This window comes from Lytechinus pictus, chromosome 12 (genome assembly GCF_037042905.1).
Source record: "Lytechinus pictus isolate F3 Inbred chromosome 12, Lp3.0, whole genome shotgun sequence".
Classification (NCBI taxonomy): Eukaryota; Metazoa; Echinodermata; class Echinoidea; order Temnopleuroida; family Toxopneustidae; genus Lytechinus; species Lytechinus pictus.
Window position 1 is genome coordinate 13,129,043 of NC_087256.1, and position 288,358 is coordinate 13,417,400.

At 36.4% G+C, this 288,358-nt stretch overlaps 6 protein-coding genes and 2 pseudogenes across 10 annotated transcripts in view; 3 read left to right on the forward strand and 5 right to left on the reverse strand.

Annotated features, from left to right (window-relative positions):
• Positions 1–28,603: 28,603 nt before the first annotated feature.
• LOC129272411 (uncharacterized) lies at positions 28,604–36,626 on the reverse strand (annotated as a pseudogene).
• Positions 36,627–49,536: 12,910 nt separating this feature from the next.
• On the reverse strand, positions 49,537–57,662 carry LOC129272414 (uncharacterized; annotated as a pseudogene).
• Positions 57,663–68,800: 11,138 nt separating this feature from the next.
• On the reverse strand, positions 68,801–87,882 carry LOC129272416 (uncharacterized). Its single transcript, XM_054909566.2, has 12 exons — positions 87,552–87,882; positions 79,261–79,315; positions 78,596–78,834; positions 78,002–78,215; positions 76,745–76,838; positions 75,035–75,174; positions 74,102–74,640; positions 73,432–73,542; positions 72,819–72,948; positions 72,226–72,327; positions 71,624–71,776; positions 68,801–71,287 (listed from the first exon to the last, which is right to left on the reverse strand). The coding sequence occupies exons 1-12, from the start codon at positions 87,566–87,568 to the stop codon at positions 71,165–71,167; spliced, it is 1,917 nt and encodes a 638-aa protein (XP_054765541.2). The 5' UTR covers positions 87,569–87,882; the 3' UTR covers positions 68,801–71,164.
• A 10,310-nt stretch (positions 87,883–98,192) lies between these two features.
• Positions 98,193–136,401, reverse strand: LOC129272419 (uncharacterized). Of its 2 annotated transcripts, XM_064107587.1 has the most exons (19): positions 136,112–136,401; positions 126,993–127,050; positions 126,218–126,453; positions 123,154–123,367; positions 122,632–122,725; positions 121,452–121,576; positions 120,432–120,769; positions 119,824–119,934; positions 119,285–119,414; positions 118,762–118,863; positions 118,050–118,202; positions 111,514–111,594; positions 110,245–110,581; positions 109,651–109,962; positions 108,725–108,969; positions 107,711–107,839; positions 104,734–104,893; positions 103,510–103,639; positions 98,193–100,614 (listed from the first exon to the last, which is right to left on the reverse strand). In XM_064107587.1, the coding sequence occupies exons 2-19, from the start codon at positions 127,044–127,046 to the stop codon at positions 100,344–100,346; spliced, it is 3,222 nt and encodes a 1,073-aa protein (XP_063963657.1). In that variant the 5' UTR covers positions 127,047–127,050; positions 136,112–136,401; the 3' UTR covers positions 98,193–100,343. The 2 variants fall into 2 exon arrangements, with proteins under 2 accessions (XP_063963657.1, XP_063963658.1); XM_064107588.1 differs by lacking the exon at positions 126,218–126,453 and having other exon boundaries at positions 136,112–136,352.
• Positions 136,402–141,982: 5,581 nt separating this feature from the next.
• On the forward strand, positions 141,983–167,693 carry LOC129273562 (alpha-L-iduronidase-like). Of its 3 annotated transcripts, XM_064107573.1 has the most exons (14): positions 141,983–142,098; positions 152,391–152,531; positions 153,377–153,570; positions 155,610–155,705; positions 156,530–156,735; positions 157,352–157,452; positions 158,054–158,132; positions 159,148–159,406; positions 159,966–160,032; positions 161,228–161,343; positions 162,456–162,589; positions 163,217–163,342; positions 164,223–164,421; positions 165,642–167,693. In XM_064107573.1, the coding sequence occupies exons 3-14, from the start codon at positions 153,474–153,476 to the stop codon at positions 165,737–165,739; spliced, it is 1,578 nt and encodes a 525-aa protein (XP_063963643.1). In that variant the 5' UTR covers positions 141,983–142,098; positions 152,391–152,531; positions 153,377–153,473; the 3' UTR covers positions 165,740–167,693. The 3 variants fall into 3 exon arrangements, with proteins under 3 accessions (XP_063963643.1, XP_063963644.1, XP_063963645.1); XM_064107574.1 differs by lacking the exon at positions 141,983–142,098 and having other exon boundaries at positions 152,390–152,531; positions 159,963–160,032; XM_064107575.1 differs by lacking the exon at positions 141,983–142,098 and having other exon boundaries at positions 152,390–152,531.
• Positions 167,694–171,913: 4,220 nt separating this feature from the next.
• On the forward strand, positions 171,914–196,338 carry LOC129272422 (meiotic recombination protein REC8 homolog). The gene is made up of 16 exons (XM_064107874.1): positions 171,914–171,969; positions 173,803–173,945; positions 175,826–175,922; positions 176,297–176,408; positions 177,376–177,460; positions 178,633–178,715; positions 179,788–179,924; positions 185,133–185,421; positions 185,930–186,097; positions 186,471–186,531; positions 186,801–187,027; positions 188,492–188,603; positions 188,953–189,028; positions 189,918–190,175; positions 191,075–191,181; positions 196,168–196,338. The coding sequence occupies exons 1-16, from the start codon at positions 171,914–171,916 to the stop codon at positions 196,251–196,253; spliced, it is 2,097 nt and encodes a 698-aa protein (XP_063963944.1). The 3' UTR covers positions 196,254–196,338.
• A 2,422-nt stretch (positions 196,339–198,760) lies between these two features.
• Positions 198,761–227,542, reverse strand: LOC129272423 (protein FAM193A-like). The gene is made up of 17 exons (XM_064107975.1): positions 227,392–227,542; positions 223,942–224,031; positions 221,185–221,491; positions 219,141–219,406; positions 217,642–217,826; positions 216,812–216,899; positions 215,994–216,202; positions 214,898–215,149; positions 213,914–214,124; positions 212,235–213,228; positions 210,761–210,905; positions 209,785–209,935; positions 208,072–208,146; positions 206,888–207,058; positions 204,294–205,581; positions 203,752–203,830; positions 198,761–203,321 (listed from the first exon to the last, which is right to left on the reverse strand). Exons 1-17 carry the CDS (start codon positions 227,539–227,541, stop codon positions 203,225–203,227), a joined length of 4,758 nt encoding a protein of 1,585 aa, XP_063964045.1. The 5' UTR covers position 227,542; the 3' UTR covers positions 198,761–203,224.
• Positions 227,543–279,777: 52,235 nt separating this feature from the next.
• The window catches only part of LOC129272424 (uncharacterized), a 10,333-nt gene continuing 1,752 nt past the window's right edge, over positions 279,778–288,358 (forward strand). For both annotated transcript variants that reach the window (XR_010295345.1, XM_054909575.2), the window contains exons 1-5: positions 279,778–279,869; positions 285,099–285,285; positions 285,718–285,849; positions 287,206–287,359; positions 287,755–288,358. The exon at positions 287,755–288,358 is cut by the window's right edge. Coding sequence is in view for 1 of the 2 variants with exons in the window: in XM_054909575.2 (XP_054765550.2) it covers positions 279,813–279,869; positions 285,099–285,285; positions 285,718–285,849; positions 287,206–287,359; positions 287,755–287,932 (708 nt within the window). In the remaining variant the exon portion in view is untranslated. The remainder of the gene's footprint in view (positions 279,870–285,098; positions 285,286–285,717; positions 285,850–287,205; positions 287,360–287,754) is intronic.

The window sequence follows — 288,358 nt, forward strand, 5'->3', positions numbered from 1 at the left end:
TGGCATTTTGTTTTTTATTCTTTGCAGATTTGACGATAGGAAACTCTTCATCTGATCACAATAGCTTACATTTACGGAACTGTTAAAATAGTAATTATATAAATTTGAATCAAAGTTTTTATGAAATTTCCTGCAATATCTTGTTATTTTTCTTTAAATTCAAATGAATTTTTGATTGCGTGGACTTCTCCTTTACTCTTAATGTAGGGAATGCATAGCAAAATTTATCCAGAAACAAAATTGTCTTAGAATATGCAAATCAGTAATTGGACACATGTTCACTTTTTTTTCATCCAGGCCACTTCCTCACATCCACCAGGCTTTCAGTCTTATAACAAAAATGATGAACCATCACACAACAGTACACAACATTCACAGTGCTTCACAATAAATATTTCACTTCGTTCATACATGCAATAAATATTGTGGAAAACAAATAAAAGGCGTACCCATATTCAAATACCGTTTAAAAGGACAAATATATTATACGTTTCGAGAAAAAAACCAGCACGTTAAATATCTGATAACAAAACATAATTATGGGGCACTGCAAGAAACTTATGTTCAATTGCAAATCAAGCATAAGTCTTAAATTCAAATTCAAACGTAATAAGGTCGAGTTGCAATCGCAATTCAACTACATGTTTGTGTTTAATCAAAGGACTTACCCTTGATTTGGGACGTGTGATTGAGTATAAAATTTCTCGCAAAATGCCCTAGTAACATTAAAATTGTTCTTTCGTTTTAAATTGTGTGTTATTATTTTTGACAAGCTGTATTCCTGTCCAAGTCAAATTTCTTAGTTCTCTCCAAAACTGTGCTCAAAATTGTTTCCAAGATTGATAAAGAAAATTTTTCTTTTGTATCATTATCAGTCCACAACTTGCAAACCGTAGGTCCTGGAAAGAGTGAAGAAAAAATGGCTATATCCAAATCATAGTAAAAGGACATGATGGAATCTCCCAGATTGAGGTAGCAAGCAGAGACCAGAAGTCACCAAAGTCAGCAAGTGTGCAGATCTGTGTGTAGAAGAGAGAAAAAAAGAAATAGTTTAAATAATCAAATCAAAGTATGAATTTAATTATCATGATGATTGATGACGTGCGGTGGCATGTAATTCCCAGTCAACAACAAATGATAGTAGGTTTAGACACCTGAAAAGTTCCACTCAGAACACTGGTGCTCTACCTCAAGTGATGTTTGTGTAGGCTCCACTCCACTTCACTACCGCTACACTACCGTACATGTACGCCACACCTACCGGGGTAGGTGTGTAGCGTAGTGTAGGCTGTAGCAGTAGTGAAGTGGAGACTACACGAACATCACTTGAGGTACGGTGCTCTCTGTGTCATTACAAAGATTGCATTTATCTTCATTGTTGAAGGCATTACGCATACATATATGCAGCAACACTCTAATCAGAAAGAAACACCAGACTCTAATTTTGGCCAGGAATCAGGGTAATCACTGCTGAAAATTTGTCTGGCTTCATGACATCGGCATCATGGTGATATAATTCTGTGTATAATAAAAACTTAAACATTCCTCTGAAACAGCAGATTTTCAGCCATGGTCCATACCAGTGCTCCTAAATAATCTAATCGCCTGCCTGAGTCCTGACCAGTTTTAGAAATCTGAAGAAACAATCTGCTGGAATTGTGCAAAAACATCATTTCTAAAATAAAGACTTTTTAATTTTAATAGTAGTTATGCCAAAATGCATGATTCTAAACTTATATCAGATCTGTATCTGTCATCATGGTCATCTGACCTGAATGCATCGTCAGAACAAGTACAGTTTCCAAACATGCTTACCTTGACTTTTGACTGGATCAAACAGCGTAACCTGCAACATGCATCGGCAGCAAGTGAATGGGACCGTGCAGCTTGGAGTTTTTCAATAGTTAGTAGAGCAACACAACGAAGACTGTCGAGTGGACACAATCGATCTTTCCAGTTCACAATTTAATAAAAAACGGGCAAAGTCACACTGTTCTGGTTCCCTTATAGTCTGAAGTTGTCGAAAACAGAATTCGGATATCACAATACATGAAGAAAACGGTAAATTCGAAGAAAACTAGAGACCAGGAAGGTGAATCAGCTATCAGTGTACTGCTGGCTTGCACAGAGAGCTGAGTGAGTCGATCATGTGACGTCATTATTCTCGACTGTTTTCAATCGCGTGATTGTCTGTCTGGGGGCGGCTGGGGGGCTGAGAAGGGTCTCTAATAATTTCATTTCTTGCATTTCCACGACATCAATAAGACTTTTTAGTGACATATTTGTGTATAAAAAGACAAGACCTTTCCATTCATATATAATTTGTCTATAATCATCACTTTCGTGAATTTTCTTTGTATGTATACTTCAATCCACCAAATTTGTTTTTAAATACTCTATTAACGAGACTTTTATATTCCATTTATACACGAAATTCCTGCCGTGGGATGGGTCATCATAGGCAGGCGCGGATGCACGTGCCCCCCCCCCCCTTGAGAAGCAAAATGTGTAATGTAAAAATGCCTTTAAAACAGAAGACTTTTTTGCTTGTAAATTTTTTTCGGGTATGAAATATCCTTAATTTGTGATTTTGGGGGCTTGTCAAAAATTTTCTCCGAAAAATTTGCCCCCCCCCCCTTTTGGAAAATCGTGGATCCGCCCCGGATCATAGGTAGATCAAGGGGGCGAAGCGGTGGCCTGCACCCTATTGGCGGCACAAAATAGGAAGGTGAGGAGAAAAATAAGAAGAAAGATAGGACGAGGAAGAAAATTAAATAATGGAGGGGGAGGGTTAGTATTGAAAAAAAAAGAGAAAACCATCAGGTCATGATATAAAAATAAAAAAATCGCTCGCGCTTTGCATTAATACACAGCCATATCTTTTTTTTCAAAACGTGCTTATTTTTTTCATTTTTTAGATCGAAATATATAAAATCAAATCATTCAATTAGGAAGATATCCATCTTTTTCCTTATTTGTAGGTTTGAATAAAAAAAAAGAATAGCTCGCGCTTTGCGCTCGCATTGCTTATTGAAATAAACTCCTTGTTCTTTATTTCAAAAGTGCTTGAAAGATCCAGTTCTCAGATCTGAATATTAAAAAATATTCATTTCGCGCTTCACGCACGCATCAGTAATTATGGTTGAGTCAGATACTATTCTGTTTATTGCTATAAGGTGAAAAGAAGATGACTTTTTTGGTCGGAAAATAAAAAGAATCAGGATACGCTTTGCGCTCACATTAATCAAAATTTAGTGAGATAGCTACCCTGTCCTTGATTTTAAAATATGCTAATAATACAAATTTTTAGGCCGGAAATGACATATCTTCAGCACACACTTTGCGTTCGAATCTGATATTGTTTAGTAAAATTTCTATCCTGTTCATGATTTGAAAAAGTGTTACGATTGTCCTGTTTTTAGGTTGGAAATACAAACTTTCAGCTTGCGCTTCGCGCCCTCATTAATTGTTTAGATTCCTATCCTGTTCGTTTTTTAGATGCCAGGTAAAAATGGCAGAGGTAATAATCTGATAATGGCAGAAGTAAAAATGGCAGAGGTAATAATGGCAGAGGTAAAAATGGCAGAGGTAAAAATGGCAGAGGTAATAATGGCAGAGGTAAAAATGGCAGAGGTAAAAACTGCAGAGGTAAAAAGAGCAGAGGCATAAATGACAAGAGGTACAGAAAAATAAAAAAACAGGTTTTACAGAAAAAAAACCAATAATTTTCTACAATTTTACAGAACAGATGTTTTAACAAGGGGAAAACAGTTTTATGACAATAAATTTGTTAGGGTACGCGCATAAAATACCAAGTTTTTGTAATTTTACACAAATGCATGTAAGATTACACAGTGCAGTAAGATTACAGGTGTTCTCCAGACTCTGTTGCAGGAATTTTTTATTTTTAAGTATAAAATTTCTAACAGTGTGAAAAATGGCGGAGTTGAAAATGGCAAAGGTAAAGATGGCAGAGGCAAAAATTAAAGAGATATTGGGTGCTGGTTTGTTAAAAAGCCGAGAAAAAAGTTTTCACTCCAAAATGAAAGGGAATTTGGTTAAGGCGGGAAATGACACAAAAAAATTATTTCAACTAAATAAAGTTCTTTTAGGTCAGAAAAAATAATTACAACAAAAATAATAACAATTAGATAATAAACAATGTTTTTTCTTCTGTTTGAAAAATAACAGAGATTTGTATCAAATCTCTACAATTTAGCATACCAAGCTAATTACCAAGAGGGTGCTGCTTATGGTGTACAAAATACCCAACAGCACTTCCGCTTCCGCTTCCGCTTGACCATCAAGCCGTTTATATCATATTGGATGCAGTGGTAAAGGTTCAGGGTCTTCTTTTATGCAAAGAATCTGAACCAGACAGTCCCCCTCGATCGACCCCAAATTGGTTTACCAGTCAAAACAAGATTATTATTGATTTTCATAATCAGTTACATATTCAGTTCCAAGCCTGGGAACGAATGCTTAATATTGTCATTCAAATAGTCAAAAAGAATAGTACAGACAACATTACAAATAACGAAATAATATTTAACCACAACGTCTAAGCTTTCCCCGCTATGTTCTCTATGTTTTCCCTGCCCCCTAACCCTCTCTGTCTCTCCACCTCTCTTATGTCTACTCTTCCTCCTTTATGCATCGGTAAACCTGGCAAAACTTTAGATATAAAAAAAAAACAGCCAGACAAGAAGGAATGAATGAGAATAGTGCAGTTTCATTTTGCTCCTAATAAATTGAATGAAAAAATATCTGTCGTTTGATTTCTTTTTAAAAAGCGTTCACGGTACACCTCCAACGAATTCGTAAAAGCATTGTTAGGCCGATGAAGACATAATGATATGATGAAATGTCTAACCGTGACATGCACTTCTAATTTAATCTATGTATATGCGGGGGCTTTTTGATAATTCATTGCATGGGGGTTTAAGACTGGCCATATTTTACCTAGAGCTGTCAACTATTATTTAGTTGAATTCCTATTCTGTTCATGATTCGAAAAAGTATTACGAATGTCCCAGTCTTTAGGTAATTCCTATCCTGTTCATGATTTGAAAAAGTGTCACGAATGTCTAGTTTTTAGGTTGGAAAATCAAAAACTTTCAGCTCGCGCTTCGCGCTCGTATTAATGGTTTAGGTAGGTTCGAATCTAGTTCATGACCTCAAAAAATGTTCAGAATGTTCAATTTCCAGGTCACAATTTCTGAAATATCAACATACTTGGGCTAGCGCTTCGCGCTCGCATTATTTATTGAGGCCTTTCATCTTTAGTTAGGAATACCTCCCCTCTTCGAAATATGTACTGTATATATATATACATACATACATATATAATATATACACAACAAAAAAGTAAGTCCCCCCTTAAACAAACATCAATAATTTCCGAACCAATGCGAGTTTTTAATATATTTTTACATGAGCGTGTATGTAATTTTATAAGCTACCCTCTGAGTAAACGTTAATGGACGTATTTCACTTCATGCTTCAGTGAGCACAGTCAGAAGGCAAAAATTTCACTTTTCAAAAGTCACAAGCCAAATATCATGACTTTGATTCCACTTTATTGGAACTAATTCCACATTCTCATCATAAAAAATAGTCAGAAGGCTTGTAAAAGGTACTCTCTAAAAGACGATACAACTTTTTTGGCTAAATTTCACGGTTGAATAAACACAAGTCCAAATTTGCTATAATTTGATTTTTTACACATTTATATCAATAAAATTGATAGAATATGATGACAGTTAGTTTTGGAAGAGTTTCTTCAACAATATTCATCGTTTCACGGTTCAATGAACATTTATTGAAAACAAAAATACGATTTTCAAATATCATAGGCAAGTATTGGTTCATTTTGGGAACTGAAAATTATCTTTTTTCAACTTTTTCGTTATGTTCATGACCAATTAACTTGCTTCAATGATTCAAAGGCGTTTAATTAAATATCCACGCTTGAATGAACATGTGGAATGCGATAAGCTCTTTTTTACGTTATTGGAAAAAATGCAATTTGTTACTATGGATATCTGTCAAAAACCTCCTTGCACAGTTCATTTGATTTGATTTTTATGAAAATCCCGATGTTTAATGCATCAGTGAGCACACAATATTCGAAAATTATGCAAATGAGAAGAAAGTTCAAGGCCTTGGCCCCACTCTGTGTCGTATCGAATGGTTATTTTGGTGTGCGCGCCTTTTGGATAGTGTTACTCTGAAGCCATGTACGAAGTTTCATGAAATAACTATTGGCAGAAGTAACAAAAACCGTCCATGAAAAAAACCCTCTTTTCATATTTGTTAAAATTTTGACTTCGTCTCTCATAGACTTGTGTACATTATGGGTGCACATGTTTAAGAATAAGTAACCCCTCATTCAATATGGTAGAACTTTTTTTCACGGCTGTCTTTAGCAATGTCATTTGGCAGTAATGTTTATCAACCTATGGGCAGAATTCTGTGCAAAAATGAAATCGATTTGTTTATTCATGGATGAGTGAGCACGCATCAAAGTAGGAAAATTGGTATTTTAAATGTCACAAACTCATTTTAAAGGGTAATAAAATGAATATTGGGGGCAAATTCGGTTTCAAATAAGACTTTAATTGCTATTGTTTTTATCATCCATCATTTCTATCACCACACACTTTCCGAACTTTAAACATTTTCATGGTTGAGCGAGCACATTCGAAAACTTAGGAATGAATACTCTTTATACTGCATAAATGTATTCTTTTCCTAAACATTTTTCATGATCAGTTTAATTTATGGACAAATTAGTGGTGGGTCCAGAATTTTTAAATGGGGGAGGGGCCTATAATCGGGGGAGCCACCAACATTTTCAAATTTTAACATGATCTAACAAGTTGTAGAGGATACTACCCTAAACCCCTATGATGATACGTCACAATACAGGGGCCGGGGAAGGGTTTTCAAAGTGGGGGGGGGGGGGGGCTGTCCATGCAAACAATCATAATCGTATGGTCATTTTTACATTTTTGTACATGCTTTTGGAAAAAAGTGGGGGGGGGGGGACTGAAGCCCCCCGCCCAGCCCCCCCCCCCGCTTCCGCGGCCCCTGCAGTACATTATGCTCACTCAACCATGAACATATTATATCAAAATTGTGTGTGGAGTGGCTAAATGATGGATAGTAAAACAGCATAACACCATAAAATTCACCTAAAGACAACATTTGCCCAACTTTGTATTTGCACAATCTGAAAAACGACTCTTGTGACTTTCAAAAATGGTCATTTTTAATTCAATCTTTAATTACTCATGCATGATGCAACCGATCAATGTTATTTTTCCTCAGGAGTTGCTTAATGAGTGTAGAAAATTACCTACGGAATATCATATCTCAAAATAATTCCGTTCAAAAGTTACAGCAATTTGATTTAGGGGGGACTTACTTTTTTTTTTTTTTCCAAAAGCATGTACAAAAATATAAAAACTGCCATACGATTGTGATTTTTGCATGGTCAGCCCCCCCCCCCCACTTTGAAAATCTTCCTCGACCCCTGTTTTGTGACGTATCATCATTTAGGGGTTAATGGTAGTATCCTCTACAACTTGTTAGATTATGTTAAAATTTGAAAATGTTGGTGGCTCCCCCGATTATAGGCCCCTCCCCCATTTAAAAAGTCTGGACCCACCACTGATTTGTCCATAAATTAAACTGATCATGAAAAATTGTTAGGAAAAGAATACATTTATGCGGTATAAAGAGTATTCATTCCTAAGTTTTCGAATGTGCTCGCTCAACCATGAAAATGTTTAAAGTTCGGAAAGTGTGTGGTGATAGAAATGATGGATGATAAAACAATAGCAATTAAAGTCTTATTTGAAACCGAATTTGCCCCCAATATTCACTTTATTACCCTTTAAAATGAGTCTGTGACATTAAAAATACAAATTTTCCCACTTTGATGCGTGCTCACTCATCCATAAATAAACAAATCGATTTCATTTTTGCACAGAATTCTGCCCATAGGTTGATAAAAATTACTGCCAAATGACATTGCTAAAGACAGCCGTGAAAAAAAGTTCCACCATATTGAATAAGGGGTTACTTATTCTTAAACATGTGCACCCATAATGTACACAAGTCTATGAGAGACGAAGTCAAAATTTTAACAAATATGAAATGAGGGTTTGTTTCATGGACGGTTTTTGTTACTTCTGCCAACAGTTATTTCATGAAACTTCGTACATGGCTTCAGAGTAACACTATCCAAAAGGCGCGCACATCAAAATAACCATTCGATACGACACAGAATGGGGCCAAGGCCTTGAACTTTCTTCTCATTTGCATAATTTTCGAATATTGTGTGCTCACTGATGCATTAGACATCGGGATTTTGATAAAAATCAAATCAAATGAACTATGCAAGGAGGTTTGTGACAGATATCCATAGTAACAAAATGCATATTTTCCAATAACGTAAAAAAGAGCTAATCGCATTCCACATGTTCATTCAAGCGTGGATATTTAATTAAACGCCTTTGAATCATTGAAGCATGTTATTTGGTCATGAACATAACGAAAAAGTTGAGAAAAGATAATTTTCAGTTCCCAAAATGAACCAATACTTGCCTATGATATTTGAAAATCGTATTTTTTGTTTTCAATAAATGTTCATTGAACCGTGAAACGATGAATATTGTTGAAGAAACTCTTCCAAAAATAACTGTCATCATATTCTATCATTTTTATTGATATAAATGTGTAAAAAATCAAATTATAGCAAATTTGGACTTGTGTTTATTCAACCGTGAAATTTAGCCAAAAAAGTTGTATCGTCTTTTAGAGAGTACCTTTTACAAGCCTTCTGACTATTTTTTATGATGAGAATGTGGAATTAGTTCCAATAAAATGGAATCAAAGTCATGATATTTGGCTTGTGACTTTTGAAAAGTGACATTTTGCCTTCTGACTGTGCTCACTGAAGCATGAAGTAAAATACGTCCATAACGTTTACTCAGAGGGTAGCTTATAAAATTACCTACACGCTCATGTAAAAATATATTAAAAACTCGCATTGGTTCGGTAATTATTGATGTTTGTTTAAGGGGGGACTTACTTTTTTTGTTGTGTATATACAGTGCGTCCCAAAAAAAACTATACACTTTTGAAATGGTTGCCAAATAAAAAATATAGCATTTTGGGGGAAATAACTTATAGATATGGAAAGCCAATAAAGTCAACTTTCAAGTGACTTCAAAAAGTTGGAAAACTGTTCATGCTTGAGCGAGCACTGCCCGCTGAAACAAAGGGTATGAAAATTAGGGTGGGCCGGAATTAGCCTTCCAATTTCTTTCAGGTTTTTTGTTTGGTACCTGCAAAGTTGAGGGTTATTTGGTGAATTAAAGATCAGTTGTGATCAGTTTGTTGTTTGTGAAAATTTAATGCGTATTAAATTGAATTTATTACATTGAAATTTAATGCATGAGTGATCGTGAATTGCAATTGTTAGTGCAGCATTTTGTCTTTATCATGTGGATCTCAACAATGTGTTTATGAAAGTCAGGAGAAGAGGGGGTAATATGACTTAGGTAGGTGAAGTACGTTGATGTGATAAAGGTCAACAGAACATTTAGCAACCCCTCCCTCCATCTCAACCCCCCCCCCGCTTCTCTCCTCCTCAGACACTAAGCTCGGCTAGGCTGGGCAGGAATTACCCTTACAGTTTTTTTTTAGTGGTTAGTCCTTTGGAACTTGCTAAGCTAAATTAATGAGTGAGATAAGTTTTGGTTTCTTAGGCAAATTTCATGAGTTACTAAATTGAAATTAAATGAATGAGTGAACAGGAATTGAACTTTTAGTGTAGCATATTCATCTTGTGGACCTCAGAAGTGTGTTCGTGAGAGTCAGAGTAATGTGATGGTACCTGTTACAAGCAAGAGGGCGAGATATGCTAAGACTTGGTTAAAAGGGCATTCCTCTTCTTTTTGTCCTTTTGCAAATTAAAAGTCATAATGATGTACCCTTCCCTCTCCACCTCCATTTCCCAGCCCCCCCACCTCTCTGTCTCACTTCCTGGATTGTAGCCTATTCAAAACTTAGCTGCCAAGTGACCGATGGCTGCTGGTCACTTTTTTATTGAATTATTACCAAGAAATTTAATGATTATGATGATTAATGAAATAATATTTATTGAAAAAGAACACTGAATGTTTGATTGATCACATTGCACATTGAATGAGTTGATTTACTGATAAATTGTTGATGAAATGATTGATAGGAAAAAGTTGATGCCCCAATTCAGAATTAATCATTAAATCAACATTCCACTCTGGACTTCACGCGTACATGACAATAGCCATCAGTCTCTCAACAGGAGGGGAGGGCGGGAAAGAGGGAGGGGGAGGGGGCTGAATGTTCTGTTGACCCTTATTCCATCAACCTACTTCTCCCACTTAAGTCCTATCTCACCCCCTATTCTCCCGACTCCCATGAACACACTGCTGAGAGCCACATGATAAAGTTTAAATGCTGCCCAAAAAGAGATCCAAATGATAAAGTTGAAATGCTGCCCCAAAAGTGTAATTTGTGTTCACTCATGCATTAAAGTTCAATTTAATAATTTATGAAATTTGCATAAGCAACCAAAACTGGTCACGGTTGATCATTAATTTATCACAACGCCCTTAACTTTGCAAGTTCGAAAGGATTTGCCTCTTAAAAACTGACATAAATTGGAAGGCTAATTCCAGCCCACCCTAATTTTCATACCCTTTGTTTCAGTGGGCAGTGCTCGCTCAAGCATGAACAGTTTTCCAACTTTTTGGTGTCATTTGAAAGTTGACTTTATTGGCTTTCCATATATGTAAGTTTTTTTCCCCCAAAATGCTATATTTTTTATTTGGCAGCCATTTCAAAAGTGTATAGTTTTTTTTGGGACGCACTGTATATATATAGATATATATATATATCTATATATATATATATATATATATATATATATATGTGTAAAGTTATACATGTACAACAGCTTTGGCAACTCTTTTTATTTAAATATTGTAAAGAAATGGATGAAGAGAACAATGGTAGGCGTAGCTTAAATCAAGGTTCCCCAGATAGCTCTGGGGAACCTTGATTTAAGCTACGCCTACCATTGTTCTCTTCATCCATTTCTTTACAATATTTAAATAAAAAGAGTTGCCAAAGCTGTTGTACATGTATAACTTTACACATTTGTATACGTTCCCCCTACGTGTACTGTATCAAAGCAATAGCTTTGATCCAGCTGAAGCATGGCGGCTTGTCATTGTTCGAAACCCACCTTCACCCGACAAAGGAAATTATAATTGGTATAGTGTCGAAAATTTGTCTATCTGACGGTCAATCGGATCGGGGTCGCCCTAGCCACTAACCCGTCTCTGTGGTCTAGTGGTTAGGGCACCGGCGTTCAAAGCTGGGGGCCCGGGTTCGATTCCCGGCAGAGACATTTTTTCGGCATTACCAATTTTTCCAAAGGGTAGATAGCTCTGGGGAACCTTGATTTAAGCTACGCCTACCATTGTTCTCTTCATCCATTTCTTTACAATATATATATATATATATATATATATATATATATATATATGTATGTGTGTGTGTGTGTGTGTGTGTGTGTGCGTCCCCCTACCTTCGAGGAGAGATTTCCACCCATGATGCCAGGCCATGGCTAGCGTAGGCTAGGGAATTAACTTTATCTCATTGGTTTAACGTAAGTAAACATAAAGTTCGGAACTAAAGATAACAGTTGTGGTAACGGATCTCAGACTCGAGTTCGAACAGAATCCAATGAAATAACCACCGAAGTGTTTGTGTGTAAAAAGTATTTGCCAAGTAGCTCTTTAAAAAAGTGCGTAAAGGTGCCAAATGAGCAAAATAAGTACAGAATTCCATCAAATTCTTGTATTTTTCGAAGCAATATTAATACACTGTCCCACATATGCTTTTCTGTGATAGTGATCATCAGAATTATCGATTTTGACCTATGATTTTATGATTTTACAAAAACAAGTTTACTTTCATGTACCATTAATGTAAAGAAAGTTCCACGCGCATGTGTACTCTTATTCCGTAGACGCAATTCATGAATATTTTTATTGGGGTCCAGAACTCCTGTGGGAAAAACAATTTCGCCAGCGGCACAGCCCCGCAACTGTCGCTGTGTTCCTTCAGTGTAAAGGCACAACGCCAAAACAACCGTGATAAACAACTTGTGATATGTTTAGTAATAGGGGGTGACATGTACAATCACCCCCCCCCCCACTTTTAAAGTTACATAGCCCGCATACATAGCCCTATATAGGTGTGAGGTGTCCCACATTTTTTTAATTTTCAGGTCAGTATATTGCTTTCATCCCCCACCCCCCTGCTCGGACCGGATTTACGGCTGTGTCTAGTGGTTATGACTCTTGTCTTTCAATCTGAATGACGTGGGTTCGATTCCCCGCCCTCAAGTAGGCCTATTTCCCGTGTATGTGTGTCAGGTCACTCATGAAGTCACAAGCGTACACGTGTTGTGTTACGGAGGTCATAAAAATCACCTGCTGCAGTGTGAATGGATACATGGCATTTATCCCGGGACTGTGGCGGGATAACTTTTCTACTGTGAATGCATTTATAGCAGGTTTATGGCGGGTTCAGAGCGGTGTCGCCTTCCCGCGACAGCACCGGGATAAATTTGAAGAAAAAAAACTGTGTGAAGAGGGTCTAAGAAACAAGCACTAACCGCATAAGGCGCTTTAGTCTTAACCAAGTTAACCAGCAATGCATGTTTAAAATTTATGTGTAAGAATAACAGCAGCCATTCTTCTTTTAGAGTGTGGGGCGTCGTGTCTAGTGGTTACGGCTCTCGCCTTTCAGTGAGAGGGACATGTGTTCGAATTCAAGTCATGACGTGTTCTCCTTTTAGCAAGGAATTTATCAATACCGTGTTTCACTCAACCAAGGTGAGGTTAATGGCAGGTCAGGCAGGATTAATTCCTTGAATGCACGTACCTAGCACCTTTAGCAGGCGAAGCTATGTGTAGCAAAGAATGACTTTAGTCAGCGACGTTGGAGTGTTCGGGGAAGGGAATGGGATGTGTAGCAAAGATGACTTTAGTCAGCGACGTGGGTGTGTTTGGGGAGGAAATGGGATGTGTAGCAAAGAATGACTTTAGTCAGCGACGTGGGTGTGTTTGTGGGAGGGAATGGGATGTGTTACACAGAGTTACTTTAGTAAGCGACGTGGGTGTATTTGTGGGAGGGAATGGGATGTATAGCAAAGATGACTTTAGTCAGCGACGTGGTGTGTTTGTGGAAGGGAATGGGATGTATAGCAAAGATGACTTCAGTCAGCGACGTGGGTGTGTTTGGGGGAGGGAATGGGATGTGTAGCAGAGAATGATATTAGTCAGCGACGTGGTGTGATTGTGGGAGGGAATGGGATGTATAGCAAAGATGACGTTAGTCAGCGACGTGGTGTGTTTGGGGGAGGGAATGGGATGTGTAGCAAAGAATGGCTTTAGTCAGCGTCGTGGGTGTGTTTGTGGGAGGGAATGGGATGTGTAGCAAAGAATGACTTCAGTCAGCGACGTAGGTGTGTTTGTGGGAGGGAATGGGATGTGTAGCAGAGAATGACTTTACTTAGTCAGCGACGTGGTGTGTTTGTGGGAGGGAATGGGATGTATAGCAAAGATGACGTTAGTCAGCGACGTGGGTGTGTTTGGGGGAGGGAATGGGATGTGTAGCAGAGAATGACTTTAGTCAGCGACGTGGTGTGTTTGTGGGAGGGAATGGGATGTATAGCAAAGATGACGTTAGTCAGCGACGTGGGTATGTTTGGGGGAGGGAATAGGATGTGTAGCAGAGAATGACTTTAGTCAGCGACGTGCGTGTGCTTGTGGGAGGGAATGGGATGTGTAGCAAAGAATGGCTTTAGTCAGCGACGTGGGTGTGTTTGTGGGAGGGAATGGGATGTGTAGCAGAGAATGACGTTAGTCAGCGACGTGGGTGTGTTTGGGGGAGGGAATGGGATGTGTAGCAGAGAATGACTTTAGCCAGCGACGTGGTGTGTTTGTGGGAGGGAATGGGATGTATAGCAAATATGACGTTAGTCAGCGACGTGGGTGTGTTTGGGGGAGGGAATGGGATGTGTAGCAGAGAATGACTTTAGTCAGCGACGTGGTGTGTTTGTGGGAGGGAATGGGATGTATAGCAAAGATGACGTTAGTCAGCGACGTGGGTGTGTTTGGGGGAGGGAATGGGATGTGTAGCAGAGAATGACTTTAGTCAGCGACGTGCGTGTGCTTGTGGGAGGGAATGGGATGTGTAGCAAAGAAGGGCTTTAGTCAGCGACGTGGTGTGTTTGTGGGAGGGAATAGGATGTGTAGCAGAGAATGACGTTAGTCAGCGACGTGGGTGTGTTTGGGGGAGGGAATGGGATGTGTAGCAGAGAATGACTTTAGTCAGCGACGTGGTGTGTTTGTGGGATGGAATAGGATGTGTAGCAGAGAATGACGTTAGTCAGCGACGTGGGTGTGTTTGGGGGAGGGAATGGGATGTGTAGCAGAGAATGACTTTAGTCAGCGACGTGGTGTGTTTGTGGGATGGAATAGGATGTGTAGCAAAGATGACGTTAGTCAGCGACGTGGGTGTGTTGGGGGGGGGGTGGGATGTGTAGCAGAGAATGACTTTAGTCACCGACGTGCGTGTGCTTGTGGGAGGGAATGGGATGTGTAGCAAAGAATGGCTTTAGTCAGCGACGTGGGTGTGTTTGGGGGAGGGAATGTGATGTGTAGCAGAGAATGACTTAGGTCAGCGACGTGGGTGTGTTTGTGGGAGGGAATGGGATGTGTAGCAAAGAATGGCTTTAGTCAGCGTCGTGGGTGTGTTTGTGGGAGGGAATGGGAAGTGTAGCAGAGAATGACTTAGGTCAGCGACGTGGGTGTGTTTGTGGGAGGGAATGGGATGTGTAGCAAAGAATGACTTTACTTAGCGACGGGCGTGTGTTTGTGGGAGGGGAAAGGGTGTGTCATACATGATTACTATACACGTAGATAGTGGCATGGGTCTGTTTAGAGGAGGGAGGGAATGGGATGTTTAATACAGATAGTCTGCATCTAATGACGTGGGTGTGTTTGTGGGATGAACAGGGCTTGTAAATAGGAGGTTAATGTAGTAAGCGACATGGGTGTGTTTGTGGGAGGGAAAAGGGAGTGTCATACGGGATTACTCTACTAGATAGTGGCGTGGGTGTGTTTAGGGGAGGGAATGGGATGTGTAATACAGGTAGTCTGCCTCTATTGACGTGGGTGTGTTTGTGAGAAGGAATGGGTGCGTTACACATAATGACTCCAGTCAGCGACGAGGATGTGTTTGTGGGAGCATGTGGATGTGTTTGTGGGATGGAATGGGTGTGTTATACGGGATGAATGCAGTTGATTACCAACATGGGTGTGTTTGTGGGAGGGAATGTGGATGTATATTGCATTACATGTAGCTGATCTTCAGCAACGTGAATGTGTTTGTTGGGTGAACCGGTCTTCTTATATCAGACGAATGTTGTCAGCAACGTGGGTGTGTTTGTGAGAGGGAAAGTGTTCAGCGTCGTGGATGTGTTTTGGGAGCGAACAGAGTGTGTTTTTAGTCAGCAGTCTCATCAACATTTGGAGCCTCGTAGGCCTATCAGCATTCCAATTCACAAAGTCATAAATAAGCACATCTCTGAGTTAACGTTGTGTCATGGACCAGATAAAAATCACCTCATACATGTCATACAGCATCTCAAAATCAGTGATTGATGAGGGATTATAATGTATTAGCCTACGTCGCTACTTTATAGTTTATTGATATTAACTCAGTGACATATTTTGAAGTCAGGTTTAACTTAGGCCATGGTCTGAGACTCTTCAGGGTTTCAGACTCTTGATTTTATGGGAAGCAGAAAATGTCAAACTTTTGTTAACACTCTACATGTATTTCATGCTTTAAATTGGAGAAATAATGATCCAGAGCTTAATTACATTTGACTTGTTATGTGTTTTGGTAAAAAAAAGGAAAATGCCAAAATGCTAGAAAGACCTAGAAAGGAGTTCGCTAAGTGGCTGATATAAGCTAGTTTTTGCTATTGCATCGGGGATGGATTCTACAGCATGAGTAAATCTATTGAAAATGCCCGTTAAATCACGATAATCTATTATAATAACAGTCTTTGTCAGAAATTGATGAACCGGGAAAGCAGATCCTCCTTCGGAGCTGACGAAAAAATGCAAATATGTCGTTTGTCCAGAGTCCAGGGCGACACTGCTGTTTTGATTCACCAATTTTCGACAAAGACTTCTTTGTCTTGGATAGCTTTTGACAATAGATTGTCTACGTTCCAGAAAGCGTCAGCAAAGTGGTTCCGGAAACTCGCTACATTCAGATCTTTACCGTCAGATCACACTCTCCACATCAGACTCTTCTCAAAGTTCACAAAATAATGAATGACCCGACACACCCACTTCACGCCTACTACCGATTCAGTCGTTAGGATATACTCCTTTGTGTCCCAAAATCCTGCCACCTCAAACAGTTCACGTTTTCTTTTGTTCAATATTCACTTCATAGAATTCCCTTTCAAGAAGAATGTTAGTAGAAAGCTCACTTTCCCTGTCTGACCCTTAGTGAAAGTCCTTGCATGAATGGTTTAGGTTTGTTGCTTTCCCGGCCGCGAAATTATTTTTCGATTCTTCATACCCAGCTTCGTTCATTGTCGGACTTACCATATGACTGAATGTGTGGAATATAGAGCATTACATAAAGTTGTTTATTAATGTTATTATCATTATTATAATTATTATTATCATCATCATATTTATTATTATTATTATCATTATTATCATAATTATTGTTGTTTCTGTTGATGAATGTATTTTAATCTAGATTATTTTCAATTCATCCTACACCATCGGAGCATCTCCTGTGGAGGTAATTCATGGTCACTTTGCCGTATTCAATCAATAAAGCGAATCATAACAAAGTATCTTGTTTTTTAAAGGCCGCTTAATATGATTGATTGATTGATTGATTTTATTTGTCAGGTAACTATGAACAAGTACAAGAAAATATGCCACAGAAGTGTATACCTTGACAGGATTGCCCATGAAAGCCGAGATGGCTTATTTCCTATGGGGTCCTTACATCAGTAATTGAAGACAATGTACATCTATGAAAAAAAACCTATAGAAATCTACAAACTACATCAATTAAGTCTAGACCACTAAATTAACACGATGAATTGTAAAACTTAATATATAAAAAGACAAAAACAAATAAGTTTACCATGAAAAACATTTACGCAGTCAACAAAATATGATTATAATAATTGTAAAACAGGTTGAGTAAACAATCATTACTTTTAAGTTACATATGAGAATTATACTAATAATCAGTTTTTAAGTAGCGCTAAATGCATCGTAACTAATACAAGATTCATGAATCGTAAAACCTAAGATATGAAAAAGTACAAATAAGTTTGACATCAAACTTTCACGCAAACAACAAAAGATGATGAAACAATGTAAAACAAGTTGATTAAATAAATCATAACTAAATAGTTATATTTAAGACTACACAATACACATGAAATTAGACAAAATATTTAACAGTACAGAGTGGGGACATTTTTTAAGTATTGTTTCAATACTTAATCTTAACCGATTTAACATGATTAGGGAGGGAATTCCAAAAATGTATACCTTTATAATAAAATGTGTTGCCAAGTTGACCTTTTCTCATAGGTACCACAAAGTTAAACAGACTATTTATTGTTTCATGCCCGTGAATATTAGATGACCGTGTAAATTTTTTTGATATGTAATGATATTCGTTTGAATAGAAAATTTTATGAACATGGTGAAGCTGTTGCGACCTCAAGTCTATGCGAAGAAGGTCAGCTTTTTCGATTTCATTCTTCCCAACATGTGTTCTTGGGTGTAAGCAAGTAATAAATCTAATAATCTTATTTTGAGTAATTATAAACTTTGTTGATCAACCTTTCCAAGACTGCAGTACCATGATGCATTATCATAAACAAATAAACACTGTATTAATGATATTAATGAAAAGCTTAAAATGCGTCTGAATTTCGTATTCATGCAATTTTGGTACCGGTATATAAATTTCAAGCGAGCATTAGCTTTTTTGACAATTGAGTCAACCATAGATGCACATGAGAGATCACTATTTAATATCAGGCCTAAATACTCCACGGAATTCTTTCTCTTCATTAATTGTTATAGTATATATTGAAATCATCTGTATGCTTAGACTTACCCCGCGAATAAAACAAAATACGAGCAAGGTCGGGTTTTATGCTACATGTCAAAGTTGACCGAAGTCAATGGTAAACGATCTTGATTGATTAATGTCTGCAGATACCTATATTTATTTTGACAAAAAGTTGATCAATAAAGCATTGTATCTATATGCCATGTGTTTGTCCAGGGAGTCTACTCCCAACCCGGGGGGGGGGGGGCACTCGACCAAAAAAGTTGTAGGGGTGTGCCGCGGGCGAGACAAAAAACGGGGGCCTTGGAGCGGGCTCATTGTAAAAAGGAGGGTCCTCGGAACGGGCTTCTGAACAACAAATGTTTGTGAAAACGGGGGTCCCTGGAACGGGTCGCCTGCGTGTGCATCCCAATGGAACGAGCATACGTGCACGCAGCTAGCACGGCGCACAGGCGCCGGCTGCGCCGGCGTAGAGACGATGGTCGGACAGCGCTCTCCGGCCGCTTTTCACCAAAATTGCGGCTCACCATAGCAGATCAATGCCAGGGACCTGGGAACGATTTTTTCAGTGGGGGTGCTGAAATCTCTCCTCAGAGGTGGGGGGCAGACACAATTGACTTTTCCATAATTACACACACACACATATATACATATATAAAAATGAAGGTCCTGCGTCGGTTGTGGTAATATAAAGCAAAATACAAGGTGAATAAAACAACCGTAAATAGAAAAGTTGATCAAATTTTCGCCCATAGGGCTTCATCAGGAAATCAATCATCAGGAAATACATATATATATACATACATATATCAATCATCAGGAAATACATATATATATACATACATATATCAATCATCAGGAAATACATATATATGACAGCCACTTCTTAGCTTCTTCTTATAGAAGAACATAAATAATTAGATAATTCAAGCGCGAAGCGCGAGCTATTTTTTGTGGAAATTTCATGTATTTTGTCCTGAAAATTGAAAATTCTGAGCAATGTTTGTGGTCCAAGATGCGTATGTAACAAATAATAATTGTGAGCGCGATCAACGCGAGCAGATATTTTTTATATACGCTCTGGCCTGATCGAAAGGGACGTTTTATAAGGACTGTTTGCAGTTACCCATGAAGACGATACATATATTAACAATCAAATAATGCGAGCGCGAAGCGCGAGCTGAAAATTTTGACATTCCGACCTAAATACTTGACATTCTAAGCACGTTTTTTAATTATGAACAGGATAGGTATATATACAATTGATGCGAGCGCGAAGCGCGAGCGGAAACAAAATTGAGATTTCAGACCAAAAAAAAAACGAGAGATTCTAAGTACTTTTCTTATCATGATGAGGATAGGTATAAAACTATACAATTGATGCGAGTGCAAAGCGCGAGCGGAAATAAAAATGAGATTTCAAACCTAAAAACGAGACATCTTAATATGCACTTTTCTAATCATGAACAGGATAGGTATATAATTATACAATTGATGCGAGCGGAAAGCGCGAGCGGAAACAAAATTGAGATTTTGGACCTGAAAACGGGACATTCTATTCATGTTTTGTAAATCAAGAAAATGATGGGTAATTGGATATATTATTAAATTAATAATGTGAGCGCGAAGCGCGAGCAGAAATTTTTTGATATTTTGTTCTGAAACTCCACACTGAATGTAAAATGGTTTGAACAGATAAAGAAAATTCAGACGAACATAAGAATAAAGATTTGATCAAAATCAGACAAGGAATATCACAGTTATTGCATTTTAAAGATTAGCATTATTCCCCACTTGTTCTTTTGTGTTTTATTATATGAAATGAGGTTTATTCAATATTTTCCTGTCAAGAACCAAAACAGTTGAATTGACAATTGATTTAGTCCATTAGATATTTTTTGCTGCAACTTATTTCATTATAAGGGAGACATATCATTCATTCTGGTTTGAAAAAACATGAAACAACTTTGATTCCACAAGGAACAGCTAGGATAGTGGGGATGTGACAGCAGCAGCCCACCTATCAAATATTCATGACGACATGCGTATCACCATTTTCATAAAATATTGCTTAACTTTATAATTAAATAACTTAACTAATCTTTATCAGATTTTGAAAAAAAATATTAATTTTGATAAAATGTATTTGATATAGATATTTTCAGCCCGGAGTACCCCCTCAAATCAAGTTGCGTATCTGAATAAACATGCGTGCGCGTGTTTAGAGTTAGACCTAGTATCTGGGCAATCTAAATACATTTTTTATTATAAAAATCAATAATGCGAGCGCGAAGCGCGAGCAGAAAATATTTGATATATCCGATCTGAAAAAGGGTGAATTTAAACACTTTTTCAAGTAATGTGTCGGAAAATTCTGAAGTGGGGGGGGGGGGTCTTCTAAACGTCGTTTATTTTCATTACATTTCTGTCATTTATCATACCTACCACTAGATTTCTAGGAGGTGCGCTGCCTATGGAAAATAACACACGCAGCACCACTGATCTCTCCCCTCTTAGTGGAGAGATCAGTGCGCAGCACCACCAAATTTTGGGGGTGCTTCATCCCCAGCACCCCTGCTTTCCAGCCCGTAGGGCCAAGGGGCAGGGCGAAAAAGACTGTGAAATTTGATTTCTATTGTCTGACTTGTAATTTTTGTATACAATACACGGGCGGCCGGGCGCGCGCTCACTTGATTCGACATAAAACCTGGAAGTTTCAAGTCCAACCACCCCATGTCCCTCCCTGCTATCGAAGAGTGTGTATGGGTATCACGTATTGCGCGCGACCACGTCTGTATCGGAGTGCTGCCCCGCTGGAGCTTGATTGAGTCGCGTTATAGGAGGGATGTTATTGGAATATGTGAACGACTATGTAAATGATTTGCGATTGTCGGATGTGATAATTATGTACATTATCACATATTTTAAAAAATACAGGGGGAACCTCATTTTGTGGGGGTGCTGCCTATGGAAAATAATACACGCAGCACCCCCAGCACCCCCGCTTCTCAGGTCCCTGATCAATGCGACCGGAACGGCGTAACGGAAAATATGCGAAGCTTTGGAGCGGGTATCTTTCTTCTTTTTTTCTCGATAAGAAGAAAATGCTATGCCTTGGAGCGGCTTTCTTTGTTCTTTTTCTCAATAAGACAAAAATGCTATGCCTTGGAACGGAAATTTGAGTGTAAAAATGGGGGTCCCCTCCGCGGCACATACCCACTATGCATTATATACTGAGTGCCCCCCCCCCCCCGGGCTCCCAACCCCCTGTATTGTCTGCCTAATTCAAAGTTTATCATGCCCCGGAGCCCTCAAGATTCGTAAACAATAAAAAGCAAGTCAGCTTTTGCAAGTAGTCAAAACTGTTTCCCCTGTCCATGGGTCAACGAAATTGATATGTTGTATTCACAATCATGATAAATAGCAAAGTAGACATTTTGCGAGCATTTGTTGTAAAAGAATGATTAGAAAGAGCGCGAATTTTATAGCTTTGCAACCCCATGTACGATCGGAGGTCAAAGGGTTGTTTCTCTAGTTTGTATGATGGCTGAATTATGAAATCGTGCGATTTATATGCTTCCACTTTTCTGTTTCTTCTTTACCGTTTCTTTCAGTATTTGACACCCCTCTGGCTCACTCTCTATGCATCCTATAGGTCTTTCTCTCTCTCCCTCTCTGTCTTTCTCATTCTCCGCTTACTACCGAGTGCAAATTTCACGATGTGTCAACTCCTTTTAAATGGTTTAGTCCTCGGCGGGCTTAATATATATATATATATATATATATATATATATATATATATATATATATATATATATATATATATATATATATATATATATATATATATATATATATATATATATATATGGTTTAGTGGTTAAGGCCCCGGCGTTCAAAGCTGGGGGCCCGGGTTCGATTCCCGGCAGAGACATTTTTTTCGGCATCACCAATTTTTCCAAAGAGTAGATAGCTTTGGGGACCCTTGATTTAAGCTACGCCTACCATTGTTCTCTCCATCCATTTCTTTCACACTATATATATATACAGGATGATAGTGATTTCAGTATGGTGACTGATGATTACGAAATCATACGATGCATGTGCACCCACTTTGCATCGACTATACAGTATATCGCCCAAGACATCCTTAAATGTCAAGTACACCCCAAGAAAAATGTTGATTTGAATAAATAGAGGAAAATCGAACAAGCATTATGCTGAAAGTTTCATCAAATTCGGATGTAAAATAAGAAAGTTGTGACATTTTGAGGTTTCGCTTATTTTTCACAAAACAGTGATATGCACAACTTATGCCCAACATATGCACAACAATTTCTCCAAGATAACCATTGAATTATCTCTTCATCACTCGAACTCTTGCATTTTTTAAATCAAATATGATTATCGTATGACGTACACTTTTCCACCTCTTTCGTTTTCCTGTTGATCAGCGAGGTCCGTTTGTGAGTGCTGGGGCTGGATTCTGGGGCCCGTTTCTCAACACCTGGACAGGTTAGTCATATCTTTATCCACCAACCACGGAGTTAGTTCTAATCTTACTAAACCCGTTTCTCGAAAGGCTTCCTAACAAGAATACCTTGATATCGATACTATCAGTAAAAAGAGCAAACGAGACATATGTAGCCTTAGTCACAAAATAGCATAATTTTCAAAAAGAAAAATTATTACAAAATTGCAAATATTGTGATGAATTGGGAAATAAATATTTTCAAAATGATAGCACAGGTGAATTATGCATCATACATACTTAGACCATGAAGACTGGATCATTCAATTGCAGAGAAAATTAAATTATGAATAATTCATTTCATGACTAAAAAATCACTTGTGTACGTTGAGATGGGTACCCCCGGGTATCCAATTTTAGTAGTTTACGAAAGTAAACCATAACTGTTTTCTTTGTAAAATTATGATAATTATACGGTCTTTTACGATTCCAAATGTCATCAAAATATAGTTTAACGAAACATTTGTAATCATTGATACCGAAACATACGATATTTAACAAATTATATGCATAAATTAGAGATAGAATTTATCTAACTGTTAATAGGGGTCTGAAAACAACAAATACGAGTTCAGTTATGGATGGCCTGACGTGGTAGAATCTTTATCGATTAAATCATTTTACTATTTCAAAATGAATGGTTTTGTGGCGTTTTACCAACAGTTTTTATAGTTTCTTTGTATTCCAATTATTATTGAATGCAGTAACCCACTTGTTTTGTGATGTAATTTCAACTATGATTGATTACGTAAGATAATATTTTTTTTAATTTCTAGGCACTTTTGCATGTCATAGTCTACACACGTGATGCCACTACGTCATTAGGAAAGAAGTTATGACAGGTTCGGAGGTGTCATAAATATTTAGTGAGGTTGTTGTACCCGATCTTGGTAAAGAGGGCTTCGTGAAACAGTTAGCGGATAAGTAGCTCACTATCTCCGATTTAGTCAAGAAGTTAGACTTATGACGGTGTTGAGAAACGGGCCCCAGGAGACCTTAAATATCTCTTTTTCTTATTTCCTTTTCTATTTTAATTCCCCCTATTTCTTTTTAATTCAACTGGTTAATGACCAAGTTGTTATTTTGATTTGTGTATGCTGTGTAACTACAGGAATATTTATTAGGAGGCTGCACTCTACAAGCTCAGCTTTTAAGCAGCCTCCTCCATTTCCAACCTGATATGTAAGAATCCTGAATACAATATTTGTACAGGGATACTTGAAATATGTTTTATTTGTATGTCAAAATGTACAAAACAAACTGTGTTATGCTTGTTCGATTTTTCTCTATTTATTGAAATCAACATTTTTCTGGGGCGGACTTGACCTTTAACACACACCATAGAAAATCCAGCCCGGAAAATCCAGAGCCCGTGAAGAAGGCCTAAAGCCGAAAGCTTGGTAAAATAAATTATGGTCTATGTCAGCAACGACGAATCGTCTTGCTGTCTTGGCTGTGTTTGAAGTGTATCGGTATTGCTTACAATCATGACGATCATTGTCGTTTCCTTTCCTTATAAAATATAGAAAATAAATTGATTAATAATTTTTAATCTGGCTCCATGGCGTGACTGCCGTGCTGAGAACCTTATCACATTCTATCGTGAGTCTAGCTAGGCACCTAGATTCACTGAGATGACAAGCTTTTAACCAATTTTATGACGACCACCAGATAAACAAAAAATATACACGGTCACTAATTTTGAGATACCAACTATCCGATCAGCGAGGGTTCCTAAAGGTTGCATTCTTCCCCCCCCCTTTCTTCCTAATTTTCTGTCTGCATTTCAGGTTTCATCTTACATGATCATACCTTCACAGCTCATAAATAAAAAAAAAAGAAAATCCATTAGATAAATGCAATGTCGTAAAAATATCTTCTTGGATACTTGGATAATCATGAAGTTTTTGTTTCTGAGATGTAAAATTCGATTTGTGCCGAATAACTGCAGTGGATGAATCCGGGACTCCGTTGCATATAACTTAATCACTATATTAACTTTTCCATCAAATGGTTCCTTTCAAGAAATCCTCGCTTTTTATTATTTTGTTGAACAGTGTAGTTACTAAATGTACAATGAATTGGATGTAAAAGTAAACCGAAACCGATATAGCCTATTTTATGTAATGGAGCCCCGATTTTCATGTAGTGATCATGCATAAGTTGTAGTATAAATTGCAAAATTGTGGTAAAAAGTATAGAAAATTGTTATGTTCACTAAATTTCGCAATGGATATACTTTAACTAAGATTTAACTAAACTTACGGAAATATAGATTTGTTAATAATGTTGATATAATACTTTACTGTGACACAAATCGAATTTTGCATTACACCAAAGAATACCACCTGATTATCCAAGCGCATTATATGCCACATACAATTGCACAGAACTGGTTGGGTGAAGTTTAATGCTCATTCAGGCCTCAAAATAGTTCTATGTTCTGGGCGATTTTTTTTTAAGTGTAAAATTTCCTTGCTTTCTCTGTATTTTCCATAGACCTACATACATGTAAACTTCATTATTTTATATCGAAGCTTGAACAGGGAGTGCGATTGTCAACTTAAAAAAAAATGAGTGTAGCAAAGACTACCATTATTTGTGTATAAACCTTCTGTACTCGTTTGATAAATTATTGATGTAAGTTTAAAAAGAAAAGCCCAACTTTCATTCCCTTCTTTCCTTCATTAACGTGAAGTATAAATCTGAATATCTTATCGCTGCAAAGCATGATAAGATTACGCAGCACTTTCGAAAGTTTGTTTTTGTTACCTGACTAGAATAGACCTTTGTACCTTGAGAATAAGTTTTGAGCACTAACTAAAAAAGAATCATTAAAAAGGTGCCAAGAATCTAGCATCAGAACACCATATGTTTTTTTTCGTTTTAGCATTAATGACAGTGGTCTAAAGACTATTTTGGTGCATTCATTTTCCTTTCGCGATTTTTACGCCCCCATGCAGTACCGGCTCGCCGGTGTCACTTGCCCCCTGCCCCCTCCCCCATCCAGAACACACCACTCTTTCAGTTAAAGATATTCGATTAATTTTCACTACATCGGGGCAAAGCTATTTCAGCTATTAAAGCTATAATATACAGATATTGCCTACCTAGAGTTTGAATATAACATTTCCTCTCCCCGACGGAGTTATATTTTCCCAAGGGATTATATTTTGCCCGAAGCGCGCAGCGCTGAGGGAAAATATTATCCCGAGGGAAAAATATAGCTTCGGAGGGGAGTTGAAATGTTATTTATTAAAAGATAGACCAGGCAATATCTGTTATATTATATAGTCTATGTGGATTCGCCATCAGAAATTGCATTCATCATCTGGCTCAAACCCGAAATTCTTGCTACAGCTCTGATCCATCTACGTCATAATAGATTTTTTTTTTGAAAATACATCAAGCGCGTTCTTCATGAAATCGACGCGTTAACATTACCGCGTGACTTGTGTGCAGCGAGTGACGTCACCTTAGTGAATATAATGCCGCAATTGACAATACAACGCAGTATATTCCCTGAGGTGACGTCAAAACCTAGAATATAACAAATGCGATCCTCGCAGCTATGGTCACGTTATGGCGTATTGACCTATCACTGATTCGAATCTACATAACCTATGTAATATATTACATTATCACCCGTATCAGACATCTGAGCTGGTCATTTACAAAACCGTATTTTCCTGTATTTTATTCATATCAGGAAGGGATAGGTATATTGTTTGTATTTTCCTCGGTCTCAATGCGCGTATTGACTTTGCATGATATGCAGAGACGACGCAAAATATACCTTTGTATCAACGAACGTAGAGGGCAGCAACACACAAGCGTGTTGCTCTAAGGAAGGTCAACTCCGCTCGAATTTTGTGACCACTTTAAAAAATAAGGTGGGGTTTTGGGAAATTTGTCGAGTTGATTTTTTTGCATTTGTTAATTTCAAATATTTTTAATGAACAATTATTAGATCGGTTATTCTGAGTATAAATATTAAAAATATTACTTTTATTTTTTAAGAAAATATTTAGCTTAAATAATCATGATTTTGACATTTTTCCTCATTTTGGAATATTAAGCCTGTGACGAGGATACCTCATATCTCTTATTTTCTTCTGCTGAATTTCGCTGCACCACTAATAAATGCATAGACAACCACCGTAATAATCGAGGTCATTTTTCTGGCCTGGGTGCGCCGAGTCTGGCCCGGTCGCGCAGCTAGCTAGTGACGTTGATGATGCGCTGGGGCTTCAGGCGACTCGTCATAGATCTAGCAACTTAGACAATGACGTCTAATTTGCCTGGCCTGATTTGAAGTGTAATGGCTTCAGGGCTGATGTTTATCAACGATGATTGTTCAAGGTTAGATTTCAAATTTTAAATGTCATTTAACTTTTAAGTCTATAAATCTGAAATAAAGGCGCTGTATCCCCGAAATCCGGGTCTAAATTTCAACTCTGAGTCCGAGACCATGGCATGGACGGCGAAAAAACAACCCATGCATCGGATGCATTGCATTGGCTGCGCGCTGCGGCGCGCTGCAGCTGCACTGTGATGATGGGTTCAGCGAAGAGCTCAGAGAAAATAAGGTGGTTATATTCAATCCCGAAATGCTTTGCGAGTGGTCACAAAATCGTCTCGACGCAAATCACCTAATACAGCCGTCTGGTGAAATCGCTGATAACAACAATCACCGATTTGGTAATGATTTTAGTTTCCTGAAACTTATATTTGTAAAGTTTTAAATATCAAAGTATGTTTTTATATGTATGTATATTCCTCAACATATTTTTTAATTTATCTTTGATATTGTTGTAGTCATATTCTTTCATATTCGTTTTTTGATCGCTACTAATTTGTTGTTGTATTTGATTGGCATTTGATTTCGTTGGCATGAACAATAAAATACGCGCGCAGCTCAGTTGCATGCGCGTATCGAGTTGACCTTCCTTATAGCAACACGCTTGTGTGTTGCTGCCCTCTACGTTCGTTGCTTTGTATTTTCCCTGGTCTCACATCCGGGCCTTTGAGGATGCGAATGAAGTGATACGCTTCATAATGTTCCGCGCACCAACGATCTACGTCATAATAAAGACAACGCTGGATCTGGGCGCTTGCAAGTACGTCATAATGGTAAAGTGCAGAGCCTAGACACTGATATTATCTTGACACAACAGAACTCTATTCTTAAAAGATATCACTGTTATCATGATTTTAGCTCTAGATATCTGATTTGGATGATAATAAAAATATTGACTGCCCTTCTTTCGGGGAACATCAAATATATTGCCCTTAAAAGACCCATATTGCCCTCGTCTAAAGACTCGGGCCAATATGATTCTTTTGCTGGCAATATATTTGATGTTCCCCTCAAGACCAGTCAATTTTATATAAATATCCCATGAAGAAACAATAGAAATAAGATATAGACAATGATTTGCTACATCTTTGTATTCAACGAGTTCAATCATACGTTATTCTCCCAAATTTGAAAATGCTTTCAAATATAGGTTTTTACCTGCCAATTTGAATAGAATGTGGTTTTTTCCTTTTATCATATTCGACCCACACATCTCATTCCCTCTCTCTTCCTCTTTTCTTCTCTCCCTCAATTCCTCATGCTCCATCCCTTTATCTCATCAAAATCATCCCTCTCCCCCTTCCTTCTCTCTCTCTCTCTCTCTCTTTGTTTTTTCTTTCTTTCTTTTTGTTCTTTCTCCCTTTAAACAGCATGTATACTATAAACGGAAAAACAAGTATAGAAAAATGTCTGTATTTATTGTATAAAAATATATTACCTTCTTTCTTTACTGGCACATTATATTCATTAAGATTTGTTTGCTTTTTTTTAACTTAATTTCAAATGGTACTATTGAAATATTGGAGAGCAGTAGATCTATTACCATTTATTATTGTTTATTGAATATCAATTTGATATCATTTATTATTTGGTACCTTCTCTTATAGCTGACTTTCAATATAGGGAGTTAAAGATGTACAGCAGATAATAAACTTTGAGGGTGGTTTTATTCTGATAGTTATGGCTTAGTTAAACATAGGTTAACCTAAACCACACTTTTATGGAGTGCCACTTGGCAACTTGTTCATCAATTAAAAATTATTCTTATCCTGCTGCTGCAAAAAATTGTTAAACATTAATGGGATGAAAAGGGAAATACAAAAATATAATGAATTTTAATCAATTGGGTGCATTATAGTTGCCACGAATATTGAAGAAATATCATGAAGCCAGCAATCCATAAAAGTGTCGTTTAAAATCCAACTGTAAATTTATATAGTCCAAATTTTGATAAGTGATGACTTGAGCGAAAACTTCGGCGTATAGTCCGATACACTCTTTATCGTGTGCAGCTCGAATTGTCAATGTCTTGCTTTGTTGAATTCATTATTCGAATGTACATGTACAGTACAGTATACAGTGCGACTAATCGGCGGTAACAACATATTGCTACATTTTGAACAGTTCCGTGTTCTATTCATAGAAACAACTAATGGCTTCTATTTTGTATAATACCATATAATACAAGGTGGGAAACGTAATAGTTAGAAAAAAAAGGTAAAGAAACTAATTGTCATAAAAGACATACTTGTTAGAAATATTGCCACACGTGTAACCATTGTTTTCTTTCTTTCTAAATGCCCATATAATGTGCATACACTTTTATATATACAGTGTGTATAATACAACTTTGTTTACGGTTATTTACATATTTACAATCATGTATTTTAAGCAGCGAAAGAATGTAGATTATGTTATAGATGTCTTTAGTTTAATACATTCAAGTAAAAACATGGAAATGGATTCAGGTTCAAAATGTAGGTAGTTCTGGGAAAAACATGTTTAGAGAGTAAAATGAAAAGAAGACCATGAGAAATGAAAATGGCAAAATGAGTTGGAAAGGCAAGAAATAAGGTAGTGCGGAAGGAGCGTCTTCTTTAATAGTAGAGTTCTACGAACATAGAGGGCGTCAGCAACACTGCCGAGTGTTGACGTCCTCTACGTCCGTTAGCTGAGTCCTTAAAGGGGCATTAAACCAGACGAGATGTGATGAATTTGAACAGAGGAGTAGATGATTTGGGGAGTCTCAACATTCTGGGAAGCGTAACATCTCATCTAGTTTACACTCCTTCGAAGGAAATCACCTTAGTTTCAACGAAAAGAGTACGCCCTTTTGGGTGTCTCGTAACAGCGTTGCTTTCACTGGAGTCACATTCGGCGAACTTCGATCCAAGTAAAGATTGGGTTGAGTTTGATAAACCGTGACCGAGTCAACGTTCCACATAAATACAAAGCATCATTAACGCAACATATCGTGTATGGAACGCCAAGAGGCGTGATGATATAAATACAAATGACTCGTACTGGCGCAGTGTATTTATAAAAACGGCTTTTCAATTGTGACCTCTGCCATTTCGTTGCGTATCTACAAGTGTCACAAAATATTACGGTGTCTTATTGACGTTGCATGTGATGTGTAGCTAGGCTGCCCAAGTGATCCTAAATATCGTTCTGTGCACACTGTGTCCTCGGTCAGAGTACCATTCTGATTGTGTTTCGGCGAATGATTGTCGCTCAGACCTTTGCATGTGTACTATGCAGATGTGAACTTGGATCAATTGGCAGATTGGAATTTTGGTAAAGGCCGTCGTCGTCGTCGTAACCGTAGCCCCTCTGTACCGTACGGAAGTCCACCGGATGAAGAATAAGAACTACAATTTCGGGTGTCTTCTTGATCGTATCCCATACCTGTCATAATGAGGGAAAATTAATAAAAACTTCATCAAGACATGCAATGGTTAAAGGAGTGTCCCTGCTGTAAACATAGAGGTTGTGAACTATATCACCTACAACACAGGTGCCATTCGATTTTGATTTTTTTTAAGCATCTCTATGATCAATTTGTCATCCTACACGATTGGGACAAAGTGGTCTCCCCTTACTTCTCAGAAACCCTAATAACTCATGCAGATATGCTACTTTACAAAAACCCATAGCAAGTACATTAGCTATTGATCAAAACGTTGAATTTATGACTTGTTGCTCACAATGATCAATGCAATTCTTATAAATCTCCTTACCTGTTCTGTAGATGCATCGGGGTGGACGGGATCAAAATTTATTTCAGTGATGACGTAGTTGCATCTCAAACCAGCAGTATTCATACAGGTGGTATCGTTGGACTGTAGAGACCCTCTTTGGTGAGCCAAACCGTTTGGTTGTACACGCTCAATCTGAAATATACATTTTGGACATCAGGATTTAGCAAATGGCTGAAAAATATTTGCAAGGCTTTCATTACACAGTCATTAACGACAGAAATGAGCTGGATTCATGATTGTTTTATCGTATGAATTAAATATGAATATTTATGCCTTTATTAGCAATAATGAAGAATGTGTCTCATCTGGCTACGAATTACATTGTCTATCAATTTGGACAGGAATCATCCAACATATTGTTTCCTATTCTGGCTGCTATTCAATTCCATGACTAAATTCACATTACAGAGCCACTTTAACAAAGATGTAAGTGAATTGCGACATAACCTTTATCTTTTGATAATGCATTCTCTGTCCCTGACAACTTTGATTGGGTCAGATGAAATGGAAAAAAATACATGGCAAAGATATCTTATTTGAATAAAAAGCATGCCTCATTAGCTTACCTCGTTTCCCTGTATTTTTAGCCCTATATCGGCTTCTCTTCTTGAAGTCCATGGGAAGTCACATATCGTTCCAAATGGGATTCTTCTCACTGTGATCTCGATCTGAAAAAGAACAACATTTGAATGGACGTTTACTATTTTTCGTTCGCTGTTTTAAAATTTAGTTTAAACCTCTTGGCAATGCTAGAATTTTGTCATTGATTGTGTCTTTGTGGTACTGAATCCACTGCTTGCCTACAATAATTACTTTTCGTATCATTTTTTTTCTAGAATATATATGTCAATAAATCATGAAGGAAAAAATGAAATGATGGTTAGAAAACTTATATTGGGCAGCTACAATATGAATATTCTCTACTTCGCTGTGGTGATGATGATATTCTCTCTGTATATAGACACAAAACTTCCTTAAACATGTTAAAAGTGAGAGGTATAATAATATTATCCTTTATATAAGATTATTGATAGAAGTATAAAATAACAAGTCGGTATATAGTACTTATGTTGCTAACATGTGAACCAATCTGTGTCATAAAATGCATACTGAAATAAAATGTTTGTGTTTTTTAGCAAGTGACCCAACAAATTTACCTCAGGTTTGTCTCACATTTGAACGCAGGTTTCAGCAAAGTAAACGCTGTTTAGGTTGGTATCATTAACTTTCAACCATTGGTCACCGGTACAGAAGTGATCCTTGAGCTCATCAGGAACGTATGTAATTCTGTCAAGTTAAAATAATAATATCTAGTTAAAGTTATATAGAATGATAAAGTTTGTGCGTAGATTATTACAACAGGGGACTGAATAGGAAATAAGTAAAAATGAGAAATCTAGACCAGGAATATGATCCACGATATGAGGCGTAGGTCGATCACGGGGGAGGGGTCGGGCAATCAGCTCCAGCTTAAATATCGAGTGAGGGCATTTGCCCACAACAATTCTGACAACTTGGAAAATGTATAATATGCAATGCAAATATGTTTTTTAAGCCATTAAACTTGCAATAACATACAATAAAAAAAGTCATTTTTCGGCACGCTTAGCGCGCAAATTCCTGTATTGTAACGCATGGAGCGTGGCGAATTTTTTTGATATTTTTCCCCCTTTTTCCTTTCCCCCACATCCGAAATATGGATCAGCGCCCCTGGTTTATAGTTGTACGTGAACTCTCATTACGAAAGAGAATAACCACTGAGGTACTCACAAAATACAATCATTGATTTTCTTTAGATACAACATCTGCAGGTTCCGAACGAGATTGGTTTTTGCTACCCGTACTTCTGCTAATCCCGCCAGCTTCTCATCTTTGAGTTTTCTGCAATATAACGATCCATAGTACTACATCAAATCCAGACTGAGAAAATCCTTTTGTAACAAAACAGGTTTCCGAAATGGTCTCTAAATTCATATTACTCGATAATGCAATTTATAACATACCTTGATTGCATTTCAAGAGATACAGAACTCCAATGTTATAAACAAGTCATGCAAAACGATTGGTGGTTAATGTTCAACGCGCATGGCAGTATTTGTATTTTCGTATCATTAAGGATATAACCTTTCATGCAACATGCTTTAAACATGTTGAATAAAATCACAAAGAGTGACGATAGTAGCTCCATCCCCACTAGATTGCCTGAACTCTAAATCGGCCTGTCCAAAGTGAAATTCTTGATAGATAACATGCGAAAAACACTGGGTAAGGTATCTGATAATTATCAGCTATTGTACTTGTAGACAGCTTGATTGAATTGTTAACACATTATGAATATTATTTCAGAAGAAAGAAACTGTAGAACAAAATCAATTTTGGTATACATGATAACTATCTCGAACAAATTCATTATTAATGTTTCCCTCTTGGCTTTACCTGCATTTGTCTTCAATCTCCTGCGTGATCTTGGCTAGGTTTCTTTTGGGTAGTTTTGGAGGCACTTGGTTCTTCTTCATACTCTGTATCCGTTCTGGCACAATAGGTTTGCACGTGTTTTCTCGGGGAGTTCTACTCAGAGTTTGAGTTCTGGAAAAAACTGTTTCTGGTTTTCTTTGAAAGGGGGATGCATTTACATAGATTGGCTCATCATGCTCATCAAGTAAACTAGCCTCTGGTTCCTTGGGACATAAAATTGATTCTTTATGTGATTCTGCTTTGCTTATTTTTAAGTTCGTAGGTTCCGCTGGATATTCAGGTTCCGACTCATCCGAAGGCACAGGAGTAGATGGCCAGCTACTCTCCACTGGTTCCTTATTGATGTGGAGGCTCCGAGGAGCGGACATGGCTGAATCACCTCCTTCAGATTCTTCAGACGAAGTACTGAATCCAGAAAGACGGTTTTCAGTTCTAGGTACGAAATTCGGAAAACTTACAGGAGTCTCGTACACATCTTCTGGCTGTCCAAGCTGTTCCTGGAATATAAAATTAAAAATTAAGCAAAAGATCTCAGTTATTGCCATTATGTTTAGCCACACTATCTATTTTGTTTATATATATATATTAAGATAACCCTAGCTCATTAATGATTATTTGTCGTCCGTAATTTAACATGTTTCTTAGCTCACCACGAGCCTGTTTTGCCATTGATTCAAATCAATTGAGTGCTCGGTTAGCCAAAATTAATCTCAACTCATCTTGATTCATGCCAACTATTATAATGATTAGATGGTCTCCAGATTAGCAATATATATAGTTACGTCATTTTTAGTTTCTTGATATTTTTTATGTAGGCCTATTCTACATATTAGCTACACGTGCCTCCTGAAAAATAACTGTTAGACAGCGGGAAACAAAGGTACCAACCTGAAGAATATTTGTCACATGGAAATCTTGGTATAATTCTTGGGTCTTCTTTAGGGCCTGTTTGGAAGTTTGCTGCTTTCTGCGCCAATCATCCAAATTGTGAACATGGTGAACATTCTCGTAGGTATCTTGACCGTCGTCTGTGTGGAGTGAAGAAAAGTTATCAATCATAAATCAAGTTGATATTGACAGCTTCAAAATTGATTCTAGAAAGGAGGCACTGCAATTATTATTCTGAAAACCTTTATTTGATGTTCGGACCTTTTCTCCTAATTAAAAATACCTTGGGGTCAAAAACTAAACAACCGGTCATTTTCGGTATAGGCCATTACTGTTGCATAAAAAAAATCTTGAATACTCCCGAACGTAGCCTTACATTTAATATGTTCTGCTTTTGGTTTCTCGCACTTAGGTCTGCCTTAAGAATTTTATCTTATTTAGAGTATTTTTCGTGTTTCCTGTTTAAAATATCTAAAGTTTAAGATATGGGATATTTTAACATTATTGTCCAGCTTGAATGATGATTTAGTTTTACAAGATTTGAATAGGCTTGCTGACCCGCGTGCAGCTAGCTTGAGAGTGTATTAGTGAATGCATTGTCAAGATCCTGGCCCGCTATTCTTGTGTCACTCTATGTAAGCCGTCAAAAGAGGCGCTATCAAATGAGCTACAAGCAGACATGTCTCGCTGACGAACACTTTTAGAGGGAGCAGCCAAATATCATACAAACACTGGCGTACAGATGCGGGGGGGGGGGGGGATAAGGACCCCTCACATTTTAACAAGTAACAAAAAAGTGAAAAAAGAAAGAAAATGAAAGGAAAGGAAAAGGGGTAAGACGTGGTATTATTTTCTGATTATGTCAAAATCTATCAGGAAATTAAAGTTTTGTATTAAAAAGGTAAAAAAATTGCCTTTTTTAATTTTTAGCAGCTTCTTATTTTGCTTCATAACACACACACACACACCCACACACACCCTCACACACACACACACACATATATATATATTTGCTCATTACACTATCACATAATGATGGAGACTGGAGAGAGTGTGAAAAACTGTCTATAGTGAATGGATATCAGGTCAGGCTAACTTTATGATTGCAGAATCCCTTCAGGGGCTGCGGATCGGTTTTCAAAGTGGAGGGGGGGGGGGCTGACCATGCAAAAAATCACATTCAGTTGGTAATTTTTACGTTTTTGTACACGGTTTTGGAAAAAAGTACGAGCGGTCTTTAAACTTTCTTTGATTCTGGAAGAAATAATTACCATTGGTTGCCGCGGCCTCTCTGTGATGACGTCCACAGCAGACTTGACTGTCGTCAACATCTTCATCGATGCTTTCTACTTGATTGACCCTTTTCTATGAAATAAAACAATTGAAACAATTTTTTTATTTTACTTGTAAAAAACGAGTTATGTAGACCAAGTTGTATATAGGCCAATAAGCAAAAAAAAAAAAAGGAAAAAAATTGTGAAAACTAGCCCTAATCGACGACAACTGGAGACAGTTTAGATCTAAAAATATTCCACGTGTGAGCATATTTCCAGAGGACTATACGATCCATTAACTATGCAGCCTTAATATTGTAAATCTAGGAGGGAAACACATCATTGGTAAGAATTTTACCCTGGCTGAGCAAAGATGTTTAAATCTTGGGCCTGTATGGCCTATGGCCAAAAGCCATTCGATCAATTTTTGTTAAAAACATTATTTTGTGATTTTCCTTTTTTAACCCAGAGACATGTGGGCGCTGTGCAATACCATTCCTTCTACGTAGTTGATTAAGTCTGTGAGAGAATAATTAATTAAATTAGTTCGGAAATATATTTCTATATAAAAAGGAATACTCATTGCTTTCCACATTTGCATAATCAAGGATCGGCTTGATTTAGTTTCTAAAAAAAAAACACAGATAAAAATTACAGGGCATTTGAATTGAATTTGATAGGAGATGATGTAGCGTGTGAAATTCGTGAAATGTAGGAAAATTAATGTTTTTTTGAGAATATCAAACTGGATATAGGATAATAAAGGAAAGGTTTTTTATTGTGAAAAAATGAAGGCAATACCATTAATTAGATATCTAATATGAGGGCGAGAAAATGTGCTAATGACATAGAAGTTGTTCCCCAACAATTGAGTAATTCCTGAGAGTTGGACAATCACCTGTCCAAAGAACCATGGACCTACTATTGGTTGAAAATTTCTCCTAAAATAAGTTCTCAAATAATGCAAACAGTTTAATAAACCTAGTGCAAGGGTATTTTATGATTATAATATTATTGCAAGGTCTAACCTTAATGACTTTGTCCAGCTCAGCATGAAAAATGCCTTGCATGCTGCCAGGGGCGGTAATGGGGGCTCCTTTCCTAACCCGAGATATGACCGGTCTATCAGAGGTAGCGTCCGTTTGTGTACTTCCACGATGGGGTTCTAATGGCTGTTGATGCGGCGTAGTTTTCATGGGCATTAATGTCTGTAAAAGCCTGCACCACTAATCCCTTTGCTCTCTAGGTAAATCAGATACGAATAAAAACAGCGCAAACTTGACCGAATAAGTTATCCATGAAAAAAATCTGATATACGTTACCAAATGCTGATTTCCTTGTTAATAACGATACACTCAAATCTATTTGGAATGTTTTCAAGGTTGTCAGTGATGTTATTGCTAATCTAACACAGCAAAACTGACTTAATCATCTAACCCTTTTCAAAATGTCCAAGACTACTTTTGAATTTAACTTTAAATAGACACAGAACTCCTGCTAGAATTTGCTGGGGTTATGATACTGTTTTGAACCATGTCATTTTATTACTCCCAACTCTGTCATTCAAATTGTATTTTATTTATCATACCTTGTATCTGTACGAATGTAAGTCGGTTTTCCTTTTGTTCCACTGCCGGCAACACAGATATAATTGTCGTACTTCGCCTTAACAATCTTCGGGACTTGGTCTCCTTCTTGCACGGCAGCGAACGTCTTTACTTTGAGAATAGAATCGGGTTCTTTGGATCCATCGGTAAACAGGTGGATCTCTGGGCGTTCTCCAATTCCTAATGAAAAAAAGCTTGCTGATCACAAGTTGTTCCTTGTCCTGCAATGCATAATTATTTTGTTATTTGAGATCATGAAGTAAAACTAATGTAGATATGTTTGCTAAACAATTGCAATGTGTTTTAATTATAATGTTTATGTGAAATGCATAATGAAAAATATATCGGTTTATTTCTATCCTTACCTACAGTTGAAACAATTACGACATTATGTAACATGAGAAAGCTTTTTCAGTCGGAAAATTGCCATGTATACAAAAATTTCGTGAACTCTTATTGACTAAATATCTGAAGACAGATGCCAGTTGTGGGAGGAATCGAAAGTTGTACTCGAATAGAATCAAATAAAATTGCCACTGAATTGTATGTATAAATTAAAAAGCCAACTCTGGTAGATTAGTTTGGGTTCCTGAGCAATGGACAACATAAGCACGGTGTTTTTCAGTGTGTTCATTTTTTCCAGCTTACACTCTTAAAAGTGTTGGGCAACATACTGTCCACACAAAAATTGGTTAAAACAATTATCCAACTCTGGATAGTTTTCAACCAATAGTGTGTAGTTTCACCCAAAGCACACATTCATGACATTATTGGTTTAAAACTACCCAGAATCGGATGAAGTTTTAACCAATTGTTGTGTGGACAGTACGTTGCCGAACACTTTTAAGAATGTGGAGTCCATGATTTCAAGACTTGCTTTCACATGTAAATGAACCAGAAAAACGATTTCAAAGACTTTCCCGAAATTGCTGCGATCACAGGTACTTAGTTTTAAGATCAATGTTAGCAAATCCTTCTCCAGAATAAATTTTATCTTAAATTTGTGTATGCTATGAAAATAACGTTGTCTGCAAGTCACTTACCCGAATTCCTGGCTTGAATCGGAACATGTGTTGTTCTTTTTTCATATTCATTGTTCTGAAAAATAGAAGATACCAATACCTCTTCAATATCTCTAGTAATATAATATTTTCAAATAGGTATACATAAGGCCGGAACCCACGCATGCAAAGACGCATACCCTGCCCCCCCTTCTCTCTCTCTTGGATCTGCGCCCACCCCCCCCCCCATCTTAAAAGAGGAAGAGAATATTCTCAGTACGTTCATAAAATAAAAATGTTTTAGACAGCATTAATCTTGCGATTTTACATGAAATTTTAGATTTCTTGATATAAAACAATTTAAGTAACCTGGAATGTGATGAAAAATTCAGAATGTAATATTCGTCTGTACCTTCCGTATATCCAATCACTATGTTATTTGGATAAAATAATGCACATCATTCTTCTTTTAACATGTTTAAAGAAAATAAATTAAAAACAGATAAATAAAATCATCAACTGCTGATACAAAATTCCATGGCCTCCACACTTTATGTAAAATTTGAACGCTACATGGTAGGCGAGAGCATAATTTACAATTTTAGACCCCAACATTTAACATTGAGTCTTCAGACAAGCCGAAGCTGTGGTGCAATTCATCGTGTTTTGTGGGATTTTGGTGAAATCACAGTCTATCATGTCTATAGACTTGTCATCAATGTTTTAATTATCATTGTAATTATCGTTATGGTTATTTCTCCTATTGTTAATATTATTGCTATATCACCGTCAACATCATTATTGCGAAATCATTGTGAAGTCCCCAAAATATGAGTGATTTAGTTTGACAATAGAAAAGCATTGATGTGAGGAATTCAACTTCATACTGGTCCTGTGAACGGGCCTGTTTGGCAAAGGAACGCCCCCGCACAATTGAGATAAGGTGACAGGGACCTCGTTAGGGGAAACCCCATATTAAGTTACAAGGGTTCTATAATACAAAGCAGTGATGGGGAATTCCATTTCAACCTCAAATTAGTTTTAGTAGAAAGCAGAAGAATACATAAATATAATGAATAACTTAAAAGTTATCTATTTGTCTTTATTTGGTCTTACATATGCCCATGTGATGTAACAAAAGTCACATAAATTTCTTATTTCAATGGTAGGTGATTATTTGTTTTCTTTATGTTAGCGTGTATGAAATAATCCGTCCGACTGGATTGAAGCCACAGCTTAAGTCCTTTTCAATTTTCTGAGAAAATGGTCCATTGTAGTAATTATATATGAAATCTAACAGGACGGGCTCCTAGCTCGCCATTTAATAACTCTTAAGTCCATTACTGTTATTATTTCACTTTATGTTTTAACAAATCATATTGATTCTGGTTTCTACTGTAATCAAATCCCATTTGACGACATTGCGACATTGTGTTTGTGGGAGGGAATGGGATGTAGAGCAAAGATGACGTTAGTCAGCGACGTGGGTGTGTTTGGGGGAGGGAATGGGATGTGTAGCAGAGAATGACTTTAGTCAGCGACGTGGTGTGTTTGTGGGACGGAATGGGATGTATAGCACAGATGACGTTAGTCAGCGACGTGGGTGTGTTTGGGGGAGGGAATGGGATGTGTAGCAGAGAATGACTTTAGTCAGCGACGTGCGTGTGCTTGTGGGAGGGAATGGGATGTGTAGCAAAGAATGGCTTTAGTCAGCGACGTGGGTGTGTTTGGGGGAGAGAATGGGATGTGTAGCAGAGAATGACTTTAGTCAGCGACGTGGGTGTGTTTGGGGAGGGAATGGGATGTGTAGCAAAGAATGACTTTAGTCAGCGACGTGGGTGTGTTTGTGGGAGGGAATGGGATGTGTTACACAGAGTTACTTTAGTAAGCGACGTGGGTGTATTTGTGGGAGGGAATGGGATGTATAGCAAAGATGACTTTAATCAGCGACGTGGTGTGTTTGTGGGAGGGAATGGGATGTGTAGCAAAGAATGACTTCAGTCAGCGACGTAGGTGTGTTTGTGGGAGGGAATGGGATGTGTAGAAGAGAATGACTTTAGTCAGCGACGTGGTGTGTTTGTGGGAGGGAATGGGATGTATAGCAAAGATGACGTTAGTCAGCGACGTGGGTGTGTTTGGGGGAGGGAATGGGATGTGTAGCAGAGAATGACTTTAGTCAGCGACGTGGTGTGTTTGTGGGAGGGAATGGGATGTATAGCAAAGATGACGTTAGTCAGCGACGTGGGTGTGTTTGGGGGAGGGAATGGGATGTATAGCAGAGAATGACGTTAGTCAGCGACGTGGGTGTGTTTGGGGGAGGGAATTGGATGTGTAGCAGAGAATGACTTTAGTCAGCGACGTGGTGTGTTTGTGGGAGGGAATGGGATGTATAGCAAAGATGACGTTAGTCAGCGACGTGGGTGTGTTTGGGGAAGGGAATGGGATGTGTAGCAGAGAATGACTTTAGTCAGCGACGTGCGTGTGCTTGTGGGAGGTAATGGGATGTGTAGCAAAAAATGGCTTTAGTCAGCGATGTGGGTGTGTTTGTGGGAGGGAATGGGATGTGTAGCAGAGAATGACTTAGGTCAGCGATGTGGGTGTGTTTGTGGGAGGGAATGGGATGTGTAGCAAAGAATGGCTTTAGTCAGCGCCGTGGGTGTGTTTGTGGGAGGGAATTGGATGTGTAGCAAAGAATGGCTTTAGTCAGCGTCGTGGGTGTGTTTGTGGGAGGGAATGGGATGTGTAGCAAATAATGACTTTACTTAGCGACGTGCGTGTGTTTGTGGGAGGGGAAAGGGTGTGTCATACATGATTACTGTACACGTAGATAGTGGCATGGGTCTGTTTAGGGGAGGGAGGGAATGGGATGTTTAATACAGGTAGTCTGCATCTAATGACGTGGGTGTGTTTGTGGGATGAACAGGGCTTGTAAATAGGAGGTTAATGTAGTAAGCGACGTGGGTGTGTTTTTGGGAGGGAAAAGGGAGTGTCATACGGGATTACTCTACTAGATAGTGGCGTGGGTGTGTTTGTGAGAAGGAATGGGATGTGTTACACAGAATGACTGCAGTCAGCGACATGGATGTGTTTGTGGGAGCATGTGGGTGTGTTTGTGGGATGGAATGGGGTGTGTTATACGGACTGAATGCAGTTAATTACCAACATGGGTGTGTTTGTGGGAGGGAATGGGGACGTATATTGCATTAGCTGATCTTCAGCAACGTGAATGTGTTTGTTGGAGTTGTTGGAGTGAACAGGTCTTGTTAAATGAGACGAATGTTGTCAGCAACGTGGGTGTGTTTGTGAGAGGGAAAATGTTCAGTGACGTGGATGTGTTTTGGTAGCGAACAGAGTGTGTTTTTAGTCAGCAGTCTCATCAGCATTTGGAGCCTCTTAGGCCTATCAGCATTTCAATTCACAAAGTCATAAAGAAGCACATCTCTGAGTTAACGTTGTGTCATGGACCAGCTAAAAATCACCTCATACATGTTATACCATACGGCATCTCAAAATCGGTGATTGATGAGGGGTTATACATGTATAAGCCTACGTCGCTACTTTATAGTTCACTTAATATTAACTCAGTGGCATATTTTGAAGTCAGGTTTAACTTTGGCCATGGTCTGAGACTCTTTTCATGGTTTTAGACTCTTGAAATTATGGGAAGCAGAAAATGTCAAACTTTTGTTACTCTACATGTATTTTATGCTACAAATTGGAGAAATATTGACCAAGAGCTTAATTACATTTGACTTGTTATGTGTCTATGGTAAAAAAAAGGGAAAATGCCAAAATGCTAAAAAGACCTAGAAAGGAGTTCGCTAAGTGGCTGATATAAGCAAGTTTTTGCTATTGCATCGGGGATGGATTCTACAGCATGAGTAAATCTATTGAAAATGCCCGTTAAATCACAATAAACTGTTATAATAACAGTTTTTGTCAAAAATGTATGAAATGGGAAAGCAGATCCTCCTAAGATTCGGAGCGGACGAAAAAAATACAAATATGTGGTTTGTCCAGAGTCCAGGGCTACACTGCTGTTTTGATTCACCAATTTTCGACAAAGAACTCTTTGTCTTGGAAAGTTTTTGACGATAGATTATCGACGTTCCGGAAAGCGTCAGCAAAGTGGTTTCGAAAACTCGCTACATTCAGATCTTTCCCCGTCAGATCACACTTTCCACATCAGACTCTTCTCAAAGTTCACAAAATAATGAATGACCCGACACACCCACTTCACGCCTACTACCGATTCACTCGTTAGGATATCCTCCTTTGTGTCCCAAAATCCACCCACCTCAAACAGTTCACGTTTTCTTTTGTTCAATATTCAATTCATAGAATTTCCTTTCAATTAGAATGTTAGTAGAAAGCTCCCTTTCCCTGTCTGACCAAGGAGGTTTCAAATCATAGAATCTTCTTGGTCTGACCCTTAATGAAAGTCCTTGCATGAATGGTTTAGGTTTGTTGCTGTCCCGGCCGCGAAATTGTTGTTCGATTCTTCGTACCCAGCTTCGTGCATTGTCGGACCTACCATATGACTGAATGTGTGGAATATAGAGCATTACATAAAAATGTTTATTAATGTTATTATTATCATTAATATTATTATTATTATTTTTATTACTTTTATTATTGTTATTATTGCTATTATTATTGTTATAATTATTCTTATTATTATTATCATTATAATCATAATTATTGTTGTTGCTGTTAATGAATTATTTTAATCTAGATTATTATCAATTAATCCTACATCATCGGAGCATCTCCTGTGTAGGTAATTCATGGTCACTTTGCCGTATTTAATCAATAAAGCGAATCATAACAAAGTATCTTGTTTTTTAAAAAGGCCTCTTAATATGGTTACGAGCAAGGTCAGGTTTTATGCAACATGTCAAAGTTGACCGAAGTCAATGGTAAATGATCTTTATTAATCGTCTGCAAATACCTATATTTATTTTGACAAAAACAGATGATCAATAAAGCATCGCATCAATATGTCATGTGTTTGTCCAGAGAATCTACTCCCAACACCCTGGTTTGTCTGCCTGATTCAAAGTTTATCATGCCCCGGAGCCCTCAAGATTCGTTAAAAAATAACAAGTCAGCTTTTGCAAGTAGTCAAAACCGTTTCCCCTTTCCATGGGTCAACGAAATTGATATGTTGTATTCATAATCATGATAATAGCAAAGTAGACATTTTGCGAGCATTTGTTGTAGAAGAATTATTAGAAAGAGCGCGAATTGTATAGCTTTGCAACCCCATGTACGATCTGAGGTCAAAAAGTTGTTTCTCTAAAGAGAGTTTGTATGATGACTGAATTATGAAATCGTGCTTCCACTTTTCTGTTTACCGTTTCTTTCAATATTTGGCACCCCTCTGTCTGTCTCTCTCTTCATCTAATTCTTTCTCTCTCTCTGTCTCTCTCATTCTCTGTTTACTACCGGGTGCATATTTCACGACGTGCCAACTCCTTTTAAATGGTTTAGTCCTCGGCGGGCTTAATCCACATGTTTGTAGTTCAAATCATTATCATTCATTAACATATATATATATATATATATATATATATATATATATATATATATATATATATATATATTATATGTGTGTGTGTATATATATATATGTATGTGTATGTATATATATATTAAGTAGGATGATAATGATTTTCAGTATGATGACTGAAAATGATTAGGAAATCATACGATGCATGTGCACCCACTTTGCATCGATTATACAGTGTATCACCCAAGACATCCTTAAAGGTCAGGTACACCCCCAGAAAAATGTTGATTTGAATAAATAGAGGAAAATCGAACAATAATAATAATAATAATATTCCGCATTTATATAGCGCTTAACACATCGGAACGACGTCTCTAAGCGCTTTACATATATATTATTACCCCGTTCATCGGATCCTTTCATGCCCGCATACAATGTATGCACCTTCTCCACTCCCTGGGGAGCATTCCAACAAGAGTTCTAAGACTCAATTGCTAGGCATACTACATAGGCTTTCGCATCCTACCGGGTACCCATTTAACACCTGGGTGGAGAGTGGCAAATTGTGGATTGACGCCTTGCCAAAGGACGCTAGGCCATGGTGGGATTCGAACACACGACCCTCTGATTACAAGGCGAGAGTCAGAACCGCTACACCACGGCGCTTCCACGCTTCAGCATTATGCTGAAAGTATCATAAAAATCGAATGTAAAATAAGAAAGTTGTGACATTTTAAAATTTCGCTTATTTTTCACAAAGCAGTGATATGCACAACTTTTTTTTACAGATTTGACAATAATGACTAACTTGATCTAACCATATAGTATTAAACAATGATAATTTACATGTTCAGGGAGGAATTAATCGTTGTTTCTCACGACAACAGGGAGTAAATTGGAATAATTTATATTTCACATAATAAAATACAAAAGAAATAGTGAGTGAGTGATGTCATCAGTCTCCACATTTGCATACCAACAAGGATGTGAATATAACTGTTTTGTGAAATTAAGCGAAACTTTAAATTGTCATAACTTTCTTATTTTACATCGGATTTTAATTTAAAAAAATTAGTGTTTTTTGCATGCTTGTTCGATTTTTCTCTATTCATTCAAATCAACATTTTTCTGGGATGGACTTGACCTTTCACACACGACATAGAAAATCCAGCCCGGAAGATCCAGAGCCCGTGATTGGTAAAATAAATTATGGTCTATGTCAGCAACGGCGAATCGTCTTGCTGTCTTGGCTGTGTTTGAAGTGTATCGGTAGAAATTGCATACAATCATGACAATCATTGTCGTTTCCGTCCTTTATAATATAAAGAAAATAAATTGATTAATGATTTTTAATTTTTTATATTTATTTGCTCCACGGCAAAATGCCGTGCTGAGAACCTTATCACAGCCTATCGTGTGTCTAGCTAGGCACCTAGATTCACTGAGATGACAAACTTTTAACCAGTTTTATGACGACCACCAGATCACACAAAAAATATACACGGTCACTAATTTTGAGATACCAACTATCCGATCAGCGAGGGTTCCACAAGGTTGCATTTTTTCTTCTCCCCCTCTCTATCTTTCTTCGCAATTTTCTATCTGCATTTCAGGTTTTATCTTACATGATAACACCTCATAAATAAAAAAAAGATGAAAATCCATTAGATAAATGCACTGTCGTAAAAATATCTTCATGGATGCTTGGATAATCAGAAAGTTTTTGTTTCTGAGATGTAAAATTCGATTTGTGCCGAATTAGGGTATCATAACTGCAGTGGATGAATCCGGGACTCCGTTATCAACTTTTCCATCAAATGGTATCTTTCAAGAAACCCTCGATTTTATTATTTGTTGAACAGTGTAGTTACAACATGTACAATGAATTGGATGGAAAAGTAACCGAAACCGATATAGCCAATTTTATGCAATGGAGCCCCGACGTTCATGTAGTCATGATCATGCATAAATTGTAGTAGACCTCCTTGCAAAATTGTGGTAAAAAGTATAGACAATTATTATGTTCACTAAATTTCGCAATGGATATACTTCAACTAAGATTTAACTAACCTTACGGAAATATAGATTTTTTAATAGTGTTGATATAATACTTTACTCTGGCACAAATCGAATTTTGCATCACACCAAAGAATACCACCTGATTATCCAAGCGCAAATATATGCCACATAAAATTGCATAGAACTGGTTGGGTGAAGTTTAATGCTCATTCAGGCCTCATAATAGTTCTATGTTCTGGGTGATTTTTTTTTTGGATGTAAAATTTCCTTGCTCTTTCTGTATTTTCCATAGACCTACATACATGTAAACTTCATTATTTTATATCGAAACTTGAACAGGGAGTGCGATTGCCAACTTAAAAAAAATTGAGTGTAGCAAAGACCATCACCATTATTTGTGTATAAACCTTCTGTACTCGTTTCATATTTATCGATGTAAGTTTAGAAAAGAAAAGCCTTACTTTCATTCCCTTCTTTCCTTCATTAACGTGAAGTATAAATCTGAATATCTTATTGCTGCAAAGCATGATAAGATTACGCAGCACTTTCGTAAGTTTGTTAAACGTACCTGACTTGAATAAACATTTGTACCTTGAGAATCAGTTTTGAGCACCAACTAAATAAAATAAAAAATCATCATTACGTTTTGATACGGAAAAAGGTGCCAAGAATCTAGCAACAGAAAACAATATGTTTTTGTATAGCATTAATGACAGTGGTGTAAAGACTATTTTGGTGCATTTATTTTTCCTTTTGCGATTTTTATGCCCCCATGCAGTATACCGGCTCGCCGGTGTCACTTGCCCCCTCCCCCACCAGAACACACCACTCTTTCAATTAAAGATATTCGATCAATTTTTACTACATCGGGGCAAAGCTATTTCAATTAACGCTAACGCAATGATTTGCTATATCTTTGTATTTAACGAGTTCAATCATACGTTATTCTCCCAAATTTGAAAAATGCTTTCAAATGTAGGTTTTTACCTGCCAGTTTGAATAGAATGTTGTTTTGTTTTTAATACAAAAGCAATATTTAAGGCAGAACATCCTCTTATTCTTTCCTTTTATCATATTCGGCCCACACATCTCATCCCCTTTCTCTTCCTCTTTTCTTCTCTCCCTCAATTCCTCATGCTCCATTCCCTTTATCTAATCAACATCATCCCCCTCTCCCCTTCCTTCTCTCTTTCTTTCTTTCTTTCTTTCTTTCTTTCTTTCTTTCTTTCTTTCTTTCTTTCTTTCTTTCTTTCTTTCTTTCTTTCTTTCTTTCTTTCTTTCTTTCTTTCTCCATTTAAACAGCATGTATACTATAAACGGAAATACAACTATAGAAAAATTTCTTTATTTATTGTATAAAAATATATTACCTTCTTTCTTTACTGGCACATTATATTTATTAAGATTTTATTTTTTTATTTACTTAATTTCAAATGGTACTATTGAAATATTTGAGAGCAGTAGATCTATTATGTCAGACGCTTTTACCATTTATTATTGTTTATTGAAAATTATCAATTTATTATCATTTATTATTTGGTACCTTCTCTGAGCTGACTTTCAATATAGGGAGTTAAAGATGTACAGTAGATATTACTTTGAGGTTGGTTTTATTCTGATAGTTATGGTTTAGTTAAGCATAGGTTAACCTAAACCACACTTTTATGGAGTGCCAATTAAAAAATTGTTAAACATTAATGGGATGAAAAGGGAAATAAAAAAATATAATGAATTTTAATTAATTGGGTGCATTATAGTTGCCACGAATATTGAAGAAATATCATGAAGCCAGCAATCCATAAAAGTGTCGTTTAAAATCCAACTGTAAATTTATATAGTCCAAATTTTGATAAGTGAAGACTTGAGCGAAAACCTCGAATTGTAGTCCTACACACTCTTCATCGTGTGCAGCTTGATTTGTCAATGTTTTGCTTTGTTGAATTCATTATTCGAATGTACATGTACAGTACAGTATACAGTGCGACTCATCGGTGGTAACAACATAATTCTACATTTTGAACAGTTCCGTGTTCTATTCATAGAAACAACTAATGGCTTCTATTTTGTATAATACCATATAATACAAGGTGGGAAACGTAATAGTTAGAAAAAAAGGTGAAGAAACTAATTGTCATAAAAGACATACTTGTTAAAAATATTGCCACACGTGTAACCATTGTTTTCTTTCTTTCTAAATGCCCATATAATGTGCATACAATTTTATATATACAGTGTGCATAATACAACTTTGTTTACGGTTATTTACATATCTACAATCATGTATTTTAAGCAGCGAAAGAATGTAGAGTATGTATAATTATAGACGTCGAAAAACAGAACTTTCATCCCAAATCTGTTTAGTTTAATACATTCAAGTAAAAACATGGAAATGGATTCAGGTTCATATTGTGGATAGTCCTGGGAAAAAATGTTTAGAGAGTAAAATAAAAAGAAGACCATGAGAAATGAAAATGGCAAAATGAGTTGGAAAGGCAAATGTAGTGAGAAAGGAGTTTTCTTTAATGGTAGAGTTCTACGAACGTAGAGGGTGTCAGCAACACTGCCGAGTGTTGACGTCCTCTACGTCCGTTGGCCGAGTCCTTAAAGGGGCATTAAACCAGACGAGATGTGAAGAATTTGAACAGAAGAGTAGATGATTTGGGGAGTCTCAACATTCTGGGAAGCGTGACATCTCATTTATTTTACACTTTTTCAAAGAAAAAGTATGCCCTTTTCACAGATTGTCACATTTTGGATGAAAATTACAAGACAATAAATAGTTTTTTTTCTCCAATTGGGTCTCATAACAGTGTTGCTTTCACTGGAGTCACATTCGGTGAAAGAACATAAAGGTGGGGTGAACCGTCAGATGATCAAAGTATAGATTTGGTTGAGTTTAATAGACCAGTTCGTAGTTACTTCAGGGACAATGTTGGTCAAATGACCTTTCATTTCTTTCATTATGATAGGCAAATTTCAAAGCATGATATTACGTAAGCTTGCCTTACATAGCAGGATGAAGAAATTGAATAGACTAGGTGACTAGAATAGCAAACCAATGAACACTTTATGAAGGCATTTGTTGCATTCCTACTTCGAATGCATTCATAGCATGTTGCACAATGTACTTGGCAAACTGTGAAATGACAGTCGTTCGTGGACGCATTGTTGTTTTTTGTGGATGTAAATGAAAACCACTATTCAAAAGAATATATGAATAAACAAAACATCAAAGTTGGTGCTTATCTCATTAGATTTTAAACCACCATGTCACTTTAGTACAAATGACCTTCCTCTGATCATGAGTAGAATCTTTTGATCATGCGCAGAAAGGAACTACGAACTGGCTTATTATCTGTGACCGAGTCAACGTTCCACGTAAATAAACCAGTTCGTAGTTACTTCATGGACAATTTTGGACAAATGACCTTTCATTTCTTTCCTTATGACAGGCATATTTCAAAGCAAGATATTACGTAAGCTTGCCTTACATAGCAGGATGAAGAAATTGAATATACCAGGTGACTAGAATAGCACACCAAACTTTACGAAGGTACTTTTTGCATTCCTACTTTGAATGCATATAGCATGTTGCACAATGTACTTGGCAAACTGTGAAATACCAGTAGTTCGTGGACACATTGTTTTTTTGTGGATGTAAATGAAAACCACAATTCAAAAGAATATGTAAATTATCAAGACATCAAAGTTGGTGCTTATCTCATTAGATTTTAAACCACCATGTCAGTTTAGTACAAATGACCTTCCTGATCACGCGTAGAATCTTTTGATCATGCGCAGAAAGGAACTACGAACTGGCTTATACAAAGCATCATTACGTAACACGCAACATATCGTGTATGGAACGCCAAGCGGCGTGTTAATATAAATACAAGTAACTCATTCTGGCGCAGTGTATTTATAAAAAACGGCTTTTCAATTGTGACCTCTGCCATTTCGTTGCGTATCTACAAGTGTCACAAAATATTACGGTGTCTTATCAACGTTGCAGGTGATGTGTAGCAAGGCTGCCCAAGTGATCCTAAATATCGTTCTGTGCACACTGTGTCCTCGGTCAGAGTACCATTCTGATTGTGTTTCGGCGAATGATTGTCGCTCAGACCTTTGCATGTGTACTATGCAGATGAGAACTTGGATCAATTGGCAGATTGGAATTTTGGTAAAGGCCGTCGTCGTCGTCGTAACCGTAGCCCCTCTGTACCGTACGGAAGTCCACCGGATGAAGAATAAGAACTACAATTCCGGGTGTCTTCTTGATCGTATACCATACCTGTCATAATGAGGGAAAATTAATAAAAACTTCATCAAGACATGCAATGGTTAAAGGAGTGTCCCTGCTGTAAACATAGAGGTTGTGAACTATATCACCTACAACACAGGTGCCATTCGATTTTGATTTTTTTTTAAGCATCTCTATGATCAATTTGTCATCCTACACGATTGGGACACAGTGGTCTCCCCTTACTTCTCAGAAACCCTAATAACTCATGCAGATATGCTACTTTACAAAAACCCATAGCAAGTACCTTAGCTATTGATCAAAACGTTGAATTTACGACTTATTGCAGCTCACAATGATCAATGTAATTCCTATAAATCTCCTTACCTGTTTTGTGGATGCATCGGGGTGGACGGGATCAAAATTGATTTCAGTGATGACGTAGTTGCATCTCAAACCAGCAGTATTCATACAGGTGGTATCGTTGGACTGTAGAGACCCTCTTTGGTGAGCCAAACCGTTTGGTTGTACACGCTCAATCTGAAATATACATTTTGGACATCAGGATTTAGCAAATGGCTGAAAAATATTTGCAAGGCTTTCATTACACAGTCATTAACGACAGAAATGAGCTGGATTCATGATTGTTTTATCGTATGAATTAAATATGAATATTTATGCCTTTATTAGCAATAATGAAGAATGTGTCTCATCTGGCGACGAATTACATTGTCTATCAATTTGGACAGGAATCATCCAACATATTGTTTCCTATTCTGGCTGCTATTCAATTCCATGACTAAATTAACATTACAGAGCCACTTTAACAAAGATGCAAGTGAATTGCGACATAACCTTTATCTTTTGATAATGCATTCTCTGTCCCTGACAACATTGATTGGGTTAGATGAAATGGAAAAAAATACATGGCAAAGATATCTTATTTGAATAAAAAGCATGCCTCATTAGCTTACCTCGTTTCCCTGTATTTTTAGCCCTATATCGGCTTCTCTTCTTGAAGTCCATGGGAAGTCACATATCGTTCCAAATGGGATTCTTCTCACTGTGATCTCGATCTGAAAAAGAACAACATTTGAATGGACGTTTACTATTTTTTGTTCGCTGTTTTTAAATTTAGTTTAAACCTCTTGGCAATGCTAGGATTTTGTCATTGAATGTGTCTTTGTGGTACTGAATCCACTGCTTGCCTACAATAATTACTTTTCGTATCGTTTTTTTTTCTAGAATATATATATCAATAAATCATGAAGGAAAAAATGGAATGATGGTTAGAAAACTTATATTGGGCAGCTACAATATGAATATCCTCTACTTCGCTGTGGTGATGATGATATTCTCTCTGTATATAGACACAAAACTTCCTTAAACATGTTAAAAGTGAGAGGTATAATAATATTATCCTTTATATAAGATTATTGATAGAAGTATAAAAATAACAAGTCGGTATATAGTACTTATGTTGCTAACATGTGAACCAATCTGTGTCATAAAATGCATACTGAAATAAAATGTTTGTGTTTTTTTAGCAAGGGACCCTACACATTTACCTCAGGTTTGTCTGACATTTGAACGCATGTTTCAGCAAAGCAAACGCTGTTTAGGTTGGTATCATTAACCTTCAACCATTGGTCACCGGTACAGAAGTGATCCTTGAGCTCATCAGGAACGTATGTAATTCTGTCAAGTTAAGATAAATCTAGTTAAAGTTATATAGAATAATAAAGTTTATGCGTAGATTATTACAACAGGGGACTGAATAGGAAATAAGTAGAAACGAGAAATCTAGACCAGGAATATGATCCACGATATGAGGCGTAGGTCGATCACGGGGGAGGGGTCGGGCAATCAGCTCCAGCTTAAATATCGAGTGAGGGCATTTGCCCACAACAATTTTGACAACTTGGAAAATGTATAAAATGCAATGCAAATAGGTTTTTTAAGCCATTAAACTTGCAATAACATACAATAAAAAAAAGTTTTTCGGCACGCTTAGCGCTCAAATTCCTGTATTGTAACGCATGGAGCGTGGCGAAATTTTTTGATATTTTTCCCCCTTTTGCCTTCCCCCCACATCCGAAAAATGGATCAGCGCCCCTGGTTTATAGTTGTACGTGAACTCTCATTACGAAAGAGAATAACCACTGCGGTACTCACAAAATACAATCATTGATTTTCTTTAGATACAACATCTGCAGGTTCCGAACGAGAGTGGTTTTTGCTACCCGTACTTCTGCTAATCCCCGGCCGCCAGCTTCTCATCTTTGAGTTTTCTGCAATATAACGATCCATAGTACTACATCAAATTGAGACTGAGAAAATCCTTTTGTAACAATACAGGTTTCCGAAATGATCTCTAAATTCATATTACTCGATAATGCAATTTATAACATACCTTGATTGCATTTCAAGAGATACAGAACTCCAATGTTATAAACAAGTCATGCAAAACGATTGGTGGTTAATGTTCAACGCGCATGGCAGTATTTGTATTTTCGTATCATTAAGGATATAACCTTTCATGCAACATGCTTTAAACATGTTGAATAAAATCACAAAGAGTGACGATAGTAGCTCCATCCCCACAAGATTTCCTGAACTCTTAATCAGCCTATCCAAAGTGAAATTCTTGATAGATAACATGCGAAAAACACTGGGTAAGGCATCTGATAATTATCAGCTATTGTACTTGTAGACAGCTTGATTGAATTGTTAACACATTATGAATATTATATTAGAAGAAAGAAACTGTAGAACAAAATCAATTTTGGTATACATGATAACTTTCTCGAACAAATTCATTATTAATGTTTCCCTCTTGGCTTTACCTGCATTTGTCTTCAATCTCCTGCGTGATCTTGGCTAGGTTTCTCTTGGGTAGTTTTGGAGGCACTTGGTTCTTCTTCATACTCTGTATCCGTTCTGGCACAATAGGTTTGCACGTGTTTTCTCGGGGAGTTCTACTCAGAGTTGCAGTTCTGGAAATAACTGATGCATTTACATAGATTGGCTCATCATGCTCATCAAGACATAAACTAGCCTCTGGTTCCTTGGGACATAAAATTGATTCTTTATGTGATTCTGCTTTGCTTATTTTGAAGTTCGTAGGTTCCGCTGGATATTCAGGTTCCGACTCATCCGAAGGCACAGGAGTAGATGGCCAGCTACTCTCCACTGGTTCCTTATTGCTGTGGAGGCTCCGAGGAGCGGACATGGCTGAAGCACCTCCTTCAGATTCTTCAGACGAAGTACTGAATCCAGAAAGACGGTTTTCATTTCTCGGTAAGAAATTCGGAAAACTTACAGGAGTCTCGTACACACCTTCTGGATGTCCAAGCTGTTCCTGGAATATAAAATTAGAAATTAAGCAAATGATCTCAGTTATTGCCATTATGTTTAGCCACACTATCTATTTTGTTTATATATATATATTAAGATAACCCTAGCTCATTAATGATTATTTGTCGTCCGTAATTTAACATGTTTCTTAGCTCACCACGAGCCTGTTTTGCCATTGATTCAAATCAATTGAGTGCTCGGTTAGCCAAAATTAATTTCAACTCATCTGGATTCATGCCAACTATTATAATGATTAGATGGTGTCAAGATTAGCAATATATAATAGTTACGTCATTTTTAGTTTCTTGATATTTTTTATGTAGGCCTATTCTACATATTAGCTACACGTGCCTCCTGAAAAATAACTGTTAGACAGCGGGAAACAAAGGTACCAACCTGAAGAATATTTGTCACATGGAAATCTTGGTATAATTCTTGGGTCTTCTTTAGGGCCTGTTTGGAAGTTTGCTGCTTTCTGCGCCAATCATCCAAATTGTGAACTTGGTGAACATTCTCGTAGGTATCTTGACCGTCGTCTGTGTGGAGTGAAGAAAAGTTATCAATCATAAATCAAGTTGATATTGACAGCTTCAAAATTGATTCTAGAAAGGAGGCACTACAATTATTATTCTAAAAACCTTTATTTGATGTTCGGACCTTTTCTCCTAATTAAAAATACCTTGGGGTCAAAAACTAAACAACCGGTCATTTTCGGTATAGGCCATTACTGTTGCATTAAAAAAATCTCACATCTTTGCATTTGCTTTAAAAAAAAAATCTTGAATACTCCCGAACGTAGCCTTACATTTAATATGTTCTGCTTTTGGTTTCTCGCACTTAGGTCTGCCTTAAGAATTTTATGTTATTTAGAGTATTTTTCGCGTTTCCTGTTTAAAATATCTAAAGTTTAAGATATGGGATATTTTAACATTATTGTCCAGCTTGAATGATAATTTAGTTTTACAAGATTTGAATAGGCTTGCTGACCCGCGTGCAGCTAGCTTGAGAGTGTATTAGTGAATGCATTGTCAAGATCCTGGCCCGCTATTCTTGTGTCACTCTATATAAGCCGTCAAAAGAGGCGCTATCAAATGAGCTACAAGCAGACATGTCTCGCTGACGAACACTTTTAGAGGGAGCAGCCAAATATCATACAAACACTGGCGTACAGATGCGGGGGGGGGGGGGGATAAGGACCCCTGACATTTTAACAAGTAACAAAAAAGTGAAAAAAGAAAGAAAATGAAAGGAAAGGAAAAGGGGTAAGACGTGGTATTATTTTCTGATTATGTCAAAATCTATCAGGAAATTAAAGTTTTGTATTAAAAAGGTAAAAAAATTGCCTTTTTTAATTTTAGCAGCTTTTTATTTTGCTTCATAACACACACACACATGCACACACACACACACACACCCTCACACACACACACACACACATATATATATATATATATTTGCTCATTACACTATCACATAATGATGGAGACTGGAGAGAGTGTGAAAAACTGTCTATAGTGAATGGATATCAGGTCAGGCTAACTTTATGATTGCAGAATCCCTTCAGGGGCTGCGGATCGGTTTTCAAAGTGGAGGGGGGGGGGCTGACCATGCAAAAAATCACATTCAGTTGGTAATTTTTACGTTTTTGTACACGGTTTTGGAAAAAAGTACGAGCGGTCTTTAAACTTTCTTTGATTCTGGAAGAAATAATTACCATTGGTTGCCGTGGCCTCTCTGTGATGACGTCCACAGCAGACTTGACTGTCGTCAACATCTTCATCGATGCTTTCTACTTGATTGACCCTTTTCTATGAAATAAAACAATTGAAACATTTTTTTTAATTTTACTTGTAAAAAACGAGTTATGTAGACCATAAAAAAAAAGGAAAAAAATTGTGAAAACTAGCCCTAATCGACGACAACTGGAGACAGTTTAGATCTAAAAATATTCCACGTGTGAGCATATTTCCATATTATCTAGGAGGGAAACACATCATTGGTAAGAATTTTACCCTGGCTGAGCAAAGATGTTTAAATCTTGGGCCTGTATGGCCTATGGCCAAAAGCCATTCGATCAATTTTTGTTAAAAACATTATTTTGTGATTTTCCCTTTTTTACCCAGAGACATGTGGGCGCTGTGCAATACCATTCCTTCTACGTAGTTGATTAAGTCTGTGAGAGAATAATTAATTAAATTAGTTCGGAAATATATTTCTATATAAAAAGGAATACTCATTGCTTTCCACATTTGCATAATCAAGGATCGGCTTGATTTAGTTTTAAAAAAAAACACACAGATAAAAATTACAGGGCATTTGAATTGAATTTGACAGGAGATGATGTAGCGTGTGAAATTCGTGAAATGTAGGAAAATTAATGTTTTTTTGAGAATATCAAACTGGATATAGGATAATAAAGGAAAGGTTTTTTATTGTGAAAAAATGAAGGCAATACCATTAATTAGATATCTAATATGAGGGCGAGAAAATGTGCCTAATGCCATAGAAGTTGTTCCCCAACAATTGAGTAATTCCTGAGAGTTGGGCAATCACATGTCCAAAGAACCATGGACCTACTATTGGTTGAAAATTTGTTCAGTGAGAATCTCCTAAAATAAGTTCTCAAATAATGCAAACAGTATAATAAACCTAGTGCAAGGGTATTTTATGATTATAATATTATTGCAAGGTCTAACCTTAATGACTTTGTCCAGCTCAGCATGATAAATGCCTTGCATGCTGCCAGGGGCGGTAATGGGGGCTCCTTTCCTAACCCGAGATATGACCGGTCTATCAGAGGTAGCGTCCGTTTGTGTCCTTCCACGATGGGGTTCTAATGGCTGTTGATGCGGCGTAGTTTTCATGGGCATTAATGTCTGTAAAAGCCTGCACCACTCATCCCTTTGCTCTCTAGGTAAATCAGATACGAATAAAAACAGCGCAAACTTGACCGAATAAGTTATCCATGAAAAAAAATCTGATATACGTTACCAAATGCTGATTTCCTTGTTAATAACGATACACTCAAATCTATTTGGAATGTTTTCAAGGTTGTCAGTGATGTTATTGCTAATCTAACACAGCAAAACTGACTTAATCATCTAACCCTTTTCAAAATGTCCAAGACTACTTTTGAATTTAACTTTAAATAGACACAGAACTCCTGCTAGAATTTGCTGGTGTTATGATACTGTTTTGAACCATGTCATTTTATTACTCCCAACTCTGTCATTCAAATTGTATTTTATTTATCATACCTTGTATCTGTACGAATGTAAGTCGGTTTTCCTTTTGTTCCACTGCCGGCAACACAGATATAATTGTCGTACTTCGCCTTAACAATCTTCGGGACTTGGTCTCCTTCTTGCACGGCAGCGAACGTCTTTACTTTGAGAATAGAATCGGGTTCTTTGGATCCATCGGTAAACAGGTGGATCTCTGGGCGTTCTCCAATTCCTAATGAAAAAAAGCTTGCTGATCACAAGTTGTTCCTTGTCCTGCAATGCATAATTATTTTGTTATTTGAGATCATGAAGTAAAACTAATGTAGATATGTTTGCTAAACAATTGCAATGTGTTTTAATTATAATGTTTATGTGAAATGCATAATGAAAAATATATCGGTTTATTTCTATCCTTACCTACAGTTGAAACAATTACGACATTATGTAACATGAGAAAGCTTTTTCAGTCGGAAAATTGCCATGTATACAAAAATTTCGTGAACTCTTATTGACTAAATATCTGAAGACAGATGCCAGTTGTGGGAGGAATCGAAAGTTGTACTCGAATAGAATCAAATAAAATTGCCACTAAATTGTATGTATAAATTAAAAAGCCAACTCTGGTAGATTAGTTTGGGTTCCTGAGCAATGGACAACATAAGCACGGTGTTTTTCAGTGTGTTCATTTTTTCCAGCTTACACTCTTAAAAGTGTTGGGCAACATACTGTCCACACAACAATTGGTTAAAACAATTATCCAACTCTGGATAGTTTTCAACCAATAGTGTGTAGTTTCACCCAAAGCACACATTCATGACATTATTGGTTTAAAACTACCCAGAATCGGATGAAGTTTTAACCAATTGTTGTGTGGACAGTACGTTGCCGAACACTTTTAAGAATGTGGAGTCCATGATTTCAAGACTTGCTTTCACATGTAAATGAACCAGAAAAACGATTTCAAAGACTTTCCCGAAATTGCTGCGATCACAGGTACTTAGTTTTAAGATCAATGTTAGCAAATCCTTCTCCAGAATAAATTTTATCTTAAATTTGTGTATGCTATGAAAATAACGTTGTCTGCAAGTCACTTACCCGAATTCCTGGCTTGAATCGGAACATGTGTTGTTCTTTTTTCATATTCATTGTTCTGAAAAATAGAAGATACCAATACCTCTTCAATATCTCTAGTAATATAATATTTTCAAATAGGTATACATAAGGCCGGAACCCACGCATGCAAAGACGCATACCCTGCCCCCCCCCCTTCTCTCTCTCTTGGATCTGCGCCCACCCCCCCCCATCTTAAAAGAGGAAGAGAATATTCTCAGTACGTTCATAAAATAAAAATGTTTTAGACAGCATTAATCTTGCGATTTTACATGAAATTTTAGATTTCTTGATATAAAACAATTTAAGTAACCTGGAATGTGATGAAAAATTCAGAATGTAATATTCGTCTGTACCTTCCGTATATCCAATCACTATGTTATTTGGATAAAATAATGCACATCATTCTTCTTTTAACATGTTTAAAGAAAATAAATTAAAAACAGATAAATAAAATCATCAACTGCTGATACAAAATTCCATGGCCTCCACACTTTATGTAAAATTTGAACGCTACATGGTAGGCGAGAGCATAATTTACAATTTTAGACCCCAACATTTAACATTGAGTCTTCAGACAAGCCGAAGCTGTGGTGCAATTCATCGTGTTTTGTGGGATTTTGGTGAAATCACAGTCTATCATGTCTATAGACTTGTCATCAATGTTTTAATTATCATTGTAATTATCGTAGGTGATTATTTGTTTTCTTTATGTTAGCGTGTATGAAATAATCCGTCCGACTGGATTGAAGCCACAGCTTAAGTCCTTTTCAATTTTCTGAGAAAATGGTCCATTGTAGTAATTATATATGAAATCTAACAGGACGGGCTCCTAGCTCGCCATTTAATAACTCTTAAGTCCATTACTGTTATTATTTCACTTTATGTTTTAACAAATCATATTGATTCTGGTTTCTACTGTAATCAAATCCCATTTGACGACATTGCGACATTGTGTTTGTGGGAGGGAATGGGATGTAGAGCAAAGATGACGTTAGTCAGCGACGTGGGTGTGTTTGGGGGAGGGAATGGGATGTGTAGCAGAGAATGACTTTAGTCAGCGACGTGGTGTGTTTGTGGGAGGGAATGGGATGTATAGCAAAGATGACGTTAGTCAGCGACGTGGGTGTGTTTGGGGGAGGGAATGGGATGTGTAGCAGAGAATGACTTTAGTCAGCGACGTGCGTGTGCTTGTGGGAGGGAATGGGATGTGTAGCAAAGAATGGCTTTAGTCAGCGACGTGGGTGTGTTTGGGGGAGAGAATGGGATGTGTAGCAGAGAATGACTTTAGTCAGCGACGTGGGTGTGTTTGGGGAGGGAATGGGATGTGTAGCAAAGAATGACTTTAGTCAGCGACGTGGGTGTGTTTGTGGGAGGGAATGGGATGTGTTACACAGAGTTACTTTAGTAAGCGACGTGGGTGTATTTGTGGGAGGGAATGGGATGTATAGCAAAGATGACTTTAATCAGCGACGTGGTGTGTTTGTGGGAGGGAATGGGATGTGTAGCAAAGAATGACTTCAGTCAGCGACGTAGGTGTGTTTGTGGGAGGGAATGGGATGTGTAGCAGAGAATGACTTTAGTCAGCGACGTGGTGTGTTTGTGGGAGGGAATGGGATGTATAGCAAAGATGACGTTAGTCAGCGACGTGGGTGTGTTTGGGGGAGGGAATGGGATGTGTAGCAGAGAATGACTTTAGTCAGCGACGTGGTGTGTTTGTGGGAGGGAATGGGATGTATAGCAAAGATGACGTTAGTCAGCGACGTGGGTGTGTTTGGGGGAGGGAATGGGATGTATAGCAGAGAATGACGTTAGTCAGCGACGTGGGTGTGTTTGGGGGAGGGAATTGGATGTGTAGCAGAGAATGACTTTAGTCAGCGACGTGGTGTGTTTGTGGGAGGGAATGGGATGTATAGCAAAGATGACGTTAGTCAGCGACGTGGGTGTGTTTGGGGAAGGGAATGGGATGTGTAGCAGAGAATGACTTTAGTCAGCGACGTGCGTGTGCTTGTGGGAGGTAATGGGATGTGTAGCAAAAAATGGCTTTAGTCAGCGATGTGGGTGTGTTTGTGGGAGGGAATGGGATGTGTAGCAGAGAATGACTTAGGTCAGCGATGTGGGTGTGTTTGTGGGAGGGAATGGGATGTGTAGCAAAGAATGGCTTTAGTCAGCGCCGTGGGTGTGTTTGTGGGAGGGAATTGGATGTGTAGCAAAGAATGGCTTTAGTCAGCGTCGTGGGTGTGTTTGTGGGAGGGAATGGGATGTGTAGCAAATAATGACTTTACTTAGCGACGTGCGTGTGTTTGTGGGAGGGGAAAGGGTGTGTCATACATGATTACTGTACACGTAGATAGTGGCATGGGTCTGTTTAGGGGAGGGAGGGAATGGGATGTTTAATACAGGTAGTCTGCATCTAATGACGTGGGTGTGTTTGTGGGATGAACAGGGCTTGTAAATAGGAGGTTAATGTAGTAAGCGACGTGGGTGTGTTTTTGGGAGGGAAAAGGGAGTGTCATACGGGATTACTCTACTAGATAGTGGCGTAGGTGTGTTTGTGAGAAGGAATGGGATGTGTTACACAGAATGACTGCAGTCAGCGACATGGATGTGTTTGTGGGAGCATGTGGGTGTGTTTGTGGGATGGAATGGGGTGTGTTATACGGACTGAATGCAGTTAATTACCAACATGGGTGTGTTTGTGGGAGGGAATGGGGACGTATATTGCATTAGCTGATCTTCAGCAACGTGAATGTGTTTGTTGGAGTTGTTGGAGTGAACAGGTCTTGTTAAATGAGACGAATGTTGTCAGCAACGTGGGTGTGTTTGTGAGAGGGAAAATGTTCAGTGACGTGGATGTGTTTTGGTAGCGAACAGAGTGTGTTTTTAGTCAGCAGTCTCATCAGCATTTGGAGCCTCTTAGGCCTATCAGCATTTCAATTCACAAAGTCATAAAGAAGCACATCTCTGAGTTAACGTTGTGTCATGGACCAGCCAAAAATCACCTCATACATGTTATACCATACGGCATCTCAAAATCGGTGATTGATGAGGGGTTAAAGCCTACGTCGCTACTTTATAGTTCACTTAATATTAACTCAGTGGCATATTTTGAAGTCAGGTTTAACTTTGGCCATGGTCTGAGACTCTTTTCATGGTTTTAGACTCTTGAAATTATGGGAAGCAGAAAATGTCAAACTTTTGTTACTCTACATGTATTTTATGCTACAAATTGGAGAAATATTGACCAAGAGCTTAATTACATTTGACTTGTTATGTGTCTATGGTAAAAAAAAGGGAAAATGCCAAAATGCTAAAAAGACCTAGAAAGGAGTTCGCTAAGTGGCTGATATAAGCAAGTTTTTGCTATTGCATCGGGGATGGATTCTACAGCATGAGTAAATCTATTGAAAATGCCCGTTAAATCACAATAAACTGTTATAATAACAGTTTTTGTCAAAAATGTATGAAATGGGAAAGCAGATCCTCCTAAGATTCGGAGCGGACGAAAAAAATACAAATATGTGGTTTGTCCAGAGTCCAGGGCTACACTGCTGTTTTGATTCACCAATTTTCGACAAAGAACTCTTTGTCTTGGAAAGTTTTTGACGATAGATTATCGACGTTCCGGAAAGCGTCAGCAAAGTGGTTTCGAAAACTCGCTACATTCAGATCTTTCCCCGTCAGATCACACTTTCCACATCAGACTCTTCTCAAAGTTCACAAAATAATGAATGACCCGACACACCCACTTCACGCCTACTACCGATTCACTCGTTAGGATATCCTCCTTTGTGTCCCAAAATCCACCCACCTCAAACAGTTCACGTTTTCTTTTGTTCAATATTCAATTCATAGAATTTCCTTTCAATTAGAATGTTAGTAGAAAGCTCCCTTTCCCTGTCTGACCAAGGAGGTTTCAAATCATAGAATCTTCTTGGTCTGACCCTTAATGAAAGTCCTTGCATGAATGGTTTAGGTTTGTTGCTGTCCCGGCCGCGAAATTGTTGTTCGATTCTTCGTACCCAGCTTCGTGCATTGTCGGACCTACCATATGACTGAATGTGTGGAATATAGAGCATTACATAAAAATGTTTATTAATGTTATTATTATCATTAATATTATTATTATTATTTTTATTACTTTTATTATTGTTATTATTGCTATTATTATTGTTATAATTATTCTTATTATTATTATCATTATAATCATAATTATTGTTGTTGCTGTTAATTAATTATTTTAATCTAGATTATTATCAATTAATCCTACATGATCGGAGCATCTCCTGTGTAGGTAATTCATGGTCACTTTGCCGTATTTAATCAATAAAGCGAATCATAACAAAGTATCTTGTTTTTTAAAAAGGCCTCTTAATATGGTTACGAGCAAGGTTTTATGCAACATGTCAAAGTTGACCGAAGTCAATGGTAAATGATCTTGATTAATCGTCTGCAAATACCTATATTTATTTTGACAAAAAAAGATGATCAATAAAGCATTGCATCAATATGTCATGTGTTTGTCCAGAGAATCTACTCCCAACACCCTGGTTTGTCTGCCTGATTCAAAGTTTATCATGCCCCGGAGCCCTCAAGATTCGATAAAAAATAACAAGTCAGCTTTTGCAAGTTGTCAAAACCGGTTCCCCTTTCCATGGGTCAACGAAATTGATATGTTGTATTCATAATCATGATAATAGCAAAGTAGAAATTTTGCGAGCATTTGTTGTTGAAGAATGATTAGAAAGAGCGCGAATTTTATAGCTTTGCGACCCCATGTACGATCTGAGGTCAAAAAGTTGAGTTTGTATGATGACTGAATTATGAAATCGTGTGTTTTTCGCACAATATACGATTTATAGAGTCTATTTTTTTTTCTCTTTAAACCTCTTTCGAGGGACTTTATTTGCATCTCTATAATACAGTTTAAAAATCACAAAGTATATACAGTAATCAAATTAATCAATCAATAAATGAGTTCCAGCAATTTGTCAATTTCTTTTGTATTCTTATTTTTAGTAACATATTTTGAACTTAAATACCATCTCAGTTTCATTTTCAAATTCATCCATAATCTATTTACATTAACAAAGTAATAACCTTTTTTCATACTCGTTTCAATATAATTTCTGTAAATGGTGTATTGAGTAAAATTCAAAATGATATTAATTAACCAGTATTTCGGTTCTTGTATATTCCAACCTAAAATTACTATATTTTCATTAACACAGACCTGTACTTTAGAAACAGAAAGAATTGTGTCTTCTACCATTTTCCATAGAGGTTTTATATTCTCACATTTTATCAACATATGCATAATGGTTCCCTTAAGTAAACAAAGATTACATTTATCATCATTTTTTAAACTCCATTTAAATAAATTTGATTGGGACGGAAGTATTTTATGCAGGAGCTTAAAATTAAATTCTCTAACCTTGTTATCTTTTATTTGTCTAAGTTTAGAATAAAGGACTTTGTCCCAATTAATTTCTATCTGAAGTCCCAAATAATTTTGCCAAAACATACAGAAAGATGCTTCTGTTTTGTTATGTTCTAAATAATAATGATAATAATGCCTAGCTTTCAAGATATTTACATCAATTAAATCACCATTTGATATTTCAATAAGATTAGGTATAATCGTTATTTCCTTTTGTTGTGCATTTGATCTATTTTCCAGCCAGGTGTTGGGAAATGCTTTCTTCAACTTTTGTAGTTCAAAATTGTATAATAATTTTCTGTTTTCAAAATCATCAAATACTGTATTGAGGTTTTTCCATTTACCTTCTTTTATAACATGATTTACCATCAATACACCAGATTTCCTCCATTTATTAAAATTTAGTGTTTCATTTTGTATTTTTATATTACTGTTATTCCATAAAACTTGTTTTGGAATATCAGTAATTTAAAAAAAATTCTGGTATCTCAAATTTGCCCAAACATATAGAAAATCGATATAAAAGGAGGGTAGATTATACCTTTTCCCTAAATTAACAATGTCTACACTATTACAATTATAATGTAAACATAATGGAAAACCACCAATCTTATTTGTCCAATAGGTAAAAAGAGTTTTCCATGCTCCCTTTATTTCATTCATATATTTATAAATCCATGCTAATCGAAGTGATGAAAATTTGGCTTTCATATCAACCATGTTTAACCCACCATCAATTTCTTTGTTTAAACATACATTTCTCTTAACTTAATTTTTTTTGGAATTCCATAAAAATGTATATAATTTTTTATTCAATGCCTTTGAAATATAATCGGGCACAGGAACTGCCGAAGCAACATAAACAAAATGTGATGCTATTAAAATCTTAATGACAGATATTTTTCCAAAGTAAGTCAGATTTCTCATTTTCCATAAATTAAGTATATTTTCGACTTTTCCAAGTCTCCCTTCCCAATTTCTTTTTTCTACATCAACATGGTTTTTACCAACATATATTCCATGACATTTTACTGGATCGACCGTGCATTCTACATGTAGGTCATTTAACTCTATATTTTCATCTAACTTCATTATTTTAGATTTAGACCAATTGACTTTCGGCCCTGCTATATTTCCAAATCTATTAATCTCAGTCATTATATTTTGTACAGAATTTGTTCTATTGGCGAATACTATAGTATCATCGGCGTACTGGGCTAGAGATATTTCTTTAGTTGGTACAGCTATACCTGTAATCAATGGATTTTGTTTAATTTTTTGAGCTAATATTTCAGTTTTATAGAGTCTATACATGTATGTTGGCTCAGTTCACTTCAAAAAAATTCAGCTATTTTTCTATGTTGTCAGATTTCAAGAGAGAATTAGTCATTAATTTAAGATTTCTTGAAAAGAGTAATAAGATAAAACTAACAGAAAAACAGTACAACGAAATCAAAAGCCTGTGAAATGTGAAACTAATTGTATATATTGTTTGTGTTTGTTCATTGATTTCAATGTAAAAGAGTAACATGATAAAAATATCAGAAAAACAGTATAATGAAATCAAAAGGTTGTGAAATATGAAACTAATTGTATATGTTGTATGTGTTTGATTATTGATTTTAATGTAATAAATACCTCTGATGAGGACAAAAAAAAATGATGACTGAATTATGAAATCGTGCTTCTACTTTTCTATTTACCGTTTCTTTCAATATTTGGCACCCCTCTGTCTGTCTCTCTCTTCATCTAATTCTTTCTCTCTCTATCTGTCTCTCTCATTCTCTGTTTACTACCGGGTGCATATTTCACGACGTGCCAACTCCTTTTAAATGGTTTAATCCTCGGCGGGCTTAATCCACATGTTTGTAGTTCAAATCATTATCATTCATTAACATATACATATTATATATGTGTGTGTGTATACAGGCCTCTACAAAAAAAAATCATCACTTGCCCTGTCGGGCAAGTGATAATAAAATTTGCTTGCCCGATAGAAAAAACTGCTTGCCCGATTTTTTTTCAAAAATTATTTTGCTCTTAATTATATTCTTTTCTGTCCTGGCTGAACTTGATTTACTGGCGCTGCCTTTGGCATTTCTTTTTCTTGACTCTTGTTCAAGTTGTTCTGGTCGCCGATCACGACAACAAAAGTCGCCTATTTTAGTCTGACAACTCATTGTTTATTTGATTTGAAGTTGAAGCCGAGTCCTGGCCAGGGTGACCAGATTTCACAAAATGAAATACAAGACAATCGACAAAAAAAGATCAAGAAAGAAGGCTACACAGTGTTAGACTTGTGAAAAAAATATACAGAATTGGAAGGGAGGGTGAACGAAAGAATGAAGGAGAGAAAGAAAAGAGATGAATTGAGAAGAAAGAAAGAAAAAATGAAGGAAATAATAAAAAATATAAGAAAGTTCTAATAAAAGAAGGATGAGAGAGAGAATAAAAATAGATAATAAGGTTTCCGTCTTTCTTTAAATTGAATATAGAAAGAAAAAAAAAGAAAAGGGAAGATGAATAAATGTGTGAAAGTCAAAATAAAGAAGAGAAAGACAAAAAGAAAGTAAAAAAAAGGAGGAGGAAAGAAAGAATAAAGGAAAGAAAATGTTTCCTTCATTCTTGGAAAGAAAGAAACAAAGAAAGAAGAAAACAGGAAGGAAGGAGGGAAGGAAGAAAGGGAAAGAAAGTATAACTGTATATATATATATATATATATATATATATATATATATATATATATATATATATATATATATATATATATATATATATATATATATTTGTATATAAGTATGTGTATGTATATATATATATATATCAAGTAGGATGATAATGATTTTCAGTATGATGACTGAAAATGATTACGAAATCATACGATGCATGTGCACCCACTTTGCATCGATTATACAATGTATCACCCAAGACATCCTTAAAGGTCAAGTACACCCCCAGAAAAATGTTGATTTGAATAAATAGAGGAAAATCGAACAAGCATTATGCTGAAAGTTTCATCAAAATCGAATGTAAAATAAGAAAGTTGTTAGATTTTAAAATTTCGCTTATTTTTCACAAAGCAGTGACATGCATGTGAGACAGTCGATGATGTCCTCACTCATTATTTTTTTTGGTTTCTTATTATTTGAATTATTCAATATTTCATTTTTTTTACAGATTTGACAATAAGGACCAACTTGATTTAACCATATAGTATTAAACAATGATAATGTACATGTTCAGGGAGGAATTATTCGTTGTTTCACACGACAACAGGGAGTAAATTTATATTTCACATAATAAAATGCAAAAGAAATAGTGAGTGAGTGATGATATAAGTCTCCACATTTGCATAACGACAAGGATGTGAATATAACTGTTTTGTGAAATTAAGCGAAACTTTAAATTGTCATAACTTTCTTATTTTACATCGGATTTTAATTAAAAAAATTAGTGTTTTTTGCATACTTGTTCGATTTTTCTCTATTCATTCAAATCAACATTTTTCTGGGAATGACTTGACCTTTCACACACGCCCTAGAAAATCCAGCCCGGAAGATCCAGAGCCCGTGATTGGTAAAATAAATTATGGTCTATGTCAGCAACGGCGAATCGTCTTGCTGTCTTGGCTGTGTTTGAAGTGTATCGGTAGAAATTGCATACAATCATGACAATCATTGTCGTTTCCTTTCTTTATAATATAAAGAAAATAAATTGATTAATAATTTTTAATCTTTTATATTTATTTGCTCCACGGCATAATGCCGTGCTGAGAACCTTATCACAGCCTATCGTGTGTCTAGCTGGGCACCTAGATTCACTGAGATGACAAACTTTTAACCAGTTTTATGACGACCACCAGATCACACAAAAAATATACACGGTCACTAATTTTGAGATACAAACTATCCGATCAGCGAGGGTTCCACAAGGTTGCATTTTTTCTTCTCCCCCCTCTCTATCTTTCTTCCCAATTTTCTATCTGCATTTCAGGTTTTATCTTTACACATCATAAATAAAAAAAAAAGATGAAAATCCATTAGATAAATGCACTGTCGTAAAAATATCTTCATGGATGCTTGGATAATCAGGAAGTTTTTGTTTCTGAGATGTAAAATTCGATTTGTGCCGAATTATGGTATTATAACTGCAGTGGATGAATCCGGGACTCCGTTATTAACTTTTCCATCAAATTGTATCTTTCAAGAAATCCTCGATTTTATTATTTGTTGAACAGTGTAGTTACAACATGTACAATGAATTGGATGGAAAAGTAACCGAAACCGATATAGCCAATTTTATGCAATGGAGCCCCGACGTTCATGTAGTCATGATCATGCATAAGTTGTAGTAGACATCCTTGCAAAATTGTGGTAAAAAGTATAGACTATTATTATGTTCACTAAATTTGGCAATGGATATACTTCAACTAAGATTTAACTAACCTTACGGAAATATAGATTTGTTAATAGTGTTGATATAATACTTTACTCTGGCACAAATCGAATTTTGCATCACACCAAAGAATACCACCTGATTATCCAAGCGCAAATATATGCCACATAAAATTGCATAGAACTGGTTGGGTGAAGTATGATGCTCATTCAGGCCTCATAATAGTTCTATGTTCTGGGCGATTTTTATTTTGATGTAAAATTTCCTTGCTCTCTCTGTATTTTCCATAGACCTACATACATGTAAACTTCATTATTTTATATCGAAACTTGAACAGGGAGTGCGATTGCCAACTTTAAAAAAAATTTGAGTGTAGCAAAGACCATCACCATTATTTGTGTATAAACCTTCTGTACTCGTTTCATATTTATCGATGTAAGTTTAGAAAAGAAAAGCCTATCTTTCATTCCCTTCTTTCCTTCATTAACGTGAAGTTTAAATCTGAATATCTTATTGCTGCAAAGCATGATAAGATCACGCAGCACTTTCGTAAGTTTGTTAATGATACCTGACTTGAATAAACATTTGTACCTTGAGGATCAGTTTTGAGCACCAACTAAATAAAATAAAAAATCATCATTACGTTTTGATACGGAAAAAGGTGCCAAGAATCTAGCAACAGAAAACAATATGTTTTTGTATAGCATTAATGACAGTGGTGTAAAGACTATTTTGGTGCATTTATTTTTCCTTTTGCGATTTTTATGCCCCCATGCAGTATACCGGCTCGCCGGTGTCACTTGCCCCCTCCCCCACCAGAACACACCACTCTTTCAATTAAAGATATTCGATCAATTTTTATTACATCGGGGCAAAGCTATTTCAATTAACGCTAACGCAATGATTTGCTATATCTTTGTATTCAACGAGTTCAATCATACGTTATTCTCCCAAATTTGAAAAATGCTTTCAAATGTAGGTTTTTACCTGCCAGTTTGAATAGAATGTTGTTTTGTTTTTAATACAAAAGCAATATTTAAGGCAGAACATCCTCTTATTCTTTCCTTTTATCATATTCGGCCCACACATCTCATCCCCTTTCTCTTCCTCTTTTCTTCTCTCCCTCAATTCCTCATGCTCCATTCCCTTTATCTAATCAACATCATCCCCCTCTCCCCTTCCTTCTCTCTTTCTTTCTTTCTTTCTTTCTTTCTTTCTTTCTTTCTTTCTTTCTTTCTTTCTTTCTTTCTTTCTTTCTTTCTTTCTTTCTTTCTTTCTTTCTTTCTTTCTTTCTTTCTCCATTTAAACAGCATGTATACTATAAACGGAAATACAACTATAGAAAAATGTCTTTATTTATTGTATAAAAATATATTACCTTCTTTCTTTACTGGCACATTATATTTATTAAGATTTTATTTTTTTATTTACTTAATTTCAAATGGTACTATTGAAATATTTGAGAGCAGTAGATCTATTATGTCAGACGCTTTTACCATTTATTATTGTTTATTGAAAATTATCAATTTATTATCATTTATTATTTGGTACCTTCTCTGAGCTGACTTTTAATATAGGGAGTTAAAGATGTACAGTAGATATTACTTTGAGGTTGGTTTTATTCTGATAGTTATGGTTTAGTTAAGCATAGGTTAACCTAAACCACACTTTTATGGAGTGCCAATTAAAAAATTGTTAAACATTAATGGGATGAAAAGGGAAATAAAAAAAATATAATGAATTTTAATTAATTGGGTGCATTATAGTTGCCACGAATATTGAAGAAATATCATGAAGCCAGCAATCCATAAAAGTGTCGTTTAAAATCCAACTGTAAATTTATATAGTCCAAATTTTGATAAGTGAAGACTTGAGCGAAAACCTCGAATTGTAGTCCTACACACTCTTCATCGTGTGCAGCTTGATTTGTCAATGTTTTGCTTTGTTGAATTCATTATTCGAATGTACATGTACAGTACAGTATACAGTGCGACTCATCGGTGGTAACAACATAATTCTACATTTTGAACAGTTCCGTGTTCTATTCATAGAAACAACTAATGGCTTCTATTTTGTATAATACCATATAATACAAGGTGGGAAACGTAATAGTTAGAAAAAAGGTAAAGAAACTAATTGTCATAAAAGACATACTTGTTAGAAATATTGCCACACGTGTAACCATTGTTTTCTTTCTTTCTAAATGCCCATATAATGTGCATACAATTTTATATATACAGTGTGCATAATACAACTTTGTTTACGGTTATTTACATATCTACAATCATGTATTTTAAGCAGCGAAAGAATGTAGAGTATGTATAATTATAGACGTCGAAAAACAGAACTTTCATCCCAAATCTGTTTAGTTTAATACATTCAAGTAAAAACATGGAAATGGATTCAGGTTCATATTGTGGATAGTCCTGGGAAAAAATGTTTAGAGAGTAAAATAAAAAGAAGACCATGAGAAATGAAAATGGCAAAATGAGTTGGAAAGGCAAGAAATAGGGTAGTAGTGAGAAAGGAGTTTTCTTTAATGGTAGAGTTCTACGAACGTAGAGGGTGTCAGCAACACTGCCGAGTGTTGACGTCCTCTACGTCCGTTGGCCGAGTCCTTAAAGGGGCATTAAACCAGACGAGATGTGAAGAATTTGAACAGAAGAGTAGATGATTTGGGGAGTCTCAACATTCTGGGAAGCGTGACATCTCATTTATTTTACACTTTTTCAAAGAAAAAGTATGCCCTTTTCACAGATTGTCACATTTTGGATGAAAATTACAAGACAATAAATAGTTTTTTTTCTCCAATTGGGTCTCATAACAGTGTTGCTTTCACTGGAGTCACATTCGGCGAAAGAACATAAAGGTGGGGTGAACCGTCAGATGATCAAAGTATAGATTTGGTTGAGTTTAATAGACCAGTTCGTAGTTACTTCAGGGACAATGTTGGTCAAATGACCTTTCATTTCTTTCATTATGATAGGCAAATTTCAAAGCATGATATTACGTAAGCTTGCCTTACATAGCAGGATGAAGAAATTGAATAGACTAGGTGACTAGAATAGCAAACCAATGAACACTTTATGAAGGCATTTGTTGCATTCCTACTTTGAATGCATTCATAGCATGTTGCACAATGTACTTGGGAAACTGTGAAATGACAGTCGTTCGTGGACGCATTGTTGTTTTTTTGTGGATGTAAATGAAAACCACAATTCAAAAGAATATGTAAATTATCAAGACATCAAAGTTGGTGCTTATCTCATTAGATTTTAAACCACCATGTCACTTTAGTACAAATGACCTTCCTCTGATCATGCGTAGAATCTTTTGATCATGCGCAGAAAGGAACTACGAACTGGCTTATACAAAGCATCATTACGTAAAACGCAACATATCGTGTATGGAACGCCAAGCGGCGTGTTAATATAAATACAAGTAACTCATTCTGGCGCAGTGTATTTATAAAAAACGGCTTTTCAATTGTGACCTCTGCTATTTCGTTGCGTATCTACAAGTGTCACAAAATCTTACGGTGTTTTATCAACGTTGCATGTGATGTGTAGCAAGGCTGCCCGAGTGTTCCTAAATATCGTCCTGTGCACACTGTGTCCTCGGTCAGAGTACCATTCTGATTGTGTTTCGGCGAATGATTGTCGCTCAGACCTTTGCATGTGTACTATGCAGATGAGAACTTGGATCAATTGGAATTTTGGTAAAGGCCGTCGTCGTCGTAACCGTAGCCCCTCTGTACCGTACGGAAGTCCACCGGATGAAGGATAAGAACTACAATTCCGGGTGTCTTCTTGATCGTATCCCATACCTGTCATAATGAGGGAAAATTAATAAAAACTTCATCAAGACATGCAATGGTTAAAGGAGTGTCCCTGCTGTAAACATAGAGGTTGTGAACTATATCACCTACAACACAGGTGCCATTCGATTTTGATTTTTTTTTAAGCATCTCTATGATCAATTTGTCATCCTACACGATTGGGACACAGTGGTCTCCCCTTACTTCTCAGAAACCCTAATAACTCATGCAGATATGCTACTTTACAAAAACCCATAGCAAGTACCTTAGCTATTGATCAAAACGTTGAATTTACGACTTATTGCAGCTCACAATGATCAATGTAATTCCTATAAATCTCCTTACCTGTTCTGTGGATGCATCGGGGTGGACGGGATCAAAATTGATTTCAGTGATGACGTAGTTGCATCTCAAACCAGCAGTATTCATACAGGTGGTATCGTTGGACTGTAGAGACCCTCTTTGGTGAGCCAAACCGTCTCGTTGTACAAGCTCAATCTGAAATATACATTTTGGACATCAGGATTTAACAAATGCCTGAAAAAATATTTGCAAGGCTTTAACTACACAATCATTAACGATAGGAAAGAGCTGGATTTATGATTATTTTATCGTATGAATTAAATATGTATACTTGTGCCTATAATTATTCATGATATTAGCAATAATCAAGAAATGTGTCTCATCTGGCGACGAATGATATTGTCTATCAATTTGGAGAGGAATCATCCAATATATTGTTTCCTATTCTGGCTGCTATTCAATTCCATTACTAAATTCACATTACAGAGCCACTTTAACAAAGATGTAAGTGAATTGCGACATAACCTTTATCTTTTGATAATGCATTCTCTGTCCCTGACAACTTTGGTTGGGTCAGATGAAATGGAATAAAATACATGGCAAAGATATCTTATTTGAATAAAAAGCATGCCTCATTAGCTTACCTCGTTTCCCTGTATTTTTAGCCCTATATCGGCTTCTCTTCTTGAAGTCCATGTGAAGTCACATATCGTTCCAAATGGGATTCTTCTCACTGTGATCTCGATCTGAAAAAGAACAACATTTGAATGGACGTTTACTATTTTTCGTTCGCTGTTTTTAAATTTAGTTTAAACCTCTTGGCAATGCTAGAATTTTGTCATTGATTGTGTCTTTGTGGTACTGAATCCACTGCTTGCCTACAATAATTACTTTTCGTATCATTTTTTTTTCTAGAATATATATATCAATAAATCATGAAGGAAAAAATGAAATGATGGTTAGAAAACTTATATTGGGCAGCTACAATATGAATATCCTCTACTTCGCTGTGGTGATGATGATATTCTCTCTGTATATAGACACAAAACTTCCATAAACATGTTAAAAGTGAGAGGTATAATAATATTATCCTTTATATAAGATTATTGATAGAAGTATAAAATAACAAGTCGGTATATAGTACTTATGTTGCTAACATGTGAACCAATCTGTGTCATAAAATGCATACTGAAATAAAATGTTTGTGTTTTTTTAGCAAGTGACCCTACAAATTTACCTCAGGTTTGTCTGACATTTGAACGCAGGTTTCAGCAAAGTAAACGCTGTTTAGGTTGGTATCATTAACCTTCAACCATTGGTCACCGGTACAGAAGTGATCCTTTAGCTCATCAGGAACGTATGTAATTCTGTCAAGTTAAAATAATAATATCTAGTTAGAGTTATATAGAATAATAAAGTTTATGCGTAGATTATTACAACAGGGGACTGAATAGGAAATAAGTAGAAAGGAGAAATGTAGAACAGGAATATGATCCACGATATGAGGCGTAGGTCGATCACGGGGGAGGGGTCGGGCAATCAGCCCCAGCTTAAATATCGAGTGAGGGCATTTGCCCACAACAATTTTGACAACTTGGAAAATGTATAATATGCAATGCAAATAGGTTTTTTAAGCCATTAAACTTGCGATAACATACAATAAAAAAGTCATTTTTCGGTACTCCTAGCGCGCAAATTCCTGTATTGTAACGCATGGAGCGTGGCGAAATTTTTTGATATTTTTTCCCCCTTTTGCCTTTCCCCCACATCCGAAATATGGATCAGCGCCCCTGGTTTATAGTTGTACGTGAACTCTCATTACGAAAGAGAATAACCACTGAGGTACTCACAAAATACAATCATTGATTTTCTTTAGACACAACATCTGCAGGTTCCGAACGAGAGTGGTTTTTGCTACCCGTACTTCTGCTAATCCCGCCAGCTTCTCATCTTTGAGTTTTCTGCAATGTAACGATCCATAGTACTACATCAAATCGAGTCTGAGAAAATCCTTTTGTAACAAAACAGGTTTCCGAAATGATCTCTAAATTCATATTACTCGATAATGCAATTTATAACATACCTTGATTGCATTTCAAGAGATACATGCAGAACTCCAATGTTATAAACAAGTCATGCAAAACGATTGGTGGTTAATGTTCAACGCGCATGGCAGTATTTGTATTTTCGTATCATTAAGGATATAACCTTTCATGCAACATGCTTTAAACATGTTGAATAAAATCACAAAGAGTGACGATAGTAGCTCCATCCCCACTAGATTTCCTGAACTCTAAATCAGCCTGTCCAAAGTGAAATTCTTGATAGATAACATGCGAAAAACACTGGGTAAGGCATCTGATAATTATCAGCTATTGTACTTGTAGACAGCTTGATTGAATTGTTAACACATTATGAATATTATTTTAGAAGAAAGAAACTGTAGAACAAAATCAATTTTGGTATACATGATAACTATCTCGAACAAATTCATTATTAATGTTTCCCTCTTGGCTTTACCTGCATTTGTCTTCAATCTCCTGCGTGATCTTGGCTAGGTTTCTCTTGGGTAGTTTTGGAGGCACTTGGTTCTTCTTCATACTCCGTTCCGGCACATTAGGTTTGCACGTGTTTTCTCGGGGAGTTCTACTCAGAGTTGGAGTTCTGGAAATAACTGTTCCTGGTTTTCTTTGTAAGGGGAATGCATTTACATAGATTGGCTCATCAAGCTCATCAAGACATAAACTAGCCTCTGGTTCCTTGGGACATAAAATTGATTCTTTACGTGATTCTGCTTTGCTTATTTTTATGTTCGTAGGTTCCGCTGGATATTCAGGTTCCGACTCATCCGAAGGCACAGGAGTAGATGGCCAGCTACTCTCCACTGGTTCCTTATTGCTGTGGAGGCTCCGAGGAGCGGACATGGCTGAATCACCTCCTTCAGATTCTTCAGACGAAGTACTGAATCCAGAAAGACGGTTTTCAGTTCTACATGTAGGTACGAAATTCGGAAAACTTACAGGAGTCTCGTACACATCTTCTGGCTGTCCAAGCTGTTCCTGGAATATAAAATTAAAAATTAAGCAAAAGATCTCAGTTATTGCCATTATGTTTAGCCACACTATCTATTTCGTTTATATATATATATATTAAGATAACCCTAGCTCATTAATGATTGTTTGTCGTCCGTAATTTAACATGTTTCTTAGCTCACCACGAGCCTGTTTTGCCATTGATTCAAATCAATTGAGTGCTCGGTTAGCCAAAATTAATCTCAACTCATCTTGATTCATGCCAACTATTATAATGATTAGATGGTGTCCAGATTAGCAATATATATAGTTACGTCATTTTTAGTTTCTTGATATTTTGTATGTAGGCCTATTCTACATATTAGCTACACGTGCCTCCTGAAAAAATAACTGTTAGACAGCGGGAAACAAAGGTACCAACCTGAAGAGTCTTTGTCTCATGGAAATCTTGGTATAATTCTTGATTCTTCTTTAGGGCCTGTTTGGAAGTTTGCTGCTGTCTGCGAAAATCATTCAAATTGCGAACATGGTGAACATTCTCGTAGGTATCTTGACCGTCGTCTGTGTGGAGTGAAGAAAAGTTATCAATCATAAATCAAGTTGATATTGACAGCTTCAAAATTGATTCTAGAAAGGAGGCACTACAATTGTTGTTCGGAAAACCTTTATTTGTTGTTCAGACCTTTTCTACTAGTTAAAAATACCTTTGGGTCTATACGAAACAACCGGTCGTTTTCGGTATAGGCCTACATGATGCTTTTACTGTTGCATTAAAAAAAAATACATTCTCACAACATCCCCGCATTTGCTTTTTAAAGATATCTTGAATACTCCCGAACGTAGCCTTACCCTTTCATAAACCTATCCTCCAATTAGCCGCCTAATAGTAATGCGGATAATTCAATAAAAATTGCGTTCACAAACTCCGAAAATTATCCGCATTATTTTTACGACCGCCCGTCCTGAAAAAGGCGGATAATCGTCATGACAACTGGACACGCCCCCTCCGATGCGGTTGTGTTGGAAAAGGGTGACCTTGTGACCGCACCATGGCAATTATCCGCATTATTTGGAAATACGTTCATAAACTCAAAATCTTGTCCCGATGCTGCTATTATGCGGATAATTGCAGCATCAAAATAATGCGGATAACTCTGGTCCTCCTCCGATTTTACGACCAAATTATGCTGCTATTAGCCGCATAATTGGGTTTATAAAAGATATGTCCTGGTTCGCATTTACCATGTTTACATTAGGTCTGCCTTAAGGATTTTATATTATTTCGAGTGTTTTTCGCGTTTCCTGTTTAAAATATCTATAGTTTAAGACACGGGCTAATTTAACATTGTCCAGCTTGAATGTGGATTTAGTTTTACAAGATTTGAATAGGCTTGCTGACTCGGGTACAGCTAGCTAGTGATGATGCCTTGTCAAGATCCTGGCCTGCTCTTCTTGTGTCACTCTCCATATCAAAAGTGGCGCTATCAAATGAGCTATAATCAGACATGTCTCGCCGAAGAACACTTTTAGAAGGAGCAGCCATTTCGAGATAAGCCATCTTCTTATAATTCATTAGGGAAATATCATACAAACACTGGCGTACAGATGGGGAGATGGGATATGGACCCCTCACATATTAACAAGTAACATAAAGGTGAAAAAAAGAAAGGAAATGAAATGAAAGGAAATGGGGTAAGACGTGATATTATATATTGAATATTATGTCAAAATCTATCACGAAATTAAACTTTTGTATTAAAAAAGTAAAAAAATTAGCTTTTTTTTTTATTTGAGCAGCTTTTTATTTTGCTTCATATGCCTTTTTTGCTTTCTTATGCTGATATATAATGTATATGTATATGTATTTATATATATATATATTCATATATATATATATTTGCTCATTGCACTATTACATAATGATGGAGACTGGAGAGTGTGAAAATCTGTCTATAGTGAATGGATATCAGGTCTTATCGATTCTTATGATCGCTGAATCCCTTCAGGGGCCGCGGAACGACCATGCGAAAAATCACAATCATATGGTCATTTTTACGTTTTTGTACATGGTTTTGGAAAAAAAAGTACGAGCGGTCTTTAAACTTTCTTTTCTTCTGAAAGAAATAATTACCATTAGCTGCCGCCGCCTCTATGTGATGAAGTCTACAGCAGACTTGATTGCCATCACCATCTTCATCAATGCTGTCTACTTGATTGGCCCTTTTCTATAAAAGAAAATAATTGAAACAATATTTATTTGATTTCATTTAAAAAAACAACGTGTTATGAAGACCAAGTTGTATATGGGCCAATAAGCAAAAAAAAAAAATGGTTAAAACAAGCCCTAATCGATGACAGATGGAAACAGCTTAAATCTTAAAATTTTGAGCATATTCGGGCGGACTACGATCCATTATGTTGGATTGTATTGTATTGTATTTATTTTCCGTTCATAAAAACATGCAAAATACAAACAAAATACATCAGATATAATAACAAAATAAATGAATAGATATGAATGGCTGGATTGCCCATTCAGAGTGGTAATTATTACCACTCTGTTCTGCCTAGGGGTCAAGAACATAATAAAATAGATCAATAACTATGTATCCTAAAATTGTAAATCTAGTAGGGAAACACGTCAATGGTAATAATTTTGCCCTAGCTAAGCAAAGTTGGCCTATATAGGGCCTATGGTCAACAGCCATTTGATCAATTTGTTAAAAACATTATTTTGTGATTTTCCTTTTTTAACCCAGAGGCATGTGGGCGCTGTGTAATACCATTACAATACCATTCCTACGTAGTTGATTAAGTCTGTGAGAGAATAATTCACTAAATTAGTTATAATATATTAATTATTATAATATATTATTTGTAATATATTTCTATTAAAAAGATATTCATTGCTTTCCAAATTCGCATAATCAAGGATCGGCTTATTTACTTACTATAAAAGCACAGATAAAAAATCACAGGGCATTTGAGACGTCGCATTCTCGTGTATCGATTGAATTTGATTGGATAGGATGAAGCTGGTGAAATTTAATTTGAGAAGCTATTAAAAAATATAGGATAATAAAGGAAGGGTTTGTGATTGCGAAAAAATGAAGGCAATATAATTAATTAGATATCTAATATGAGGGCGTGAAATGTGCCTAATGACATAGAAGTTGTTCCCAACAGTTGGGTTATTCATGAGAGTTGGGCAATCTCATGTCCAAAGAACCATGGACCTACTACAACGTTGGTTGAAAATTTGGTCAGTGAGAATCTCCCAAAATAAGTTCTCAAATAAATGCAAACAGTGTAGCAGCATACATCCCATCGTTGGATAACAAAATGCTCAAAATTAATAGGCCTAATGCAAGCGTATGCAAGGTCTAACCTCAATGACTTTGCCCAGCTCAGCACGGAAAATGCCTTCCACGCTGCCAGGGGCGGTAATGGGGGCTCCTTTCCTAGCCCGAGATATGCCCGGTCTATTAGGGGTAGCGTCTGTATTTGTCCTTCCACGATGAGGTTCTAATGGCTGTTGATGCGGCGTAGTTTTCATGGACATCAATGTCTGTAAAAGCCTGCACCACTCATCCCTTTCCTCTCTAGGTAAATCAGATAAAAACATCAAGCTTGACGAATAAGATATCCGTGAAAAAATCTAACATACGTTACCAAAATGCTGATTTCCTTTTTAATAACGATACACTCAAATCTATTTGGAATGTTTTCAAGGTTGTCAGTGATCTGAATACTAACCTAGCACGGCAAAAATGACTGAAGTATTTAACCCTTTTCAAAATTTCCAGGATTATTTTTTAATTTAACTTTAAATAGATACAGAACTCCGGCAGAACTCCAGCTAGAATTTGCAGGTGCTTGACCGTCTAAACATCTTTGCTAATTCAAGTTATGATACTGTTTTGAACCATATCATTTTATTACACCCAACTCTGTCATTCAAATTATATTTTATTTATCATACCTTGTATCTGTTCGAATGTAAGTCGGTTTTCCTTTTGTTCCACTGCCGACAACACAGATATAATTGTCGTACTTCGCCTTCACAATCTTCGGGACTTGGTCTCCTTCTTGCACGGCAGCGAACGTCTTTACTTTGAGAATAGAATCGGGTTCTTTGGATCCATCGGTAAACAGGTGGATCTCTGGGCGTTCTCCAATTCCTAATGAAAAAAGCTTGCTGATCACAAGTTGTTCCTTGTCCTGCAATGCATAATTATTTTGTTATTTGAGATCATGAAGTAAAACTAATGTAGATATGTTTGCTAAACAATTGCAATGTGTTTTAATTATAATGTTTAAGTGAAATGCATAATGAAAAATATATCGGTTTATATCTATCCTTACCTACAGTTGAAACAAGTAAGACATTATGTAACATGAGAAAGCTTTAAAAGGTTTAGAAAGTTTAAGTTAAACCTGCTATCAGAATACGGGCCCATGATTTCAGGTCTTGGTTTAACATGTAAATGAACCTGAACATTGATTTTAAAGACTTTCCCGAAATTGCTGCGATCACAGATACTTAATTTTAAGATCAATGTTAGCAAAATAATTTCCTTCTCCAGAATAAATTTTATCTTAAATGTTTGTTTGCTACAAAAATAACGTTGTCTGCAAGTCACTTACCCGAATTCCTGACTTGAATCGGAACATGTGTTGTTCTTTTTTCATATTCATTGTTCTGAAAAATATAAGATACCAATATCTCTAGTAATATGATATTTTTCAAGAGGTATACATAAGGCCGGAACCCACGCATGCAAACACACATACCCTGCCCCCCTTCTCTCTCTCTCTCTTGGATCTGCGCCCGCCCCCCCCCTCTCTTAAAAGAGGAAGAGAATATTCTCAGTACGTTTATAAAATAAAAATATTTGACACTGCATTAATCTTGCGATTTTGCATGAAATTTTATATTTCTTGATATAAAACAATTTAAGTAACCTGGAATGGGATGAAAAGTTCAAGATGTGATATTCGTCTATACCTTCCGTATATCCATTCACTACGTTATTTGGATAAATGCACATCATTCCTCTTTTAGTATGTTTAAAGAAAATAGATTAAAAACAGATAAATAATATCATCAACTGCTGATACAAAATTCCATAGCCTCTATACTTTTTGTAAACTTTGAACGCTACATGGTAGGCGAGAGCATAATTCAGAATTTTAGACCCTAACATTTAACATTGAGTCTTCAGACAAGCTTAAGGTGTGCAATTTATCACGTTTTGGGGGATTTTGGAAAATCACAGTCTATAAACTTGTCATCGATTTATAATTATAATTGTAATTATCGTTATGGTTATTTTTCCTATTGTTAATATTATTGCTATATCACCGTCAACATCATTATTGCGAAATCATTGTGAAGTCCCCAAAATATGAGTGATTTAGTTTGACAATAGAAAAGCATTGATGTGAGGAATTCAACTTCATACTGGTCCTGTGAACGGGCCTGTTTGCCAAAGTAACGCCCCCGCACAATTGAGATAAGGTGACAGGGACCTTGTTAGGGGAAACCCCATATATATGTAGTTGCAATGGTTCTATAATACAAAGCATTGATGGGGGAATCCATTCCAACCTCAAATTAGTATTAATTAAAAGCAGAAAAAAATGAGAGAAGCATATGAATCAACGAAAAATCGTTCAAAAAATTACAGAAATATAATGAATAACTTTAAAGTTATAACTTTAAAGTTATTTATTTGTATTTATTTGGTCTTCCATATGTCCATGTGATGTAACAAAAGTCACATAAATTTCTAATTCCAATGGTAGGTGATTATTTGATTTCTTCATGTTACCGTGTATGAAATAATCCGTCCGACTGGATTGAAGCCACAGCTAAAGTCCTTTTCAATTTTCTGAGAAAATGGTCCATTGTAGAAATTATATATGAAATATAACAGGACGGGCTGCTAGCTCGCCATTTAATAACTCTTAAGTCCATTAATGTTAATTTCACTTTTTGTTTAAAAAAATCATTGATTCTGGTTTATACTTTTATCAAATCCCAGTTGACGACAGTGCGACCCCCTTATTTGATGATTACATCACTGTTATATTGGTGTTGAGAAGTTTGAAGTAAAGCATTCATTATCAAGAAACATTTGAATTTAAAAAGTTTGAGAATCGTCAGTCAATCAATTAGAAACCAAGGATTCATAATTACCTGCATTTCTTTCTGTTAAAACAATTGCATTGTAAATGCTATGTACAGAGCCATGAAATGATTTTCTTATTTCATGGAAAATCAAACGATTTAAAAAAAAAGTAAGCTGAAAACAATTTTCGTTTTCAATGTCGTATGATTTTTGGGGGGTCTTTCAAGCACTTTACCTCCCGAGATGTAACAATGGCTTTATTAAAACAATTACATAGCTTTAGGAATGAATTATTCAGTCATTTCTCGTATTCAAAGTCTCAATTTTGTCAAGAAAATTACCCAGCTCGAGGGTCTAAGTATATATAACCAATGCAAATGATAATTAGTTTAGTACCGTCATCAAAACTATTGGTAGATGATTAGAAACTATTATAGTTAATTGTATTTAAATCTATTTCTTTCTTTTCTCACGACACAACGGTACTTTGATTTGTATTATGAATTGTTTGATTCGGTTTAGAGAGATCCCTTCCTTTTTCGTTGACAGGAAATCTTAAGTACTTTAGGAAACGCAGAACTACGTGTACTACTATGTGGTTTCAATGCGACTGAGAGTAATTAAAGGTCAGTCGCTTTACATACTGCATCGCAGTACAACGTAAATAAAAAAAAAATAATAATAATTCATTAAAAAAAAATATTAGGCTTACTATATGAAGAGCATAGGCAAGATAGTGTTGATATTTTATGAGTTTAAAGATGGTTTTAACAAGTATTTTGAAAATTTTAAATACAATGTAATCAACTTTAAAGCAAATTGGTTAAGAAAACTGAAAATATTTGACATTTCGTTTAAAATTCAAAGGATAGCTGATCAGCTCATGTATTAAACAAGGTTGTGTAAACCAATTTTACTGCTTAAGGTCTATCTTCTGTTATTCTCTTTGTTTTGTTTTAATTTTACTGGTTTCTTTTTTTTTTCATTTTTGCTATTGTTATTATTGTTATTATTATTACAATTATTTTTATCATTATTATCTTTAGTATTATTACTATTATTATTATTATTATTATCATAATTATTATATTATTATTATCATTATTATTATTATTATTATTATTATTAACCAGATGATTGGGGGAGAAATTGAAAGGAGTGATAATGACCCGAAAGTGATAGCAAAAATGGCAAACAATACAAAACTTTTGATTCTGTACTCAAACATGTCAAATGGTATATTGATCTCTCAAAATGACTCTCACGGTTTGAGGCTGGCTTGGTTTCGATTCTTTTACGAACGTCAAATTTGTCAGACGAATCACGCGAAGAGCAAGAGAAAATATACGTAGGATTTTGCGAGGTTGCATAATCGGAAAAGTGAACTTTTTTGGGGGGATTACTGCGGTCGACATAGGTATGAATACAATCGTATTCAGTTTAATTGGCAGAGATGAAACTTGTGGTACAAAAAGACAGTTGGACAAAAAACAAATAATCGAAAAAATGAAACTTGAAATTGAAAGGCAGTGACGTATCTTAATATTCATAGAATCTCACCGCATGGTATTTCTGATAACTGATAAGTTAAAAGCCGATGCGATCAATGAAAATTTGTATCTTTCAAATGAAAATATGAGGGGGTTTAGTAAATGTCCCTTTACTAGGTTTTTAAATATTGTCACTTCCTCATTTTCACTTCAGAATGTAAATAATAATGAGCCATACACGTAGTCAGATGTTAATGCACAAGGACAGTGGCGAATATGAACATTGCAAAATATCGTATTGGATGCATGACCTTGGGAAGCGGGGGTGTTGGGGTGCTTATTATGTTATACACCATAGGCAGCACCTAGTCTGCAGGCACAGACCCTGATTGGAACTTTGATCAACAAGTGTGCCTCCACACAAAGACTAGCACATACACAAATTCCTGGCCTGAGTAGGCTGCACATTCAGACCCTTAACTCGAATGAAGGGTTTGCCCAGCAGACTAGGCAGCACCCCCCTGGATATCAAGATGGTATGCTAAAATGTAGAAATTTGACCAAAATTTTGAGCGAACCCCTCCCCCTTTTGGCGGGGGTGGGAGGAGGGTGGGGGCTTGTTATTTTTTCTGCCCTTCCCCGTTTTCTTCTTTTTTTGCTTATAAATTTTCAGGCGTTTTCAAATTATTTTTGCGACTATTGATTTTGATATAATGATATTAAAAATAATTATCCGCTATTCATAATAATGCTTAATAGGCGAGTGACGACTAAATATTGTTTAAACCACATAGTCATATGTACTCCGATATTTAGAAACATATGTGTGTAAATTTAATTACTTCACGTATTCTTAATTAATAATACAAGAATAATCTGTGATGGAATTCTTTCAAATGGCTATGCGAGCGAGCTAAAATATGCTAAGAGTCTCATCTCTGTGGTTGAAGAGAAAGATAATGGACCTAAAGTATATACATCTTGCTAGTATGTATTCCATCGCCTTGATCTTACGAATGTAAAAAAAATATATACGAAAAACTTAATAATGATTCAAATGCGGAAGATATACAAATTAAATCATTATTAATCCGATACATGGCTATCCGTTAAAAATCTTTCTTCCTCACTGTTGCAACATTTGTCACCAAACTTTAATGGACAAGGCCTTACAAACTTTTCAAAATGGTTAGTGCTTGCATAGTCAATACGGTGTTTTATCACTTAAAAATGCTAGCGAATAAAGCGAACGAACAAAATATTGGTATTTAAAAACATAACTTATTAATTTTGTTCTAGATTTTGCACGAGAAAAGTTCAAGTCTGTCAAATATCAAAAGAAATTTAAATAATATACTGTCATGATAAAAATTAACATGACACTTGTGCAATAAAATAATTTTTTTTATAAATTTTCTCAGTATTCGGGCTAAAATACAATTGCCTAAAAATATGCAAAGTCTCAGTTTGCTGCAATTCCTTTTAAAAAGTATCGAACATTAGGTTGCTTGTCGATTTTAAGATTTTGCCGAAATTTTCTCCTATAGAGGGCAATAATACTTAAAATATTCAAATTAAAATGTAAATCATGGAGAAAACGACCAAGCATAACATGAAGGTGCTCCAAAAGGGATATGCAGTACAATATTACAAAGAAAGAAAACAAAAACGTTTTGTATGGCGATGTCGTTTGGTTTTATGTTGGTTTTAGAGGTACGTCAACACTACAAGGTTTATTCCAATATGTACACAGAATGAAAAAAAATACAATATGACGAAAGATCTATTTGCTTAAATATCAATCTCTCTTTTCTTTGTTACTTGAATCTATGCCACGCACTAATCTACCAAATGCACTCTCGGCGCTCGATAATAATTAATTATGGTTAAAGTGCAATTAGACAATTATACAAATCAAAGAGCATAGAACAGAAAATATAATTGTACTAAGCTAAGCACTTTCCCAGGAAGGGTATTGCTGAAGAGATGGCAGCTCAGTCGGTAGAGCGGGGGTTTCGGATTCCGGTGACCCGGGTTCGATTCCCAAGTGGTGCGCTAGTGCCCTTTGGTATTAAAGGCATTTATCCTCATTACCAGGTCCCTCGGAGAGGACCTTAAGCCGTTGGTCCCCTGGTTGCTTGCTCACAGGCATTCGTGCTTTCTTAGCAGTCAGGTAAAATACCTCGGTATAACATGGATTTAAGCATGGATGCTTAGGAGGAAAGTCCATGGTCCACGAAAGAAGGTTCCAAGCAAAGCGCGCATGCCATGGGCAACACAGACAGAATCTGCCCCTGACCTCTGGGAAAGCAAACTTGCAACTGCATGCATGATCCGTGTTCCCAGAGCGAAGACTTTTGATGATTTCATCGTAGAATAGTATGGAGGAGAAAGAAAAAGATACGAAGAACGGAGGGATGATATTGATGACAATACACCAAAAATGTGTTTATTTTCAACTTTAACGTGTATTCATGTTTCTCTAAATCGATTTTTGATGGACTGGATTAATCACGATATTTTGGGTTTTCAGAGTTTTGCAAAAGGAAGTGTCAATCCACCCTGTTTTCAATTTGAAATGAAATACAGCAAAATAAAACAAGAAAGATATTAACTAGAATTTCGGGTTAAAGTAAAGTAATGATATTTCGAAGTTTGGTATGGGAATATTGGTGAACTAAGCTGTAGGTGAATAAGTAATGTAATAAGATCACATTATCTATTTTCATTGTGAAATTAAATTACAAGAAACCTCTTTTGCTCCAAGTAACAATTTATATATCACGCTTTGAACTCCTTTATACGTATAGAGCTTATAAAAATCATTTGATCAATGACAGCTGGACATAATCGGCTACCTACAATTCAGCCCATTATTATGAACTGCACTGAAAGAAAAATTGAAAAGACTATATTATTTCATTTCACACAGATAAATCAACTGCTTGTATTTATGTGAATTTAGTTTTTAACATTTTAGTCATACCTTTATGATTGAATATAAATCAGTAAATCGAAACAATTAAAATATATACAAACTTTCATATGTGAACATTCATAAGAAGGAATGGATGAGATGTATGTGAGCTGTATGTACAAAGTTTTACAGATTGGTATGAGTTACTTTGCATGAGCGCCAACACAAAACATTTATTGTGAAACTATTCTGAGTTAATATGCTTTGATCAGAAGAGTGAATTAGAGAAAATACTGCCCTTTGGACTAAACCATGAATCATGTGTTAAGTGAATGGCATTTATGTCAGACAGCGGATGCTTGGAATCAATTGATACAGAAAAATAAGACCTGAATAACATGGTATTTGGTTTTAGCTATACTACGCGGATTTCCTTTTCGATGTGAATGATACACTTGCTATTCTTTGTGTAGGTAAAAACTATACAGTGGAACATTTATATTTCCAATTAATCATAAGTTTGGTTTGTTTTGTAATAGTTTTTGGTGTATTCATTCAGCTATCAGACGAAAATTAAGAGTGAGAAAATAGTAGTTAAATCTTTCACAAATGCCTGGCTTCGTTTATTATTATTACAAAACTTATGAATACACACAGTCAGTAACCATGGTAACCATGCACTGCTTCTACCCTGTATAACACTATACTGATGATATACCATGGAGCTATTACACTGCAAAAACTCAGGTGTTGATTTAAAACCAGCCCGGAATCTATATATGTCCACACCAGAGAAGTATTGAAACAACACCAGTTTGGAATCAAACCGATGTTGTTTTAATACTAATTGGTGTTGTATAAACACCTGTGTTAGACCAAAACGAAACTGGTGTTGTTTAGCACTTCTCTGGTGTGGACATAATAGATTCCGGGCTGGTGATAAATCAACACCAGAGTTTTTGCAGTGTACTGAAGCTTTTGGGGACACAACAAAGCCAAGATTTCAAGATCACAGAAAATAAAAACATGAATAATCAGGATGAAGTTCTAATATTACTTGCATCTAATACTTTCTATGTCGATGATACATTTACAAATGTTTATAGAAATTAATAAGACGAACAGCTCACACACTCTAAACACAAATCAGTCAAAAATTACCAGTTAATAGGGTCAGCTGGGTGCAACTGTTATTCTAGTCATATTTGACTATTTTCTACTCGTATGTTACTAGAACAGAGTTATTTCTGACTAGAATATATGTCAGAAATCGGTGACAGTCATATCAATTGCACCCAGCTGACTACTGGTCTAGTCAATTTGACTGATTTGTTTTAAGAGTGTAGTCCTTTCAATATAAAACGTAAATTATATAAATAAATATATATATATATATATATAAACTAGCTAAACTTAAAAAGAAGATGGAAGGGGCAGCCGTATACAACTAATAGCATTGATATTTTTTTTTGTCATTTTGGCTATTTTTAGTCGCACTTGAGTAATTTCTGTAAGGAATATTGAAGTGACATGATCGGTATGAAATTTTTCCCCCAACTGGCCCTTCAGTCTTAAATCAACATCAGGTGTTCGTTTCATAAAACTGTATAGTACCAAAATTTACAATAACAGTTAAAAGCTACTGAAATCCTTTAATATGATTGGTTGATAGAAGCCTTGTTAAAGAAATCGTGCATTTGTAACTGGAACAAGTCTTTGTGAAATGGGAGCCAGGAATGACAGAGGCTTCAAAATATTCATTTGAAAGGGCCTGTCATAATTTTAACATGACTGTACTGTATATACATGAATGCTAAGCAGACCACTGCCATTATTTTCATTGCATAGATCTAAAAGTTGAAAATTGTTAATATTCCATGAAAAATTATTCGTTTCCCAATAGCTCAGTCCAATTCAACACCTGGAATTTTACAACGCGCATAATTATATTGAGGAGAAAATAGAAAAATCAATCGATTATTCTGTTGTTAGTAACCATTTTTGTATTTGGACACATCTTTTATCACTCTTGGGGGAAATTCAATGTAGTGAAAATATCACTCTTTCCAAAATTGTGTTAACTACTTTAATCAGAATTTTGTTAATCACGAGTTCTTAGAATCAAATCAATTTCATTAAAAAAAATCTCACCCACCCCCTCTCTGCATGTCTCTACATCCTTCTTAATGTTACTCCCTTTCCGCAGACAATCAAAGACAAAATACGAGAAAAAGATTAACATTATCCGGATTAAAAAAAAGGAAGACTGGCTTTTTGCTTCCAAAGCACAACAATCATCCATTCTGAACAAATACCAGAAGTGTGGAATCGATAGGGAGTGTAGGTCTACTTCTCACGTCAAAAATAACTGATAGTTACAGCGAGATCTTTACTAACCTCTCTTTCTGCGACATACTGCTTCGGTAGAGTTCCGGCAGATAGTTGGCCCAGATCTGCCAATTTTACACCAGTATAAGCCCTAATATGCTTATTCACAGCAGGGTAGTGATCTCCTATAGGCCTACGATTGTCAGATATAAAACGTTCATATCAGACTTGAATATGTATATATGACTGCATTTTGTCTGTGCAAACCCGTAATGGATCTTTACTCCACGAAATTCTGAGTGCTTCTGAAGTTGCAATCGAATAAAAAGCTTTTTTGAAATTAACTTCCTCATAGTTCAGTGCATGGAGTGTAGACATGCGATGTCAAATATATATCAAAGGGGAATACCCTGCATTACGTAATTTCAATTCTAAATAATTCAGGGGTATTGTGTATGACCTTTGATCAACAGTGCGGTTAGTTAGTAACTATATAGCCGAGAAGACTTTTTAAAAGTTGCCACGGCAAATCAAAACAATATACAATTTTACTTTTCCATTAAAAAAACATTATTCGATTAAGGATCGCGGTAATATTTCAAGGTGTAAAGCACATGTTTCTAGTTTTCATGACAACCTACCTTCGGGATATATTTTTGATTATTAAAAATATATTTAAAATATTCTCTTACTAACAGTTTATACATGCCCTATTCTGAAATAGCATCACCACTGCTTACAAGGTGAAAATTATAGTGTTCTTTGTTGGCATGGTTATATGCATCGTCAATGGAAAGTTTTGAAAAATAGGAATTGTTTGTTTTTGCAATGACAAATGCAGTCAAAACATTATTCTTTTCTTTGCCTTTCGGGTATTCTTCTTTTACATTTTTTTAAAAATACATCAATCAATATTAAACAGTTCGCTTCCTGATTTAAGGTACATCTGTATACATTGGTATGTAAGGGTTTTCCTTTTATTGTTTACTGCATGATTTTTTTAAGAATTTGACCTTGTTTCTACATCCATAATTCCGATGCAAAATATGTATTATTTATAGTTGCCTTAGCAAATTTTTGTTAAAACATAATAATGTTATTCCTTATCTGCGTTTCGACAATCCTAAGCATTATATGGTAAATTTAGAACGAATATGATTCCTCTTCATGATCTGATGGGAAGTTTACCGTGACAACAACTTTAGTGCAAAAATAGAAAAATACTTTATGGAAGAATATATTGGTGAAGGTTTGAGGAAAATCCGTCGAAGATTTAAAAGGCTTACAATTCAAATAACTTCATTTTAATCTTTAATGGATTTTCCTCACACTTTCACCAATATTCATCAAACAAACTTTTCGTCAAGATGAAGCGTTATCATCTTTGGCTTGGTTCATTAAGTCGTAATATTTAAGTCATCATCTTTACTTGGTAGGGATTTTTTTCAAAATGTCCTATCAAGATATTTTCATGTTTGTTTTTATCTTCCCAAATTGAATACAATCGTAAACTCAAAAGCGCGTTTTGTTTGTTCAGTAAGATTTCATTCCATTTTATGGCATTTATTATTGATTCAGTTATGGAAGCATTATGAAGTACTTGAAAAGGGAATATTCTTTCCAGACAGAACTTGCCGCACGGCTTTGAGATAAGCACAACTTAAATATTAGCCATGGCATTGAATGAATACATGCATACATTACATGAATACAAAAACTCAAAGATAAAACATTTAGATAGAACAAGCATGCACCTTTGCTCTCGACCTGATACTTTTATTGAGCAAAAAGAAAATGCTAAAGTAAAGTTTGACGTCAGTATTCTTTCTCATTTGCTCATTTATGCCACGAACATTAGAAGTGAGCCTAGAAAGAGTTTAGTGGCAAATGACTGTTTCCGAAAACTTATCGTGGAATAGAAACAATGGGCTTTTGGGTATTACAGACCCCCGTTCACTCACGCATTAAATCATAGCTCATCAAATATCAATCACACGACAGATTTTGTTTTAATTCACTGACTGACTGACATTAGTCACAATTAACAGTGTATCAGAACTCGATATGTTAAAGGTCAAGTCCACCTCAGAAAAATGTTGATTTTAATAAATAGAGAAAAATCAAACTAGCATATTGCTGAAAATTTCATCAAAATCGGATGTAAAATATGAAAGTTATTACATTTTAAAGTTTCGCTTATTTTTCACAAAACAGTTATATGCGCAACTCAATGACATGCAAATGAGAGAGTCGATGATGTCCCTCACTCACTATTTCTTTAGGTTTTTTATTGTTTGAAATATAGAATATTCAAATTTTTACAGATTTTACAATAAGGACCAACTTGATTGAACCATAAAATGTTAAGGCGATGGTAATTCCATGTGTTCATTGAGGAATGAAACTTTGTTTCAAGAACAATGAGGAGAAAATGGGAATAAATCATATTTCATCCAATTTCATATAATGAAATACAAAGGAAATAGTGAGTGGATGACGTCATCATTCCCCTAATTTGCATACCGACTAGGATGTGCATAGAACTGTTTTGTGAAATTAAGCGAAAGTTTAAAATGTCATTATTTTCTTATTTTACATCAAATTTTGATGAAATTTTCAGTGTTATGCTCGTTGGATTTTTCTCTTTTTATTCAAATCAACTTTTCGTTGGGGTGGACTTGTCCTTAAATCGGGTACATGCCCAGCTCAATCCTTGAACCTTGAACCTTAAATAGTAATCCCTTTCAGCAGCTTGAAAGCTATCCCGGGATGAAAACATTATGTGTATCAGTGCAGATTGCCATGGTGTGAAGTAATATGAAATTTCACTTATATACATTAAAAGTGAATCAAAAGTTAAATGGCCTGAAATAAGACTACTACTAGTAGTAACTGGGCGTTGTGGCCTGTAATCCAAGCTATAATGGGGAAGTTACAAATTGATGCAGAGGTTCGAGGTTCGAGCCCTAATTACGTCTTTCGGATGGTGACGTTAAAGGTCGGTCCCAGACGTAAATAATCATATCTGATTGATACACGTCTGACAAAACTCAAATACATACATACATACATAATTTCGGTCAGTTCACTGAGTGAAAAACCGGAGCCTCATTGTGAATACAAAAATGCAGTCTAGCCTCCCCAAAAGGCCTTAATTATGAAAGAGTATGAACATGACATTGTTTATATCATCTATATTTTGATATACAAACATGTTGTCTATTTAATCGATTATTTTAATCAATTAAGTCATGTGATCTTTACTTACCCCTGTCCGGCATGCTTTGCGCGCTGATGAATTACTCTCATGTGCCCTCGAGGAGCGAAATCTCCAAACACGGCGAACCAACACGGTAGTTTTTTTTATATTTAAACAAACACACCAAATTGTGATCTTAACTCATTTTCAATCAACAATTCAACAGTAAAACCCCTCAGCATACCTGCTAATGATGATAGGAAGTTTTACTCAGCGATGTCTGGATAATTCAAGAACAGAGATAAAGGTTTTTCAAATGCCAGTTATGACACAAAAAAAAGAAAAAAGAAAGTCTTTGTCGAACATTGGTGGATCAACTAAACACTTTAAACCTTCATTCTGGACAAACGACATGCAATTGGCAGCTCTGAAACTTAAATACGAACATACTGGTGTTCCAGGGCAATTTTCGACAAAGGCCTTTATTTTTTACGGGCATTTTCAATACATTTTACTCTGTTCTTTGAAGAACCAAAAACTCCCTGGGCGGACCTGTAGTTAGATATCCAGGGGCCCATTTCATAAAGAGTTGCTATCATAGCAAGTTGCTATCATAGCAACTCTGGTAGAATAGCAGCTTTTGCTTGCTATGCTAGCAACTTGCTATGCTAGCAACTTTGCATTTCATAAAAGCACATTCGCTGGAAAGTCAGCTTGACTTTCCAGCTATTTATTTGAATAGTCATGTACGAGGCTGATTAGGGGGAAATCCCCTTTCTCTCCAGTTTTTTGTTTTCAATTCAAGACATAAGTTTAGGTAGAAAGCACTGGCGGATCCAGGGGAGGGGGGGGCACAGCCGGCCCGTGGCCCCCCACCTTTGAGAAGCAAAATTAGAAGAAAAAAAATTGAAAGAGAATATTATTTTTTTTTTTTGCTTATTAATTTTTTCGGGAGCGAAATTATTATTTAGCAGCTGCAAACAGGGTCTGCAGCATATAAGACTAGCAGTTGAAGCATAGTGATGGCTCTATGGTGATGGCTTGCAATTTCGGAAGAGAGTAAGAAGAAAATATCAATTTGTGACAAGATGGCATAGCGTTGTTTCTCCATTGTGTAAGTTTTCAGAGAATTGATTTAATTTAGCCCTATGCCAGGGAACAAATTATTTAAAAAAGGGGGAAAATTTATTATTATTGCCGGTCGAAAATTCACCTTCAACAAAGTTTCTACCGTACAATTTTCATCCCAGTCCCACACTTGACTATTTGTGTCGGTAATGCAAGGTTGTATCAACAACAAGGCAGGCGCAGGCCACTGCTGGTGCAGTGCTATTAAAAATCACCCTGAAGCAAGTAAATTTGTATGCTCTAATTATGCATGAAACATCGAAAATGACCTTAAAAGATTATTTTTGTTCATAATGGATCGGTTTCAACGGCGAATAACCATTCAGTACCGTAAACTAAAACTTTAAAAGTAAACGGATTCCACAATACAATGCCATGGCCACGACTTTTTTGTTGTTGAGAGAAAGTCAGAAACAGAAAAAAAAAAATTATCGTTTTTTTTATGGCCTAGGACTTTTTTAATTTAGGCTTTAAATTAAACACTTCCACATAATAGATCTACTTTCCTCTATTTTTTCCTACAGGAAAAAAAAATCCTCTCCATTTGTCTTTTTTTTTTAAAGTCTGCCTATAACTTCCCTTTTTTTTTTCCTTGGCCTGCCCTGTGATAAACTTAAAAATTTGTTGTTTCGGAAGAATTTTTGAACATTTTTTTTTGGTAGGTAGGACAAAAAAAAGAAACTGCATTTCTACTAGAAAGCGTTCCCTTAATATATTCTTTATTCATGTTATTAGCATTATTAACGCATACATTCGTAATTCCGAAGCTTCGTTATTCCAATGGTTCGCATATTCCGAAGGTTCGTTATTCCGAAGGTTCGTAATTCCGAAGGTTCGTAATTCCGAAAACAAAGTGAGGTTTGTAATTTCGAAGGTTTGTTAATCCGAAAACAAAATGAGGTTCGTGATTCCGAAAACATAATGATTAACAAACCTTATTTCGTTTTCAGACTAACGAACCATTGGAACATCGAACCTCATTTCGTTTTCAGATTATCGAACCTTCGGAATAACGCCACAAATGTTCGGATTAACAAACCCTTCTACGTTTTCGCATTGACGAACATCGAGGTATAGGCAATTTACGTGTTTCAGAATTACGAACCTTCGGAATTACGAACCTTCGAAATATAGAACCTTCGGAATTACGAGGTGTAACCATTATTAATTATCACAGACATTGCTCTAAATATCCGTTCTCTTGTAAGAGCCCTTTGGGCATGCCTGAGCACAACGTACGCCATTCTTAACAATGAAAAACCCTTTACAGTGTCAACTTGACGCTCCCCTATGACCAGCGTCAAATATTTAACCCTATTTGACGCTCCAGTAACCATACTTGACGCTCCAGTAAAAAGTTGACGCTCCTACTGGAGCGTCAACTTTTTATGAAATGCGCTGCAGCGTCAAATATTAAATTTGACGCTGCAAGTGAAAATTTGACGCTGTTTTGGGACTTGACGCTGACGCTGTACCTTTATGAAATGGGCCCCAGGTCTTTTGTTTATATATAGAATACACCTTTTAGCATTTTGTTAAAATTCGTCAGATAAGATGTCTGATAAAATGATGCAGTTTTTAGAATAAATTACAATGTGTCCTTGAGAATGATATCAGATTATTAACAAACATTGTTTATTTGTCAAGTTATCAAGCTTCTGATCATGTGAAATAAATAATATTATCTAGTTGATTAAAGTGTGATTAAAATGCGTAAAGGTAATAAGTGACTGACCCATCAATTTCTGCAACAGTCTTGGCAGCGACGAAGTTATATCCCTTAATGAGGGGGTAAAGCGTGGGAAAATACCTTAAAAAACAAGAGCGAGTGAAGCGAGCGAGCCAAAATTTTGGTATTTATTAAAAACAAAATCTTATTTTGTGGAAGGTTTTGAGATAATGTTCAAGAAATTATATCAAATTTCGCCCTTTTCCATGTCCCTTTATCTTTCTTTTTCTTGGTGGTAGAACTTTTTTTTGGAAAGCACTTCCCCAAGCCTTCCTCTCCCATCTGTACGCCATTGGTTCGTGGTAGATTTTTTTGTGAAGTAATTATTATTGTTTGCCGCATATAGGCATAGGCGGTACAGCAAAACAAAATCACAGCAGACAAAAAAAAGATTATCTTTATAAACACAACTTCAATTTCGTGTTGCGCAACTTCAAATATTTAGTATTTGCTTTGAAATGAGAAGGGGGATTTTCGACCGTGAACAACCAAACATTACATCTAAATTGAATACTGAACACACTGCGTACTTAGTAGACTAAAGCCTACAACAATAAAGATCCCTGGAGTACGAAATATAAATCGTTTAGACTTCTGAACCCGGAACTGATGGTTAATATTTGTTCTTAGTTCTATTTAATCATGTTTTTAGTCGAAGGTCCTCTTGTTCAATGATCAGGCAAATCACTATAGATAAATTTGTTATCTAATTGACGTCATTAAATCGATATCAGTATCAGCGAGACGTGCCTTGATTTTTGCAGCCCACTGTTAATTTTCCTGAAAAGTTCATTTTTATAACCTCGTCACCAGCGGGAAAAGAAATTCATACATTCAGATGCTCAAGTTCAAAATGCTATTTAAACCTACATGTAATTATTTTTTTTTTATACCAGCCCGTGAAACAACACGGGTTTGATTTGGATTAACACCAAATTGATGTTTAATCAATATCAGAAAACAACATCAGATTGATTCTTGTTTCAACGTTTCTCTGGTGTGGTCACTGACCCGTGTTATACTAAGACTGGTGTTTTTCAGTGCGGTGTAATTCTGAAGCGTAGCATTTGAACAACACTCGGTTAATTTTTAACGTTTTATTATCATGAAAAAATATATTTCATTTGCAAAAGTATGACTTTAGAAATAAAAGAAACAAAACTTAGAATCATAGTTATGTAAATATGATAATTAAACAACAAATCAGAACTATGCAATAAGGGTCTGTCCCTTTCTGTTCTATCATTATTTTAATGGGTGCTTTTAGTACGTCTACATTTTGTTCATTCCTTTATAGCATGTTGGCCCTATATAAATATGGACTTTCTTCTCGGACAACTTTTGTCAATAAATACGAATAACGATTTGAAAGATATTTGCACATACTTTGCGCACGGTACCTTAAGTGATATGAAGCATATTTTCGCTGTCTCGTTTCCCTTTATTATTCAGCTTGAAGCTCAATCGATGAAATTTCATTTCTAATTGTTGTAGAGGAGATTGCATGTACATTCCGGGAATTACTGATACAGTCATGGTTTGTTGAAACAGGGAAATGGGAGGTGTTTACAAGATCTATAGTCTCGTTTTTTCCCACAGGACATGATACTGAAAATATAATCTTCATGCAAAATTATGCTAATTTATGCATAAAGCAGTATTCCAATGGGATTAAAAAATATATAAAAATGTGTAAAGTAAAAAGTGGTGAAACTTTTTGTACACCTCATGCCTGCAAACTTTGCTTATTCATTTAAATGAGCTGATAATTACCATTATATTACCCTGCATTCCAATGCTGGAATGATATGAAATATATGAAACACGTTAAGCTTTCTAGATTAAGACAAGAATATAATAAGATATCACATGAGCAGGATGAGGTGAAGAACTCTTTGGATCTCGCTATAAGACTGATTAACTGTTATTTTTTTGTTAATCATTTCATCTCTGTTAAAGAGGTATACTTTCTGTTATAAAAAAAATGGGAACAGGTCATACATATACCATGGTCACGTTGGAACAGGTACCAGAATACTTGTCCACCTTGATGATGTTGTTGTAGAGATTGGTTACACTAGATATTGGTCCAATGTGTGCTGTTGAAACATATGGCACCACTATTCTCACACAATTTCATGATTGGCTTATACAAGTGCATGTGATATCGATATAATTAAAGGAGTCCCAATCACTAATTTCAACGAATCCTATAGTATCCAAAGTTAATCCTCTATTCAAGAGTGACTATTTGGCAAAGATATTTCCCTTTTTAAATGCCATCCCACGAATGTGTGTTTGAAATTTCAAATATTATTATTATTATTAAAACAGTGGACTTGCATGCTGTTTTGCATGAAATATAAATTTTCAATAAAATGGAATCATATTTGCCATTGATGCTTTGACTATAAATGACGCTTATGATAAATTTGGGCTTTTATATTTACCCCATGTTGAGATGTGGTGAATTTTGTGTTTCCTGCAGAAAATTTGCATGTATTTTTAATTAAGAACCGATTCATCACGTTTTTGGCACCCTATCTAGTATCAGTGCTCCATGTATAAGGAGGCGCGAGCAAAAAAAATCTGTATAGATTTTATGTGTGTTTGTATAAATTTTAATATCTTAAGTAAATTCTCAGTCACCAATTTCATAAATTTTTATTCAAAACTAATGCTCTATTCAAAAGTGATAAGTATGAAAAGGATTTATCCCCTTTTGAATGTCATACCATAAGATTTGAGGAATCTGCGTTTTGGCATATAATTAACACATCATTGTGCATAGATTAGCAATTTTCCTATTTACACTCGATGCTTCGTCTACAAATGCTGCATATACAGAAAATTTGACTTTATTTATTCCTTATAGCGAGATATAATGAATTTTGTGTGTTTGCATAAAATTGACATAAATTAGCATTTCTAAATAGGGTGGCAGTCACCAATTTCTGGGCACTCTATCTCAAATTGATGCTCTTGATACATGTGACTCACGTGCAAAAAAATGATGCTTTTTTATTGGCTTATACACGTCTGCGTGGGTTGGAACAGAGACCCGGCAGCTGTAAGCAATGTTTGACACTTCTAGTTAAAGATTATGCTAGAATTATCTCAGGACTACTTTTCAGAAGGTTTTTACACAGCTCAAAATTCTCATTGTTTTATACTCATCTCTCCATTTCTTTCTTTACTCCCTCCTTTATCATCAGCGCAATATAATATCATGGAATAATTTCGTGCTGAAAGAAATCCCCGCCCGTGTAGAATTTGAACCAAGGATCTTCTGATTTGCGTTAGAACCAACGAACGTATAGGGGCAGCAACATTTTGCCGCTCTTCGTTCGTTGCTTCTCAGTGGAAACTAGATATTACACATTACATCACGACACTCCTTCCTAATCCACGCATGCGCGGGAAAAATGCGCCCCTGTAAAAAATTAACAAAAGAGGTTATGGCTGTAAAAATCCCCTCACAGCAAACTATTATTTATATTCTTGCTTCATCTCTTTGAAAAAGGGGGAATTAGCACTAAGCTATCAAAATAACTGACATTACTTTTGTTGGTCTTCAAAGAAAAGTTGCGTTTTAATTAATGATTAACAAGAAGTTTCCTTTCATGCGTAACGTAGAGAGAGAAAAAAAAACATTGATCGTCAATTCTGCAGCTAATTATTGTAAAAGCATGTCTGCGACTCTCTTTGACGTCAAAACACTTCATGAAACTAATAAATTTTGTATTCATTAGACCTGGAAACACGATTCAGGAAAGTGATTTGACTTTCAATGCATAATCAAAACTGTACACTGGAATACTTTCAAGTGATCTCGGTCTGAAGGAGTTTGGTTTTGAAGTCGAGTCCACTTGAATAAAAACTAAACAAAATAATACTAGCGCGATTCGCGGGGAGAGGTGTTTTAATACACAAATATTATTTTTTTTGTGTTGGATACTGAATTGAATATTAGTACTAATTGAATTGAATTGAATACTATTATACGTAAGGGTGGAAATCTCTCCCCAAAGAGGTAGTGGGACTAGAGGCTGGAAAATTTGACAAGCAAAAAAAAAAGGTAATCACCCAAAAAGTAAGGTCATTTCGTCCTTAATACATGTTTTATTTTGATTTTGAATGCTGTATTTCTTTTCATCATAAAAGACCAAAAATAGTTGGGGGCATTTGATATTGTGTCCCCCCCCCCCCACTATTTTGGGTAGGGGGGAAGCGTCACCCTGGGATTTCCGCCCATGAGCATACGTATCTAAAAAATTAACAAATAATGCAACAAATAATGGTAAAGTAGCTGAACTTTCGTTGTATTCTGAATATATTTCATACCTGAAAACAGGACATGTTTGAGCAAGTTTTACTTCAAAGGAGAACATGAGCTGAAAGATTTGTGTCAACTTTTTTTTTCAAATTTGTAATTCATCCCCTCTCTTTTTTTCCAATTCCTTTCTTCTCTTCTCTCTTTCCCTTTCTTCTTTCTTCTTCTTATTATTATCATTATTCTTCCTCCTCCTCGTCTCGTTTATCTTGATCCTTCGCTTCATCTTTCTGCATTTTGCCCCCCCCCCCCATATGTGTGGGGTGGAGGGGGGGGGGTATCCGCCTCTGTAAGTACATCATACTGCAAAATTCTAAATAATTTGATTAAGTATAACTTTTTAATGACGCGGCAATAAAATATATTATACAATAGAGCACAATGCATGCCACATGACTCAGACAGAGACACTTTCAGAGTCAGTTCACATGCAACAACAGTAACTGTCGTACGGCTGCGAGTAATGTTGTCGTATATAAGGTGAATCTTAACTGTCTGAGTCAGAATAGTTGGCAACTTAAACCCTGTTCGAAAAAAATATACTCAAAATTATATATTACAATACAGGTTACACGGTCCTTTTAAGAACGGGAATGCAACAGTTATTAATTCGAGCCAATGCTTATTTTGTTTTATTTTGATATAGCTGATTGACAAAGTGAATGAATATGATTGTCCATCTAACATTGAATCCATGGAGGGTAACTACTGAACTTCCTTTTCCCAAATTTGGAAGAAATGTCACTTACTTTGGAACTATATTTGACTGGCGGAAGGATTTGGGCTATTTTACTGTTTCAGGTGATGCATTTTATCCCTCAGGACATGTCTGCATAAATGCCAATTTATTTTTAAAACGAGCCGGTCGAGGGACTCTTTTCTGGTCAGATATTGATTGTCAGATATACATGTATATTCTATCCACTGGTAGTAAACATTCGACCCCCGAATTTCATCCTTATTTTTTATGATTTTTTTAAAGTGCCAGTTTAAGACACGAGCCTATGGGGAATGTTTTAGGGCCATGAGACCATAAGTGTAGCTCTTTCTTTTAAGTTAGTCTTTCTTTATGCCTGACCATGCTAACAGAATATTACAGACTAAAAAGAACAAGTACCCCATCTAAGAACAATCAAATACAGGCTATGATCATGATGATTATGGTAGATGTATACACTGCCTATAAAAAATGAAAACGTAAAACATAATGGCCCGTATTCTGAAGTCGGGTTTAACTTAAACTCAGGTTTAAAGTTGTGGTTTAAGTATGGGAAGCCAAAAGTATCAAAATTTTTATTAAGTTGTATGTTTCTTATGTTTACTGTGCTCTTTCCTGATTCATCGATGGTGAAGACAATCATCTATTTTTACTTCCTAGAAAATTATGAATGATTTGAGAGCAAAATGAGCTGAAGTATGATATCTCTACTGTTAGTGATTTATGTAAAAATTGGCTATCCATACTTAAACCACAACTTTAAATCAGTCAATTGGGAGTACATGTACTCAATTTAGACTGCTGCTTCCATTGTGCTCTTTTCCTTCTAATGAGGCAAGCCACTTTTATTTTGTCACACTTGACAAAAAGGTAATTGTTCGGTCAAGCATAAACAAAAACAAAATGTTTCTTTGGTGCAGTATCCGACAGGGAAGATTTAAGAGCATCTATCGATATTAAACAATCTACTCCAAATTTTAAAACTTAAGTTTGTCAGCTGTCAAAAAATTTAACGGTGTTTCATACGCATGCATCGCATAATTCATTTACGAAAGAAGAGCTAAAAAAACTTGCTGATGTTTGTAAATAATCTTATAGCTTAGAATTCTACCTATTATATGTGATATGAAATGCACCTTCAAATTAAGATCATTATCTCTCCATTACATTAAGGATTAATAATAACATTACTCTTGGTAGCATTCATCCGTATTGGTATTCAATTACGTCATAATTCGGTAATACAATGAAATTTTGTTTGGAGCATTGATTAAAAAAAGGATCCCCACATATATATAAATACATATTTTTATCTGTAAATTAATCCCAATATCACCAGTTTGTTTATGTTCATGACTGAATAATTTCAAAAGATACAAATGAGGGGTCAATGCCCGTCTGATGTCTTATAACCCTTTGCCTCTGATAGCTTACAACTGATTATTACTGAGCGAGAAAATCACTTTGCTGGAGGCGGTCCACATGCATGACATAATAAGTCGTGGTAGAATCATAGTTCTGCTACTCTTGAAAGGATTGTTCCAAATGTCACCCATCTGTTAGGTTATAGTGTCCTACCATTCAAATAGGTAAAAAATAAAACAGAAATATCATAATGGTAGATTCTCAGGCTCACTAGAACATTGGTTGAATTTGACCATTTGGTCACTCGGACACATATTCACGAAAACAATGGCTATTTTGACCATAAAATGACCAATCCTTTGTGTCCATCACGTTGAGGACATGAACTGTTAAACGGTTTCAGCAAGTTCTAAGTTATTTGATTTTTCCAGTGCCTCCCTGAGACGTGATCTTTGTAGCTCTCTTGGTGTGCACTTTTTCCAATCGAATAGCATTCTTCTAGTTCCTGTTATTCTTTCATTACCGTTCATGTCGCTGTATTGCTTCCATTTTTTGTGAGTGAAGCCCAGATTGAGGGCTACCAATTCGATGTCATCCTGGTTTCCCAGTTGATCTGTTAACCCTACCAGAAACAGTTCCGTTATACCGCCATCATCTTCACTATAAAAAAAGGAACAGTAAAAAAACTGGGTGATTGAATGGCAAGTCGCTGTCGGTCGATGCCCAACAGGGACGGCTTATTATATTCACTCGCGTTCGTAATCACTCGCGTCGCGTTGGTAATCACACGCATTTTTTATTTTTGGCGATTTTTTTTTAATTTCGGTGCGATTTTTTTCTAACGGTGTCTTCAATGGGACAAACACGCTGGGAAAATAAAATGAAATTGAAATTCGAGTTTCGTTTTAAGCCGGCAATTAAGTGCCTTGAAATAAAATGTACTCGACTACTGTTTTAACATAAAAAACAAACAAATCAGCCATGTGGCTCAACTAACTTAGAATAGATCCGGACTTCTACTGTGTCTTATACGAGGACTCCGAGTCGGAACTTGCCATATCTGCCACATCGATATTACATCGTATCATTCCCATATGCGGACATGCCTGCATGCAATGGCCCCAAGGCGACCGGATCCGGCCGCGGTCGGACACGACATGCATCGGTAGCATGGAGCAAGCTAACGTGAGTCGATCTGAGTTAGATCCCACGTTACATATGAGACGCCGATTGTACCAATATTATATAGAACAATTATTTGTTACATAATCATTATTCATTAAATAATAACTATTATTTATATATAATTTACATTCTATTTGTAAATAATTACTATTATATAAAATAACATTTCTAATTATTTATATATAATTCCAAGTAATACTTCATTATTTGTAAATAATAATAGTTCGACATTCTATTATTTATAAATAATGATTGTTTGTTTTTCATTATTTATAAATACTGATTATTTGTTTTTCATTATTTATAGATAATTATTATTTCTTTTTAATTATTTGTAAATAATGATTTTTTTTTCTCATTATTTATGAATAATGATAATTTGTTTTTCATTATTTATAAATAATGATTATTTGTTTTTCATTATTTATAAATAATGATTATTTGTATATAATGGCAAACTGTAAAAATCGTTTATAAGTAATGATTATTTATAAATAATGGGATATTCAAACAAATTATTTATGAATAAAGAAATGTGCACTGGCATTGTTAATAGATAATTATCATTTACAAATAATAGAAAACTCGACAAACTTATTTATAAATAATAAAAAAACGAATTGCAATTATTCATAAATAATGAAGTATGCAGTGTCATTATTTATAAATAATGAAACACAAACATTACTATTTGTAGATAATGAAAAACAAATAATCATTCTTTATAAATATTGGAATGTCGAACTATTTTTATTTACAAGTAATGAAGTATTACTTGGAATTGTATATAAATAGTTAGAAATGTTATTTTATATAATAGTAATTATTTACAAATAGAATGTAAATTATATATAAATAATAGTTATTATTTAATGAATAATGATTATGTAACAAATAATTGTTCTATATAATATTGGTACAATCGGCGCCTCATATGTAACGTGGGATCTAACTCAGATCGACTCACGTTAGCTTGCTCCATGCTACCGATGCATGTCGTGTCCGACCGCGGCCGGGTCCGGTCGCCTTGGGGCCATTGCATGCAGGCATGTCCGCATATGGGAATGATACGATGTAATATCGATGTGGCAGATATGGCAAGTTCCGACTCGGAGTCCTCGTATAAGACACAGTAGAAGTCCGGATCTATTCTAAGTTAGTTGAGCCACATGGCTGATTTGCTTGTTTGTTATGTTAAAACAGTAGTCGAGTACATTTTATTTTAAGGCACTTAATTGCCGGCTTAAAACGAAACTCGAATTTCAATTTCATTTTATTTTCCCTGCATGTCTGTCCCATTGAAGACACCGTTAAAAAAAAAATCGCACCGAAATAAAAAATATCGCCAAAAATTCAAAACGCGAGTGATTACGAACCCGCACGCGACGCGAGTGATTATAAACTGCCACAGGGACTGTGTAAACCGTGAAGGGTTTTATGAAGGTTCCATATATTTCAGTTCTGATTATATCAAATTTAGAAATGTGAACCATTGCATTTTACGACACCCCGGACAAATAAATATTTTGAAATTCTGTCAGAAAAAAATTTAACCTTATAAAACATTCCCATATGCACATACAGTTTACAGTAGTCTTATTGTATGTCTTAATGGGGTGTTGCAAGAAACTTGCGATCAATCGCAAGTCTATTTTTGGTCCCTAAATCAATCATATGTCTTGCAGTTAATTGCAAATTAAAGATTGATTGCTAATCTGCTCCTTGAAACAAGAAGTTTAATCCGATTTTCTACAGCTAACGTTGATCAATCAGTTGTAAAATTGCAACAGAATATTTGCAGTTGATCGCAAATATTTTCTTGCAACACCCCCTTAATTCCATATGCAGTATTTGCTTCAGTTGGAAATGCGAAAGTTGCAAGTTATTGAAAACGTAGTGATTATTACACTGGTGAACAGATTAGGCATGGGATCATGGACCCCTAATATTTTCAGGATAAAAGGGAGAACAAAAAATATGGACAGGAAGTGGGGGAAATATTATATCATTTTCTGAGTATTACGTCAAATCTATTTAAAATAGACTTTTGCTTTGAAAAGTTCGAGTTGTTTTTGTTCACTCGTTTCGCTTGGTTTACAGCTTTTATAAATGTGTTCCTCTATATACGTCATATATGCCTGGTCCCCTCTAAACTTTTGACTCATTATGCTACTGTATTATTTGATATTTTTAAACAGACAATTCATTTCTTTTTGAAGAGATATTTAGTTCTTTTTCTAATTAAGACCCAACTACGAAATTAATATACCACCCTAAATAGTTACGAAACCTAGCACTCAAATGATTATTGCAACCCGATTAATTAGACTTGACCCAAAATAACTTGATACCATAATGGGAGGTTAATACCTTTGTTCCCCTGTTGTTGTTAATGTTGTTGTTGTTGGTGGTGGTGGAGATGTTGGTGTTGTTGTTGTATACTGGCCAATCGTCTCTACTTGAGGTGGCATGTTGTACTCAGATCCCGAGTGATCGCGTTCTAAGCAGTAGGGAAAGGGAAATGTTATAATGAATACAATAACAACAGTATTAAGTATCAATGATTGAATTATTAATGGCGCTGATTACGACGATGATATAATCATAACGATTATGATGGCATGGAAGTAATAGTGGTGATAGAGTTACGAATAGAATGAACGTAAATTATTCACTGTCTGATAAAAGTAGATTTCGCTTTTAGCGATCCGTGAAATAGGTATATATCGAAATTACAAAACATGATAAATTTGTTACATCAGGGCCCCGTCTTATAAAGAGTTACACTGTAAAAAATGTGGTGTTGAAACTGACACCAGTTGGTGTTAATAGAGGAACACACCCTGAGGTGTTAAAATTACACCCTCGAGATTTACCATAACACCAAATAGTGTAAATGTAACAACCAATGGTGTTGCAATAACACCTACAGGTGTTAAAATAACACTGTCAATTTAACACCGGTGTAAAATAACTGGTGTGGTCCTCTATGTACACCGGTTAACACCACAGTTTTTGCTGTGTACGATTGATCCAATCAATCGTAACTCTTTGGGAATCCGTCAGTGTCATTTTTTTCTACAGGAAATGTGCAAAATGTCCTTTGTAAACAAAGGAGAACACACCGAACTGTCAAGAAATCAATGAATTTATGGATATACATATCGCAGTTCTTTGTAAGACGGGCCCCTAATCATATTCCCTGTAAAATGGCGATCAAACCAAGCGAATGTGCCTTTATAATTAACACCTAATAATTGATTATATTTTTTTCTTTCTTACACAACGCTTCACACTAGTTTTTTAGAAACCTCTCAGCACTCTACATTAAAGTAATGCAGCGTAATTACCATCGCTTTATAGTAAAGCATTTTGTTTCGCGCTCTGCGTTTCAAGAAATGAATTCCTGCCAGCTCCGACAGTACAGTATATGGATGAATTTCTTGCAGCTAACGCCAGGGGTAAAATTTCTACCCCGACTCCCGATTAAAGAGTGGGCAATCAGAACCCCTAAATCGTGATGTCTCCTCTCTACACCGCCACCTATAGTGTTATCCCCAAGACTACAGAATAAAAAGAAGTTTTTGAACTAACCAATGGCCTCAAAGAACTGCGACCTGAACTGTATGTCCATTTCTATTTGACTCTGTTTCAATTTGAGAATGACCAACGAGTCGTCTGATTTGTCGTTCAGATCCAAGTCAAAATATTCAGTATGTTTGGTTGTTTTCTTCAGAAGCTCCGCCTTGACATCCTAGAAGGAAACATTAATTATACATAAACAGATCAAATGGTCCCTATACATACCGGACTCCGATAATTAAAGTAAGAAGTGAAGAAGAGCTCACTTGCAAAAGGGGTTAGGTCAATTTTTTCATCAAATTTGATTTTTTTTTTGTCTCGATGTATAGATTTTTAGTAGCTCTATGACATGATACCAAAGAAAAGTTGACATTCCCATCAAAAAGTGATCTAAAATGGCAAAGAAAATCACCCTTTTTTTCAAAAGGGGTTAGGTCCATTTTAGTTTAGTTGCAAAAGGGGTTAGGTCCACACAGATTTTTTTTTTTAAAAGAATATTTACAAAAATATGAAGACAGGTGGATTTCTTTTATACTCAATTTTATGTTGTCATGGTAGGGTATCACGAAAATGTAGTTTCGCATAAGAATATTGCAATATGGGAGATTAAAAAAATGATTTTCTTGGAGTGGACCTTACCCCTTTTGCAACCAAACTCTTCTGATGATCTCATTTGTCAAAAGGGGTTAGGTCCATTGTTCATAAATGTTATTGTTTTCTGTCTCAAAACCTCTAAATTTTTAGTCGTTCTGATGAAAACAACGAAAATTTGAAATTCACATGAAAACGTGAATAAAAGTGGCCAAGAAAAATCACCTTTTTAATCAAAATAGATTAGATTCATTTCAGTTTAGTTGCAGAAGGGGTTAGGTCCACAATGATAATTTTTAAAAGTATATGAAGAAAAAAATTGAAGACAGGTAGATTTATTTCATACCCAAATTTAAGTTCACATGGTAGGGTAGTACATCATGACAAATTAGTTTCTCATAAGATTATTGCAGTAAGTGGGAATAAAAACATGGTTTTTCTCGGAATGGTAAAAAGTGGACCTAACCCCTTTTGCAACTAAACTCTTCAAGTATTCTTTTTAAAAATCACCCTTTATTTTCAAAGAACAGAAAAGGTGATTTTATAAACGCTCAACTTTTAAACAAGATTCTCAATTATGATCATCATCCGCCATCAAGAGACCTATCTTTATACAGTGCGTATAAAAAAGAGTTTGCACTTAGAAATAATCCTGTAAAATTTTACATTTGTATTATACTGAAGCTTTTCCCCCATTTAAACATTGTCGCAGATCTCTTTTAGCAAATGGCGATATAACTGTCGAAAAAATCTTTCCGCTTGAGTGAGCACCACTTACTTTTGAATAGTTCGTGAAAAATGATTTGCGCAGAACTTGGAAATAGTTATTATGAATAAAAGTAGACGTTAATCATGAAGAACACATGGACTTTAGCTAGGAAGATTAATTTGAAGATATCCTTTACCTTTTAAATTTGTTTCCTTGCCCAAAACACTTCCTAGAGCATTATTGTGCCCCACCCCTCTCCACCATAAACCTATATGCCAACGTGATGATATCTGCTTTACACGGAGCTGTGATTCACAATATGAAATGACTCAGGCTCGATATTCGTTTTGTTAATCATTGTCAAGCTTGAAAAAAGTGTGGAGAAACAAGTCTTATATTAAATATGAAATGTAAACCCACTTTAAATGACAAAAACTTAGTGAACAAAAATGCTGGAGATGTCTGAAATAAACTTTTGTTTACATTCAGTTATGTCCTCAGAACTAACTGGCACCGTAGGTATAGGCTGTGCTTAAAATATTAATTTGTGGTGGCAAAGTTGTTACAAAATGTTTAAATATATCTGTTTTATTTCAATTGGCTAAAAATGCAAAAGAGATGTATAAGAAAATTTCCCCCACAGTCAGTTTGTTTTTGCCTTTTTTCCTTGACAGAGCGTGAAAATGAGCATTTCTGCGCAAACAGATTTATGCGAGCTTGGCAAAATTGGAGTGTTCACTCAAGTGTAACATTCTGTCAAAATTTTTACTTTCATTTGATAGATGAGACCCAAACCCAAGAATATGTTATGTGAAAAAAATATCCCCATATTCCAAAGACTTATTCGAAATGTACACTTTTTATTGATACGCACTACCGTTTTTTGACATGCATTTTAATTAACTTTTTGTTATATTTCTGTGTACATTTTGTAGATAAATATTTTAATTTTTTGGTTGAGCTTCCAGACTGAAGGAAATATTAATCATACACAAACAGGTCAAGTGGTCCCTATACATACGTGACTCCGAGAAGAGTGGGAGGTATTTTGTTTTTAATCACCCTTTATATGCTTCAAGCACATATTTGCTTATATGGTTTGCCTCTGCATTTTACTTATTATATATATTTTTTATATATTGTATTTATGTCTTTCTCCAGTCACTACATATAAGATTGTCACTTGGTTATGTACTTTATGCTATATTATGATTATGTCTCAAGCATTGTTAATTTGTTTTGTATATATTCCAATAAATGCAGAAAATCCTGCAAAAAAAAAGAACAGAAAAGGTGATTTTATAAACGCACAACTTTTACACAAGATTCTCAATTATGATCAACATCCGCCATCAAGAAACCTATCTTTATACAGTAGATTGAAATTATCGTTTTTAACAAGCATTTGAATTAACCTTTTGTTATATTTCTGTGTACATTTTGTAGATAAATATATATTTTTTTTTTTACCGAGCCTCCAGACTGAACATTAATTTGTCAAGATTCGATGAGAATTATAGAGAGTTCATTTCCATTATGTTAAACCGGAAAAAAAAAATCATTTAGCAGAAAGAAAGGATCACCAATCACTAATAAGGAACAGACTGAGAAACTGCCCATTGTACAAAATGTTTTCCCCCGTTTGGGGGTTTTGTAAGCGTTGCCCAGTACAAGCATTTTGTGGTTCACCTTGTCTACAGGCGGGTCATCCTCCAATGTTAGACTAACTTTAAGATCCTTATCCTCGACAATCATCTCATCGTCGTCATCTTTGGCTGGGTGATACCTTGCAGTCTGGTCCAGAACATGCAAGTCTTTCTGTAGATATTAAACGTAAGCACAATCATCAAGCCACAATGAAAGTTTCTGAAATAAATTACCCGGCAATAAAGTTTGGATGGGGAAGTTATTGCATCCTGATATTATAGGCCAACCTATCGCACAATCAAGGGTTCAAACAGTACCAAACATATCCATATCTGTTGAGTTGATAGGAATATTTGACATTTTATGAACGGTCATGACGGTTGGGTTTGCTAATTTTTCTAACGAATAAAGTGAATAACTTTTGTTTCATCTCAACTGGAACAAACACGATGTTTGGATGCTATTCATTGCAAGAAATTGAACTCGTTTGCTTTCGTGATTTTTGTTTTTATTTTGTTTTGAATAACTTTTTTGTGTAGCTGGAAATCTAAATGTTGCTCCACTGGTCCATTAATTGTAGGGATCAAACATAATTCCAGATGGGCTGTATAGTTAGGACCGATCTAATTCTGGATTTAGTTTGAACCCTAAAATATTAGTTTTAAATCTCGAGGGATTTGGATTTATTTGAATCGTTTGAGATTTAGAAATGAATCTGTAGGATTCAAACTAACCCAAGAATTCGAATGGTCTCTATGAACTACAGTCCATCTAGATTTATATTAAATCCCTGCAATCTAGAGGATCTTAAACTTTTCAGGACATCCTTTTCTTAAACTCTCTGTATTACTGACGTCATTAGTTTGATGAATAAATGTTCTTAATGTAAACATTTTCATACATTTATACTGTTGAGTGTACCTTTTTTCAAATGGGAGCTACAGTTATATCCTCTATAAATCAAAGTAAGCATTTTCTTCAAATAGAATTACAAAAATAGAAGAACTGTGAACACCTCAGTGAGATTTCCTTGCACTGATTTGGTCATATATTCACCCATGAAATTCCATGTGGTTTGTCAACCATTCTGAGCTCCATTATCAATTTCCTGGATATTGGCATCATTTTCGGGAGAAAGGGCATGATGGAAATGAGCTTTTTATCCATATACAACCAATTCCATATGAAAGCAAGAAACCCTCCAGAAAAATGTTCCAGGTTTATCTCAATGTTGTGAGGTGTAACGCGGCATGTCTGTGCTGTCTGTACAATACGCTCAGGTGCCATTGATTCATCGCCATCTGTTCAAAATGTAACAATAACAGGTGATGAAAAAACGAAATATTGGCAATATATTGAGTAAATCAAAACTGAAAAAGTGTTCATAATTCTTTACTTTCACTTCTGAATATCACTGCTGAATTTCGATAATAACAACGTATAGGATTGTTACTGAGTAAAGAGTTCAGCAACCACAAGTACAGTTTCTATGAACATGTATGAAAGAGCTATTAAAAGGGTTTATCGATATCAATAATGGTGCGCATAACTATCATGATAGTTTACCTGTCGGGGAAGTGGCGGTCGCAGAGAGCCAAAAAGAGCGGGAATGTGATAAATCCCCCCAAGTGCTTATGTAAAAACCGATGTGCAATCTCGTTCCATATTGCTCGGTCTAAATAATAATAATTTAATCAATCAAAGATCATCATAATTATTTTGGATGACTTCTCTTCTTGGAATACTATAAAGTTCGTGCATTATTAAACCTAATCCATGGAATAATTATCGTATCATATTCTAAGCAAATAACCAATCTAAAATAATTATACTTAGCATAATATCTTGCCCCGTGAGATGAACTCTCGACATCTAGAGTTTTTTTTTAACTCTTTCCCATTTATTTTTTCATATACATATATACAAAACACTGATCATAGTACTCATTCAACGTTTAGGGATTGTGGCTTTATTTCAATCACCCTTTTCATGATGGCTCCACGAGTACAGGACCGTTTGTATTTTCTGAGGATCGATGAGGTTTGCACTGTGAGGAATGGTCAATTTCGCTGGTTTTCCTGCAGCGAATCGCAGTCCGGACGGTTGACACCAGAAGCCATAGGAAACGACCGTGTCGCCGTCCTGCAGTTGGACGTCATCGGGTACGTCTCTCAGAACGCTCAAGGTGATCTTTACAGACGTATCCAGTGCTCCAGGAGGAATGGTCATTGTATGGGATGAAACGGACATCACTCCACCATTGGTGTCGAATTCCCCTTCGCAAAAGTGCCGACCTTGAAAATCAATAGACAAGCAGATGCATTAACACGGACACCATAAATGCGTGGGCTTTTTTTTATAAGAATGATTTTCAAGACAAACGGCGAGATTCGAAAATAAGATTTCTATAAAGATTACTAAGTTACAATCATCACGCTTATATGAACATTCTTCATATAAGTAGTAGTGGCACTGGAAGGTGAAGTGATTCGCATGATTACCGTAAACATAGCCTAGATGAAAGAACGTTATAAAGAGCTACCGCTCTCTCTAACTTAATTAATGGACATAAATACCTGGTAAATCTTTCTTAGAGGAAGGAGAAAGATTGTCCGGAGATTTTGCATCATCTTCCATCAATCTTGAACTGGGTGGTAGTGTGGTCTCATCTTCAACCCTTACACTTTCGATGTTGTAGAACTCATTAGGTGCTACATCAGGTTCTAGATATTCCTCAGAAGACCATGACGATCGGGATTCCAGACCTTTGGCATACCGGCTATTAACGTAGCACAACTCAGCTTCGATATAGTCTTCAACAGAAGACACTGACCAAGCGTCATGTCTTGCAGGATGGGCATCATGGGCAGCACAGGCTACATCCGTTTGCCAAATCCTGCTTCGTAAGACTCTCTGTGAGTGGGTGGGATTTTTTTTTAATTAGGGCCTGCACAGACTACAAGAAATCTAAATTAATTTGCTTATTATCAGGATTCGTATAGTATCGTAACGATGATTTTAATATTCTGTTTATAGCATGCCACAATAATTTCTTTTTTTTATTGATTTGATTGTTTGTGTAATGTTTGTTGGTTTTCTGTTTTTTTGTCATGGCAACGGATAAAATGGGTGCATTAATTCAAATTACAATAGTTATTATCATGCTTTTGGACACTTGATATCCTTTTCGAGTCGAATACTGTATTAAAATCACATTACGATAACGGTTAAACCCTCTTAATATATCTTGGTGATCGACTGACTTTCATCGATATATTTTGCATAATTATTGAAAACAGTCATTACGTCACGTGAAAATACATATTCAACATTAGAATCTATGAGTCTATATTGGAGTAAAAACATACTGGTAAAAAATATACTTTTTATAACATATTAACAAGAACTTTATTTAGCCTTTCGAATTATCCTACTTTCTAAATACGAAGCCAAAAATGGTTCGTTTTATTGGTGTAACAATGCCTCTTTTACGATTACAGACTATTTTCTGTTAAATTTCACATAATTTTATTGTCATTGCAATTATTAGGATTTCTATACATTCGTAAGTGGTGGAATAATCCACTTTGATATAAACATTTATCAGGTAAGACAAATCTGTGAACGTGTATTTGGAATGGTACAGACATACCATTACCAGTGGCCGAGTGGTCTAAGGTGCCAGGCTATACATGTAAAGTCCGGGGTTCGATCCCGGGCAGCGGCACCTATGCCCGTGAGCAAGGCATTTAATCTACATTGCTCTTTTATCCTGCTTTCAAAAACATGAAAATGCTATGTACATTATTGGTAACTAGGTATACACTTGTTGTTTTTTAAATTACCTTGCTCTGATTGTTGAAGAAATCTTGTGGATGTAGAATGAGAATGATCTTTCTGCCTGCTTTCTTGATCATATCCCAGACCTAGATCGAATAAAAATAATCTTTAGGCAATAGCTATAACTTGTTGTTCGAAACAAAGATATGAAAAGCTGTGAATTGTAACAAATTATTATATATATCCCTAAGATTGTAACGTATATGGATTGTAATCTACACGACCTTGTACACGACACACACATGCGCGCGCGCACCCCCCCCCCCACACACACTTTTTTTTTTTTTTTGAATAATGTTTTTTATTCTGATTTCATGAACAAAAAAAAAATACATAACATTTCAAATTAACATTTCAAATCACATATAATACTTGACATTTCATATTTTCACTTTTTTTTTCACTAACTTAATAAAATCATGAATCATATATATCTTAAAGAAAACAATGAAATCAGTTATTATAAAAAAATCTTAAAGACCAAAACTTCCCCCTCCCCCTCCCTCCCCCCGCCCCAACACACACACAAACACACACACATACACACCACACACACACAACACACCACTGTCCAGAAGATCTGCCCACACTCATCATAAATAAATCATGTTTAAAAGTACAAAACAATTCGATAAACAATTTTGAATATAACAAGCTCACGGGAGAAGCATTACATATATTGAAAGTAAATAAAGACTTACAACTTAACCTTAACACAATTTTACTGTTTCCCATTTTTGCAAGTGCCGCCCTAATTTCCCCATTTTAATAGCTATTTTCTTTTCTTGATCCTTATATTCTAAAATAAGTTTATGTATATCGTCAATGGTTGGTAATACCCCCTCCTTTCTAAATATAAATAATATATATTTTACCATAAAGATAATAGTATTACAACTTTTTATTCTATTTGTATTGCCTGACAAACCAACAAATATATCCCGCCATTTCAAGTCCTTTATTTCATCTAATTCAAATCGCTGTATCAAAGTTTCCCATATCAGTTTGACCTTTAAGCAAGACAAAAATATATGTGAATATGTTTCTGTTTCCCGTTTACAGTACGAACAGAGATTATCTTCAACAAATCCAAATCTAAACAAATTAACTCTAGTGTAAATTGCCCCATGCAGAAGCTTAAATTGAAATTCCCTATGTCTTCCAATTAATAATGTTATTCTTGGTCTAAAAAAACATTCACCAATTTCTTTCTCTGTATAATTATAATTATTTTCTCCATCTCTTATCTGTAAATCATATGACTTTTGCAGTTCTTTAATAAAATATTCATATATTTTTCTTGATGGTACCTCCTTAAAGCTAATTTCCCTCCCGAACAGAAGCAAGTTTATATTAAAATTAATTAAGTCTATCTCACAAAACTGTATCGAACCTAAATCATTTCTCCAATCACTTGGAATTGCATGATATATTTCACCTATGGTAAACAAAAGATCACTTCCCATACCAAGATTCAAAAAGTATGCGACCGGTTTAACATGTCCATTGTCAATGATATGTTCAACCTTAATTAACCCTCGTTCTAATAAATCTTTATCAAATATCATCTTATTTTTTATACAAATATTCTTATTATTGAAAATGATTGGATTTTTAGAACCTTTGAAATGCCTTAAATTATCAATCTCTTGCCAAGCATCTAGCATTTCCAAATAATAAGATGGAATATTCAACTTACTTTTTATCTTTTTCATTTCATAATCACATAGAAAAATTAACCTTCCTCCAACTGAACTTAGGGAATAATCAAAAAATAACTTCCACCCCAGATTTTTTTCTCCATACAAAAGTCTTTTTACCCACATTATACGCTGCGTTCTAACAAATATTTTAAAATTTATCATTTTAACCCCACCACAATTATAGTTCTGATACATAATTTTTCTTTTAATACGGTCTTTCCCTCCCCATATAAAATCAAATGATAATTTCTCGATTTCTATATACACCCATGAGGGGACAACAAGGATGGATGAAACATAATTTATCTTTGTCAATGCATATGTTTTCAATAAATGTATTTTTCCCATAATAGTCAAGTCTCGTTGTTTCCACCAACCTAAAAGCTTTTTTATTTTACTTAATATTTCTTTATAGTTCAGATCATCTTTTAATCTAAAATCAACTGAAAATATTACTCCTAAAATTTTAACTTCCCTAACATATTTTCCAAATACATATACAGGGTCATTTGTTTTTCCATTTTCCTTACCCATGTACATAAAATGTGTCTTGTCCATATTTACCTTTAAGCCACTGACTTTTTCAAATTCTTCAAAAATATAATGCAACCTTTTTATTGAATCCATGTCTTTCAAAAAGATTGTCATATCATCGGCATACAATACCTGTCTTATTTCATGCTCCCCCAAACTTATCCCTTTAATAATTTTGTCTCTTCTTATTTCATGCGCCAGTAATTCTATTGCAATCAAAAACAAATAGGGCGACAGTGGGTCACCTTGTCTGACCCCCCTTTCTACATTAAAGTAACCGGTGGAATACCCTCCATTCATAACACAACTACTTATATTCTTATATAGTATTTTCACCCAAGAACAAAATGACTCTCCAAAACCAAAAAAATTGAGTGCTTTCAATAAGTATTGATGAGATATAGAGTCAAAAGCTTTTTCAAAATCTACCGCAATCAAAAATCCTTGTCCTTGCTCCAGGTAATGTCTAGAGTAAAATAATATATCTTCTATTAGTCGAACTGCTTCCCCAATATTTCTATCTTTTATGTATCCCACCTGATCATAATGAATTATTTCGTTTAAAACCTGTTTGATCCTTGCTGCCAAAACCTTAGATAATATTTTGTAATCAACATTTAATAACGTAATAGGTCTGTAATTTTTAATATATAATGCATCTTTTCCTTCCTTCTCTATCAATGTGATAGTCCCTTGTTTTTGAGAAATTGTTAATTCCCCTCTTATATATGTTTCGTTTAATACTTCTACCAACAAATCCCCTAACACTGGCCAAAGTGTTTCATAAAATTCTACGGTAAAACCGTCATTTCCAGGTGACTTATTCCATTTCATTTCTTTTAACACCTTAAAGCATTCTTCTTTTGTTATTTTACCTTCACATAGTTTTCTGTTCTGTTCACTTAACTTTAAGACGTCGTTAAAAAATAAACTGTTATTATAACAACTTTCATTTTTCAAAGAATATAATTTTTCATAGAAAATCTTTATTTCTTTTAAAATATTATTTTTGTCCCTAATAATTTCTCCATTTTCATTGACTAATTCTTTAATAACACTTTTCCTCTTATTTATTTTTAACAGTTGTTCGAAGTACTTCATATTATTTTCCCCCTCCTCAAACCAATCTGCTCTAGAGCGAACTTTAATTCCTTGCCGAGAAAAATTATATAATTCATTTAACTTATCTTTTTCAATTTAATTCTATCAATCACAGATCTCGATGAATCTTCGAGTATCTGCTTTTCTAAAGTCTTGATTTCAGCCTCTACTGTTTCTATTTCGCGTTTTCGTAATTTTGCTTTTTCCCGAGAATATTTCATAGCAAATTCCCTCATTTTCATTTTTAAAAAATCCCAAAAGACTAATTTATTCGAAAACCTAGGTGCCCATTCATTTTTCAATTCAGATATAATATCATACATCTCTTTAATAAAATCTTTATCCATACAAAGACTATTATTAAATTTCCAGTATGAATTTCCGTAAACATAATTTTCTTTCAAATTCTGAAATTGTAGAATAATGCCCGAATGATCCGGTGTTACTGATACTAAGATTTCACACTTATTCACTAATTTCTCTAAACTGCATGATATAAACCAATAATCTAAACGACTTTGGACTAAAGGCGACCTTTGTCTAAAAGTAAATTGTCGAGCATTAGGATTCCTTTTTCTCCATATATCTTCTAAATCATACTTATTCAAAAATTCTTTCAAAACTGCACTAAACCTAGATTTTGATATGTTTGGCCCTTCATAATCCATACTCCCGTCCATTACAGTGTTAAAATCTCCTCCTAATATTATCGAATAATCCGAATCAAAAACTTTATGAATACTTTTATCTAGCTCATTTAAAATGTCACATTGCAGTGCTACTTTGTCTCTTGTAGGAAAATACACATTTCCCAACAAAAATTTAACCCCTTGGATTTCTGCTTTAAGTATAATGTATCTTCCTTCTTTACCTGTAACAACAACATCCCTTTTAAAATCTAAGTTGGGGGAGAGCAATATAAGAACACCCCTACTGTGGTTTGACCCATGACAAAAGAACATTGGCCCACCCCATTCTTTTTTCCACTGTTCTTCTACTTCTATAGTACTATATGTTTCCTGTAAAAACGTCACATCACTCCCTTTTCTTTTACACCACTCCCAAATGCGTGTTCTTTTAACCTTATCCCTTAACCCTCTAACATTTAAAGTAATCCAGGAAGAATTTGGCATTACAAACCCCTGTAAGTAACCAAACGTCTTATTGTACTAAACAAATGAAACCAAGTAATACATTCGTGTCTCCCGTGAGCTCGTATACCATATATCCATTTTATCACCAAACAAAGATAAGACGAACTGAAATAAATACCTCTTCCAGACTGCGAGCAGACCCCAAACCCAAAACACCCCACACTACATCCAAATAACATTGTATACCCCTTTTCAAATAAAAGAAAAATTGTGTGAGGGATACAATCGCACACACAAGTACCGTAAACCATCTTTATGTACAACAGGACCACGCGTGAAAGGCCCTCCCGTAACCAATAATTTTTTTTTTTTTTCTAAGTAACAGAGTTGTTTTCGATCTTTTTCAAAAACAGGTTTTTTTCTTTTTCCTTTTCTTCCTTTTTTAAAGAGGAAAGGAAAAGGATTTATAGATGTGTCAAGGTAAAAGGTTGACGTTTGTATAACCTATATAAACATTTTCAGTTAGATAACAGACCGATTTAAACAGATTCGCCAAGTCCAGTCAGTCTCGTATACCACCTACACGAAAACTGTGCAACTTCAAAAGAGTTTGAATATAGTGCACCGAACCAATACGATATAACTAATCTCGTATAAACATGCATACCGGTATTTCATTCTGCATAGCAAAAAGTCCTTATCGTATTTAAGTAATGACGAATGATAATATTAATAACAATTAAAAAAAAAAAAAAAAAAAAAAAAAAAAAAAAAAAAAACACACACCTATGCATCACACACAGTCTTGTATTTGACAATCGGGGACTCACTTATCAATAACCGCCAAACTGGGCTCATTTTCGGACATATTAACGCGAGCACAAATACACTTACCTCCCTGTACTAACCACGCTGACCGGGGACGCTTCCTACCACATACACACATATCTTGACTTCAATTGGTCGAATATGATCTCTTTACAAAATTAATCACCATATCATGCAGGTATATGAAATTAGATCTGTAATAATTGAATATATGAATATAAAAAAGGCCCAAGTCCATAGGAGATCATTTCGAGAAAATCGAAAAAAAAACAAAGTGATATTTTTTTTTTAATTTGGGCAATTTAAGTATATTTGGCCAAAAGACACCAGAGAACATCATAAAACAAATTCAAGTATACATTTTCTTTTATGAACACTAATATTCATGTTACTTGTGGGCGGGGCCTTTTGTCTGGTGGACTTTGGTCGTTTTTAGAATCATATGGATTTGGGCCATTCTTACATTCATATACATGGTACACTTCTGTAGTAAGAAGTAGAAGGGAGAGGGTGCTATGATATGACTGTAAAAAGAGTCGATGATGTCCATCACTCACTATTTCTTTTCTTTCTTTTTTTTTTTTGAATTATACAATATTTCAATTTTTACCAATTTGTCATCAAGGACCGACATAAATGAACCATAAAATATAACAATGGTAATGCCATATGTTCAGGGAGGAATAAGACGTTGTTTCACAGGACAATGAGGAGGAAATTCGAATATTTCATATGTCATAGAATAAAATACAAAAGAAATAGTGAGTGATGTCATCAGTCCCCTCATTTGCAAAGCGACCAGGATGTGCATATAACTATTTTGTGAAATTAAGTGAAATGTAAAAATGTCATAACTCTCTTATTTTACATCCGATTTTCAGGCAATTTTCAATGTTATGCTTGTTGGATTTTCCTCGTTTTATTCAAATCAACTTTTTGTTGGGGTGGACATGTCCTTTAACTCAATTTCGCGAAATATTGGACTTGGGCCGTTTTTATGATACTCAATTGATTGGCATGTGGTTTTCTGGACTGGGACGTCTCCGCTTGATGGGTAAAATTTGATGTTTAGCAACTTTAAGAAGACCAAAACATCAACAGCAACAGTCCCACCTCGCCCATTGGAACAAAGTATTAGGCGCTATTAAATATTAGCATTTTGCAATGTCCAACAATTTGACATTAATTTGATTATACAACATTATGATAGTCATATTTTGCATGGAATAATGTGATATTCAGAAGTTGAGACTTTATTTTTGTCAGAGATGTTAGGATTACCTGAGCTGTCGATGCATCGGGACGAACGGGATCAAAATTGATTTCAGTGATGACGTAATTACATCTCAAGCCATCGATATTCAAAGACTGAGTTTCATGAGAGTGCAAATATCCTCTACGGTAGGCCAGCCCCTCTGAAGATACCAGCCGAATCTAAACCCACAAAGAGATAATCAGAAAATTACTTGATATATAAAAATATTATTTTTCTTACAGTACTCCGTTGTTAGAGTTGCATGCATCGATAATGGCATCGTTCTAGAGTTCGGTCTCGAGGCTGAAAGATATATCTTCGGCCTCGTATTCCGCCTGCCTAGGAGCTAATGGTGTCTCGGCTCAAGGCCACGACAATGCCGTCATTATTAGGGTTTAAAATTACTTTGTGAAGACGATATTTTGCAAAGGACGCGAATATAAAAACAAATTCGAGTCCAAATTCGGGGAATTCTTTTTTGTCCGAAATCCTGTAACAACATTCTTGCCCCGTTCGAGCGAAGTTCTTACGATGTTTGTTGTCGCCTTGATGAATTAGCCGGTAAACAATTACGAACAATGTACGAATAATGTGAATGTTCCAAGAATCACGGGCGAATTTTACGCAAACTTCGCGGCTTGCACATTTTTTTTGCAAAACCTTTTAGAGATCAGTTATAATACAGCATTGATTACAAGTTCATTTAAACTTTTTATTAAAATAAGATCTGTTCCTTACCTCGTTCCCTATAAGTTCCAAGCCTATGTCGTCCATGTTATTTGAAGTCCATGGGAAATCACAGATTTGTCCAAAAGGGATTCTTCTTACTGTGATTTCGATCTATACAGAAAATAGTAATTGCTTTGATAATTAAAAATGCAACGACTTCAGTATCTGATGAACTTGGCCTACATTTTCCATTAAAAAACACGCCAGAGACCATTAGGCCTGGACGGTTCCTTTCGGTGAAATATGCTTTGTGGCTTTTGAACTAGGAAAAGCTACAGAGGAGTGGAGAAGAGTGAATGTGGGACACGTAATCATGAAATTCATATATTTCTTTTGACGGAGATATCAACAGTCTGCATGTCTTCAATTCAAAATAGTTTATCTTGTTTGATCTTCGTGTTTTCTTCGATTTTTGTCACCCTGTTTCTATGAACTGAAATTCCATTTCTTTAGTAATTCGGATTTACGACCAATGTTACACACGTATATTGCCACGACAAGACTATTCTACTACATCTTGAGCAGTGCATACCTCGATTTTATGTGATGTGTAGACACAGTCTTTGACAAAGGACACCCCACTTAGGTAGTTACCATTGACCGTCAACCACTGGTCACCGACCCGAAAGGAATCCTTGAGTTCTGGAGGAACTGCCGTAACTCTGCCATTAAAAGGGGTGAAAATGTAAAGATTACACTAAAAGCCATAATCCCCGGCCACATTGAATAACATCAGTTTTAGTCCTCAACTCTTAGAACTGTCCCAGATTGCCAAGAATGATTTTTTTGAACGAGTAGTGGTCAGATGTACCCTCTAGAATGTTAAGGCTTCTGACATCACATCAGGTTATCGCGTCCGGTCAGGCAATCGCGTTTAAACCTGACCATTGGTCGGGTCCGGTTTATCCGATATAAAAAGTCAATATCCACCCAAAATTCCCGTAGATTCTTGGTTGATTTTACCATTTTTTATCGGTCGGACAGATATTCACCGACATATTGTTATTTTGACCAATCCTTTTTAATGGTGTGGTTATACACTAAGCAAACGAATATGAAACGTATACTCACAAAATACAATCATGGATTTCCTTGAGTGATAGACTGGTGAAAACACGAACTAGGGTCGATTTATCGACAAGTATCTTAGTCGTTCCCGCAACTTTCTCTTTTTTTAGTTTCCTACAAAAAATATAACGAATAGATAGATAAATAACTTATTAATCAAAAATATTAAATGATAAATAGATTAAAAATATATTTATAAAATTGCAGCGTATGGGAGCAAGAGTGCGATCAAATGTAGCGACCGAGCGAGCAAAAAGGTACCTTCACTAGCCATAACGTCGGAGCACTGAACAAATGTCTGCTTTGCATCCATTTCAGAGGTTATGTGCAGGTGCAATGAACATAATCCATTGCGCTTTCTATGCGACTCCTCTAAGTGTCACATTAGTCCATCATGTCTATTACCTAATACTACGGAGTATCAACTTCACCAATTTCCGCCTTAAAGACGCAAAAAAAAATATAGCGGCAAATCCAATTATTCTTAGCATGAAAATTTAAGGAGAGACCTCTATGTAACGTCGGCCGCCATCTAATGATCTTCATCCTTCCCCTCTCTAGGATCCGGGTCTAGGATTAAGTGTAAGCAGGAATCGATCAGTCAATACTACCTGCACAATGCCTCCATCTCCATGGCTTCACTTGTCACTGGTAACTTCAGAGAACCGCGGTGAGGAGACGACTGCCCTGTTGGTAAAAAATACTCATGCTCCAAAGGGACGCAATCGTATAAACGATACTCCTGCTCGGGTTCCAAAGGGACGTCATCCATGCCTTCGTAGACGGGGACCGGTGAGTTCGAATTAAAGTTGACGTACGGCGAAACAGCGCTGTTCTCGTAAAGTACTTCTGAAGTTCTGTCGACTGCAGGCAAACGTTTGCCATCTGACATGAGGAGTTCATTTCGAAATTCTCGAATTTCCGAATAGGGGCCGGATTCATTATGATCCTGAAAGAAACATTTTGATTTACAATATTCATATCCCTTTTTTTATATTGATTCATTAGGAAACCAAAAGGAATCCAGTAGCAATTTCTTCTCTTACTTGTAATATCCCAGATCGAACCAGTACTGATTCGGGGTTGTCAGTATGAAAATAACAACGCATCTATCGATCTATGGGCAGTAGTTGTGTGTGGAACTCTTTCCACTAGAGAACCTGACGTCACACGCAAGGTTGCTTAATTAAGATTCATAAAAAATAAACCATTAAATTAAAAAACATATAGATATTTAGTCCGGGGAGAGGGCCGGCACTCACGTATAGTGGCAGTATGGGTATGTGCGGACTTTTCTACCCTCTTTTCAAGCATTGCCAACAGTTCTGAACATTTGTTCACCCTTTTTCATTGACCAGTCCGTTCTCCCCAGTTCCTAAGACCATGCTAAGATCTTCTGTTCTATTAGACCATTCATGTTACATTCCGGTTTCCAATCACCTAGTTCTTAAGCCCCTCATTTCATAGCAACTTCAGTTCTTGAGGGTAGACCTATGGTTTCAGATTTTGGGACCGCACACCCCTGCCCTTTCCAAATCCGTGCCCCAACACGGTGGTTTATAATTTTGATGTTATTTCCTATCATTTGTATGGGATTCTGTTATGGTTCTCCCTTCATTGCGATAATATACCTCTTGTAATTGATGGGTCTTGTGCATGAAGGCGTACATATCACGAGTGTCTTTTAGAGCCTGCTTCCTGCGCCATTCTTCCACTTTACGAACTTTATTCACGTTTTCATATTCTTGTGATTGATCTGTTGGTGAAAATGAGATCAATATTTGTATATAATCAATAAATGCCAAGTCCATACGCTGTTGGATTTTACAAGTAATGATCATCAACAATACTTGGAATTATAGACGAAAAGACCCTTTAGAATTGCAAAGAAATTATATCTGTTTCCTGAATTTCGGAATTACGAGTCAACTGTTTATGCATGTTGTATGGGCCTACGCAATTTCGGTTTAAAAAGGGAAGATTTTATATGTGTTATATTCGTAATAAGTTAAACGACAAATCAAAATAAAAAGGAACAATATTCATCATCAAAGTAAAATTTGCACCTATTTCTGGAACACAATAATCAACATCAATTTTTTCTGCATACCCCCAAGTGCAATCATTGATACAAATTTTTGGTGTAAATTCGCACATTATATTTTGCTTACGAAATATTAATACCTTTTGAATTATCGACCCCTGTTTCATTTTCGAAATAGTGATTGATATTAAACATTTGCGTACTCCTCCTCAGTGGGGGATCGAGGGCTACTGTAAACATGCAGCACCACCACAACGAAACTCACATCTTCATTAGTTCATTCTATTTTGTTTTTCAGCAACACAATTTACTCTAAAAAACTAAATGTTATATCAACATTTGAAAGGTTAGAGGAGTGTCAAAGTTTTCTAAATGTTGCATATACCACTTTAAATGGTTCGACCCAATACTTAAAATGCTGGATTCAGCTTTATGCCAGGTTGGGTATAATATTCGTACAAGGTTGTCACTCCTCCAACCTTTCAAATGATGATTTAACATTTCATTTTTTTTTCAAGTATTCTCCATTAATATCTTCGCGGATAAGAATCTGTACATGCCCAATTCTTTAAAATACAATGGCACATTCGCTGCATTCAAATAATAGTGCTCCATATCCAAAACTCCTCCTATTCAAATGTATTACCACATTGATGCTATATACTGAAGAAGGGTATTAAGAGTGTATGGCAGGGGGGTGATGTGATCATGATGGACCTTCGCAAAACATGAAGGCCTATAGACCCCGCTATAGACTAGATGCTTACCATTCACAGTCAATTTATCGAAGTCCTTCCGCAAATCAGAGTCGTGGAATTCATATTCACCAACAAGCGAGGCTGTTGGCTCACTAATATTTCTCTGTCAAAATACAGAAGTTGTATAAACAATGAGATGTGTGGAGTTTATGACACATACCTTATAAGCTGAGTACATGTATGAGGCTTCCAATTCCATTTTGAGAACATACACTCCCCATACACTACATGATAATCCACCTAACAATTAATCTCAGCTGAAGTTAGTCTTGCATCCCCCTTATACATACTTCCGAATAATCATCACAGCAAATATTTTATTTTACTCAAGAAAATCTTTAAAAGAGATTATCTTGAGCATATTAAATCCGGGTACATTTATTTGAGGAATAGTGCATTCAAATATTTAGTATTCCTTTAAAAGCATGTAAACCGAAAACCGATTGGAATAAGTTCACGCGCTTTCCCTCGAAACCAGATACATCAGTCATGTCAGTTACTATAATCAATCTTCCAGGGACATTTACGTACATCTAAGACTTTGTGAAGTTCGTCGTGGAAGATGCCTTGCATGGTTCCTGGTGAGGTAACAGGTGCCCCTCTCCTAGCCCGAGATACAGGCGGTCTATCGGAGGTAGCAACTGTCTGGGTTCTCTCGAGATAGGGTTGCAGAGACTCTTGATTGGATGTGGGTGTCTTGGACACCAAATTCTGGAGAAGGTTGAACCATTTTTCCTTATCTTCTCTGAAGGGATAATTGTGATACATATTTTTAAATAGGTTTCTTTATTAAAACAAAAGTCTTAATGTCGATTTTAAATGTATGATAAAAATTCAATAAAAAACATAACTTGACTGCTCTTGACGCATGCTTGTTGTGATGAGGTTGAACATTACTTGATGGTGCTGTTGAAGATGATGTGATGATGGTGGTAGGGTTGTGGTGATATTGGGATGGTAATGAGGAAAATTGTGTTCTGTAACCTGTTGTGGTATATATATATATATATATATATATATATATATATACACTTTTTTAATACTGTTTTTATTCTGATTTCATGAACAAATAGTTACATAACATTTCAATTTAACATTTCAAATCACATATAATACTTTACATTTCATATTTCCACTTTTTTCACTAACTTAATATAATAATGAATCATATATATCTTAAAAGAAAACAATGAAATCAGTTATTATAAAAATGCTTAAACACCAATCTTTCCCCTCCCCCCCCCCCCCCGCCCCAACACACACACAAATAATAATAATAATAATAATAATATTGGGTATTTATATTGCGCAAATATCCACCTTGTTAGGTGCTCAAGGCGCTCCTATATTACCCGGCTAAGCTAGGCGTTCATAGCGCACACAGCTTTTTAAGGAATTACTTCCTACCGGTACCCGGTACAAACACACCCACACATACACACAACACACCACTGTCCAGAAGATCTGCTCACGCTCATCATAAATAAATCATGTTTATAAGTACAAAACAATTCGATGAACAATTTTCAATATAACAAGCTCACAGGAGAAGCATTACATAATTATATTGAAATTAAATAAAGGCTTACAAACTTAACCTTGTCATAATTTCACTGTTTCCCATTTTTGCAAGTACCGCCCTAATTTCCCCATTTTAATAGCTATTTTCTTTTCTTGATCCTTATATTCTAAAATGAGTTTATGTATATCGTCAATGGTTGGTAATACCCCCTCCTTTCTAAATATAAATAATATATATATTACCATAAAGATAATAGTATTACAGCTTTTTATTCTATTTGTATTGCCTGACAGACCAACAAATATATCCCGCCAATTCAAGTCCTTTATTTCATCTAATTCAAATCGCTGTATCAAAGTTTCCCATATCATTTTAACCTTAAAGCAAGACAAAAATATATGTGAATTTGTTTCCCGTTTACAGTACGAACAGAGATTATCTTCAACAAATCCAAATCTAAACAAATTAACTTTAGTGTAAATTGCCCCATGCAGTAGCTTAAATTGAAATTCTCTCTGTCTCCCAATCAATAATGTTATTCTTGGTCTAAAAAAACATTCACCAATTTCTTTCTATGTATAATCATAATTATTTTGTCCATCTCTTATCTGTAAATCATATCACTTTTGCAATTCTTTATTAAAATAATCATATATTTTTCTTGATGGTACCTCCTTAAACTAACTTCCCTCCCCAACAGAAGCAAGTTTATATTATAGTTAATTAAGTCTATCTCACAAAATTGTATCGAACCTAAATCATTTCTCCAATCACTTGGAATTACATGATATATTTCACCTATTGTAAACAAATGATCACTTCCCATACCAAGGTTAAAAAAGTATGCGACTGGTTCAACATGTCCATTGCCAATGATATGTTCCACGTTAATTAACCCTCGTTCTAATAAATCTTTATCAATTATCATCTTATTTTCTATACAAATATTCTTATTATTGAAAATGATTGGATTTTTAGAACCATTAAATGTCTTAAATTATCGATCTCTTGCCAAGCATCTAGCATTTACAAATAATACGATGGAATCTTCAACTTACTTTTTATCTTTTTCATTTCATAATCACATAGAAAAATTAACCTTCCTCCAACTGAACTTATAGGGAATAATCAAAGAATTATGTGTCTAACCAATTTCGGGCAGTATTTTTCCCAATGCGGGAAGCATATTGTCCAGTAAAGTTGAAAAATAAGCACCAATGATCCAGAATGACCCGCGTCCATATCAATTCAACATTAAAAAGAACAAAATGAGAACAAAAGTATATATACACAAAGAAAAAATAAATAACATAAAACAAAGCAAAGGTATCAACAAAACATAACTGAAACAAAGAATGGTGATGATAAAATTATGGTTGGCACATAATCATAAAAATATAGATGAACAAAATAATGAATGGAAATTGGGCATGCACAAAAAAGCCATAAAAAGGCTTGTTAAAACGCACATACCCAAGAAATATCAATCGTTAAAAATAAAATTCAGTATATGGTATGGATGCGGCAAGTACCAAAGAATAAATAGAGATAAGAATAATCATTTCTTTAAAAACCAAAAAACTAAATTAAACAAACGTGATAAAACTTCAAGGTAAAAAAAAACAGAACAAAGATAAAAACAAAACAAAACAAAATATAAACAAACGGATAAACAATCAAATAAGCAAATAGTACAAAACCAAATTAAGAGAAATCAATAATTCTAAAAACGACGCAAGTCCAGCAGACAAAAGCAATTGCTCAAAATTTTCATCACACTACATAAATAAAAATGCCCAAAAAGAAATGCCCGATGTTGGTTGGACAAATAATTATCCTCATGGAGCACTTTTACCCAGTATTTTTTTAGAATGAAGAAGAAAAAGGAAGAAGGAGAGGGGGAAGGGGAATAAGAAGAATAAGAGGAGCTTGTAAAAAATGACGATTCCTTATGCAATGACGAGAATGAAGAGGATACTTTGGTACTCAGTCAGTTTTTTGTTAATAATCTCTTTTCACCGGGGTTGGGTTGTTTGCCCCTATACCACAAACCATGGCCCGACCTTTAGTTACCTTGTGTTGGTTGAGAGATATGTAATTTTCCCTTTACTATCACTGATAGCGATGTAGTTGTCGTATCTGGCCTTGACAATCTTGGGTACCTCATCAGACTCGCTCACCGCTGCAACTGAACTGACCTGGACCACCGCGTTTGGTTCCTTCGACAGTCTATCTGTATACAGATGGACCTCTGGACACTTCTTGGCGCCATGTGATATCAATTTGCAGTGTACCAGATGCTCTTTGTTCTTAAGCGAAAAGAATATCAAATTCGATGAAGAACTGGTTTGACAACCTTAAAACATATTATCTATCTCAATTTCCTTGGACTTGTAATCGTACACATTGATATTCACCTCTTTCTAACATCAGTAATATCGTCAAAATTGTTCAAGTACAAACATCATGACCTAAAATCACAGAGTCTGTAACTAAACTTCTATTTTCCTCTAGGATGAACTATACTGAACAGTTGCGACGCCAGGATGTTTAAGAGGGCAAGTGAAAGGCGACGATGTTAGGGGTGGCAAGGGCGGACATACAAAAAAATGTGTGTACCGCAAATACTATGTGGAATTTTTTTTCAAGATTTAAAGAGTATTTTATAGCAATTGCAGCTTAATTATGTTTGTGACAGAATATACTAATATTTTACAAAAGAGCTCTATACATTTTCCCTTCATTTCGGTTTCGATTGCACTTAATTCCTGAAAGATCTTCTCTAAAATTGTTTCTAATTACGTACGAGGGCGATCAAAGAGGACTTTGCTGAGTTAACTATGGTTACCTTTCTTTTTCCTGACTTGTACCGGGACATCCAACCTTCCTCGATCACAGACATGTTTCTGTAAGAAAATAAAACAAAAATCGGCATCCATATTCTCAGCCAGCTCAAAGATAGCATCTTCGTTCTCGCTTGAACGTAAAATATGTTTTTTTGTGTACGGTATATACAATGTACACTGTTAAAAAATTCATCCTTAAAATAAAAGAAGTTCCTGCAGCAGAGTCTCGAGAACACCTGTAATCTTACCAGATTGCGTAATCTTACATTATATCATGTAAAATTACAGGAAATTGGTATTTGGTGTATGGAACCTTACAAATTTTCTTAAATAAAAAACCTTTTCCCTTTTTTAAACAGACCTGTTCTGTTAAATTGCAGAAAACATCCTGTTTTATGAATTTACAGAATGATTATGTTATTGCTTTCTACAAAATATTCTTTTTTCTGTAAAATCAGGGTTTTTTGTCTCGCCTGCATAGCAGAGCGAGACTATAGGCGCCGCTTTTCCGACGGCGACGGCGGCGGCGGCGGCGGCGGCGGCGTCAACATCAAATCTTAACCTAAGGTTAAGTTTTTGAAATGACATCATAACTTAGAAAGTATATGGACCTAGTTCATGAAACTTGGACATAAGGTTAATCAAGTATTTTCTGAACATCCTGCCTGAGTTTCAGGTCACATGACCAAGGTCAAAGGTCATTTAGGGTCAATGAACTTTGGCCAAGTTGGGGGTATTTGTTGAATTACCATCATAACTTTGGAAATTTATGGATTTAGTTCATGAAACTTGGACATTAGGTTAATCAAGTACCACTGAATATTCTGTGCGAGTTTCAGGTCACATGACCATGGTCAAAGGTCATTAAAGGTCAATGAACTTTGGCCGTGTTGGGGGTATTTGTTGAATTACCATCCTAACTCTGAAAGTTTATGGATCTAGTTCATAAAACTTGGGATATAAGAGTAATCAAGCATCACTGAACATCCCCTGTGAGTTTCAGGTCACCAAACCAAATCAAAGGTCAGTTAAGGTCAATAAACTTAGGACATGTTAGGGTAATTGTTGAAGTGCCATCATAACTTTGAAAGTTTATGGATAGAGTGAATGAAATGTGGACATGGGTGTAGTTGACAGTCTTAAGTCTCCGTTCAAGTCATTTATGGTCAATGAACGTGGTATTATGTCATTATATGAATGATGTTTTTGTGAATGATTATTTTATAGTAGTTTTCAAAGTTAGCACTGCTGCTATATTAAATTGCGTAATGCAGGCGAGACTGCCAGAGGCGTTCCACTTGTTTAAACAGTGTACAAAAATATTTTACATGCACATTTTTGCACATTCATCGTTACGTGCAGTAAAATGTCGATTGGAAAAAATATAGGCCTTTGTACTTTAAGAGTAATATTTTAAGGAAAATCGAATATAAAATATAGGCCTTTGTACTGTAAGAGTAATATTTTAAGGAAATGCTTGTGGAATTCTTGGAGCGGATACGCATTTTTCATCAAGCAAATAGGCCTAATGCGATCGCAAAGTACGAGCTGAAAAATATTTGATTTTAAGACCTGAAACGGAACACTTTAAGCACTTTTTTTGTAATCATGAACAGGAAGCGCATTCAACTATCTAAACGATAATACACTGAAAATGGGGGGTATTTTAAAGAACTGTTTGTAAGAAGTCATGAAGAGGATACGTATATCACCAATCAAAATGCAAGCGGCAAATGTACTGCTTTGGTATGTAATCCTGAACAGGGTTATTTGAGGGTTGTTTGTATAGGAAGTCGTGAATAAGATACGTATCGCATTATTCAAAATGCGAGCGTGCAGCGCGAGCTGAAAACTTTTGATATTCAGATCTGAAAACATGACATTTTACAGGGCCCTGGGAACGATTTTTACAGGGGGTGCTGAAGTAAAGTAGACAAAAAAGGGATTTCACAACAAAATCAAGGTCATCTTGGCATTGGCGGAGGAAGCCAAAATTTGTAGGTGGGGCCACAAATTTTTTTTGACAAGCAAAACAAAAAAAAAAAAAAAAAAAAAGGTTATCAACAAAAAACTAAGGGGGGATCGTCCCCCCACCTAAAATTCAGGTGGGGACACGTCCCCCCGCTTCCGCCGCCTATGCATCTTGGTCTCGAGAAATGAGAAATTTCACAAACAAAGGAAAAAAAAGGCCTTTCAAAACAAAAAAGTTTCTCCATTTTTTAACACCTACCAGAATTCCAGGGGGTGCTGGCTGCCTATATATATTGAGAATAACACACGCAGCACCCCCAGGAAAATCTTGAGAAAAGCACCCCGCTTCCCAGGGCCATGATATTTTACGCACTTGTTTTATAATGAAAATGAATGAAAAGAATGCTTATCTCAAACAAAATGATTACAGCTCAAAACTTACTGGATCTGTATCTCATTAAACAGGCATTTTTTTCACTATCTGTCTTTACTGCCTTTTTTTTTCTATTTTTCAATCCTCCTCCATATTCGTCCTCCTTTTATCCTACATTAATTGGAACCAGTGTACGTCTTATCTAGTATCAACTTTGTATACGCCTATATGATAAAAGGGCGGAAATACAATATTTGCAATAAATACATGGGTTTCGATCGGTATTCTTGGTTGGGGGGACGATTGACACAAATGTTCTTGTGGATGGGGATCTTTCAACATTACCCCCACTAAAATCACAAGTTAGGACATTTGGGAGTGGTTGATATGCATGGTGTTCTTGGAAATTCCTTCATTGTTGCAGTGAACTGTACTTATATAATTTTTTTGAAAATTCAATTTGTGTTACAAGTAAGCCTATTTTAACTCATTTACGAAAGAAAAAATGACAAAAATTGTCTGGACCATGTACAAAGTGATCTGTTTATTGAGCATGATGTATACAACTTCTCTCTTAAATCTAACCCGACTGGCAATATCTTTTTTCTTCTTAATGCATGGTGATAAAATGCAGATTCGGACAAATTAAGACTAGCACAAATTACAAACTGTGTGGCTTCTCGTGCGCCATCGGGCTTACCGTCATTCCTTAGACGATTTTAACCCTGGATTTTAACATATTTTAAATGCTTTATAAGTGCATGAAACAAAAAACAAACATAAAAACAATCAAAACTCAACTGTCATGTTATGATATTCAAAAGGGTTGTAGATTAAATGGGACAAACACCATGCACTTGGATGTGGGGAGGGGTAAATCTGAGAAAAGTTATTTGTACTTTTTCAAGATCTACCCCTCTGGGATTTACGTCCATGGGGGTTTCACCGTTTATCTTGCCACCCTTTTACTCCCGTTTATTTTTCCACCCTTTTGAATTAATTGATTTAATAAAATTGATTTATTCACCACTGGTGGGATGGAACACCCTATCAACAAAAGTTGTTTTTCGTCGGGGTCCTTTTATGTCATGTGTTAAAAAATATCATATACATAAACATTTCATACTTTTTCATCTTGAATCTCCACCCATCTGTTTAAAAGTCCTGGAAAAGAATGTTTTTATTTAATAACAATATACACAAATTGCGAGGGAAACAAACTGATTGATGGCATACTATAATCATCACTATGATCATCACGATCAAACTTTTCAATTTTTCATAATTATTCTAATTTTTCTACCCTAAATTATTGGGGGATGATAATACAGGCCACCCCCCCCACTTGAAATATTGGGGGGGGGATATATCCCCCCATCCCCCCCCCCCCGTGATCGACACCCATGAATAAATATATTGCGAAATGTTGCAAAACTAGGGAACAAAAAGTCCCTGTCTACTTTAGTTATTCATCTTCTCATATTGACCGACGAGAAAAAAAATGTATCGAGTACTTGACTCTCATATCTTTATCTTATTCAGTCAATTTGAACCTAACATTTGTTAAAGAAAGAAATGCAAATACAAGAGATCGAAGGTTGTGATTACACAAGGGTTTCCTGTCAAGAACCTTGAATAATGTGTATTCTCGTTATTTGCCGCATTGGAGAATACTGACCGAGTTGGCCCAAAATGTGAGACAAAAGTCGTTTTTTATTAAACATGAGTTTGCATTTTATTGTAACTTTGCATGGCGATACGTGATGTTCGCATGACCATACACATGGGGGAGAGTGACAGGGGCAGCTGCCCCCATGAATTTTTAAAGCTTGCATGTTTAACTGATAATTTCTACAGCATTCACCAAAATTTTGCACGAAATCCTTCAGTTCACGTTAATGTAAAGGCACCCTAATGACAGACGCGGTCACTTCGTCCCCTCGCTTTCAAGTTTCTTAGATATTTTTTTACGCGTCTAAATTGCCCCGCCCCCCCCCCCCCTTCCAAGGGAAACATTTCTGCGTACGGCCGTGGATTATCGATCACCTTAATCAGATTTTGTTAATAACACGATTGATTTTAATCTCGCGCGAAGACTGGAATTCCTATAATCTTCATTGATATGAATTCGGACAAATTAAGACTAGCACAAATTACAAACTGTGTGGCTTCTCGTGCGCCATCGGGCTTACCGTCATTCCTTAGACGATTTTAACCCTGGATTTTAACATATTTTAAATGCTTTATAAGTGCATGAAACAAAAAACAAACATAAAAACAATCAAAACTCAACTGTCATGTTATGATATTCAAAAGGGTTGTAGATTAAATGGGACAAACACCATGCACTTGGATGTGGGGAGGGGTAAATCTGAGAAAAGTTATTTGTACTTTTTCAAGATCTACCCCTCTGGGATTTACGTCCATGGGGGTTTCACCGTTTATCTTGCCACCCTTTTACTCCCGTTTATTTTTCCACCCTTTTGAATTAATTGATTTAATAAAATTGATTTATTCACCACTGGTGGGATGGAACACCCTATCAACAAAAGTTGTTTTTCGTCGGGGTCCTTTTATGTCATGTGTTAAAAAATATCATATACATAAACATTTCATACTTTTTCATCTTGAATCTCCACCCATCTGTTTAAAAGTCCTGGAAAAGAAAGTTTTTATTTAATAACAATATACACAAATTGCGAGGGAAACAAACTGATTGATGGCATACTATAATCATCACTATGATCATCACGATCAAACTTTTCAATTTTTCATAATTATTCTAATTTTTCTACCCTAAATTATTGGGGGATGATAATACAGGCCACCCCCCCCCCCACTTGAAATATTGGGGGGGATATATCCCCCCATCCCCCCCCCCCGTGATCGACACCCATGAATAAATATATTGCGAAATGTTGCAAAACTAGGGAACAAAAAGTCCCTGTCTACTTTAGTTATTCATCTTCTCATATTGACCGACGAGAAAAAAAATGTATCGAGTACTTGACTCTCATATCTTTATCTTATTCAGTCAATTTGAACCTAACATTTGTTAAAGAAAGAAATGCAAATACAAGAGATCGAAGGTTGTGATTACACAAGGGTTTTCTGTCAAGAACCTTGAATAATGTGTATTCTCGTTATTTGCCGCATTGGAGAATACTGACCGAGTTGGCCCAAAATGTGAGACAAAAGTCGTTTTTTATTAAACATGAGTTTGCATTTTATTGTAACTTTGCATGGCGATACGTGATGTTCGCATGACCATACACATGGGGGAGAGTGACAGGGGCAGCTGCCCCCATGAATTTTTAAAGCTTGCATGTTTAACTGATAATTTCTACAGCATTCACCAAAATTTTGCACGAAATCCTTCAGTTCACGTTAATGTAAAGGCACCCTAATGACAGACGCAGTCACTTCGTCCCCTCGCTTTCAAGTTTCTTAGATATTTTTTTACGCGTCTAAATTGCCCCGCCCCCCCCCCCTTCCAAGGGAAACATTTCTGCGTACGGCCGTGGATTATCGATCACCTTAATCAGATTTTGTTAATAACACGATTGATTTTAATCTCGCGCGAAGACTGGAATTCCTATAATCTTCATTGATATGAATTTGGACAAATTAAGACTAGCACAAATTACAAACTGTGTGGCTTCTCGTGCGCCATCGGGCTTACCGTCATTACTGATGACCTTTTTTATCCAAATACGACCTTTCAAGGTTTGGTGATAATATGGTCCCCTCAGTGACGCAAATGTGACCATTTTGGATATTGAACATTGTTACCATGTTACATAGTATCGAATGGCAAGTTGTCTCTATATCATTTCATGTGATAATTTTTCTGCAGCCGGGTCCATTTAACTGTAATTGCTATAGACGGCCATCATGAGTAAAAGTTAATTATAGCGATTATTTACTAGATCGCTTCACTCGCTTGCGAGTTTTTTTAGAATCAGTGTAGGGCCTACCATTCCCCCAAGTCAGTCCCCTCATTCATTTCCTTCATTACACCATTGATCTGCTTAATGGAAAAATTGTAATAAAAATGTAAATATGCAAGACACAGAGTTATGTATTTCAGTCCGTATCTCTTCCTTATTAAGTCTTGAGAGTCAAAGCACCTCCCACACCCCACAATAAATTATAATTATATATTTGTTAAAAAAAATCAATACGACTTAAGGGAATGTTCACCCTGAAAAAATACTGTGAAAATAGCAACAACAAAAAATATTGGTGAGGGTTTGAGGTAAATCCAGCAAATATATCAAAATTTATTAGAATTTTTCTGAATTTATAGAATTAAATGCACACAGCAAAATGCAGAAATTATATCAAAATAGGATAATAAATAACAAAGTTATTGAATTTCAATTTTTCGCAATATTCTGTGAAAACAGTTATATGCACATCGTCATGAATATTCATTAGGTGGACTGATGATGTCACATCCCCACTTTCCCTTTTCTAATGTTATTACATGAAATCATAATTGTTATTTATGTGTGAATAATGTTTGCCTTACAATGAAATAAGTTGTAGCAATGAATATCTTATACACTAAATCAGTTGTCAATACAAATTTGTTTAAGTTCTTGGAGGAAATTTTTTTAATAAACCTAATTTCATATAATAAAATACAAAAGAACAATGGGAAAATGACATTATCAATTGAATATTCATGAAGACGTGCCTTATTTCGCCGGAACATGCCAAACTTAGTGTCATAACTTTGTTATTCCTTGTCCGATTTTGATCATATTTTCAGATTTTCAGTGACTTTTCTTTATCTATTCAAATCATATTTACTTCAGCCTTGAGTACCCCTTCAACAGGTTCATTTTCTATCAGGCCAGGACGAATAATGAAAATTTCTGCTCGAGCTTTGAAATTTCCAAAAGTTTTAGCTCGCGCTTCGCACTATTTAAAATTGGTACTTATGGGTTCATTATACATTTGTGTTGCTTTGTAGGAATTTTTAAAGCTAAGAAGTGACTGTTAGCACAATCCCTTCGAAGAAACAAACAAAAATAATCTTCGAGCGGCCGATCAGGGAAAATATGGGTGAAAAAAATCGCCCCCCCCCCCCCATTTGGCGAATTTCAGCATTTTCCGACAATTTGCGCGCTTAGCTCGAGCTCACTCATTATGAAAGATGATCATATTTTGTATAATAATTTATGCGTGTTCTTGCGTGCATCTGAGAGCACTAATTTTTAATGTCACTCTATCATAATTATGGTTATTTCTGTTCGCTGATGCCCGTTATGCCCACAAAAGTATATACAAGTGCATCGTTAAGAACTGGACAAGCATCTGACTTTATACTGTCACCAAATAAAAATGTCTGTAACTCGAATATTGTTGAAACACCTCAGTGTTTAAAATACATTTGTCGTCAACTCCTCACATGGGGTTAAAGCGGGCTGATACTAAGCGGGTACATTTACAGCACATGTATTTCCGAACACGTCCCTGCCAGAGCTTTTTTTAGTTTAATGGTTCTCTTTAAGATTATATTAAACCCATAGAGGTGGATAATTTATCCACCTCTGTATAAACCTCGAAGGTATCATTTACAAAATGAAAGAACGCTATTCAGAATCCAAGCTTGTTGCTCGCCGTGCAATTTGAAACAATGTAGAGGTGTTTTTGTTTGATTTATGACAGTATGATGAATCCATAAATTAAACAACCTAAAAAAGAAACGGGAAAGCAAGTTGAAGGACAGACAATAGATTCCATAACGATTCACAAAGGTCATTTCCTCATATTTGATTCATCATATTTCACGCGCAGCTGACTACAACAGGAAACACATTCGGTCTTCCTGTGTAACATGTATAAAATCTACTCTATTTCGCTTTACTATACTAACAGGCGCGGTTATAGACTACTTTAAAAAGGGATTTATTATCATTGTTATTATTATTTGGGGGTGGAGCTTTAAAATTGTCATGTCACTACAAAGAACATGGCCACCATGGGGATGGGAGACTATGGGTATTAATATTTGTAATCCCAGTCCGTCTCCCATGACCCCGTTCCGGTGATAAAAATGATTTATGTTTTTATGCAAGTAAGCGTAGCGACAGAGCGAGAAAATTTGAAACTTAGATAATATATTGTGGAGTATACATAGCGACATGACATGGAATACTACATTGCTCAATAAATCTAATGACATAATTGAATATCTTTATGTTCTACGGAATTAATGTATTGCATTCGATTTTTTTTTTATTGGGGTATAATTTGTTCTTTGTGGTAAAAATAAATCCCTAGGGGAGGGGGCTTTATAGCCCTTAAAGTCCCCTCCTCGTTTAACCGCTCCTGCTTTTTTTAAAGCATGATCTCGTTGTTATTGGATAATTATGACATCTTAATTGTAATCCTGGCTATTTCAAGTCTAATCATTTTAATAATTTTGCTATATATATATATATATATATATATATATATATGTAAAGTACAGTCTATATAACGAAAAAAGTGATTTAAAATCAATGATTCATCAAATATATTTTTTCGGGGGCGGTGACAGCTAAGAATAAAGATTTTCAAGGGAACTGCAAGAGTAATAAGTGAACTGAAATCATGTTTTGTTTAAGGCCAAATACACTGAAACAATAATTTGAACACAAAGAATAAAGCACATCCCAGTAGATACAAAATGGGACCACCGAATTCAACCTCAATCAGCTTATCTTATAGCATTTTAAAAAGGAGGTACATAGGCCTACAAAGTATAATGAAAACATTACTTACCACAGTAAGCTACAAATCAATACTTCTTTGGTCCAACAAAGTATTTTTCGTTGAAAAAAAACATCCGTACCGAATTCTAAAAATGTAAACGCTTGTCGATATTTATCATGATCAAGCTAACAGTCATTGATACCAATCAATGCATCCATCCGTACATGCAACTATATAGTGGGACCTGCTAAATATACAGTGGTTATTTAATCAGTCGTTCTGGGTGTTTTCCATGTTTGCAAACACAATCAACTTGATATGGAGTTCCCCTTTACATCAGAAGTAGCCTAAATACATATGAAGGCACCGTTATAATAGATAAAGCGTTCCTGGAAAATCTATAGTGTTTAGTCTAAACCCAAGTCTGTAATTGGTATATTCACCAGGTATTCCTATCATTTTTTTAATCATTGGTTTGTCTACAGCATTATCCATTTTCTCTTATTACCTTATATTAAGACGGCGGAATTACGTATTTTCGTGGGGGGGGGGGGGCAAAGCCCCCAAAATGCACTTAAATGTTGTCAAAATGAGCATTTTGGTGCAGAAGGATATTTTCACCATTGATCATCATCTGTGTGTTTTGTAATAATCAAGTTGAGCAAAGTTTTTTAAAGTGATTTCTGATTAATAAGATATATATTTCAGTTTCACTCGCTTTTTGGTCAATTATGGTACTGATCAGTGATGTGTCCAAGTCCAGTCAGTCCGAGTCCGGCCTTCCGAGTCCGGCATGTCCGAGTCCCGAGTCCGAGTCCGGCGTGTATACGAGTCCGGCACTTGTGCGAAAGTGAGTATTATGTAATCAATCAGAACATGACCGTACCAGTTCAGTGGGTCGTATGCAGATTTTTTTTTGCTTGGAGGGGAGGGGGTACCGGTAAGACGCGTAAACTTTTTCGGAAAAACTTGAAAGCGAAGGAACGAAGAGACCGAGCTTCTTTTGCATTTTGTAATGTGCACTAGAACTTCAAAAATATCATGAATTTCACCATGCTTTCAATAAGTCATAAGTAGTGTAATATGTTACCATGATACCTAAATTTTATGAAAATTATGAGTTTTAACCAAAAGTGAAGTCAGATATAGTTTTTTTTGGGGGGAACAATGGAATTTTCAATTTTCAATAATTTTGATAATTAAATATTCAAGTACAAACACTGCCTGAAACGATAATTGGCAAAGCACGAGAAGATTGAAAATATTGCAGGTCAATGGAATAGTGTATCATTGATGGTTCCAAATAATATTTACAACATTTTCATGATCCATAATAGGGGCAGCCCTGATTTTTCCGAACCTATTCTTGGCAATGTCCCGTACGACACATCAAAATGCCAAAGTTTTTCCTACAATTTTATATTTGATGAAGCAATTTCACAATATCAGTTTCTCTGTCTTTGTCCCATGGGTGATCGATTTATCCCATTAGGATCTAATTACTGCCTTTCATTTTTCAATAATTGTCCTATTAAAACTTGTCCCGTACGACACACAATATATATATAATATATTCATATTGAAGGTATTCTGTATATTACCAATTTGTCATTTGATTACAATTCGTAATTATTTGTATAAACTTACTGTCTTTGTATTATCACCTGGTAATAATAACGATTATTATGTTTTATGTATTATTCATGTATACTAAGATTGGGTGCCTTTTACTTTGTACATTTTATTCATGGCACGGCCCCAATGCAAATCAGACTATGTATCTGTTTGGGTTTTTTACCGTGTGAAAATAAAATTTATCTATCTATCTATCTATCTATACTGCATTTAATTGCAGGATTTGGATTCAGAAACTATAAATAGTAGACCTATTTTAATTTAAGTAATTGATTTGACATAAAGTGAACTGAAAAAGTGCTTTTTTTATCTTCATAGAACATGATATAGGTGATTCTAACCATTTTAATTGACTTCATGTAGGCGTATTCTTTTGTGAATCCCTTCAGCTAAACTGGTGATTTTCACTGGTCTGAGCAGGTTAATTTCTTTGTCATTGAGCATGAAAAGAAAACCTTTATTGTTTCACCCTAGCCTGGAAGATGACTTCCTCTTGCATGCTAATGTGAAATTATTATAAGATGTAAAAAAATATTTTTGCATATCAATCATCTATTTGGACTTCCCTTGATGATCACTAATTTTTTATATACAGTATTGAATCTCCTTACTTTTTTCAAGTTGTAAAAAAAAAATCTGGAAAATAAGACAAACCATGTTGTTCCAAAAAAAATCTGGAAAATAAGACAAACCATATATGGTTTCATGAATTGCAGAAAGGTTTGAAAATGTAGAATCGCATTTCTTTAGAATTTTTTTTTTGTGGAATGACAAGTGACAGTTGTGACATATATCATGTTTATATACATTTTATATGAAAAATCATATCATTTTAGCCCCATAATTTACACAAACAGTTTCATTCATTCATTGTTTAAATAGTGTATTAGAAATCATCAATTAATTCACTAAAATATAACTTCACACAAAACCTCAAGTTTTTTAGCTCGTAAAAATGCTGTAAACCATTGTATATTACCCATCATGAAAAATGATAAGATATTGCTCACGATTGTATATATTAAGGTTACTTAATTATATTGTCCTGTATGACTACTTATTAAAAGACTTTTCATTAAAAAAAGGAAGAATTTAGGGGCAATGCTCCCCTTCTGATTGATAAAAAGTTCATTGTTTTATTCAGGCTGTCCAGTACAACACGCAAGTGCCTGTTCAACACACGTGTCCCGTACGACACATTATTTTGTTTATGATATATTGACAGAAATATTCAGCCAATAGCGGTTTCTAACATAATGAATGTCTTTAGTTTGATAGGATTATCATTATCATCAGCCAAATAAAGTGATTGAAGAAGTCAAAGAGACATTAAGTAAGAAAGTTTGGCTTCAATTTAGAGATGTCCCGTACGACACATTTTGAGTGTCCCGTACGCCACAATGTTCTCAAAAATGATAATTTGCTTTATTTATTCATGAATAATTATTTTGCTTTCCTTCATAGATGTGTTTGTTCTTGGGTAATTAAATATCAATTTGAGTTCAGTTTCTATGAAAATTATCTGTCCAACTCACAGACTTAAGAGTACAAACTTGAGGTTTCTAAAAAAGCCACTTTTTCTGCGTCCGTACGACACATTACTATTTTAAATCTGTATTATTCAGGATGTGAATTCAAGTCATGTTAAGTCTTGGTTTTCCTAACACTCTGGTAGCACTTGATGGTCCCCTTTAGTTACTGGAATATTTTTTGTTTTTCTTGTCAAAAAATTGTCAAATGTTCTCTAAATGTCCCGTACGACACGTATGGAATCACCCCATTGAGGATTTCATGCAAACTTTTCAGGCGCGTATCCAGCATCAGATCCTATACAAAGCATTTCATGGGCCCAATAATTGTATGGGGACAACAGTGACCCTCTTATGCGTGTGCATGGGCCCATACATTTCTTTGTCAATTATAGTTGATGCTGGATACGCTAGTGCTTTTGGTAAATTTTGTGAAAATTTTCAGTAAAAAAATGTGAGTTTTCGAAATTTCGGGGGGGGGGGGTGCGTACCGCCATGAATCATATATATATATATATTTATATATATATATAATATTTGAATGTGAAACGTCCTTCATTTAATGCAATATTTGGGCATAAAGACAAATAGTTATGTGGGGAAGAATCTGGGAGTAGAAATAGTTGATAAGTTATTATGATGCCACAAAATGGAGCAAAGTCATTAAAGTCACTTAAATGACTTCATAGATTTAAAAAAAATATAACATACTTTTGATCGAGAGCTAGTCAAAACTCAAAAGCAACACTTTTCGACTAATTTCAAAATGAAAGGCACAATGCGCCCATGTATTTACAACTATTCGCCCTAATACCTTGAAAACTTGTGCGTAATGAAGACATGACGAATGGGACAAAACTTCTAAAAAGCCAATGATGCGGGCGAGCACAAACTTTTATTTTCTTTTGTGTCAAAAAATTATAATTTTTGATCGATTTGACATAAGACCCAGAATTAGTTTTATATATTTCATCCTTCCCTTTCTTGGGGGGGGGGGGTCCTTGGCTCCCAATAAATTCACTGAAGCCCTCAGTACGCCAGTGCTATTGAAAAGGGCCGAGGTACTACATGAGTTTGGTAGCCTATACAATGCGTATCAAAAAAAGTTTACACTTAGAAAAAATCCTGTAAAATTATACATTTGTAATATCCTGAAGATTTTTCCACATTCGGATATTGGTGCAGATCCATTTAACCAAATGACGATATAACTGTCGAAAAATATTTCCGCTTGAGTGAGCACCACTTACTTTTGAAAAGTTAGTGAAAAATGATTTGCGCAGAACTTTGAAATACTTATGCGAATAAAAGTAAACCTTAATCATGAAGAACACGTGAAATTGAGCTAGTAAAATTGATTTGAAGATATCTTTTACCTTTTTAAACTTGTTTCCTTGTCCAAAACACTTCAAAGAGTGCATTGCGCCCCACCCCACTCCCCCACAAACCGAGGCCATCGTGACGATATTTGCTTTACACTGAGCTGTGATTTACATGAAATGGCTTGGGCTTGATTTTGAATTTGTTAATCATTGTCAAGCTTGGAAAAGTGTGGAGAAACAAGTATTAAATGAAAAATGAAATGTAAACACACTTTCAATGATAAAACTTGTGAAAAAATGCTGGAGATGTCTGATACAAACTTTTGTTCAGATTCAGTTATGTCCTCAGATCCAGCTTGCACAAAAAGGGTAAAGGTCGTGCTTACTAAGTGTTGAAATTTCAATTTGGGTGGCAAAATTGTTACAAAATGCTTGAATGTATCCGTTTTATTTCAATTGACTAAAAGTGCAAGGGAAATGTATGAGAAATGTTTCGCAGGGTAAGTTTGATTTTGCCCTTTTCCCTTGACACAGCATGAAAACGAGCACTCATTTCTGCGCAAACAGATTTCTGCGAGCTTTACAAAAATGGACAGTGCTCACTCAAGTGTAACATTCTGTCAAAACTGTTACTTTTATCAGATAGATGAGACCCAAACCCAAGATTATATGTGAAAAAATTACCACATTTTGTATATTTTTTAATTCCCAAGGCTTTTTCAAAGTGTAAACTTTTTTTGATACGCACTGTATACTAGACCGGGTGTATGGGCCAAGAGTGAAGAGCATCTAGTGTGGCGCGCGTCCCCAAAATTATGCTCAAGAACTGATAAAAGCTCTCTTGATCACACCAAATAAGAAATAGAGGACTATTATAGCTGGAAATATATGTAGCTGAAATTGCATGTAGACAACATGCACCTATATAGACTATCGAATATTAGAGTTCCAAGTTGACACCAGATGAAATAATAAATGACGAAAATTATATAGGCCTAGGCCGAAGACCAAGATATAGGCCTGGGGAAAAAGCGCTTTATTTTTTTGGTTTAATATATGATCCTTACGACTACAGTGGTTATTTAAACAGTTTGAACAAGGTTAGTGTTTGAAATCTTAACAAAAAAGTTTGATTATTTTAATATTTAATTCTTAATAACTTGAGCATGTTTTTTAAACTGTTGAAAAAACATGGTAAGGTTTATAAAAAACAGTGTTGTATAAAATATTAAACATTGTTTTTACTGTGTAAATCGACGAAATGGTAATTAGATAAATTGTTTTGGGTTTTTTGTTTGTTTGTTTGTTTTTTGGGCAATTAGACCAAGTGAATATTAGGGAAGAGCTCGCGGTCGCGCGCGCGGTCGAGGGAGTGCAGTGGGACAAGGGCCTTGGAGTGGGACAGAGTTATCAATCTATTGATAACTCTGGAGTGGGAACTCTGCTGCCCTCTAGGCCTATTAAATGGTTATATGAGCTAAGATGGATCGTCTGCTGTGTTTTTGTTCTCTCATTTTCATTTTTCGGTGTCATCTTTCTTCATCAGAACACTTCTCTGTTAGAGTTTCATGTGAGAAGAAAGTTGCAGTGCTTAATCACTTTTGGAAGAGTACGGGTCTTTGGTGAGAATGCGTCTATTTGATTATGGCTGTGAATGAGCTTGGCTTTCAATCATGCATGCATGTTTTGTCCTAATAGTAATACATGCCCCATGCCCATGTATTGAATTTTGTGTAGGTTTTATAGCTTGCCCAGACTCAGTGGAAAGACTCGGAGTCGTACTAAAGACCCACTCTGGGGCTACACCGCTATTCCAACGCGTGTTGGAAAAGTCGACGCCAGACGGGTACGTTTTGGCCTTGAATTTCCAGCAAATTAATCAAAATTACGGCCTAAATTTAGGTCTATGTTATCAATTATATACTAATTTCATAATTATAAAAAATTTATTATAATGTAAAACGGGTACTCACGGGTTCTTTTCTTTCCAAATTTTGTGTTTTCATCGCCTCTTCTGGCCAACTCTTGCGATGGATTTTGTCGCCATAGGATCCTGTACGTGCAAATCCAGGGCGAGTTGTCACATGACGCTCGCGAGTCTCTAGGGGTAATGGCCTTTAATCAAGGCGTTCTTTTTGCTATAATTTTATAATGTCGCTTAAATATCGAAATCAATGTAGACGAGTCTGTGCAGGGGCATAACAGGGGTATATAAGAGGGGGCATAGTACATGTCGCATGTGGAAGATACAAGTTACGTAATGTAAGTCCCGAGCACTAGCGTACCTAGGGGGGGGGCAGTCTGCCCCCCCCCCCCCCGATGAGTCACAAACCCATGCAAATTACATATCTCTGCCCCCCGGCCCCCCTGACGAGCTTGAAAACCTATTTTGCCCCCCCCCCCGACGAGCTTGAATACCTATTTTGCCCCCCCTGGCGAGCTTGAAGACTTTTTTTTTGCTTGTCAAATTTTTTCTGGTACGATTGAAGACCTTTTTCATTGAAGAGCCTTTTTTTCCTTTTTTTTTGCTTGTCAAATTTTTTGGCGGCCGATTTTGCCCCCCTGTGGAAAATCCTAGGTACGCCATGCACTGCCCGCGCTACATGTATGTTGGTAGCCCTGGGACCTCTGGATATTAACTAATCCAATTTAATTACAGATGGCAGATTTTTTTATTATCTGAGTAGCCCCCCCCCCCGGATTATTTGTTCTCACATTACTTTCCTTTTTAAATTTCCTTTCGTTCTTTCTTTCATTTTTCTTTCTTTCTTCCTTCCGTTGCTCCTATGTTTTTTTTTCAGGTGAAATCCACTCGGGGGATGGCCAGCCATGCCCCCATCTGTTTATGCCTCTGAGATGTAGGCTATACTCATGATCTTAATCTTCGATTTTCCAAAGTAGGGGGGTGCAATTTCTCAAGTAAAATTTGACAACCCCCCCAAAAAGGTTATCACAGAAAAATTGTCATTTTGTCTCGCGTAAGATTTGACAAGTAAAAAGAAAAGATGGTTACTAAAAATAAAAGACTCATTTTGTCCGTGTAATATTTGGCAAGCCTCCCCCCCCCAAGTTTAACATATCGGAGGCGCGATGGCTCAGTCGGTAGAGCAGGGGTTTCGGATTCCGGTGACCCGGGTTCGATTCCCAAGTGGTGCGCTAGTGCCCTTAAGGCTTATCCTCATTACCAGGTCCCTTGGAGAGGACCTTAAGCCGTTGGTCCCCTGGTTGCTTGCTCACAGGCATTCGTGCTTTTTTAGCAGTCAGGTAAAAAATCTCGATATAACATAACATTAAAAAAAAGTGAAGGTCATTTTGTCCTGCGTGAAATTTTAAAAGTAATAAAAAGATGGTCACTAAAATTGAAGTTCATTTTGTTTGTGAAATATTTGGCAAGCCCCCCTCCCAAAAAAGGTTTTAACTAAAAATGATTGAAGGCCATTTTGTTCCTCTTAAAATTTGTCAAGTATAAAAAAAAAAATCACTAAAAAATGAAGGTCATTTGTCCCACGTAAAATTTGACAAGCCCCCCCCCCTAAAAAAAAATGAAAGGTAGCTGATAATGATTGAAGATCATTTTTTCTTGCATAACATTTTACAAAAAAAAGTGTGTCACTATTTGGCGAGCCCCCTACCCTCCAAAAAAAAGGTTTAATTAATAATGATCGAAGGTCATTTTGTCTCTCGTAAAATTTGACAAATAAAAAAAAGTTGTCACTTAAAAAAAGAAGGTCATCTTGTCGCGCGTTATATTTGGCAAGCCCCCACCCCCCTAAAAAAAGTTTGTCATTAAATATAGAAAGTCATATGTTCAAAGTAAAATAAATTTGGGAAGCAAAAAAGAAAAGGACAAAAAAGAGCAAAGAATATGAACAAAATATCCCCATTACAAATATTGCTGTGATTCTCATAAGGAGGTGGGGGGGGGGGGACTTAACTTTGTACGAACGACATTTTTTTTTTACATCCAAAATATTGACTATGAATCTCAAAAGGTGGAACGGGCCAGAAATGCTCAACCCCCCCCCCCCCCCGATCTGCCATTGATTCCAATCGATAATGACTTTTCCCTGCAATACTGATGCTTGAAATCAAGATACTGAAGATTGATATATTGTAATATAAATTATGAACGTCTGACAAAAAGATAACCAACCGATCACCTGACCGATCAGCTGACCAGTACGTGAATCACATCGTAGTTGATCAGTCCCCACAGCGTTTGGAACGCTCACCAAGAATTCAAGAAAAAAGACTGAAAATGTAAGTTTAACCTCAATCCATTAAATTTCAAATGTCGTAGAAGTTTCCTTATCATGTTTAAAACTAATTAATACCTAAATTGTTACCATCCACTATGTATTAAGGCGTACATTTGCCAAAGTTCTTGGGTGCAAATAGAAACGGCATTGCCTCTGTATAAATTTTCAAAGTATCAAGAATAAAAAAGCAGAATGGGAAACACTGATACATATGTACCAACCAGATGTTGTGTTCGGTACTGAAACATGGCTGAGTCCCTCAGTGTTAGATGCGGAATTCATGCCTAATGGTTATACAGTGCATAGAAAGGACAGAGAAAGCGATGCCCATGGTGGCGTTTTTCTCATGCATAAAACCAATTTGCCAATTGTGAGAAGATCTGACTTAGAGAAAGGATCAGAAATTATATGGTGCCAACTTAACCTAATACATAGAAGACCAATTTTATTGGCTACGGTCTATAAACCTAAACACAATGATATGACTACTGTGTATTCTCTTAAAGAATCACTTGACTTGATAAATGCTCATGTTAAGCCTTATGATGTCATCATCCAAGGAGATTTTAATCAAAGTAACATTGACTGGAAAGAGGCAATTGTATTGCAAACAAGTTCAGCCTCAAAAGAAACTGCTGAAGCATTATTAGATGTTACAATTAGCAATGGCTTAGAACAGTTAGTAAATAGCCCAACAAGGGAAAACAATATATTAGACCTCTTCTTTTCAAATAACATTGCTGTCGTCCAAGACGTAAATGTCATCGCAGGGCTTAGTGATCATGATATAGTAGAATCAAGTATCAATGTCAAAGTGAGAAGGAATTGTAAACCTAAACGAGTAATTTTCCAAAGACAAAAAGCTGATGAGGAAAGAATTAAAGAAAGAATAAACCAGTTTTGTAAGAAGTACAGGGAAAGTCTTATGAACTGCTCAACGCAGGATAAATGGGATAACTTGGAAAAAGAGCTGAAATCCATAATGAAGGACCATGTACCAGTAAAGTTGGCTTCTAATAGACGAAATTTACCATGGTTCACAAGAACACATAGGAGAATGTGTAGGAAAAAACAAAGATTGTATAATAAAGCAAAGAGATCTGGTTTGCCCAAAGATTGGGATATCTTCAAAAAGTTTTGCAATGTAATTAGAAAAGAATTAAATAAATCTAAATCAGAGTATATAACAGACAATTTGCTAATGTCATTAAAAGAAAACCCAAAGGTTTTTTGGTCTATATTTGCAAAATTAAAGAAAGAAAGTACTGGTATTGATGACTTTCTAATCAATAATAAAATAATAAGTGCTGATAAAGAGAAAGCTGTGCTTCTTAGCAAGGTATTTGTAAGCAACTTCACAAAAGAGGATGTAACAAATGTACCACTAATCTCTACTCAACTACCGGAAATACAAAAACTTGTTATTAGTGAATCTGGAGTACTTAAACAACTACAGAACATTAATCCTAACAAGGCATCTGGACCAGATGACCTTCCTCCGTGGTTCTTTAAAATGGTAGCAAATGAAATAACCCCAATTTTAACTGATATATATCAGTCCTCAGTAAATGAGGGTTATGTACCTTTACAGTGGAAAAGGGCTAATATTTGTCCTATCTTTAAAAAAGGGGAAAAGTCAGATCCAAATAATTATAGAGGAGTATCATTGACTTGTATTGCTTGTAAGATCCTCGAACACATTGTACATTCCCATATTATGAAGCATTTGGAAATGCATGAAATCTTGGTTGACAACCAACATGGTTTTAGAGCAAAACGTTCTACTACCACCCAATTAGTACTTACTATCCATGACATAACAAATGCTCTTGAGAAAGGAAAATCTGTACATGTAGCTTTCCTAGACTTTGCCAAAGCGTTCGGTAAGGTTCCACACGAACGACTACTGAGAAAACTCCAATCATATGGCATTACTGGATCGCTCCTAAAGTGGGAAAGACACTTCCTCACAGGACGCTTCCAAACAGTCTTGGTCAATGGATCTCCCTCCGAGGAGTTGCCAGTGCTCTCAGGAGTGCCCCAGGGCACAGTAACCGGCCCACTAGATTTTCTTATGTACATCAATGATCTACCTGATGGCCTCCTGTCAACGACAAGGCTGTTTGCCGATGATTGTGTCATTTACACTTCTGGCACAAATTCTAATGACTTTCAAATCCTCCAAGACGATCTGTCAAAACTAGAAGAGTGGCAGAATAAATGGGCCATGTCCTTCAATCCAGCCAAATGTGTCATCATGAAAATACCATCCAAGGCAGTACAGATTCCTACAGAAAGAGATTACACCTTCTGTGGCCAAAAACTACAAGAAGTGTCTACATGCTCTTACCTTGGTGTTGAAATGGATAACAGGATGCGCTGGGACGCCCAGATCAACAAAGTCTGCTCCAAAGCTTCCAGAGTACTCGGTTTCCTGAGAAGGAACTTTTGGTCTGCTCCCAAGGAAATAAAACAACTTTCCTACCAAACGTTGGTGAGACCAATCCTGGAATACGCCTCCCCTGCATGGGATCCCCATTACAAGAAGGATACCCAGAAAATAGAAGCCATTCAGAGAAAGGCAGCTCGTTTCTGTATGGGGAACTACAGACAAACCAGTAGCGTCACAACCATGTTACGGGCCTTAGAATGGGACTCATTGGAAGACAGACGGAAATACAGTAGACTGAGCCTAATGTTCCAAATAATCAAAGGTCTTGTTGCTATCAACCCCAAAAACTTCATCCAGCAAAACACCCGGCAGACTAGAAGAAATAGTATCAAGCTCCAGCGTCTACTAGTCAAAAGGGATGTTCATAGATACAGCTTCTTCCCTCGAACTACCAAAGATTGGAACGATTTAAACATGGACACAACATTGATAAACTCACTAGACTCTTTCAAATCCAAACTCAATCAAAAACCTAGCAAGTGACCTGCTTACTTGGTGATTTCACACACATCAATAAAGTTGGCGGAGTACAGCAAGTCTGCATATGCCGACTTAACCCAAGACAAGACAAGACAAGACAAATGCTTGATTTTTTTTACACTGTCATCAGTTTATTAATTTAATTAGTAAACTTTAGACAGTTACTGAGTTAGTACTACTGAGCTACTCGGGCGCCGGTCCAAAAATTGGGATTGTCCCAGAAAACAAAGACCAAAGTCAAAGATTATCCTCATAAACCCAATATCATATATATCATAACCTTGTTCATTGAATGAGTGATCATAACCTTGTTCATTGAATGAGTGCATAAACCAAGACAAATCATGTCTTGGGATATTGAGATTATCCTTGTTTACACTCTAGGCACCAAGGCTATTAATTCCTGTGTTAAAAAAGTGAGTGCACGCGAATTAAATGTTGGGCTTAAATTACTAGATCTTACCATGGAGCTCCATGACGAAATCTATTCTTAAATTAGACTTTAGATATTAATGAATGGAAAAAATGTATAAATAGTACTCGCCTGGTCTTTTCTTGGGGTATTGAAGCCTTTTTGTCCAGAACTTGCTCAACTTTTGCAGCAAATTTTGTCGCCACAGGGTTGTGCACATTCTCGTTTAATACTGGTTGTCATGTGACACGGCAATGTCGTTAGGCTGTTTGGCCTGTATTCAAGGCGTTCTATCCGTTATGATTTTATATTGAATGAAGCAAATTCCATCAGGTATAGGCCCCTATCAAGTCAAAATCGATACAGGGATCGAGAGGGGGGGGGGGGGGGTGGAGCCAAAAATTTCCCAGTCACATGGTATGAAAATGATATTTTTTATGATTGTCCACGATCATTAGGGCAAACCCGTGTGTGGCAGTACGGTAGCGTGATGAGTAAAAAAAAATAAAATAAAAGAAAGAAAGAGGGCCAATGTAGGCATACATGGCGCGTGGGAATAAAGTTGCTTTATATGTTCCAAGCGAGTGAAGCAAGCGAGAAAAAAACTTTTCGTGCAAATCTAAATTTGAGATAGATATCTTAACTTACACTTTTCCTTTTCTTTTCATTAATTCCCTTCATTTCTTTTTTATCTTGGTTGTAGAACTTTCGGGGGCCCCTGGGCCTAACCCTTCCATCGTGTACCCCCAGTGCAATATCAGCAGGTGGGTCTCGATAACTCTGGATATTTAGCAATTAGACCTATTTATAGAAAAACATAACGTTAATGTTTTGACCCCTTCCCCCCCCAAAAAGGAAAAACAATTATAAACTAAGTTATATACATCCCCCTTTTCTCATTTCGCTTTTTATTTTCTCTATTCCCTCCTAATTTTTTTTTTTGGGGAGGGACCTTTTTGGGGGGCACCGCCCCTAGCTACGCGCCTACCAGATGAAGAGGCGAGCGAGCAAAACCTTTGTCACTTTTATTACAAATATCAATTTTGCAATAGATTTTGACATAACATTCGGAATTATTCTCGCATGCATTTTTCTTTCCTTTTGCTTTTTTATGGCCTTTTATTTCTCTTCCCTTTCTCTTTCTGTCTTTCTTTCTTCCTTTCTTTTCCTTCCTTCATTCCTTTTCTCTTATCCCGTTTTTTTTTTGGTGAAATCCACTGGACCGGGGATCAAGGGCCAGCCTGCATGCCCCCGGCGGTTTACGCCTCTGTCGTGGATGTAAGCTATATATACCATTGGCGTAAATCCTTGCGTCACACCTACTGTTCAGGGGGAGATGATTTATTGTTCCATCCCCCCCACTTGAATAGCATGACGTCACGGATTTACGCCCGTGATATATACGCATGATCTTAATCTTCATTATGATTCAAACTATATAGAGGCGCATCCAAGATTTTCCAAATTAAGTAGGGGGGGGGGGCGGGTGAATTTTCTCAAGTAAAATTTGACAACTCCCAAAAAAGGTTCTTACTAAAAAAAAAAAAACGGTCATTATATTGTCTCGCGTAAAGTTTGACAAGTTAAAAAAAAATGGGGGTCACTCAAAATGAAAGTCATTTTGTCCGCGTAATATTCGGCAAGCCCCCCCCCCCCCCCCACAAAAATAAGAAAAGAGAAAGTCATTTTGTCCACGTGATATTTGGCAACCCCCCCCCCCCCAAAAAAAAAAAAAAAAAAAAAAGGTTTTAACTATAGCAATGATCGAAGGTCATTTTGTCTCGCGTAAAATTTGACAATTTTTTTATAAAGTTGTCACTAAAAAGAAGGTCATTTTTTCCACCATTGATTATATTTGGCAAGCCCCCAACCCCCACCCCCATAAAAAAGTTTGTCCCTAAAAGTGATGTATAGAAAGTCATATTGTTAATTTGTTCCCAGTAAAATTTTGAATTTGGCAATAAAAAAAAAAGGCCAAAAAGAGAAAAGAATATGAACGAAATATCCCCATTACAAATAATGCTGTACGTGATTCTCATGAGGGGGGGGGGCACATAACTAGTATTAACAACATATTTAATTCCAAAATGTTTACTATAAATCTCAAAAGGGGGAACGGGCAGAAATGCTCACCCCAACCCCCCCCCCCCTCCCCGCCACTGATTCCAATCAATAATGACTTTTCTCTGCAATACTAATGCTTTGAAATCAAGATACTGAAGATTGATACGCTAAACATAAATTATGAACGTCTGACAAAAAGATAACCAACCGATCACCTGACCGATCAGCTGACCAGTATGCGTATCACTTCGGAGTTGATCACTCGTCGCAGGTGTGTGGAACGCTCACCGAAAATCAACAAAAAGGGCCTGAAATGTAAGTTTAACAATAATCCATTTTAATTTCAACTATTTTTAGAACTTACTCCATTAAATGCGACCAAATAAATGTTATATCTTAACACTGCAACTTGTATTAATGCGTACATTTACCAAAGTCTTGGGTTGGAAATCAGAACAGCATTGTCCAACCCATAATTTGGGTAATGTCGCCTATGAGGTCCATACATGTTAATGTTTGGACCTCATTGGTACTAGGAGTGCTTGTTTATGGCCTTATGGGGACAGTGTTTTTTTTCGTCACTTTTTGATACCCCTGGCCCTGCGGGACATACGGGATTGAGAGTGCTAAAAATAGATTAAGTGACTTCGATTCCCCCAGTACACTGTCAATTTTTCACGACTTGCCGTCTTCCAATAATCTTGTTATGAAACCTGATATGTTTACATTGACTAGTGCACTTGATTGGTGTCAGCACTTGATAGGTGAATGAACTTTCCTAGATTTCTTGTGTGGAGAAATATTTGAATTAAAAACTGAAACAATCCCTGTAATAAACTGGGACGATCCCAATTTTCTGACCGGTGCCTCTACTGTTAGTGGCTCTATTAAGTAAATTGAATTCTTTTAACTATTTTCTAAATTAGAATAGAGATTGAGAAATGGCAATTTTCTTGAAATTCTACTTTCCACCAAAAGAGGGCCTACAAAAAATATGCCCAAATTCATGTTTTTGAGGGCTCTGTTGAATACAAACATGATTCCCAAGTTGCTATTGAAAAATAAATTGCAACTGTATGGAAATGAGTGTTTTTGGTTGCAAAAGTATTATTTTAATGATTTTTTTAAATGTTGTGTACTGCATGGATCTACATGTAGATTCCCCCCACACCACATGCAGAGTGGTTGCAATGAAGTGCTCTAGAGGACATTGGGATCTCATTAAGTTTGAAAAAAAAAAGCTGCCAGAATAGTCATACTTTGAAGCACCATTGTACAAAATCCACAGATATTTATTCAAAATTTTTACCTTTGATATAAATTGTGACATTATCATGAAATTGGGAACCAGTTCCTATTTTCCACTGGACAGTCTTTCATGACAAAACATGCCCTACCTTCATTTGATGCTTCAAGCTTCCTCACTGTTCATGCGCTGCTATAACTGGCATTGCTTCTAAATCATACAAAGAGCAGAGATCAGAAAGATTGATTTCGTCGCTGTCTTTTCTCTACTTGCTGAAATGGGAACCAGCATAAAAAACTGTCCATAGAGTTGTACATGCCGGTTTCCATTTTAGCGAGTAGATATAGTTAAAGACGTTGACAGTTTAATTAGTTTATCACTAGTAAACTGTCTTTATCTACTCTTGAAAATGGGAACCAGCTATGGAATGTTCTTCAGCTTTGTACATGCTGGTTCCCATTTTCTCAGTAGATAAAAGACAGTTTATTAATGAGCTTTATTTCATCTGTGATGATTCTAATGAAATAAATCTCACAAGTAAACTGTCTTTATCAACTCGTGAAAATGGGAACCAACTATGGAAAGTTCTCCAGAATTGTACATGCTGGTTCCCATTTTCACGAGTAGATTCAAGACAGTTAGAGAATGATTACTGTCAGAAGCTCTCTTTAATTTAGATTTTATGGACAAGTACAGAGAGTAAGCAATGGAAACCTCTGAACTATTGTGACCTAATGATGTTTAAGCACCCCTCTTTGCTAGGGAACATGTCACACTGTGTTTTGTGCAACCGGGACACAACTTGTTGCTAGTTACCAAACTTTCATGTGTTGCCTCTAGTGCCATCAACTTCTTTTTCCAAACCTATTGTTTTGAAAATAATTTCATATTATTTTGACACCAGTGACCTTTTTTTGTTTTTTTAATCTTGATTTCTCAAAAATTTTAGTCCACCGGCTCCACATCAAGAGGACTACAAGTATTTTTTGAGCGAGGATGAGAAGCAGAATCTGGCTCTAATTGGGTCTGTTCCAAGGAATGGCATCAAACAAGTCCGTATACATTGGCTACTGGATCTTGTGAAAATCAGGTTCGTAATGATCAAGTGAAAACACTCTGACATATTGACTTTCATCTGTACTAAAGCATGATAACAGGGCCCTGTTTCATGGAGATATGTAATCAATATTAACTATCAATTGCAAATTTGGTGTATGGATTGCTACAGTTCTACAGTTGGTTATACGATTGATTTCATCTCTTTATGTTACCAGGGGCCTGTTGCAGAAAGAGTTGCGTTCATTTAAACTCAAGTCAAAATATCAAGCACAAGTCCTGAATACGGGTGCTCCAGTGGCTGAAAATCAAGTTGTGCAATATATCTTGAGTTGCGTTTGATCGCAACTTTTTCTGCAATGGGCCCCAGGCCTAGAAGGAATAGAATATTAAAGTCTGAATATGTTCCTGGCAATTTTGTAACAGGTCTGAATGATAATCCTGAAAGCAATTCAACCTATGTGATAATTTAGTTTTCAGTATGAATGTAGAATTATAAGAGAAACAGAATAGTGATGGTAGAAAAAAGATGATAGTTTTTTATTGAGATACTTAATATCTCAGTTTTCAACTGGTATTGATTAAGGGAAAGTGATCAATTAGTCATTTGACTTTATATAAACAATAACAATAATCAATAATTAATTATTCTTCCATATCTCATCTTTGTCTTTATGACCAATACTCCTCTTATGTTTATGTACTGCCATCCCCTCCCCCTCTCTCTTTCATTACCCTTTTCTCTCTCATTTTCTCTCTATCTTGCTTTCCCCCTCTTCCTCTGTCCCCATCTTTACCTCCACTCCTTTCCCTCTCTGTTTCCCTTCTTTCTCTTTCTACCCTCTCCTGTCTCCTTCCAACCCACATCAATCAAACCAGCTCAATTGAAGGTTCCGTCCTCACTTACAACTTCACCCTCTTGGATGGACTGGTGGAGCAGTTACATTCCAACGGTCTTCAGCCTGGCTTTGAACTGATGGGCAACCCATCGGGCTGGTACAATGACTTTGAGAACAAGACCCAGGTTTTTGCTTGGCGGGACCTGGTTCAGATCCTAGCCAAGAGATACATAGGTAGGTCAAGAGGAAAATTAAAGGATTTAACATTAAAAAGAAATAGAAGTATAAAATTGAGCATATGAAAATAATAAGTCCACCCCAGAAAAAAATTGATTTGAATAAATAGAGAAAAATCAAACTAGCATAACGCTGAAAATTTCATCAGAATCGGAAGTAAAATAAGAAAGTTATGGCATTTTAAAGTTTTGCTTATATTTCACAAAACAGTGATATGCGCAACTCAGTGACATGCAAATGAGTCAGTCGATGATATCCATCACTCACTATTTCTTTTGTTTGAATTATACAATATTTCATATTTTACAGATTTGACAATAAGGACCAACTTGACTGAACCATATAGTATTAATCAATACTAATTCTACATGTTTAGAGAGAAATTAATCATTGATTCACTTGACAATGAGGAGAAAATTAGAATATTTCATATACAAAACAAATAGTGAGTGGATGATGTCATCAGTCTCCTCATTTGCATACCGACCAGGATGTGCATATAACTGTTTTGTGAAATTAAGTGAAACTTTAAAATGTCTTAACTTTCTTATTTTTAAATCCGATTTTGATGAAATTTTCAGTGTTATGCTTGTTGGATTTTTCTATTTATATTCAAATCAACTTTTTGTTGGGGTGGACTTGTCCTTTAAGGGGGGGGCGTCCACTTAATGGAATGCTTGTAATGTGTGGATTTCCCATGGAAATATACAAATGAATGGGTACTTAATACGTCCATATTATAAAAAAGTCGGAGATTAGACTAAGGTTCACTCACACATATTGAAGTTGTACATGTACATGCCTTTGATTTACCAGTGAATGGAAGGTGCGGGCAAATGATGGATGAACCTACATGTCACATCGAATAGTTGCTAATTCTTGTTTGGTTTGCAAACAATTCAAAATTATTTACCTTTCTCATCAGAATTTTTCTATAATGTGCTTCTCTGTCGTCTAGTGGTTCTGACTAAGTCTTTCAATTAGAGAGTCTTGTGTTTGAAATCCTAGCCATGGCACATTGTGCTGCGCTCTATCCAGGTGAGGTAAATGGGTAGTCAGCCTTTGAATATGTTATATTCAGAAAGACAGTACTATATGAATGCCTATTATCAATATTATTATTTTTCTCTAATCTTTAAACTCATTTTCTAGGTTTTCTAAATAGTTGCTACTTCATGTTTGGTTAATTCCTAACTTCATAAACCTCTAAACTTTGGGGGCAGTCAAATCGCTGTACACATGCGTGACCAAATTATTGGGGGGTGGGGGGCAGTCAAATGTATTGCTGTACACATGCGTGACCAAATTATTTCCAATTACCCCCTAAACAAGTTTTTCTCTGTGCAAAATACCCCCCTAAACAAGTTTTTGCGGGCTTCATTTACACATTTTGGCCCCTAAACAAGTTGTCGCCAGAATATGACCCTTGGGAAAAAGGTTGGGGAAAACGCATACCCTAAACACGTTTGGCTGGTCTTAAAAAAGAAAAAGCTTTGGAAAAAAAACATAGCCTAAATACGTTTGACCCCGCAATTGACCATTGACCAGTATTTCAAAGCCACCTTTTTTTGAAAAACTGTGTTTTTGATACCTTTAACGAGTGCCTTCGTCCAAACTGAAGAAACCCCCTTTAAATGTGTTTTTTGGTCACGCATGTGCACAGCAATATATTTAACTGCCCCCCTTTAAATTTCTTATTTCTAATCAGAATTTTTCTCCAAACAGCTTCCCTGGTTTTAACCCATTTTCTAGATTTCCTGCTCCTCAGAAATTGCAATTTTCAACATTGATTTGCAATTTTCAACATTGATTTGCAATTGAATAATGTCAACAGAACTTGGAATTCTGGGATGTACCTGGTAGCAGATAGGAGGGTAACAACCGTGCTTCATGTTAGGAGTTTAGAAACATTATGCAGTCACATGATGCAAGCCAGATTCTTCAATAATATGGGGTGGTCTAAATGTATAAACCATTCAAAATTATCCTTGTTAGTAATCACTTGTGTCAATATTATTACTTTTGTTATATCTTAGATCGTTATAGCCTTGCTCATGTCAGTGAATGGAACTTTGAATCTTGGAATGAACCAGACCATGGAGATTTCGATAACCTCAATTTTACAGTGCAAGGTACGTTTAAGCAACCTATCGGAATCATTGCACTCAGTCTTCTGTGGAGTGTCATTATATTCTCTCTTCTTCTTGATGATCTGACTATCATTTCCAGTTTGACCCAGTGCCTTAATGAGTAATATCCAAAATAATTCACATTTCACTCCTTTCCCTCTCCCTTTCACATTATTTCTTTTATTCTTTTCCTCCTTTCTTTCTTTCTTTCTTTCTCTCTCTCTCTCTCTCTCTCTTTTTTGCTTTCTTGGTTGCAGCCCCCCCCCCAACTGTAGGCCTATGGCCGTGGTCCAACCTCACTTATCATAGCAGTATAGGGAGCTGGGGTTGGCCAACATTTCTATAAACTACAGACCGTCCAAAGAATATACAAAAGTGCAACTTCCATTTTGATCAAAAAATGTCCCAAATACCTTCCATAAATGTCTCGCACTGATGCAGAAAAAATGGCCCCTGTGTGTTTATATACACATGTATTAGTCAGTGTATAAACCAATTTTGAACAAATTCTGAAGGTAGCGGGTCTATTTATTGATTAACACCTACAACGAGTATAAAAATGTGTTTCTGGTGATAATGTATTTGTGGGAAAATGGCATTTTATGGAATTTAGGTCATTATGTATAACAAACTGTTTGCAGGTGATGATACAGAATTCATACTTTAAAAATCAATATTAATTTATAACTCTGTCATTCTTTTAAAGATTTTTAACAAACTACTCCAACGTTTTCCTTTCAATTTTATAGTTTACTTTTAAATCCGACCAATCATGGTGAACTTCCCCTTTAGCAAATTTTTGCTTTTCCCTTCTGTTGTTCTACAAGGTTTTCTGAATTACTACGATGCATGCTCTGAAGGCTTGAAGGCGGCCCATCCTAGCCTGAAACTAGGTGGCCCTGCTGACAGCTGTAGGGAACCAACACACGCCACCAAGAAGAGCTGGGCCTTACTAGATCACTGTGCAAATGGTATAAACTATTTCACAAAGGAGAAGGGCATTAGACTTGACTATATATCCCTCCATCTGAAGGTATTATTTATTTATTTATTTATATATATATATATATTTATTTATTCATTCATTCATTTATTTATTTGTGTATTTATTTGTTTGTTTGTTTATTTATTTATGTTATCATTTATTTTTCTATGTATTTATGTGTACTTTTATCTATTCAGATTTTCAAGTATATTTGAAGAGGATTAAAAAAAAACAGCTCAAAGGCTGTTTTACGTTGCAGTCCTGATCATGATAACATCATCTTGCATTAGATATTTTTGTGGAATTGAAGTGGTGATGTTAAAGTTGAAAGATGACAATAATTATTTGGAGCATTCAAATTATTTCATGGTATTTTAGGGGGTTGTTGCAGAAAAAAAACTGCCAATGCAAAGCATTGATCTGAAGATGCCCTGATGTCAAAATTACAACTGACCTGCTGAAAATATATGGATGTGTAGTCCCTTACATGCATATTTAATTTTCGTCTTGATTACTTGTAAATCATAATGTTTAGATTGTATCTAGGTGAATAGCTTAGCTAGATATTGTTCTTATATGCTACACTCCGTCTTTTTCTTGTAATACAATCATATTTTATTATCACTGATTTCTTGTATTACTTAAAATCTATTATTTGTTTCAGGGTGGAGGTGCATCGATGTCAATACTTGACCAAGAGCTTGCCAAAATGACAGAGATTCAGTTAAAATTTCCTTCTTTTGTTACAACACCTTTTTACAATGAGTAAGTAAATCAGTAAGTGAATGAATAATAATAATAATAGTTACATTTATATAGCGCTTATCACACTCTGTTTCTAAGTACTTTACATTGCAAATAGATGGATGTCATAAGTATTATAATTTTCCAAATGTGCAAGTCGGGAGAAGTAACTTTCATTTTTGGGGTGAAATGTTACACTAGTTTCAGTTGCAATCAATCCCAAATATCAAATGTGATTGATTGATAGTAGGTATGTCTGAATGTATGTATATGCATGCAATTGCAAAGTTGATTAGCCCCTTTAAGTTTGCAATTAATCACTACTTTCTTGTTCCAAAATCCAATGCAACTTGCTCTTTAACAACTCAGGAGAGTGCATTTGGGATGTGCATTCAATTGTTTAATGTTAGATTTAAATGCAACTGTATTCACTGTGAGCTCATGGAGCGTTTCTTCTTTTTTTTAGATTAAACATTTATTTTGAAACTATTTGAATAACTAGTCAAGGAATACCTTGGTACTAGGTCTGCATGAAAGAAACAGTCAATAACTTAGACTTTGTAAGTTAATTTGTTTTCTTTCTCGTAATTCATTGAGAAATGTTTGATCCTTTCCACCATAGTGAAGCTGATCCCTTGGTAGGCTGGAGTAAGCCAGAATGGTGGAGATCAGATGCTACATATGCTGCAATAGTTGCCAAGGTAAAACTGGGTGTCGTTTCATAAAGTACGACTGGTGATCCTTTCTTACATACTCAATAATCACCAATGATTTAATGGTGAATATCACTTACCTCAAGAAAGGATCACCAGTCGTTCTTAAAGTCACTCTTAACTTAAGAACAGCTTTATGAAACAGCCCCCAGGTCTTTATGTAAACTAATGGTGATTTTTATTGAAGAAGATTGTATGTGCTGTGAGATTGATGTAATTTCTTTTAGATTTTATAATGAAATAAAGGATTAATGATTATGTGACTTTTCAGGGTCTTTAAATTGCGTTGTTTGTTGGTGAAGCCTATCTGACTGCTAAGAAAACATAAACACATGTGTAAGTACACTGAGGACTTATGGCTTTTACCTCCTATGTGAGGGACATAGTAATGACGATTAAAATGTTACCGGAATGCTCACTAGTGCATTGACTGGGTTAGAACCTGGCTTGGATAAGGAGAGAACCGGTCATTGCACTGTAGCTCAGTTGGGAGAGTGGGGTTTCGGATTCTAGTGACCCGGGTTCGATTCCCACTTGGTGCGCTTGTGCCCTTTGGTAAGGCATTCATCCTCATTACCAGGTCCCTCGGAGAGGACCTTAAGCCGTCAGTCCTCTGGTTGGTTGGTTACAAGCTTTCTTAGCAGTCAGGAAATCACCACCACCATCACTCCGATATGTTTCATCAGAAAAAAATACCATCTCCCTCTTTTGTCCAGGGAAATATCAATCAATGGTAGAATTTGAGCACCAGGTGGAGGACCTAGGAATTACTTATAGAGATAATTTGAGCAACGATAGAGTTAAGATCAGTTGGTAAAATAGTACAGTTTATACCAAATATTTTCTGTACATGATGGAGGTAGTTAGGAGGAGATTTTCAGACATTAAGAAATATTCCCAGGAATAGTTATTCCTTGCATCTGGTTTTTTAAATACTTTTTTTTTATAGTTATGTTATTTTCCCCATGTCTTGGGATCATTTTTGGTTGTGTTATAATTTTAGATAATTCTTCAGCACCAGAATGAGATGATCAGAAAACACACCAACATTAGATACACCCTCCTCAGCAACGACAATGGATTCCTCAACTTTCATCCGTACTACTTTGACCAGCGCACCCTTGTCACACGCTTTCAGATGAACGAGACAAAGCCCCCTAGTGTTCAGACCATCAAGAAACCAGTGCTAAGCATCATGGGATTGCTCTCCCTTCTCGGAGAGCAGCAGGTGGAGGTCAATGACTTCTCGTATCAAGTCAAAGGTCAGTATGATTTGTATGATGTATTTGGAATAATAATGAGAATGTATAAAAACATAGATGTCGGTGACTAGTGGTATTGGTTAAAATGTTTATTCTCTGATTATTTGAAGATTTGTACTTTTTGCTTTCTGTAGCAAATTTTGCCAACTTTTTTTTCTCAAAGAATTCACAGTATATATACTTTACCGCTTTAAGTATGCTTTACTGCTTTAAATATGCTTTTCATAATTCCCCTTTCTCATTCACACATTCTAGAAAATCTTACTCATTATTCATATCTTGTCACTGATATATACAGATCAATACATACTTTTTAAACTTTCATTCAGATTTGTAATAGCCACTTTCTCATTTGCATGTAACAGTTATAAATACACATTATGGTGTCAATTTAATTTAAAATAAGTATTGCTTGTATTTATTTGCCAGATGTCCAATGAGCACCACATGTTTGCTAGTTCTTTCCATCTTTATCATTCTCAATTCTTAATATGTTTTAAAATATTGCTATTTGAAATCATAACTTATGAACTATCTTTACATATTTTCATAAAAGCAGATACTGGAGGAGATATTGGTGTCCTTGCTACGATCCACTCTCCAACCCATTCTGGAGGACGTGATAGGTTAAGTAAAAAAGTTACTTTTTAAAAACTTTTTTAGCATTCATTATTGGGCAAGTATGTATGAGTTTGAAAATAAATGATTTATTATATCATGGTAGAATAAAGATCAAAATGCTGCAATCAGTCAACCTTCAATAAGTGAAGTTCCTTAAAATAATCAACCTTTTTGTATCTCTGTCCCCACTTTTTTCCATTCTTACTTCACTTTGTGACCCCCTCAGTCCATAATTTAAAGGGTAAAAGACAGTACACTGTACACTGTAGTTGCAGCAAACAATTATTTCATGAGAAAGTCTTTTAAATCAAGGTTAATTGTCAAAATGTTATGATACATCTAGATCTGGTACATTAATGTAAACTTATCTTTGTAAAATCATGAAATCTTAGCTCAAAATCAATTACTCTCATGATCACTAACACAGAAAAGCATATGTGGGACAATGTATTAATATTGCTTTCGAAAAATACCTGACATTTGATTGACTTCCATGCTCATTTTGCTCATATCTCAGCAATGACGCATTTTCTTCCAGAGCTATTTGGCACATTATTTATACATACAAACACTTTGGTGGTAATTTCATTGGATTCTGTTCGATATCATTTTGAGATTATTACCAAATCTGGTATTTATCTTTAGGGGCATTACAACCCTTCATACAAACTGGAAAGCAGTTACAAATTACTTCAGAAAAGACCCATATTACATACTTTATGTAATCACCCTGAAAATAAACGGATGAAATGCCACAGTCTCTCTTTCATAAGTCAACCTGTAGGTCAAATAAAGTTTTTAAAAAGTTTAACCAATTATCTAGATCAGGGGCCTGTTTCACAAAAGGTTAAGTGTGTCTTTAAGTTATTCTTCGACCTTTTATCACCCATGATATCTCAACTGTAAATCTCATTAATGTATACCTGTACCCGTTAGCTGATTGAGCATAATCTCAAGACCATGCTACATTACATAATGCTTGCTACTGGAAATTTATTGAACTTATATCGTTTTGAAACAATCTACAGATTAATATGTCAAACAATAGTTATCTTATGTCTTATTTTATTTAGATTTTTTGCATCCCCAAATCAGTACTGGCAAAGAAATTGTTAGGAAAGATTATATGTAGATGTCTTAAGATTAGAATTTGTGATGTCATTATTTTTAAGGTCATTTATTTATTCTTATCCTATGTAGCTGGCAGGCTAGTATCCTCATACACAACAGTGCAGACACAGATAACATGACTGGTACAGATAACATCCAGCTTGAAGTTACGGGTGTCAACCCAAGTCTTACAACTAATATGGCAGGTGAGAGTTTCAAAGACACCGTTCTCACTACCGTCCTAAAACTAGTTTACTGGAAACTTGTATAGTGGAAACTAGTTGAACGCGTAATGAGAACGGTTGAAGTGGTCTTGGAAGCAATCTTCCAAACCAGTTCAAAACCACCTCGCAGTGTAATTTGTTTAATCGCTTTGCCTCGTTAAACTGGTTTCAGCGTAAGTGAGGACACAACCGTTCTTTGTGCATTTTGAGCACGCTACTCCACACACTGTGTGTAGAATGTCTACGCTGCAGTTTTGAATATTGCACAAAACATGTCATCCCCACTGAGAGCATTCCTATAGCAACAAGACCACTTTACATGAAGTGGGTTTGAAAACCACTTATGGCTGATCAAATGGGAACGCTAGCAAAGCGATTTTCCAAACTGGTTTCCTGAACTGATTTCCAGTAAACTAGTTTTAGAAAGTATAATGAGAACAATGTCAAAGAGGGTTGAAGGTTTGATAGCTCAGCGATGTCTTGTTACCTGACAACCAAATTGTGAAGCAAAGTTGATGAGCCATTGCTCTTATAGTGGAAACGGGGTGTTCCTATAAAGCTGTTAGTTGATTTATACATGACTTTATGAAGATTTCGAACATGTTCAGAGGTACTTAATCAGATTCTAAATCATTTTGTTTCCTATCCGCTAAAGGTGAAATGTGATACATTGTGAACAAGCATTTGAGTAATACTAATGATAATAATAATAGTAATAATTACAATATATGGGATTTATAATTGACCTGTTAGTAATTTATTTCATTACTCAAAAATAAGTGTTGAATTGTTCTTGTTGTTGTTGTTGTTGTAGGGATTGGTACCCCCTGAATATTCACTTTTGTTTGTTTACAAAATTAAACCACAAAAGATTTTCAACTTGTCATTTGAAAAAAATTCAAAATGCATTGTCAGTTTTCATTGACATTAGCAATGCTGGATTCATCTTGTAGGAGATGATTATGAACTGCAGTTTGAGTATCATTATGATGATGATAGGGCATCAAGTAATTCTTAAAGCACAGTGAATCATTCTCATGTTGATGTAAGAATTATTTTTTTGTTTTGTCCTTTTTTCAAACAATCACCGACAGATCTAGCCGTTGAACTAGTTTATGTTGAATACCTCCTGGATAACACTCATGGAAACCCTGCAGCCTTCTGGAGAAAGTATGGATCACCAGTCTACCCTACTAGAAAACAGTTCAAAGAAATGAGAGATAATCAGGTGCAGTGTCTAAACTATTATTTTTGTTGTCCTGTTGATACTCTTTGTGTTAACTTTTGTGTTGTTTTCATTGTGATGTAGGTATAGTTTTTGTCTAAAAAGATTCCTCATTTCCTGTTCTAAGTCACATACAATCCTCCTACACTTTCTCCTCATCCTTCTTCTTCCTTCCATCTTCATTGCATTTATCCTCCTTTCTTCTCTCCTCCTCCTCCTTCCTTCTCCTCCTCTCTCCTCCTTCTCCTCCTACTCCTCCTACTCTTTATCCTCCCCCTTCTCCTCCTCCTTCTCCTCCTCCTCTTTCTCTTCCTCTTCCTCCTCTTCCTTCTCCTTCTTCTTCTTCTTGACTCCTCTTCCTTCCTCTCCTTTTTCTTCTTTGACATCTTCTTTGACTTCTCCTCCTCCCCTTCTTCTCCTTTGACTTTGTCTTCTTTGACTTTGTCTTCTTCTCCTTTTCCTCCTCCTCCTCCTCTTCCTTCTTCTCCTCCTCCTTCTCTTTCTTCTTCCCCTTCTTCTTCTTTGACTTCTTCTTCTCCTTCTCCTCCTTGTCAACCTCTTCCTCCTCCTCCTCTCTTCTCCTCCTTTTGTCCTTAATTTATGTAATTTTTTTCCTTTTACATGTTTTAGGAACCTGTACGTATAGCCGGACCTGAGACCTTTACACCCCCAGAGATGACATTCAATATATCACTCAATAAACCAGGTGTTAGCCTCATTCATGTTTGTGCAAAATCTTCATTAGCTCCTGAGAAGGTAATGGATTTAATTTTTTTGAAAGTAAACCGATAAGCTACAGAGAACATGACAATAAGTGTGTCTAATCCAGTGGGACTGAATATATGACTTATCAAACAGATAACAAAATAATCATTGATGATCAGATTACTAATTGTTTTGGGGATGAATTTGCATGATATAAAGTTGTTATGCTATTATTTCATGTTTGGATGAAAGTGTAGTATCCTCACACTAGTTTGCAATTTTTGTGCCAGTTTGAAGGTTCATTTTGTGCAAAAGCAGAGCATTATTGAAGAGTAAACCTGTATAAGGAGGCGCGATAGCGCAGTCGGTAGAGCGGGGTTTCGGATTCTGATGACCCAGGTTTGATTCCCACTTGGTGAAATAGAAAAGATGTAAGCGTAAGCATCTCGTATATAAAGTATTCAAAATCCCTGGTAACCCCTTTGGAGCTGTTATCCACTTCCATCTGCTATAATCCTCTAGGCTTCTGATGAATATCTGTTTAACATCTACGCTACATGCTACCTGCATCCATTCTTTTCCGTTATGTTTTTGCAATATGTTCGCTAATTTCTCCATTTCTGGATCGGATGAAAACGGATGGAGCCACTAACAAAATTTTGCTCATCTGCTGTTTCCTTATATAGTATATGTTTTGTGTCCATCGGTCAGTGGGATCAGGTCTTTAGGAAAATAGATACATCCTCTTGGAATATATTCATAACCAGATTGATGTGAGAGGTAAATCTGCAGGTAATATGATTTGTAGATGATAACTTCTTGGTGTACTAGTACCAGGCTTTGAGGTACAGCTTCATTTTGCTTAAAGACATTGTTGATCAAAGTTACTCTCCAATGAACTTCTCATGATTGTTATTACATGTGACATCAGGTTACTGGCCTTCGGCTTCACCAGTACACCGCATCAGATGTCCTGGTAATTTGGGATGATTCTAATATCACAACTCGGTGTATACTCACGTATGATGTGGAGCATTCTTCCACGGGGAGTGAGGGATCATATCAAAGAATCAACTCCGTCGATCTCATTTTTACTGCATTCGTCTATTCACCTGATGAAGATAGCAATGGTAAGTTCTCTTTTGTTTTTAATAATTTGCTTGTAGAACCCGCTGTTACAACTAAGGTTAATGAAAAGTGGATTGCCTTTTTTCAGTTCTTATAACTTTGTTCATATTCTTCAAAGGTTTTTTTTTTCTTTGCAGTGTTCTATTCCTTTGGAGATACCAAACCCTATGTGTATTGATAAGATCTTCTAAATATTGTGAATGAATTTGAAGCACTTTTTGTGATTTAATAATACTCAAAGTGCAAAAGCATCAAAACTGCAAAAAAAATATATTGGTTAGGAAATTTGTGTCAGCTTTGTAGTTCCTAAATCATAATATTAAAGGTCAAGTCCATCTCAGAAAAAAGTTGTTTTGAATCAATAGAGAAAAATCAGACAAGCATAATGCTGAAAATTTCATCAAAATCGGATGTAAAATAAGAAAGTTATGACATTTTGAAATTTCGCTTATTTTTCACAAAATAGTTATATGCACAATTTAGTCACATGCATATGACAGAAACGATGATGTCCCTCACTCACTATTTCTTTTGTTTTTTATTGTTTGAATTATACAATATTTCAATTTTTACAGATTTGACAATAAGGATCAACTTTTGTGAACCATATAATGTTTAGCAATGGTAACTCCACATGTTCAGTGAGAAATAAAACTTTGTTTCACAGGACAATGAGGAGAAATTAGAATATTTCATATTTCAAATAATAAAATACAAAAGAAAAAGTGAGTGAGCGATGTCATCAGTTCCCTCATTTGCATACCGAACAGGATGTGCATATAACTATTATGTGAAATTAAGCGAAACTTTAAAATGTCATAACTTTCTTATTATACATCCGATTTTGATGAAATTTTCAGTGTTATGCTCGTTGGATTTTTCTCTTTTTATTCAAATCAACTTTTTGTTCAGATGGACTTGTCCTTTAAACATTTTGAAAACAACAACCTATTGTTAAAATAAAAGAAAGCAAGAATGAATTATTAAAATATGCCAAACTGTTTTGACTAGAGTCATTCAAGTAAATTTGCTATATATCCAGTTATTGAAAAAACATTGCAAATCAAGTTATTTCCAAAATAGTAATGAATTTTGAAAAAAAATGTTAGCGAATAATATCATCATTCAGTTAGCATGTATGAAATAAAATGAATAAATAAATCTGTAAAAAGTCATAGATATCGAGCATCATAGATTTCACTTTTCATGTTTCTCTTTGCAGGCATTTTAAGTGGTATAAGTGGCTGGTATCGTGTTAGAGCAGTAGATTACTGGAACAGAGCTGGACCCTATTCAGATCCAGTGCAAATCACAACCTAAAAACGATCTGCCTGGAGTTGATTACTGTAATTCTCTCAAATTTTATTGATTTTTCCTTTGTAAAATAGTAGAAAAATATTTTACTGACTAATGAGAGGGAAAGTTAAGGTAACTACCTGTTTAATTACTAGTAATAAAATCATTTACTGAGATTTTATTCTGAATGATATTTGTGACAAAATGAAAGTTTCAAAGTTTGGATGTTATACCTTGATTCGTAGGCATTTTTAGTTAATAACTTATGTGCCTCTCAATGAATTCTCATGAAGAATTCCGAACACTTTTAACGGCACTGTACAGCATTTGAACATGGACAGGCAAAACTTTCATTAGGGTCAAATTACTCTTTTCTGGAATTCCAATATTTCAACAAATTGGATTTGAAGCTGTTTACAGATGGGCTCTTGACTACATGTTGATGTTAATAAATTGTGTATGATGCAATTTATTAACATGGATATACTTAAAATAAATTATATTGATTAGTTGTGTAAATTTATGTCATCAGTTTGGAAAGCATTTTTATATTTTCATGTCTTGTCCTAAGGAGATTCTCTAATGAAAGTTTTGCAGATTTATCTATTTCAAATGTATTTATGATTATCTCAGCAAAAAATGTTGTACAGCTTAGATATAGGCATTGGAGATATGCTAAGTCAGTACTCTTAACTTAAAAATCTTTGATAGTGACCCATTTCATGAGAAAAATGTGATTATAAAAACTTAGCCATTATAGTTAATTATTACCATGGAAACCTTGCTTTTGATTGGCTGCCAAGCCTATTTTCCATGCCATAATTTTAAGACCTATTTGAAATAGGGCCCAGATTTAGGAAAATGTCTTTTTCAAATTTCAGCCTGGATTCATTATCTTGATTGAGATGATTTAAAGATATAAAGAGTTTAATGCTTTTGACATACTCTACCTCTTAAAATTCAAGTTTCATTGTGCAAATGACTATTTGATAACTTGATTTGTCTCATGTGTGGATGCTTGTATGCATTAAAGAGGAATTGTGCTTGCCTTATGATATCTCCTTCATTATCAATTCATATAGATAATAATTCATAATTTTTTTTTTCATGGGATACCGTGTACAGTGGTCCATGATACAGGTGCTTCAGCCCCCCCCCCCCCCCACTCTTCAAAAACCGTAAAAAATTACTATCTGATTTTGATTTTTTTTGGGTGATCAGCCCCCCCCCCCTCACCCCACTTTCAAAACCATTCCATGCCCCCGTAATGGTAATGGTAACTATTTTTTAAATAGAAAATTTATTTTCAAAGGAAAGTTCTTGATTTTTCTTTGTTAGTATTGTATTGTATAGCACATGGATATATTACACTGATGAGTAATTATTCATCGTTTTTCTTTTCTTGAAAAAAATTATAGAAATAGAAGCAAAATGTGTTAATATGATGGAAGTACCTTGATTCTTATGGGTTTTTTTTTTACTACAGAGATCTGAAAAAAAAACCTTATTGGAAGATACATGGAGATACTTGGGTGGGTACATGGGTGTGTTGGTGAGGGGGGCAAATCTTGTTTACATTTACTGAACAAGAATGTTTCTGATGTTTCAGATGTTTCTGCTCATGTTTAATTAAGTGCAAACTTAAAAAATTTCGACATTTTATCTTGCTTTACTGATGCATTCATCTTTTCTTAATGTAGACTGATATTGTCTGCTGGGTTCAATGTTTTTAGTGTGTCAACAACGGCATTTTAAGCAAAATAAAAATCTATCATAACCAAATACATAGGTCAACTTTCTAGTCACTGAATAGTCAAATGAAATCAATTTTCAGACCACATTATCATGCAATGCAATACACGTGTTATTAATCTAAATTGAAAAGATTTTGTGGTCCTAAAGACCATCATTGATTGATAATTGTTGTATTTTATATTAGTCTTTTTGTAACAAAATTAAACATATTTTATGATAAATATTTAGAGTGTACAGAGTATGTTTATAATTTTATGATGAAAATAGTAATAAAGATGATTTACGATTATTGTGATAATGATGATGATGGTGCTCATGATGCTGCTGCTGATGATGATGATAATTAATGCTGATGATGATGAAAATGAGTTTTAAGATGATAAATAATTTTCGAACTTTCTAGTATAAAATTCTGTCACAAATTAAGTCCTTTTTGGACACAAAGTCAATATGGGATTTTTTAGGGGTTTTGCATCAAAGTTTTTTAGTCTTCAATTATTTATCTTCCACCAACAATAAATATCAAACATCAGTCTTCAAGTTTGGGTAGCTTCGCATCGCATTATTCAGGAACCCACCCACATTCCAAAGCCCCTCCCACCCCCACCCCGGATTATTCTCATGCTATATTAGTTAGAAAATTATATATATATATATATATATATATATATATATATATATATAACTCTATATATATATATATATATATATATATATAGAGGGTTAGTATGCCATTTTGGTTATTTAATACCAAATTTGTCTTATATCACTACAGTCATGATGCTATTAAGTCACGTAGCCCCTATATAATTTCTGAAATATCAGTTGTCTAGACATTCTAGAGCAAAAAAAAAATGCTTCCACATTTAAAAATGACACATTTTTCCAGGCATATTTTACTCAATTTGTCTGATGAAAGTATAGGCCCCCATCCCTACAGGCCTAACATTTCTAGTGGTTCCATGACATTTGATCCAGCGACAATTGCTCCGCTGTTAATTCCATTCACTAATGGTAGTAATGGCAAGACCAACTTCAACCATGGATTGAACACTGATACGAAATAAAAGCCCGGAGCATAATTATTTCCCATGTCACCTTTATAATTGCAGTCGCAGGGACGGCCGACGGCCCCATGATTCATAAAGGGTCTCTTGAGCACACCCCCATCCCCCCCGCCCGGTATCAAGTAAGGCCTAAATTTGTGAAGTTTGTTACGCCCATTTGTATCGTGGGAGCATTAAAAAAAAAACACCAACAAGATAATTGTTGCATTAATTTTTTACCCCCCCCCCCCCGGGTGACACAACTTTTGCTCCTGCGACATTTGCTCCTGTCTTAATATCTCAAAGGGTATATAGGGGCATATAGAGTTAGGATTGTAATAGGGTTTTTCAGGGGCTGCGTAAGCGGGGGGGGGGGGGGAGCGGCCCCTGTTTTTTGTACAGAAAATGTAAAGATAAGGATTAGGGTTAATTTTGTTAGTTTTGGAGGTTAGATTTTTTTTATGTTTGGCTTTAAAAGCAGATTTTCCATCAGAGCAATTGTCACTGGAGCAAATAAAATGGCACAACTTGGACATGGAGTTTCCTACTAGCGGTCTAGCGCCCTATATACCTCCCCGAGCTTTCCCGCCATTTCAATTTTGCATTTATTCAATAGGAGCGCGGCAAAATCTAGATATCGCGTGATTGGAGGAGGGATTCAGGAAGGCGTGGTTACAAAACTTATTCCCATTTCTATTGGCCAATTCTCGGCTCGCGCTCGATCGACTTAATTGCGAATTGCCTGGATAAAATTAGCGCGCGCTATTGCTACTGTGCGGCCTTGGCGGATGTGTTTGCGTAAATTTTTTAAGTCTTATTTATTACTTTCAATTGACTGACTTGAGAGGGCAGTTTAATATTTTGGAGAAGGGTAAGTTTCATAGATATTCTTAAAATATTATATCCCTATTCTATTTACAAAATATTGGATGGAGTGTTATTTTGGCTCTTGTCTTGTGAAGCTGTGGACTAGTGCTTTTTGCATCGCAAAGGCTCAAGCCAAGCATCTCCGCAGTTGAGTTGGGCCAGCGCCCCGGCCCCCCGCCTGCCGCGTCGGCAATCGTGTTGACTGTTGCTAATTTCGTTGGTCAACGGCGATGCGAAGTGCACTTTACGCATCATCCACTGTTTGATTTTGTGTTTGTTGATTTATTTATGCATTTATCTTTAACCGGAAATTTAAATCTTTCACAATGAACCACTGCCACTATAAAGTATTAAAGTTAGATCTAGATCTAAACTAGAGATAGGGTGTCTGAAGCCACACTGAAAAGTGTCAGCATAACTTAAGTCTAGTTAAGACGGGCTGATTTAGGGGAAAATATGGCACATTTTTTTCGGGAAGTTCAGGCTACTAGAAAAATGTGATCTGAATTGATTATTAACTTGTGTTTGGCATGTATGGAAAGAGAAAATTCAGGGGCTTCTTTTGACAGTAAGGACAAGTTTATATGATCATTTTAAATAAGGATTTAGAGATAAATTGCAAACCCTTATTTTTGTGTGTTTTGAGATTGCCATTTCCCCATGCGTTTTCTATGGGAAAATTAATTTTCTGTTTTGCACAATTTTTTCACTTTGTCGCAATTTTTCATTGTGATCTGGTTTCCAAATCTTTATAAAAATCATACCATCAGAAAGAGCATAAAAAATCCTATTGGACTCTTTATGGACAAGTTTTTGGCATTAATAATGAATTTATAACAGCTCTCGGAAGCTAAAAATTAGGATTTGTGTGTGTCCATTTCTTAACTAGGCCTACACAGTCTATGGCAGAGAAATGCTGAAAATTGACCTAATTTCATTCTTCTTTTTTGCAGCCAATAATCAGATTTTTTTCAAAAATGTTACATTTCTGTCAGTCTGAATGTCATTTCTCTTCAAATTCACAAAGAAAATGTGATATTTTCTTGAAATAAGAAAAATAATATTTTTCTCCAGACACCCTACTAGAGAGAGTTAGAGTAGACAGCTGGCAGCCGTCCGTTTCGAGGAGTTTTTTAAACATTTTTTTTAAATTTCTCGGAGTCGTACTCGTAGTCGTACACAGACGGCTCGCTATCGTGCAGCAACCATTAGGGGGTTAACAATGCAAAATCCCCCCGACGGGGCTCATTGATTTTTGTCTTAATTTCATAAAAATATATTGTAAAAAGAACTAGGCCTAGGCCTACCAAATTCCAAAATAAAGATTATTTATTATTCCGTTTTGGCCTGAAATAAACCAAAACGGGAAAAAATAAACTTAAAAGGGGGAAAAAAACAGTGACTTACTTTTCGGCTGTCGCGCAACTCCCACTTCCCTGGTCCTGGACCTGCATGATCCGAACTTAATACATAAATAAACATGTGGCCATTGCTAGCGTTAGAACTTCGGTCTCTGTATTTGGTGAGTGGAGCCAACGGAGTTCAGCGGAACAACCAACATTTATAACAGAGACCGAGGCTCATGAGTCATGGTCTAGATCTATTCTAGAGTAGATTATCTAGAGCCAAGTTAGATACTAGATCTAGGCTACCGCCGTAGTCGTAGAATCTACTGGTACTAGAGTAGAGTCTACCTATAAAAAGTAGGGTCTAGATCTATAAGATTCTAACGTTAGGCCCTAGTTCTAGATTCTAACGTTATATCTAATGTTAACGTTAGGCCTAATAATGCTAGATCTCCAGTGTGCGGCCGCTCAAAAAAAAGACGGAATTTGCTGATTTTATTAGGATCTAAGTTAGATCTAACAAGTAACAGATAGGGCCTATATCAATCAAAGATGAAAGACTCCCTCAAAGTTCAATACCATCAATGCAGATACCAAATACTAACTAGAGTCTAGGCCCTAGACTAGTAGAGGTCTAGATCTAATTTAAATTAACAGATGGAAGACTTTAAATGATTGACCAATTATTTGTTTAGTCAGTACAGTAGGGTCCATGTTTCATGAAGATGTTAGGAACTTAAGGGTCCAGTGTGCAGCCGCCTGTCTTTTAGCGAGCATAGGCCTATATGATTTAGCACCATATTTGTGACTAACGTTAGGCCCTAGGCCTAGATCTTAACAAAGTAAATAGAGTCTAGATCTAGAATCCATCCAGTTTCATCTGCCAAAAGTGATGACATTATAAAAAGCCATGTCAAAATATGAAGGAAGAGGACGATCTCTTACAAAAACCTGCATTTTGTAGATTCTACAATTCTAGAAATTCTCAAGTAGATCTAAGTTAGACCTCTACTAGGCCTACATCTAAATACCTATTGAATGCAGAAAAAAAATGTGCTGAATAAGTATGTCCTAGAGTCTACAGATCTTCTTGCGATCTTATGCAATATATTACTTTTGTTTCATTTAGTACTTCTGAGAGATAAGAACAAATAAAGTGAGCAAGCTTCCTTGGAGCGAGCACCATGTTCTATTCACATGATATCCTACAAAAGCGAGGCGGCAAGTTTGGAATCATTTGGTAAGTCAGTAATTGATAAGGAAAAAAGTGAATAAATTTTCAGGGCTGACCTAATAACATTTGATACGGAGCTTGTATTTTATTTTTTTAAAGAAAATTACAAGTAGGCTTTTTTATACAGTACTCTACCTTCGGGGAGGCTTCAGTTCAGATCCGAAGAAGGTTGAATATACGTCCAAATCAAAAGTTAGTAGCATTCTTCTATTTGCTTTATTTAATATTTGCAGGGCAGGCCATATGTCCATATCTAATTTAGATGTCTCATGACCAGTAAATCATTTGTTTGGTCTTTCAATGTTCTTTCAAGAATATTTACTTATTTCATTTTTTTCTGGTTCATGACATACATGTACCTTCCAAGAAAGCTTGAATGTATTCGAGAAAAGCCAGAGGACTGATGGTTTGATTCCTCTTTGTGAGGGATCTTGTGAAAAATTAATCAATAAAACAAACAATACCTCTCAGATGTTATTAAGTGCTAAATCAGATTTTCAATCATTTTAATTCAATTCCCATTAATTGCTCAAGTTAAAGTCTTAGGAGATTGATACAATATTTTTTATAACAAGTTCCATGTACTTTGCAGTCTTTATTTTTGGTCCAAATTTTACTAAAAGAAAAGAAATTAGCCATTCTTAAAATCAAGGAATTTATTTATCTCAAGAAAATACACTGTCGTTTGTGAAGTTGAATATTTTTATGAAACAGTTGATATAAAATGTTAAAGTTTTTGTTCAACTTGCTCTTATTTATTTATGCATCACTAAAATTGACACTTGGTTCATATGATCTTTGGGTAATACTAATACCACATGTGTGTCCATGAGGGTGATGGGGTCAAAGGTCATCTAGGGTCAAAAGGTCAAGTTTTTTGTTCAAATTGCTCTCATTTCTGTATTTCTTCATCAGTTATGTTGACACTTGATCCTTGGGTAATACCACATGTATGTTTATGAGGGTGATGGAATCAAAGGTTTTTGTTCAAACTGCTCTCATTTCTTTATTTCTGCTTCAATTGTGTTTACTCTTGTACAGATAACCAATGGGTAGTTCCATGTGTGTTTATGAGGGTGATAGGTCAAGATCATATTGCATATTTTATTGATTGCGATATCACGTGAGACTCGTTCGTGAACCACCTTGTTTCATTTTGCAGGATTGCAGCAACAAAAGGGGCAGCATTGAGCAAGAGAGATTATTGCAGTGTGTGTGTCACAAAGTCATGGTAAGTATATATTAGATCATGCTTGCTATTTGGTAAAAATGAGTGAATATGATTTGTTTTATCAAGTGGCTTCTTGGTATCTTTAAAACAAGATAGTTTTAGACATGAAATTAATTTGAATTCATCATATTACATAGCTGTTTGAACTTGGTGATATACAGAATATGGCACATATTTATCTTCATTAATTTTCTTGAATTAGTTTATTTCTGATACACCCAAACAAAGTTAATGAAATCACCCCAAAACCTTCTATTTTCTGTCTAAATGCCAAAGTGCACAATATTGTGTACATATTGAATATTTGTTACCCATTATTGGAATGAGTCCCTGGACTATCTTACCTTTTCAAAAACTCATGTAGAGATTAGTTAGGTTGGGCAAGCTTTTCCTGTATTGTAAATTCCCATCATGGCCAACTGAGACAGCTTTAGACATCAACCGTTGCTAATTGCAAAACCAAAAACTTGTATTAAAAGGGTTGCTTTATGAGGTATTTGCTAAATATGTGTAGTGCAGTTAATCATTCATATTGATAGTAGATATATCTACTCAAATTATGTGTGTGACTGATTGAGTCTGAAAAATGTATTCTCCTTTTTTTTTAGCGATGACATCGTCAAATACATCACATTGCAAGTGTTACCAGCTGGTGGGAAAGGTTCTCGTCCTCGCTTCTCTCTTTACCTTTCATCTCAGTTGATGATTGGTGTTGCAAGGGTCTTTGAGAAACAAGTCGGTTATTTCATTGGTTAGTATGTTTTCCTGGTATTGCATCGCAATTTGCTCCACATTTTTGAAAGACTGCTATGCATAAAGTCTTTTGTATAGCATATTTTTACATAGGTTTGTACATTACTTAGTTGAGAGCTTTTCTCTTTAACCAAAAATAATATTCAAATTTGTAAAGCAAAATTATTCCCTGATGTACTTTGTAGCAACCCTTACTTAGACTTTATATTATTTTGTCAGGCAAAAATAAATAAGTGATTGAAGAAATTTGTTTGTTGAATTTAAACCTTCCATTGACCACTAGCCCAAACTCCAGCTTACTTGAATCTATTTTTGCACGGTTGACTACATATACAAGGTCAACCATATCATCAACAATAATTGTTTATTCCGAAGCACAGACATGCCTCAGCAGTTCACTTTCATTTCCATGCTTTATTATGATCTTTTAAAACATTTTATAGGCAATTTTAAATGGTAATTGTCAATCAAGATTATTGTTGCAAAGCATGCTCATATTGTACAGCATGATCCACTTTGCACCAATCAAAATTTTAAGTCGATAGTACATCTTTGTGTTACATGTATGTCCTCTGGTGTGTACATTCATATATTTTACTTTTTTACCAAGGTTTTTGTCTCGCCTGCATAGCAGAGCGAGACTATAGGCGCCGCTTTTCCAACGGCGGCGGCGGCGTCAACATCAAATCTTAACCTAAGGTTAAGTTTTTGAAATGACATCATAACTTAGAAAGTATATGGACCTAGTTCATGAAACTTGGACATAAAGTTAATCAAGTATTATTGAACATCCTGCCTGAGTTTCAGGTCACATGACCAAGGTCAAAGGTCATTTAGGGTCAATGAACTTAGACCATGTTGGGAAAATTATTTTCAAAATCTTAACCGAAGGTTAAGTTTTTGAAATGACATCATAACTTAGAAAGTATATAGACCTAGTTCATGAAACTTGGGCATATGGTTAATCAAGTATTAGTGAACATCCTGCCTGAGTTTCAGGTCACATGACCAAGGTCAAAGGTCATTTAGGGTCAATGAACTTTGGCCAAGTTGGGGGTATTTGTTGAATTACCATCATAACTTTGAAAATGTATGGATTTAGTTCATGAAACTTGGACATTAGGTTAATCAAGTACCACTAAATATCCTGTGCAAGTTTCAGGTCACATGACCATGGTCAATGGTCATTTAAGGTCAATGAACTTTGGCCGTGTTGGGGGTATATGTTAAATTACCATCCTAGCTCTGAAAGTTTATGGATCTAGTTCATAAAACTTGGACATAAGAGTAATCAAGTATCACTGAACATCCTGTACGAGTTTCAGGTCACATGACCATGGTCAAAGGTCATTAAAGGTCAATGAACTTTGGCCGTGTTGGGGGTATTTGTTGAATTACCATCCTAACTGTGAAAGTTTATGGATCTAGTTCATAAAACTTGGGATATAAGAGTAATCAAGCATCACTGAACATCCCCTGTGAGTTTCAGGTCACAAAACCAAGTCAAAGGTCAGTTAAGGTCAATAAACTTAACTTAGGCCATGTTGGGGTAATTGTTGAAGTGCCATCATAACTTTGAAAGTTTATGGATAGAGTGAATGAAATGTGGACATGGGTGTAGTTGACAGTCTTAAGTCTCTGTTCAAATGTCATTTATGGTCAATGAACGTGGTATTATGTCATTATATGAATGATGTTTTTGTGAATGATTATTTTATAGTAGTTTTCAAAGTTAGCACTGCTGCTATATTAAATTGCGTAATGCAGGCGAGACTGCCAGAGGCGTTCCACTTGTTTTCTTTCAAATCTTAAAGTGTTTTTTTGTTTTGTTTGTTTTATTCACAAATTCAATACATGCTATATTTGTTTATTTCTCAGGGGATGTGAATGAGCTTCACAAGCGAACAAGTGGATCCCGGGCTTCAAGTTTTGATGATGGGTTTACCAGTCATATCCAGCTCAAGAAATCAACAAGGTAATCTGGTCACTGTTTCAATAAAATAAGTTATGATGGCAAGTTATGGTAGCCATTGAAATGCTGCTGTTTGATTGGATGGAAGGAGTGTGAGCCAATTTGTCGTAGGATTTTACGTCTTGATATAAAGCTTTATGATATATATGCAGGGATACCACTTTTGTATTCGGACTTTCTCAACACATTATCAGCCACAGAAAAGAAATTTTGTCCAAATTGGCTCATTCTGGAAATTTTTAGACTTTTTAACAATTTTAAGTGGCACCCTTGCTAATGGGAAGTAAGTATATTTTTTGTTATAAATGTTATTGTTGTTAGCCCCCAAAGCCATGGAAAATAATAAATCTGAATAATTTGCTATCTTTGCTTTACAGGTCAGGTGACTTCTGTACGATGCCTAAATCCAACCTGTTCAACGATGAAGAGTTTGGTGTGATGAGAGGTTCATGGGATACGACTCCAGATCCTCTTATACTTCCTGAAATTGTAAGAATTTCTTTTTTATTTCACATTCGGAATACACCTGTATTTAAGTACATTTTTAATTTGCCATGGAAGTATGTCCTTAAGGAAACGTTTTCTTAACTTAAAGTGTTAATGGGCAGGAAATAATTTTCATATCACATGTCTTTATTAATGTTTTGCACGTCTTGAATATTTGTACACAAAATATATTTTATGAAGCAGGTTTTTACTTAGGACTGTTCAGAACTCTCTTGAAATATTTCCTCAACTGCCTAAACTACTTATCAAATTGGAAAAGTAATCTCTGAATGAGCTGCCCTTATACTTGTGATCTTTTTTTTTTTTGTAAGACATGATTTGTATGATTAAATTGTACACAAAGATACTTATCAGTCTTTTGGGGTGTCTCTTCCTTTCTCTTTATATAGTTTGTGCACAAAAAGTGCAATTCCCTGTAGAAGAGCAAAATATACATACCATTAACATTACTGCAGTAGCATATGATGAATTGCCTTACATATCTTGAAGCAGGATACATTTTCACACATATATTCAAGAGTAGAGCACCCCAAGTTAAATAGCAAAGATTCAAGTCGCGTTCATGTGCTTTATTTTGCCAAAGATGTGCCCATTTTAGGACTATATTCATGATGGACCCAGAAGCAGTGGCCCTGATAGCTCCGAGCACTCATATGATTGATAGGAAAGTCATTCTGAACCCACAATAGCTTGCCCCTCAACAGATTTGCATCTTTCGACTGTTGCATTGCTAAGTTTCATAAAGCTGTTTGTAAGTTACCAATGTTTTTAGATATGACTTTAATTGTGACCCTTTGTTGTGCTTTTGCTGACATGGCACCAAAGAGCATGTTCCGGCCTCACCCGTAGTCATGCATGACTTTACGGACAGCTTTATTAAACACACTCCTAGAAGTAAAAATTGATTTATTTTGATGTTTAGCTCTCCTTCTTTGCTTCTACCATATAGGAGATGTTTTCTGTGAGTCCATACAGAACAGCTAAGTTGTCTACATCGTTGCTCGAGCTTAGTCCAACTCAGATGGATAAACTTGGTGAGTGCCTTTTCCGTTCTCTCTTTCTTGGACTTTATTTCCAGCTATGGCTATTATTACTGATCTTTGGTGAAAATCTTACCTTCACTTTCAAGCTTCCAGAAGAGCCTCTTTTTTGCCCTTTGGGCTTCTGCAGTTGGAATGTGTCAAGGCCTCAAGGGTCATCTTAAACTGAAAGATCTCTAATGTGACTTCAGATTAAAGCATCCAGGGAGTATTTCATCAGTATTTATTGTTTGACAAGAAATGCGATCCAACCACTTTCCTTGATTTTGATTGGCTAAGAAATGCAAGTTTCTGTTTAATGAAACAGACATTGTCAGATAAAACATCTGATATTATAGTCATTTATAAGATACTCCCCCGCTGTATTTTTGTATGTTCATATAGATCACAAAAAACAGCACTACATGATTTTTTATGTCATTTAAAGTATAAGAATAAACTCCTTGAATTATCCACTACAGTAGAAACGGTGAGTAAATTTCTTCCAGCAGCCCTTTCTTCATCATAAATAGTTCAACCTTTAAGTCTCCCTGGAATCACCTATGCGATAAGTGTAAAATGGAAATAACTTGTGTGCTTCTCCTATTCTTATCGAGGGGGAGATGCAAGGAGTTAGGTTTGACCCAAAATCATGCTTATGTCCCAACGCCGCACGCACACATGATATTTGATGCAAAATCTCATAGTTTGATAAGCGGTAATAATGATAATTGTACATTTATATTGTGCAATCTCTATATGTATATACTCAACTGTGCATTACAATATATTATTATTACCCCGGTTGTAGCCGTGCTGCCTACAGGCACTCTGGCATTTGCAGAATTTCTTCCTGCCGGGTACCCATTCACCTCACCAGGGTTGAGTGCAGCACAATGTTAGTAGATTTCTTGCTGAAGGAATACAAGCCATGGCTGGGAATTAAACCCACGTCCCTCGAGATGAGAGTCATAACCTCTAGACCACGACGCCCCCACCATGGGTTAGAGCATACCCCCATGAGGGTGATCTCACCAATGCTGGGATGCATTGTATACCATATGGAACTGGGGATTTAGGTGTGCTTTTAAGTCTTTGTGACCCCCTTCCCCCCCCCCCCCCACCTGCCAAAGTGTTATCCCTTCTTTTCTTATAACCCTTTCATGTGAACTGTTTGTTTCGCGTAGTACTTGAGAGTCCATCCCATGTGGTATCCAGTGCGTCAGAGATCAGCCTCAAAGATGAAGATTCTTATCACCAAGAAGTACAGGTATAGCAACAGTCGAACCAAGAACTATACCAATAATGTCACAAGTCTTCTCAGACTGATGCAAGTTGTCTGAGACTGACAAATTTATTAAAAAATGCTCGGATTGATAAGAAATTGATTAAAAAATTGCCTCTTCTCTTGATCACAATCACTAAAATGTTAACTTTTTTATTCTGGTCATATATTTAGATAAGAGTGACAATCTGGTGAAATTTTTGATAAAAAGGTGAAAGTCACAAGTCGAGATTAAAACGGTTCAGAACTGCTTGGCAGGAAAAACAAGGTGATAGAAGTCATAAGAAGTGGCTTGTTCTCACAGTAATTGATGAACCCATGAAATTCAAGCTTGTCATATGTTGGAGAGATGATCTAACTGGTATGAGTAAATGAATGTGGAAGGAAGTTTAGATCTGGTGGGGTTTCATAAGCTGTTTGTAAAGTTACACATGACTGGTACACGTTCTTAGGTTCGATGTTTGCTATACAGGGATATATCATTTGGTACAAGAAATTGTAACTCGTGCATAAAGTCATTTGTAACTTACAAACATCCTTATGAAATACCCAACTGGCTCAGAAAGGAAAACTAGAATCGACTGCATGCAGTCAGTCGCCCATATTCAGGTTTAACTTAGACCATGGTCTAACTCTGTGCTAAAATTATGGAAAGCCAAAAGTGTCAAAAATTTTATTAAGTTGTATGTTTCTTATATTTACTGTGCTCTTTCCTGATTCTTCAATGGTGAAGACAATCATCTCTTTATACTTCATAGACAATTATGAATGATTTGAGAGCCAAATGAGCTGAAATAGGATGTCTCTACTGTTACTGATTTATGTAGCAATTGGCTATCCATACTTAAACCACAACTTTAAACCTGAGTTTAAGTTAAACCCGACTTCAGAATATGGGCCAGTATGTATACATTGTTGGGGCGTAAATATTCTCTCTATGATTGAATGCCCAAACAACATCATCAAACAAATCATAGCCATTTTTAAAAATTCAGTGAAACATTATTATCGTTATGATTATTATTATTGATGATGGTGGTGTTATCATCTTGTATAGATCCCCGAGGTTGAATTGCCCCCTCTAGAGGGCATTGATGATGAGCTCATGACAAACATCTATGAAGAGATGGCTGTTGTGGAAGAAATGAAGGAGAATGAAGACCAAGCGAACATCTCGCAGCTGAGCAGTTTCTGGCAAGTATCGATTTATATTATGTTAAAAGAAGCAGGAACTATATCTTCTGGGTCTTGTCTTACAAACATTTGTAATTTGATTCAATGAAAAAAATTAAGTGGGAGCCTCGAGCAATTAGCCCTCACAATTCTAGAAATTGCCCCTGAAAGATGAAAAAAAGGAGCCACCGTCAAATAGTATTTATGCCCACAGGTCATAGTGCGTTAACATCTCTGAACATAATTGGTGGGTTTTAAGCAGCCCTTGTGAAAGAAATCTCAATTTTTACACTGATTGAAATCAAACGCGGATTGAGATTGATCTCAATTCCTTTATTTTTATTACAAGATAAGATCTTTTTTAGTTTGATTTTGATTTATCATAAGTGTTTGAAAGATAGGGCCCCTTGTTCAGTAGTAATGTGCAGCTCTACAGGTTTTATGTGTTTTGTAGATGTCTGTGGTATGTTCAAGGTAGAATGAAATTAACCGAACTTGCCCATAATTCTAAACAGGGTTGTAATAAAAAACGTTTTTTATTAAAAAAAACAAATAAAACGCTTTTTATTGTTTTAAAACGTTTTAAATCGTTTTAAAACGATTTTTTTCTCCAACGAACGATGTAATTTTCTGTAAATCAATTAAATTGTACTCTTAATACAGTATGATTTAAGCTCTTGATGTTTTAAATACATTTTTGGAGTAAGTAAGAGATGACTACAATTTTTGTTACTGAATTTCCAACAGAAAAGTTCATATTTTCCCCCAAATAACTAAATCAAGGAAATTGAATGCCGAAAAAGTAAGTTGACATTTCATAAGTTTATTCCTCATACATATGATGTAGTCTCAGGTTTTTTTAGTCTTGTCAATCTAGGGGGTGAGAAGAATTCGCACAATGTAAGAAAATGACATAATCTATAGACTATAGGCTTTCAATGCTTAATTTCATTTACTCAATATGCTTTATTTCATTTGAATCAATTATACAAATTTTAAGTAATAATAATAATAAAAGTCCGCTTTTATATAGCGCTTAATACATCGGAACAACATGTCTAAGCGCTTTAAAGATTTATTACCACAGTCATCGGATTCAATCAGTCATTCCCGCACAAAATGTATGCACATCCTCCACTCCCTGGGTAGTATTCAAGTCAGTCCCCAGTGAGGCGCACACAGTACTGGACAAGCTACAATGACTTTTACATTCTACCGGGTACCCATAAGTGCATGAAATACAAAATTGGGTTTAAATCTGTAATATTAGGCCCTTGAACTGCTTATTTCTTTAATTGAGGAATTGTGATCAAATTGTTTTAACTGTTTTTTTTTACATATTTCTTATCTACAGTTTTGTGGTTATTTTTGTGTTTTTTTAATCGTTTTTTTAATGGAAATTTATTGGCAATAATTTTCCAATCATTAACAAAAGGTATAAATATTGATACAGATAAAAATGTTGGCGAAAAATTTGCATTTGCTTTATACATGAAATCACGATATTGAGCGATTCTGGTCTGTCATGCACTTGTATTATCATTGAGCTATTAATGTGTTGATAGCTCCATGGTAATATCATAACCACATATCCATGCATGTATCCAAAAAATAGTCTTGAACAATATGGCGTGGCCCTATTGTGCTTATGGATTTATCATTGAAATTTTTAAGGGGGCCATTAATGCTGAAAATTTCATCAAAATCGGATGTAAAATAAGAAAGTTATGACATTTTAAATTTCGCTTATTTTTCACAAAACATTTATTACAACTCAGTGATGTGCAAATGATATTTCAAGTTTTACAGATTTGATAATAATGACCAACTTGACTGAACCAAAAAATGTTAAAACAATGGTAGTTCCACACATGTTCAGGGAGGAAAAAAAGGTATACTACATTAAATTACTTTTCTTCATCTTTTACGAAGCGCAAAGTTTCACCTACTTTCGTGTGTACCTCAAGGTTACAATGTCAGTTATACAGTCTATTTGCAAAATATTATTATGTTTGTGCAACACTTCCATTTCATTCAAGTACTACTATTACATATTTGAGCTCATTTTAAATAGTGTTTCTTTCCCTGTCTAAAAGTGAGCACAACACTCAGATGTTTGTTGAAATGAGAATATTCTTAAATATGGATTGATGTGCACAATTGAACAGGAGGAAAGGAACATGACAAAGCAATGGAGAAAGGGAGAATAAGGGGGGAAAGAGAGAGGAGAAAAAGAGTGGCGTTGAGAAAGAGATTTAGTTAAAAGAAAATAATAAACCAATTAAGAAATAAAAGTATAAAAAATAAATTCATGTAAAATCACATCCATGCATATCTATAACACACAAGTCTATGAGGTGTTTTAAAACACGTTTTTTTTGTAAAAAAAACGGGCGTTTTAAAACGCGTTTTAAAACATGTTTTAAAACACACTGTTTAAAACGCGCCAACCCTGATTCTAAATAATGCAAATTCCCCGATTTTATTGGAACAAACCTTTTCTATATTTGTGTGGTTAAAAGAATGTCTATATAGATCTTCTGTGATCTTTCAAATGTGTATTGGGCATTTTTTTTTGGAACTGTTTATTTAGAAAAATTATTGATAATTCATTAGTTTCTCCTTAATTGTAAATATGTGACTTTAGTTGTAACTTCTCTATATTTGAAAGTATGTTTACATCTTATGTAGATGTCACAATTATTGAAAAAATATATTTTATTGGGAATCTTACACAACTTCATGATGCTTGTAATAATGGAATTTCCTTCCATGTTCTACATTGTTGGGGGTCTGAATAATGGGGAAATATTGGAAGTAGCCCTTTTGTTTTTGAGAAAGTATGTCCACATCTTTAGCGAATATCAAGAACATTCAAATTTTTATGTTGTACAACTTTATTATGATTATTGCAATTATAATTAGTTTTTGCATATTTTAAATTGTAAAGGTCTAATAAAGTTTTTTATTACAGAAAAAGTGTGTCTACATCTTGTTTAGATATAAAAAAAAATATCCAAACTTTTATTGGGTATGTGATATAAATTCAAGGTTCTCTTAAACTCCCTAAATCTAAATTGTAATGGTCTGAATAATGTGAATGAAAACATGCCCATTTCTGTTATTACATTGAAAGTATGTCTACATCTTATGTAGATATCAAAATCATTCAAATTGTTATAGTGCATCTAAAGCCACTTCATACTAACAGCTGAAATGGAGTTACTCCGGAGTCCAGAAGGAGTTACTCCACTTCAGAGGGCAGTATGAAAATTCTGAAAAACTAATGGTTGAAGGATCCTGCAATTGCTTGCTGAAAGCCATTTTTGTCTCGCCCACCAGAGGTGAAGGCGAGACTTAGGGATCCAAGTCGTCCGTCCGTCACAAACCTTATGACACATAACTCCACAATTGTAATTCGCTTTTCAACCAAACTTGGATGGTAGATGGACTTGGGAGACCTGCATGTTATGCTGCAGTCGGAGGTCACATGGTAAGGTCAAAGGTCATTTTCAGGTCAACGTTAAAGTTTACATGCAAGACTCTTATGACACCTAACTCTGCAACCGTAAGTCACTTTTCAACCAAACTTGGATGGTAGATGGACTTGGGGGGGCCTGCATGTTAGGCTGCAGTCGGAGGTCACATGGTAAGGTCAAAGGTCATTTTCAGCTCAACGTTAAAGTTTACATGCAAGACTCTCTTATGACACCTAACTCCGCAACCGTAAGTCACTTTTCAACCAAACTTGGATGGTAGATGGACTTGGGGGGACCTGCATGTTATGCTGCAGTCCGAGGTCACATGGTAAGGTCAAAGGTCATTTTCAGGTCAACATTAAAGTGTACGTGCAAGGCTCTTATGACAAGTGTTATTCCATCGCAGTCATTTCATAATGAAGTTTCGATACCATTCTGTTGCGTGCCCTCGCAAATCACGATATTTCTGTTTTTTCTCATAAGTGGGCGAGACACAAAATCGCTTTTGCCTTGTGTTGCTTTATGAGTTGGCGTAAAGCTTATTCTAGGTGCAGGATAATCATAATGAAAAACATGCCCATATGTATCTCATTTCATCTCATCAGGGAGTACATCTTATCAGTGGTGTATTACCATAGCACCTGTTTTTCATCCAATATACAGTGCCCAACATAATATCCACATCTTTTCCTTGTCTTCAAATATCATGACTTGTGACCTTTATCTAATCTCCACTTTCTCAGAAAGAATTGTTATTGTGTCCTTAAATCTTGTCTCCATATACTGGAGTGGAGATATGTTCACATCTCATTTAGATTTAAAATCATTTGAATTCATAATGAACATCTACTACAACCTTATAGTTGCTGTTCTAGTTTTTTCTGTGAACTTCCCAGTTTGTGCAGGTCAAATTAATGAGGCTTTGTGGACACTCCCCCTTTTTTTGTCTTGCCCACCAGAGGTGAAGGCAAGACTTACATGTAGGGATCCAAATGTCGTTCGTCTGTCACAAACATTATGACATAACTCATAACAACCATAAGTCACTTTTCAATCAAACTTGGATGGTAGATGTACTTGGGGGACCTGCATGTTATGCTGCAGTCAGAGGTCACATGTTAAGGTCGAAGGTCATTTTCAGGTCAACATTAAAGTTTACGTGCAAGACTCTCTTATGACACATAACTCCGCAACCGTAAGTCACTTTTCACCCAAACTTGGGTTGTAGATGTACTTAGGAGACCTGCATGTTATGATTTAGTCGCAGGTCACATGGTAAGGTCAAAGGTCATTTTCAGGTCAACGTTAAAGCTTACATGCAAGACTCTTATGACAGACAACTCCGCAACCGTAAGTCACTTTTCACCCAAACTTGGGTTGTAGATGCACTGAGGAGACCCGCATGTCATGGCACAATCAGAGGTCACATGGTAAGGTCAAAGGTCATTTTGAGGTCAATGTTATGACACATAACTCTGCAACCGTAAGTGACTTTTAAACCAAACTTGGGTTGTAGGTGTACTTAGGAGACCTGCATGTTATTGTGTTTGGAGGTCACATGATAAGGTCAAAGTTCATTTTGAGGTCAACATTGAAGTTTACATCCCAGTTATTTCACAATGAAGTTTTGATACAATTCTCTTACGTGCCCTAGCAAATCACAATATTTCTGGTTATTTTCATAAGTGGGTGAGACACAAAATCGCTCATGCCTTGAAATTGAAATTTGATATATGATTTTGACCATCAGCCTTGACCAGCTATGGGAAGTGGACCAGCAGACGGGTCAGCTCATCCTGTCTCCATCTCCCAAAGGAAGGGATTTCCAGCCGCATCACTCCTCCCCTCATCAAGCCCTCCTCAGTCAACTCTCTCCCATACCCTCCCAGGAGGCGCTCCCCTCACCCACTGGACCAGGGCTGGAGGAGCATTTGGTGGAAGGAGTCGATGTGGAGGCAGAGGAGCATGAAGGAGCAGAGGTGGTTCCTCCTTCCAAGAAACCAAGCTCCGATGGGATGGAGACTCCTGCAATTGGTCCAGTAGGTATTCTCTGAAATTTAGATTGCTAAATTATCTTGGAATAAAATCAAGTCTGTAATAAAAGTGTTTGCAATTCATTTATGCGAGGCTTGTTTCATTGCGTTTGGGATGAACACAAGCCCGGGACGCAAAAGGTGTGAGCCAGGCTTTAGGGAAATTATAGGATAGCTTGAAGTTGCAGTAAATTTTGGGAATCGATTTGCGCTTTCTCCGTTACTATCACCTGCCTGGGTCAACACTCTATATGAAGAAAACAACCTGGCTGTTATGCGGCGTCAACGCGCACTGTGTATGTGTTGATGTGGATGTGCACAAATACAGCTTTAGAATGTTATGAAAGCCAATCTTATTGTAAATCAGTCTCCAGTATCCTTGTGACACAAAACATAGCTATTGATCATAGAACAAGTTGTCATGTTTGGTTGCATTGACCACAATGAACAATTGGTTGTGACCATCGATTGTATGATCACGTCATTTTTTTTTACCTGTCTACTTTCAATCAAGGTGATGCAAAACATCCTAAGACTGTCTCCGATCGACGCTGCCACCCCATCACCTATCCCTCGTAGAGGACGCAAGAGACGTCTCGTGTTTGCTGATAATTCCACTCAAATGAGTAAGAAGGACATAAGGCGCAATATGGAAACTGTGGATGAACTTGCACGTAAGGAGGTAATACCAACAAATTTTTATATATTTAATCGTTGAAAAGAATTATAATCATTTTTTAGGTTTTCACTGTATATAATGTTAGAATATGGTCTCAAAATGGTCTTGTGCTAATCCTCTGCAAAATTAAATCCACTTGTGCAACTTATAAATCTCTGTGATATGCTGTCTCTCTACTCTTTTGGCAAGACTGAATAACATACTATCTTTGAACAATGTGTGCTCCTTCCGATGTCATTGCCAAATACAGAAAGCAGGCTGGCGTCAATTCTTCTCCATCTCTTGCCCTACATTTTTGGAACAAGCATAATTGTAATGCAATCCAATATCATTATTATGAAAATATCTTAAATTTATATCTCCTTTTAACTTTCAGACTATCATATCTCTAGGTCACCCATCTGCCAAGGAACTATTTGAAGAGCCAGCAAGAAAAGGTAAACAAATTTCCTCTAAAATGAAAGAAACCAACAACTAGGACTTCACACTTTTACATCACATTTACAACTAGTTTGATGTATATGGACATGTATATAAATAAGGCACTTTGTATGATTTATTGAAATAATGATAACTCTCAAGGACATTATCCCAAATGGCAGCATTCTCCCAAAGAAACATTGTTCGTGTGTGATAACCCTTATGGGGAATATATAACCGTTATCCCTGATCTAACATCTGCTTCAAATTTTCTTCTCTACTGAAGCTTTGAAGAGGACGACTGCCCTGTTCAAGATCTGGAAGGAGCATGCTGAGCTACGGAGAGCCACAACTGATCCCGAAGAGGAAAATCTTGATGCACCCGCCTGGAGCACAGCTTACATGAGACCCAGACGACCCCTTCCTGGATCATCCTCTGATACAACCAGCAGAGAAGAACAGGAAGAAGAGGAGGATGAAGAGAGGGCTTTACTGCTCAAGGAAATCCCAGAGGTGAACTTTCCTTTGACCCATTTCCAAATCTACCAAGTACTGATTTTCAGTATTTAGTACTGACGACTGAAAACAATACTGATGGTTTCATACAAAATACTGAGTTTTGTTGTCCTATGGTATTTCTTTGAAAATACTGATTTTCAGATTTTAAAATACTGAAATGTTCTTGTTCAGGTTGGCAGCTCTGCATTTCAGTCATCTTCAGGAGAACGCTTCATAAAAAGTTTTGTCCGTCCTTTCACAGACAGACAGTGGCATATCTAGCCAGGTTGAACACAATACCATTTCAGGGGCCATATTGTGTTTGATTGATAACGAATTTATTTCATTCCAAATTTTCAACAAAGTTACAAAGTAAAGCCAAATATAATATAACGTTATGAAATAAAATAGAAATCTTCTGAAAAGCAAAGCTTGTTATTGAAGGTTTCCTTCAATAAATAAGACATATTAATGCAAAATACAAAGTTCAAAATATATAATATACAAATCATATATTTCTTGCAGAAGTTCAAATTATATATAATATATATTTATATATGCTCGATAGTCCTCTCAAAACTATTGTGTCTAATGTGGCTGGATCTGCGCCTGCTGGCAGATGTTGTAAGATACTGTAGATCCTTGCTTCTGATTAGTCGGTGTAACTCACTGACATAACGTTTCTTGAAACGCTTCCTGGGTCGCATTCGTGTAAGAAAATCAATGAATTGTAGAAGAAAGTTTCTCCTTTAACAGTTTTTTACCAAAAAGAAACTAAAACACAGAAATTGTGCAATTTAAGTTGGGACCCAAAGAACAATTGTTATTTTCATGGTTACCACAAAAATTGGCAACTTATCTAGAAGTACCATTTACCATACGCCCCCCAGTAGTGCAGGAGACTTGAAAATGATAAAGAGCACAATTTGTAATTGTTTAGCCAGAAGTACTTTTCTGCCTGGATCCTTAAATCAGAGATGTCTCTGTCATTGCTCTGTACAAAGAGGCATACAATTCCTACAATGCCAAAATGTTTTCTTGTTGTTGCTACCAAGAAGTTTGACTGGCTCTACTTCCAGTGATTTTTTTTTTCTTTTAAACGTATAGATCTGGGGCCCGTAGCACAAAACTTAGCAATGATCGTAGAACATTTTTCTATGATTGATTCCATTGACTACAATGTACAATCAATCGTAAAAATCAAGCCTACGATCAATTGCTAACCTTTGTGTTACGGGACCCTGATCTCACATTTTGCCAATATGATTCTGTCGCTTGCCATTGCATCTTCAGTGCTTTCCCTTCTAAAGTCAGCATACTTCCTCAACATCTACTGTTCAAAGTTCATAAAAATTTAGGGGTGTAAAAAAAACCTATATGGATGATTGTAAGATCTGAGTTATGAAACTGATTTAAATATAGATTTGTTTGGTTTCTATATGTATATATATACCTCTTTTTTTTTAATTTTTTTTTTAGGTCCTTCGGCATGAGCTTTCTGTGAGCACAGAACGTCTGAGAGATATATCCTTAGAGACCAGCCAGCCTCGGGCAAAGTTTGAAGACACTCCCCACTCTCTCATTGTCTCAGGTAAACCATGATGATATTGCTAGATGTAATTGATATAATTGATTTAACTTGTTATTTTGTATTGATTATCCTTGGTTCTGCTTTAGTATTCATATAAAAATAATCTTACTGATGTCTTGGCAAATCTTTCTCCCTTTATACCCTATATACAGTATTATTTTATAAGTGACGGGTACTGCATTAACAACATATTATGGTAATAAATTAGGAAAGATGCTCTTTGGACCATTGTGATAGGATACCATTAGTAATCACCCTGTCTATATCTGTGTCATGGACCCCTTTCACATCCTCTGTCTTATTTCCTTGAATTCCTTTACCAAAGATGTTCTTTTTTCTCTTTCTTTAGATGCCAGTCACTTGTCTGATTCCAAGGACAGTTCTCGTGCAAAGAGTTTCCACTCGGATCCTCCAACAGCACAACGGTAATTTAAACTCCCTCTTTACCTAAACTGATTGTTGAATTTGATAAGTACTGGAATCACTCCACCTGTTTAAAAGAGAGGAGCAATAACTTTTCTTACTTATAGAGTAACTTTCTGTCGGTAACGGACAACATGTTTACTTTCTGACAAAGAAATCCTGAATAGTGAATTTTTTGCCAATCAAATTAAAATGTATTGTAATATAAAAAGTTATATGACAAGGCATGTCTTCTTGGTAGTCAGTATTGGTTGCCAAAATGGTTTGGGGTACAAGAATCATCCAGAAATTGCAAACACATCATTTTCTCTGAAACTAGGACCGTACTGGCTTTCTGGTTTCATATTTTCAGCAGACAATCCTGTGCTTTGTTATGGTACATTACTAACATTGCTCTCAGAACTGAATCCCCAATTCTAAGCAAAAACTCACAAACAACAAATAGAAGTTTCAGAGTTTCAATGAACTAAGGTCCGTACCTTCATTGATTATTTGATACAGTATTATGTTTGATTAAATCCACTTCTTGCATTCAATTCCACAAACTTACAAACCCTTATGGTTTTTTGTCCATTATGGAATGTAAATAGTAATTTCAAATTCTCTTATGTTTATATTTCTGAGCTTCTTGCTTTGTCCTATAGCTATTGGGAATTAAGTAACTTATCCTGATCTTAAAGACCTCTCCTACTTTCCACTTTTTAGAGGATTATAATGGAGGTTAGATAGTTCTAATTGAATCGTCATTTCTTGCAATCTTCTGAGCTCATATTTTTTGTTAGCTTTTTTGAGTAATTGATTGTATTATGATACCTTGGTTTTGTCCCATTCTCAAATATATGATGCTTGTATATCATAAATCTCACACTCCACTTTCCCTCTGACCTGCAGGAGCTTGCACCGCCCCATAAGAGACAGCTTCAAGGAAATGGGAGATGCCATCCCAGAGGAGCTAATGGACATCCAGGAGCTTCCATTATTACCAGAGGAGGATATGCTGATGGACCAGCTGGAGGGACAGATGGAAGAACCAGCAGGAGCCGAGATGATAAGTACCTCAGAAGATGAAGAAGGAAGGAAGTTGAGAAAGAAGGAAGAGACAAAGGAGAAGCAAGAGGAGGTGACGGTTCCTCAAGGGAACATCCTGAGGTGAGAAGGATAGGAGATTCATCAGAATTGTGCCATTAGTAAAGAAATAAATAATCATTATGTCATTCCTTTTCATACTACCTTATATTTCCTAATAATTATATAGTATATGTGCGAGCTAGGATATACTTGAGATGATCACAAAAAACCCTGAAAATACTCTATACAGTGGTGCTTGTAAGTTAGTGAAACCCACCAGAAAATGCACTCCTTCATGCTGATCGTTGAATGTAGAAAGCATCTCTACAATGTCTGACGAGCCCAGAGAAACAAACTTCATTAAATGTTATATTTAACACCTGACTTCACAATTAAATATCTAAAAGATGGAAAACTTGAATACTTTTAGATATGTTAACTTTCTGGTGGGGTTCACTAACATCTTTTTTTAGCACCACTGTGTATATAGACATACAAGCATCAATCAAGAATATGTCGCCCAGAATAAAATCTCCAAGGTCCCTCCCCCCCCCCCCTTATTATATACATATAGATGTTGTCCAAGAACTTTTGCCATTTATCAGCTTCTCTAATATGAAGTTGGTGGATGAAACTAATTATTACGATTGTTGAATTTAATTGTACGAATGTGCAAAATTGCAACATCAGCGTGCAAAGGGGTAAAAGAACCTACCTCTCTGTTTGAAAAGAACAGGGATTTTTTTTTCCTGTTGAAGTAGTTAACATTTCTTACTTACTCCAAATACTTCGTAGCTCAATCCATAGATCATAAGAACAAATAACACCAAATCTTACCATTTAACATAAGTTTTCAGAGTAATATTCAGACACTAATGTGCCACATTGTGGTGGTAGTGTCATTAATTCTCATTCAATCCATCTATCCGTTGATTGAATAGACAAATTTTCAATTTAGTTTTTTATTCTGAATTCTATAGGGGAATTGGTGTGCTTACAGAAGAAGAGGATTCAATTCGATTCAAGGACCTGGTCCCACCATCAACATACAGATCAGTTGCAACCAAAATCTTCTCTGTGTGTCTGGGTAAATATGTACACTTGATCTACAGTAGGTATGCCACATAGGCCAAATCCATTTGGTTTACTGGGGCGGTATTCTGAAAACATACTTATCTCAAATATGTTCTTATCTACATCACAATCTCAAATTGGTATTCTGAAAACGTTCTCGTCTTTTTCGTATCTTTCTTGCTTTACATCCTATGCTAAGTGTGTAAATTTATAACTCGTGCATATGATACCAAAGCGCGCTAAAAATATAATAACAGAATGTAGATAAGTGGTATTTTGAAAACGTTCTCATCTTCTTTTTTATCTTTGTATGGTATTTGTGATAATAATTCACAATAGCTGGGCAGCTATTATATCTTATGATGGCCGCAGTGTTCCTTGCCCAAATGATGTTCGACGATCACCGGTAGTACGAAAGAGACTTACGGTGACCGACAAACTGAGGAGATTTTTAGAAGAAATTACAGAATGGGGTTCAATGATTTTACATCAATGTGTGAATTGATAAAAGATGATGAGCCATTTCAAAGACGGCAAGGAGGGTCTTGTTCGTTGACAGTCGAACAACAAGTTGCTACAACACTATGATTTTTGGCCAGTGCCTCCTTTCAGAACGTTGTTGGAGACGTCACACAGATTTTGCAATCATCTCAAAGTAGGGCAATATCTGCCGTGACCGATGGTCTTTCTGTAAAATAATATTGAGAATGTACATTCATGGGACAAGTGTCTTCAGACTGAGATTTTTATCTCACTATTCTATGAATTTCCTTGATCAGAAATAATTCTTGAACTAGAATTTCAGGAGGGACAGATACAAAGGAATTAAGGATGAGAAATCAATTTCAAGAAACTTACTTTTTTCAAGATAGTAAAGTGACTTTAGATTTGTACCTTCTAATCCTATATTGAACGTAATCGAATTTTGGTTTTAAAAAATGATGACTTTAAATAAGTTGATGATGAAATATGATTACGCCTATGTTGTAGATCTAGATCTTTGATCTCTTTAAGTTGATCTCTCATTCATTTATTCATCATTGTCTGCGAAGTTATCACTGTTTCTAGTTCTGAAATGACAAAATACAACAATCTGCGCTTACCATCAGAAAGATCAACGGCGATCTTTTGGCACCCATTTACCATTGACGCTAAGGTGAGAAGAGCGTCCTCTGCTTCCATTTCATTCTTGACAGGAGGAATAGTTCCCGTTGGGTTGACAGGTGTTTCGAGAGTTTCGCTGGTACACCTTGATATTCCTTCCCCGATAAAGTCCTTCGGGACCTCTTCCCACTTAGCTGGAGGGGGAAGAGCAGGTCCACCTCTTGTAGCCTTTGCTGATCTTCTATTTTCTGCTGCCTTCTTCTTCACCTTACTCTTCTCAAAAGCGAACTTTTTTCTCACTTCATCCGCAGACCCCTGCCTCTTTTCCACTTTGCCCACTTGCTCGCTAATCCGCTCCCACGCCCTACTCTTCATCCACAGACCCCCGCCTCTTTCCCACTTTGCCCAATTTCTTGCTAATCCACTCCTACGCCCTACTCTTCATGGCATTGGTGACTGTCGACTAAGTGGCTCCAACGGTGATGTCCTTCCCGGCCACCACCTCTGACACCAACACCATAACTTATTCGAAGCTAAAGTTCTTACTTCTATGCTTATCCATGATGATGGAGAAGATCTCGATGCCGTGTGATGATTTTTTTGTACACGTGCACAAAGACGACAAGGAGGGTCTTGTCTGTTGAAAGTTGAACAGCAAGTTGCTACAACACTACGATTTGTGGCCGGTAGCTCCTTTCAGAACGTCGTTGGAGACGTCACACAGATTTTGCAATCAACCCAAAGTAGGGCAATATCTGCCATGACCGATGCTCTTTCTGCAAAATAATATTGAGAATGTACATTCATGGTACAAGTGTCTTCAGACTGAGATTTTTATCTCACTATTCTATGAATTTCTTTGATCAGAAATAATTCTTGAACTAGAATTTCAGGAGGGACTGATACAAAGGAATTAAGGATGAGAAATCAATTTCAAGAAACTTACTTTTTTCAAGATAGTAAAGTGACTTTAGATTTGTACCTTCTAATCCTATATTGAACGTAATCAAATTTTGGTTTTAAAAAATGATGACTTTAAATAAGTTGATGATGAAATATGATTACGCCTATGTTGTAGATCTAGATCTTTGATCTCTTTAAGTTGATCTCTCATTCATTTATTCATCATTGTCTGCGAAGTTATCACTGTTTCTAGTTCTGAAATGACAAAATACAACAATCTGCGCTTACCATCAGAAAGATCAACGGCGATCTTTTGGCACCCATTTACCATTGACACTAAGGTGAGAAGAGCGTCCTCTGCTTCCATTTCATTCTTGACAGGAGGAATAGTTCCCGTTGGGTTGACAGGTGTTTCGAGGGTGTCGCTGGCACACCTTGATATTCCTTCTCCGATAAAGTCCTTCGGGACCTCTTCCCACTTAGCTGGAGGGGGAAGAGCAGGTCCACCTCTTGTAGCCTTTGCTGATCTTCTATTTTCTGCAGCCTTCTTCTTCACCTTACTCTTCTCAAAAGCGAACTTTTTTCTCACTTCATCCGCAGACCCCTGCCTCTTTTCCACTTTGCCCACTTGCTCGCTAATCCGCTCTCATGCCCTACTCTTCATCCACAGACCCCCGCCTCTTTCCCACTTTGCCCAATTTCTTGCTAATCCACTTTTACGCCCTACTCTTCATGGCATTGGTGACTGTCGACTAAGTGGCTCCAACGGTGATGTCCTTCCCGGCCACCACCTCTGACACCAACACCATAACTTATTCGAAGCTAAAGTTCTTACTTCTATGCTTATCCATGATGATGGAGAAGATCTCGATGCCGTGTGATGATTTTTTTGTACACGTGCACAAAGACGACAAGGAGGGTCTGGTCTGTTGAAAGTTGAACAGCAAGTTGCTACAACACTACGATTTGTGGCCGGTAGCTCCTTTCAGAACGTCATTGGAGACGTCACACAGATTTTGCAATCATCTCAAAGAAGGGCAATATCTGCCGTGACCGATGCTCTTTCTGCAAATGATATTGAGAATGTACATTCAGGGTACAAATACCATCAGACTGAGATTTTTATCTCACTATTCTATGGATTTCTTTGATCAGAAATAATTCTTGAACTAGAATTTCAGGAGGGACTGATACAAAGGAATTAAGAATGAGAAATCAATTTCAAGAAACCTACTTTTGCAAGGAAATAAAGTGACTTTGGATTTGTAACTTCTAATCCTATAATGAACGTAATCGAATTTCTGTTTAAAAAATGATGACTTTATAAGTTGATGAGGAAATATGATTACGCCTACGTTGTAGATCTAGATCTTTGATATCTTTAAGTTGATCGCTCACTCATATATTAATCATTCATTTATTCATTGCTGTCTGCGAAGTTATCACTTTCTAGCTCTTCTGAAGGGACAAAATATAACAATCTGTGCTTACCATCAGAAAGATCAACAGCGATCTTTTGGCACCCATTAACCATTGACGCTAAGGTGAGAAGAGCGTCCTCTGCTTCCATTTCATTCTCGACAGGCGGAATAGTTGCCGTTGGGTTGACAGGTGTTTCGAGGGTGTCGCTGGCACATATATTCCTTCTTCTCCGATAAAGTCCCTCAGGACCTCTTCCCACTCAGCTTGAGGTGGAAGAGCAGGTCCACCTTCTGTAGCCCTTGCTGATCTTCCATTTTCTGCTGCCTTCTTCTTCACCATGCTCTTCTCGACAGCAAACTTTTTTCTCACTTCATCCGCAGACCCCCGCCTCTTTTCCACTTTCTCGCTAATCCGCTCCCACGCCCTACTCTTCATGGCATTGGTGACTGTTGACGAAGTGGCTCCAACGATGATATCCTTCCTGGCCACCACCTCTAACGCCAACACCATAACTTCTCCGAAGCTAAAGTTCTTATTTCTATGTTAATCCATGATGATGGAGAAGATCTCGATGCTGTGAGATGATTTTTTTTGTGCACGTGTACACGTGTAAATGAAAATCGATCGTGGTAGTATATAGTGTATGAGTATATATCTTGCGCAATTATATAATTACGCTAGTAATTATGCGCAGTGCGCATATGTTCTCTTGACATAAGAAGTGCTTCTATTGGTTAAAATGCCAATATAAGGTGTATTTTGATTGGTAATATCTAAAAAAAAATGGGACGTGTTGAACATGAGAAAGGAGCAGTCATTACAGAGATAAGAAAGCGTTCAGAAGATTTTCAGAATACGGATTTGCAATTATTTTAGCGTCTTCTTATCTCGATGAGATAAGACAAAAGATAAGAACATTTTCAGGATACCACCCCTGATCAAAGTTGATCCGATTGCTGTTTGGTGACTTTGGTTTACATTACACTTGACCTATTGCACATTTAGTCAAACTCTTTTTCTGATAATTATTTTGTACTTTGTCAGAATACCACCCCTGATCAAAGTTGATCCGATTGCCGATCGTGACTTTGGTTTACATTACACTTGACCTATTGCACATTTAGTCAAACTCTTTGTCTAATAATTATTTTGTACTTTGTCAGATGAAAACATGATTAATAAAACAGTTCATCTAATATAGACTAGGTGGTGTTAAACCAAGTGTATATTAGACAAAATGGGTATAGCCTAACTGGAAGTTAAGACAAAATGGTACAAAGGCCAAATGGCATTAAGACATTACTTTTATTCAAATCAAATTATTTTAAGCCTGGAGTACCCCTTTAATTCTGTCATCATTGAGCCCAAATTGAATGAATAACTAATTCCATTCTAAGTTTTATTGAATTATGAAATTTAACAATTGACTTGGATTGATTTGATAGAGTGCATGAAAAAAATATATATTGAAAATATGGTGTTTTGAATGTGGACTTGTATCTCCCTAATATGTATCATGTCCCTTATTTTTGTTCGCTTCTTATTATTTTTCTATCCTCAATACTAACAGAATACGCCGCCATGAGACTCATCACTGTGACTCAGACAAAGCCTTTTGGAGACATCTATATTCAGAGAGGACCTAACTACGAGTAGAACGATGTAATCTAGTTGCTTGTTTCACTTTACTCAGGCAGAGCAATAAATCAGGGAGCCTCCAATTGTTTTCAAAGAAATTGTGTGTGATAAAGATCTTTACCTCTCAACAGCTCATAACATCTTGCAAGATTAAAGAAGGATCCTTTTTTTTCCCTCACTTTATTGGTGGGGAAAGGGGGGTAAAGAAATGGTGAGTACTACAATATCTGATAGGAGGCTTGTCTCACAAAGAGTTTGAACAATTAGAATTAATTAATTTGATTTTTAAGTGACATTTGGATCGGTTGCAACTCTTTGTGAGACAGACCCCAGGGATTTTTTTGGTCCGGAAGTATGTGTTAGATTTCATATTCAGATTATGAGATCAATGAAATACAGGGCTGTCGTTAAAAGCTGGTTATTCAGTTGTTTCTTACTGGCTGTAATTCCTATAGATATAAACCATGCCAAAATCACGGAAAGAAGATACAAATGCTTCTCTGACGTACCTTCTATGAAATTGAAATAACCTGCTTCATAAATACTTAAAAAGACCCCTGAGATTGGTCCATTGTAGAAATTTGGTTGAAAGTCTATGTAAAGATTTACGCATGGAATGAATCACTTTCATGTAAAACTCAGATATATTAGAAATCAAGAGGGAAAGGGAAAGCAAAGAAGCAAAGTATGTTATGTGGTTGTGTATTTACAAACTAGATGGTGTAATGGTGATAACCTACTTAAAATGCATTTGAAGGAGCCTAAAGAATTATTTTCTTCATTTATATCTCATCATTTGTGTTGCGTTTTCATGTTTGCATTTGGTTACTGTATTTTTCTTTTATATATTACTTTGCCCAGACTATCTGTATTTCTTTGCCGGATCTTTTAGAAAAACATTATTTTGTATCACTATCAAGGCTTTCTAAGTACCGTAATGTCTTTAATGATGTTGTTTTCAAAATTTCATAAAGCAATGATGAGGAGAACATTCGTCATTATTTGTACAGAGAATTGAGTACATGTGTTTACAAACATGGAACGTTGCTGCTTGCTTATCAAACGGATCTAAGATGGTTTGATGAAAGTCTATCAAGAGATCACTTTTCATTCTCGGTGCCTTTGTGATATTGCCCTTTATAAACTCATAGTTAAGATTAGGTCTTAAGTCATTGATTTGAATTTTGTTTGTGTTACATACTAAGAACTCCATTGACTGCCAATATTCTGATTCCTGAGTGTTGGTCTTTTTCATAGATCTGTGTATGAAAGCAGGTCTCCATTAGTATGAAATCAGAACTGGGAAATAATTTGCATTTGGCTGAGAATGTGGATGGATGAAAAGGGGAGGAACACATGTCTTCCTAAAAATAGTGTCTTATCTAAGAATATTACTGAAATGAAGTATTAATAATGCAACTTTCACAGTACTTGTGTTATCAGTGTTGCCATTGAATTGCCAATTTTCTTTGTTGTATCAAATCTATTGTAATTCTTTATTCGAAATGCCAGGGTTAACAGTTTTTATCGCTTTCATATTTATATGCCAAATTTGCCTGTATCATAATGATAGTAATTTATGAGATTTTAGAGTGATGTGTATATAATTGTATATGAAAAATTTTGATATATAATTTATGTGAATCTTTAAATGTTTGAAAATTTGGATTTTCAACTTTTTGTGTATGTACGTTTATGAGGAAGTCAATATAGTCTCTTGGGAGACGGGTATGATATTTGCGGCCTTTTTCAGGTAAAGTTAAACATGACTTGAGGTCATGTTTAAGCACTTGAACACACACCATTTATACCACATAACCTCACTGATGATAATTATGTACTGTGTAGTGTATCATGCCTTGGGTTTGTAGATCTGATAAAAATGTTTTGTTACATACCACTCACAAGTTGGAATTTAAAAACAGCTTAAAGTCGCATTTAAGTCTTTGAGAAACAGCCTCCCAGTCTGAAAAAATTGCTTAGACTTTGGTGATTTCTTGCAATGAAAGGATGACTTACGCAGAGTTAACTTTCTCTTAAACCACATTGATGCCATTGAATGATCTGCTTTTGAATTTGCAACTTTTATTGTATGAATGGTAACCTTGAGAAAAAAAATTCTTGCATTTTCTTCTTGTTCATGTTTTTTATGCCAAATTTGCCAATATCACAGTGAGAGTAATTTATGAAATATATTTGACTATTTAAAAAATAATTGATATCTGATGTATAAATCCACTTTCAGATGTAACAATTTGAATCCTTTTTGTACATATTATGTATGTAAATGATAAATGGATGTAAATTTGATACTATTAACATTGAAGTAAACCATGAACCTGTATTTATTCCATACACTGATGATAAACCTTGAACCATATTGATATTCTCTTTTAAAACTGTTCAAATATTTATTGTGCCTTCTTTTCAAGGTCTGTTTGAATAAAAACTTCTTTCAATAAAAACAATATGGTCTGCTTCTCCTTCATTTCACTCGAGGAAAACAAATCAAATATTTCTGAGTCAATTGTTTTTCATTGCAATATCAATGTCTTTTTATTGTTAGCATTTTGTTTACATCATGAAAATGGCTAATATGCACTGGAATTTTTCGCATTAATAATAAACGCAACATTTCTTGTCATATGCATCATCTAATCCACACTACAAAAGTCATCGTCAAATAAAATAATAATAATAAAAGAGGGAAACGTATGTCTGCAACAAACTTTTCAATCTCGACTTATTACATACAAGCCAAGATAAGTACATTCTCAGAATCTTTATTCTCAAAAAGTTGACTTATCAATAAACAAACATTACAAGGCCATCCATAAGTTTCTTCGTGGTCAAGTCTTTAAAAAGTCCAAGTCTGCCATTTGGAAATGGCATGTTTCCGAAAATTCTGGAACTTCCAATACCTGCAAATTTCATTTTATTTCTTTCACTTCTAATTTTGTGTACCGAAAAGAGGGCAAAAGCAACACTTTGTATTGGCCCTTCACAGACACCATAAAAAGACGCAAATGATATCATTACTTTGACAGTTCAAATTTCTACAAATCACATTTTCTTATAATAAAATGAAATAGTCACAATATTTTTTGACGGATGGAAACATACTTTAAATTCAATCAAGCATAAATCAATCCTACCAAAATTGGGTGAGGCTATTTTTCTTTTGTCATTGCTACACTTCCAATAAATGTTAATTTTGTTTCATTTTCTCAAATCATTTGGTCTGCTGGAAAACTTGACTACATCTCACCAGTGACCCAGACTCACTGTAGAAAGTACGGTGCTTGGACATACACTGTATAACTTTAATACATATTTCACGCACTCAACACTTTAAAGGAAAAATTGTTCGGGACAATTACGAGACCAGCTTCATATTACAAAATATTCATCAATTTTCAACACTTGGTGTTTGAGTAATATTACATTCTGCATCATATGTGGATAATAATCAAACAATTTTTTTTCTATTAGACCATCTCAAAACTTGTGTTACAGACCATAAATTGTCTTTTTTTTCTGGGAAACAATATCCGATTGTCTTCATTTTCACAAAAGTGCATTATGCTTTGGTAAACAAAACATTTTATGTTTCCTGAATCTAATGCATTACTCATCTGCATATTCAATAATTGCATCACTTCATCTAGTTTCATACTCTCCCATAGAAGTCATTATTCCGTGGATCATTATCTCTACATAAGTGGGTGGTGTGCTTTCAAGGATACCATGTGTGCTTCAAAAGTACACTAGCCAAAACTCAAACTTTCCCAATCCGCTTTACACCATAATACTTGAATATATTATACCCTTCCTTCACTTTCAGAAAGTAAGCTTCCAAACATCTCCCCGTGGAATGAAGAACAGATAATACAGATGCGGGGAATAGAAAGATGAATTCGATCATCCTAAATTTCTTTACTTCATACCCAAATGGCATGGATGTCAGTCGGTTTCGCTGCCGAGGCCTCAGAACAAGCTAGTTCTTCATACAAAGAAGTTTTACCAGGTGAGCGTTTCACAAAGATTCAAGTGTCGCTAAAATCACATATAAATTTCCATTCGGATGCAGTATGTGACACATGACCACATCATTAAGTAGTGTACACATTCTAGCATGACTTCAATGGGGCGTTACAAGAAACTTGCAATCAATGCAAGTTAATTTCTAAGTCCCCAAAACAATCACAAGTCTTGCAACTAACTGCAAATTTGCAAATTATCACAGGTGTGCTTCTTGTATTAACAAGAATAAATCAATTCACTCAAGTTAGAATTGATCTATCACTTCTAAATTTGCAACTTAAATTTGCAATTGATTTCAAATATCTTCTTGCAACACCCCCTTATGGAGTGTTGCAAGAAACTTGCGATCATTTGCAAGTCTATTTTCGGTCCCTAAATCAATTATAAGTTTTTAACTTAATTGCAAATTTGCGATTGATTGCTAATCTGCTTCTTGAAACAAGGAGGGTAATCTGATTTGCTACAGTTAAAAATTGATTTATCAATCGTAAAATTGGAACAGAATATTTGCAATTGATTGCAAATATTTTCTTGCAACACCCCCTAAGTCACACTTGAATCTTTATGAAACACCATCCAGTATAGACTGAAAAAATCTGCTGTTTACTCAGTTTTGTTTTTAAATTTTCTAATTTTTCTCAGTTCTCCTACACAGACGGAAGACTCCCATAGGACTCGTAATGGTGGTGGTTCGCGCGATGCTTAACTACAGCATCCTATGGTGAAAAGGGCTAGCTGCCTCATCATCTTTGATTACTGCGTAAACCCCACTTTTGATTAGGAAAACAAAGCATGTGAATGAAAAGTAATTTCTAATAGATATGTTCATCTAACCAGTTTCTCGAAATATGCCATGTAAAATACAAAATTTTGATTCCAGACAGACAGGGCTCGCGTCATGTTTTTAATGCAGCTAGAACACAAGAATGCGCCAGTCAATCATGTTTGTGTTACTATCATGGCATGATGTCTACCACCATCGCTGCAGTGCGTATGGGATAATTCCTTTGGTCTACAGTGGTAGGGGATGCCGCGAAGCCAGACCAAGTTTCAACAGAGAATACCGACGAAAACAGACAGATTTTTGGTCTACATTGAGTAGTAATTGCCAACATCGATCCATTAACCTTCATTCATAATTTATCAATTTGTCAGAATTGCAAATCTAAAAGAACATTCAATAATCAATCTTTTCAAAGCTGAAATAGATTTCTCTCAGACTGACCCAACCAATGCAGTCAGGAGATTTACTACGCATCACTTGGAATTCGATGGATTCACAATTCGGTGCGCCACCTATCGGTTGCAGCGGACAGGCCGAAATTCGCAACGCCTCATGGGAAAAAGTCAACATATCTGCTGAGCGCTATAACGATTATGCAATGACCAACGCGGCTCGGCCAGTTTGCATAAAATTGTGCTGTTTACCAGGAGATGGGAGAGAAATTTGCTGCAGATTTCTTTGGGAAATTTAGACAGTTTTTGGTGAATTCTTCCTCCGCTTATATGGTTTTCATTTTTTAATCATCTTTATACCAGCACTATGCGCTGGCTGCGCCTAGCCTGCGTGTGATGTCGACCCAACAGTTAGAAATTTGCCTGTCCGCTGCCAACCGATAGATGGCGCACCGTATTGTGAATCCACTGAATTGAAGCTCTGCGTTAATCTTCTGTTGTGTAAAAAAAAAAAATTGTCTTTTCAGATCTACCTGATAGATTCTATGTGAGTGTCTTCAGACCTCTACCTCTACTTAATTGATGTAAAATGTATTTCAACAACATTTTCAGCATTTGTCTAGAAATATGTGTGATTCATATATTGCACAGCTGAACAACTGATTCGTAATCATTAGGATGGAGTCCTATTCATCATTCAAGTGTGGGCCAATACAGAGATGGAGAATTTGTAGGAAGGCTATCTCATAAAATAATATTAAGCAATTTCGTTTGTCAGGACCCCAATTGCTCTCCATTTTATATGACAGTTTATGAAATGATGGCATATGCAATAATCTGAGAGGATTTCAACTGATCATATGAATAAAAAAAAAAAAGAGAGACAAATATTTTCAGGATGACCCCACATCGGAAGTATGACGAACATACATTATGCAATTGCCCAGTGGTGAAAGCGGTGGTTGTATAAGAGTGGATTGTGAAACAGCAAAAATAAAAGGGAAGTTTTTTGCCTCTTAGTCCCATTGCTACTTTAAAAGTTTAGAAGCCTATCTTACGTCTTGGTCTGATATTGGTGATGAATAGAATGTAAGCTGGATCTTAGAACAAGTACGGGCAGACGAAGGTATCATATTGTCTTGGATTATTTTGGTGGCATTTATTTTGTTTTCAAAGAGCAATATCAATGATGCTGGAAGTCATTGGAATCTGTGTAGTACCTGAATCTTTTCTAAATATGATCGATAATTTTGCTTTGGGTTCTTTTATCCTTTTTGTTGAAATTTGTAAAAAAAAATTGTCTGGATGCATTCTTTAGTGCCAACCATGGAACATAAGTTTCAGTGCAAGAAGTGATAACTTTGTCCTTCAGTCCTAGGGTCTAGTTGGTAACAGCAGCATTTAGTTCTATCCTGGTCTTGAGACCATAACCCTATTGATAACCACCTATTATCAGGGCTGATCAGACCTCATATCAACGAAATGTAAGGTAAATGAAGGGTGATCATCATTTCTTTGTAAGAGTTGCTTCATGGAAGTGAGCATATTGCATTTGGTCTGTGAATTTTATCTATATGGTGAAATCTCAGTGGATTCGATTCAAGTCTCATGGTTTGGTCTGTGAAATTCATCTAAAAGTACGATATCTCATTAGACTTTTGATTCAAGTCTCCAGGTCTCTAGTGCAGGACACCCTGTTTCCATTGAGAGAGGTGGTGCTTTGGGTCTGTTGTCTTGGTCTAGTTGGTACATGTATGGAATGATGCTTCTTAATGAGCCTGAAGGCTACTCTTCTTCAGGGCTAGGTCCTTGACGTTGAAGACAACCTTCTCCTTGTGTTGCTGAGGGGTAGAAGCCATGCAGAACCTGAGAGAAATAGAAAGAGATTGTACATCTAGTTATGATGAACATGAATTATTTCTAACCAATCAATTATTCACTTAATAAATCAAGCAGATAAAGGGCAGATGAAAGAAAGGGAAAAGATAAAGGATAGACAGAGAAAAGGAAAGGGAGGAAGAAATATGTGGAAGATGATTTCAAACATCAAAGAAGAATTTTAATGGATAAGCTACCAACAATTAACTTTTACATCTTCATATACAACAGCCATCCCCCCCCCCCCCGAAAAAAAATTGCTCTTAAATGGACCATGCCACTTATTTAGTTTATTTGAACGGAGTATATCAGATTAAATTTACCCTTCAGCAACTATTGCAGGAACATGTCTGAATGATATATCAGTAAAATTAACCCACAAGCATGTGAAATTATGTAAGGAAGTAGATAAGTTTACCTTTTGAAAGCTTCAAGCTCTCTCTCAGTCTCGTCCATTTCGTTCATGTCTATATTTTCCTTTGGAAGGAAGATCTCATCTGTGAAAAGATACAAAAATACCTGTTTGTTTACAATCAACATTCCAAAATAAGAAACTTAGAGGTATACAGAAATGAATTTACAATGTCATTTCAACCAAACCGATTTTGATCGTTTCTCTTCATTCAATTATTTTCAACAAGCTTTTAGTGTTTCTGACTTTTTAGAAAGACTTTACCTAGTTCTTACACAAGTTTTACGAAGTATAGACGTACATTCAAAACTGATTTGATAGCCATGCAGCGTGTATTGTCTTTTATCGGATTTTATCGGCTATCAAAATTATTCCATTTAAACACTTTGATTTAATTAGACAGGCGCTGTATCAATCATTTCTGTATGCATCCAAGTTAGTATGATAAAATGTTCACCAGATGAAAAGTGACATTGGATAAGCTGTCTTGTCAAATTCATGAATCGTGAAGTTGTCAAGAGAGATGTACATTTCTTTCAAATGCTTACCAATGGATGCATTTGGATTGTCAGAGTTCTTCTTCTTCTTTCGTCTCTTGTTGGTGGTGCTGCTTCCGTTAGACAGCGCTAGTCCGTTAGTCATCTGGTCATGACCACCCCCATTGTGAGATGTCCTGGCGTCCATCTTGTGATTGGTCTCTGATCGCTTGCTGGCCAGTCTGGCAGTGGCTGTCTCCTCCATCTTCTGTGGCAGCTTTTCCTTGATGCTGTTGGAAGTCTGGTTGGCCTTCTTGGTGTTGATGGTGGTAGTGGCCTTTGGATTACCCTGTGCTGTTGCTGCTGACATCAGCATACCATGTGAGGGCTTGAGATTAGCCTGCTTCTTCAAATGGGGGTCATCAATGTTGGTTGAAGGAGCTCCACCCTGCTTGGTCCTGCTGTTGTTGGTCTTGCTACCAACACTGTTAGACCTGCTGCTAATGCCACTGCAGCTGTCACTTACATTACCATTCAGTAACCTCTCCTGTCCTCCCATTGTAGACGTCTTCCATGCATTAGTGTTGTCATGTCTGGGTGTCTTGTCGGTCTTCGGTTGCTGCTGATGCTTCTGATTTTGGACAATTCTCTGCTGTGATGATTGACTGCCTGTCTTATTGCTGACCACATGATCACGCTTATTCAGGGATTTCCCTGTATCTTGATCTGGCTTTCCTCTGCCATCCATGCTAGCCTCTGAAGGATGATGAGCTAACGATGGTCCCTGCTTCCCAGCTCCATTCTGTTTACCTTTGGCTTTATTCTCAAAGTTCTTATTACCACTGTTCGATGATGGCGCAACTGCCTGAACTTGCGGTAGGGTCACTCCTGAACCTTTGCCTTTCTTGCTGGTACTGTTGCTTTCGCCTTTGGGGACACTCTCCTGAGAAGTCACCATGGGAACTGCTCTGGAGTTTGCGGAAGCTTGTTTGGACGACTCTGCTGATGGTGAAGACGCAGTCATCGACATGCACAAGGGTTGAGAAGCTACCACGCGGGTGTGTTGGTCCGACTGTGGTCTGGGGTGACCCTTGGATGTCGGTACAGACTTGGACTCGGACTGCTGGGTTTCTTGAGGCTGCGATTGTTGTTTGGCAGGAGCCTGATGTAGTTGTTTGATTGGATGGGAAGGCTTTGCCGTACAGATGGTGTTGTGCTGAGATGTTGCCTCATGTTGCTTCTCCCTGGATACTTCCACATGATGATGGTGGTGGTGGTGATGGTGATGGTGTAGAGACACAGGTACATGGATGTCTTTCTTGTGACCATTATCAGGCACACTTTTGGATTTTTGCTCAGCCTGTTCAGAAAACAAAGAAAAAGGTGAAGCATTAGTTTTGACCAGTCAGACGGCAGGTCCCAAGAAAGTGGCTTCTTTCATCCAAGTGATATTCATGACTTGAGATGTTTTGCATATTTAATGAGCTTGATGCGGACCAAAACACCTCTTTTCATTCGGTCATTGCTGCTCTAATTGTGCATCGAATTTCATGAATTTGGTATCATTGTAAAGAAGAAGAATCATTCTTTCAGGTCATGTGTTTGAATTTATTCAAAGATTTTGTAATATAGGTTAAAATTTTGATCTAAAATATGCTACAAAATAATTATTTTCACCTGACAAAAGCTGCTATTTTCACACTTTATTTTTGTTTCAGCCCAAATGACTTTTAGATCATGATAAAGCTGAATATGTATGCTTTAAAATGATATAGGTTTCAAAATAAGAATTGGTTTAATCGGGTCAAGATCACACTTTTCATTTGCCAAGTACATAAAGCAGCTTGAAAACAAGAATACTGCACTCTGATTGGTCAAAGAGACCACACACTGGCAAATTGCAACGGTTCCAGTGTCTGGGTTCATGGGAAGGTCACACTTCCCATGTGGTAATCTCCTCAAATACCCCGCGCCTGTTGTTCTGTGAACCTTATCCAGCCAATCAGAACTCTGGATTTCATGCAAGTACAAAATTTCAGAAATCTCGTCTTGTACCTTGGTGGGAAAAGTGTGATCTTGACCCGGTGCCGCATATCAAGAGTGGCATTGTGAGATAGTAAAGAAGTTCAGCTCTATGGTGATATAGATATCATTGAGGCTCAAAATAAAAAGTTTTGCACAATTTGCAAAAGAAAACAGAGGAAGAAAATTCAGTTTTGAGGCACATTTTCAGGCCAGAAATTTACTTATTTAACAAAATATTGTATACAAAATAAATGACCAATATGAAAGAGTAACATTTACTCTATCTGATGGTGCAATAATATTTCATTTAACTTGAGGTTAAAACAGGTAAATTCTTAGAGAAAGAAAATCTCACGAATCACAAGATTTTGCAAGGAGGAGGATCCAGCCACGAGATGATTTGGATGAATCTGGCCTTTTTGCTCATTAGCATAGGGACCTGCGGTCTGACTGTGACTATGGACATTTTACACATTTGATTGTACCTACATAACTCCAGTCAACAGTAAAGCTAGTAAAATTATACTACACACATATGTAAAAAAATAAAATGTGACATTCTTATAGACCGAGGCTAAGACATCTTAACTATGGCATCAAAGAGAAAACTGCATTTTAAACTCATCTTTCGACTATCATACCTTCTTCTGCCTCTGCCGCTGTCGTTTAGCTGCTTTGGAATTGCTCTTGGTCTTTTTAGCGCCCTCTATGAACGAGAGTAGATCCTCCACCTTGCGTTCGTCCGCGTGTAGCAGGTCATTAGGAGGATGTGGAGTGGGTGGTTCATGGGAAGGTGAATGGTCTTTGGGTTGCTGCGAGAAAAGAGAAGAAGACGGAAGTTTGGTTACGCGTGAAATTACTAAGTCCTCTTTGTGACAAAACCAACATTTTAATTCATCAATTTCATTCACTTGTTCATTTAATTCTAGATCTTTATACAAATTAACAAAAATAAAAAAACAAGTCATTCTTTTTAACATGCTATCACACAAATAAATGCAATTACAATGATACAAGTGCAAATACTCAAGAAGAATTCACACTCTCCTGTTGAAAACAATATTAACAGAAACCAAGTAATTATGTTCAAATTGATAAAAGGAAAACTAAATAGAACTAGAATGTCTTGTAAAATAGGTTCACTTAAAATGTAGAAATAACATATGTGGGGTATTTTTCTCTGTGATCAAAGTTGCAGATCATTTTCAGAGTTCCAGCCCAATACTACTGCTAGTAAATGACATAGACAGCAGCTCCTTACCCCGCTTATAAAATAGTAATATATTAAATACAATCTAGGTTACAAGTCAATGGCCCAAATTCACAAAGGTGGTTTTTAAAACCATTAGTTGAACCCATGGTTTATGCAGATTTCCAGTATAAATTATGCTTATTTACTTATATAAAAAAATGTCGAATGCCGATGCGCGCTTTTGTCAGTGGGCCAAATTGACGCCTGTTGTTAAGTACACTATTTTATTTACGAGTCCACTGTTTGAAGAGTGGACTCATTTAAAAAAACAGTGGACTCCTGAATAAAAAAGCGTGGATAACCATGGCAACAAGTGTCAATTTGACGCACTGTGACAAAAGTGCGCATCAGCATTGGACATTTTTAAATATACACTGTACGCAGTAAATAAGTGTAATTTATACAGGAAATCTGTTTAACCATGGGTTCAACCGATGGTTTTGAAAACCACCTTTGTGAATTTTGGGCTCATGAGTATAAATGGCTCTTAGCTTAAACTGTTAAAGAGGGATAATCGCACCATGGGCCACTAAGTTTACTGTTTATCTTTGACGGATATCAATTTCTAATTACCTTTCGCTCTCTTAGTCTTAGTCGCAGTCTGTCTCTGATTTCAGTGTAGTTTCGACTGGTTGGAGCAGGTTGGGGCTAGAATAGAATAAAAGACAAGTTTGTTTTAAATAAGGATATATAAATACTAATCAAGTACTTTCAAATTTTGGGTAATTACCAATAATTTAACCATTAGACAGTTTAGACTGCAAAACGACCAACATATTCAATGTAATGACACATCACGAATCATTTAACTTTCAATACCATATAAACTGTAAACATATTTTCTTGGAAACACTGTTGGAGCAATAAATATTTCATACAAGTGGAACGCCTCTGGCAGTCTCGCCTGCATTACGCAATTTAAATATCGCAGCAGTGCTAACTTTGAAATGACATTTGAACAGTGACTTAAGACTTGTCAACTACACCCATGTCCACATTTCATTCACTCTATTTATAAACTTTCAAAGTTATGATGGCAATTCAACAATTACCCCAACATGGCCTAAGTTTATTGACCTTAACTGACCTTTGACCTTGGTTTTGTGACCTGAAACTCACAGGGGATGTTCAGTGATACTTGATTACTCTTATATCCCAAGTTTTATGAACTAGATCCATAAACTTTCAGAGTTACGATGGTAATTCAACAAATACCCCCAACACGGCCAAAGTTCATTGACCTTTAATGACCTTTGACCATGGTCATGTGACCTGAAACTTGTACAGGATGTTCAGTAATACTTGATTACTCTTATGTCCTAGTTTTATGAACTAGATCCGTAAACTTTCAGAGTTAGGATGGTAATTTAACAAATACCCCCAACACGGCCAAAGTTCATTGACCTTAAATGACCATTGACCATGGTCATGTGACCTGAAACTCGCACAGGATATTCAGTGGGACTTAATTAACCTAATGTCCAAGTTTCATGAACTAGATCTATAAATTTTCAAAGTTATGATGGTAATTCAACAAATACCCCCAACTTGGCCAAAGTTCATTGACCCTAAATGACCTTTGACCTTGGTCATGTGACCTGAAACTCAGGCAGGATGTTCACTAATACTTGATTAACCTTATGTCCAAGTTTCATGAACTAGATCCATAAATTATCAAAGTTATGATAGTAATTCAACAAATACCCCCAACTTGACCAAAGTTCATTGACCCTAAATGACCTTTGACATTGGTCACGTGACCTGAAACTCAAGCAGGATGTTCACTTATACTTGATTAACCTTATGCCCAAGTTTCATGAACTAGGTCCATATACTTTCTAAGTTATGATGTCATTTCTAAAACTTAACCTTCGGTTAAGATTTTGAAAATAATTCTCCCAACATGGTCAAAGTTCATTGACCCTAAGTGACCTTTGACCTTGGTCATGTGACCTGAAACTCAGGCAGGATGTTCAGTAATACTTGATTAACCTTATGTCCAAGTTTCATGAACTAGGTCCATAGACTTTCTAAGTTATGATGTCATTTCAAAAACTTAACCTTAGGTTAAGATTTGATGTTGACGCCGCCGTCGCCGTCGGAAAAGCGGCGCCTATAGTCTAGCTCTGCTATGCAGGCGAGACAAAAAGCAGATTATAATCATTTTCTAAACCGTCACTAAAATATATCTCAATTAGAAAGGTACAGTTCAAAAGACAAGTTTAAATCCCTTTCTAGAATATGAGTCTAGACTATCCTAATCAAAGTATTTGACTTTCCACTTACCCCCTGGCCGAAGAATTCACAGTAGCAGCATTCACAATGTTTAGATTCTCTCTCCCTGGTGGTGCTTGATGCGTTTGAGTCCTTGTCGTCATAGTTACTGGGCGTGTCCTCGTCATGTTGGTAGTTGGGGGTTTCATAGTCTGGTTCACTACTGTTTGGTTTGAAAGAAAATGAGAATAAAGTTGAAATAGGGTTTAGATTCAAGATTATAGCTAGTCACAATGAATAATGGAAGTGATGTGCAAAACACCTTTGTCAAAATTTCAAGCAAAAACTGGGATTTTTAAATTTACCAATTTGTCATACATAGAGACACCATAGGTATCAAATATAACCCTTACTTGAGCTTTCAATTGTGTGGTTTCCCAAAAATGTGGTGCCAAATATACACTTGGTTAATGGTAAAATATGCGTTTCAAGTCAATGCAATTCAATTAAAACATTTATCAAGTTCGAAACTTGACTATCAAATAATCAAACTTTCACAAAGAAAAATACTTAGCTTCAGAAATAATGCCATGTAATGCAATGTTGGCTGTGAAACAGGTAAAATTAAGTGATATATTGTAATCTCAGTTAACATCATTGTCATCATAAAGACCTTGATAACGATTTCATCATGTCATTGATTGACATAATACTGTGCTTTTAGAATTTTCTGAAATATGGCCAAAAACTGAATGAATAAATAAATGAATGAATGAATGAATGAATAAATAATTAAATAAATTAAAAAATTTAATAAATGAATAAATAAATTTAAAAAATTTAATAAATAAACAAACAAATAAATAAATATAAAAAAAAATTAAAAAATAAGATAAATAAATAATAAAATAAATAAACAAATGAATAAAATAAAATAAAAATGATAATAATCTGGGGTTCATATCCAAGATAAAAGAACAAAAAGAATTCATGAAGGAGAGGAATGGTTATGACATGATAAGGGCAACTGTCGTCACCAGAAACCTACCTGCACACACTGGCGGAGTTTGGAGTACTAGGCGTAGTCTGCATGGAGCTACTACACAGGCCAGCATTGGTGCCCAGGACACTGGATGAGTGGGAGATTTGGTTCTGATGGGAACACGTATGCAGGTGCTGCTCATTTAGGTAATCTGAGAAAAAAAATCAAAACCAAGAAAATGATAAGATGGTAAAGCTATGTGATTGCAATCGGGGGAGTATTTCGTGAAGCATCTAGTCAGTGATTTTCACTAAAAAATTTGCTCTGAACCAATCAGATGAAAGGATTTCGCTAGCTTATAACCGATGGTCAGTGAAAACAGACTATTTGTATCGTAAAATGCTCCCAAGCTGTTCATCCAAGGTAACGATAAGCAATAGAAACTTGGCAAGCATGCCAGATGAGTTTCTTAATCATTACAATTATATTAGCTGTAGCTGAAATTAGGAGATGCCTACTGATATTCAATTTGATAATACATAATTGTAGTTCACTTCATACATTTTGCCGCGTTTCAAATGAGAATATTGAAAAACACATTGATAATTTGTAATACACCATGGAAATCTCAGGGTTTAAATTTTCGCAATCCATATTACAGTTGTTTGTGAAGTCTTGAACAACTTCACGAGACACCCTTCACATTCAAACCAAGTTTATGCACGGAATGTTACTTAAATAAGGCCCAGAAATTTAGGCGAATTGTACCCTGGCTGGTATATGATTACATACACACATTCTCAAAGATCAGGTAGAAAAACCATCTTCTAAATGACAAGGTTGTTTTAATACATTGACCAGCACACTCTATAAAACAGATATTTATACCAACAGAGTTGCATGGCCGAAATTCCCTTATGACCATCGAGTCTTTATTACAATTCCCTTAATAAGAGAACTTTTCTTTCACATAAAACAAGGCAATATGCATCACTGTCTACAGGGTGCTACATAACTTTTTAGAAGCACTTGCTGGGTCGGGCAAGTAAATTTTCTAATAGTTGGAATATACTTGCCCAAAAATCTATTTCACTTGCCCCCAAAATCCTTGAAAAAAAAGTTTTACCTCATGAAAAGAAAGTTTTGCGGTTTTAAAAACCATTGACCTTTTTCTCTCTTTTGACATGAACTGATCTACCTTGTTATTGCATTTCTTTTTCCAAAGTGATTTTATCTTGCCTGCCATGACTAAAATTAGGGTCAATATCATATCATATCGACCCTAATTTTGGTCATTCTACTGTGAGAATTTTGCTTGCCCAATTCGGGCAAGTAGTTTCGGTCTTTACTTCAAAACACTTGCCCGACTCTAACTTTTACTTTCCCCGGGCTATCTGGCAAGTGCTTATGTAGCACCCTGTGTCTATATCACAGATGCCATTTCATTCTGGTGGCTGTTCACAGCAAGGACATGCAGATTTATAGAAGGCAAAGACAAATCAAATTTCCAAGAATATCAAATGTTAAAATGCTTCCTTACCTGGTAATCTGACTGTTGGTTCAGCAGGTAAACTATCCTCCACACCACCTTGATTCTTCTTCTTCTTCTTGCCATCTGATGGTGCAGCATGCTGTTGCTGCTGCTGCTGGAGATGGTGCACATCAGCCACATGAATGCCTGCATTCTGCAACTGAAGGCTTGTCCCTTGAGCAGCCAGCATGCCCTGGGTCATCAGAGCCTGCTGAGTTAGAACCCCCGAGCTGAACTGCTGTGCCAGACTCTCTTGGGTCACCGTTCCGCTCGTTGCATCCGTTCCCTGAAGGAGAGTTGGGGAGATTAAGACGTTGTTGGGAAGCTTCGGTACCGCTGGAAAATTATGCTTGGCACAAAGCTCTTGAGCTACAAGACTAGAGTTCTTGCCCCTCTCGTTGTGGAGGTGTTGTGCTAATCTCTGTTGCTTGGTCCACTCGCTTATACCATTGCTGATTACCCCGGAGCCATCATGGTTGTGCTTCTTCCCTTTCTCCTCCTTGGCCTTTCCTTCAGAGTTATGTTGCCCCTGATGAACTGGTACTATCTTTGCTGAACGGTTTTCGCTCTTCTCCGCACGGCAGTTTGACTGGATTGCTGCTTTGGCACTCTGAATGAGGTCTGGTGCCTCCTCATGCCCGTAGTGAGCGTGAGAATGCGTGTGAAGGACCATCTTGGCGCTCTCATAGGCACTGTTCCAGTCGCCGTAGTTCTGGAGCCCGTCTGAAGCGTCAAGACTGAGCTGGAATGCTTGTTGGGAGTGGTTAGGGATCTTGTTGGGCTTCTGCGAGGTCAGGTTGTATAGATGTGGGTGGATGAGAGGGTGTTTGGCCGAGATGCCCGGATGGCTGAGGTCTAGTGGTTGGTGGCTCTGGAGGTTTGGATAAAAGAGGTACGAGGGTTTGTTGTCTCCAGTCATCATGGCAGCAGTAGGTAGATGTGAACAGTTGTTGGCGGAACAAACATGACACTCACAGGGCTGATTACTGGAAACATTGGAATCCTAGTGAAACAAAGATAGAAATACATTAGACAAAAATACATGAACAACATTGACTTGCGTTATATCAGCATGAATAACTGTTTTAGTCAATCTGAGTCGCATTGGTAATAAGAAAGAATTCCAAATGAAGTATGAATGAACAAAAAAATTGAAATTCCAAAACATTCAACTAAATCAATGAATGTATAGCAAATTTCCCACTGCAGTCTTATCCTATTATTTACCTGAAAAAAGACAACAATTTAAGTAATTTTTTTTTATTTTCCCCGACACATACATTGTGTGACGCCAGGATCCAATGACCGGGATAATAATAATTGCAATGTAAAGCGCTTAGAAACAAAGTGTATTAAGCGATATATAAAAGTAATTATTATTATATTATTATTTGACATATTACTTTCGGTCAATATTACTTACAGGGTAGAAATATAGAAACGACAGTGCAACATTCAGAGGGCTTGAAGAATGCATTTTACTTTAAATTTCTGGGATAATGGTATTTCCACTGCAATATCAATATCACCTAATGTGTACACAGCATACCCATGCCTATACCTCAGAGGAAGCTACCCAGATTTTGGAAGCTACGTGGTGCATTCCGCAGTATTGCCAATTCTGACAAGAATCAGATTTAACATCCCAGGATACAGGAACCCAAAGCAGAAGTCAACATCCAACTCACCTTCTTGACATCACCACCATTGCTCTGCCTGTCACCACCAGAGTAAGACGCTCTACACCTCGTCCTCCCCCTCGACGATGAGTTCTCATTCTGTCTTCCTTCCCCGTCATCGTCTTCGTCTTCAAAGGCATTCTCATGGGACGGTGAAGGAGATGAATCCGAGTCCAGGTCGTCGGAGTCATCGGAGTCGTCGCTTCTTGGAGAACAGAAACTGTGTATCAAGATAAAGGTAGCACCCCTCAAAATGTATGAAACGGCAATCTTACTTCACAACGGTAGTCAATGAGGTAAAACAGAGTGGCAGATATTCAAGAAAGGTAATCCATTTGTGAAAAAAATATATTCAGTTACATACTTGTCTTTGAAAAAAAAGTCTTATGCTTGATATTTAGGGTAGCCATGAGAAAGCAAACTTTCGGATTGCATTTTTCTGTAGAAACCTGTACCAAAAAATGTAAAAGTATGTTTAAAAGTTTTGGTAAAGGTTTATTTAGAAAAACTTTTGACTATATTATCTAAAATTCCAATCATACCAGAGTAGTGAACATCATATCACTTTCATTCACTTTTTATATGATTTAATTTTTTTAAACAGATATTTTCAGTTATTCAGATCTAAAACCCTCCTTGTAAGACCAGGCCCAGATGTACTGAATCGGTATCATAACACGCTGGAAGGAATATTCATCAGACAAATTAGGAGAATTTTTTGTTCACTTTGACAATCATGCTACACCAACACAACAAGAGTACCATTGTTTTTATTATTAGAGGTAATTGATAACAATATCCCCCTTTTATATCTGGGCCCCATACAAAGCATAGCGTTTGATCATAGGGCTGAATTTACAATTGATTACATTGATCACTGTGTGCAGATCAACTGTATGATTGATTGCTATGCTATGTGTAACAGGCCCCGGGACAATATCTCAAGAACTTTGCACAACATTCTATCATAGATAAGAAGATAGAGGGACCTACCCCGAGTGAATGAGATCACTACGAGAGAAGATGGGGATGACTTCTTCACTGTCGCCTTGGGAAGAACAATCCGACGAGGATGTGGTGGAAGACAGGTCGGGCGGATTGATAGACTGAAGGTAGGTATCCAGGGCCGATAGCTGGCCCCCGGGTGCTGCCTCGCTCAGGTGCTTCAGACCAATCTCTTCGTAGAGGTCAGGGGTCAACAGGCTTGACGTAAGTCTGTTTAGGCTGCAGTCATCACACAGGCACCTGACAAAAAGAAACATACAACAGTAATAGACTTCTTTAAACACATTTCTTAAAAAAATAACCAATTTAATGTTCAATCACATGTTTGCTCCCTCATTTATGTACAAGGTCAATGATTTAGTATGATAATAAAAAGGGAACTAAGTATCTGATTTTTAATTCCTGTCATCCATATTTGAAGTATTTTACTGTCAAAACTGCCTAGGTATGATATAATTAGACAAACAAAATAATTCAACCGACACAAATCGTACATAAATTCCTTCAGAGCTTTTGAAACAGCTTTATGAAACGCAAGATTCATTTTGTCACTCATTTTAAATAACATATTCCAATTATGACATCATTTAATGCAGATGATGGGTTTGGAAGAGACAGTGGATCAGTTGGCAAAGGCAAAGAGAATACATTGGTATAGACATGAGTTGAGGGATGTTGATCATGTTTCAAGAAGAGCACTTGAAATCGACTTGGATGGTCAGAGGGAAAGGGGGGGGTGACTGCAGAAGACATGGGAGAAAGAGAAGCAAGTGGTGGAGGAGAGTTGGAGGGTTGGGTTGAGGATGCACCAAATAGAGTACAGTGGAGTAGCACTAGTGGTAACCTAACAAACACAACCAACAGAGCTGCCAAGCTGAACAAAGAACATTTGAGTTTTTTTAATATTTGGGTGAGGAAATCAATATTTTCAAAGAAATTCCATAGAACACATAAAACCGAAACTTAAAAAATCAGTATTTCACATGAAATCATCAGTATTCTCGTCTTTCAGTTCTAAATACGGAAAATCCGTACTTCTGACAACTCTGCACCAAGGATCATTTCTGGACTTGTTAAGACTTACTTTTTCTTTGTAGAGCCTCTGTGGTTCGTAGTTTTATTCTCTTGAGTCCCACTCCCATTAGCCATGTGATTGATCAATGCAGAGTGGCAATGGTAAAGATTCCTGCTGTTACTCGTCTTATTGGCCTCACAGGATAGCGGACGTGGCCTTGTTGTGGTCACGCCTGTATCCCATGAGCGGTTGAGGGCCTCCTTCCCTTTGTACAATTCCTGAAGAATGGATAATAGATAGATGACGATTAATGTATCTGTGCTTTAAAGTAGAAATGCCAAGTCCATTTATTGTCTGGAAATAGTGTGTGTGTGGGCGGGGGGGGGGGGGTGGAATGTGTTTGTATATGTGTCGATCATCCCTAACTGGAACTCATTTATGTTCCAAGCCATCAACATCAATACACAGAAACCTTAAAAATTAAAGTATACTTCAATCTTTCTTATCAAACAAGACAAATACAAATAAGCAGCAAAAAACAACACTGTTCAATCATTTCTCCCAGGTTGACACAAGATGTAGCTGTGTGGATATGAATTCAGGGACATACAATTTGTAAGAAAGCTGAAAGCTTTTTCAAGGGATCTTTTCCTTTCAATCAACCATGCATGTGTTCTTATGATATACAAATTGATTACCATTCCTCAAGAAATATATATCTTAAATGAATGTAAAACCTGTACATTTTCACATAATCATTATTATTAAAAGCTTTATGTATTGATTGTTATTAGCTTGCTTGTACATCTGAGTTTGTCATAAGTGTTAGAGGACTTTCCAAATAAACATGTGTTTATATATTTCATGATATTAAAGTAATGTGTTACCTGTTCATCAGTATAGTCTTCAATCAGCTGCTGACAATCCCTCCAAACCACTGCAATCACTGACATATCATTGTCAAATTGTAGATATCTGCAAGAATAGGGAGATTTACATAAATAGATCTGTCCATATTTATCACTCATTCATTCATTGCTTATCAATGAATAATAATTGATTCAGGCAATGTGATATCAATACATTTATGCATTCCATCAAATGATGTGTGAAACACTACAAGGTCACACATCCTTCCCTGATGACATTGAATATTTTAAATTAAAACATCAGGGAAATTTTTTCAGTAAGTTATGATATCTATTAACAACTTTTTATCTAGAATGAGATCATACTTGGTAATTAAAGGAGTGTTTTATAAACGCCAGTGTTGTTTTTGTATGGAACAGTCAAGGCAAAACAATGTCAGCAACAACACCAAACCTGAAGCAAAGGTGTTAGATTGCTGTCACTTGTTGATAAGTTTAAAATAATATGAAAAGTATTTTTGTCTTTTCTTTTTTCAACTCAAGCCATATATATCCTTTGTATCTTGCAGTACCGTAATGAGCAAAAAAAATTGGAGGAGCACAATATGGCAGATGCTGCAAATTTCTTAAATGTCACAAGCGAAGCAAGTGAGAAATATTTATAAATTCTGAAAATGAAATGGTTATATTGTGATAGAGTTTGATAAGGTATTCAGAATGTTATATCATATTTAATTTATTTTTTTCTTCTTGGTCGTGAAACATTAGTGGTGGGGGGGGGGTCCAGTGCCTACCAAGCAACCCCCCCCCCCTTCCCTCTGTTTGCCATTGGTGTGTTGAATACTAACCTCTGGAGTAGATTAGAGTAGCAGTCTTCATGGTAGGGTTCCTTCTGACTAGCCACAGTCCTAAGCTGCTTGATGAGTGTACCAAGGTTATCATGAAGACCTGGCTCCATGTAGATCAGGGAATGAAACAGGTGCTTGTTGTGCAGCGGCCACGTCAGGTTGAACTTGTGAAGGTGCTCTTTCTCCTGGAAGATACAAGGTGTAATCATTAAAAATCATCAGGGGGTGTTTCACAAACGGTTAAGTGTGACTTACGAGTCCTACTTAAATGCTGGCGCACACATGATTATGTAACATGCAATCTTACTGATTAGTATGCAGTAACCCGCATCCTCATAGCATGATTTGACCGATGCGGTGAAGTATTTCACACAACTTGGAATTTAAATGCGACTTAAGTCAAGCTCAAATCTCTGTGAAATACCCCCAGGAGTGTTTCAGAAAGAGTTAGGACCAAAACAGGAACTCATGCCGAAGTATGAACGAATGAAGGATATATAGGAGGCGCGATAGCTCAGTCGGTAGAGCGGGGGTTTCGGATTCCGGTGACCCGGGTTCGATTCCCAATTGGTGCGCTAGTGCCCTTTGGTAAGGCATTTATCCTCATTACCAGGTCCCTCGGAGAGGACCTTAAGCCGTTGGTCCCCTGGTTGCTTGCTCACAGGCATTCGTGCTTTCTTAGCAGTCAGGTAAAAAAAACCTCGGTATAACAAACCTCGGTATATATAATACATAATCTTATTGATTAATAAGTAACAGAGTACATCCCCTCAGCGTGATCTGACCAATGTGGTCACATATTACACACCAAACACAACTAGGGATTCAAGTGAAATTTTGGGTCACACTTATTTTTTGTGAAACAGTCCCCAGTCATATTTTAAAACTGCATGACCATACATGCTATAAAGGCATGGTATAAAGTGTAAAGAGAATATACATGGAGATTTCACAGCTTTGTAGGCATATAATAGGTCGTAAACAGATCCACCGTAACTCTGAACTCTGGGTCAAATGGAACCATCTGTTGCTTACAAAGAAAAAACATGTAAGTGACAGGAATTACCGTATTGGTTTTCCTCATAGATAACAATTTGTTACACAGAGCATACCACAAAACCAATTTTTGACTGGCACAATACAGCCACAGCTACCTTGAAATTAACATAATTCATCTACATGACTTCTTATGCCTGGTGGGCCTTTCATAAAGCTCTTCCTAATTTACAAGTGAATTTACGAACGACCGGTGACGCTTTCTAAGGAACTAAATGAACACCTATGAAAATATGGTGTATATCATTAACCACAAGAAACGGTCATTAGTCATTTGTAAAGTTGCTTGATACATGCACTTTTATGAAACACCATCTGGTTCATTTTTTCTATCCTTCTGAACATAATTATATGTAACAACTATAACAAACAAATGATTTCTTCAAGGCAACCCAATGACCAATGATGAAATCTGTAATTTCAATGAAAGCCAAGAGACTCACCAACTCTTCTAAGATCGCCAGTAGTGTTTGAGCCGCCGAACAAAGCGCTGCATACTCTTCCAACAGCATGGTGATGAACTGTTTGGCAAGGGGCGGTGTCCTGAAGCCCCCATCTAGCTGCTTGAGTAGCCTCTCCCTCATCTCCTTGATGAAGTCCTCTACCTCCGCCTCCATCCTCATGTAGAGTAGATGAGGGTCATGGGCACAGAGACGACGGACCAGTTCTTTCATTCGCGGTAGACTCAGCTTAGTTGTGCTTTCCTCACCTTTTATAATAATGAGAATAACAATATTAGTAAAAAAAAAAAAAATCTGCTTTGAAAAGGCCACGTGTTATCATGAAATTTTCAGACAAAAGTAAATGGAAATTAGGCTAGTTCAGTAAGTTTGTACAGAAACAATAAACATTTAGCCCTGTCCACATGCTCATGATGATCACTTTCCCATTAGAATGGTGAGACAGTGCATCATAACACTTTACAGATATGTCATTTACCCCCCCCCCCATACAGTGCATATAAAAAAAAACAGGACAGATTTGAAAAGTCTATAAAATTTTTGTTTCAAATTATGATGTCTATATTTTGGTGTTAATAGGTGCTCTAAGGTCTTATCTTTCAAATGCTATTAAAAAAATTTAGTTTCGTTCATGCTTGAGCGAACACGGAATGTTTTTGTCTGGGGTTAAAAAGGAGGCTTGCGCCAAAATGGCATAAAATTATAAATATGATGATCGGACTTTTTGCTAATTAGCAGACTTCCTCTTAACCTTTTCATTATCTTTGCCATAATTTTCAAATCATGCGGTCAAAATTCATTTTCAGATCTATTTATTTGCTTGAATTGTTCTGTTGTTGTTTCTTTTTAATATGCTCTCTGTTAGCTTTGAATATTCCTTCTTCAAGCTAAAACAATTTTGTTTCAACCGAAGTATGGGAGAGCCTGGATTTTTTTTTCAAATCCTTTCATTGTGTGCTACAAAGGTTATGGTGCCTTTTGAACAGTGCCACACAGATGGGCGGGGGCTCGGGGATGCTTCTCCCCCCTCAATTAAAAAAAATAATGACCCAGAAAAAAAGTGGACAGGAAATAAAAGGAAAGATAGAAAGTAAAATATGATATTATTTTCTGAATATTATGTCAAAATCTATCACAAAATTTGATATTGTAATAAAAAAGTGGGAATATTTGCGTGCTCACTTCGCTCGCTCACAACTTTTTAATACATTTTACCTGATCTGCCATATCTAGCTCCTTCAAAATTGACTCAATACACCATTATCATTGAAAGACATGAATCCCTTCCTGTGTTTCCTGTCAAGCAATTAAACTGGTCAAGGAATCAATGACCCCTTGAAAAAAAGATTCATGTCTTTTAAAGGTACATAACATAATTTGTTTCACATAATAAAAGGATTTGAATAATCACACAAGTTTTCCCAATTAATAATGTAAATCTTCTTGCTTGGGTTGACAAAAAATCTTCTTTTCTCAGTTACTTATGAAGGAAAATTAAAAGGTAAGAGAAGTTTAAATGAAAAAAACAAAATAATTCACGTAAATAAATAAATTTGTAAATAAAATTTGACAGCATAATTCGAAAATTGTGGCACAGATAATGAAAAGGTCAAGAGGAAGTCTGCTGATTAGCGAGAAGTCTGATCATCATATTACTCATATTCTGCAATTCTGGCGCAAGCCTCTTTTTGAACCCCCAACAAAAACGTCCCGTGTTCGCTCAAGCATGAACAAAATTTATTTTTTTTTAATTGCATTTCAAAGATAAGCCTTAGAGGACCTATTAACACCAAAATATAGACATCATTATTTGAAACAAAAAATGCATAGACTTTTCAAATCTGTCCCGTTTTTTTTTATACGCACAGTACAGTCTATACCCTACCACTGCTCTAACAGGTATATTCAAGCCTACCAGATGGAGGTGGGATTTGAGAATTCATCACCAAATGTACTCCCACTTGATGTCGAATCATCAACAAGAGTGCTAAAAAATATTGAAAGTTTGAAAGTAATGAATGCTTACCAGTTAGAGAGGTACCAGCCTCCCAATAGACACAGCGTACAAGGTGACTCAGCTCCGTCCAGCACTCCCCCAGCTGCTGACGGGAGTGCTCCTGCTCGGCTGCAATCTCCCTCCTCTCCCTGCATGGCTCACACTGACATGGCCCATCTCCACCCCCTCCTCCTCTCCCATCACCACCACCGCTTCCTCCCTTGCCTCCGCTGGTACTGGTTACCACGGATGAGGTGTCCCCTCCCACACTGGAGGATGAGCTGAATGCCCCATCAAGACCAGTGATTAGGGGAAGTGTAGAAGGTAGTAGCAACTCCTGTGAAAATAACAATAATAACATATAGGACATGGGTTCATATTTAAGTCCACATAAAGAGAATACAAATAATATTTGTAAGCGGGGGGGGGGGGGACTTTTATTTTTTTTCTTGACCATTAATCATAATTCAACCTGTAAAAACATTTTATTCATAGTATAGCAAGTAAGCGTGTGTACATACAAAATTATGAAACGCTACAGTCTCAATGAAGTATTGATATGTGAGATCACTCACTGAGTCACAAATGGAAAAATATCAAGTGCCCTTTTCAGTTTGAGGTCACTACTGAAAATAAATTACTTGTACCAAAAGGTCAATTTACAGCAATCTGTCACATCTGAGCAAATGCTTTTATTTGTACAATTTACATTGTCTATGAAAAGTGACATTAGAAAGTGTAATACATTCTCATTAATCTCATGGTTGCTATACAAGTAATTATTTACTTTTGTTTTTGCAAATTATACAAATCGATAGCTGAATAATAGAGTGATGTAAATAACTCATACAGAAACCTTGGGTGTTGATAGTGTTATGCAAATCACTTAGCACTGGTGCCTCGTGCTTGTTGCACCATGAATACCGTAAGTAAGGGTCTATTAACCGCACCTTTTTCTCGGCGGGATAGAAGCAAAAGTCGGGGGTGCGGTTTATCCACGGTGACGGGTCTGAGCCAGCCCGTCGTAACCCTCCCCGAACATGTAAGACGTCTGCCAGTTCACAACACATCGAGTGGCCGGGCGTAGCCGCCCAGGGCAATGTCGTTTAGAGGGGCATGAGCCGCGGGTAATGAGAAAGAGTTATTACGATTTTATCAAATATTGTCCATAACAAACGCACCCACCTTCATGACACTAATTTCGACTTTGATTCTCGGTTCAAAGCAGCGAAGTTCCCTGGCTAAGTTCAAAGAGAAGCCAAGCATACTCGGTAATATTTTGTCACAGCTGAGCGAGGGCGAGAGTTGAGCTGGCTGAGCTAGCGCTGGTGTTGTATTGTGGTTATAGTGCGACTTAAGCTGGCGCTATTCATTTTAACCCTCGATCCCCTCCAAAGTCCCGTTTCGCGCCAGCTTATTTTTTCTTTCCCGTTTGCTTTTCATAAGATACCATGTACAACACGCAACAAGAGAGACGGCACGAAGCCGTCAAAACAACTGTAAAAAATGCCAATTTCTTTGTTTCTTGAACCTTCCTGTAATCCTGTATCCAAATTCATGCTAAGACATTGAATGCTAGACAAATTCTGAAAGTGATTGTGAGTTTGCGATGCAAGAAATGTGAATGTTTCTTCCTCCTACGGCGGGAAAGACACAGATCATTATTTGATAAGATGTACTGGTACCGTATCGTAGTTTGCAATGTACAAGAACGGCAGTGCTGTGTGTGTGTGCACTGTGACTGTGAGGTGAGTGAGTGTGTAAGTGGCCAATATTGTCGGGAACTTTCTTTCTTGAAAACATTTGTAGATGAATTGATCAAGAACAGCAGATTTCCGCATACCGGTAATCTCTTTGGATACTTTGAAATCTTTAACTTAGTTTTTGTTTCTTCGTACCTCAAATATAATGTGAGGATTTTTTTTTTTTTTTTAGTCCAAAGTTGGGGGTGCGGTTAATCCACGGGTGCGGTTTATAGTCCGTTACTTACGGTAGACAAATTATGTGGTGAAACAATAGTAGGACAGCACTTAATACAATGTTTCTAAGCTCTGCACACTACTACCCTGACTATAGCTCAACTACCCTGATCAGGTGCTCAAGCAGGAATAGAAGGTACAGTATGGGTGTGATAAAAGGAAAAGAATTAAAATTAGCTTGTTACTAAATGACCCTCTAATGTAAAGAATAAGAAGATGTCAATGGCTTTCATTAAAACTGAGAGCGAGATGTACAATCATGATGCTATTAAAGTTGTAGATCTTCTTAAAATCCAGTATGAGTGGGAATCGACCTTATGTGGGCACTGGGGCTGACTCATCAAGGAGAATACTGCGAAGATTTAACCAGCAATTAGGGAAAAAGGGAAAAGAAACGGGGGGAACCCGGCGCTGTGACTCCCTTGATTGCTTACTATAAATAGTGTCAAACTTACTTCCTGAATGTCAATGATATGAGTATACATGTACATGTACATGCAAAAAGCCTCTGGAGATGACTTCTTTACCAAGGGTTCTTCTTCACATGCTGCATGGATTATACATGTATGCTAGACACTACTGTCACAGGCAAACAAGACATACTGAAGAAGCTGTACAGCAAGTGATGTAACTAAAACCTTTCAATTTCCAAAATATTCTAAGATTCAAAATGTCCATTACAAAAGAAAGGTTCAAATTTCCCTCTTTCCTCAATGATACAGATACACATGTATGCTGATTTACAGAACTGACATTATAACACTTCTTTAAGTCTTTTTTATATAAAGGGTAGGACACCATGACTTACCCCAATAGCTGATGGATCAAAGTTCTTGGTAGAGTTAGCTTCTTCTTCCTCCACAGTACGGCGGCAGTCAGGACATAACCAAAGTGGCATCTTTATAAGAAAAGAAACATAGATTTCATGTTAACAGCACGGGTGTCAATGAGAGAGTTTGGGTAAAAAAAGTTTTGTCTGCAACCCAAAACTGTACTTAGAATCAAACACATGTAATTCAGGGATCAATTATCAACTTGGCTTGTCAAAACATATGGTTATCTGAATAGTAGTCTAGGAATGATACATTACAATTGTTCATTTCAGTAGGAGTTGATTCTAGAGAGGGTATTGATCAGGGAGGGGAGGGAAAACTGGCATGTTCTAAAATAATGTTGTTATATATTAATCAAAATCCTGAATCAGAAATATTGAGATCCCAAATTGTTCTACTTTACAAAAGCAAACCTGAAAATAATCATCGGGCCATCATCCACAACCCAAAGAAACAATTGACACCTACATGTACATTTAGAAATCTCTGGAATCAAAGAAAGTTGCCTGATAATTTTAGATTTTTACATGTACTGTAATGAATTACTGTTCTTGATGTCTTCATTAATATTGAACATTCTAAAGCACCCTTTTTGACATTTAGGTTGAGTGACATTGTTTATGATTGTCCATAAATGTTCAATTTAATTTCATTCAGTATTCGTTTCCAAATTAATCAAAAGAAGCATAATGAGAAAATACAAAACAGTAAATACAAATAAGCATTGTGAATAACCCAGACAGCACACTCTCTGTTATACAAATGTTCTGGCCAATTGTGACTACACAACAGGTAAGCTATACAGTGAGCTAAACAAGGAACGGTTCAAAAATAAGTCATGGGAACAAGCATGTAGTCACTTCACAATGAACATACTTTGCATGCTGCATCAAACATGACTCATGACGTACATTAACAATCTACTATGAGTGCCATGCTTTTCCTGGTATGCTGGATCCTCCCCTATCTCATCGCGCGACACTGGCACTGGTCCGACAGTCCCAGACCGGTTAAAATTGCTGTTGGGCTAGTAGGGACAGTGATTTTCCGTTTCAAAAAATTGCCTTTTCCGTTTCAGAAAATCTCAAATTCCGTTTCAGCATGTCAGAAAACGGAAATTCCGTTTCCCCATAGACTTTGTACACACGGAAAACTGACAATTCCGTTTACACATTGAATAGCAAAATCACAACACGCACACTCGCACTGGTCAAAATTAGTATCTGCTACTGTACCAACAACACAATAAAATCCGTTCTAATCGGATCTATGCGGGTGCATAAAATATTTTTACACACCCATTTTGCATGTATACATCCTCACCTTTCATATTATTAGCATTATTTCACGGTAAAATTATATTTCATCGATAATTTGGAAGGTTTTTGGACATCGTTATCATCAGTCAACGGCTTTTGCCAATCCGCCATCTTGGATTTTAAGACCACGATATCGTGCTGTTACATCTTCAAACGTAGAGGGCAGCAACACACGACCGTGTACATGTAGTTGAACGATATGTGTGCATGTGAAGCCCAACCCGGCCGGCCGGGTACGGGTACGGTGCGGGGTACAATCGAGTGTGCTGATGTCGAGTGCAGTCACGATGTGTGAATTGTCATGATAGTAGCGAAGTGAGATCGTGTTTTCTGGGGTTTTTTGGCCATTTAATATTCTCATTTTGTTGTGATTTTGGAGTAATTTCTGTTGCTATTCTGTGTATTTTGAGGGAAAATACGTTTTCCGTGATTTTCCGTTTGAAATGCCACTTTCCGTTTCAAAAGGCCCTTTCCGTGAATTCCGTCCGTTTTCCGCGATCGCGGAAAATCACTGTCCCTAGGCTAGTAACTTTTCCGAATAAGCCAGATTTACTGGTCCGACATGACCAGTAAGATTATATCAAACTGATACATAATAGGTTTTCTTCTCTTTTGTAAATTATAAAAATGGCTCTGGCGTCTGAAAGAATGGCTCTCATGAATTATGTTGTGTGTGTGTGTGTGAACTGTTTGTTTTTCTTTTTTGGGGGGTGTAACAATAAGCAATAAAAGACAGCAAAATAAACTGAAGTCTTTTTTATATTTTTCTTTATTTTTGGGGACCAGTAAATTTTAGGTTTGGTCCAGTAAAACATGGAACAACTGGGTATGTACTGGTCCTACATGATCAGGTCGGACCAGTAGAAAAAAAGGTTTAGTGTGGAGCCCTGCCTATCTAACATTTTCAAGAGAGAGACAGATTCAATTTTACCAATAAATTCTACTGTTACATATCTTCTTTTATACTGAGATCCAACCTTAAAAGAATTCTCTTCATTGCTACATAGGCCTACATGTATGTTTACAGTTTGCTGTATTTTGAACACTCAGTGTGGACATTCATGCACAAAATGGGACAGAGTAGGTTTTTACAAATTGTTAAATAATTATTGTAAGCCAAGTTAGCAAGCTTACAGGTAAGGAAGTGGCCACAGTAAAACTGCATTTAATGATTCTAAAAATTTCAGATCATAAATAAATAAATAATCAAGAATGTGTAAGGATTTGTAAATTTAGTATACTCAAAACATGAAAACTTAAACAAGGTTTTGTCACAATGGACAAGGACCGGACAGAAACCTGTTTCGACTCGTGTCTAAGTACTCTTTCCCGCAAGCAACATCCAAAGGGCCATCCAAACATGTATGCCAGTTTTCATATCTTTTATTCAAATTCATTTATGTTTCTTTCCTGTGAACCAAGCAACAAGGTATTCCTGTCATTAACAAATAAACTTCAATAAGCCAAATTTGCATCTAGATTAATAGTTATTGCTATGTCTGTCAAGTCTGTAACAAGCTCTCAGGTTGTCAGGTTGTTTTAAAAGTGTACTAAATCTGTAGGATATGTTAATAGACAGATCATTTTATAAAATGTAACACATTTGCAGTGAAGCTGCAGAAAGCAATCGGGCAACTTTGATTTGTCCAATGAATGTGACATTATTGAAGCTTAAATCTACAAAGACCGACTATTTGACTTGAAAATAAAGTTTGCATTATTACCATGAAATCCTTTCGAAGACTTGAAATGTTTCTGTTATTGCATGTCCTTTCTCAAATTATTCTCACCAAATTGTTGTAGATTCTACCCTTTTGTTCCACATACATCTGTCTTACGAAAATTTCCTTTAGAGTTGGCCTTCCATTATTTGGCCGTAAATGCCATAAAATGGATTGTAAACTTGTGACTAAAATATGTATGGTAACTTTGCCACTATGACAATTACCATGGTAACAGGGCTCAGCAGCCAATCACAATCAAGGTTTCAGGCTAAATTTTACAATAATGGCAAATTTGCCACAGATTAAGCCTTTATCAAATAGGTCCTTGGGTTGTACAAACATGTCAATAGGTTTGATATTTCCATAATTCCCCTACATGTACCTGTGTTATGGGTAACTGCCTGTTATTTTCCTTCTCACTACCAACCCCAGGGGGTATGCGATTAGCTGGAGGGTCCGGCCTCTCACGGCGACATAACAGGCAATGCTCTCTGTCTAGGTAGGGGTTGTGACTGCGAGGCATCTGGCTCATAGGCTGTAAGGAAAAAAATTGAAAGAAAGGTGGTGGTATTGTTATGACAATTGTTTTCGCATCAAGATTGTTGACCATTTGAATTCTCTGTCATATGCATGTACATGTAGTGCACAATAGAATATTCATGTGATGGTTTTCCTTTGCAAGATAGAAGATTTCCTGTATACACACCAGTTGTGAAGCCCCAAGTCTTTAGAGGCAAAGTCCATCACAGCAAAAAGTAGAGTTGAAAAATAAGAGTAAAATCAAATAAACAGAACACTAGAAATGTCATAAACAGTGGAATTAAAATGAGAAGGTACAAGTATGACAATATGCAATTTTCAGAGGTTTTTCCTTCCTTCTCACAAAAGTGCATATGAAAGAGCTTACGCTGTCACACATTTACATAATCTTGTATCTTATTATTGAAATATCAAATATCATTTTCTTTCATCTTCAGTAATTAATGTAAAATTGGTTTGATTGACTGCATGCTCATAGAACAAACTTATAACTCAATGTGATTTAATGAAGTGAAATACCAGAAATAAGCAGGACGACAATATTTGCAGAATTCAGAGATTATATGATTTCATAAAAAAAAACCTGTAACACTCCACATGAAAGTAAAACGAACACTGTGGTTTTAAGAACCTGTTTAGTGTTGTACATGGACTTACAGTGGTGCTCGAAAATTAGTGAACCTCACCAGAAAATGAACATATTTTAAGTGTTCAAGTTCTGCCATGTTCAGACATTTAATTGTCAAGTCAGGTGATATAATATTGCATTCAATAAAGTTTTTTTCTCTGGGCTGGCCAAACATTGTAGTGTTGTTGTCTACATTCAACACTCAGCATGAAGGAGTGCATTTTGTGGTGGGGTTCAAAAACTTTTGAGCACAACTGTACATACATGTACACAACAAGTGTATGTACATGTACACAACAAGTGTATGTACATGTACACAACATGTGTATGTACATGTACATGTAGTGTACCACAATGCTGAAAATACATGTAGAGATAAGTGGTTCATGAACATAACATGTTCATGTACGAATTTCCTGCACTACATGTACATGTATATGTATGCAGCTGTTCAAAACACAGAGAAAACAAAAACAAAGTCCTCTAATATACATTGTAGCCAGAATTAAAGACTGCTTGTATCGACCAATCATACTTATAATTTAAAAGACCTCCAATTCATAATTAGGAGATTGATGCATTTTGCTTCCTTTTGATAATTGAATTAGCACCACACAACTGTGTCTAAAGGTACCTGTGCAATTGTACGTTCACGTACCTGTACTTACAGGTATGTACATGTAGGCATGCAGTATTTTAATTGACCACAACTGGATGGAACTGAATATATAAAGCGCAGTTAAAAAGGAATACATAACACCAATTCATGTATTAAACATTAACAACCAGTACATTATGTAGATGAGAAAACTAACATCCAAATTTTATGTAAACAAGAATTTAAATGTACAAATGTGTAGATATTAGTTTGGAATATGTAAATGGATATTTTGCTCATTTTAATTTTTGTATTATTAATATTTATCTAACTACCGTAAGTAACGGTGTATTAACCGCACCCGTGTATTAACCGCACCCCCAACTTTGGACTAAAAAAAAAAAAAAAAACCTTCTCACATTTACATGCATATTTGAGGTACGAAGAAACAAAAACTAAGTTAAAGATTTCAAAGTATTCAAAGAGATTACCGGTATGCGGAAATCTGCTGTTCTTGATCAATTCATCTACAAATGTTAGCAAGAAAGAAAGGTCCCGACAATATTGGCCACTTACACACTCGCTCACCTCACAGTCACAGTGTACACACACATAGCACTGCCGTTCTTGTACATGTACATTGCAAACTTCGATACGGTACCACTACCAGTACATCTTATCAAATTGTGAACTGTGTCTTTCACATTTCTTGCATCACAACCTCACAATCACTTTCAGAATTTGTCTAGCATTCGATGGCTTAGCATGAATTTTGGATACGGGATTACAGGAAGGTTCAAGAAACAAAGAAATTGGCATTTTTTCCAGTTGTTTTACGGCTTTGTGCCGTCTCTCTCATACATGGTGCACGGTGTACATGGTATCTTATGAAAAACAAACAGGAAAGAAAAAAATAAGCTGGCGCGAAACGGGACTTTGAGGGGTTAAAATGAATAGCGCCAGCTTAAGTCGCACTAAAACCACAATACAACGCAAGCTAGCTCTCGGCTCTTGCTCAGCTGTGACAAATTATTACCGAGAATGCTTGGCGTCTCTTTGAATTTAGCCAGGGAACTTCGCTGCTTTGAATCGAGAATAAAGTCGAAATTAGTGTCATGAAGGTGGGTGCATTTGTTATGGACACTATTTGATTAAGATCGTAATAATCGCTTCCCATTACCCGCGGCTCATACCCCTCTAAACGACATTGCCCTGGGCGGCTACGCCCGGCCACTCGATGTGTTGTGAACTGGCAGACTTCTTACATGTTTGGGAGGGGTTACGCGGGCGGGCTCAGACCCGTCACCATGGATAAACCGCACCCCCGACCGACTTTTGCTTATATCCTGCCGAGAAAAAGGTGCGGTTAATACACCGTTACTTACGGTAAGCATTACATGTATTTAAAGAGGGTGGATAGTTTTGGTAATTCCTCAAAATCGGCATGTCACCATTCTAATTAATTTGTATATTATATGAATGTGTATGTCCTAAAACAGTCATGATGTGGATGATATGAAATGAAAAGGTGTTTTTCATGATAAATTATGCTCTTACATGTGTGGATTTTACTTTGTCGGGATACCCAGCTTTTTGAAACGTAGCTGCATGCAGACACTCAAAGTGCGCACCACCGCCTCTGCCGTGCGTGTGCTACGCGAGAACGATAATGTAGTCCTCGCTACACAATTGCGTTGTCAATCAGTTTTACCATAGAGCTATTACAGCTCTATGGTTTTACAAAGCTCATAGTCGTAGATACATTGCTGTTTCCAGACTTTCCTTGCATGATTGCATCACATTACAACGAACGGCAGAGCAGACTTTAGATCTAAACAGCCTTGATCGATATTAGGAGTACGTACCTCATTCCTACCTTCCTTGAAGTTTGAACTTGCCCTTGGCTGGGGGCCGCTTGCATATAACAAACCTCGACCGTCCCATCTTCCCAATTAAAAAAATGCAACCACGATATTAGCTGTTGCAAATAAGTATCTGCTCTCTGATTGCTAATATAACACTGGAACAATTTATAAATCAGAATGAATATAACGTACAGCACAGAATTAGAATTGGAAAAACTTCTTTTTTTTGTTCTTCTCCGACTTCCCGCGTATTAGCCTCAGCTCATGTTGTTTCAGATTGACAAAAAGTTTTATTTTACGATTCTAATGATTCAAAAGAAAAGAAAGGAAAATGAAACCAACAGAAAGAACCCTTACATTCAAAGAAAATTCCAAGATTGTGCATCCTGTTTATGTTTTGGAAATGCATTGATTTAATTCTTACTAAAATGATATATAAACAGTCTTTGGGTTAATTGTGTCTGAATTCGTAGACTAGTACAGTGTGCACGTTGGATGTATGTTCTGTGTATGCAGTAGGACTGGCCGGGAATTTCATTCACTTGTGCGTGGGTGTACGGTATGAGTGTGTGTGTTTGTGTTGAATAGTGCGTGTGGAGACGTTACGTAATAAGGTCAACAGATACATTGCATGCAATGATCTTGTATACCGGGCCTCCTATAAAGGTCATGAAGAGTTCAGTTCACTGGTCATGTACATGGAGAGATCCTGCGTGTCCCGAGATAATTTGATTCAATCGAAACCATGGGCCTAGTATACAGCTCAGCATGCCGAGTTTCAGAAAACTGGCTATCCTATGGAATAAGTAATTTATTGGATAAAGTTCTGTAAATAATGTTATTCAGTTTGATCGTATATCTTTCCATAATATGGCCATTTCACATGGTAATAACCACTATCTCACTAACTAAATAGGCCTACCAAAAGAACAATAAAAATAATAATGTGGGTTGGGTGTAACGTCGATATAGGGCCTCGATATCATTTTATATATTTCCCCATAATTTTATTTTTTTCCTGAATATGTGGAATAACCGCTGAGGATTATATCTATGGTTCAGTCAAGTTGGTCCTTATTTTCAAATCTCTAATTGAAATATAATTCAAACAAGCCAGGGGGGCGGTGGGGGCGGTCGCCCCCCCCCCAAAAAAAAAAAACGTCCCCAAAAAGAAAAAAAGAGAAAAAAGAGAGGAGAAAAGGAAAAGGGAAGGGAGGAAAGGGAAGAAAGGTATAGCTTTGAGTTTTTTTTTTCTTTTTATTCTTTTTTTTTTCTCAAAAGAGAAACTCCTTCACTCTTGCTCTAGATTTATATATGAATTTTGCTTAAATTATTAAAAATCACAATATTGAAGATCTCCATTGTTCCCCCCACCCTTTCTCTAACCCTGTTTTTCCACCTCAGCTATATATGTGTTTCTTGCCGGGTAAAGTTCAAATGTATACATTAGGGCATGGTTAGGCCGAAGTATATGAAGTTATCTTTTTTTTTTATTGATCGCGCAACTTCTGGTCGGGTCGGCTCCGGTTGGGTGAAATCTTTATATCAATTTCTGCCGTCACCTCCATAAAGTCAACTTCTCCCGCTTTTCAGCTCATTACTAAACAACCATAATTTTTGGGGCAAACAGGTTCCTAATTTAAAAAGAGGAAGGTATAAAATTCGTATCTTATTAAATAAAAAAGTACAATATTTTTTATCAAATTCTATTAAACTTCATGTCATTTCCCTGCACATTCATCTCCTGTCCTGTTTTGCGCCCTCAGTTTGAAATTTTGAATGACACCAAAGTTTCTTTATAATTCAAAATGAAGCGCTTCAGGATAAGTCAAAGAAATTAGGTATCCTTTTTATATAATTTCAATAAATCACAGAAGTTTCAACTTTTTGCGCACTATTTTCCTTGTAATGAAGTTCAATAATCTTAGAAAATTAATTGAATTAGAGCCGATCGGGTATTGGAGATATCTGCATTTGATGAAACGTCTGCCCTTTGAAATTTCAGAGTTTCGTTGTTCTGCGCGGGGAGGAATATCTTCCTCCCGGCATATACACTTCTTCTCCTCTGTTTTGCGAGTTAAAGATATGCACTGTCGCTAAATTGTTTGTAATCAAATCTGATCTTTCCAAGGGAAGTATCCAATATGTGTTTGAGAATACCGTTTTCTCGGGACCCTTTTCATGGCAAAAAATTGATAAAACGCTTTAGTTTCCGCGCTTCGCACGGGGTTATTATCATTTTAATTTCCTCCATTGTATTCCTTTTTTGTGCGTTCACAATCTTTTTTGAAAACAATGTTCAAAATCACAATATAGTCAACTGAATTGGAGCTGATATATAGGTACTAAAGACAAGAGAGACGGCTCCTTTTCATTTTAATTTATGAAACACCAAAAGCTTCGCAAGGGAGGGGGAAACTCCCCCTCCCTGCACCCACCCCCTAGGGAGCGCGCTTCGCGCGCTCTGTAAGTGTTGGCACGCTTCGCGTGCATTTACCGCCCCCTCCAAAATGAAATCCTGGCTACGCGGTTGGTAGTGATCGAGGGACATCATCAACTCTCATTTGCATAATACTGAGTTGTGCATATAACTATTTTGTGAAAAATATAGGCTATGTGAAATTTGGAAATGCCATACTGATTTACTTATTTTTACATCCAATTTTGATGAATTTTTCAAAATTATGCTTGTTGGATTTTTTTCTATTGATTCAAATCAACTTTTTTTTTTCTGGGGTGGACTTGACCTTTAATTAAACATTGAACTGTGGGAGAGATGCAAAAAAAATGGCAGGGACAATGATTTACAAGCCAAGCACTGATCGATTTTCAAGTCATTATCAGAAAAAGGAGGTGAAAGAACGGGAAGGGGAAAAAATGCAATGAAAGAAAGAAATTATATAGAGAAAGAAAGAACGTAGGGGAGGGGGGTTGGGTGGGGATCGAGCTGCATGGGAACGAGTCGTTGGGAATTTGTCTAGTCTGACAAACTTTATTATTGCAATTCTTTGTTTCTAACTTGACAACCAAACGATACACGTCCCTCATGAATAACCGGATATATATTGTCACTCGGACTGTTATGAGTGAGAGAAAAGCAAAAAAACCCAAAACAAACATGTTGCGATATCGGCCTAAATTAATTGCATCATAATTCATAGTGCATTGAAGTAATATTATTTCTTCACACACACTTTCTTGTGAAAATGCCTATTTGTTCAACTGCATGGCCTATCCCTTCCCCAATAGGCCTACCCCCCCCAACCTCACCAATCGCATAAGGGTGGACAAAATAATACTGCACGACCAAGTATTTGGCCTTCGGCTGTATAAAACGTGTAATTTTTGTTTGTCAACGAAACAAAGTACGAATCTCTTGTAATGAAAAGATCTCTGACTTCATAATTTTATAAAGTCAAAACTTATTCCCAAAATATTTTATGAATGTGAGAAAGACCAGCGGTCGAGAATACAGCATATACGCCAGTTTTCCCATAATTTTTCTTTCCACATGTAAATTGGCGGATCAGGGCTGGGGGCCGCGACCAAGGTATATTTTGAAAATTGCTCATAGACATACATTTTTATTTATTTACTTTAATAATTGTATGCATTTATTCATTCATTCATGCATGGTCATTTATCATATATTCTGTTTCATTTCCCCAGTGTAAGAGAGTCTTGCACAATAGAGCTAAATGTACGAAAATTGCCATTATAAAATATGGGCCCGTCTGTTTTGCTGTTTCCACCAATTTTTATTTCAAAATCCAAAATGATACATTTTCTTTTGTTCCACGTTCCAATAAATAAAAAATCTTACTTGACATCTAACACGAAACGAGTGACCATTTTTGAACTTTCTTCACAACGTAAAATTTTATAAGAATCTTTTTACTATAATTGGCGACCTTGCCTGACACAGTCCAATTCGATATTGCCATAAACTATATAAATCGCTCTTGTACCATGATTGGTATACCCTGGCCAAATGGCACTGGATGCATGATCAGTTTCAAGTTTCCAATTTGCACCTTTCTAATGAGTCTGAGCAGAAACACAAGTAAAGAACTGTATATAGCTCCTTTATAGAGGCATATTTACAAATGATATGTTGGGTACAGGGGCGGATCCAGCTTCGCTGATATGGGGGGGGGGGATTTTTCAGTCACATTTTCCACAATCGGCCGCTCGAAGTTGATTTATGTATGTTTATTTGAAGGGGTAGTCCATTAGCTGTATTCCTATAAATCAACATAAGTATTTAATAATCTCATAAGCCTTATATAAATAGTTCGAGCGCGAAGCGCGAGCTAATTTTGTATTTGAAATTTTAACATTCTGGGCAATGTTTGTGAGCCTGAACGAATCGTGTATATATGCAACTAAATAATTACTGCGAAGCGTGAACAGAAATTTTAAATATACGTTTTGATCTGATCGAAAAGGAACCATGCACCTGTCAAGGACGTCTTGCAGTTAGCCATGAATGCGTTGCATATTTCAACAATCAAATAGAAGTACATTTTTACCTAAAGAAGGGAAATTCTAAGCTTTTTTGTAAACGTAAACAGGATATGTATATCACTGAACTATTGATGCGAGGGCGAAGCGCGAGCGTAAAAAAAAGAGATTTAGACTAAAACGGGACACATCATTCATGTTTTGTAAATAATGAAAAGGATGAGTAATTTGGGATCTTTCTAGATTAATAACATGAATAATGCGAGCGCGGATCCAGGGCGAAGTTCCCGGGTCCCTCTAGGAGTGGGGAAAATAAAAAAAGGGAAAAGAGAGGAGAAAAAAGGAGGAAAAGAGGAGGAAGACAAATGAAAAAAATAAGGTGAGAAGAAGACTTGGAAAATACAAAAAAAATAAGAATCTTTCATATCACTATATGAATTTTTCGCTCGCACTTGCATGTTTGATATCGAGATACAAATAATCCTCAATGGGCTGATATGGAGCTTAAAATATCACGTTGCTTGATTTACAAATTGATTTTTTTAATGTGCAGCCGTAGTCCGTTTATGGTCTGATCGAGTATCAATGCAGCTCGCGCTACGCGCTCGCATTATTTGTCAAGTACCCAATCTCTAGTCTTCGTATTTACAATAAATTCTCAAAATATTCTTATTCAGGTCTGATTGTCAAAACATATCAGCTCTGATTGTCAAAACCTATCAGCTAGCGCTGCGCGCTCACATTTCGATTGGTTAGTTATTTATCTCTATAACAAACTATTTAAAATCCCTTTTCATGACAATTTATTTTAAAAAAATCGGTTCGTGATTTGCGCTCGCATTAATTGTTAAAGATATTTCAACCAATGCCTTCTATTCATAAATAGAAAAATACTTAGAATATCCAGTTTTCAGAAATTGATATTAACAAATTTCTCGCTCTTATTGGGCTTATTAGAGTAATAAATAAGATAATAACAATAACATTTCATGAATTGCTAATAACTATATTGTCTTTTTTTATAATTGAAAGAATTTTCATCTCGCGCTTGGGGACACTTAATAGGTAGATAATTTCTATTTTCATATGACAAAATGTCCTTAGAATGTTCCCGTCCTAGGTCAGAATAATTTCCGAAAAATATCCGCTCGAGCTTCGCGCTTGAATCATTTATTGAGTGCGATCCACATCCAGTCAGTTTCATTTTCAGTGTTTGAAATAGTTTTCAGATTAGAATTCTGCTCGCACTTCCCGCTCGCATTACGTAGGAAGATGCCTAATTACCCATCTTCACGCCTTACAAAACATGAACTAGTGTCCCGTTTTTAGCTCTAAATCTTAATTTTCCCCATCGCGCTTATCGCTCGTATTGTCTAGTTATATACCTATTCAGTTCAGGATTAATGCTTAGAATGTCAATTTTCTTGTTGGAATGTCAACAATGTTCAGCCCGCACTTCGCGCTCGCATTATTCCATTCTTGAAATAGGCCATCATAATTATATAGGCCTATGTATCGTCTTCAATACTACAATCAGAACAGGTCCCTTGTTTATCAGGCCAGAATATATATGAAAAAAAAATCTGCTCGTGCTTCGTATTTGCAGTATAGTTATTAGTTAGATGTTTTATTTTCAGGACAAAATATGACATTTACGAAAAATTTTAACTCGCGCATCACTCGCACTATTGAATAGTACGTATAGAATTATACATTTCAGGGGTCGCGGAAGTGAGGGGGGGGGGGGGCTCCAGCCCCTGCTTTTTTCCATAACCGTGTTCAAAAAAGTAAAAATGACCATTTGATTGTGATTTTTTGCATGGTCACCCCCCCCAAAAAAAATAAAACATTTGACTCAGCCCCCCCCCCTCACTTTGAAAACCATTCTGCGGCCCCTGCATTTATGTTGTTTTATAAGAATAAAGCTGACTGTTAGGTCTACACCTTCAAAGAAAGAAAGAAACAAAAATCAACTCAGAGCGGTCGATCGTGCATGGAAAATAATGGGTGAAAAATTCCCCCCCCCCCCATATTCGTGATATTGGCCGCGAAATTGATCTGCCTCTGATATCATGTTAGCTCGTTCCATTCTTATTTCCTGTTTCCCTTGCCTCATTTGTTCTTTCTTTTCCTTTACTTGTTATCCTCTTTTTTTTTACCTTTCCCTTTCTTCTTTTCTCCCTTTTCCCTTTTCCCTTCCCCAATGCATGCGCTGAAATATGACGTGAAAGACATGAACACATCGTACACGCAAAACTGTGTATGAACAGAATGCATAGAGTTGGATAAATTAAAGCGTGAGAGAATGTCAGGCCGAAGCGCCGAGCTGAGCGAGCGTGACCAATGTCCATCGCATCGCATCGCATGCAGCATGCAGTATAATGTATCTCGCAGTTTCAAGAACCATGAACCAATCTTGTCGCACGTGGAAATTTGTAGCCAAAATTTTGACAGACTCATCTCTAATACGTTTTCATGAACGTCAAAATAAACTACCGTAACATGTGAACTACAGGTTGGAGGGACAGCATAAGGGGTAAGTTAGTCCACATTTTTAAAAATAATTATCTAACCCATCTAACAAAAATTCAACGGTTTCCTGTGCTCCTCGCCGAACTCGCTGGGGGAGAAACTCGACGGAGGCCATGCTAAAACTAAGGAACAATGATCGACGAGCGCGTACACGGAATTAGCAGACTACGCTCTCGCAGGGATATTTCGGTTTGCTAAAAGTGGAACGGCTAGTGATCAACTAACAGGGGGAAAAATCAGTCGTGGACGAAAGTGGGCGCTATATAAGTGCGCATAAATTCAGCGAACTGTCTTTGAAATTCAGCCGAGGAGAATGATTTTATTTCTCGGAGTTTATTTAAAATTTAATATTTCCAAGAAGAAATTATGTCAATTTCGCATTGAATCATCATCAGCAATCGTTATTCAATAGGAAAGATCCATTCAACTGGAATTTTTGTATCCTTTACCAACACTATCCACGAGCTTTAAGCATTAATATTCAAATTATAAAAGGCCATTATTATCATCATGCTATATATCATCATTAAAAATGTATCATAAATATCTGAACTGACACCCCTTGTACATGTACATGTACTTCTGTTGTTGCAAAAAAAGACTACTTCTCATAAGAAGATGAAAACATTGGCACTTGATACGATGTTTGATTCATCCTTTGCCTCCGTTTGCAGAATTCTTGCCAAACAGGAAGCCGTCTGGAACAACAAATTAAAGGGATACTAGCAAGGCCAATTTATCTTCCTGTTTACTTCTCTTTTTTTTATACTTATTTCTGCCATTTTTTAAGACTTTGTTGAAATTAATGACCAATGTGCATGTAGGCTAACATATTAAAAATCCTATAGCATCACAATTCACATCTACAAATGTTCAACATAGTTGTGGCTTTGCTTTGCTGTAGTTCTTTGGTTGGAATTCTTTTTTCTTTTGCTTTTTTTAGTTATAAAATGTGACTTTTTGGGTGGAATTCTTTCCATTCTGAACTGTATTAATGTACAGTATTTTAGTCTGAAAGATTCTAATTCAATGTACATGTATATTTGTGGAGAGAAAAATTATGATTTTTTTCTCAATGAAAGAAATATATTTATAAAGAGACTGTAAAGAATAAAATAGGCCTACTTTCAATGATTAAAACGGGCTATTTTTAATGTGCTTTAATATTCTTTAATTTTCCTTCTCCAACAAAATGTAAATTGCAATATAATGAACACAGGTTTATGTACGGTATGTAAAGACGCCTACATACAGGTACATGTATGTAAACACTGTTGGAGGGGAAAACACATCATATTGTGCTGAAAGTGAACAGGTACAATTTGTACAGAATCATAATGTTCTCACATTATCAGTACCCTTCATGATCGCCCCACACTAATAATCTCATCTGTTGACAAATAATGCAAACCTCCCCCACTTCATATCCTAGCTAACCTTTTACCCTTTTCCAATACCCATCTTCTACCCCCATATGCAAACTATGACTGACAGACCATTTTCAATGTTGCATGCATAAATAAAAGGAATAGGAGTTTACAAAATGTCTGCATGCAGTGGTGGTTCAGTGTACTTTGCACAAAAGGCCCCTTCTCCATATGCATAATTAATAGTTCCAATACACTTGTACAGTACACATGTATGTTAACCTTGTAGAAATGTAATATTTCAATGTGCATGTTATCGTTAATTAAAGGGGAAGTTAAACCAGATGTCTTTTTTTTTTTTGCAGAAAAGAGGAGAAAAATGTATTAGAAAAATCTATCAAAAATGATACCATTCAGCATTTTTGATATTTGAAGGAATGTACATTAAAGGACAAGTCCACCCATATACAAAAAGTTGATTTGAATAAAAAGAGAAAAATCCAACAAGCATAACACTGAAAATTTCAGCAAAATCAGATGTAAAATAAGAAAATTAAGACATTTTAAAGTTTCGCTTAAATTCACAAAACAGTGATATGCACATCCTGGCTGGTATGCAAATGAGGAGACTATGACGTCATCCACTCACTATTTCTTTCGTATTTTATTATATGAAATATTCTAATTTTCTCCTCATTGTCAAGTGATACAACGATTAATTCCCTCCCTGAACATGTGGAATTAGCATTGTTCAATACTACATGGTTCAGTCAAGTTGTTCCTTATTGTCAAATCTATAAAAAATGAAATATTGTATTATTCAAACAATAAAAAAAAAGAAATAGCGAGTGATGGACATCATCGACTGAGTCACAGGTGCATATCACTGTTTTGTGAAAAAATAAGCGAAACTTTAAAATGTCTTAACTTTCTTATTTTACATCCGAGTTTGATGAAATTTTCAGCACTATGCTAGTTCGATTTTTCTCTATTTATTAAAGTCAGCATTTTTCTGGGTTGGACTTGACCTTTAATTAATTGTGCTTCACTAATAAGCTACCCTATCCCATTACCCCGAACATACCCTTATGCAGGTCTACCTTGTACATCAATAATTGCAATGTTGTAGTACTTTTATGATGAAAGAATTGATTTTTTTTTTAAATAGAAGTATGTTTTACTTATTTCCACTTATTTAAAAAATGAACAGGAAATATATTTCAAATATTCTGGAAAAATACACTTTAGGGAATTTACATGTATACTGGTACCCGGAATAAGAGGGAGCGGCTTTATTTCTCAAAAGTAATATTTTTCACTAAGTTTTCTAACAATTTCATGAAACATGTTTCTCTAAAACAAATTGATATCAGGAAGGGAATCACCTTTAAGATACCCCCCTATGACAAATATTGCATCGGGGATTCCCAATGTAATGAAACGAACAAACGATACAATGGTGAATAACATGAATCACAAGTTACATGTAGAAGAAAGATATACCGGTACACATTGTATCGCTTGCAGAAACAATCCCCCTGCCTGCCTGTACTACAATGCTGTAGTGGTCTTGAATTCTCAGACTAATCAATAAACACGTATTACTTAAATTTGCTCTTTAAAGCTGTATTCATATTATCGTTTTATAAATCGATAGAGTCTTGTTCATAAAAAGCTTCATCAGTGGTACATGTACATATAGATACTGCCTTACAAGAATGCTAGAGCTAGCCTAGAGCTCTCTGTAAATGTCACCACCATCCTTTTTCTAAACTGTGGTATTATCTTTTCATTATTTTGTTAAATTTATTAAAATAATTAGTAGTGATATCACAATTATTATCACTATAGGCCGATTATAATTTCATTCTCGAGTTTGATATCACATATCTTTTTTCTTTTGGCCTACACGTACATTATGCACATCAGTTTAATAGTTTACATACATGTATCAATACAAGAAAGTGTTGGTAAAATACAATATGGATATGTAAATGATGACAAGAACAAGATTTGTAGCTTTGTCTACAGTATAAACAAAACTTTTCAGTACTGGGACCCGTTGCAGAAAGAGTTGCAATCAAACGCAACTCTAAAAATCACGCGCAACTTGATTTTCAACCAATGAACAGCGCGCATTTTGGACTTGCAATTGATTTTTTGACTTGCGTTTAAACGCAACTCTTTCTGCAACGGGCCCCTGATCTGTCAACAAAAATCAAGAGATTTGAACATTATTCTAACTACATGTACCTCACTGTAAGAGAAGATAATCCTATTGATGAACCAACATTATTCTCAGAATAGAGTTTCATTTCTACACTCAGCTGACCTTCATGTTAGACGGCAGCAAATCATATTTCACTTTTGCCCTATATTTCAAAGGTCACTCTCAAATCAAGTTTTCATTACTTCCCTTGCGAATGAAACTTCAGTAATATGTGCATGTAAAAAAAAAATGTGTAATTGTATAGCATGTACATGTATACATGTATGTGTATACATACACAATGTACATGTATGAAGGGAAGAAGCTCCATGATTGAATAGTAATTAGTATACAAATAGCGAATAGGCATGAGTGTGATAGTGCGAGATATCGCATGAGGTGAAAGAAAGATGCTCTATTCAACGAGGCGTTAGCCGAGTTGAATAGAGCGTCTCGTTCTTTCACCGAATGCGAAATCACGCACCATTGCACGAATAAGAATATTCGCTATTTGTGTTGTACAACGCCTCAGAATTTAACGAAAATATGAAGAAAAAAAAAGAGTTTATCCCTGTAGTAATCTTTGAAAAGGGAGGAAAAATACTTAAAAGCGAAAAGCAAAATCCCACAAGCGCACATGACCTTGGGCAGCATTGCGCATTTAGTCTTTAGGCTTATACGCATATTGCACCTTTATTTTTACTGAGCGCAATGAATTAAATCGTATTGTGACGTCACCTCCTGAAGCCGTGCAACGGTACATTTTGGATGGTACGTCTTTTGTGCAACGGTACGAATGTTTGACATTCAGCCTCCCATTTGCTCACATACAACAAGCTAAGTAGGCGTTGTACAATACAGACTGTGAGTGACCACAATCAGGGAACAATTTTACTGATATCTCATATTGTAGCAACCGGCTATCTCCTACACTACAGCTACACAAAAGTGCATAGATATACATGTAAAACATGATCAAGATTTAACCAACATTCAGTAAATTTTACAATATAATGAATATAATTTTTTTTTTTAAATATATTTATTTACTTATTTATTCATTTATTTATCTATTTATTTGTTTATTTATTCATTTATTTTCATATTTTTCAGTTTATATACAATTGATGGGCTAATGCTGCCAGGTCCTCACTTCTTTTTTCACATTTTATTAACAGGGCCTTACATTTCATTTTTTTACATGGGTGTACACGTCTCTCTTGCTACAAAATACATGTCATGTAGATGTACCTTTTAGCAAAAGTTATCTTACACAGTTAATTATTTGTCAATCTTATTTTTACCAGTGCTGTTACCGATAGGCCTCATATCGACATTGATGTCGAAATACAAAGGATTTTCAATGTTTCCGACATGTCGACATGCACGCACCCACATCAACATGTAAACATAAAATAAAAAGGGGTCTAGCCTAAAGTCACGAGTGTAAAGCTTAGCTGAAAAGTTAGAAGCATTTATCCACAGTAATTGGGCAATTAAAAGGTTTATTCAACTTAGCAGCGCATTAAATGAAAAGAAAAGAATACCTTCGAGCTGCGCGGCAGCAGAAATGCGTCAATGCGGGACCGGCCTGCCCGATCGAGCCGCCCTCGTCGATCCTGACGATCGCGCTTGATCTATATCTAGCGCTATAGCGAGCGTAGCGTAGTAGCATTCACTGTACCCATCCACAGAAATATGTACCCATCGCTATTCACCGTGCTTGATAATACGTTGCTCCTCAATGCATTACTTTTCACATAAACGTGAGCAGCAGCAAACACGTGTTTTTGTCAAAGTTGTGACCGCCGCAATTGAGCGCTTACTTCATATCACAAAGTCACAGTAAACTTTCCTTCCTTCGTTTGGAGATCGTTGCACGGATCGCCGCGGAAGTGATACTGAAATTATCGGTCGATTTTCATTATTTTTTATTGTCAATTTGAGGAGTTTGCATTTGCAGCACATGTGTACCAGCGTATAATACGCAATGATCAATGTTGTAATTGATGATTCTCAAATTGGCTCCGAGTGTTATTGCGCAATGCCTTTGAGACCAGTCACCGGATCGTGATACAAAAACTTGATTCTCCATAAAAAATGTTGATTAAATCTGTGATTTTGGAAGTGAATTCACTCTAGCTTTATAGTGAAAATATGTTTTCTCGAACTGAGCCTGTATCATATAGATCTAGATCTAGTGTGGGGATATCATTTGTGTCAAGGTGAATACATTTGATTGAGAGTGTTATGTTCCACGATCGAATGATTTTTTTATGTTAGGGAGCCTAGGCTAAATTACGGTCCCTTTTTCACGTCGACATTGTCGATGTCGGATTAATTTTTAAGCGACATGTCGACATGGATTTTTGTTCACGACAACAGCACTAATTTTTACATTTTTGGACCTTGGGCAAAATTTGAATAAAGCATGTGGAGACTGAGAGATGACATCTTCAGCTTGGTCACTGCAAATTCATGAGGGCACACTGTTTCTGTTTCATAAAAATAAATAATTCAGAACTCAGTTTGCCTGAATCTGTTCAATTCACACAATTTTCAACCTGGAGTATCCCCTTTATAAAGTCATCCAGTGAATCTGTATGCTTCTATTTGTTCCTCTCCCATAAATAACAATTAAATAGTGTGTTGTGTTCAGGAGAAATCAAATTCCTATTTTTTTCTTTTTCTATTTCATTTCGATTATATATTTTCTTCAAGCACCATGAGCACCGAAAAGTGGATATGTGTGCGACATGTACATGTAAGCAGCCAATATTATTATCATTTATTACTATCATCATTATCATTAGGCCTATTATTTAAGGAAAGTCTTGACATAAGCACCTTTTCTATCAACAATCAGAAATACATTTTTTCTTTTGTATTCAGTCTTTTCTTAACACTATACATGTAGGGACAGTGATTTTCATAAATATAGTGTGTACAAGTACAATGTTATACACCTACATGTACATACATGTACAATATACAGCAAGTACAATGTAGATCAGAAACTGGGTGGGCAACCACAGAATAATTTTCTTGATATTACTTTGCATTCTCTTAAGATACAGACGGATGGAAATCATAAAGAGTAATGGAGAATCACTCAAGTGGGCATCACAAAACTACATGATCAAGATGCTGTACTTTGGGCAAGGATCCAGGAACTTCAAGGAAAACTATTTTGGTCTTGAACTGGTGCTGTGTTCACGTATGGAGTCAAAGCATGGACCATGGAGCTATTACTCCATGCATGGACAATGCAAGATCACAGCTGTAGGCCTATCACGTTAGGAGTAGGACCTACTGTTTTGTCATTTATAGGCCTACACATGCGTGCTTTTGTTTCTCCATGGTGTCTGTCCAATGTTTTTTTGTTAGTGAAACCATAGGCCTACACTTCCTCTTGGCATTTCATAGAAATCTGACCTTTCCTTCTAATGAAGGTCAACACTTGGCATAAAAATAGAATGACCATCTGCCCCGATTGAAGAGTGATTCACACAAGAAACAGACAAGTCATGCCATTTTGCTTTTTCTTCCAAATGAGTGTTTCAATAGTTTATATACTGCAGTAGGCCTTCAGGCTCACTAAAATGCTTATTGTGCAAAGGCAAATCATGAGAACACAGTCACTGAACATGAGGGCTTATTGCATATGTTTGCAATCTAAAAACTAGCACAGATCGTGAATGGAATACATCTATATGCACACATGATCTCAAAGACATACAATGTACTAGGACCATACAGTTGTCCTTCCAGCTTCCACAAATTGAATATTGCCCAAGTCGCAGCAACTTTTACATACCAGATGGCACAATGTAGGCCTATACCGTAACTCATCTAGCTCTTATTAAAGTCGAAATTCTCCTCAGTCAAACAGATCTCTCTGCACATGGTCCCAAACGATTCAATTTGGGAAGTGACATATGCCTGTTTTAATGCTCGCCGGTGATACGCGTCTCTTCACAGTAAGTTAATCATGTGAAACAACTGGATTTTAAAGGCATCTAGCCAGTAAATCCAAATGAATAACATGCAATGTAGGCCCTACATCATGTATTCCAGGGGGTGTGGGACAGAGGGGAAAGAGAGCTTCAGTCCCCCACACATTTTTAGTAAAAGTGTACTAAGTCGTGAAAATCACAATTTTGTGAATTTTTGTATGTTCAGCCCCTCCCTTCAAAAAAATAAAATTGCAGCCCTTAAATTGAAGCATGAAAAAAATAATTTGTCTCAAGTGCCTAAATAGTAATTATATCCAAGGGTCGAATCGCTTGCAAAAGAAATTCTTCTGAAGCTCATACTAGATCTTCGCAAAGAGTGATAAAAACATACGCCTACACTGTTTTCAATATAGGCCAATGCCTGGTATATCAAAACATTGCATTGTAGGTATAAAATGAAGCGGGAACAAGTATAGTATGATCATCATTTGCAAAATTTGTGCAATAAGAAGCAAGCTGGAATATTACCATGTACTCCAAAGGAAGTGTCCGACATGCAGGCAATATATGATGCATATTATTGTTGAGTAGTCTACAACTGGTGTTCAAAAAGACAATATTTAATTCGTATTCACAAAATTCAGCCTAGTTCCTTCCACAAAGTGATGGGTGTTTCCTGGCTGCCTAGCTGCCTGTGTATATCTCATTCCAACACTGTAGAATCCCTGCACTTTACAGGAAAGGTCGTAGAACCATACATACCAACTATCCTTTCCTCCCTGATAACACAGTACAAGTTACAACCCACCACAGCCAGGCATTGCTAGCCAGCTAGGAGTCTCTTCTTGTAAACACAAGTGCAAATAACGGTCACACATGACCTAGTCCATATGCACTGTACATAAGAGGTCTGTACTGTAGAAACGTTGATTCAGTCTCCCTGCCATGTGTAACATACAGAGCACCCGCGCCTCTTAGGAATGTGTGTATGGTGCATGATACAGGCTGTCACACACTGAAAGCATTGTGGTGTGTGGGTCTTCGTGTCTGCGAAATGCATGGGTTTAAACCCGACTAGGGTCGTGGGAAAATCTGTGTCTCTGCTTGGTGTGCGTTGGATAAAAACATGCAAGGGAGGATGAAGAATGCTCAATCTTGGAAGAAAAAATTTAGAGAGTATGGATAAGGGTGAACCGTTGGAATATACATGTATGTACCGGTGGGATTCAGTGGGATTATTTTTTCTAAAAACATAGAGTGCATACGGAAAAGGAAAAGATAAAGATTTATTTCCTTTTCCTGCAGTCCCTACAGCCCCTAGTATTTATCAATTCATCTATCAGTGTAGGCCTATGCTTAATATAACTATCATATATAAAAATAAGGGATTGAAACAAAAAAAGAAGGAAAATACCATACAGAAGAACAATATAATTTTTTTTTTTTTCAATGTTCCACTCTACAAGCCCAACTGTGAAGAGTCATGATTTTTGTACAAAGGTTATTTTTATACTCCAATACAAGTGTACTGACTACCGGTACTCTTCCCATCCTTGCTACAAGTGAATGAAACAGGTAGGCCTACATGTACATGTTTGCCTACATGTACAGTTGAGGCCAAAAGTTTACATACATGTACGCCTAAGGAAATCAGTGAAATTTGTTCACTTAACAAATTGTAAAATTTACTATATCTTCAGAAATATAAATACTACCATGACAAATTTGGTATCAAATGAAAAAGCATATTAAGCATATTAAAGCTCTTTCACATGATTGGGGTGCTGTTGGGATTAAAGTATATTTCAGGTGAAATTTTCTTTGAAGAAAAAAAAGTAATATCTTGCCAAATGTATTCTATTGTTTGTTATTGTATTTTTAAACATCGTTTCATAGAAATATATAAACGTCAAATCTATGATTTATATTACATTTTCTATCATATGTCACCACTGAACAAAAATAGTGTAATCTAAAATGTTTGTGTTGAGAAGTAACTAGCACAAAATGTTTTTGTCAAGTTTTCATTTTTACTTTTTCTAAGATATGAAGATGTTTGGGAAAAAAATGAAACCTAAATATTTTCAGCTCCTGATGACAAAGGAATGTGAAGAAGGGACATGACATACTCATTTGTTTGATCTCAAATTTGTCATGATAACCCAAATATTTTATACAGTAAATTTTATGATGTTTGGCAAGTGTCAACTTTTCTTTGCATTTCCTGGGTGTATGTAAACTTCTGGCCTCAACTGTACATGTTCGGTGTGACAAATTCAAAATCTAATAAAATTTTATTACTCTCTTAATCTTTGATGGATCTTCATCAGCCCTTCAAAAATGTTTTCTCTATTTATTTTGCTTCTACTAATACACCTCATTGATCGTCAGGTTGAACTTCCTCTTTTATAAATGTTCACGTTTTACCAGCTATCACATTCATGAGCAATGTTACATGTACATGAAAAGGGAGTTGAAACTGCAAAGGGTGATGTGTCATCTTCCCTGTTAGCTAGCTTTTGAGTTGTACGCACACTCTCACATGCACAAGATCAAGAAGGGGCTTTAAACTTTATACTCACAAAAGGAATACATTGTACATGTACTGTACACACATGTACTGTACATACATGTACTGTATGTACATCTGCATGTGAATGTTGTGCACAAGCACAATGCGTGCCTGCTGAATCATTCATGCACATTTTATGTGAATAACTCAGTCTGTTCCCCCCACAAGCACAATATAGCCGAGTGTAGTTTGCAATCAAACCCATGGGGTTTTTTTTATCGTAGTGTAGCAGAGTATGAATGTAAAGACTACACTCATGTGTAAATGAACTGTGCAGTTGGGAAATGGGGGGGGGGGCTACTCTATTCAGAGTTATGCTTTAACACTCGTGAAAATTCCTTTACTATAAAAGTTCACCCTGAAAAAAAGTTCATTGTAAAATAGCAGAAAAATAATAAAAAATATTGCCAAAGGTTTGAGGAAATCCACTTAAGATTAAGAAAGTTGATGTCACAAATGAGCAGCTGCCCCATATGTTATGTAATATAAAATGCATAAATGTCAATTTTTTAATGGTTCATGATGACTTAAATAATATTTTTTCTAGAAATGAAAGTGATATGATTTGTCTATTAATATACTGAAGGTACAGTAAAAACCATTTTCAATTTTCTGAGAAAATAACATATCATTGCTTTTCTTACCATATGATATGTAGGAAAGCTGCTCGCATATGACCACTTGCAAATCAAATAATTTAAATTCTTATAACTTGTTTATTCTTTGATGGATTTTTCTCAAACCTTCGGCAATATTTTTACAATAAACTTTTTGTCTGGGTGAACTTCCCCGTTAACCTATGTTAAGATTTCGATGTTGATTCCCCCAACATGGTCTAAGTTCATTGACCCTAAATGACGTTTGACCTTGGCCATGTGACCTGACACTCAGGCAGAATGTTCAGTAATACTTGATTGCCCTTTATGTCTGAGTTTCATGAACTGAGTCCATATACATGTACTTCCTATCAAAATTATGAAATTTCAAAAACTTATTTGGTTAAGATTAGGCCTAGTTAAGATGTCAATGTTGACCACGCCGCCGCTGTCAGAAAAGCGGCGCCTATAGTCTCTTTCTGCTACATGTACGCTTATAACAGAATCCAAATAAACAACTACCCAAGTTTACATGAACATGTATTCAAAACGATGCTGGAATAAAAAGTGCGATTGCTGAAAAATGAGCCAAAGTTATTTTAGCATAGCATTCATGCCCGGTGACGGACCTTTTTCCAAATAATCTGATTAATACAAGTTCCAATACAGGCTTTTCCATGTTGGCAATCTGAAGTGTGCATGCTTTTCACTTTTCAGCATACACAGGGGCCGCGGAAGCGGGGGGGGGGGGGGGGGCTGGGGGGCTTCAGCCCCCCACTTTTTTCCAAAACCGTGTACAAAAACGTAAAAATGACCATATGATTGTGAGTTTTAGCATGGTCAGCCCCCCCCCCCACTTTGAAAACCGTTCCGTGGCCCCTGATACAGTTTGAAAAAATGTTCAGAAAGTCTAGTTTGAGCATAGTATATATCAAGGCTGCATTAAATGCAGGTTGTAAACAATACACAATTAACAAAATACACAGTAGGCCTATAATATAAACTAGGTACTTCAGTAGCACCGCCCCCCCCACCCAAGATTACTGAATTTAATAGTTTGATAATTTAATAATTGAAAATGCCTTTTCTATTTAAGACAGCCAAGTATCTATTACACTATGATCTACAATAATAATTGTTATTACACTGCATGCTGTTTTATAGGTCTTGGTATCCATGACAACTGGCAGTTCTGTCTGGAATTAATCACGTCACAGAATAAAATAAAAGACAAATTTCTCGTTCTTCTCCCCACCCCTTATAGATTATTAAGCACATTGTGCAGCTATAAGTCACCACAAACATACCGTTTATGATTTGTACAACACAGTACCAGACATGACTGTGAACATGTAATATACAAGGCCTTGGCAAACCACAAAGTTTTTTATTTTCATTCTGAACGAAAAAAAAAGTATTTTGGTTTATTAGTTTAAATTGCAAAAGAATCCTTCTCAAAATGATTGTGAAAGTACTGTAATCTAAGAACCAGTTACATGTAAATGCTAAAAGTTTCATCGCCTAACATGACAATAACTTGTAATGAGGCTGGTGCAGAAATATGTAGAGGTAGGGGAGACCGGGGTTAGTTGGAACATTTTTGACAAAAATGGCTGTAAAATCCAAATAGATTTTATTCCAGAAACAATCAATATATCATCTTTTAAAAACTCAATTTTATTTCAAGGACCACAACTCTGGAATTCTGTTTCTGTAGACATCAAGCAATCAGTTTCATTAAATGTTTTAAAGTCAAAATCAAGGCAATTTATTTTAAATAGTAATTCATAAAGTTTGTTTGTATAAATTTCATTCAGGCATTATAGGCACCCCCCCCCTTCGTTGTAGTTAAGTGATTTTTTTCTATCTTTGTTATTGAAGTCTTTGTATAATTATTATGTTATAGGGTCAGCTACATGTAATCACAAGGCTTGTTACTTTCTTGCTGTCCCTCTCATATTCAATCCAATGTTTATTTCTATTAGTTGTTGTTGTTTTTTCTATTTTGTGAATATGATACACCCTGTACTTTGTATATGTATGTTTTTGTATGGATTTTTATGAGCAAATAAATTGAAATTGAAGTTGGAACACTGCATGGTCAATTAAGAATTATACTAAAACTTCTTAAAACTGTAATATTACATGGTTTAAGCCTATTTGCTTTATTTTTTCAAGCTCAAAATATTTGAAGTGTGGATTTGTTGAACTTTATTTTTTCTATTATACAGCCACTCACGCAAGCAGAATGTGTAGTAGAATACCGCATATTTGGGTGGGTTTGATTTTACATGCAATTAAGTGTACTATCAGCAATTTCATGTACTTCTGCATCAAATTTACAAGACAAAAATTAATTGTTTATATTTTTTTCATTAATTAATTATGAAATTTAAGCATATGATATTTGACCTAAATTTTTTTTTTTTTTGTATGTTTTTGCCTTTAACTCTATTTATTAAGCTTGTAGAATGCTAATTTTTGGTGAGAGTATCAATTTTCACATTTACAACAAATATCCACCAAAAATTGCAAAAAATATAATTTCTTATGTATTTTGTGTTTTTTGTATTTGGATTTCTTTGTTTTTACGAACCTTTGTTTTTCCGATGAACTGTTGGGGACTCTTTTGCGATCATAAATAGCATAAAATAAATCTATTTGAACCAACAAAAGTAAAAAATAATCATACATTTATGAATTTTGGTTGAAAAACACAATTTGCATTGACCTTGTACATGGAATCACGTTTTTGAGCAATTACGGGTCCGACATGCACGTACAAAATGTTGCGTAATTTCGAAACCGCGCACACAGGCATCGCAAATTTGGTCTCAAATGATGCGCAAGACATGAAAGTAAAAAGTCAGAGAGCAGTGTAGTCAAAAAATTTCGCACGACAGCGTAGTGACCAAATATCTCGAGGGGGGCTCAAATTGACCCCCCCCCCAGTTTGATAAGGGTTAATATTGCATTAGGGGCCTACAATAGGCCTTAAATGCACACTCAGACCTAACTGATAAACAAAACAAGCATGGTATACAATACATGTTCAGAAGAGTGTGAAATATTTTATATATTTTTATTCTAACTTTGTTTGGGGTAAGTTGGAACATGTTCCAACTAGCCACTTCAATTTGTTTCAACTAACCCCGGAGGCCCATTTGACGTTTATAAGCTGACAGCACAAAAAGGGACTTCACCATGGCATATTTATAACCTCATTTAGTAGCTTGGTACAAGTGTCTATCATACCCCCAAACTGGCCAACTTGATGTATAAACTTCTCTGAAATAATAAAACATTTCTGAAAGAGAAAAAAATTACTCAGAAGGTGAAAAAACAAAAATTCCTTTCTAACTTCCCCAGGCTTGTTGCACATGTGTTGTCTGTAATATGGTGGATGGCTGTTGATAATGACAATAAATTGAGGGCAGTATTGCAGAAATTTATTTAAAGACGTTAAAGAAAATTACAATGTTTCAACTTACCCCGCGACTTCCAACTAACCCCGGTCTCCCTTACTTGGGGGTAGAAATGCTACAATTGGTAGACTCCTGTCTAGCATGCAGCATTTCACCATACCCATCACCGTGCTACATGTACTACACTTTATTTTAAATTTCAAGAGAAAAAACAACAAATGAGAATCATGTTTATTTTCAGCAAAGTCATGACATCAGTTCTTATTGCCATCTTAGACATGGATCTGCTAATTTTTACTCAGTTTTGCTAATAGCTTCACTCACACTACCTTTGGAGCTATAAAAGTAAGTCACTGCGGATCGTGATGACAAAATCGCCAATTTTAGTCTGACAACTCATAATTTACTCGTTTGGGAATGATCACGAATCTTGAGGCCGAGTCACAAAGTTTGCAGCGAGCTCGAGAATCAGCTGGCTCGCTCATAATGTAGCACTAATGTATGGAGCATGCGCACACAACAAAATAATGGGATTCCCCTGGCCAAGCCATCATCATCGGCAAATTGCGCAAGATAGTAGCGCATGTGCACAGTGTAATATAGAGTGTAAGATGGCAGCCCTTATAGCCGTTCTTCGAACAAGTTACCTGGCGCTGATTTTATTATGTTTCCACTGTTTTTTTAATGGTTTGACACTATGAGAAATAATTGGCAAATAATTGTGATTTATCCAAAATTAATTGAAATTTACTGTCATTTTATTTTTTTTCATTTCCAAAACAACAAATCAACCACTTGAACGATCGAGCAATTGATTTAGAGAAATGCTTGCCAGCACGTCATTTTTACTTGCCCCAGGCAAGCGGGTTTGTCGCGCCCTGATGAAAGACTTTATGTTTTGACTGTCAAAAAGTTTTGGGTCACTTCGTCTGAAACCATACTTAATGTTTAAGTCATATACATATATATACATGAACATGTAGTTCAGCATTTTATACTTGTCTTTCTTCGCAAATCAATCAGATTTCTCCACATCATGTATGCGTAAGTGCACTATTGGAGTATGGTGGTAGCAGTATTGTCACAACAGACGGTGGAACTACATCATGTACAAATGTATTTCCTCTTCTGTCTCGAAACAACAAAATAAAGGAAACAAGGTTCATAATAAGCTTGAACTGACAAAACTCAACAACTTTCCAGGATATTTAAAGGTACTTTATACATGTAGGCCTACATTTTGAATTTGAAGAACAATTAAGACCAAAATTTATATAAAAAAGAATGCATTCACTAATCAAATTCTTTCTCTTCCTCGATGACAGCATATACATGTAGGTTTAAATTAAAACGAACACAGCAGTATGCATTCTTAAATGTAACATTGTATATAAGCTTGAGTCTTGTTTTATTAACAAATATGTTCAACCTCTTTTTGTAAACAGGCAGTTGAGGTTAACCAGATGGGGGGGCATTGCTGAAATTTCATATGTCACATCTAGGGATTGTGATTTTCCGCGATCGCGGAAAACGGACGGAATTCACTGAATCAGCCGTTTGAAACGGAAAGTGGCTTTTCAAACGGAAAATCACAGAAAACCTATTTTTTCTCAAAATGCACAAAATAGCAACAGAAATTGCTCCAAAATCCTCAACAAAATATGAATATCAACTGGAAAAAAAACACGATCTCACTTCGCTACAATAATCATGACAATCAACACATCAAAACTGCACTCGAGTCCCTCCATTACTCGATCGTATCGAAATTAGTTTACACTCATGTCCGCATATAAGGCAGAAACACGGCCGTGTGTTGCCGCCCTCTGCGTTCGGTCATAATATCATGATCGCGGTGATTCAACAAATCCAAAATGGAGGATAGGCGGAAGTTGTTAAATAAAATAATGCTAATAATGTGAAAGGTGAGGATGTATTCATGTTGATCATGTTTCTTTAAATAGTTTTTGTACTCTAATCTCTTTGATTAAAATTGATTTTAAAGCGTTGTTAGTACAGTGGCAGATGCAAATTTTGACCAGCGCAAGCATTTTGACATCGCTACTCATTGCGTATTGATTTCCTACGTAAACAGAATTGTCACTTTTTCATGTACACAAAGTCTATGGGGAAACAGAATTTCCGTTTTCAGACAGGCTAAAACAGAATTTAAGATTTTCTGAAATGGAAAAGGCAATTTTTAGAAACGGAAAATCACTGTCCCTACTGACCTCTTCACATTCTTGAAATCTATGTAGACCTTCTGCCCATATTTCATTGAAACAATTTTGAAGTACCAGGTCAGAAGCAGAATTAAAAATGTTATCTCCCATTTTCATGAAGTCAAATCTAAGATAGTTTATCTTTATTTGCAGTTTAAATTTTTTTTTTATATATTAATCGTAATATACATCTAAAGTCTATTTCGAGCAATGTTATATACATTTAGGGGATATTTTGGCAATCCTACACTGTAGGGTTTTTAGTATTTATTTTCTTTCTTTGTCCTTCTAAACCTGTCATGTTGAAGCAAACTTGCCAATTGAAAGGACAAGTCCACCCAAACAAAAAGTTGATTTGAATAAAAGGAGAAAAATCCAGCAAGCATACATGTACATGTACATAAACACTGAAAACGTCTTTATAATCAGTTGTAAGAAAGTTATGACATTTTCAAGTTTCACTTAATTTCACAAAACAATTGTATGCATAGCCTCGTTGGTATGCAAATGAGGGGACTGATGATGTCACCCACTCACTATTTCTTTTACATTTCATTGTATGAAATATTTCAACTTTCTCTTAATTGTCATGAGAAAGATTAATTTCTCCCTGAACATGTGGAATTACCATTATTTTAACATTTTGTGGTTTAGTCAAGTTGTCAAATTTATAACTAAAAGAATAAAAAACAAAACAAAAGAAATAGTGAGGGACATCATCGACAATCTCATTTGCATATCACTGAGTTGCGCATGACATGTATACAACTATTTTGTGAAAAATAAGCGAAACTTAAAGATGTCAAAATTTTCTTATTTTACATCCGATTTTGTTGAAATTTTCAGCCGTTAGGCTTGATTGACATTTCTCTATAGATTCAAATCAACATTTTACTGGGATAGACTTGATCTTAAAGGATTGCCACAATAAGTGAATTGAGAGTTTACCTACAGTAACTTATTATATTGTAAGGTTCTCATATACATGAAATTCAAAAAAAAAATGTTGCTCTCCATCCTCTCTTTTTGCAGAAATTATTTCTGACCTAGGGTTTAACTCTGATACAAGAAACCAATCCTTTTGGCCTGCAGACACAGAATATATCCACAAATATATAATAAGGACACACACAAAATTTATATCCACGATATGAAGAAAGAAAGTAAAGTGTTATTCTTCTCACCTGTGGAATGTTATCTAAATCCAACTCTGTCAGTGAACTAGGAACTGGTATGGTAGCTAATACCTATAACAGAGAGAAAAAAAATGATGAAAAATAATACATGTACTAAAAAAATAAGAATTGGTATTCATTTCAAACTGACACTTTCACAAAGAATGAACAGCTGAAAAAAAATCTTAAGGCCACTAGACTGTTTGATTAGAATGATACATTGTAGATGATACATGTACCAGAGTGGCCAAGTATGATTCACATTATTGACCTTTTACAAAAAGCTTTACACTGACTTTAAACCAGGGTTCGACATTAACAGTGGCCCGGGGCAACCAAAAATGAGAGTAGCGCCACCAAAATTCTGCAAAAGCCCACCCTTGGTGGTCCAGTTGGGCAACCAAAGTTTGTATAAATTGTAATGTTTACTATTGTTTTAAGGACACCAAATTTGCCTTGCGGGCCACCAAGAATGTGAAAATGATGATTTTGTTGGACCATTTAGGCCATCAAGAAAAAAAGTTAGTGTGGAGCCTTGCTTTAAACAAATGATAAATTTTACTAAATTATTCCTCTAAATATTGTTCTTGAAAATATTAAAGAAAGCCTTTAATAGAGAAAATGTTATATCATCATGCGCAGCATTAACACTGCTCCAAGGGGGTGGCATTTTTTTTTTTTACAGACCTCAATCCATCATTCCATCTTTTTTCCAACTAAATTCCACATCACTTTTTCATGTGAATTGTCACATGTATTTATTCTGCATAGTAAACAAGTAAATGAACATACATGTACATTGGGCATTACAATATTGAATGCATGAACCCTTCAGTTTAATTTAAAAAAAAACATTATCATGGAAGTAAAAAGTGTGATAGTGATTAACAGTGCTTTATCATTATGTAATTACATAGTCTATCTTTTTATGTCAGCCATTTCTCACTTACTGCATCATCTTCATGTATTCATAGAATAAACTACAAAATCACAAGTCATATTGTTTGTATAGAAGAAACCTAATAGACAGAAATCAATACCAAAATGATGAAAAGTACCGATCACTGTCTATTGAGTTTTATAAAATGCATTAACAGGGGCTGAAATATTTATTTTCTTCAAATTGCCAAACTATAAAAAAGGTACTAACCAGGAAAAAAATCAACCACATCTAATTTTTACTTGAATTAAAAATCCACGACAACTCCCACTTTGCCATGAATCCACCACCAATGCAACTTCAAGGTTGCATAAAATCATAAATACTACAAAGGGAAGATCGGACAGTACATAGAGCGCGCAATGAAATGTTCAGGAAGAGCACCCCACAGCATTAAAGGTAAAATGTGACATTGGTTTATTTCAAAACTTTCTTTTAGATTTCACTCTTCGCTTATCAAAATACTCATAAACAAGTTCTGAGTCCATAAAATATATTGCATTGGCCAAAAGAACTGTTTTTATTCTCAAAAAAATATATAAAGAAGATAAATTTTGCCAAGTGAGCTTTCTTTTGATGCAGATTTTGAAATGGACATAAAAAATGAAGAGCGCCACCTTGAGACCAAATGACATCAATACCTGCTCATGAATATTCATATCCATCGCCTCTGCGCTTGTCTCACGTGCCGATCTGTATACCGGCTATACAGTACAGTATCGGATTGAACGGCGGAGTCTATTTGCGACTTTTTCTTTCATTTCCTGTAGGAGCGTGTGCATTCGCGCAGTCCCTCGATGGCAAATTAAATAACTTGGAAACAACCAAGGAACTTTTTGAAATTACCATCATAATAATTGTGATGTTATGCACGTTGTTTTTCAAATCGCGGAGAATAGGTCCTACGTACATCTTGATATCTGGGCAGGGTACCAGGTACCGAGAGGCGGCTTTCCTTCCCTTTCCTTGCTTGTCATCTTTGCTTCGTTTCTCTAGCTGTATTTTTTTTTTCTTTACTTGTCCAGGGTATGAAGGGAGGGAGAATTATGGTTGCTTGTGAAAGGGCTATTCTTATTTTTTTCCCCGTTTTTTATTTCTATTTTATAATTATATTTACATACGCATTTTTGTTTCGATTCCGATTCACTGAATTGTTATCAATTTCTTCAAGTTCTGTATTTTGATTTGTTCATTATTATAATGTGTTGTAACATTTTTTTTAAAGGAAAAGGAAATCATTTTGTATTGAACTAGCTTGGCCGCCATTTTTCATTATTTTGCTTTGTGCGTTATATAGGGCGAAAGATGCTCTTTCTCTTCCAGTGATTATTTGTCAATATACTGCCTCAATGTATTTATCACAAAAAAATGACAAATACCGCGTGGCTGCTATGCCTTTTTTTAAAACAATATATTCTGGGGCGGATCCAGCTTTCACTAATAACGGGGCCGGGGTGAACAATATTTTCATCCACATTTTTCCCGATCGATCGGCAGCTCAAAGCTAGTTTTTGTTGGAATCTATAGTCGTAACAGTACTAAGCCCTATAAAAAATGCGAGCGTGAGGTATTATTTTCGGACTGTGTATTGTGTCCTGAAAATTGATCTGAGCAATATGATCATTAAATAAGATGCACACTGACGGATAAGGTGCCCAAAAATTTGAATAAGTGAAGGCCTATTTAGTTCCCTTGTTCGTTTTACTATAAGCCCTTCAACAATGTTTCCGTGTTTTGTATTACATTGATCAGTTAATATTTCTTTATGTCTCATACTATTTTTATATGAATTATACCTTGTTATTGTACTTGTTACTATGATTTTATATACTAATAACTCTGAACTTGTGTACCTGTTTAACCATGACTGAATGAATAAATTAATAAATGAATTGGTATAGATGAATAGATGTTCCATCGAACAGGCAATGCGAACACAAAGCGCGGGCTAAATTGTTTTTATACATGTGTAGTGACATGATTGGCTCCCACCCCTCCCCAAGTCTGAATTCCCCTCACCTTTTTTTATTCATTCTTCCTCTTATATTTTGTCCCCCCCCCCCCTCTGCTTTCGTTCATATTACTTTGCGGCGCCAATATCGGGGGGGGGCGTAACGTCGGCCTCCTGGATCCGCCTATGATACCGGTGCGTAGGTCTGTATGTTATAACAATGTATCATCGATCCCCCTCCAAGTTTCTCTTTGTATTTTTATTTTCAACTTGTTATGGTAGTATATACTGAACAAGAACAAGTATGACGTCTCCTATAGGTGCCTTTCCCTCCACCCACTCCTCCTCGGTCCGCTGCATGGGCTCGGATAATAAAATTACGTACTTATCATGGTGATATATATATATAATAAAATTGCAAATTTCATTGCAAAAACTGCATTACTCTTGAATTTGTGTTTCGCATTTCTGATGTCTTATTAAATATATATATATATATATATATATATATATATATATATTCGAGGACATACAGCTAGGCGGAACTATTTGGGGGAAGGGGTCTTCCATCTCTGTGTGATTCCGAAGTTCCGATGATGGTTCAGAGAATGTACTTCATGCAAAATCACGTTTTGGCATGACCTCTCAGCGCTAGGCATATCGACGGACAAAAAAATGCAAACATGTGATGGATCGAAATGGTAAAAAATATATATTTTAAAGAAAACCATCGTTATAAAATGCAGTCATACCAACATTTTTTGTTAATACCAGTTTGAACTTAGATAAAAATTATAACCCGAGGCTATATTAGCAGCAGGGGCGGCGGAACCGGGGGGCGGCAGGGGCACTTAACCCCCTACATAAAAAATCCCAGTAGGAAAAAAATGCCTTTTTTAAATGGAGAGTGCACTTATTTCAAAATGATGTACATGTATGTCCCTTTTCAAAATAAAATACCTTTTTTGAAGTCAAACGATACATTTTAGGTTGGAAATCACAAATTTTTTGGCTCGCGCTTCGCGCCCACATCATTTATTTTTTAGGAAGGCACTCACTTTGTTTTGGTTACAACTTGTGCTTATAATGTTCAATTTTCAGGTTTAAATGTCACAAATCTTCAGCTCGCGCTTTCCGCTCGCATCAAAGGTACACATTATGTTCTCGGTTTCAAACTGCTTAGAATATCCAGTTTTCAGGTTGAAATATTACAAATTTTCGGCTCGCGCTTCGCATCAATCATTATTTATTAAGACACACAATTAAGTTCTTGGGTTAAAAAAAAGTGCTTAGAATGTCCAGTTTTCATAACAAAATTGCTCGGAATGTTTGATTTTCATGTCTTATTAGTCATGTTAGTACAAGCAATGTCTAGAATTTATAGTTCGCGATTTGCGCTCTTAGCACCTCGCAAGAATGCTCTTTTAACAATAATTTCCGCGATTTGACCAAAAAGCGGCGAGTTTCACAACTTCAGATTTGAAAATGTTCAAACTGCTTACTTGCTACGCTCGCTCCCGGAAAAATAAAGCCTAAATAGATATTTTATCAATAAGAAAAGACTTTAAAAACGTTTTGCTCAATTTAATTACTACAAAACGCACAACTACTTAACACAGATGATAATCTCATAGTGAAAATATCAGTTTGCATAAACATTTTTTGCATATAAGTGCCTTTTTTGGCTTTGCCCCCCCCCCCTCAAAAAAAAAAAAAAAAAATGAAAATACGTTCCGTCGCCAATGATTAGCACCTATGGCACTCGCTGGTATTTTAATATATCATCATTTACACCCTCTCAAAGAAAGCAGACTTACTTTTGCCCTTTATTTTGCCCACAATGGAACTTACAGGAAAGCATATCAAACAGGATGCAAATGGAGGTCTATTCAGCCGGACGTTATTTATACGCTTTGGAGTTTGGATTCTTGTTTGCCTAGAAAACGTAAAGTATTTCAAGAGTTTTTATATTTTCATTACATCTTTGTCCTTATTTCTCTATATCCGTAGCTCTACCATGCGCGTATTCGGGGTCGCCAAAATAGGGAGAAAAGGGAAGGAAAGAAAAGGGGAGGAAAAGGGAGGGGAGAGAAGAGAAAGGGGGCAAGAAAGAGAGGAGGGAAAAAAGAAGCGCCGCATTGGTGTTCGACCTAGGGGGGGGGGGGCCGAATCGATAATCGACCTAGGGGCGCCGAATTTAAGTCCAACATAGATAGGGGAGCCGAATTGTGGTTCGAAATAAGGGGCGTCGAGTTGATATCCGACCTAGGGGGCGCCGAATTGATGTTCGACCTAGGGGGCGCCAAATCGATGTTCGACCTAGGGGCTGCCAAATTGATGTTCAACCTAGGAAGGGGGGGGGGAGGAAATTTATGTTTTACCTCGGGGAGCCGTATAGATGTTCGACATAGGAGGGTGCCGAATCGAAGTTCGACATAGGGGCACCAAGGGGGCGCCGAATCGATATTTTTTTCGTAGGGTTGACGAATTGCTGTTTGACATGGGGGGGGGGGGTGGATGCGCCGAATTGATGTTCAACCTAGAGCATGTATATAGTGGGTGCCGAATTTATGTTTTGCTTAGGGGCGCCGAATTGATGTTCGACCTAGGGTGTGCCAAATTGATCTTCATCCTAGGGGGGGGGGGGCGAATTAATGTTTTACCTCGGGGCGCCGTATAGATGTTCGACATAGGGGCACCGAAATGATGTTTAACCTTGGGGATGGGGCGCCGAATAATTATTTTTCCTATATACGGTTGTCGAGTTGCTGTTTGACATATAGGGGCGCCGAATTGATGTTCAACCTAGGGGGTGCCGAATGGATATTCACCACACGCCAATTTGATATTTGTCTCGGTGCATCAAATTCAGGTTCAATTTACCTAGGGAGGGGAGGGGGTGCCAAACTCATGTTTGCTCCCATCAATTACCAATCCTGTTCATGATTACCAAAAGTGCCTAGAAAGTCCTAATTTTAGATCAGAATATAAAAACAAATTCATCCTACTCTTCGCATGTTTAGTAAGGTGGCGATCTTGTTCATGGTAAGATAAGTGCTTAGAATGTCTGACTTTGTATCAAAATATATAGATTTTTATTCAGCTCGCGCTTCGCGCTCGCATAAACTGTTTTGTTACTGATCATCCTTTTCATGATAACCGAAAATGCTTACTCAAATGTCCAAATTTTAGGTAAGAATATGAAAAAAATTTCATCTCGCTCTTTGCGGACGCATCAATGTTTAGTTAGATGACAATCCTGTTCATGATTACCAAAAGTGCTTAGAATGTCCAAATTTTAGGTCAAAATATCAATCACTTTTTAAGCTCGCGCTTCGCACTCGCACAAATTTACGAGGTCAGAATATCAAAAAATTTGAACTCGCGCTTAGCGCTCGCATTAATTATTTAGCTATATACCCATCCTGTTCATGGTTATAAAAAGTGCTTATGATGTCCAGTGTTGGATTGGGAATTCAAAAATTGTCAGTTCGCACTTCGTGATCGCATAAAATGTTGATAGATACCCATCCTGTTCTTGATTGCCAAAAGTGCTCATAGATTTTCCCCAAAAAAAATTTTTAGGTCAGAATAAAAAAAAAATTCAGCTCATGTTTCGCGCTCGTATCAATAATAATTGTTTAAATAATTCATATACATATCATGTTCACGGTTGCAAAAAGCGTAGAATGTTTGATCGGAAAACAGATGAAAATATCCCCCTCCCCTATTGGCGAAAGCTGGATCTAGCCCCGGTTAAGAAATTACAGCTCCCGCACATAATTTTAGTATGGTCTACCACTCTGATGAAAAGTTGAACTAAATTGAAACCCCAAAACGCTTAAAAATTCTATGCTTTCTGGTCGCATTTATTCTTTTCAAGAAGTGGATACAACTTTGATCTTTTTTACATGGACACGTTACAAAAAATGGTCTTCGATTGCCTTTTTCACGTGGTTGTGGAATAAGACAATTCAAAATGCATTTAGGCACTCTGATTGCCTGAGTGGTCGGGTCGGGGTGCAATTTTCCGAAAAGTTCACAGGGGCGCAAAAATAGTGACCCCCTCATGGTGCAAAATCCTGGATATGCGCATGTCCGTCGGGCATCGTTTCCACTTTTGTACCTCTTTATCTATACCGGTGTGATACTATATAAGTCCATGGATCAGATCAGTTTACTTCCATTTCGTCTGATGCCAAATCGTCAAATTGCCAACTCGCCTACTATCATTAAAGTCTACCATAATTATGTTCATCCACTATCGTCTAGTAACCAGTTGGTCCAATAGCCATTTAGTCCATATACCATTTGGTCTAATTGGACAACGTGCTATTGTGCAAAATGAATGAAAATGAATTGGATACTGGACCAAATAGTTGTTCGACGAAATATTGATGGACGGAATGGATATGGACTAAATTAAATCAGACCATGTGGTGAGTGCAAGTTGGCACTTGGCAGTCGACGACTTGGCAATTTACCAATGGACCTACTAGGCCACTAAATTGAACTTGTCCGAGTGTGCCATAACACCTAAACTGCATGCTTTCTCATATCCGATACCCCCCCCCCCCCCCATCCACCGCCGCCCCAAGAAAGGGAAGGGGGACATGGAGGAGAGAGAAGAAAGAAAGAAAGAAGTAGATTGTTGAAAGGGAATCAAAAGAATATGAATCAGAGGGAATGTAAACGCAATATAATACTCTGTTTGAATCGCTTCTCTTTCATGGAATTTATATTTTGAATAGATCGTTTCATTTCAGTCTTTCTCATTATTTTACTTTCAACCCTGTATTTCATCAGCTTTACTATCAAAAGCCTGCGTAGCGAATTACAAAACGTCCCATCCTTGTTTCACCACCCATGACATTACGTAATTATCATTTTATTATTATCATGTAATGAAATTTATACTGTGTTTACACGCTGCATCTGCTGTCAGTTTGACTACCTTGTAAATATTTATTTACAAGGTAAAGCTTATTTCCAAGGTAATATTTATTTACAAGGTAAAGCCTATTTCCCAACTGGAAAATAGCTTTAGAGCTTTCGTGGGTCATCCTGTGTAAGCCTGTTGTTTTTAATGCTACTGTATATATATTATGGTGACTTGCGAAATAAAATCAATCAATCAATATTTTTTGACGATATCCAGTTGAAATCAGTGGCGTTCAAAATAATGGGGAAGGATTGGGGCTATATGGATTCCCAAATTTGTCACGGCCAATACAAAAAGAAAGCGAGAAGGGGAACTAATATCTGAATATTATGTCAAAATCTATCACCGATAAAAAATGATTTGTGCCCGACACATGGCCCCTTAATTCATATTTTTTACGCCAATGGTTGTATTCATGAATAGTTCAAGCATGGTTCCTAACATCTTTCTGTATTTTTCACGTGATTATGAAATACGATAATTCAAACTGCATTTACGGCACCTATGATACCCTGGCTGGGCGGGTCGCGCCAGCGCGTTTCCGTTTTACACCCTGGCGAAGGCATTTTCCGCAAAAATAGCCACAAAGCGACTAGTGAAGAGTCTACGTCTACGTTTGTTTACATAATCAGCTGGGCGCGCGATCCAAAAGTCCGCACCGAAGATATCCGCAGAACATCTATCTCTCAAATTCTCTAGATATCTCCCTCTATCTATCTATCCATCTGTCTGTCTTTTGTTCTCTCCTCTCTTTCTCTATTTCTCTTTTTTCCGTCCATATATCTATCTATCTATAACATATCTCTCCATCTCTCAAGTTCTCTCCCCCATCTATATATCTTCTATCTATTTATCTATATATGTAACTACAGTATCTATCTATCAATCTGTCTGTCTTTTTTCTCTGTCTCTCTCATTCTGTATCTATCTATCTCTCAAATTGTCTATCTCTCTCTCTCTCCCTCTATCTATCTATCTATGTAACTACAGTATCTATCTATCTGTTAATTTGTCTATCTTCTCTGTCTCTCTCATTCTTTATCTTATATCTATCTATCTATCTCTCTCTCTCTCCCTCTATCTATCTATCTATCCATCTGTCTGTCTTTTTTTTCTCTCTTTCTCTTTTTCCGTCCATATATATATCTATCTATCTTTAACATCTCTCCATCTCTCAAGTTCTCTCCCCATCTATCTATCTATCTTCTATTTATCTATGTAACTACAGTATCTATCTATTTGTTAATTTGTCTATCTTCTCTGTCTCTCTCCCTCTTTATCTATCTATCTATCTAACATCTACCTATCTCTCAAATTCTCTATCTCTATCTCTCTCTCTCCCCCTCTATCGATCTATCTATCTATCTGTCTGCATTTCTCTCTATCTATCTATCTATCTATCTATCTATTTATGTAACTACATTATCTATCTATCTATATCTTTTAATTTGTCTATCTTCTATGTCTCTCTCATTCTTTACCTATCTATCTAACATCTATCTCTCTCTCTAATGCTCTCTCTCTCCCTCTCTCTCTATCTATCTATCCATCTGTCTTTTTTCTCTCTCTCTCTATCTCTCTTTATCCGTCCATACATCTATCTATCTATCTATAACATCTCTCTCCCCCTCTCTCAAGTTCTCTCCCCCATCTATCTATATTTATCCATCTCTCTGCATGTCTTTCTCTCACTCTCTATTTCTATCTATCTATCTATCTATGTCTCTATCTATTTATCAGTCTTAGACTCTTCACTAGTCGCTTTGTGGCTATTTTTGCGGAAAATGCCTTCGCCAGGGTGTAAAACGGAAACGCGCGGGCGGCGCGGGGTGCCATTTTACGAAAAGTTCAGAGGGGCGCCAAAATAGTCAGGCTCAATCCTGGATACGCACATGTCCGTTGGGCATCGTTTCCAACATTGTACCTCCTTATCTATACCGGCGTGATAATAGGCGCTAAGTCCATGGATCGGATCGGTTTACTTTTATTTCGTCCGATGCCAAATCGTCCAATTGCCAACTCGTCTAATATCATTTGGTCTACCATCAGTTCGTTCACTATCCACATGGCCTATGTACATACATGCCATTCCGTCTAATAACCAGTTGATCCAGTTGAATATATATCGTTTCAGCCTTTCTCATTATTTTACTGCATAGCGAATTACAAAACGTCCTATCCTCGTTTCTGCTAACTGCACAAGACATTATTTATAATTTTATTATTATCATGCAATGAAAGTTATACTGTTTTACACGCTGCGTCGGCTGCCCACTTGACTACCTTGTATTCAGTTGAAATCGGTGGCGTTCAAAATAAGGCTTAGGGCTATATGGATTCCCAAATTTGTCACGCCCCCCCCCCCAAAAAAAAAAAAGGAAAGAGAGAAGGAAAACTATTATCTGAATACCGGGTCTGAATATCATGTCAAAATCTATCGTAGATTACAAAAAAAAAATCAAGATTTGTGCCCTATATGCCCTTCATATTTATTTATGTTCATTATTTACGCCACTGGTTGAAATTAAATACAACTGAAAACATTTTCCCTTTTTATCATTGCATTATACATCATGAATAGTGAAAGCATGGAGCTATATGGTGAAAGCATGTTCATAACATCTTTCTGTATTTTTCGCTGTTTATACAATTCCTAAACTCAGGTTTTGTGTATTCCTTATGTTCGCATTCTCAATGTTATTTTTCTCTTTAGTTCAATATTATTCTCTCCAATTAACTTTATTATGGTATGCCTTTTCAGGAAAATATTACTTGTTTGCTTGCCCCATGACCGCTTTACCTTTTGCAGATCGGCGTGTCTCTCAGTGAGTACTCTGAAATATCTCCTTGACAACCCCCCCCCCCCCCCCGCTGGAGTTGTAAAACACCCATAAAGGCAAAATATTATATTTTTTATCGTCAACATATTTGCATCACATTACCATAAAGTAAATACATCAGAATAAGCGTATACCCATTGAACCTCGCCAGAAGGGGCTTGCAAAAAATTTCATTTTTTCGAAAGTCATCACCACCACTATGCACGATTGGCCTTTCATACCAACTGATAGCCAAAATAGTTGAACCATATTCCAACACTTTCTATATACGATCAATACGATCGCCTTGACTGATTTGATACTTTCTGATACGACTAATTATTCCGCGATTGTATGCCCCTTGGAAGCGGGGGTGCTGGGGATGCGGCGTGTATTATTTTCTACAGGCATGCAGCACCCCCTGGAATTATGGTAGGTTTCAAATTTGAGAAATGTATGGAATATGACCAACATTTCGTGTCAGAACCTTTCTTATGTTTTTATTTTGCTTTGTTAAATTTTCTTCAGCACGTAACCCCAGCAAAAATAAATCCCGAGTGTGAACTGAGCACATTTCTTTTCTCAACCATCAAAATGATTATCATATTATTTTCCCAATCAGTTGTAAAATGTCGAAACGCCGGAATCTCCTTGGTCCCAATCCCACGGGCAATCCCAATATGAAAAAATACACTTCCTCTGCTATAAAACAACAGTTATCATTCCCTTTTTCCTTTATATATAACAGGGAAATGGGAGTTCCACTTCCCGGTTAATTCAACTTTCATTGCTAAATATTAAAGTCAATCAAGATGCGAGTGATGTTTTTGTCCTGATTGTGTCGCCACGCTCCACAGTCATTCAGATTTTTTCAACAGTTGAACTGCTCGTGCACACACTGTATGCGTAGGCATATCTGCCTCTCATTTATGTTGCAATAAAAGTTCATCTTTCCATCTGTATTTTTTTGTTTATTGTTTATTTAATAATTAAGGGTTAGCTAATTCAACAAAAGCTCCCATGGGGCGCCCCTATCTATTACTTTGTCATTGGTATCCATGTCTATCCATTCTTGGGCCATCGGATGATCCATTCATATATGCCTATTCCTCCATCTTTTCATTCTTTCTGTCATCCATCCATCCACCGATGAATTGATTATAGGCTACCTCACCCTCCCCCACTGGAGAAATGCTCTGCGACCAAATCTCTGGAAATCCTATTGATACACGTTGAAAGCCGACGTAAATTACTAGTACATGTGCAATCCCCTCGGACGTTGCTTCTCCAAGTTTGCTTAGTCTTCTTTTACGTACTTCGTTGCCCTGTTTCCCACTGCGTGACTTGTAAAGTTCTGTTGTAAAACATGCAAGTCGCCCCCTTGATCGGCTCTGCACTGAAATTCATCCCTCTGCATACGTATATAGAGTGGTTCTACCGTAGATCATAGCGCCGTGCAATATTGAATATACTCAACTTCTCCTTATTCCATATCTAGGTATCTTGGGTGGCTGCAAGAATAAGAGTTTTCCGAGAAATCTTGCCCATTACGTCTGCCCCCCGGTTTTTTTTTAATTGTTTAATTTTATTTTTTTTCTCATGACGCCTGTAAAGATTGACCAAATAACACTTTATTCGAAATTTGCAACTGCATTGGTCGCATACACACACTACAAATGTCTACATGATGTAGACTACGCTACGTACATACTTTGCATCAACGGGTTTCTCCGCTCACCTTTTGACCTCGCAAGTTCAGTCTAAACAAACGAATAATAATCAAGTTGTGTTGCATTGCACCTACTTTCATGTCAATAATGTGTGTCCTCATTGTCCTATCAACTTGATTTATCTTCCTTTTATGTTTTATTATTCTGTTTCCCGCCCTGAAAATTGTTTTTCTCTTCGCCCTTCCCTTTCTTCATACTCGGCCCTAGACAGAATGGGGGTGGTCGTCTATTTAGAGTTTTAAACCACTTTTGTTTTAGCTTTTTATCAAACTTTTCCTCTGTAATTGGTGTGTGGAGCCAAATAATCTGAAACTGACTGAAACGCTATAGAATATATGATATCATGATTTTAGGAAAGATCAACGATTTAAAAATATACAAAAAATTAGGGTATGTTGTGTTCACATTCTCTTTTTGATCGTTCTCCCTATTCTCCTTCACCGATCCACTTCTTTCTGTCTTCTCTCTCCTCCCTCCCTCTTCCCTTTGGGGAGGGCCATGGAGTCAGTATAGTAAGCTATCGCCTCGCTCTGAGACCGATTTCCCGTACCTAGTACGCCAAGCTATGTGGAGGGAACTGAAAGGGTGCATAAAGAGCTACGATCCGACATTAAAAAAAATCAAACTCGGCCCTTGCCTTCTCCGGGATTCCTCGTATCTCTTTTAGTCTTTGGAGTACATTCAGATTCATGACATACAATCCCTACAGTAAGCCGTATTGCGTAGTCATTCACGTCCGCTCATCAACGTGTCTGAAGTTTCATGTAGGGCATGCTCGTATGTCTTTGGTATATATACAGTGTGTATGTGCTGCAGGACGATTTTTATTGATTGGACAAACCAAAGGGGCAAACCCTATCGGACCGTACCCCCGCCCGCACACACAACGAATACACACACGCCCTCCACTGATTCACTTACCCCCAGTGATTCAACTAACACAGTGATTCACTTTACCCATTGATTTACTTTCCCCGGCTATTCAGGGGTGTGTGTATGCATGTTATGGGGATGTAGTGTGTTGTGTGTTCGGCAGTCCAGGAGGTGGACTTCAGTATCAGCAGCCAGTGGCCGCCTAACCATCGGCGCATTGTGCATGCAGCGTCCGGTGCATGACTTCCAGCCTGCTCTCGCTACGCGTTAAGCATTCGTCGATAATGCGCATGCGCCATGACGTATTTATGAGTATCCACGATGTTATAATGAATATGCATGAATCAAACGGCGTTCTAATATCAATTTATTTTCTAACTCGAGAGGGCGGAAACAAATTGAATAGGTTAACCGATCCCTATAATATATATTTCACCCCTCAATATCACCAAAACAGAAGAGTTATACCAATTTCTGTTGAGTGCTAAAGTAGAGCATTGATATAGATATTTAATGAAAAAAATATATTCACAATTGATTCACTGCCCTTGTCTGAGATGAACCAATCATACACTATACCTTTAAGCAACGACCTTTTTTTTTACCTTTGCGTATCGTGATATGGCTGTGTACAAAACATACATGTATGACAGAAATGGTGACTTAGACGATTTTTACATTTAAAATTTTTTATTATTCATATATTTTTTTTAAATTCAAGATGAATATATTTCAGAGGTTTCTGGGTAATAAAAGGTGGAATTATTCCTATGTGCCGCCCTTGAGCCGTCTCCAAAATCCCCTCTCTCATTTTCTCCATAAATATGTTTCATACACAGCCACGTACCGATGTGCAATGGTTTACTTACTCAATGCTAGTGGGCGTCCTTCTCCATGAGCATTAATCGAGCGTTTCAAAAAATTGCCATAGTGTTCGGTCTTCCTCTGTAGTATCTTTGATAAAATGTGCAGTGCTACAACTATTAAGTGGCTCTCTTACACATTTGCTTTTGAACGTACAATGCGTAAACGTCAGATAAAGGTCAGGGTCTCTTGAATCATCATGGCAGTGAAACATGTACATATTGCCTAAAGTTACAATAGCAACACTATTCAAAATTTTATAACATATTGAGCTGTGAATTGAAATTGAACATTGCAATTAGAAACAAACATTGGTGGGAATATTGTTCAGGCCCGCGGTACGGTGGTACCTGTAATTGCAATCTCAAGCTAGCCATGCTGGCGTGCAACTGCAATGCAAGGCTGAATCGCTACGCAAGAAAATTGTCTTGTATTGCAGAGCTGCCAACCACACTTGACCAAAAATCATATTATTTCACCCCAAAAATCATATTTTTAGACAAAAAATCATATTCATACCCGTCGTTTACTTTCCTACTATACTTCTCATTATTTTGTTGTGCTCACTATAATTTTTACATGTATATAATGTATACGACAGGTATGAATAGGATTAGGGGGGGTTTTCATGGCTTCCACAGCTTGTACATGTAGATGCTTCAGCCGACTTAGGTGCAAGGTGATGTCCTTCCCACCGCTATGCGATATTGAGAACTCACATGCACATGCCGTACATCGAGCAGTGTAATTGTTCTTCTTGCTTGCCACTATGCATGGCCACCTAGTCGTATATTCGGATAGGAATGTTTGTCTCCGTGATGATCCAGATCCTTTTGATGTCATGATGAATATTATAGAATTTATTCAACACAATGATCACAGACAACGCACAACAACGGTGCTCAAGAAGACGAGTACGAGGTCGAAGCGATATCACCAGCGCACTAGTGAATTTAGATTCGCACCAAAGATGGTAGAGCGCCGCGAGATCGCACACAGTACATGCATATGCATGCACGCGCGCACACCTGAGTACCTGGCTTGGCAATGGCTGCGCTAGCGCTGGGCACATCGTACTTGCCTGTTGTGCACACACACACATTTACGTATAGCGAGCGTGGTATATAATACATGTATGCCAGTCAGTATATACACATGCTCGCTCTATCTCCGTCATAACATGCCAACTGTACACTCGAATACACTCCAGCAATGCTCACGTACCTACGTAATCATGTACAAAAATGCCAATGAGAGATACACACATATACAGTGTAATACCGGTACACGAATGCCCATAGCTATATTTTCGTAAAATCGTATTTTATTTAGAAAAATCCTAGTGTCGTATTTGAAGTAAAAAATTGTACGGAATACGACAAAATCGTACTATTTGGCAGCTCTGGTATTGTATCCCGATGATAGAGATTGGCAATTCGCTAAGATTGCAATTCACAAAGACTCATCTGAGCTCACCACTCATCTAGCCAGGCCAGGAGTAGCCTGGAGGCTTCTGGGAGTAAAAGTCATCTACTATACGTACGCTTACTCCCCCATGAAGCCTGGGATTGATATCCATACCTGCCTGTGCAGGCTAGGAATTCCCATGCCAAAACTAAACCTAAATCACGAATTTTACGTTTTGTTTTGCGCCCAAACTAACGTACATGGGCCAAAACAATATTTACCCCCAGTTTTTAACAAAATTCCCAATTATGAAATAAATAGTAGTAAAGTAGATAAATATCATAAAAGTTATTTTATATTTATCGACCGAAACAAATATTTTACGATTCGTAATATTTATCGGCCGATGCAAGTATTTTTAAAATCTTAGTTGCAGCTCTACACGCGTGTGGTATCTAGGTATCGATAACAAAAGACTTCAAAATGGCGATGTAAACAGACTGTGAACGCTCGTGCTCTTAATTTTTAAAATTTACTTACTATTTATTTCATAATTAGGAATTTTATTAAAAACTGGGGGTAAATATTGTTTTGGCCCATGTACGTTAGTTTGGGCGCAAAACAAAACGTAAAATTGGTGATTTAGGTTTAGTTTTGGCGTGGGAATTCCTAGCCTGCACAGGCAGGTATGGATATCAATCCCAGGCTTCATGGGGAGTAAGCCTACGTATAGATGACTTTTACTCCCCAGAAGCCTCCAGGCTAGCAAGGAGGCTCCTAGAGATTATTCATTAACATGAAATATTAACATGAAATAACATGCTTAATCTTTTTTTTCAAATGAAGAATCAGAGGGGATCATTTTCAAAAATAGATTATTTGAACTGATTTTAGAGATCACGCAACTGACACTTTATACTGCTGACTCTTCATCTGAAAAAAAAAAAAAAATTAATATATTTTAGAAAAAAAGTTTTTCCTTTTAAATTTTAATGTTTTTGATGACACCATAATTGATTGCAAATGTGATAGTCCACTAGAATAAGCTCCTTTACAGCTGACGAAGTAAACAAGTGCCGGCAGTGGTGAGTGAATTCCAGTCTTAGTTCTAATTTCTAAATCCTCTTTTTTATAATTATTCGAAAAATTATTATTTTTGAAATAAAATCAATTCTTGAAACTAAAAAGAAATACATTTTCAGCCATTTACACATTTTACGGCGGGATAAAAAGTGCAGGTGTCATTATATCCTCGATATACACACATGAATGGGGCGCAAGAAATCCGTGGTCGTGGAGATTTAAGCATGTTACTTAGTGAATGACTTAATCTCTAGGACTAGCCTTCAATGCCTTCTGGCTACCCTTACCAGTAGAGGCGCACGGCCAACATTGGAGACTGTCTCCAATGTGGGAGATTATCTCCAATATCAGAGACTTTTGTAAAGAATTTGGGTATCCAATTTCAGAGACAGTCTCCAGTTTTGGAGACCAATTTCCTTTGTTTACATTTGCTGCAAAAGGATTACCTTGGCGGCAAATAAAAATGTGATAAGCAGATTCCTCATGAAAAATTACCCCTTTTCACCGTCCACTTAAAAATTCCACTTAAAAATTTCACCGTCTAGTTTTGTTTTGATAAGGATTTTTGTTGTCAATCACACACAAAACAAATGGGCTTCTGACCTCAGTGAGACAAAATTTTGGGTGGAAAAAATCATGCTTTTGTTGGTGTTGTTTCTTTTGTCCTTTTGCAAAGCAAGTCTCCAATGTGGGAGATTGTCTCCCCTATTGGAGAGAGTCTCCCATATTGGCCGTGCGCCTCTACTGCTTACAAAATACAATCACTCTTATTCACTCTCATTCAGTCAAATTTTGATCGTTTGATTTGACACATGATGATGAAACTAAGTAAAGTAACTAATAACTTAGTCTAGACTCTACTAGTTTGAATTGAAATTTGAATGATAACTCAACTGGTGACGGGGGTGTGGGAATTTTTTTTTTTTCATACTCAATCAAAGATTCAAAGAAAGAAATCATTCATAACCATATTTTACAACAAGTCAAGAGTTTGATGAAAATATTGACAGGTGGAAGACAATTTTGTATATCTTATTCTTAATGAGATGGGGTGAGGTACCCTGTCCCTGGCCCCGAGCCGAGCCGAGGCGACATGGCCATGCATGGGATCTACATGTAGCGACATTCTCGTTTACCTGTCCATCTGCCTTTGCGTTGGCTCCTGATCCTGCCTGTGTGTTGTTGATTGCTGCTGCATTGCTGCTGCTGGCAGGTGCTGGACGATTATTTCCACCGCCTCTTTTATTCCTCCGTCTTTTGGAGCGTTTGCTGTCAGAAGAACTCATGGTTTATGCTCCGTCTACTTCCTAAATATTGAATTCACACAATGGAATATCTCAAACGTAGATTTCTGTTTATAATCAACGTAAATTTTAAGTGCTTATCTGTAAACATGAGAGGCTATTCTGGGCATTTTTCCTTGCCAATATGGCAGCCTACATTTTGTATGGTTTTGTATTCGCTTTCCACACGCTCCACTTGGTTAATAGTTATTTAATTCCGTAAAATGCTATTTTTAAAGATAAATTTAATTTTTTGTTATTAATCTAATTATTTACTATTGATTGAAACCTTTTTGTCATTATTTTCGTTATTCCAATAATCTATTTTACAAATTCTAAAATGTACGAATAAATATTTACATTAAATAAAGACTATCAACTTCATTACGCAGTTACCATGTTTCATTGGCTGTGACCCATGTTGTGTATGAAATAGAGATCAGCGAATACATGTAGGCCAGCCATAGACATCTCTATGAGGCCAGCGCAGCGCAAGCCCCATCCACCTAAATGGCAAGCACGGAATTGGATGTGCTATTTAATCAAACAACCTTGTAAAATACTAAGTTCCGACTTGTGATAATAATACACACAGAGATAGTAATAGTAGACGAGCGCGTATGGGGGGAGGCTTTCGGGGCCCGGGCCCCCCAGGTAGGCGAAAAGAGGCACCAAAAAAGGGGGAAGGAGAAGAGAAGAGAGAGGGAAACAAGGAGAGAGAGATAAAAAAGTGGGGAAGAGAGAGAAGCTAGGAAAAGAAGAAGGAAAAAGGGCAGAGAAGAGAGGAAGAGAGAGAGGGGGGAAGTAAAAAAAAAAAAAAAAAAAAATGGAGGAGCCAAATTAATGTTCGACCTAGGAAAGGGGCGCCAGATTTATATTCGACCTTTGAGGCGCCATTTGAGTGACCTAGGTGCAAGGTGCACGGGCGTGCACCGAATGATGTTCAACCTGATGGGAGGTGCCAAATTCATAACCTAATTGGGGTGGCAATTTTATGTTTGACGTGGGGGACCTGGGGAACCAAATTCATGTTTCATATGGGGCGGGGGCACCAAGTTCATGTTTGATCATGACCGGGGCACCTTGACCTGAAACTCTAGGGGCGCCAAGTTAAAGGAGAATGAAACCCTTGAAACCAGCTGAATCCATATCAAAGAGAAAAATCAAAGAAACATATTGTTGAAAGTTTGAGGAAGATTGAATGAATAATAAAAAAGTTATGAGCATTTGAATATTGAGATCACTAATGCCATGTAGATCATCCCATTGGCAATGCGACCAAGATCTGTGATGTCACACACGTACAACTCCCTCATTACTTTAGTACTAATTTCACTTATATTCTAACTTTTATAGAGTCTATCACAAGGTAAGGTGTTCTCTTTATGAGAGGACAAGTACAGAGGTTTCACAACATTATATCATTGATGAATCGTTTTTCATATGATTAGAATGAGCAAAAAGAGATGTTTTGGGGTATATTTTCAGTGTCCAAAAGGGGAGAGTTGTTCATCTGTGATATCATAGATCTTGGTCGCATTGCCAATGGGAGGATCTCCATAGCATTAGTGATCTCGACATTCAAATGCTCATAACTCTTCTATTGCTAGTCCTATTTTACTCAAACTTTTGTTGATCTTATTCTTTGATTTTTCTGCTTTCACAAAAGCTAACTTGCTCCAAGAGTTTCATTCTCCTTTAATGTTCGCCCGGGGGCGCCAAATTCATAGTCGACCTATGGGGCGCCAATCAGATATTCTACCGGGGGTTCCAAATCAATTTACCTGAAAATGAAGGGGCACCAAATTGACCTTAATCTCGTGGGGGTGCCAAATTAGTGTTCGACCAGGGGGCGAGAAAAGTCATGTTTCACATGGGGGAGGGGCACCAAACTCATATTCACATGCGTTTGGCGCTCGCATCAAATGTTTAGTTCGACGCCCATCCTGTTCATGATTACTTAAAATGTCCAAATTTTAGGTCAGAATATCAAAATTTTTATCTCGCTATTCGTGCTCGCATCAATTTTTTGTTAGGACGATCCTATTTATGGTTTGGAAATTTGCTTAGAATGTCCAGCTTTGGGTCTGAATATATAAAAAAATTGCGCTTCGCGCTCGCAGCCTCTAATATTTTGTTAGATACCCATCCAGTTCATGATTATTAATAGTTAGAATGTCCAAATTTTAGGTCAGAATATCAAAAATTTCCAGCTGGCGCTTCCCGCTCGCATCATTAAATTGTTTAGATAGACACCCATCCTGTTCATGGATACAAAAAGTGCCTAAAATGTCCAGTTTTGGATGGGAATATCAACAATTTTCAGCTCGCGCTTCGCGCTCGCATGATTAGTTAGACAGACTGTTCATAATTACCAAAAGTACTTAGAATGTCCAAATTTTAGGTCAGGTCGAATATCAAAACTTTTCAGCTCGCGCTCAGTTCACTTTGCATAAATGTTAAGAAACATGTACATACCAATCCTGTTCACGATTACCAAAGGTGCTCGGAATTTCCAAATCTTATATCAGAATATCAATTTTTTTTAGCTCGCGCTTCGCGAGAGCATTAATTGTTTAGATAGATGAGTCATCCGCCTGTTCATGGATTCATGGACAAAAAAAGTGCTTAGAATGTCCAGTTTTGGTCGGAATATAAAAAATGTTCAGCTCACGCCTCGCGCTCGCATCATTTGCATATCCTGTTCATGATTACCACTTACGCTTAGAATTTCCAAATTTTTGGTCAGACTCAATTTTCAGCTCGCGCTTCGCGCTCACATCATTTGTTTAGATAGATACCCATCCTACTCATTCTTACAAAATCAGCTCAGAATGTTCAATTTTCAGGTTTAAGTACATAAAATACCCCCGAATATAATTATCTCCCGCTTCGCGTTCGCATTAGTTTATTTGAACCTATGAAACAAACTTTTCTTAACTTGTTTGTATGAATAAAGCTAAGATGTTAATAAACCTATTAGTCTTTAGTAAGGTCTACACCCTCCAAAAAAAAAAATCAGCATTTAACTCTCGATCGGGAAAAACATGGATGAAAATACCCCCTCCCCCTCCTTGGAGAAAGCTATACATCCGCCCCTGGTAAAGAAATTACAGCTCCTGCTCGCATAATTCTAGTACTCTGATGATAAGTAAATTCTACATTGAAACTCAAAGTGCTTAAAATTCTATGCTTTTCATTTATTCTTTTTAGAAAGTGGTATTACATCCTATTCATGGATATTTTTTTATGAACACATCATTAAAAAAAAGATCTTCAATTGCCTTTTTTCATATGATTATGAAATAAGATAATTCAACATGCATTTAAGGCACCTATGTTTGCCTAGCTGGCAGGGAGGAGGCACCATTTTTCGAAAAGTACATAGGGACGCCAAAATAAGGTCGCTTTATGAACCATAATAAACGGTGCTTGAATAAATGTTACATTTTCAGGTCAGTTATAGGCCTAACAGTAAATCAAATACATTAATTTCAGCTGGCACTTCTATATTCGATTACATGTATTTCTTTACTGAAATGTCATGCATCATCTTCATGTTTTTTTAATTAACCATGCTTCAAAGGTCCAGTTTTCAGGTCTGTATTTTGGTTTTGTGATTAATATTTATGAAGGTACATTGCAAATGTTACAATATACTTCAGTAAATCAAACAAAACACCGTTCATAAAGGCAAATAATAATTATTCATAATACAAAAATTGGTGATTTAATACAGCTCTCTATAGTTCACCAATGGCGAATGGTAAAAGCAAAATCGATAACAGGATGTCAAAGAGAGAGAGGGTGTGGGGAAGGCACTTGCGTACCTACGGGGGGGGGGGGGCAGGGGGGCAGTCTGCCCCCCCCCTGACGAGACACAACCCATGCAAAGGACGTATCCCTGCCCCCCCCCCTGACGAGCTTGAAAGACCTTTTTTGCCCCCTGACGAGCTTGAAGACCTTTATTGCCCCCCCTGACGAGCTTAAAGACCTTTTTTTTTCTTCTTCTTTTTTCTGGTACGAAATCCTTTATTTTTGATTGAAGACCTTTTTTTTTTTTTTTTTTTGCTTGTCAAATTTTTTGGCGGAAGGTTTTGCCCCCCCCCCCCCTGTGGAAAATCCTAGGTACGCCACTGGGGGTAGGCCTATTACTCACTTTGAATACACCATTGTTGTGACAATATTGTCCCGTTCTCGCACTGCTTTTGAAATGCCTATCTTAAGACTTAAAGGGGAATCCAACCCAAGATAAATCAGACAAGTTGATAGGTGAAAGTTTGAACAATATTGGACAAACAACAAGAAAGTTATGAATTTTTAAAAGTTGTAAATATTGGTAATCACTATACCCATGGAGACTTCAAATTGGCCGCATATGGGATGTCATAGTGATGTAAGGCAAGGACTACTCTTCCATGTACTCCAATACATATTATGGCTAAAATATCATTTTTCCAAAAAGTTTTATTTCAAATTATATTTTTCTTTCATGAGGACTTATAACAATATACTACCTGGGTTATATTTATATTACTGCCCCAGGGGAATGGGTACTTAGGAGAAAACCACAAATCCCAGATAATAAAGTACATGGCCTATGGGAAAGTTGTCCTTGCCCCTTGTCATAATTTACTAACCCAGTTGCCAATTTGAAATCTACATAGTACTAGTGATCTCAATTTTTAAGCAGCTATAACTTTCTTATTGCTTGTCCGATTTCTTTCAAACTTTCACCAATCTGTTTAATTTATTTTTCTCCTTCCCAACACAACATTTTATTGCCAAGGCTGGGTTCCCCTTTAATAACAACGTATACGTTAGGTTACTACCGGAGTCTATTGAGTTGGAGCCAAAATAGCATTTCATTATATTTTTTGTAAATATGGGCGACACCATGGTATTTTGATGGAAAAGGAGAAGACAACACAAAAGTGTTTTTAGTTTTTCTTCCAAATTAAATAACTTGGGTAATAATGCATTGTATATAGAGTTACGCGACCCAAATATTTATCTATTCTTCTGAATGCCCTTCCCCTTAGATTTCTTCCCATTATTTACTTTTTTCTTTTATCATAGCGGGTCCCCGTAAAGGCTCCCGGCTGTAGCGCTCCCCTGCATGGACCTAAACATTCTACAGCAATACTATATATACGTTTATCAACATATAGCTTTATAATTATGATCTTTTAGCAGCACGTTCATTACCGACAGCAAGTTGAAAACTGCAAATCTATTTTAAAGTAACATGAGAGTCAAAAGGGGCCTAAGCTTTCGATCCTATAGCAGAATCTTCGTCGGAGGCAAAATGACAAACATATAAAGTGGATCAAACATAATATAGACCATAGACATGCAACAGCAACAGCATGAAAGTAACATGATAATAATTCATGAGGTTCCGATCAATGTCGCACTTTATATTACCTCGACTTTAGCTCCAGCCGCTAAAGGCGCTTGGTGCTTTTAAGGAATTAATCCTACCAGATACCTTAAAATTTAAACTAACAGCTCTTCAAGCTTATATATTTTCAAAATGTGTCTCAATTCGATAAGTCGGTAATTGTTACGTTTATTTATTTTTTCCCCTTTTGTTTTCTTTTTTGTCTTTATGTTTTGAAGCGCAGACATCGTGTGGTATGCCATATGAATAAAAAAACAGACTTTTAAAGCATCGGATAAGGCATGCCCTATTACAAAAAAAACTGGTGATAAGCGAACTTTTTTCAGTTTGATAGAAATCGATCCCCGTCTCACATTATGAATATCAGACCTTACCATCAAATGATTTTGTTTTATTGAAAAGCAATTATGGAAAAATTACAAATATGACAACTTCGATCATAACAAGACCCTATAAAGGGACTGATACGTCATCATAAACTTTAAAGGGGAATCCAACCCAAATAAAAACTTGTTTTTAGAGGGAAAAGAAATATTAGGCAAGCTGATATGTGAAAGTTTGAACAATATCGGACAAACAATAAGAAAGTAATGATTATTTTAAGTTGTATGAATATTGGTAATAACTATACCCATGGAGACTTCAAATTGGCCGCATATAATTATAACTTCATAGTGATGTAAAGCAAGGACTACTCTTCCATGTACTCCAATACATAAAATGGCTAAATTGTCAAATTTTTTCAAAAGTTTTACTTCAAACTGTATTTTTCTTAAATAAGGACATAAAACATACTACCTGGGTCATATTTAGATTACTGCCCCCGGGGCCCAGGGAAAGGGTACTTAGGAGAAAAATACAAATTCCTGATAGTTATGTACATGGCCCATAGGAAAGTTGTCCTTGCCCCTTGTCATAATTTACTTACCCAGATGCCAATTTGAAATCTACATTGTCTTCGGGATCTCAATTTTAAAACAGCCATAGCTTTCTTGTTGCTTGTCCGATTTCTTTCAAACTTAATATTTCACCATCATCTGTTTTATTTATTTTTCTTCTTTCCAACACAACATTTTATGACCAAGGCTGGATTCCTCTTTAGCAGCCATTATGACTGAGAGGAGGAGAAAGGGGCATAGAGAGAGGGGAGGGGAGAAATAGAGGGGGGGGGGTGCTCCCAAAGTTTTGACTGTAAGAGAATAGTATCACACAAAATTTTAGCAATTTTAGCACATACTTTTTTTAGCATTCACCTCATTCACCTATCTATCCACTGGATGCATGGTTAAGAAATGCCGTACTATATACTAGTATCATATTTATATCTAGCATCTCCGTTATTCCTGCACGTAATTTCAATGGGAAATTCAGCTGGCACCGAATCTGAGGAAACTCAAAATAAAAATATGGATAGGGTAAGTTCTATGGATTATAAGAGAATAACAATACACATGGAAGGTCGGGAATAATGCATGGGACAACTCCAAATACTTTTTAAAAAATGGCCAGTCGAAGTTAGAGCCGTGGACAGAGATCTCGCTCAGCATGCAGGAGGAAGTCTACGTCGTGAGCTAGTCTTGCCCGCCGGCGTTGCAGCGCAGCTCAGCGCGGGCATGTCGGTTGGTGGACTTGAGTCGAAAGGGAAACGATATGTCACTTGTCATGTCAGGATGGTTTATTTCCAATTGGTCTAATGCCAGTTCGTCCACTATCCACATGCCTGGTCTATATCATAACCTTGTTCATTGAATGACATGAATGAGTGGTCTATACTGAGTATAGCAGTGTTGAAATGTCAGTTTTCGAGATCGAGAGCCAGTTCTTTTTCATTCATGATTCAGCGCATAGTTTCGCATTGCAGTTTTTCCTGCTCGTTTACAATTAATACAAATTCATTTAATGTTAAACATTGTCTATTTAATTGCTATTTATTTTTTCTTCATTGTTATTGTTAAATTATTTAATGTAGACCTAGAATAATTTTAGATCTAGGACATTTAATAGTATTATGTTTATTGTTTGTATCTCGTATTTTAAATTAACTGGACTTTCTAACTTATACAATTTTGTCCATCAAATTGAATAGGACGAAGTTTATCAAATTTGAACAGAATTTGTATTCAGAGGATTGAGAGGAATTCTTTTCATAATTACTTTTTGATACAAACTCACTTGAAAATTATTTTATGAAATATTGAATGCATCGCAGCTTGACAGCTAAGGTCAACATCATGAACATGTTAACTACATGTATTTCTCAAGCTAATATACCTACGCCAGCGCACCCACTAAACACATCACAGCTCTCAGCTCGGTCAATCATCACCGCAATACACAGCTCACAGTAATCATCACCGCAATACAGGCGGGTATGAAACTGCATTAGCACCAATACATGTATAAGTGTACACTTGGGCACTGACTGTTACCAAAAATCCCCACCGAAAATCCTAATTTCGGTCTTAAATTTGCGGGATCTGCACCATATTTCCAGAGCACCAAGTGGCTTACTTCAGATTTAAGAAGTAGAGTTGCCGAAAATTACTCTAAAATAAAAAAAACCCAGGGGGGGGGGGGGGGCCACTTACATTGACGAGTGGATACCATGCATGACCAAAAAAACACGTAAAAAGGATGTCTTTTTCAAGATAGGGCACGTTACGTACGTAACGTGATAAGGGTGTCAAAAGCACAAAAATATTGAAAAAAGGGTATCTATTTCGCTCGGAAAAATATACGTGTTTAGGGTAAAAAATGAGGGGATGATAAAACAAAATCAAAATGTTTTATAAAGGATGTCCTTTTTGCCCCAACACTACGTGTTTAGAGTCCGATTTGCGTGAGGTGTGGACGGTGGGGCCGTACTAAACCAAAATAATGGTGTCTATAGGTAAAACCGACGGACGCGTGACATAACAATAAAATATCTCTGTACTACTTGTTTCGGGGTTCATTTCAGGGAATACTTGCTAAGAGTATCGTTTTGTTTCCAATACTTGTTAAAGCTAAATGAACGTAGTTGCAGTAAAACACTGATTTCGTGAGAAAGTCTGTAAGACCAAGGTAAAGTATTGATATATCATCGTGGATCTAGATCTGGTACAGTTACATAAACTGAACTTTGTGAAATCATAATATCTAGCTAAAAAACAACCCATGCAAAGGACGTATCCCTGCCCCCCTGACGAGCTTGAAAGACCTTTTTGCCCCCCCCCCTGACGAGCTTGAAGACCTTGAAGACCTTTATTGCCCCCCCCCCCCTGACGAGCTTAAAGACTTTTTTTTTTTTTTTTTTTTTTTTTGCTTGTCAATTTTTTTTCTGGTACAAAATCCTTTATTTTTTATTGAAGACCTTTTTTTTTTTTTTTTTTTTTTTTTTGCTTGTCAAATTTTTTGGCGGAAGGTTTTGCCCCCCCCCCTGTGGAAAATCCTAGGTACGCCACTGGGGGTAGGCCTATTACTCACTTTGAATACACCATTGTTGTGACAAATTGTTCCGTTCTCGCACTGCTTTTGAAATGCCTATCTTAAGACTTAATAACAACGTATACGTTATAGGTTACTACCGGAGTCTATTGAGTTGGAGCCAAAATAGCATTTCATTATATTTTTTGTAAATATGGGCGACACCATGGTATTTTGATGTAATAATTTTTATAAAAAGGTGAAAGGAGAGATGAGAGGACTCATGTATTGGTGTATGAGTTTTCCAAAGTACTAACGTCCAGGGGCCCGTTTCTCAACACCGTCATAAGTCTAACTTCTTGACTAAATCGGAGATAGTGAGCTACTTGTCCGCTAACCGTTTCACGAAGCCCCCTTTACCAAGATCGGGTACAACAACCTCACTAAATATTTATGACACCTCCGAACCTGTCTTAACTTCTTTCTTAATGACGTAGTGGCATCACGTGGGTAGACTATGACATGCGAAAGTGCCTAGAAATTTTAAAATTATAATCTTACGTAATCAATCATAGTGGTTGAAATTACATCACAAAACAAGTGGGTTAATGCATTCAATGATAATTGTAATACAAAGAAACTATAAAAAATTGTTGGTAAACACCCAAAAACCATTCATTTTGAAATAGTAAAATGATTTAATCGATAAAGATTCTACCACGTCAGGCCATCCATAACTGAACTCGTATTTGTTATTTTCAGACCCCTATTAACAGTTGGATGAATTCTATCTCTAATTTATGCATATAATTTGTCCAATATCGTATCTTTCGGTATCAATGATTTAAAATGTTTTGTTAAACTATATTTTGATGATGTTTGGAATCGTAAAAGTCCGTATAATTATCATCATTTTACAAAGAAAACCGTTATGGTTTACTTTCGTAAACTTTTTAATTGGGTCTACAGGGGGTACCCATCTCAACGTCCACAAGTGATTTTTTAGTCATGAAATGAATTATTCATAATTCAATTTTCTATGCAATTGAATGCTCCAGTCTTCATGGTCTAAGTATGTATGATGCATAATTCACCTGTGCTATTATTTTGAAAAGATTTATTTCCCAATTTATCATAATATTTGCAATTTTGTCATAATTTTTCTTTCTGAAAATTATGCTATTTTGTGACTAAGGCTACGTCTCGTCTGCTCTTTTTACCGATAGTATCGATATCAAGGTATTCTAGTTAGGAAGCCTTTCAAGAAACAGGTTTAGTAAGATTGGAACTAACTCCGTAGTTGGTGGATAAAGATACAGTGAAAAAAATACACGGGGGCGGCGGGCGAATTCGCCCCGGAAATGCCTAAAGTCGCCCTCGAAATCACCCAAAATCATGCTTTCGGGGGCGACATAAAATCTGAATGTCGCCCCCGAAATTATTGCCGAGTGATAACAACTCAACGACCCACTAGCGCCATATGCTCGAGCTCCACTTACCATTTAAAAATCATCAAAAATCCACACTCAAAATCATGAATAAGCCTTGAAAATAGCGAGGAGCGCAGTTTCAAATTCCGAAGTTGCGTCTTTTTTTCTGTACCATGTATTTTCACACACATGGTACCAGGTATGGAAAAAAAAAATGAACGCGACGGTCGGGAAACAGTTGCATGTATAGGGGTCCATTATGACTACCACCATGTGCAATTTCTAATGCACATGTTTCCCCTACAGTTATCACAATTCTGTGATAAAATAATTCGAGTGTAGTAACCTATCATTGGTGAGTTGTCATTTGGCTTTGCTTTTCAAAACGGCCTATTAACATCCAAAATAACTTACCTTATTTATTAATTATAACTTAAAAATCAATTGTTTTATTTTTCTCGGGGATGTGGTAAATATCAGACAATAAATCATCAAACAAAGCTCCATCTATTTTACAAGGCCGGCGGCAGGCGCACGCATTGGCGCTTGTATTAGCTAGGCAGTCTGAGCTCTGTCTCTCTGCCAGAGCTCTGGGGGACAATTCGCTCAGTAAAGGCCTCAATGATGGTGATTTTCTGTTTCAGACAGAGTTTACATTTCGGGTATATTATTCAAAACTGCCAATAAAGTTTGATGATTTCTTCATTGTCATGTGTATTTAAGTTCTTAATGAATACATTCTCACCAAATTTAGACTCCCTCATAGAGAAATGCAATTTTCATGGAGATCTGCGTTTTCAAAGAACTTCACGAAAAGTTAGGGTATGTGATAATGTGGGCCTTTATTACATGTACACTGTATATGGCCGAGTACAGGGAATAGACTGAGAAGAAATTACATATTGAATTCATTTATATCCAAGTCCAACTCACAGTCACACCCACACACACACACACACCCAAGATTCTAAGCATGAAAAAAATAACTTAAAAAATCATACAATATTAAACAAAAAGTAATAATTAATAAGTGAACAGGTAATCCTCAAAATACAAAAAAGTAGCATTAAAAAAGAGCCCCCGAAATGCAAAAAGGAGCCCCCGAAAGGTAAAAATGGAGCCCCCGAAATTTGACAAAAAATTTAAAATGGAGCCCCCGAAATTTTTTTTTTAATTTTTTCCCTGTAAAGATATGACTAACTTGTCCATGTGTTGAGAAACGGGCCCCGGAACTACATGTAGACCACCTCGATCATTGATCCCCTCCACATTTATACTGGATAATATAAACAGTGAATAAAACATCATCAGGGTTTGTATCCTCTTTTGAGAACAAGGTCAGAAGCTGGTATTGGTCACAGATGTAGAGTCAAAGGTGTTTAAAGCATTGTATTTTTATATACAAATACATAAATCAGTTTCAGCTGGTCTGGGTCACTGGGCTATTTCGAGTTTATTTTTTATTTTCATAAAATTTACGAGCCGGGTTTGGACCGAGTTGAAGCTAACAAGCTACAGCACTAGTGATAAGTTGACAAGTTGGCAATAGATGTATATTTATTCAAAACTTTTATCTTGGATATAAATAAATTAGATATGAATTATAAACACTGCAATACACAACTAATTTCACTAAAAAAGAGTTCATAATTAAAAAGAGAACAAAAATAAAATCACTAGACAGCTTATCCCGCAACAAGCTTTGTCGCCATCACTGTGTGTTACCATGGGTGCTCGCAGCCTCGCACCAACCTGTATAATATGTGGTATTGTTTTTAAAACATTTCTCTCCATCTCTCTTTATCTTAGACTCAAGCCCTTTCACGAAAACGGAGACACTCCTCCCGTCAGGGTGCAAGCACTAGCCATGATGAAGATGAACAGCCCCCTCGCTCAAGATTACGGACATCAAGGTTAAGTGGTAGAACAAGTTCTAGCTCAGTTGAGATAGTGGACATACCGCCGCAGGCTGTCACACCACCAATCCGTGAAGAAGGTATGAAAAATAATATGCAAGATCTTAAGGAATAATCCAATGAATGTCATGTTCATTTTTAAAGAGTAGAATTAAAATTGAACAAAATATTTAATGAAAATTGCGTAATAATTGAAAAAGAAATGGCTCAGTAATAACATTTTTGTGCATTTTTACATTTTCAGCCGTATGCAAATTAGTGTATTGATAATGCCATCCTCACACCACTGAGTTGATTAATTACCATTCATATTCTGTGCTGCCCTATAATATGATTTTGTAATTTATAGAATGTGTACTTTAAAACTTATCAAGTACATGCTATAAATTTTTTTTGGAGAATTTAAAGTACAAATAGTTCAGGAATGGAAAAAAAAGACAATGTCCTAATTCGATTTCACCAAACATACGCATTAATCCTTAGATGTAAATATTTGTTTTCTTTTCACACAGAACCCATTGATTTGTCATTGTGTATCGTGGACTTAACAGATGAGACAGAAACCACAAGAAATCGTCCACTCAGACATTCATCTCAGGATGATATTGTTGATCTTACGGTTGAAACACATGCAGTCGACAGAGGTATCCCTACCATTGTTTATTTTTATAGATAGGGGCATATTCTGTAATATTGAAAATCATCAAAAAAACAGCAAAATCCCCCCCACCCTATAGTAAAGATACACTTATTATAAACTCTGGTTTAACGCAAACTTGGTTTTAAGTTGTGATTTAAATATGGGTATATTATAATCAAATGTGACACAGATTTCTATAATTAGAGAAACAGATTCAATTTATCATCAAATTTTGCAGTCAAATCATTACAAACCATTCTGAAGTGATACATGTAGGTACAATAGTGGTGCCATTGCTGAGTGGTCTAATGCGGCTGACATGAAGTCTGGGTGTAGATCCCTAGCATTTGATTGCCTTTGGTCTTTTATCATACATTGAAATAAATTGAAATGTTTTAGGCATTATTGGCAACAAATCGTTCACTTATTTTTTAACCAAAAAAAAGAAGAAAAATACATTAGCTGACTTCACCATTAGAACATTGTGAAGATCTTTGTAACTCACAAGAAGCATACAGTGTCAAAAAAAGTTTTGTACACAGCTCCCCATGATATTTAACCGATTTGTTCAGAATACTGGCATACAGTGTCAATAATAATAATAAATAATATTTGAGCAAAATAATAAGTGAATCCCCACACTCACAGAGTAACTTCTTGGAAATCTGCTTCATCCGTCATATCATGCATGAGTGAGCATGTATACTTTTCGAAAGTTAGAGGGGTTATTTCTAGTGTCAGGATATCAATGGATTACATTTTTTTTGCTTTGTTTATGAAGTGTACTCATTACTTGCAGCCCACTAATGACATGATTTCAACACATTACAACACATATATTTTATGCTGAATGATATTCAATCCAATCCCTCCCCCCCACAACTGATACTGGTGTGTGCAGTCATTATGGCAGCAATCAAACCAATAGATTTTAGCATCTGGGGGATATTGTCAGTTTACCCTTGTCCAAATGTGTTATGAATTGCAGTTAGCAGAATCAGACCAATATTTTGAGAAGTTTGTTACGTAAGACAAGTTTTTATATCAGAAATGAACATAGTTAAAATGTTTCTCAGCCAATCAACCAATGATTTTACTGTTCATTGAATGTCTTTGATATCATCCCTTTTTAGTTCATGTTTTATATCATGTTTTACATATTTTTTGTAAACGATAGTGGATATGAATATATGAACAAATAAAGTCTCTATTATGAGGATTAAAGAGAAAAAATTCTTTATGAGATGGGTTTCTGTTCATATATAGTATGATGACATAGTAGAATTGTGCAATCATTGTTTTTTGTATGTTAGTGTTTTTGTCTAATGATCTAATGGCTTGTGAATGAATGCCTTTGCAGCGCCAAGGAGAGTGAGGCGGACTAGGAGAGGGAGACTGATGAGAAACTCTCAACGTGGTAACATCATACCTATCCTCAGCGATGACAGCGATGAGGAGAACGATGTCATGGTTCTACCAGAGATCGACATCGGGGAGACCTACAGAACAGCCAGGTTAGTGCTCATGGTCTTATCTTGTGAAGAATATTTAACGTCTCAAAAGAGATTTGCATTCCAACTTCCAGCATTTGTATCTTTGTGAAAGAGATGGGAATGAAAAATGAGGAGCAAGAAGAAGAGAAAAAAAGATGAGAAGGAGGAGGGTGGGAATGAAGAAGAAGGAATGACGGAGGAGGAGAAGGAAGATTGAGAGGATGGAGGAGTAGACCCGAGAAGAGCAAAGACATACTCGGTATTTATATACATGCATCAGAACTTTTTTTAATTGGTTCTGATTAGCTTTTAGAACAATTACTTCAGCTTTAGATAATGTTATCTTACTTGGCTTTTAAGGTATAGTCCTGATCTTATCAATGATACCACTGATTTTTCACCTTTTTTTTCTTCAGGGATGAGACGTCAAACAGTACAGCCACAGGTCCCGGGAGAGGGCGACAAACATCACCAAAGAAAAGAGTTATAACATGTCCTATCTGTATGGAAGATGAAACAACAGTAAGTGACAATGGTTATGAAGATGATGACGGTGATTATGATGGCAAAGATAATGGTGGTGGTGATGATTAAGATGGTGATGATGAGGGTGATGAGGATAATGATGGTAAAGATGTTGATGGTAATGAAGAGAAGGAAAAGTAGGAGGCATAATATGTGTAGCTCATTTGGTAGAGCAGTGATAATAAGGTGACTGGTTCAAAACCAAGTTTATGCTTTATTACATGGTTAATCATCAAGGCACCTTTTCAACAATAATATCTGTGGCTTTGTCATTAACAGTCAAACTGGTCAATGGCCACCTGCTTAAAGTGGCCACTTGAAATCCCACGGCAGGAAATTCATGTGTTGTAGACCCTGTCTATTGTGGCCATTTTCCACTCATTTTATGTACCTCGGTCAATATCCCACTCTCCATAGTGGCCACTAAAAATCAGTTTCACGATAACTTTTGACTCCGTCAGTAGTTCTATAGCTATTCCTTGATTGAAATAGATA

What these genes read in the sequence shown, in the direction of transcription:
- LOC129272416 (XM_054909566.2), bottom strand. An exon ending in TACATTCGAACAGATACAAG is followed by an intron (nt 78,216 to 78,595) that starts GTATGATAAATA and finishes TGATTTACCTAG; the next exon opens with AGAGGAAAGGGATGAGTGGT. An exon ending in CCGATGCATCCACAGAACAG is followed by an intron (nt 71,288 to 71,623) that starts GTAAGGAGATTT and finishes TCATTATGACAG; the next exon opens with GTATGGGATACGATCAAGAA.
- LOC129272419 (XM_064107587.1), bottom strand. Translation starts at nt 127,046, where the DNA reads ATGTCTGTGATCGAGGAAGGTTGGATGTCCCGGTACAAGTCAGGAAAA. An exon ending in AACTTCACAAAGTCTTAGAT is followed by an intron (nt 122,726 to 123,153) that starts GTACGTAAATGT and finishes GTATTTTGACAG; the next exon opens with AGAAATATTAGTGAGCCAAC. An exon ending in GAAATCCATGATTGTATTTT is followed by an intron (nt 119,415 to 119,823) that starts GTGAGTATACGT and finishes TTTTAATGGCAG; the next exon opens with AGTTACGGCAGTTCCTCCAG.
- LOC129273562 (XM_064107574.1), top strand. Translation starts at nt 153,474, where the DNA reads ATGGGCAACCCATCGGGCTGGTACAATGACTTTGAGAACAAGACCCAG. An exon ending in CCTAGCCAAGAGATACATAG is followed by an intron (nt 153,571 to 155,609) that starts GTAGGTCAAGAG and finishes GTTATATCTTAG; the next exon opens with ATCGTTATAGCCTTGCTCAT. An exon ending in ATGCTGCAATAGTTGCCAAG is followed by an intron (nt 158,133 to 159,147) that starts GTAAAACTGGGT and finishes TTATAATTTTAG; the next exon opens with ATAATTCTTCAGCACCAGAA.
- LOC129272422 (XM_064107874.1), top strand. Translation starts at nt 171,914, where the DNA reads ATGTTCTATTCACATGATATCCTACAAAAGCGAGGCGGCAAGTTTGGA. An exon ending in AGACTCCTGCAATTGGTCCA is followed by an intron (nt 185,422 to 185,929) that starts GTAGGTATTCTC and finishes CTTTCAATCAAG; the next exon opens with GTGATGCAAAACATCCTAAG. An exon ending in TGAAGAGCCAGCAAGAAAAG is followed by an intron (nt 186,532 to 186,800) that starts GTAAACAAATTT and finishes TCTCTACTGAAG; the next exon opens with CTTTGAAGAGGACGACTGCC.
- LOC129272423 (XM_064107975.1), bottom strand. Translation starts at nt 227,541, where the DNA reads ATGAGCCAGATGCCTCGCAGTCACAACCCCTACCTAGACAGAGAGCAT. An exon ending in GGCAGTTACCCATAACACAG is followed by an intron (nt 224,032 to 227,391) that starts GTACATGTAGGG and finishes TTTCTTATAAAG; the next exon opens with ATGCCACTTTGGTTATGTCC. An exon ending in TAAGACTAAGAGAGCGAAAG is followed by an intron (nt 207,059 to 208,071) that starts GTAATTAGAAAT and finishes CTTTTCTCGCAG; the next exon opens with CAACCCAAAGACCATTCACC.